General features: G+C 37.3%; 7 protein-coding genes across 16 annotated transcripts in view; 2 read left to right on the top strand and 5 right to left on the bottom strand.

Annotated features, from left to right (window-relative positions):
• The window catches only part of LOC139975983 (beta-1,4-glucuronyltransferase 1-like), a 10,303-nt gene extending 5,714 nt beyond the window's left edge, over window positions 1–4,589 (bottom strand). The window contains exons 1-2 of one of the 3 annotated variants that reach the window (XM_071984314.1): window positions 3,942–4,589; window positions 1,996–2,920 (exon numbers count right to left, since the gene is read on the bottom strand). In XM_071984314.1, the coding sequence (XP_071840415.1) occupies window positions 1,996–2,880 (885 nt within the window). In that variant the 5' untranslated portion in view covers window positions 2,881–2,920; window positions 3,942–4,589. Of the gene's footprint in view, window positions 1–207; window positions 859–1,995; window positions 2,921–3,941 lie in introns of those variants that run through there. The other 2 variants (XM_071984313.1, XR_011795969.1) reach the window with 2 other exon arrangements.
• Window positions 4,590–10,585: 5,996 nt separating this feature from the next.
• On the bottom strand, window positions 10,586–18,856 carry LOC139975985 (protein LZIC-like). The gene is made up of 7 exons (XM_071984317.1): window positions 18,698–18,856; window positions 17,981–18,094; window positions 17,054–17,189; window positions 16,300–16,398; window positions 14,806–14,901; window positions 13,719–13,800; window positions 10,586–13,095 (listed from the first exon to the last, which is right to left on the bottom strand). The coding sequence occupies exons 2-7, from the start codon at window positions 18,079–18,081 to the stop codon at window positions 13,043–13,045; spliced, it is 567 nt and encodes a 188-aa protein (XP_071840418.1). The 5' UTR covers window positions 18,082–18,094; window positions 18,698–18,856; the 3' UTR covers window positions 10,586–13,042.
• A 5,241-nt stretch (window positions 18,857–24,097) lies between these two features.
• On the top strand, window positions 24,098–52,618 carry LOC139975981 (alkaline phosphatase-like). The gene is made up of 9 exons (XM_071984310.1): window positions 24,098–24,249; window positions 30,567–30,802; window positions 41,986–42,163; window positions 42,694–42,869; window positions 45,300–45,501; window positions 48,969–49,109; window positions 49,450–49,641; window positions 50,592–50,729; window positions 51,617–52,618. The coding sequence occupies exons 1-9, from the start codon at window positions 24,198–24,200 to the stop codon at window positions 51,886–51,888; spliced, it is 1,587 nt and encodes a 528-aa protein (XP_071840411.1). The 5' UTR covers window positions 24,098–24,197; the 3' UTR covers window positions 51,889–52,618.
• A 34,280-nt stretch (window positions 52,619–86,898) lies between these two features.
• On the bottom strand, window positions 86,899–101,115 carry LOC139975978 (integrin-linked kinase-associated serine/threonine phosphatase 2C-like). 6 transcript variants are annotated; one of them, XM_071984304.1, is made up of 9 exons: window positions 101,042–101,115; window positions 99,372–99,421; window positions 98,616–98,729; window positions 97,611–97,734; window positions 96,381–96,581; window positions 94,914–95,001; window positions 91,958–92,079; window positions 90,168–90,369; window positions 86,899–89,253 (listed from the first exon to the last, which is right to left on the bottom strand). In XM_071984304.1, exons 1-9 carry the CDS (start codon window positions 101,098–101,100, stop codon window positions 89,131–89,133), a joined length of 1,083 nt encoding a protein of 360 aa, XP_071840405.1. In that variant the 5' UTR covers window positions 101,101–101,115; the 3' UTR covers window positions 86,899–89,130. The 6 variants fall into 6 exon arrangements, with proteins under 6 accessions (XP_071840405.1, XP_071840404.1, XP_071840406.1 ...); XM_071984303.1 differs by lacking the exon at window positions 101,042–101,115 and adding an exon at window positions 100,640–100,748; XM_071984305.1 differs by lacking the exon at window positions 101,042–101,115 and adding an exon at window positions 100,053–100,249.
• A 1,018-nt stretch (window positions 101,116–102,133) lies between these two features.
• Window positions 102,134–107,987, top strand: LOC139975977 (xyloside xylosyltransferase 1-like). The gene is made up of 2 exons (XM_071984301.1): window positions 102,134–102,968; window positions 103,322–107,987. The coding sequence occupies exons 1-2, from the start codon at window positions 102,246–102,248 to the stop codon at window positions 103,994–103,996; spliced, it is 1,398 nt and encodes a 465-aa protein (XP_071840402.1). The 5' UTR covers window positions 102,134–102,245; the 3' UTR covers window positions 103,997–107,987.
• LOC139975976 (phosphatidylinositol 4,5-bisphosphate 3-kinase catalytic subunit beta isoform-like) lies at window positions 106,790–146,478 on the bottom strand. Its single transcript, XM_071984300.1, has 19 exons — window positions 146,305–146,478; window positions 144,995–145,216; window positions 140,740–140,968; window positions 136,006–136,235; window positions 129,573–129,740; window positions 127,960–128,193; window positions 126,379–126,609; window positions 125,467–125,760; window positions 124,897–125,073; window positions 123,647–123,768; window positions 122,545–122,688; window positions 121,535–121,634; window positions 120,643–120,824; window positions 119,077–119,186; window positions 116,916–116,994; window positions 115,561–115,740; window positions 114,249–114,366; window positions 113,590–113,735; window positions 106,790–111,940 (listed from the first exon to the last, which is right to left on the bottom strand). The coding sequence occupies exons 2-19, from the start codon at window positions 145,136–145,138 to the stop codon at window positions 111,676–111,678; spliced, it is 3,153 nt and encodes a 1,050-aa protein (XP_071840401.1). The 5' UTR covers window positions 145,139–145,216; window positions 146,305–146,478; the 3' UTR covers window positions 106,790–111,675.
• A 7,550-nt stretch (window positions 146,479–154,028) lies between these two features.
• LOC139975866 (calmodulin-binding transcription activator 2-like) lies at window positions 154,029–263,158 on the bottom strand. Of its 3 annotated transcripts, XM_071984132.1 has the most exons (21): window positions 262,867–263,158; window positions 245,063–245,169; window positions 214,532–214,599; window positions 196,671–196,806; window positions 186,991–187,062; window positions 185,551–185,698; window positions 179,279–179,325; window positions 178,787–178,946; window positions 176,156–177,594; window positions 173,590–173,716; window positions 168,476–168,628; window positions 167,822–167,907; window positions 166,573–166,766; window positions 165,274–165,349; window positions 163,807–164,607; window positions 162,946–163,291; window positions 162,086–162,150; window positions 161,666–161,740; window positions 161,007–161,281; window positions 158,534–158,578; window positions 154,029–155,565 (listed from the first exon to the last, which is right to left on the bottom strand). In XM_071984132.1, exons 1-20 carry the CDS (start codon window positions 262,928–262,930, stop codon window positions 158,551–158,553), a joined length of 4,467 nt encoding a protein of 1,488 aa, XP_071840233.1. In that variant the 5' UTR covers window positions 262,931–263,158; the 3' UTR covers window positions 154,029–155,565; window positions 158,534–158,550. The 3 variants fall into 3 exon arrangements, with proteins under 3 accessions (XP_071840233.1, XP_071840234.1, XP_071840235.1); XM_071984133.1 differs by lacking the exon at window positions 158,534–158,578 and having other exon boundaries at window positions 262,867–263,157; XM_071984134.1 differs by lacking the exons at window positions 185,551–185,698; window positions 186,991–187,062; window positions 196,671–196,806; ... (1 more) ...; window positions 245,063–245,169; window positions 262,867–263,158 and adding an exon at window positions 183,418–183,459.
• Window positions 263,159–264,108: the final 950 nt, after the last annotated feature.

Genomic DNA, 264,108 nt, shown 5'->3' with positions numbered 1-264,108 from the left:
CACACGAACATCACCATGTTACACACGAACATCAACAGGTGTAAGATTAGGCCAAGGCTAGGCCTATGTCAAGTTAGGATAGTCAACCTGCAGTGCTACCAAGCGTACGAACAGCACCAGGTCTACCGAATTCGAGAATAGAATAATTTGCTCACTGTTTGAGGCACATTACTTGAATGCAAACTGAAGGCCGATCACACAACTCACCAATCGTAGTCACACGAACATCACCACGTTACACACGAACAGCACCAGGTGTAAACATTAGGCCAAGGCTATGCCAAGTTCGGATATACTATATAGCCTACCGTACCGTGCGTACATGAACAGCGCCAAGTGTAACAGTGTAACCTTTAAGCTAGGCTAAGGATAGTGTGTGTACGGTGACGTCCCGGTCACACCGAATCCGAGAATAACATAATTCGCTCACTGTTTGAGGCACATGTTCACTTGCAAATTGAAGGGCCGATCACACAACTCACCAATCACTTACTAATTGTCCCGCTAATGCCGTGGCGTGTAGGCCTACATCTGCCTTGGCGTGTAGGCCTACATCTACAAACTGTACAACTTCGTTTCATTTAAACAACTTTTATACCGCAGCGCTACGTCACGAAGGAGCACAAATATCACCTAAAACACAAAGCTCACGATACGAAAAACAATCTGTAATGGATATTTCAAGATGATTTATTCTTAAGTTACCAAAACGCGACTATTATACCAAAACTAAGCCCCCTTAGGACAATAAGAAAAACAAATTATGTCTTTTCCGAAAATTGTAGTCTAATCGAGCAGCAGACGACGGAGAAAAGTGATTTCAAACAATTATAAGCTTAGCCAAATTATAGTAAGGATTACCTAAGCAAAAGGGTCAATTTCCATTTTTTGTATAACTTTTTTATCCGCCTCAATTAATAACATAAATATCGGACAGACTAAACCCGAAAATTCTTGAGCATAAAGTTCCTTCAAGTTGCAAAATATAGCACCAGATTTCATCTTAGAACCCTTCATTAATAAAAAAAATGTCTCAAAGGGGAGGAGGTCAAGCACTCCCCATAGACCCCTCCCCCACGATGGCATTCACAAATAAACATTGTGCCCCCTAATTAATTGCTGTGCCCCCCCCCCCTGTGCCTCCCAAGATTGAAATGTCTGGTGAAGTCACTGCATGTCACTCATTCTCCTTTACACAATACTAGCAACATACGCACCGATACACCGAGCACACCAATAAACCATATTTCAAATACTGTACCGGTCTATAGCCAATATAAAAATTGTGTACAACTAGCACCATTGTGAACCAGCGGGAAGTTACTCGCACATAACGCACACTGCGATTAGGCCTATAGGGTACGCAGAACTGAGATACGGATTGGAATTTCGGACACCTGAGAACTTTGCGGTAATAGTGCCCAGATCCATATCCTGTTTATAGCTAAAGATGAGAATGCCACATTAAAGGAATGAATCTGTTGTCGCTGGTACAGAGGGCGACATTGCTTTTATTTTTAAATCGGGGAATACGTTGAGACCAGATTAGCTGAAAAATAACTTTAAATTAAGGATTTTCGGAAATAAAGTGTTATTCCGAATAGCTTAAGACTCAAGGAGAAACACTTAACCCTTCTTGCATTTCCTTTACCGTAACAAAAGATAAAAACATGATCATGGAAATTGAAACTATCCCCACCCCACCCCTACCCCACCCCAACCCCATAACGAAATACTTTATGGAAATGATCAATTTATGGGGAAACATGAATAGCTTTGCAAGTGAAAATATATTTTAATTAGAATGAGGGACATCAACCTAAGTGTGAATATGCATGGTTATAGAATAAAACAATCATACCATCAATTTAATCAACATAAAAAAATCAGCTTTTTATTCAGGAATTTATTGACCCCATAAGGAACATAACCTCCCCTTCCAAATCCCCTTCCCCCTCCCTCCTCTCCCCAATAAACATTGGATAAAATTAATACCTGAATTCGGAACCATCTGTTATAATCGATTGGTCCGTGGCAATGCGCACAGACTTCGATATAGCCTTGCCTAACAGATCCGTCTATCACCGCACTTCTCAATTCTTGTTTGGTTTTTGGGCTATCAGAGATGGATTCGTCCATTTCGAAGACAGGAATAACCAAGGCCATTTTCTTGAGTTTTTCTTGGACATCGCGGCTTTTTAGTAGTTCCGTTGTATGCTTAAAGAAATCTATATTGGTGAGCATGTCAATGTCAACAACCATTACAAAGTTTGTCTCTGCGCCCTGGCTGCCGAGATTGCGAAGGAAGTTGATTGGATAAGGTAGACCATCTAACGCGAAGTTGATTCCCGTAATGGACACCTTTAAATAGTTAATGAGTTGATCACATGGTACATTCATATCCCTGCTGAAGTGATATATAGCGGAGTCAAGGTCCACAAAGTTTTCGGTTTGAAGTGCAACGTGGAAGGTAGTGTATCTCCGGATGCTCTCGAAGCAACTCGCCATACTGTACATCGCGTCCAGCGTTATCTGCAAGTCTAACGGTGTTGTAATGACGGCTAGGGAAACAGGACCACCCCATGTCTGGGTGAAACGTGGTAGATAATGCAAATTATGGGCGCTACAGTGGCTGACCAATGTGACGGTATCGGGCAAGACATCTAAATCACGCCATTGATTGTAAGATACGTGATAAACACTGAACGCACTTTGCTTTTCAATTTGAATGGAGACATCATCTCTCGTTAAGTTTACAGGTAATTTTGACTTCATTCGTGACGCACGCTGGAAAAAAACAGCATGATACAACACTTGAATGAAGATCAATGACGTCACAGTGTAAAGAAATATGCGCAGGGTTGAACTGGTTAGTGTCATGTTCTTAGCCGTTTTCACTTTCCTCGAACAGATGAAACACCTTCAATGAACCGAAGATAAAGACTGAAATAGTTAGTACCATGCCGAAAATGACCGACACCTTGCTCCAAAGAATGTGCGTTCTCGTGCTCTAGTAGAAAGATAGCTAGATCTTGTCAGTGTATCTTTTACAGACAAACTGACAGAGTTAACGAATGACAGTAGAACAGACGAGTTTCATAAAACGACATCTGACATTGCTTCTGCAATATTCGTAATTGAGTCAATGCACGACTGTTTACTTTATTTATTTACCAAAAAACAATATTAGGCATCAGGTTTTTTCTTCTAACTAATTTGTTTCTCTTTCTCTCTACTTTAGTGCAAAGAATACGCTATGTAACCCATCACATGAATGCCTCCTTTGAGGTGAGTTATTCCTATAAAAATGTATCTTCTTTGTACCTTGGAATTTATCTGAATAAGTTCAAAGTTAAAACTTCCTACTTAATACTATAACTGAATCGATTACCTTTGATTTTTAAACACCCATGCAGTTGGGACAAGTTTTTTTCTATACTGTAGTGGCAAATCTGCTTCCAGAGCACTCGTATTCTTAGAGTTTGACCATTTTCGAGAGTTTTGATTCTTATTCCTTCAGTCAGTTGCAATTCTTATTTTTCTTAATAGTTTGACTTCTTATTATCCTATTAAATTAATATGTGCAATTCATAGTATGGTATCCTTTTAGTGTATTTTCATGTGTACTATTTGTATTATTCTTATTCCATCTTGTCAATGTATTGTCTTATTGCGAGCATTTAATTGCCCATTTTTGGTGCTTAATAAAGTTTATTATCAGTACGAGCAGTATGAATATCATGGTTCTATCAGATCAAGGTTAGGAACTCTTTGTACTAACAATACCAGTGCATTCATGACTATAGCCTATTGAGTATTTACACAAGTAGTTATGCTGTATGCAGGCCTAGTTTATTTAAATATCGACTATGTAATAAAGATAGGTTTACGGTGTGAAATAATTAGCAACATGCTTTTAGGATGGTAAAGTGCACACTTACAGATGATTTTCAAGTAGAAAGTCTTCACGTCTCTTGACACTGAACTTAGCCTTGGCCTCAAACGTTGTTAGTGGGCTGTACGTTCACCAACGCTTTGATACACCACAGTAACTTGCAAGCAAACGTTCAGAAAAAGAGCTCTTAGTCAAAACGAACAAATTTTCTTTTCATAAAATTCAGTGACACGTTAAAAGGATGGCTTGTTAGAATGTCACAGTGGCGGAGATTTTTTGTCAGAAGTGGGCCGGGGTTGCAGGCCATTGATGAAATAAAAAGTCATAACTGCTGGCTCATTATCTAAGTGGAGCGCCGCGAAGTGCACAATAATTTTTTGGCCGCAAATATTGCCTCCCAGATTGCAGTAAATGCCACTGCACTGCCCAGGCCCGGAAAAGCTGCATTTAACCATTTCATATTTTGACAATTGAAATCTCATGTTCTGTCACTGATGTGTTACTATAATGGAAAGCAAGATTTTCCGTTTTTTCATGTTGTATTCTCAACTTGTAAATAAACGGTCACCATGGATTATATAGCCTATTGGCCGTATCCAATCAACTTTTTCTGAATCGCATGCGCTCTACCAGTGCAACATATATAGGATACAGTAAAATGCATTTCAATGCAGTTTTCCCGCGTGGGTGCAAAATATTCTGGAGTACCGAATGTTGTTTTATTAGCTGTCCTTGATACTCTCAGTCAGTTACAGCATAATAGTTCTACACTAACCACAGTGGCCGGGCTAGGGGTATTGGTCAGGGGGGTCGAGAATAGTCTGTAGGGGCGCTTTCGACACTATCTATGCGGAGTGCCACCACATGTTGGCGCGTAGCGTACTGAATTGTTTTGAGTAAAGATACTCCCTAGATCGCCGGAAATGACCCTTTCCAGGCCTTGCTAATTTGCAGATAAACGAAAAATAAATAGGTGTCAACGCCAACAAAATGTGACAAATGTCAAGAGGTAGATGAGAGCGCAATAAAAATGTGAATAATCGAGAATAAGTAAAAAGTTGTAAAAAGCGGGAAGGGCGCCAGCAGTCCATTTGAGTCCGTCAGGAGGAGCATCCGTCCCCCCCCCCCCCCCGACTGTATGGACGCTCCGCCACTGTTTTCACATGATTCAAGTGAAGTTTCCAAACATATTCTTTCTTGTTTGCGACCTTCCTGCAAATTCCCGAGTTAGTTGAATAATGTCCACTGCATCCAGCTTTTTTTTGTGCACGTTCAAAACTTTAGGGAGAAAAGTGTTCAGAATCTTAACACAAGTGTTCAAAATTATTTGAACACCAGGTTACGTGTGCTACATTTTGGTGTCAAAAGACTGAATTCGCAGTGTACAGAACAGTGGCTTCACCAGACTTTTCAGTCTGGGGGGCACAGGGGGGGCACCAACATTTGATGGGGGGGAACTTAGGTGGATACGGATTGCCGTCCTGGGGGAGGGGTCTAAGGGGAGGGTTTTGCCCCTCCAGGTGCGTCGGAACGGGAAAATTATTGGGGGGGGGGCTTATGTGTAGAGACTATCTAAGCGGAGCGCCACCATCGGTTGGCGCGGAGCGTACAAGAAAATTTTGGGTTTTTCAAACCCCCAGATGGCCGGAAACGGCACTTCCCAAGTGTTTTATGCTGCGAATACCTAGCTCTAAAATATGGGTCTCAAGCCTGCAATTTCTCAGATTGCACGTAAAAGTCTGTAAAAACATTGTAATTTGTATATTCGATGGTGTTTTAAGAGAGTAGCTATTACTCGTAGTGTACTCGCAAAGACGTTTTTGAGTGTAGTAAGGGGATGTTGGAGAACTGGCTGAAATGAAGCAAGTCATTGGCCTAAGACGAAGTTGTGTTGCGCTTACCGGTACTCACACTCACTGCTTCCACTTTTCACGGGGCTTGAAGACGCGGTTGGGGTGACAATGTGGTCTATAGCCAGGGGACGGGCCGAGGGTCCCCCCAGCATTTACTAAAATTATTACACCTATATAGTATACGTGTGCATCGGACAGATCGACAAGTATGCATTGAAAAATGGGCAGATGCACGTTTCGGAGCCTTGGTAAATATTGGGGGGGGGGGCTTATCATGCATTTGCCCCCTCAACTTTTTCATTGGGGGCTGAGCCCCCCAAGCCCCCGGTTCCGCCGCCACTGCCCCCTCCCCTTTGGAAAATTTTCGCATACGGAGGGCTAGATGCAAAATGCTGCCACATTTGATGCTAAATTCGATCTGAAGATATCTCCAGAAATTGCTATTTTTGAGGTAATGATTTAACAAGGCGCAGAATTTGGCAGAGGATATGAACCACATGCTATCGATATTATGCCTAACCCTATATCAATAGAACCTACATTTGTTGAATTAATGTGTGCATGACCCCGACTCCTTTCTTGTCCTTCTCGTTTTCGCCCATTATCTAATATGTAACAGGTTCCAGCATCGTTATTGGCTCCTATCAGGGATCTCACCATGCAATCCAAAGTTTGATCACACATCGAGTATGGCTCAGTATGCAGGTGTGAACATTCGCCATTTGTTCCTACAAGCATCTGACCTCAAATGACCTCTGCACCCCCTACACAACAGGGTTAATATATGGGTCCACAAATATAGGCAAGTATGGTGCCTGCGGACCCTCACATTCTCACATTTCGTCAGCTCCTAACCTGTCAACCTCAGACCAAGGCAACATATTGCAGTACCCTCCCTTCTCACAGTCATGTAGCTCGCGAAGCGGACGTGTATATCCGCTGGTATGGCGTGAGCACTGACACATTCAATGTAAATATCGACACCTGCTGTGATGGCGCGGGTTACGACTTCGATACCCGACGTTCAAGGATAAACTTTTTCATTTTTTCGCAGCTCATTTGAAGAAAATACGAATTACTGTGCTTCTTTGTCCTTATGAAAAACCAACTCAGATGATGGGAGTTGAATATAACAAAATATATTTATATATTTTTTTACCAACCCAAATCTCAGATGGGGGGGCACTCGGGGGGGGCACTAGGTTTTCCAGGGGGGCACGTGCCCCCTGCCCCCCCCCCCCCCTTGGCGACGCCACTGGTACAGAAACCGTATGAGTCATTAATTTTCTACACTCTGCGTTTTTATAGAGTAGGCCTACCGAAGTGGGACGTCAGTTATGCGTGACTATCGTGCCGTGCGGTCTAAACGAACGAACAAATTAAACTTAAACCAATTTACAAACATAAACCGTAACGCTGTTTTTGAATCGATCATAGCCTAGCGACAGATTTCGACACTCATATTGCCTACGTACATGTACTTAAAAACACCTCGTTGAAGTTGGCAAGTGTGTACAGCTCCAAGCTATTCAACAGCAACAAAACGTTTTTTTTTTTTGTGTATGTCTGTTGTGGGGTGAAGTTAGCGCTATGAGCTATAGGAATGCGCAAGGTGGGGGAAAGGGGTTAGAAATAATGTGTGGGTCAATTCTAACTCGGTTTTCGGTCGTTAAGTGTTGATGTATCAGGTAAAAGGTTGAAATGACTTTAACAATTTCAAATTTATTAATTTGATTTATTATGCCATTTGGAGCACATAACATAGGCTATAACAGAACATTACTGGCAAAACTAGGGGGGGAGTTGATTGTGTGGGCCAACCCCCCTCTTCATAAAGTGGGGGGGGGTAAAAAACTCAACCCCCTGTTTCTCCGCCCCCAAAAAGCTGGATTATTAGTGCATTGTTAATTTGTATACGTTATGTTTATAACGTTGCTGTCTACATTGTATCAGTAGTTATTATTTAACAACGATAGAAAATCGTAACTATATGGCTTCTAATTAACGGTTTGGAAGGAGGGGGCGGGAATGGTAGAACGAGGGGTGTGAGGCAATGACGTAATCAGTCTTTTCTCAGGTGTGTATGTACGTGGGGGGGGGGGGGTTGGGGTGATGGACGAGTGGTAAGTATATTATACAAATCCCTATTACATGTCACGGTATTCCGTAACCCGTTGGTAGATCTGTGTCCACCACGGAATCACGGAGAGCTAGGGGTGGCTTTTGAGGGTGGGGGGGGGGCACCGTTTTTATATTGATATTATTAAAAGATACTCTTTTAAAATGAAAGTGACATTTTGCTTTTAAATAGAAGTGACATTTTGTTAATTGCAAAGGAATTAGTACGACATGCAGACAGAGTGGTGTGCACTGGATTTCAAAGGTGGTGGTGGTGGCGGGGGGGGGGGTAAGTTATAGGGCTGACCTTTTGTGGAAGGGCCAGAGGTTAATAGAGGATTTTTAAAAGGAGAGGGGCTACACTTGGGTCTTTGTAGTAGATCCCTATGTAAGGGTCACCCCACCCCCCCCCCCCACACCCAAGAATTAATCGTCAAATGGTGTATGTCTAGCTCAAAACGTAAGATAGTGCTAATAAATAATCACCGACTGTTTAGGCAGAGAGTTGTTATAACAACTCTCTGCTCCCTGGTTTAGGGTAGTAACCTGAATCGTTTTGGGAGGGGCAGATGTGAATAAGGATTTAATAATGGTGCCGTAAGGTCATTTAAACCAACTCCCAAGTCCCAACTTTTGTTGATTTTAGCGCTATATAAATGTCTTCTGATTGATTGATTGATTGATTGATTGATATGGGGGTGGCGGGGGGGGGGGGGCTTGAGGGTCATCCCCAGAACACAAAATAATTTAAAAGTCAAATGGTACAGTCCGAGGCATTTTTAGACTACAGTTTAGGTCTATATAAGTAGGCAAGCTATACAATTCCTCGGCCCATTAATTTGGAGAGCAAGTGGCGAATGAAGGAATTTATAATGGAGGGTGAGTTGCCCTGGGGTCATTGAATGTCTCCTTTGTAAGGGAATGGGGGGACCTCCTCGGAAAGAAAACACACGTCAAATGATGCTAACAGGCCTCGTAGCCAGGAATTTGCCAAGGGAGGGGCGAAACTGTAGATTCGGCATTGCAAACTATCTAAGCGTAGCGCCACCATGGTTGGCGCGAAGCGTACAAGAAAATTTTGGCTGAAAATGCCTCCCAGATCGCTGGAAATGGGACTTCCCAGGCCTTGTAAGTTGCATCTTAGCATTTTCTCTTTTGAAAATACTAGCGATATCATAAAAACATTAAACAATTTTTTAAAATATGCTCAAGGGGGGGGGTCGGCTGCTCCCTTCGCCCCCCCCCCTGGCTACGCGCCTGAATGCTAACTGGTCCTTTCAGGGGAATCAATCTCTCTTCCTCAACCAATACTCCCGGGGTTGTGAAACGCGTTTGAGCAGGCAAATTTATCTGTGACATGTTTCATCGAACTTATTAGCAAGTAAGGTTGTTACATATTTCACCAACCCACTTGTGGAAGGGGTAGGGAGTGGGGTAGTTGTGAGTTTGAAGTTTGTCTCCCTTTCCCGCCCACGTGCAGAAATGTATTTTTCTTCTCTACCGAATGGCACTCGTCAATTCCAAAATGGAAATGGATACTTTTTTATTATCAAACGGGAGAACCACCATAAGACCTGGTGTACTTTAATGGTTCTGTGATCCCCTTCTCCCCTTAGTAACTTTAAAGGGATATTTTGTTTACAGACTATGTAACACTTATATGGAGAAGAATATATTCTACATCGTTAGTTGAAACTCCCATCTCAATGCATTCTACCTAACTCAAGATGTGGTTGAATAAATGTGACCTTTATATTTCAATCTAAACCCTCCAATTATTCGTAAACGAACGGGGTGCTCTTCTCGGCAAGAGGGGACATCCCTCTCACCAGATTTGCAGCCCCATCCGCGGCGGGGAACAGTTTTGGTCGAAAACGAACGGGCGGGGGGGGGGGGTGGGGGGTAGCTCCTCTCTCCGAGAGAAGGGGACGACAGTAGGTGGTCTGTGATGTCATCATGTTAGATGTTTGGCCCCTTATAACTTGTATGGGGGATGATTTATGATTGTTCCGTTATTCAGTTTGAAAGTTTGTCGAAATAGAGTCATTCTCAAAGGTCTATTTGAGATTGGCCTACAGTGTTTTGCATGTCCTAATGCATACCTCTGACATGAATGTGAAAAATGTGTAGACAAATTAATTTAGTCAGTATGTTAATCACTTCCCATTGGCTCTTATAATCATAGGCGTAGTAGGCGGGGTGGGGAGGGGGCTGGGAGGCTGCAGCCCCCAACCAAATATTTTTGTGAAAATTTGGGCATTATGTTGAGAAATATTCGGGCACTTACTGATAGAAAAATAATTTGCAATATGTTTTTCAAATTTTGGTTATATTTTTCGGGCAAGTCTTTTCAGCCCCCCCCCCCCAATCAAATTGGGCTCCTCCGCCTATGCTTATAACAAGCTGAGCTTGGTGTTGTATGAGGGCGCACTACTCCCGGGCAGTACCGTTTTGTTGAAACCACCATTCTTAACTCACCCAATGTGATTCATTATATTTCTGTTTTGTTTAATTATGAGTTCTGAATTTTTCCTAATTGCCCAGCCATTGTCAGAGTTTCACTTCTGTTGTCATTCACAACGATACCCAAAGAAACCAAATCTTTTCAACCCACTCCGCCCCCTCCCCACCCATCCACCTACCCCAGAAACTACACTAGGGACTGACATACATATCACAATAAACTGGTTGGACAATATTAAAAATAACTCGCATCTAATTTAATTTCCCAAAGGCTCAACTTTATATTTTTTTTATTGTTGAGTTCATTTCAACAAGTCTTAACGACCTTATTAAATACATAAATAAAAACAGAGATAGAAGACAGAAAGCACATTGTTAATTTCAAAGTATATCAAATATTAATGCTAAGTCCTTCACTAATTCTCCCTCCCTCCTCCCCCCACCCACCACCAAAAAAAGCAAATAGAAGTTGCAAATGGCATTCAAAGTTATCACCATTTGTTCTCCCGACCCACAAAGCCCGTAATCTCCCAGTCCCAACTCATGAAAAGTTGTTTGTCAAAATATCCACCCGCCCTTTGTCCTTCTCTCCACCCTATCTAACCTCCTTTGTCCTTCTCTCCACCCTTACTAACCACTCATGATGATTTTCTAACCCCATCCCCTTAATCCCACTCTCCACCCTTACTAACTCCCTTTGTCCTTCTCTCCGCTCTTACTAACCCCATCCCGTTTGTCCCACTCTCCACCCTTACTAACCCCATCCCGTTGTCCCACTCTCCACCCTTACTAACCCCCTTTGTCCTCTCCGCTCTTACTAACCCCATCCCGTTTGTCCCACTCTCCACCCTTACGAACCCCCTTTGTCCTTCTCTCTCCGCTCTTACTAACCCCATCCCATTTGTCCCACTCTCCACCCTTACTAACCCCATCCCGTTGTCCCACTCTCCACCCTTACTAACCCCCTTTGTCCTTCTCTCCACCCTTACTAACCCCCTTTGTCCTTCTCTCCACCCTTACTAACCAACTCATGATGATTTTCTAACCCCATCCCCTTTGTCAAACTCGCATCCAAAGCTGTCTCCCTGTCTTCCAAGCACCTCCAAATACGGAACTATTCTTTACTGCACCTCTCCATATCTTGATTCCGATCTCTCCCCCTCCTCCCCCCCCCCCCCACCCATCCACATGCTCCATCTCACCTCCCTATCATCACCTCTATCCAATGTCAAACTCCCCTATGAATATTCATACATATGTTAAACACCATACAGCAGTAAATACAAACTCCACTGACCTGTTAGTAAGATACCTTATCATTAAATCATCAGCTTGACACTCAAAAACAACAATTTCACAAAAAAGAAAGAAACTGTCCAAAAATCAAATACATTCTTGAGTTTGGTCAGCAATTTCAAAACCAAACAAATTTTACTACATAGGTTGCAATGCAAATGAGCAAACTAAGACCACCTCCTAAAATGATTTTCCATCAAATAAGGTGTGGCCTAAAGAAAGCAATTGCTGATTTTTATTTTATTTTTTTCTCAATGCTTTGTCACACAGGCAGTTCCTTGTTTCCTTGTTTTGTCATATAAATCTTAATCATATATTAAAATGCAAGTGGAAAACTGCAAGCATTTTGGCTTCATTGCTTGAAATTAAAGTTGACCATTCACATATCCACACTGATAAGGGATTTCAGTCACAGAAATAGAAAAAAAGAATTAAGAATATATTAAATTCAACACAAAAAGCTCCATTGAAGGGTTCTTTATCAAGATTCTCTGATTTTGGTTTTTCTTCGTCGTTGCAATGACAAATTCAAACCAAAGCAATACTCTCCTCATAACCTTAATATTAAGTGGCAAGTACTTGTATTAGTAAAATGTTTCTGATATATTTAGTGGTGCGCCCCCCCCCCTTCTCTCTCTCTTTTTGTAAAAGTTTTAAATCCTTCCGGAGTATAAATATATGCGGCAACTAATTAAACAATCTTGGTATCTCTTGTTTGTTTATTTTTGCATCGCAAATTTATTTGTTTGTATCCCAAATCAACAGCAAGAGAAACAAACAAAGTCCACAGTTTGGTGAAAAGTATGAAAGCAATCAAAGCTTTGGTAAATATCGCAAAACAAATTAGAAGAGAAGGAACCGGACACAGAAATAAAGATGAACTTTAACACCCCAGAGACCAGCTAAATAGTTTAACAAATACACTATTAGAAAGTAAAAACCTTTTACAAGATTTCAAGCATAAAAAATGGCTTAAAGAATTTCACCAAACTATGTTCCTGGAAATCTTTGTCACCTTAACTTTATGTTCATTTCATTTATTCTTCAATTACATTAGAAAAGGTCAAAGAGTCATCGTCTTCAAAATTCTGTTCCTCACTCTACTTGTGCATTTTCACAGTTTGGCTGTTTAGTATCAGGTACTTTACAAAATAGCAACTGTAATACTGATACACACTGTATATTGCCACCAAACTCAAACTGGACCCAAAAAGGTTTATGAAATGACCCCGTACGAAAGAAACGGGGGTAAATCGATTGCGATATATTTAGATCATCAACGACCGTGAGGATACCAGCAGTTCTTCACTGCCTATCATCCTCACATCAGAAGCTTATTTCTGAGTTGCCATTGTCCAATTGCTTGTAGATCTGAGACATACTAGCCAATAGCTAATATGCTTGCCCTCATGAATATTCATTGAGCAGCCTCAACCTGTGACCCAGCGACCTTTAGTAATTTATCTCCTCCTGTGAAAAATGACCAAAAACGATGAAATCAAATATCAGTACCTTGTGAGGATACCCTGTTAACAATAATTGTGTGGATAGACCATGGTTGAAACACACTGTTAGAGTGTAACGGTGGATTGGTGGGGGGGGGGAGGGGGGTGAACAGATTAGAGGGGTGTCTTTGTGTGATAAAGGTTACATACAATTTTAAAGTCTTAATATTCATCTTCAAAAGTGTGAAAGCAGCTATTGGATTTGGGTCTGAGAAGGGGAGGCAGGGATTGGCATGGGAGTGGGGTAGATAGAGAGGGTCGGATATCATAATTTAGATCATATTTAAAGAGGAAACATACACATGATGAAGAAACTTACTTATCCAACAAGAAGACTTAAAATGGAAAACTTCTTCATAGGCAAAGCCTTAGTTGTAAAAGTTCTTTTTGATCTAATCCAAATGAAATAGACAGTTTTAGTGTTTTTTTAAATTTGCATGTTTCCAATGCCGATCCATCGGCAAAGAATAATTATATATCGTGAAACAATCTACTCAATAATTCAAAAACTTACATTCACCTCAAAGGGTAAACAAATGCAGAAAAATCAAACAAATTTGTACAGACTTCCTGCCAAAAATATCTTACCGATATCTGCAGATACTTTTTCAAACTCCGCAAGAGCTTGGTTGGAGTTGCTACTCAGGAATGCCTCCTCCGTGGAGATAAGCTAAGGAAAACAAAAACCAGAAACAGAAAATGGTCACCACTCATGATATGAAGGGTGTCACCAACTGCTCGAGGCATTTCTCTCGCACGTAAGAAAACGACAGGTTATAAAAACAAATGATTTGGAGGATACAAAGAGGATTTGTTTGATGAAAGATAATTATCCAGCCATCGAGTCAAGTTCTTGACTTATTTGGCAAATAAAATTGAAGGTGATGTTTAAAGTTCAGTTCAGTTTAGTTAATATATTTCGCATAGACATACAAAACAGTGCAGTAATGGTATATACAGGATACTAGAAAAAAACATAAAATGTTTATCAAAGCTAGTAACCCTAAAGAAAAAGAAAGAAAATAACAGAACAAAATAAGAAAGAAAAACAAAATGTAGAAAACAAACTTGACAATAATATCAATCACGGTACTTGGAAGTTAGATAACTCTTTAGTTTATACTTAAATGAAGCAAATGATTTCGAATGTCTAATACCAGTTAGGAAATTATTCCATACTTTATAACAGTAATTGTTTAGCAGAAACTTTCCATGTTTAGAGCAGTGTCTAGTGACAGAGAACTAAATGGAAACTGAACGTGAACAGTTCCTCATATGTACACATGATGTCACCTTATCTCATGTATTTCAACTTTGCCTAGCAGATTTTAGCAGAGTCCTTTAAAACTGTTACAATTTCATGACTTTTGCAGGCCTTTCAAACACCTTCTGTCAAGCCTGAGAATATTATGAAGGTTTCCTTCCCCTTGGAAGCCTGTTGGTATGTAAGTTTCCACTCCATCCCATCTGACCTTGCTTCAATATTTTTTATCTCAAGGGGTTAAAAACCCTCGAAGGCCCTCAAAACATATTTGAAATTGACCCTTGTTACTAACACAAAAACAGGTTTCCACTATGGGTTTCACACGTGTATCCAATACAAACGTATTCCCTAAATGCTAACAAGACATATTTACTTCTAGTCAGTGAGAGAATGTCTATTTTTTTCTCATACCTTGTCACCCAATTTCTTCAGAGCAGTCAGGATTTCCAGCTTCTGTTGCACAAACATATCCGAAGGCAATTTCCCTACTTTGTGATCTCGCTCCACCTGTACGGTAATCAGTAAAAAAAAAAAAAAATCTTTTTTACTTTCCAGTTTATTTTGGTAAACCGAAAAACTGGTATTCGTATTTTCTGCAACACGTAACTGTCGAGACTGAGAAGTTTGGAAGAATGTTTGTTAAATTTTTTATGAAAGATAAGCAATGTTCTTTGTCAAAGTTGCAGAAATTAACCTACTATATATTTTAAAGATAATGCCTTTAAATTTGATGATTAAACTTGGAACTCTTTTCATCTAAGAGATAATGTTTTATGACTACCTAATATTTAAGAGAATGTATATTCATCCAGTATATAGCAGCCAGTTGGGACAGTTTCCTAATGCTATTACCTCTCTAAACTGTCCTCCCATGTCATGCTTCAAAGCACTCGTTTTGACAGTATGTACAGTTCCTAACCTTTATCTGATAGGAACATGATATTCATACTGCTCGTACTGACAATATGAGTGCTTTGAAGCAAGACATGAATGTACAGTATTGAAAACAATGTCCCAACTGGGTGTAAATAGTTCGAGGGAGAATAAATATTCATCAATAGACCTGAGAAGAGAATCACAATACTAACGTTTCTTCCGCGAATTAAAGGTAAAGATCATAATACCACAAATAGTGATAGAAATCTTTTGAATCTTGACAAACCTGCATAACCTATTTTGCTTGAAAACAAATTGAAGTTTTTTTTTTTTTTTAAACAAAACATCCTCACAAAACAATGACTCATAGAACTTTTCTGTCATTTCAGAAAAGCATATTTTTAGTGGCATTCTAGCAGCATGGATATCAGACCTAGTTAGACAAACAAAGTAAACAATCCAAAAGCCGCAGCAAAAAGGAAACATGAGTTCACTGCCTTATTAAATTGAATGTATGAAAAGAAACTGACCAAGATAAAAAAAAGTCAAAAGAGATATACAGAACAAAATGAAGCTAAGGTGTGGGGAAAAAAAAAAAAAATATTCAGACTACTAACGAACATCCTCTACATTCCAAGCTCAACTCTCTGTGCAATAAAACAAATTATAATTTGAGAAATCCAAATATCATGCCATTTTTTAGAATTATACTCTTTAAGAACTCGTTTATTTACAGAGCAGCCCTTTTTGTACAAAACGGCTCCTTAGATCCTTTATTGTAGCTTTTTGATACTGTTTTAGAATTTTTACTCTTTAAGAACTCGTTTTATTTACAGAGCAGCCCCTTTTTGTAAACTGGTAAAGACAGCTTCTTAGATCCTTTGTTGTAGCTTCTTGATAATGGAAGTGACTTTACCAAAGAAAATATTTTTAGTAGATTTAAAAAATAATAAAAATATTAACTTCCTTACAATTTGATCTGTACTTTTTTTGTCATCAAATTATTTATTTCATTATCCTTTTCATTACCTCTGCAAGTCTCTGTCTTAGCTGACCAGGTTGTTTCTTTGCAAATAATCGAATAACTTCTGGAGTCTTAAAGGCCTGACTTATGGCAGCTTGTATAGCCTGCAAGGAGAAGGAGAGTAAATTGTAGAAATTTATAAACAGGAATCCCTCTCCAAGATAGACTGCATAAATTTAGATAAGCAGTTTCTTATGGCAGCTTGTATAGCCTGTAAGGAGAAGGAGAGAAATAGTAGAAATTTATATACAGGAATCCCTCTCAAAGATAGACTGAATAAGTAAGATAAACACTTTCCCCCTCCCTTTTTTCTCTCTCATTGAAAGTTAATCATTAACAAACATGCACCTTTTGGAATGAAAGATTATTGAAATACATTAATAGCCAAAAATAATAGCCAAAAAGTCATATTCAAAGCAGGAAAGAATTGACACACAAGGATAATAGTTAATATAGCCTGCAGACGATGATGGTACATGTCGGGCTACCTTTGAATTGCAAATGTTGAAGTAAATTAGCCAATCATGGTCTCCCTAAGTGTCTGGACTGATTCCTCCAAAGAGGTGATTTCTAAAGTAACATTTCCTTGATCACAGCAAATAGGTTAGGTTGGGACGATGATTGATAGTTCATTATTGCTTCCAAGGAAGCATCTATAAGTTTATGTTTTCAACAATAAACTTATACAAGTAGATGAAATGCTAGAGGCTAGTCTAATATTGTAGAGTGCTGTGATTATTTAATGGGCTCAACCCTTACCAATTGCATAGAATTAAGATCATCAACCAACGTCATATTTCCTTTAGCCATTTTGGCCAGGGACTCCTTGAAGTCGTTCAGTTGCTCCAACGTCTCCTGTTTTGTTTCTTCGTATTCATCATCATCCATATCTTCTCTGTAAAATATTTACAACAAAAATATGTAGTGTATAAGTTGGAGTAAATATGCAACATGTCCAGAAAGTTTTCTGTTCTTGTTCTGTTCTTTTTTTTAGGACTTAGATTACATTAAACACACTATCACTGAAGTTTACAAGAAGCCATGTCCCACAAGGATGATAGTACAAGACAAGAATCAATGGTGAACTCTTCACACTCTAAAAGCAGTAAAAAAAATGTACGCTATTTTTGTAATCCTGAAAATGTAAATTTATACATAGTTCTTACAAAGTTATATGCAATCACTAATTAACAGTAACATTTTAGTTTTTTATCTCTTCTGTGAAAGACAACTCCACCAGTATATACTGATCAAAACATAAATTTAATAGAATATCCTCAATCAAAATTTATGTTTTTCAATTCACTAGATGATGTTTCAAAATTTTTAACTCTTGAATCAAACATGGAATTATCTGTTGAAGTTTGAACAATGACTTTCTAGCATATTTCTAACCAACTTCTGGCAATGTCAATATCTTGTTAGAGAGAATATTTAATATTTTCAGCAAACTCGATCAGACAAACAGTGCTAGTTTTTCAACAACAACAAAAATTCAAATGGAAACAAATGATTTCATATCAGAGATGCTCATTTTTGCTGGTTTAGATTAGAAAAAGATGATATACATATTACAAAACCCTTTCTGTTCAATGTCTTTTGTGGAATGAATCAATACCACTAGAAACTGCTAAGGCATTATTCCAGAGTTTAGTCCAGGCCTGCATATTTATTTATTATACTCACCTCACTTCTTCAAGATCTGCCAGTTGAGCGACCAGTCTGTCCAATTGCTCTTCCAAATTCTGTTTTAGTTTGTCCGTCTCCGATTTTCCCCTGGAAGCCATTTTGATTGTGTTGCTACAGATAGAAGTGGAAAAAACCAATCTTTGCTGTGTAATAATAATAATATCCTTAATTTAATGTTAGAAAGGTGGTTTGCTTAAATTATTCTAACAGAATGCATAGCAGTGACTTTTTGATTAAATGACTGCTGTAACTTTTGAAAGTAGTATGATTCACTAGATTGTACAGGGGCATAAAGGTAAGGTGGAAGTACTTTACCTATCACAGTGTGTACTTTCATTGGTACTGCAACATTATAGGATTGATGCCTACATTTTAAAACAAAGTTTAGTCTAAGTTCATACTGTAGCACTATACCAATAGGATGCTCTTGACTTGGACATTTCATAATTTCACCATAGAGATGGGAAGTAGTATGTTTTACAAAAAAAGGATATCGATATCGATTATCTTAAAGGCCGAAGTTGTAACCTAGCCTTGGCCAAACGTTACTTGTTAATGTTATTGTAACTATGCCTAGCCTAGGCCTAGGTCAGTACAACTTTATTTGCTGCAGTCTTCGTGGAACTGCTACTGGCAAAACATCAGCGATGAAAGTCTCAAAAATGAATATAATCGAAAATGTTAATGAGTGACTGCTGGGTCAATTTAACTTACAAATGTCACTTGTATTAGCAGTTCTTGGTATCAGTGCCTAGAAAGGAAAACGATGGCATAGAATTGATCAATTCCTCAGCGGTGTAAGTCTTTAGCAGACTGACCGAAAATCAGCAACAATAATATGCCATAACATCGGCCAGGGTGCCACATAAATAAAAAAAGGTACTTTGACGTTCAACTACGTTCGTATGTAACGTCTGTACTCTTCTCATACATGTAATAGATCCCATCAGTGGCATGCACAGAGCAACAAGAGCAGCAACGCTACAGAAGCTCACCTAATCTTCTATTTGAGAAATTTGTTTCATTGACAATATTTCTGAGCAGTTTACCCATTAGGTTGTGCGAAAACTATAAGACATAGTCTAGGCGGGAAAACTCATTTCCCTTTGCTCCCATCTCCTTTTCCCTTGATTCCTATTCCTTTTTAGCAGACCGAGTTTGTTACAATGTTAGAAGCTTGTAAACATTTGTTCTGAAAAATAAAGGAATAAAGATAAATATATTATTTTGTTTTAATTGAAATGGACTATGATAAAGTTTGAAGTAAATTTTACCAGTCACATAAGGTTGTAATTACCGCTCTGTTGTGTTCTTGAATAAATAAAATGCAGAGCTGTACCTTAGTGAAATATTTAATCTAGAATGCAAACTATGTTGAGGTTTGATGGATGCTTTCACTCGTACCAGGATATGAGCCAATGTTATCCTTGTAAGATATCATGAATAAGTTTTGTGTATACTAGTTCTGGAGATACTGTTGATCGATCCTTTGATGAAATTTGAATTCAAAAAAATAAATACATTTATACAAGGTTTTCACTGTTTTGTTCTGTTCACTTCAGATGACTCTTGACCTCCAATAAAATCAATAAGTTCTTTTATTTATAGGAAACTAACATGCCAAGTAAAACGGTTGTCACTCGGATAAACGTTTAGAGCGCCCCTGTAACCGTAGGCCGCGGGAGCCGAGAAAGTATGGCTATATAAGCCAACATAATAGACAGTGGTATAATTATCAAAGCTCAAGTTGTCAATGGTGTTGTTCAAACAACAGTCCTATTTGTTCAAATATGGGATGTACATGATATCAAAATGCAGTCTGCACTGATTTTTCTTCAATATGACTCATTCTGTAAAATTCATGAAAGTATGAATTATGTAGTACTGTATATGCTGTGCAGGCTTGGAACCCTTATTTTGCTAAGGATAAGGAAGTACTTGAAAAGGTCCAGAGGAGGGCTACTAGGATGATTAGTTCCTTAAAGAGGGTTCCTTATTATAGGCGGTTACAACTGTTGAATCTCACCACACTGGAGCTTAGGAGGTTACGTGGGGACTTGATCCAGGTTTTCAAGATTGTGTATGGTTTCGACAATTTATCCTTTACCGACTTTTTCATGTTTGCAAACAGTAGTTGTACTAGAGGTCATTGTCTTAAACTTCAAAAGTCGCATAGTAGGATTAATATTCGGCATAACTTTTTTTCTAATAGGGTTGTGAATGAGTGGAATAGTTTGCCTGAGAAAGTTGTACTTGCAAGTAGTGTCAATGGGTTTAAGAATGCTTTGGACAAGCACTTTAAGCATTGTAATCGGGTCTGAGTGTTTGTGTCTTCAGTTTTTTTCCCTCTCTTTATAGGGTCCTTGATGGGGACTTAAGTGTCCCTCCTGATCCTTTTTTCTACTAAACTAAACTAAACTAAACTATATGGAACGTAATGTAGAAGAATTATTTGGCTTTCGTGCCTAGGCTCTGGTCTCTCATAATATGAGCGAGGTAAAATGATACATTACGAAGCTATTATAATAAAAACATATAGAGACCGGAAGACATAATATAAGCGAGGTGAAATGATGCATTACGAAGCTATTATAACATAACATATAGAGACCGGAAGACATAATATAAGCGAGGTGAAATGATACATTACGAAGCTACTATAATAACAACATAGAGACCGGAAGACATAATATAAGCGAGGTAAAATGATACATTACGAAGCTACTATAATAACAACATAGAGACCGGAAGACATAATATAAGCGAGGTGAAATGATACATTACGAAGCTACTATAATAACAACATAGAGACCGGGAAACATAATATAAGGGAAGAGAAATGATGCATTTCAAAGCTATTATAATATCAACATATAGAGACCGGAAGACATAATATAAGCGAGGTGAAATGATACATTACGAAGCTATTATAACAAAAACATAAAGACCGGAAGACATAATATGAGCGAGGTGAAATGAAACATTAGAGGACACAAACAAACACAACATCACTGAGCAAAAGTAAGCTCAAATCCTTTGAAAATCAAAACCATGTACCATGATGAAACCATTACATTAGGCCTACTATTAAAAATTAGCATATACATAAACTTACAAATCGTGGCTGGGTTGAAACTTGTCACGCACGCCAACGTTAGAACACTGGTTTTACTGCAGGTTGTCTGTCACAGGAAAATTCGAGGTAACACACAATAACAGGTAACACTTATATATTTAATACATCAAACTGTACCGAGCACACCGACTCAATCGAACTAAGTCGTAAACAGACCGTTATGAAAATAGGCAACATCCCCGACCCAAGAAGGAAGTACAAGAATTAGCATAAACTGGTCAAAATAGCCCAAATACCACCACCAATATAGTATACACTTAATGCAACTAAATATAGAAGTCAGCTTGCACGTAATTTTTATTATTTAACACAACTATAAATAATCCTTACATAAAAATAAGCGACAGGAGAAGACATGCGATTTCGGGATAACACCGCAGAAAAGCCGGGTCAGAAATGATTACATGAGCCCCCGGGATGAGGAATTTCGGGATAATTCATAATTACCAGATTAACTTACGGTGACGAAATAACGTATATGGTATCCAAGTCAGGTCGAACTAACTTTGACCTCGTAAAGACAACGATAAAATTCAGTTCTGTGAAAAACTGAATAATAGAAACGTCAATACGTGTGGTGCAGGAATTGTCTTGAGATAAAAAAAAAATATTTGTTACTCTCTTAAGCATTTGGCCTCAGTTCTCACGCTAGTTGTAAAAATTCCTACACATGACATTATGACGAGACATGCGCGGATGGTATGTACAATACTATTGCGATTAAAAGATTATTGTGTAAAAGCAAGTTGGCATGACGTTTCGATCCTAGCAGGATCTTCTTCAGAGGCTAAATGACAAGTAACAGTAACAGAAGGTACAAAAACACGCACAGAATACAGACAGGTTCATGAGCATGGTGAACACAAAGAGGTAGATGTAAGGGGATTAGTAGACAAGGGATGGAGAGGGGTGAAGATCCTGCTATAGGACGAAACGTCAGGCCAACTTACTTTTACACATTCTCTTACACAGGCTTTCTAGTGGATAAGCAGTTTGCTAATAGTTTTATTTTATTTTAAAGTATTATTGTGATAATTTGTACTCTGCTGGTTTCGTATCCCCCCGCCCCGGCCCTCCCACAAGTTCATCCCCTACCTTAATCAGTCGCCAGGAGGGTGGCCAATTTTGACTCTGACCAACACCTTTCAAATCCTGTGCACGCCACGGCTACCCATCCCCACCCTCTGTGTACGCCTATATATGTTTGCTACCATATTAATGTAAAAAAAAAAACTTCATAAGTTACATAAAGGCTTCACATATTTATTACTTGAAAATATATCATATATTTCGTTTTTTGATTTGCTATTCAGGAGGCCTGACCCAGGTAGCTTGACTCATGTTCCGAGCCATTAAGAAGATAGAGGTAAGCCACATTTTTCTCAAATAGGATTATTGTAAAGTTATATACGTTGTCTGACTTTACTCTGTTACCGGTGACTGAGTATCTATATGTTGTATATTTGTCAAGGTTACACGAAGCTCTGCGACTTATCGAGCATGAAAGTATCTTGGAGTATTCGGTTCAAGGATAAAGTCTGCTTAATTAGACCAGGGACGTATTGGCTATGCAACCTTCCAGTGAAGGCTAGGCCACTGATTCCCAGTGAAAGAAGCACACATATGCTTGGTAGGTTTCTCAGTTATTCGGATTTAAGTCATACTCCGCCTATACAGTATTATCGCATTTCCATACCACAAAGTAGGTCAATGATGAAGGATTTTCAGTCTTGGTCTTTTTATAATCGTCTTTAGTGAAAACCTGCTAACAAAAGGGCGCTATTTGTTTAAGTATACCTAATACCCAGGCTTCAAGAGTGCAAACCAATACCATTCTCTTGTACAGCAAGGGGTCTATAATCCGCCATAGACATATAGGCGCATCCCTTAATCCACATATTAAAGAAGCCTCAATTGAAATTCAGCTATAACGCGATCAAGCGGTGATCTCGAGAATGGATGTCAAGGTAATGATGTTCACACCGACTTTGATAAACTGCTCAATATTGATTCAACCATCGTATTTCAATGTACGTATAAATCAATGTAACAACTTAAAAATAAAGGTTTACCATGCACAATGATAGAATTGACTTATTCACACTAAACACGTCACTTTCCAAGGCCGCTTGAGCATAGGTAGAAGTTTTCAACTGACATGTCCTACCTACCATATGATAGCTGATGGCTTGGGATATCATCAAACATTCAATTTTTGCCACCATGTCCGTTTTAGATTTGATCTAGAAGAGCTCAAAGTTTAGCATATTGCCCCCAACCCATATGCCAGCTCTCGCTGTGGAATGTTCTTGTTTCACACAGAATTTCTACATTACCTTTAAGTCAACTTCAATCCTTCAGATGTTTAGACCGTACCATAAGTAGTTTATTTCATCCTAGAAAATAACAAATAATGCTCAGGACTCAGCAATACCCCCGTCCACACTACAAGAGATCACGTTATGAATTTTTTTCGACTATATGGGTAACCTTTCAGGCGGACGTGCACTACTCTCATTGTGGTACGGCACCTACTACATACTGCAACAGATGTGGTATTCAACTTCAAAGTTGAAGAATGATAAAAACTATATATATATATATATAAAAAATATCAAGGGCGTTGCGGGCGGAGTGGATACAAATTTAGGCACTTTTATCACAGCTGTCAGTCATATGATTCTTAACGATATATAGTAACAGTGAGGTAGAAATTTCAGTTATAGCACCAGTTTGCATCTAATCACCCCCCGGTTTTACCAAACTTTCTCTCAAAAGGAGGGGGTACCCCCCCCGCACTGAGAACCCCTCCCTGGAAAACCCGACATATTTGTACCCCCCCCTCCTCCCATTGTTGTGTTAGATTTAGATTTGCCAGTTTTATACAGAGTTAAAACTTTTAGTGATATCCTCTTTTGAATTTACTTTTTGTTTCAACTCTACGTAGATGGTCACTTTCGGCTTCCGTTGGTATAAAACTTTTATTAAATCCTTCAGGCCAGTTTCAAGCAGTCCTTGTTTGGTATTTGTGCCGCCGCCTTAGGGGTAATTGTTGACCAGCTGTGTTCTTGATTTGTTATGATGGGGATGCGTTGTATCATTTGGATAATTGTTGCTGTGATCGTTCAGAGTATGTATTTTCTTCATTTCATTTCATTTTGTTTTGTTTTTATTTATAATAAAAGTCTCAAGTTTCTTAGACATATTCTAACGCTAGTATAATCATGTTACCAACCGCAGCAGCAAGATGGGACGTTATCGGTAGATCATCATCGCCAACACCCGTATGTACCAGGTGCACAGGTACACACACACACATATATATATATATATACATACATACATACATATACATACATACCTTTACGTATAAACAACATACTTAGGTATCGTGGACATACCAATATACATCGACATGTAAACAAGTGATACGTGTAATATATAGAAAAGATTTGTTTACGCTGAAGGGGTCAATGGAAATGGCACAGTCATGAAATACAGAGGTCTCCATTGTTGTCCTGTAACGATATAACTAACATTCATTGCTTGTGGGTGTGTTTTATTTGTGTGCTCTTATACAGTTAAATCGTTATGAATGAAGTAAACCTTGGTTAAAAAATAGTTTTCAAAGGCATGGCGTATTCCGTGGCAGGCATGGCGTGTTACTATTGCAAAATGTGTTTTTCGTACACTTCCCTACAGGGACCAGGTGCAAGAAAGAGTTAAAATGCTTGCATAGATTACGCCATTCTCTCAACATGCATATGATATCCGACGAATCATTCTATTTCACAGGGAGTAGAGGTGGGTCATGGGTGGAGGGGAAAGAGGTGGGTGATGGTTGGAGTGGGTAGATGTGGGTGATGGGTGGAGGGACATTGGCGGGTGCAACTATAGGTGCCTCTGTTTATTCAACGTGTGGACGCATTCATAATTTATTTCGACAGTATAAACATGCCAATATGATCTACATGTGTAATTCCTACGTGTATACTTACATATACATATCACGTACGGATTATGTTGACTGCTATATCGCAATTGTAAGATGGCATCGTCATTCTGGGAGACACCACAATACTGTAACTGTATGCATGCATTGAACTCGTTATGTTCACAATACTTGTACGATCATTTATACTCAAACTTTCACAAATGTGTCACCATATCGTCACATTTGTGACTGTCTTATAATTTAATTATCAGTCCGCAATATCTGGGAGAAAGTTGGAAAGTCCGAACTTCTTGCAAAAGTGCGACTGCGATGAACAATTTGAGGGGCTGGGATATAATATGTAGCAATGTATACTTCAGTTTTGATTTGCCGTTCGTTTACTTAACTTCGTTTACTTAACTCAGTAAAGGCTTCTAGTATTGATTCTACCCAGCAATGTAAAGTTGTTGAGGACAAAACAGGTCATGTCTTCTTTCAGTATGTCCTTCAAGTCGTGTCGTTATTGACCGAAGTCGAATTAAAACCAAAATAAACTTTCATGGCGGTCGATTCATCACCACATTGAAAGTGTGTATGTTGACTAGACAGTCTGCATGCATGTTTAGACCAGTAATCCACCAATAGGATTTAGCATTTAGTGTTCAGTAGTGTGGGAGGGGTGACGAGGGATGGGGAGGGGTTGGGATTAGAGCTTCTGACCGCCATAGGTCTTCCAACATATTGGAAAGGGTTATACATATCACACTTGCATGTGTGGAACCTGAGCTCAGATGGGTTTCCATTATTAGACATATTTTGAAGCACATTTGAAGAGGCAACAATTACAGGTAAAAGGTCAGCCAATCATACTGATCTGCATATCACAGAGATTAATACATAGAAGCCATATCGCACCTGTTGTCGACAATACGCTTTGTACTATTTGAAGGTCGCTGGCGCCATCTTGATTCACCCAAAACATTGCCTCGCAAAGGATGTCTACATTATAGTAACGAGGTTTCGACGACATCCTGATCTTATTGTCAAAATATCTTTAATTTTCACACTTGATGCACCAGATTAGCTCGAAGTTTGTGGCGAAAGTATGCTTGTTAAAATGACCAACAGTTCACAGGTACTAAGCCGCTGCTTTCACGGTTGTTCTTACTTTTGAGAAAAAAAACCCTAGCATATTCGCAAATGTTGTACAATTTTACTTTAGGACCTTTACTAGATACATAGGGCACAACGCCCAGCCGTCTGTATCGTTTCAACATGCAAACTTTGATTAGACCAAAATGTTGAGGAGACGGCTTTAAAGAAATGTTTCAGGCCCGGGGAGCAGATACCACTTTTGAAGTGTTTTGTTCACATGATGGTACGTCAGATTAAGGGGGTGGGGTGCATGGGAGAACGCTAGCCTGAGAGTACGAGGGGGGTGTGCCCCTGAGTCAAGCCTGGCTACCGGACTGCTGGGGAGAGATTCATACTCAATTGTTGCCAATTGCGTAGTGAATGACAAACTGATGTACATTGCAAAGTCATGTTGAGGTAAAAGTACATTGTCAGTACTGCTGTGTATAAGTTGATGATGCAGGTGCTTGGAAGATAGGCCAAAACGCAAACCGACTTAATGGAACTCCCCAAATTTATTATCTCTGTACTTTCTGACTATTTTCAATGGACGTATCAGATTGTCCAAGTGGATATACCGGTATATTTAATACTTGCAAAAGAAAAGTTAAGATGGAAAAAAAAAGAATCTAAACTCCCCCCCCCCCCCAATAATTTTTTTTATAGTTCTTCTTTTTTAATATGTCGCTTAACAATGATGAATATGCTGTTTCTAATTTTTTACAATGTGAATGCCTTTATTTAAGAAAATTACAGTTACCAGGCACCATCGTAGATGTAGGCCTACAAAGTTTATTGCAGCATGTTTAGTAGTCTGCCGCAGTATATTGTTGTCTGATTTGAATTAGTCTCTTTCTTCTGTAATATTATGTTTCCATTTTGCAAATTGATCTCCAAGTTCTCTCAGGTGTCTTCGGATCATGATGTGTGGTGCCCACATGTGCATACTTTAAGTTGTCATGAATTACAGTTTATCACTTCATATAACCTCCAAAAGGATGCATACAACTTACCACTTGAAACACTTAATCTTCATCGTCAATTGCTTGGATTGGTATAAAGAGTATGTCGTGTTACACCTTAGGTTTCTTAATAAGCAATTTCAAATCAGGTAGGCCCAGTGTCATAACCTATGTGACTTTTAAGACTTTTATGAATATTCATGACCTAATTATAAATCCATGACTACATTCTAACCTGCTGATGAACTGCTCGGTGTATATGTAATAGTTGTACATGTGATTGAGGCAGCATTAATTAGACAGTGATTGCCTAGACACGTGTTCAGTCCATCTTCATTTATACTAAGGTTAGGCTGTTTGGCCTATAACGACCAGCCCCATACATAACACCCAGATAGGCCGACTGGACAAGCAAGAACAGGCGGTCTTGTTGTGTTTATTCTCAGCTGAATGTCAACATGAACACTAATATAAACCAATATTTAAAAGATTAACCGGACTCATATAATATCTGCAACTTTATTCTACTGGAGTAAATACCGAACTGGCGGACAAATGCAAAAACAATTACTACAAGGAGATACAGTAAGGTTACGGTGAGGTCATCTGGTAGACCAGTTGATCTAAAGTAGAACCCTGGGAAAATATCTATGAGTATTATACAACACCCCCTCCCTCTGTTAATACGGATGAGGTCCCATTTTGCGATACATTTTGCGATTCTGGGTCTTCTTGAACCGCTCTTACTTTATGTGCAGTGGGGTGAAGACCATCGGCATCAATACGATGACCTAAATACATGACTGAAGATGACAAAAATACACATTTCCCTTTCTTAAGGCATAACTTACTGCAGCCTCTAATGGAGATAAAACCAGTCTGAACGTTTCCTGGTGTACAACATCCAGGGGCGTATCCAGGATTTTCCAATAGGGGGGGCGCCAGGCATGAATGATCGCCGTCCTGGGGGATGGGTCTAAGGGGAGGGGTGTACAATTTTTGCTTTCAAAGAAGGGCTGAAATGCAAAATGGTGTCATATGCATGGGCGGGGATCCGTACTTCCGAGTGGGGGGGGGGGGGATATGACCTTGTTGACTATCTAAGCGTAGCGCCACCATAAGTTGGCGCGAAGCGTACAAGAAAATTTTGGGATTAACAAACCCTCTAGACGGCCGGAAACGGCACTTCCCGAGGTTTCCAAGCGGCATATACCCAACTTTAAAATAGGGATGTCATGTCCGAAATATCTCATAATCAGGATCCAAAATACTTTTTTTTTAAATTTCGGGTGTTATTGGCATGTCATTTAGTGTTTATAGTTATAATACAAACACAATTACCATCTATGTTTCTAAAACTATTATGCCGCCGAACTTCGCCAGGCAAACAAAAAATAAAGCATACGGGAGGGGGGGGGGGGGGTTGAGCGATCACCGACATCTCACATAAAGGTCGTCATCAATTTTTTTTTTTTTTTTTTTTTTGCTAAACTTTTTTTTTTTGGTATCGGCCAATAGGGGGGGGCGCGCGCCTGTTGCGCCCCCCCCCCTGGATACGCCCCTGAGTCATCTATTGCACCCGTTATCAATATGGACATCTAAATAAATATAGCCACTCTTGGAATTCCCTTCAATATATTTGCCATAATCGTTTGAAAAATATCAAGTGCCGAAGACACTTACCGAATGGCTATATGTTACACCATGACAAACCTGTGTGTGTATTAATAACAACATACTCCTTTGATTTGCCAGCCAACGACACTTGTTGGTATAGGCCTGACTAAGGTCAAGTTTGGTGAACTGCTTTCCACCAGCCAGGGACGAGAAAATATCTATCTTTGGCAACGGGATTGTATCTACTTCAGCCGCTCTGTGCACAGTCAGTAAACCTATGATAATCTCCGCTGCAGATTCGGATAGACCTATCAAGTTTCATTACAGTCATTATCAGGGGCGTCGGAAGCTATTTGGGATTGGTACGGCAGATCAGAGTGTGGCCATCTATCATAATTATCGGGGGGGGGGGAGGGGCGTTTGGTAGGTCAAACTACGCTACGCGCCACCATGGTTGGCGCGTAGCGTAATGGAGAAAAGTTTGCAAAAATGCCTCCCAGATTGCAGGAAATGGCACTTCCCGAGCTTGAAAACAAGACCTGCCAGAGTAGTCACATTTAGCCTACTGGCCGTCGTCATTATTGAAAATTATTGAAAAATATACCTCCCACATTATTTTTTGCCATTTTCTTTTCTTAGTCCTACTTTCTTTTCTTTTTTTGCGCCGTGGATATTGGTCCGGCGTACGGTACCGGCTCCGATGCCCCTGACTATATCGGTGCTGACTGGTCCGAGTACTGTACCGGTGCAATGATGCCTTCATCTTGTCACCTTTATAGCTCTTTCTCGACTATTTCACTCATCCCATAAGGAACGGTCCTATAGCTTTGTAGTCATCTGGGGGCTATAATTGTTTCATCAAACGTATAAGGTAGCCTTTGACCCTTTGAGCATTCCTAGACCCTCCTTGGAGACGTCGCTATGGCCGTGTACCTCTTCTACCTACCTAGGTTATCGAGGTGAATTTGCTCTGCCCCTTTCTTTTGTTTTACATTGGAGATGCTCTCCCAGTCCAGCGTCAATTCACTGAGACAGTTTCGACCAATTAAAGGGGAGCCCCTCGCCCTCGACAACATACAATGGTAGTTTTCCATGACAACTCCCTGGTTTGACAGCCTGTCCCATGTAAACAATATATCTGACATGAACCTTCCCGATATGTTCAGTTTCTCGTCAGTGTTAGTACGTAAATTATTATTCTGTCTTACTTAATGGAATATTCCGAAATGATTCAAACAGCTTCTGCGAAAACTCGACACTGATCCAACCTCGGACAACCAAAATACCTGGTACCGCCACATCTCTAATCCACCCATGCCAAAATATCTCCAACTTGTATATGCTACCCAAAACCCACAAAGCGAACATCCCGGGGCGACCAATTGCATTTGAGCGTATCCTAAAAGACTGTGTATTTCTATATGTCTTGATAGTGGTATTTTTGTTACCTAGTTGAAGGGTTTAAACCCGAAACGTTGTAATTGAAGAAACTGACTTTTGCATAGTATCAACCAAGTTTTGGACCTCCATGTATTTCTATCCTATTCTATTTGGTGAGAACCGTTAATTTGAGAACTTTCATATTCCAGCCAAAATGAGGAATGGATGCGGTGCTCAATGAAATTGATGTGGTTGCATAAATACCTTTTGGGTATGTTTAATCAAATTAAAATTGACAAAAAAATCATCGTGGCAGTATTTGTTGTTTACTTATACCTGCCTAACGAGGATAACGATATGACCGAAATCCCGCCTCTTTGACTATACTGCAGTTTAATTTCTCCTTTTCTCCCCATATAGTTGCTCTCTCACAGCGAGCACAACACTGGAACGATGAAGCAAAGATAGCACTGAATGAAGCTCTCCGCTTGGAGATGGACTGGGGAGTAGCCAAGAATGTTATTCTATTCTTGGGTGATGGCATGGACATAACCACTCAGACAGCGGCGAGGATCTTCAAAGGGCAACGTAAAGGAGAGACCGGAGAGGAAGGTTACCTTAGATGGCACAAATTCCCATACGTCGCCCTTTCAAAGGTTGGTTATCCCATTTAGAAGAGCTCTCTGCTATATGGCCTGGGTGTTCACAAAAAAAAGGAACGTAGTTGTAGGCGATCCTTGCACCCTGGAAGGTCAACATAGTGAAAGAAAAACGACAACAACAAATATGTAATTCCTCGTTCAAAATATTCACAGCTATTAAAAAACAAAAATCGGCAGAGGTCATGGAAAACGAGAGAGCAAGTTCGCATAAACATTCCGTGTAGGGATTAGCTGAACAGCAGGGTTTTGGATTCCTGCAGTCAGAAGCCAAAGGAATCTGTGCGATGACAATGGCGTGTGTGTATGTATGGGGTACTTGCTTGTAAACACGGTAACCCAAAAAGTTAATGGTGGATTAACTTCATACTTGGTATGTGGATCCATCCGTCTTATTGAGTACAAGAAGTTTATTGCTTTGCTTGAAGCTCAATGGTCACTTCGGAACACAATAACTCAAAAAGTACATCTTTGTCGAACTTCATACATGGTATGCAGATACAGTTTGTTGAGTACGAGAACCCTTTTGAAATTGGTGGAGGTCAAAGGTCGTTTAAGTTCAACATTTAAATGAAAGTCTGAAAATCTTACATGATAACTCCAAAATTAAAGCTACCATTAGTAATTTGTTATTTCTCCAATGCTATGATTTCCTCTTGGTGAAAATAGTTTGATCAAATTCAGTTCGGTTTAGTTATGTAAAGGGGCTCTATAGGTCTTCAACGAAACATAGCTGGCATCCAGGTAATGAAATCTACTTCAGAGTTCACACCCTTCTTTAAAACGTGCTGAGCTACCAGGGGTTAACAGGTTATCTCAAATGGTGGAAAACACAGTATATAAAAAATTTCGTGTGACCCTGTGACCCTGTGACCTATTTAACGGGATTTTCTACCTCAAATTTGGTACAATGTGTTTTTATTTATAGGAAGACTGTTCTTTCTGGATATTGGAACAGTTTGGTTTTAACTTCTATACTGTAAAATCCTTTATGAGTGAGGAAGATGGTTGATGCCTACAAGGGATTTCTACAAATCTTTTCTGGTTCTCACATGCATGATGCTTGGACAAATTAAACTCACTTGCTCTACAGAAGTCAGTTAGTAACACAATTTTGAAATCTGAGCAAATTGTATTGCAAGGAATCACAAAGTTAATTGACTGTCTGGTTATGTTGTTATCGCCCCATGTCCCAAACAGGTGCTATATAGATATGACAGACTCCTGTTGAGAAACTGAAAATAACTGACAATTTTCTTATAGCTATATATATATCTATATATAATATATTATACCTATGCAGTAAATTACAACATGCTGTTACTCGAGTTTCACGCCTGCAATGTGCGGTGATCGTCAGACAACTGGACGTAAACATTCATGTATGTTACCTTATTTATTCCAAGCACGGTCAGGCGGTTTAAGATTAGCTCTGTGTTTTCGTTTATTCTGTCCTTAGTACGTAAGGTTTGCCAGCTTTTCTTCTACGCAGAGGTTGCATTGAACAGATTCACGTTTCTGTGTGTTCGATTCGTTCACTATCTCCCAGCTTATATTGTGGCTAATTCCCCCTCATTTCAGGTTCCATACGTACTTTGACGGTCTCTGTTTCTGTTACCGTAGATACTTTTCGTTTCTGAGAGATTTTGCAGCAGGAAGTGAACATCTTAATCTTTGTCATATACATATATATATATATACGAAGCGCTTTACAGGAATTGAAACAAATAATATTACAGGAACATTTAAAATACAGGAAACAATCACAAGCAAAGAGTACAAAAATATCGCCTAAAAGGTATATACCATAAAACTTATAAAAGGATAGAAAAATACATTACAGCTATGGTGATACAAAAATACTTTACAGTTCAAACATCAAAGGCAATTCTAAAATAATATGTTTTCAGCGATGTTTTAAAACTGGCAAGGTTTGCGCAGGTACGCATTGAACTCGGCAAGGCATTCCACAGCTTGGGCGCACATACAGGAAACATTTAAAATACAGGAAACAATCAAAAGCAAATAGCCTAGTTAAAAAATATCGCCTTAAAGTTATATACACATAAAACTTATAAAAAGATAGAAAAATACATTAAAGCTATGGTGATACAAAAATACTGTACAGTTCAAAAGTCAAAGGCAATTCTAAAGTAATATGTTTTCAGCGATGTTTAAAAAACACATAGGCTATATATTATATGCATGTGTGCGGGCGTGCATGTATGTATGTAGATCGAACTTACTGTTTTCTATTTTGTTGGGTGAAACTGACTACTCCATCCCATCCATCCCATATACACTCAGTGGACCGGGCGGGGGAGGGGGGGGGTGGCGTGGTGGCTCTGTTGTAATCTGCTATTAGAGCACAACGTGCACGATTTACCCCCTCTTCTTCATACCATGCACATATCCTCTTTAAATGCTCGGTTGGCGCGGAATGGTTGAGTTAAACATGTTCTACATGGAGCTCCGACATCTACTCGCACTTGCGTTTGAGTAATTATTTTGAAAATTACACTTTGTTAAAGGGGGCAGGACACGGTTTTTAAAGGTTTATTCACACCTATAAATATTTCAACTATTCAGTCCTCGTAAAGAGGGTCAAAATGTGAGGAAATGTACCTCGTAATGATTGTGTGCTTATTTCCTACACGTTAGTACCGAAAACGTTGATTTGACACCGCTAGTTCCGTTGATTTAGACCGATAATACCGAAAAACTGATAATTAGACCTTTAGTACCGAAAACCGTGATTTTAAAACGTGAATATTTCGACCGTCGAGATTGGTTTCAGGTTTGGTCGTTTTAAGAATGGAACGCACAAGGAAAACAACGACTTCACACGTATATAGAGAACCTTTCTATATTGCTCTTGATTTGTAGTTGTACTTGGCACATTAAGCAAAAGGCTTGAAAAAAGGCTCGGAGGAATGTTGACAGCGGCGGTGACGTCTCAATAAATCGACATTTGGGAGCTATAAACAGGTAACATTTGAAGCGGAGTTCATACCCAGGTATAGTCCATGTATATGTATAGTTTTATCATATTCATCATACAGCTGATTCAGTACAAAGGAAATCATCAAATTTATTGTTTTAGTCGTAAACCTTTATCAAACAATGACATATTATCTAGGTATTATAACTGGTGAAACACCAAGTATCATGTTGCGGCTTTCATTATCCCAGTCAATCACCCTTGGTAACTCTCATTGTAAACCATAACCCATTCTTCTTTTTGTGTATCATAATCAGGCGCGGCGGAACGGGAAAATTATTGGGGGGGCTAATGTGTGGAGACTATCTAAGCGGAGCGCCACCATCGGTTGGCGCGGAGCGTAGAAGAAAATTTTCGGTTTTTTCAAACCCCCAGATGGCCGGAAACGGCACTTCCCGAGTGTTTTATGCTGCGAATACCTAGCCCTAAAATATGGGTCTCAAGCCTGCAATTTCTCAGATTGCACGTAAAAATCTGTAAAAACATTGTAATTTGTATATTCGATGGTGTTTTAAGAGAGTAGCTATTACTCGTGTAGTGTACTCGCAAAGACGTTTTTGACTGTAGTAAATTACTACTTGCAATTACATGCAATAATTAAATAAATGTGATAAGAAAAAACAGAAAGCATTTCAATAATGTCAACAAATGGGCAGCGACGTAGCCAGGAATTTGAAAGGGGGGGGGGAGCACTTTTTGCGATTGATATGGATTTTCAAAGTTGTAGGCACGACTATCTGAGCGGAGCGCCACCATCGGTTGGCGCGGAGCGTAAAAGAAAATTTTTGGTTTTACAAACCCCCCAGATGGCCGGAAACGGCCCTTCCCGAGTGTTCATTCTGGTTCCCTGGCCTCTTGCTAACTTGAGACACCTCATTCAATATCACTTTTAAACCCAAAAAACAAATGAGTTAAAATAGTACGTAATTCAATACTACATAATGTATTTAAAATTAGCAAGGTACATGTACAGAGTAGTCTTACGTTTCAACTTCTAATACTTATAGATACAAAGATAGGCCTGAAATGTCTTTGATACAACTATAGCCAGTAATTGTCTTTGATACAACTGTAGTTATTAAATGTCTAATTCAATACTACATAATGTATTTAAAATTAGCAAGGTACACGTACAGAGTAGTCTTACGTTTGAACTTCTGATACTTATAGATACAAAGATAGGTCTGAAATGTCTTTGATATAACTATAGCCAGTAATTGTCTTTGATATAACTGTAGCTATTAAATGTTTAAGTTAGCCTAATAAGTGAAGGCGAGAGGTATCCGACGATTGCAATCTGATGCAAATTTCTCAACTGTTTTCTCAACTGAAATATTATCTGCGTAAACGGGTTCTTAACTACATGTTAAAAAACTGACAAGATCGGATCCTAGTCTTTTTCGGCGGGTAGAGTGTTGAATGAAACGGCACGCGATAGAAATGACAGCCTAGATGACAGAAGAATAGGTCACCTAATTTAGCCATATTCTTGCTACGTTCATTTCAATAGTTTTTCCTGTCTATAGACTCTTAAACTCGTCCAGCAAGCTTATCGATTTGAATTATGGGTGTTTTTAAAAAAAAGATAACTTGGCCAAAAAAATGTAGGCCCGGGCCAACAGTGCTACATACTGGCTACGCCCCTGATCATATGATATCATAATCAGCAGATTTTGTTTCCTGTTTGAATTCTTTTACATATTCTTTTACATAATATATCAGAAAGACAAACATAGTGCTCTTTTACAATTTTCCCAGTAGGATGATTCTTGTTTATTGTCCAATGTCTGGACTTTAATACATTTGACGAACTTAACTGATGGACAATATAAACTTTCATATTTTGTAATATTGCCAGATATGCAGTGGCCTAAAAACAAATATCGTTATCGCAGTGTATTAGCAGTGTAATAATTATTACAGGAAGTGCGTATCACGTACGATTGCTAGCTTAGCTTCATAACATGCTGTTCGTGCAACACCTTAGGACGACTCATAGAACGAACGTTGTCGACGTTGTTGTGCATACAGTTCGTGACATTCCATAGAGTGCGGTAAGGTAGGCAATATGTATTTTATTACACAGTGGCCAACTGTAGGCTTGTAATTGGCAATAAGCTAAATTTAGCTAATTTAATTGCATCTGCCAAACTAAGTAAGTAGTTGAATCAGTAGGCGTGAATGTTACTACGATTTCAATCGAGTTAACGGAGCTGACGAGTATTCAAGATCAAAAGAGCACTGACAAAATACCATGCTAAAAACGGCAGTTTAAAAAAAAAATCGACACTGAAAGGGGGGGGGGAGCGGTCGCTCCCCCTGCTCCCCCGCTGGCTACGTCCCTGCAAATGGGTAATTCCGAAACCATGTGCAGTTGCCAACAAATTTCTATGAACCAAGCACTGTCACGAATGCATGTATATACAGTACAGGTGAAATGCTAATATTGTGTTTTTGTTCGTTTAATAATTGATTGCGTTTAAACATAGAGCCATGTTCCACGCCTTGCGTGTAATCGTAGTGTAAACGCAAATTTTGATGAGTGTAGCGTTTAGCTTATTACACTCTTATTTAAAACACTAATATTCGATGAGGCATGATACAGACAATCAATTATCAGCAGCCCCCCCCCCCCCAGCATTTACTAAAATTATTACACCTATATATAGTATACGTGTGCATCGGACAGATCGACAAGTATATATGCATTGAAAAATGGGCAGATGCACGTTTCGGAGCCTTGGTAAATATTGGGGGGGGGGGGCTTATCATGCATTTGCCCCCTCAACTTTTTCATTGGGGGGGCTGAGCCCACCCAAGCCCCCCCCCCGGTTCCGCCGCCACTGATCATAATAGCGATTGGATCTAATATTGTAATCCAATTTCTGTATTTATAACTTAGCTCAGAAAAGGCCGCCGCATCTTGCATTGTTATGTTGATACATTCTTAGAGTATACAATAAACACAATGACGTTATTATCATAATACAACAGGGAGTCTCTTTCCCGGCAAAGGCTCCTTCGCCCCGAGTTTATACTAAACACCCATACCCCTTCCTTTCTTCCATTATTCCTGAATTCTTTATTCTTTGTAATCGCATACAGTATCCCACGAAAATGTAAACCTTGTTGTGGAATTTTCTGCCTTCTCATCAGTAGTGTCACCACATCTCACTAGCCGTACACGCCATTTTTTAAGAAGAAGAATATAAAATATTGGGTAGAGTGCAGGGGCGTATCCAGGATTTTCCAATAGGGGGGGCGCCAGGCATGAATGATCGCCGTCCTGGGGGATGGGTCTAAGGGGAGGGGTGTACAATTTTTGCTTTCAAAGAAGGGCTGAAATGCAAAATGGTGTCATATGCATGGGCGGCGATCCGTACTTCCGAGTGGGGGGGGGGGGATATGACCTTGTTAACTATCTAAGCGTAGCGCCACCATGAGTTGGCGCGAAGCGTACAAGAAAATTTTGGGATTAACAAACCCTCTAGATGGCCGGAAACGGCACTTCCCGAGGTTTCCAAGCGGCATATATACCCAACTTTAAAATAGGGATGTCATGTCCGAAATAATCATCTCATAATCAGGATCCAAAATACTTTTTCTTTTAATTTCGGGTGTTATTTTGGGAAAATTGCCCCTGTCAATCTTGTTTCAGGCGCAACGTTAGAATGTTCGAGAGCTCTGTTATATTATTCGATGAAGAAAATGGCCTCATGCAGGCTATTATAGGCCTATACACATGCAATACACAATTACACATAGTTACATTCCTAGGTACCGATTGCTAGGGCATCCAGGTGAAACGTGTACTAAGCATTACCCTGGTTACATGAGATTTTCAGCTGTTCGAGGGAACATGTACGTGTGTAGGCCTACTATAGGGCCTATATGAATACTATGAGGGTGCATATATGTACTATATCAATACCGTGGGCGCAATAACACATTTTGTTGTTATAGGGCCAATGAAGCCTACAGTCAACTATTTTTGCTTTATAAAGACGCTTTATTTGAAAAGATCGCACTGCGTTTATGGTAGGCGAGAAATGAAGCTAAAAAAGAGCCGTACATTAACGAAGATGCATAAATGTAGGCATGAAAATATTCTTATCCCTGGCATTTGGTGGGGGGGGGGATATGGTGCATTACATCCCCTCCACCCATTTTCATGGGGGGGATATATCCCCCCCTCCACCCAGGATCGCCGCCCATGGCCATATGTGATCCATTTTTCGACCTTAATAATAAGCAACATTTCCAGTAAATATGGACACAAAATGCACAATTTAGTATGGCTGGCATGTCATTTAGTGTTTATAGTGATAATACAAACACAATTACCATCTATGTTTCTAGAACTATTATGCCGCCGAACTTCGCCAGAACCTTTTTTTGGCAAACAAAAAATAAAGCATACGGGAGGGGGGGGGGGGGGTTGAGCGATCACCGACATCTCACATAAAGGTCGTCATCAATTTTTTTTTTTTTTTTTTTTTTGCTAAACTTTTTTTTTTTGGTGACGGCCAATAGGGGGGGCGCGCGCCTGTTGCGCCCCCCCCTGGATACGCCCCTGGAGTGTAAACATTATGTCCAGCCTAACTGGCCCTATGCTGTAGATTGCTCGTACACCGTTCTGTAATACTCGCAATTCCATGCATCACTGACATGGTTTATACATAAGTTAATTAAATAAATTAATCAACGCATCAGCTAGACACCCACCTTCATCTATAATCAACACCTTGGCTATCAAATATATAAAACCAGAAATTTAATTATATTACTCCTCAACAGGCAATTTCTATGACCACTGCTCCTTTATGACCTCTATATTATTTAGGGTCTTAGGCTTGACTTAATTAAGAAGTTGGAGACAGTCTTATTTGATTAAAACGATCCCTACCATGGAATACAAGTATACCCCCCCCCCCCCCCACACACACACACACTTACACTCACATAATTCCCCTCTTGATCGGTTTTACATACAGCAAACTTGATTGTGTGCATTCAACGGTCGTGGTGTAATCTAAAATCCAACTCAGCCATTGACCAGTTATTTAGCGACCAACGACTAAGCCATAAGCTATTGGTGCCTCGATCCCCGGGGTTTCTAACCTCATTTACTCACAAAGCTCAGCTGCATGTTTTCAATAAGGTATTGCATAGGTTTGAGTGTGTTAATGCAATTCATCGCGAATGGCATCTCGCTCCAACCGACTCCACTGGGACAGTCAATATGATCAATCTTACAAGGTCGAATAAGTCATAATTTCATTTCCAACTGTTCTTTCACGGTCGTAGCTTGATTGACCCACGATGTTATTATTAATAATATAACTACCCACTGTTAACATATTGGCGATCTAACTACGAGAGATACTTCTTGTTCTACGGAAGCGGATACCGGACATAATCATAAGTATGTTTGTCAGTCTATTAAAAGTATCTCTTTCGAGATCCGGCTTTAGGAATCACAAATGATTTTTCGAGTTGGTTAGCATCATGTTTGATCTCTAGAGTAAGGCAAAATATGTCACCAAAGACAGAACTAGTATTGTTCGATACAGGTGACAGAGGCCTACAGTGTAATAACGACCTTCCTTACCGGTTTCGAACCTCTGGACATACAATCAGCGTCCATAGCCTTGTCGGTTAGGGCATCCGTGTACAGAGCGGGAGGCCCAGGTTCGAATCCTGGTGGAGGCTGGAAGTTTTTTCACTGTCGAGTCTTGATTTTTTCAACTCATTACGATTTTCATTTATGTATATATATATATATATATATATATATATATATATATATATATATATATATATATATTGCAAATTATGAAACAACGTTGAGGAATTTTCGACTTTTTAGGTTGAACCGCATGCATGTGCATATTATATATTTATGAACTGTACACTGTTATATTTTGGTTTCCATGATATTCGTAACCAATGCAGTCATGATAGCGTGTGTGTGCGGGTGCGTGTATGTGTGGGTGACGCCCAGCTTGTAAACACGATATCTCAAGGCAGGAAGCATTTTTACTTTGCATACCGGGCATGTGGATGCGTTATACTAAATAGAAAAACTCAGTTTTTTGGTGGAGGTCAAAGGTTATCTGAGTGGACAGCGGTCAAACTCTGAAAACCTAACCATGATATATCATGTTAGAAATCAGGACATTTATATTATAAGAGCTATATCTGGTGAACAAGCAGAAGTCTATTCTAACGAAGTCATCGAAACCTCATGCAATTTTGCATTCTGGCTTTTAAATATGTTGTATGTCAGTGGGGGTGTGGGGGACAGCCACCACCCACAGAAGGTTTACGTGTTTACGCCCGCTGTTTTTTGGATAATTGTTCTTTTGTCTTATAATGTTCACTGAATTTGCTTAAATTGTGAATATGAACGCCAGGCTAGGCTTATGGTACCTCCAACATCGAACATGAAAATTATGGCAATTGTCTATGAATGTTTGTTTTTAATAGTAACAGACTCATTCAAGACTTTGCACCGTCTATACTGTGTAACACTATATACTGTACTAGCCGGTGATATACCTTCTGGTCGTATGTATTTGACAGCGCTAAAATATACGCTGCAATTTAACAGTGTTACTGTGGCAACCGCCACTTTTCCCGCCCTCGTTTTAACCTACCCTCACTTTGAGAGGTTGGATGGGTTTGAGCATAGATTTTAGTCGCTATGATTCTTGCCTGCCCGTAAAAACCGGCTCAATTTTGTCGCCTGGAAAGATTTGAAGTTTCCAGTAGCTTACTTCAGGAATCGATAAAACAGATGTCGGAAATTGTTATTACAAAAGGTCACTTTTTTAAACGGGCGCAAGTAATTGAACACAACGTAGACGAAAAGAACAGTAGCTGAACGTGCAGATATCTGAAGTGTGAAATGTTGACCACTATATGACTCATAACAAAGCGATATTAATAATGTGTAAAAAGTAAGTTGGCCTGACGTTTCGATCCTAGCAGAATCTTCTTCAGAGGCTGAATGGCAATATTAATAATGCTTAGAATAACTTGGTTACAAATAAAACTCGTGATGTATAACAGTGCACTGTATACTAAAGAAGTCCCCCCCCCCCCCCTCCCCACCCTGGTCTACCTCGCGAGAGGTCCTACTGGGATAGTAGTTGTATTATGAAAGAATATACAACATTTTCTTCTCTGGAGAAACAGTTGTCTATATGTTGAGCCAGAGAATGGCTGTTAAGTGAAGCGTTGTTACAATGGCACTGTAAAGAAAGTCATGAATGAAACCGAAGGTCAGGAGACAAAGAGCCAGAAAAGAAAAGATTTCTAAAGCCTGCAATTAAATACTAAAGAATGTGAAGATAGAATGGTTCGATTATTTGGGAAGTGAGGGAAGGGTCTTACTGTGGTTTTATAGAAGCGGATTATAGTAATTGGAGGGAAGTGATATTTGTGTGAGAGAACCTAAAGGAATTTCAGGTGGGACCCATGGCAGTGCCCTTCAGTTCGTGTGTTGATGCAAGTAACCTTTGTATGTAGCTTGGCAGCGTCACTCGCGCGCGAAGATGGCGGAGGGAAGGGACGGGGCCACCCCTCCCCCATCACTTCATCGTCAGTCGGGGAAAAACGTTCAAAACTCAAAAGTATTTGGAAGAACAAACTTGTTATAGACCTAATGTTTAGTCTAAATATGCCCCAGAATAACCCCGTTTGATGTTGGCACTGAAATTTTCTTCCCTCCTACATCGGAGTCGCATTCAACCCGTTCCCAACTCGTTCCCAACGCGTTCCCGTCCCCAACGCATTCAACCCGTTCCCAACCCGTTCCCAACCCAACGCATTCAACCCGTACCCGTTCCCACAACCCCAAAATTCGTACACAGTTTGTGATCCGCTTACAGTATACGCATCTGGAGAATATTTAACACCCCCCCCCCCCACTGAGTGTGCTGTTTGAAACTGTTGTATTCATGAGAACAATAATGCCATGGTCCAATAACCATCACTGAAAATTGAATAAGATTTTTAATAATAACATCATATATAATATTGTATACTGTTTGCAAATTTCACATTTCACAGCATTCCAAATTCCACTGCAAATTTCACAAACAGTTTTCATTAATACTTCTTTGTTTTTGTTTGTTTGTATACTTTTTTTCACTTGCTTCATGTTTCTTTTTAGACATACAACACTGATAGACAAGTTCCCGATTCTGCAGGTACCGGCACCGCCTACCTTACCGGTGTCAAGACGAAATTCGGTACTATCGGCTTTGATGACGGTATTGTACGGTATGACTGTGCAACTGAACAAGTCGGTGTTCCACAAGAATCGATAGGTGTAAGGGCGGACAAAGAAGGTGAAAATGGGGTTTAAGAGATGGGTGATGGGGTCATATTAAGGATGGAGAGTGGAGTTAGGGGTGAGGGAAGTTTAGATTATGGGCATATGCGCAGGAGGCGGGTGGGCTGGGGCTGCAGCCTCCCCCCACAAAAATATTTTTGTGAAAATTCGGGCAATATGCTGAGAATTTTTCGGGCACCTACAGAAAGAAAAATAAATTGTAATGATGTAGCTAAAGGAAATCAATAGTTTAAAATATAAATTCCTTGGTAATTAAAATAAAGTTGTAAGCTTGCCCGACTAATTCGCCATTACTAATGTAAAAATATGAACATTAACATGTTGAATTTTGGTTATAATTTTCGGGCAAGTCGTTACAGCCCCACCCCCATCAAATTGGGCTCCCTACGCCTTTGGTCAATGGGTGACAGGGTAAGGGGTGGTGGCCCTTATTGCCCTCCTCAAACGAGTCTTGTACGACTGTTGCGGCTGGTAAATCATGCCGCTAACACTGGTATATTTCTATATCCTGCACCCTCATGACAGGTAAAGCGACCGGTTTCATAAGCACCACCAGAGTGACCCACGCATCTCCCGCTAATCTCTACGCGCACGTAGCCGATCGTAACTGGGAGAGTGATGACGACCTCACCGAGGAGGCAGTCAACCTCGGATGCACCGACATCGCTTCACAGTTCATCGAAAATGCTGGATTCTTTAAGGTATTGTAACGCGCCGTCCTCGGTGGTGAGCGCAAGGAAGAGTGGAAATGCGGGAACAAAGGAATGAGGCTGTCGACAGGAGATTTTAAAGTTTCCACGTTTATTTACGATCTATATACATGTCAAGATGGTGCACAGTGGTCGTGCATTACAGAGGCAATTATTAAATACGAAACCAAGTTTTAACACATGCTCAGAAGTCGATGAAGTTAAATACAACACAGTACATTACTAATGGTGGGTCTCGACAAGGAGGGCAGAACGATAGACTTCGGCGCTGAAGATTGGGCTATGGTGAACGGCGGCGCAGTTGGCGGATTGATGAACTGCGGCGCAGTTGGCGGAATGGTGAACAGCGGCGCAGTCGGCGGAATGGTGAACAGCGGCGCAGTTGGCGGATTGGTGATCAGCGGCGCAGTCGGCGGAATGGTGAACAGCGGCGCAGTCGGCGGAATGGTGAACTGCGGCGCAGTCGGCGGATTGGTGATCGGCGGCGCAGTCGGCGGATTGGTGAACTGCGGCGCAGTCGGCGGATTGGTGAACTGCGGCGCAGTCGGCGGAATGGTGAACTGCGGCGCAGTCGGCGGATTGGTGATCGGCGGCGCAGTCGGCGGATTGGTGAACTGCGGCGCAGTCGGCGGATTGGTGAACTGCGGCGCAGTCGGCGGAATGGTGAACTGCGGCGCAGTCGGCGGATTGGTGAACTGCGGCGCAGTCGGCGGATTGGTGAACTGCGGCGCAGTCGGCGGAATGGTGAACTGCGGCGCAGATGAACCGAAGGGTTGAACCTGGTCTTCTAGGTTATTTTACTCGTCGTCCGATCCGACTTCCTGGGCTGTTCCACCACTGTTTTGCCAATAGATGACTCGTTCGTCTCCTAACTCATGGTCAGAATCGTTCTACCCCTCCTATTCCGAGCCGGGAACCCACCCCTGGTCCGAGCATGGAATCCTCCTCACCAACCCCTGGTCCGAGCCCGCAGTTGCTTTTAAACAGAAACTACTTCCTATACCTATAACGTGTGAACCTACACTTAACCCTATTATAAACATAAACCACGCCCAGTCTACAACCATCAACCAATAAAACACGATTTAATACGACATGTGTGCTGGTTAAGATTTACCCAGACCTAATATTTTTGGCCCCTGGAACGTAACCTAGACGTCCTACTCAGTGACCTCCAAAATCGGTCAACAAGAGAGAGCTTCCCTGCAAGTGACACCCCCTATTAGATTTTATCCAACAAGCAATTCCCGTAAAGCGTCTAATAATGTAAAGAATCAACCCAAGTTAAAACATTTGATTGGGTAAAATACATGTTTACGCTAACGACAAACAAGGAGCTTTGACGTGTCGTTACATCATGTTAATGTTATTATGACGTACTGAGACTTTTCACAATGACGATGTCTGACGTAGACACCGTAGGCTACACTGTTATTAAACAATACATTCTTTTGCGTGGGTTTATATAGGCGTTATGTCATAGTGAATACATAATGTATACATGCATGAAATAAGCCAACTTATGCGACATTGTTTCTCCAGCATTTGCCCTCACATTCTGCACCCCTTCCCCCTCTCCTTCCCCTCCCCTTTCCCCACCCAATCCCACTCCTTCGCTTACACCTCCCATGGTTGCACTGTCTGCATTGTGTTGTCGTACTTAGCGACATTTACTGTAGACGCTTTGAAAGATGTCTACTATGTCTAAAGCGATCGTTCAATCGGTGCGATCTCTGATTTACGTTCGCTTCTCGCTTTTACCATTACCAATTAGGGGACGACGTTTGAGATAGTCATTACAAATGTCTTGACAAGTAACGTTACATTACCGTTACAGGGGAAGAGCGGGAAGGGGAGTGGCCGGGTAGAGGAAGGGGAGGGGAGGGGAGGGGAGAGAAGGGGGGGGGGAGAGAAAGGCAATGGAAGGGGAGTATGGGTGAGATTAGGTCAGTGAATAGGTCTGAGGCAGTCAAACCGCTTTCATTATATCTGAATTAGTGCACATCACTATTGGTTCTGGAAAATTTACAGAAAGTTGCATTTGATGAAATTCTAGGAAAGAAAAGAGGGATTAGCCAGTCAATATCGGTTGCTTTCTATCAACCATAACTTGAGTTAGGGACAAGGTATTGAAATGGTGTTCAGTAACAATGTGGCATATTTGTGTTTTCCATATGAGACTGTTACCGGAATATCTCTTAACACTATCACCGTTGACGCTTATCTATTCATAGCTGCAGTGCTGCAAACTTTGGAATAATTTTGTAGGTTTATCACTTACACTATAGCATAACTGCCTCAATTATAGCCTACACTATCATGGCATTTTACTACCGTAGTCTGCTTACATTTTCTTCACATTAAAGTGGCTTATCCTATACGCCACATGTGCTTATAAAAGTAATGTTGTCGTATGTATAGGTGGTATTAGCCGGAGGCAGACGAGAGATGACTCCAGTCGGACAAGCCGATCCGGAATATCCAGAAAAGGAAGGCCAACGTCTCGACAACCGTGACCTGATCCAGGAGTGGGTTGATAGTAAGGAGAACATGAATGCTCAGTACGTGTGGAACCTTGACGACTTCAACGGTGTTAATCCTGATGATACCGATTACCTGTTGGGTGAGTCGAGAGAGTAGATGGGCCTTAGACGGGCCTTTGATAGGATTAATGACTTGGAAAACAAAAGGACGTCCGATCAAAAGATTATAGAAAATTTTAGCTAGTTCTCTAAGGGGATAGATACGTCTGGTTATAAAATTGTCCCAGGTCCATTGTAATTCTTGATAATACCCAAAGTGGACATAACTGTTATAATATTAAGGGGATATATAAAATATTGGATATATCCGGTATAAATTTGCGGAATTATATTTAAAATAGGGGATACACCCGTAATGAAGTGTTAATTGCGTTGATGATAGGCTCCTCACAGGGGATATATCCCTAGTTTATATTGGTATGTACATGAAATAGGGGATACAGCTGCTATAAAATTGTCGTACGTCTATAGGGTAATTGTTGAAATAATATTGTTGAAATAGATGGGTGGGTGGGTATGGGTGTGGGTGCGTGTGTACTATAAGCTCGGTTCTAATTCAGTATCATTCTGGCAAAACTATGTAACGTCCACGCACATTTTGGATATTTTAATTGAGGCATGCAAAAGGTTAGAACAATTAACGATTCTGTTATTTATAGTTCTGTGTCCCAGAAATTCAATTTAACGCCTTTTTCGATTTTTGGTTCCTTGCTTTAGCAAAAGGAACCTATGCAGTCAGGTTGGCGTGTGTGTGTATGTATGTGTGTGTGTGTGTATGTGTGTGTGTGTGTCTGTGACACTTGCTTGGGTACGCTCTATCTCAATAAGGGAATGTTGGATTGAGGCCAAACTTGGACTATAGATCCGCCATATGGAGAAGGTGTGCCCTATTGTTTCTGGTGCCCACAAAGGTCACCAAAGGTCAGTTATGGTCCAAAAACCGAAAATATTAAAACTGCAATAACTCCCAGTGCCAATGTGCGACAAGATTGATATTTTGGGACAAGTTGTGAACTGGTTAGGGGAGCATTTTCAAACTTAACGGTCATATGATCCGAGGTCACCAAAGGTCAATTAATGATAAAAAACTAGTATTTTTGCGATAACTTGAGAACGAAATGTCCGTTAGGGTTGGGAGTTGCTTCAATGTTATCCAATTGTTGACCCGCATCTGGGTGACCCTTGACCTCAATTTGACCTCTGGTGACCTTTACGTGTTTTGGGGGATTTTTACAGTTTTGATGCTATTTTCAGATGTCAAAGGTACCTTCTGATCATAAATGTCAATGGGTTGACCCCGTGTGACCTTTATGTGCGAAGTTATATGGGGTCAAAGTTTTTCGGTCGGAGTTAGGATGGTTGTACAGACTTGTCGTTTTGTTTTTTGGAATCAGGAGATTAAACTACATCTGAAACCAAGGTCAAAAGGTCAAAGGTCACATTAGAAAAAATGTGCTTATTTTGGGAGGAAACGAGCAAAAAAGGAAATGTTTGGTTTTGATGCTAGATTTGGATATCAAAGGTACCTTCCGATCAAAAATGTCAATTGGTTGACACCCTTGTGACCTTCGTGTGTGAAGTTATACGAGGTCAAAGTTAATTTTCAGACATTTAATGCAACAACTCCCAGTTCCAAGGTGTGACATGGTTGATATTTTCGGACAAGTTGCAAATGGTATAGGGGAATATTTTCAAACTTAACGGTCATGTGATACGAGGTCACCAAAGGTCAATTAATGTTAAAAAACTAGTATTTTGGGGGCAGAAAATGGGCAAAGAAAAAATGTTTGAATTTGTATAGTTTGATGCTCTAATTTAGGTCTCATCAATCAAAAATGTCAATAAGTTGACCCAAGGTGACCTTTGTATGTTAAGTTATATGAGGTCAAAGTTAATTTTCAGACATTTAGTGTAATAACTCCCAGTGCCAAGGTGTTACACAGTTGATATTTTGAGAAAAGTTGCAAATGGTATAGGGGAATATTTTCAAACTTAAGGGTCATGTGATCCGAGGTCACCAAAGGTCAATTAATGATAAAAAACTAGTATTTTTGCGATGACTTGAGAACGAATTGTCCGTTAGGGTTGGGAGTTGCTTCAATGTAATCCAATTGTCGACCCGCATCTGGGTGACCCTTGACCTCAATTTGACCTCCGGGTGACCTTTTCGTGTTTTGTGGATTTTTACAGTTTTGATGCTATTTTCAGATGTCAAAGGTACCTTCTGATCATAAATGTCAATAGGTTGACCCCCGTGTGACCTTCGTGTGCGAAGTTATATGAGGTCAAAGTTAATTTTCAGACATTTAATGCAATAACTCCCAGTGCCAAGGTGTGACAAGGTTGATATTTTTGGAGTAGTTGCAAATGGTATAGGGGAATATTTTCAAACTTAACGGTCATGTGATACAAGGTCACCAAAGGTCAATTAATGATAAAAAACTAGTATTTTTGCGATAACTTGAGAACAAATTGTCCGTTAGGGTTGGGAGTTGCTTCAATGTAATCCAATTGTCGACCCGCAAATGGGCAAAGAAAAAATGTTTGAATTTTTACAGTCATGCTCTATTTAGGTCTCACCGATCAAAAATGTCAATTGGTTGACCTCCGGGTGACCTTTGTGTGTGAAGTTATGTATACAAGTTCAAAGTTAATTTTTTGCATTTAATGCAATTAAATCTCAATGCCAAGGTGTGACATGGTTGATATTTTGGGACAAGTTGTGAATGGGGTGGTGGAACATTTTGAAACTTAAAGGTCATGTCATCTGAGGTCACCAATGTTATCATATCTGTTGACACGCTTGTAGGTCTCTTATATTTCTTTCATTTTCGACGTCATATTTAGATCTCAAAAGTGCCTTTTGATAAAAAATCTGATCACATTTTGTGATCACAAAAGTGTTGGCTATAGTGTTGGTTACTTTATGGGAACATGTAGGACCACAATTACTTGGACTATTTGAGCCCAATCTTGCCTGATACTATTATGTGTATTGTCATATACCCCAAGCAAGGAACCACAGTGCCCTTGGGCTCTTGTTGCATAGTGCAAACCACTAGTGTTAAAAAAAGGTCAAATCTGGCGTCAACAAGTTCTGGTCAAGAGTCAACTTGCGGACTTGTGTCGCAAATCGTAAGGATATGAGAGTCGTATGCACACATCCTACGCTATGACCAAATGCACGAAATTAAAATTGGTTAGTTATGATCATTAAACACACGTGATATCAATCCATAGTAGGCTATTTTCAAAACTGATCGTAGTTCTTTTTCTGCAAGTTACCCTTTAGACATTGTAGTTAATGCATAATAAATCAAAACGACTGGACTACCTAGTTTAACACACAATCCATTAAATCAAAAACTCATCAGAGGCAATAATAACAACCAAGAACAAAACTAACTATATAGACGTTATGACATCATATAACACAGTATTGTTAAAACTGTAGCCTACACTTTTGGTTAACTCAGGATACTTGCTAGTGAAATGTCCTGCCGTGATTTATCTCATGGATGTTTTAAATCTTTTCCTTTAATTCTAGGCCTCTTCGAGCCTAGCCACATGAACTACGAACGCGACCGGGAACTAGACGCCGCTGGAGAGCCCAGCATCGCCGAGATGACGGAAAAGGCAATCCAAATTCTCTCCAAAGATGAAGATGGATATTTCCTCTTCGTTGAAGGTTAGGTTAACTTCGCTTCTCCATGGAACACTGCTGTGGGTAAACTGTAAAGTTGGCAACAGCAATAGTCTGGCCCTTTTGGCGTTCCAAACTTCTCTGGTACACTTCTGCATTACACAGTAAATCTTCGAAGTTTGTATCGCTTGTACGCCTGTATAAGGTTCCAAATCAAGCATTGGACAAAATCAACCTGTGCCCCTCTTCAACACGGCAAATTATTATTTCCTCTTTGCATTATTACTTATTAAAATGAAATGTCTCCCAGACATAATTTTCATTGCTTTTAGCCCTTACCGTTAATTCGAAACATAATTTCTTCAACTATATCTATGTTATGCAGGTGGGAGAATCGATCACGGACATCACGCTGGCGTGGCGTACAACGCCCTTCTAGACACCTTGGCTTTCGAAGAGGCCGTTGAGAAGGCTCTCGACATGGTGGACCTGAAAGAGACATTGGTGATTGTGACGGCTGACCACGGTCACGTGATGACCATGGCGGGATACCCATCCAGAGGCAACCCAATCCTCGGTAAGATCGAGAATCAAGTTTTGCATTGTTGTATTGTGTAGTAGGGTTTGTATGGTCGTATAATGTTTCTTATTGTTATTTGAGATGTTTTGTATTGTAGTCGTGTACTAGTGTTGTAATATTTTGTATTGTTAAAGTGTTGTGTATGGTTGCAGTGTTTTGTAGTTTGATATTGTTGTAATATATTGCATATTTATGTTTGTATAGTTGTATTGTTGTAGTGATTTGTAATATAGTGTTTTATATTGTTGCGTTTGTTTTGTATTGTGATATTGTTGTAGTGCTTTGCCCTGGTGTACTCGTTTGGTGTGTTCTATTATTTATAAATATAAATCACAATACAAAACAATGCAACAATATCATAAATACAAAACACTGCAATAATAGAACACACTACAGCAGTACACCAGGGCAAAGCACTACAACAATACCACAATACAAAACAATGCAACAATATCACAATACAAAACAATGCAACAATATCACAATACAAAACAATGCAACAATATCATAAATACAAAACACTGCAATAATAGAACACACTACAGCAGTACACCAGGGCAAAGCACTACAACAATACCACAATACAAAACAATGCAACAATATCACAATACAAAACAATGCAACAATATCACAATACAAAACAATGCAACAATATCACAATACAAAACATTGCAACAATATCACAATACAAAACAATGCAACAATATCACAATACAAAACAATGCAACAATATCAAGAAACCTAGCAATTGGTGAAAGTGGAAAAACGTTCAAGAATCTTTAATACGATAACATAATTGTAATATTTATTTTCCTTCTGCGCTCTGGTGCACGTAAAACAGAAAACGTAGATACGAAAAGTTATGTTTAGTTTGTAAAAGCTGTGTTAAAAATTGCATGAAATCACAGGACAAAACTGACTTTCTTTTCGGTTTGTCATTTCTTTAGGAAAGAATGACATTTATATGGGTGATGACGGACTGCCGTTCAGTACTCTGGCCTACATGAACGGTCCAGGGGCACCACAGGTTCACGAAGCCTTCAACAAGACTGGAAAACGTCCTGACCTCACTAATGTCGACACTGGTGAGTTATTGTACATTTGAGTCGTTATACTGCAGGGCTACGGCAGGCCTTTCCACACAAGTATCACTGTGTACAACGATATCCATCTTTACCACTGAAAAATGGAATCGATCATATCCCTTCCCACCCACCACACCCCACCCCGACCCCACTAGTAGTCTCGACCATACCCCCACCCCAGCTAATCTGTCTGTGATATACAGGACGATTTAATTGGAATCGTCCTTGGTTGTCAGTTGTCATAATATTTCAGAATATATTGAAGTCATTTATAGCGTTCATCCGAGTAATACTTACTATAGGCCTGGGTGGTGAATTATTTGTGACCTCATTAAACTGATAAAGAAACTGATATGCCGCGATCCATCTATGTGATTTTCTATACTACAAGGACATACTGGCTGGATTTTAGAAAAAGCAATTCCATTAGAATTATTTTAATATAAAATCAGCGCTTTAATTAGTTTGTGACTATACGTGGCTGTTACTTATAGGCACATGAAAGGCTCTGTAAAGTTCACGGAACATAAACTCGATGATATTCTGGTCTCGATGATTCTTGGAAATTTTTTTAAAACCAGTTGCTCAGGTTGAACGGAGTGAAATATTTATCGCAAGGAATCACGAAGTATCTGGGGCTTTAATGTTACATATAAACATCTCCTGTCATATTTCACATACGATAGCATTGTAATACATTGTAACGTAACATCGGTTCCGTTTATCACATGTGTAAAACGGCGATGGCTTTAGCAAGTTTAAAGCCCACCCCACAACACACATACATAAGATACGTAAGGACATATAGGGTGTGTCGGGCAGAGACACGTGTAACTTCAATGATATTTTCTACGTCCCGTTTCTTGTGGGTTTTTTTTTTTTTGCAGAGGACCCTCACTACTTACAGGATGCCTTGGTACCATTGGTGGAGCTAGAGGAGACCCATGGAGGACAGGACGTTGGTATCTTCGCCATCGGACCAATGGCACACCTTTTCCATGGAGTGCATGAACAGACCTATGTCAACCATGTCATGCGCTATGCCTCCTGTCTCGACTATAAAGAGCATTGCGAGAACCCTGTAGGTGGCGCTAGCTCTCTGGGTGCTGTACTGGTCACGCTACTGTCTAGTTTCCTAGCGGCGGTATTCTTACAGTAGTTGGTGCTGTTGCTCTATAGTAAATAGCACTATTGTTTTGCATGTTTGTTCTAGCGTGCTCTTTTTTGAAACGCAGTAAAGAAAATGGCACTAAATATATACCGTAGCTCATATTGAACTAAGCTTGCAGTTTTCTAACATGTTCAAAGCCAGAAACATATGCTTAAAGAACATGACATGAAGTTGCTTTAAGTTTTGATTTTGTTGGCATATTTATATTGAAACAGTAATCTGTTATTGCTTGTTTGTTTCGGTAGAAGTTATTAGATTGCTATGAAGCATCGAAGACAATGGAAAATACATTGGGAATGTATGTGTTAACATACTATATTTTCTTTGCTGAAATGTTATTAATAATCATTGCTAACGCATAAATGTATATAATCACACATATTGTGTGGGTGGGTGTGTGTGTGTGTTTATTATAACATAATATGTGTATAATATAAACAGTTATTATATGATAATTCACCGTGAGTTCTTGTGTTAAAGTAAAAATAATTACCTGGATACCGAACGGCGATCCTGCAAACAAGAAGAGGACCAATCTTTTTCAAGTTTTTACTCCCTTATTTGTTTAAAGGATCTCTGTTTCCTACGGTGGGAACATTTTTACCAAATTATATCGTGGGTTGTGTTTACGTTACTTAACGTTAACGTACTTAACGTTCTTTGGATTTCATATTTTGGTACGTGGTGACGAGTTTAATAAACAGTACATGACGTGTGATCTTTACTGTATTTTCAACTCTATTTGCTATAGTTTGTGTTCTTTTAGTCCTCAAAAGAATAGTTTTGATGTAAATATATGTTTTGACCTGTTGAAGGAATAATTCACCCAGATCTCAAATTACAAATGATATTTCAGTTTTTAACTTTCCTATAGGAGCGTTTGATTCATATTTTATGTTTGAAAGAGAGACATTAACTTTTAGCCGAATTGACATCAAATTTTGAACATCAAGTTACAGTAGATATTTGGTGAATAGCATTTCATTATTGAATTTCAAACATGCTTAGCATCTAAAATGATGTATACCCTTCTGGCTCAACCAGCTCAGGTATAACAAGGGAAAACGTAACGAAAATCTGCACTGGTATATTTCCAAGAGTATAAAAGCGTTCTAAATGTTAGAACCAGTCAATAACGTTTTCTTTCACACCTCTCCTCCCTTCCCCTTCTCCCACCCTCTTCCCCATCGGGACTCCAAATACCTCATCAAAATTTCCACTTATTAATTTAAATTGAACGAAATGAAACTAAATATCCGTTATCACAAATGAAGAGTTACTTTACATAATTAATCATATTGGTTTCATATTTCATGATTTTGATATTTCATTTTTCAGATGTAAAGTTGATTAATTATGCGCGAATTCTTTTTCCCCCGGCGTGAGAGTGCTTATAAAGAAAGGTCTATGTCATTTTGTTGTGGGGAGGGGGGGGGGGCGGGGACTGGTGGGCGGGCGGATGATGAGAGGGGAGGTTGGGAACTTAGTGACGGGACCGGTAACAAAAATGGAACCACGTCTCCGCCGTTCGGTAGGTCCCCGGGAACCCGTTCATTACGTATTCAACCTAAAACCCAACTCGGTCTATACTATAACATAGGTCTAATGTTACTACCTATGAAGGGTATGCGGGCCTTCAGTCACGTTATGGTAAGACCGTAAACAACTGTTCGTTTAAGTAAACTAACCTTATACGGCAATGTTGCATAGTCATAACAACTACTTATGTACTAAAATTCTTAAAATCAACACATGCGATATATTTCCCAAATCCTGGTTTTTAGCCATCTATGAAAAAGTTTCGTAACTCGCAACTCTACGCCTTACAAGCCTAATGGTGTAATGCCCCCATTGAACGAATAACTTGTGTAAATGTGGTTTTGGTAACAACGTTAACAGTGTAGTTTGCAATCAAACCTATTTTACAAGAAAGTAACGGCAACGCGATATCATAATCGCTCAAGCCCCATCCATCACTGCTCTTTCTTTGATCTGCACTATGGCTAGCGCGCCAGGAGGTCGCAGCTATAGAAACTCCGTAGAACTTGTAATATCAATCAACCCGTATTATTAAATGTTTTGGTACATTGTATAGTTACAGGCAATCAGATGTTGCTTGATTCTTTCAAGTATAAGAATATTCTGTTCATATTTTGCGGGACCGTTCCACTAAAAAAAAACGGGGGTTGTATGTTGGGGGGCAGGCGCGTAGCCAGGAATTTGCCAAGGGAGGGGCGAAACTGTAGATTCGGCATTGAAAACTATCTAAGCGTAGCGCCACCATGATTGGCGCGAAGCGTACAAGAAAATTTTGGCTTAGAATGCCTTCCAGATCGCTGGAAATGGCACTTCCCAGGCCTTGTAAGTTGCATCTTAGCATTTTCTCTTTTGAAAATACTAGCGATATCATAAAAACATTTAAAAAAAAAAAACATTATGCTCAAGGGGGGGGGCGGCTGCCCCTTCGCCCCCCCCCCCCCTTGGCTACGCGCCTGGTTAGAAGCAGGCGCGTAGCCAGGAATTTGCCAAGGGAGGGGCGAAACTGTAGTTTCGGCATTGCAAACTATCTAAGCGTAGCGCCACCATGATTGGCGCGAAGCGTACAAGAAAATTTTGGCTTAGAATGCCTCCCAGATCGCTGGAAATGGCACTTCCCAGGCCTTGTAAGTTGCATCTTAGCATTTTCCCTTTTGAAAATACTAGCGATATCATAAAATCATTTAAAAAAAAAAATTATGCTCAAGGGGGGGGGGCGGCTGCCCCCTTCGCCCCCCCCCCCTTGGCTACGCGCCTGTGAGGGGGGTAACTTATGAGCGCAAAAGTCCCGTTTACCCTAAACTGACCCCCAAAAGTACAAAAACTTACTAATGAATTACAAGGTATTAAGAAATTTGATGTGACTAAGAACAGTTTTGTTCAATCATTATTCTAGAACTATTTGTTTTAGTGCATATTAGCACAGTGAATGCTTCGGAAATTGACCCGTACTGCGTAACAGTTAATCATCCTTCGAACGAAACCGTAGGATCAAAAAATTAATTCAATGTCAAGTTAACTGCGTTGTAACCTGTTCAAGTGAGCGAATACGAGTCATTTCTGAGCGTGTGTTAATGTAATAGGAACATGTTACCCTACATTTAAATTCATATTGCCACATGAAAAATCTCCAATTCCTTCAATCGAAGCTGGTGGCTTGATAACGGCTTGAAATATCATCAATGGCGCAAACATTTTCTATTGGCGTTATTGACGAATATTTCCTTTTTCGCTTTCAATAGTTTTGTGCTGTTGCCATAGAAATTGATAAGGATTTTCTATGGCTGTTGCCTATTGGGTAGAGCGGGACTTTTATGTTAAGTTGGTACACCCTGTCTTCTGCACGACATGTGCGCGTGCATTAGTAAATCTAGTCTAAACGTATTGTACGTTCGCAATGATAGGCCTACTGGGTACTGTAGCCAGTCTTTATCTTCAAGAATGGGCCAGAGAAACGACGGGATGAACTTCACGACTGCTGTTTGGTCGTTTATATTACTTAAAATACATGCGTGAATGTTGTGACAAGGTAAGGCCTACTCTCAAAGTAATTTTGAATATAATCAAAGTCTAGCCTAAACACCCTAAGCTGCATTCAGTGGACCGAGTCGGGTATTACTTTCGAACCAGCCTAGGCTAGCTAACGTAAAACCAAATGTTAGGTTACGTAATAGGAAATATCAGTCTAGTAGTTGTAAGGTCTAGGGTGTTAGGCCTAGCAGTAGCATATGTTAAACAGTAACAATTAACATTGCATGGGATTCATGATGTTACGCAATTGTAGAGTTTGATATAGATGTTATGTAACTCTTATCATTCCTATGTATGCAATAATGATTAAGACATAACCTACTGAGCCTAATTAGGTAGGCCTAGGCCTATAGGCCTAACACAGAAACAAGTTACATGAAGAATTATAGATATAGCCTAAACTACACTTGGCTAGACGCGAAAAAGGCTAGGCCTATACCTACTATATAACTATAATGTATAAAGTATCATATTTGAACTTGGATAGGCCTTATGTTAACCTACACCGAAAACTAAACGTTATCAGGCCTAGGTTAATAAATTTGTCAATTTATCAATGATATATAGAACTTTAGGCCTATAGGGTACATTTAAGTGCCAGTGTAATTTCTCTTTCCTGCTGAGGGAGTGATCTACTTGATAAGCCCAAGCTTTCACTTCCTTTCACTTGCACACCTAGGCTAGGTCTACACTTCATGTTCCCAACCTACTTTTCTGCTAGATCTAACCTTGCTGGGGGTGTTTAAGGTAAAGCAATTTGAGTGAAGAGATAAGGTGTCTCTAATTTCAAATATTTTGAGAAAATATGTGCTTCTTCCCAGAAAAAACTCCCACATCAAAATTCCACTCCTGCATCATAGAAGTTCATAATAACCTACAACTCAAACCAGCTATTTTGTATCCTTTTTCAGCAGTATGTCTTCCAGCAAATTGTTTTTAGTGATTGCTTTCATTGGTGAAGAAGGTGTTGGGATTATCGACATGTACCCTTCAGAATGGCGTAAAGTGGATGCACTGTGCTTAAAGGCATTGAAGACTCGCCCAAAACCGCGTGCGGCCATCTGAAAAAGTTAACTTTCAGTTGCTTGCAAGTGACGTTTGTTAGTATCGCTACACAATGCAGACAGTTCAGTAATGAAACGTGATACCTTGTTATCTTTAGCTGGACCTGAGATGTCCATCACTATCGTTTATACACTGTGCTGTGGGTATTGACCGCAGCTGTATTTACTGATTGTATACTAGTGTTTAATTACCGACGGTAGCAAGCTGTGTGCGTATTTTCTGGGATAGATGGTGGTGTCTAACACTTCTGTTGCACCTCATTCGAAACTAGGTCAGATTACTGGCATTAGACGTTCCTGTTTGTGCGAGTCTTCACACCCTTTAATGACTTCATCCAAAGAAACTAAGCGGCGTAAAATGTAAGCTCATCAGCATCATCATCAGGTGTTAGCATCAATCCCACCGGAATAAATATTGGAAAAAACAAAATTTAATCATCAGTTCAAAACGAGCGTTTTTCATTAACTGGATGAAAAGAGTGAACATCCTACTTGAATACCTTCACCAGAGAGTATGTGTACTGTATACAGCTTACAGGTGGGGGAGGTAGGGGGCAAGGCTGTGCGTATTACTGATATGTTTGTTACAGCAACTAAACGAAGGATGTTGACACTTCTTGCAGAACTCAAAGCAGAACTGGAAGAGCTGAAGACAATCTCCACAGCTAACAGCACGACATTGGCAGAGCTGCTCCAAACTGGTGACCTTTGACCCAAACCAGCTACCAGATGACTTTGGCATTCCAACCGTGACCTGTGACCAGCTAAAGGAAATTGACAAGAGGTTTAAAGATGACTTAAACGCCGTCGAAAAGAAACTTGTAAGTTTATTTATAGTTACTTATTATATAATCAATTTTGCTATATAATTAATATAGGTTATATAATTGATTTGGTTGTATTCATGCATAAAATTTAAAGTTTAATTTTAATTTAAAATTAAAAGGATTGTGTTTGATTTAGGGTGGACAATTAATGGTGGCAGTTGGCATTTCTATTTTTTCTGTTTCTTTCTGGGAACTTGTAAGCCTGGTAGAACCCACCCACTCACCCTCCCCTCCTCTCCCCCCCCCCCATCTTCCAATTATATTAAATATCTTTCCACTATCATTTTAAGGTGTTAACACTAGCAGCAGTGGGTGGTGAAGGAGTTCCTGCAGCTGTGAAGCGCATGTTGTCTGAACTGATGACCAACCAGGTGATGTAATTGGTAAACTGGACAAGCCAGGGTGAAAAGGCGGCATTCAAAGATATGGCCCTCAAGAAAGTAGTAGAAAGTAAGTTATGAGTTCGATATTTACCTTATTTTGAACTTGTGTATGAGGTAACTAAATATGGTATTGGTGTCATTCAGCATTGATGATTGATGAAGGTTTGGTGTACTCTGGGTTCATCTTAATATGTGGGTACAGGAGTGGGGTGATTGTTAATAGCTTCTCTCTTGGGTCAACTTTATGTAGAGGCAGTCTAAATGGCAGTTGTTATCTGAAGGGGAATTATCCTTGATGATTTGTGTCCTCCCAAGCTGTGCCTGGAATGTGACCAAAACAAAATGAAAGTGAACTTTGTGTACAGACTTTTATCCATCTCTCCAAAAACCAGTCTGAACAAGTATTATGTTACCTATAGAACACCATGAATCTGTTGACTACTGAATAAATCAAATAAACTTAACTGATGTTGACACTTTAAAAGGAGAATAAAACCCTGGATTATAAGTAAGGGATCAAATATTGTTTAATGAAAAAGAAGCATAAGGTTTACATGTTTCCCAAAAATCATGTTTTCAAGATATCCTGATGTGAAACTCACACCAGGGGGCAGCCATTAATATAGCATTATGACGTCACAAGACCCCTCAAGGCATTGAAGACTTGCCCCAAACTGCGTGCCGCCCTCTGATGAATTAACTTTCCGTTGCTTGCAAGTGAAGTTGTTTTCTTGTTGCTGCAAAATGCAGACAGTAATGAAACGTGATACCTTGTTATCTTTTATCTGGCCCGTAGATCAGGGAGTTCCATAACAACTCCCTGCAGAGATGTCCATCGCTGATATGTGCACTGTGTGGTGGGTATTGACCGTAGCTGTATGTATTGACTGTACACTAGTGTCTAATTACCGACGGTAGCAAGCTGTGTGTGTATTTTCTTGGATCTATGGTGGTGTCTAATACTTCAACTCACTCAAAACTAGGTCAGATTACCAGCATCAGACGTTTCTTTGTGCGCGAGTTCTTCAATGCCTTTAAAAGAACAAATTCCTTTTATGTCTCTTTAAAATTTGTTCTTATATATTTCACAAATGGGATGAATAATTTTTTATCAGAATAACGTTTACAAATATTGATATGGTCTACAGAAGTATTTATATAAATGAAAGGTCAAAAATCACTGACACTTGCAGTCACGAGAACAATTGAACCTAAAAATAAAGAAATACCTTACAATTCCAGCTACTAGGGGTCATAGTTAAACTTACTTTAATCAGTTTTCATAAAAATATCAGGCAAATTGGACTTATTATCTCATAACTTGTACTTTACTTTTGCAATATTTGCTGAAAAACTGCTTTAGTGTTGTTTTTGATAAGTTAGGCTATTATTCAAAAGCAGTTTATGTGTAGTGCTAGTTTGTATAAGGTAATCACAACTTAGGTTTTGAGCGCGATTAATCAAACTTCCAAAGTGTAATCTCGACTACTGGCAGTTAATCGATTACGACTATCAGCACTAGTTTGCTGTATATAAGACTGCTAATTGTAAATTAATCTTTACCTTTTATGACCAAATTTTACTATTATTATTATTTTTTATAGAACAGTAACATTTAATATTTATATCAGTTCATTTACAGTTAACTATGTTTTTTCTTCTGTTTTTATTTTTGTCAGGAATCTTTGTAACGAGGTAGAATGTGATTATCACTTTGTGATTGATTCTAATGTCCGGCTCTACAATCCTGAAATTCTCAGACTCCTTATCGAACAAAACAAGTGAGTTTACGTTTCATTCAACTTCTGCAAGAATCGTGGTCCCATAAATATTTTCTGGCTATTGCATCTCTCAATGCTATGTGAAGTTTGTATTTGGTAAACGTAAGTCTAACCTAATAATATCTAAATAAAATAAAACTGTTAGCAAACTGCTCATCCACAAATAATATCTATAAATTTGTTTTGCAGCTTAAACTTTTCTAGAATACTTTTCACTGCAAAACTTCTTTCTCTGAGTCTCAGCATATATCACTGTTTAGAAAATTGTCAAACATGCATTCCCCTGGGGCTGGGAGAGACAGAATAGGGGATGGGAAAGGGTAGGTGGGAGGAAGTGGTAAACTAGAACAAGTCCTTGCAGTAAGCATTCCATGTTACTGCAATGCAATGGCCTATGGGTAATGGATGCCAGTGTTGGCCTATAGGTAAAGGATGCCAGTGTTAGCCTATAGGTAATGGATGACAGTGTTAGCCTAGGTAATGGATGCTAGTGTTAGCCTAGGTAATGGATGCTAGTATAGCCTAGATAATGGATGCCAGTGTTAGCCTAGATAATGGATGCCAGTGTTAGCCTAGGTAATGGATGCTAGTGTTAGCTTAGATAATGGATGCCAGTGTTAGCCTAGGTAATGGATGCCATTGTTAGCCTATAGGTGATGGATGCCAGTGTTAGCCTAGGTAATGGATGCCAGTGTTAGCCTAGATAATGGATGCCAGTGTTAGCCTAGATAATGGATGCCAGTGTTAGCCTAGATAAAGGATGCCAGTGTTAGCCTATAGGTAATGGATGCCAGTGAAAGCCTATAGGTAATGGATGCTAGTATTAGCCTAGAGGTAATTGATGCCAGTGTTAGCCTAGGTAATGGATGCCAGTGTAAGCCTATATAATGGATGCCAGTGTTAGCCTATGTAATGGATGCCAGTGTAAGCCTATGTAATGGATGTCAGTGTTAGCCTAGATAATGGATGTCAGTGTTAGCCTAGGTAATAGATGCCAGTGTAAGCCTAGGTAATGGATTCCAGTGTTAGCCTAGGTAATGGATGCCAGTGTAAGCCTAGGTAATGGATTCCAGTGTTAGCCTAGGTAATGGATGCCAGTGTTAGCCTAGGTAATGGATGCCAGTGTTAGCCTTGGTAATGGATGCCAGTGTTAGCCTAGATAATGGATGCTAGTATAAGCCTATAGGTAATGGATGCCAGTGTTAGCCTAGGTAATGGATGCCAGTGTTAGCCTAGGTAATGGATGCCAGTGTTAGCCTAGATAATGGATGCTAGTGTTAGCCTAGGTAATGGATGCCAGTGTAAGCCTATGTAATGGATGCCAGCGTTAGCCTAGGTAACGGATGCCAGTGTTAGCCTAGATAATGGATGCTAGTATATGCCTAGATAAAGGATGCCAGTGTTAGCCTAGGTAATGGATGCCAGTGTAAGCCTATAGGTAATGGATGCTAGTATTAGCCTAGAGGTAATTGATGCCAGTGTTAGCCTAGGTAATGGATGCCAGTGTAAGCCTATGTAATGGATGCCAGTGTTAGCCTATGTAATGGATGCCAGTGTAAGCCTATGTAATGGATGTCAGTGTTAGCCTAGATAATGGATGCCAGTGTAAGCCTAGGTAATGGATTCCAGTGTTAGTCTAGGTAATAGATGCCAGTGTAAGCCTATAGGTAATGGATGCCAGTGTTAGCCTAGGTAATGGATGCTAGTATTAGCCTAGGTAACGGATGACAGTCTTAGCCTAGGTTATAGATGCCAGTGTTAGCCTAGGTAATGGATGCCAGTGTTAGCCTAGGTAATGGATGCTAGTATTAGCCTAGGTAATGGATGCCAGTGTTAGCCTTTAGGTAATGGATGCCAGTGTTAGCCTTTAGGTAATGGATGCCAGTGTTAGCCTAGATAATGGATGCCAGTGTTAGCCTAGGTAATGGATGCTAGTATTAGCCTAGGTTATGGATGCCAGTGTTAGCCTTTAGGTAATGGATGCCAGTGTTAGCCTTTAGGTAATGGATGCCAGTGTTAGCCTAGATAATGGATGCCAGTGTTAGCCTAGGGAATGGATGCTAGTATTAGCCTAGGTAATGGATGCCAGCGTTAGCCTATAGGTAATGGATACCAGCTTTAGCCTGTAGGTAATGGATACCAGTGTTAGCCTAGGTAATGGATACCAGTGTTAGCCTAGGTAATGGATACCAGCGTTAGCCTATAGGTAATGGATGCCAGTGTAAGCCTAGGTAATGGATGTCAGTGTTAGCCTATGTAATGGATGCCAGTGTTAGCCTAGGTAATAGATGCCAGTGTAAGCCTAGGTAATGGATTCCAGTGTTAGCCTAGGTAATGGATGTCATATAAGCCTATAGGTAACGGATGCCAAAGTAAGCCTTGGTTATAGATGCCAGTGTTTCCCTATAGGTAATGGATGCTAGTATTAGCCTAGGTAATGGATGCCAGTGTTAGTATAGGTAATGGATTCCAGTGTATGTCTAGGTAATAGATGCCAGTGTAAGCCTATAGGTAATGGATGCCAGTGTTAGCCTAGGTACTGGATGCTAGTATTAGCCTAGGAAACGGATGACAGTCTTAGCCTAGGTTATAGATGCCAGTGTTAGCCTAGGTAATGGATGCCAGTGCTAGCCTTTAGGTAATGGATGCCAAAGTAAGCCTAGGTAATAGATGCCAGTGTTAGCCTTTAGGTAATGGATGCCAGTGTTAGCCTTTAGGTAATGGATGCCAGTGTTAGCCTAGATAATGGATGCCAGTGTTAGCCTAGGTAATGGATGCTAGTATTAGCCTAGGTAATGGATGCCAGTGTTAGCCTTTAGGTAATGGATGCCAGTGTTAGCCTTTAGGTAATGGATGCCAGTGTTAGCCTAGGTAATGGATGCTAGTATTAGCCTAGGTAATGGATGCCAGTGTTAGCCTTTAGGTAATGGATGCCAGTGTTAGCCTTTAGGTAATGGATGCCAGTGTTAGCCTAGATAATGGATGCCAGTGTTAGCCTAGGTAATGGATGCTAGTATTAGCCTAGGTTATGGATGCCAGTGTTAGCCTTTAGGTAATGGATGCCAGTGTTAGCCTTTAGGTAATGGATGCCAGTGTTAGCCTAGATAATGGATGCCAGTGTTAGCCTAGGGAATGGATGCTAGTATTAGCCTAGGTAATGGATGCCAGCGTTAGCCTATAGGTAATGGATACCAGCTTTAGCCTGTAGGTAATGGATACCAGTGTTAGCCTAGGTAATGGATACCAGTGTTAGCCTAGGTAATGGATACCAGCGTTAGCCTATAGGTAATGGATGCCAGTGTAAGCCTAGGTAATGGATGTCAGTGTTAGCCTATGTAATGGATGCCAGTGTTAGCCTAGGTAATAGATGCCAGTGTAAGCCTAGGTAATGGATTCCAGTGTTAGCCTAGGTAATGGATGTCATATAAGCCTATAGGTAACGGATGCCAAAGTAAGCCTTGGTTATAGATGCCAGTGTTTCCCTATAGGTAATGGATGCTAGTATTAGCCTAGGTAATGGATGCCAGTGTTAGTATAGGTAATGGATTCCAGTGTATGTCTAGGTAATAGATGCCAGTGTAAGCCTAGGTAACGGATGCCAGTGTTAGTCTAGGTAATAGATGCCAGTGTAAGCCTATAGGTAATGGATGCCAGTGTTAGCCTAGGTAATGGATGCTAGTATTAGCGTAGGGAACGGATGCCAGTGTTAGCCTAGGTTAGAGATGCCAGTGTTAGCCTAGGTAATGGATGCTAGTATTAGTCTAGTTAATGGTTGCCAGTGTTTGCCTAGGTTATAGATGCCAGTGTTAGCCTAGGTTATAGATGCCAGTGTTAGCCTATAGGTAATGGATGCCAGTGTTAGCCTAGGTTATAGATGCTAGTGTTAGCCTAGGTAACAGATGCCAGTGTTAGCCTAGGTAATGGATGCTAGTATTAGCCTAGGTAATGAATGCCAGTGTTTAGCCTTTAGGTAATGGATGCCAGTGTTAGCCTAGGTAACGGATGCCATTGTTAGTCTAGGTAATAGATGCCAGTGTAAGCCTATAGGTAATGGATGCCAGTGTTAGCCTAGGTAATGGATGCTAGTATTAGCGTAGGTAACGGATGCCAGTGTTAGCCTAGGTTAGAGATGCCAGCTTTAGCCTATAGGTAATGGATACCAGTGTTAGCCTAGGTAATGGATACCAGTGTTAGCCTAGGTAATGGATACCAGCGTTAGCCTATAGGTAATGGATGCCAGTGTTAGCCTAGGTAATGGATGCTATTATTAGCCTAGGTAATGGATGCTAGTATTAGGCTAGATAATGGATGCCTAGTGTTAGCCTATAGGTAATGGATGCCAGTGTTAGCCTAGGTAACGGATGCCAGTGTTAGTCTAGGTAATAGATGCCAGTGTAAGCCTATAGGTAATGGATGCCAGTGTTAGCCTAGGTAATGGATGCTAGTATTAGCGTAGGTAACGGATGCCAGTGTTAGCCTAGGTTAGAGATGCCAGTGTTAGCCTAGGTAATGGATGCTAGTATTAGTCTAGTTAATGGTTGCCAGTGTTTGCCTAGGTTATAGATGCCAGTGTTAGCCTAGGTTATAGATGCCAGTGTAAGCCTATAGGTAATGGATGCCAGTGTTAGCCTAGGTAATGGATGCTATTATTAGCTTAGGTAATGGATGCTAGTATTAGGCTAGGTAATGGATGCCTAGTGTTAGCCTATAGGTAATGGATGCCAGTGTTAGCCTAGGTAACGGATGCCAGTGTTAGCCTAGGTAATGGATGCTAGTATTAGCCTAGGTAATGGATGCCAGTGTTAGCCTAGGTTATAGATGCTAGTGTTAGCCTAGGTAACAGATGCCAGTGTTAGCCTAGGTAATGGATGCTAGTATTAGCCTAGGTAATGAATGCCAGTGTTTAGCCTTTAGGTAATGGATGCCAGTGTTAGCCTAGGTAACGGATGCCAGTGTTAGTCTAGGTAATAGATGCCAGTGTAAGCCTATAGGTAATGGATGCCAGTGTTAGCCTAGGTAATGGATGCTAGTATTAGCGTAGGTAACGGATGCCAGTGTTAGCCTAGGTTAGAGATGCCAGTGTTAGCCTAGGTAATGGATGCTAGTATTAGTCTAGGTAATGGATGCCAGTGTTAGCCTAGGTTATAGATGCCAGTGTTAGCCTAGGTTATAGATGCCAGTGTAAGCCTATAGGTAATGGATGCCAGTGTTAGCCTAGGTAATGGATGCTATTATTAGCCTAGGTAATGGATGCCAGTGTAAGCCTAGGTTATAGATGCCAGTGTTAGCCTAGGTTATAGATGCCAGTGTAAGCCTATAGGTAATGGATGCCAGTGTTAGCCTAGGTTATAGATGCTAGTGTTAGCCTAGGTAACAGATGCCAGTGTTAGCCTAGGTAATGGATGCTAGTATTAGCCTAGGTAATGAATGCCAGTGTTTAGCCTTTAGGTAATGGATGCCAGTGTTAGCCTAGGTAACGGATGCCAGTGTTAGTCTAGGTAATAGATGCCAGTGTAAGCCTATAGGTAATGGATGCCAGTGTTAGCCTAGGTAATGGATGCTAGTATTAGCGTAGGTAACGGATGCCAGTGTTAGCCTAGGTTAGAGATGCCAGCTTTAGCCTATAGGTAATGGATACCAGTGTTAGCCTAGGTAATGGATACCAGTGTTAGCCTAGGTAATGGATACCAGCGTTAGCCTATAGGTAATGGATGCCAGTGTTAGCCTAGGTTAGAGATGCCAGTGTTAGCCTAGGTAATGGATGCTAGTATTAGTCTAGGTAATGGATGCCAGTGTTAGCCTAGGTTATAGATGCCAGTGTTAGCCTAGGTTATAGATGCCAGTGTAAGCCTATAGGTAATGGATGCCAGTGTTAGCCTAGGTAATGGATGCTATTATTAGCCTAGGTAATGGATGCCAGTGTAAGCCTAGGTTATAGATGCCAGTGTTAGCCTAGGTTATAGATGCCAGTGTAAGCCTATAGGTAATGGATGCCAGTGTTAGCCTAGGTTATAGATGCTAGTGTTAGCCTAGGTAACAGATGCCAGTGTTAGCCTAGGTAATGGATGCTAGTATTAGCCTAGGTAATGAATGCCAGTGTTTAGCCTTTAGGTAATGGATGCCAGTGTTAGCCTAGGTAACGGATGCCAGTGTTAGTCTAGGTAATAGATGCCAGTGTAAGCCTATAGGTAATGGATGCCAGTGTTAGCCTAGGTAATGGATGCTAGTATTAGCGTAGGTAACGGATGCCAGTGTTAGCCTAGGTTAGAGATGCCAGCTTTAGCCTATAGGTAATGGATACCAGTGTTAGCCTAGGTAATGGATACCAGTGTTAGCCTAGGTAATGGATACCAGCGTTAGCCTATAGGTAATGGATGCCAGTGTTAGCCTAGGTAATGGATGCTATTATTAGCCTAGGTAATGGATGCTAGTATTAGGCTAGATAATGGATGCCTAGTGTTAGCCTATAGGTAATCGATGCCAGTGTTAGCCTAGGTAACGGATGCCAGTGTTAGCCTAGGTAATGGATGCTAGTATTAGCCTAGGTAATGGATGCCAGTGTTAGCCTTTAGGTAATGGATGCCAGTGTTAGCCTTTAGGTAATGGATGCCAGTGTTAGCCTAGGTAATGGATGCCAGTGTTAGCCTAGATAATGGATGCCAGTGTTAGCCTAGGTAATAGATGTCAGTGTTAGCCTAGGTTATATATGTCTGTGTTAGCCTAGGTAATGGATGCATAGTGTTAGGCTAGGTAATGGTCTATTTGCGTGAATTCTGACATATACTCCTTTGACACTCCCGAAGACTTTGTGGTTTACAATGTCAAAAGAATTAAGATACCAAATATAAGTTATTGTTTCTGTAGTTTGTCAGCTTTAATAGGAAAAATTGTGGACTTTTTATTTTCAGGTGCAGAGACTGTGGAGTTGAACTAAACAAATACAAAAGCTTTCATGTTTGGAAGAAGAGGACATTGATTCAAACCAGCTTATTTGAAGGTTTTCTAAGTTTCTAACTTATTACTTGTTTTTAATTATTTGCTGCTAATAAAATATATTACAAGTTGAAGACACTTTCTATGGCTTACAGTAATGGTGCCTGCAGACTGTTATGGAGTGATAATTGATCTATCTCTAGACTTAAGTACAGTTTCTGTGCCCATAGTGGTATATTACCATAATTGCTATGTTATATTACTATAATTGCTAGTTCTTGGCAAAGCAATAAAAACTCTTCATTCAGTATTATCCTGAATTGCTGCAGATATAGCATGCACGCACCTCCCCATAATACAAAGTTACACCTCGACCCCCAAAGTTCAACTTTTCTTGAAAGAAATCAACCATTCCTTCCATTCGGCTCTTATTGTGATTACACTTTGTATTACGGTGTTAAGTTTTTTCCGACAAACACTGCATTCTTTGTACCTGGTCTTTCCATTACAGGTCTAGTATGGTTCCTCTTTATGTGCATTGTGACAGATGGAATCCAACAAGCAACTATAACAATGATTCGCCCTCTGTGATTGTCACAACAATCTAGCATCTGGGATCTGGATCTGGAATCTAATATCTGGGAGGTCATGGGTTAGAACCCTGGCTGGCTTACAGTAAGGTGCGTTTTTTTTTTTCATCCAGGAGAAATCGCATGTTTCTACCATCTGAAAATAGTATAATGACCCAAATGTGCTAAAACTGAAAATTGAATGAATTTGTGAAATTTAAATTTATGAAAATGAATGGAAATGTCAGGTATGACTTGTCAGCCATTCAGCCTTCTGCCACATGATACATGTCATATCTAGTGTGTGTATGTATATGTGTGTATTTGGGGTACCTTATTTTGCATTTACTATAAGTGTTGTACCACATGAACATTGTTGTACAGTGCAGGACTAATAATTTCTTATTCATTCCATCAAATTACCTAGCAACTGTATCCATGGGCTTGACTTGTTCATATCTGGTAAAGTATAAGGAGGAAGTATGTAATTTGAAGTGTTCTTGAATATCCATGATGTGAGTGACGACTCACTCAAACTCAAGTGTTTATATACATACTGTATCTCTCAGAAATCATGACTCTCCAGAAATTCTTTATTAACTTTTGTCTCTTTTCACCGCAGAGATCGTACTTCATATCAACATTTTTTAAAGTCACTGGTTGCCCAAATAAACTTGAATGGTTTGCTTTTAAAAACTTGTATTAAATTCCTGTTTTATGTTTGATGTTTTGCTAAATGAAGAAACCTAAGGAGTATCAATAATGGAAAAAGGTTATGAGTAAAAGAAAATTTTGTTGCCAATAACATCATCTTGTTTTTTCATTATCATGATATAAGATCACATGTACAAGGCAAATCAGATATGTTGCAAAATTATTTTGTATAAAATTATTTTGTATAAAATTATTAAATATATAATAATTAATCACATGCCCAAAGAAAATCTGATAATTTGAAAATTGTTGCCCATTATTTGAATTTAAAACTTGATCAGTGAAGCTACATGTAAGAGAGTGGATGGTTGGTAGTTTGCAAACTGGTCAATAATTAGGATTCAAACTACAGACCTAATATATTTGCTGCTAATGAATACAATCTCATTGAGCTTTTAAAACTTCCATATTGCAGTGAACAATGATCTGTAGTGAGCTAAGTAACTTTTTTCGTTAAATTATTGTCAAACAATAAAAACCACCTAAGTTTAGCATGCTAACAGTTGCTCAAATGTCACAAAGGAAATGAGACCTAAATGATATGACCAGCCAAAAATATTCCCAGAAAATGAGCTGGGTAAAGTTACTAGGCATTTATGATAATCTCTGTATCAGTGGAAATGCTTTCAGCATACTACATAATGTAAGAGGCTTCTTGATGTTAAATTAACTTTCCATTTTAGGGTTACATCTGGAAAACCCACTATCTCTATTCAAGATTATGTCTATTTAATGGGCACCTAAAAAATTGTCTATTTAATTTTGTTGAACCAATCTGTTCATGTTGATACTTAACTTTTGTGATTAATTTCTTGTGAGATACTTTGGTTTCATTTAATTCTATGAATATTACTGTGAAACATTACCTGTGAAGAGAATCCCTTTGAAGCATGTTATCGTCAAGTTGTGACATAAATTCATCTTTTCTTTTCACCCTATCAGACCAGACCTGCAGGATTATTATGTGTTCACTCAAGACGACATTAGGAGAAGAGCTACGTCCCTGAATCCCAGAGATGTTAATACCAGACGAGGATGTGTGAAGATGTTTCAAGAAGGGCATGTATGTTAATACTGTGTTAAGGTTCATATGTATTACCCACCAAAGGTTTTAAAACTAAAAAGTTTCCACATTTGCACTTTGTGAAGTCTAACCATCCAGATTATATCTAGACATTGACAAGTTTGAAATCTGGGGCTCAAATGACGTAATTACGGGCAAAATCTGCTCTGAGGCAGAAGAATATTATATTTGTGAATTTAGAAGATCAGTTATGATCTTTTTGACATATTTCTGGGCATTACAGATAACTTTAAGTTATGTTGCTGCTCCTTTATCAACATGGACTATAAACTGACAGGCCTACCTATCTACAAAGGATTTCAAAACTTCAAGATGTTGTGTTTTGAAGAAAACTTACAAATCTCAAAAGTTCATAGCTATAGTTGTCAACAAATCTGAGCAGACAGTTGTATCGGGGTAATTTGTGAAATTTATCAAGCTTTGGGGGAAAAAATTAACTGAATTATATAAAGAAGCAAAGTTCTGGTACTTCCGAGTGACATTTATTGATGTGATTGTTAAAAAGACATAGAGGGGTTTCAAGATGTAACCCTAAAATGGAAAGCATTCCATTTCTACTGTATTTTGAATTACTTTAGGTCACTATGGTTTTTACCCTTTTTTGGGTAAATACCTAAGGGTAGGGAGGGGGGTCAAGTTCAACATTGGTCCAATTTTTGTCCTTGAAACAAAAGTATCTTGATTATGGAATTAATGGAAATTTCAAAACATGATGTTTTAGGGTATGCATGGTCTTCTTTTGTAGGTCAAATAAAACGACCATTTTTTTAAAGTATGAAAGATGTCTCTTTTAATGATTAAGATGCAGTTTCAGATCAGACTTTCACTACCTCAGCCACTTGCTAAAAAATGCCAGTGAATAAAAAAAATACACTGACTGAAATCAAATTACCAATTGCAGTTTTCTTGAATTAAAAACAATAGCAAAATAAATTTGCACTGGCAAAAAGATACCTGGTCTTTTGATCTACTGGCAAGTGACAAAATCCACTAGCACTAAGCCAGTAAATTACCTTAATTTCCATACCCGCAGTTTATATCTGTTCAACAAGGACGGCAAACATGTAGTCATAATAAACTTTTGAGGAGAGTGGGAGTTGCATTCAAATAAAAGGAGGTGTCAAATGTTTCTGCCAGAGTTTTGTTCAGCTGTACAGTCAATATGAGAGACACCATTTCTAGATGTGTTTATTATTTGAATGATGCTACATGTTGTGATGTCATTTTGGTGTTACTGGTGTATTCTGCTGTACAATCAAACACAAAGTTCATCTCATATGAGCTGTATTAATATCAACTCAAATGAGGATATCTACTTGAGAGAGAAAGGGGGAAAAAGGCCCCAAAATCTTAGGCTGATTAGTGGATTTCTGAGATATTTGCAATGATAAAAAATTGCTCAAAGGTCACAAAAGAATTGAGACCTAAATGATCTGACCATCAATTTACTCCGAGAAATTGAGCTTAGTAGAGTTACTCGACAGTAAAATGTCTCTGTATCAGTGGAAATGCTTTCAGCATACTACATAATGTAAGAGGCTTTTTGATGTTAAAACAACTTTCCATTTTAGGGTTACATCTGGAAAACCCACTATCTCTATTCAAGATTATGTATATTTAATGGGCACCTTAAAAAATTGTCTATTTAATAGAAAATTGAATGAAATTTTGTGAAACATGTGTGGAAATTTGTTGAACCAATCTGTTCATGTTGATACTTAACTTTTGTGATTAATTTCTTGTGAGATACTTTGGTTTCATTTAATTCTATGAATATTACTGTGAAACATTACCTGTGAAGAGAATCCCTTTGAAGCATGTTATCGTCAAGTTGTGACATAAATTCATCTTTTCTTTTCACCCTATCAGACCAGACCTGCAGGATTATTATGTGTTCACTCAAAACGACATTAGGAGAAGAGCTGCGTCCCTGAATCCCAGAGATGTTAATACCAGACGAGGATGTGTGAAGATGTTTCAAGAAGCAAATGTATGTTAATACTGTGTTATCTAAAATCATCAGTTTATTTCTACCCAACAAAGAGTTCAAAAAGTTAGTCATAACAATAACTAATCTAACTTTTCTGGAGAGGGGGAGATTCATTCAAATAAAATGAAATGTGAAAAGCTCATAGCTGGAGTTAGTAAACAAACTCTGAGCAGTCAGCAGTTGTGTCAGGGTAATTTGTTCAATTTTTGGTGAAATTTATCAAATTTTGGGGAACCAAATTAACTGCATTGTTTGAAAGAAGCAAAGTTTTGGTACTAACGAGTGACATTTATTGATGTGATTGTCGACTATGAGCAATGTCAGATGTCATTCACTGTTTTGTCCATGTTTATATTGGAACTGTAGACTTAGAAGAATAGCCATGGGTAATTTCTTTTTTTTTACTGGTAAAAGAGGAACACATTTTAAAGCATCCTGCTAAACACAGCATTCCATTTCTACTGTATGTTGAATAACTTTAGTTCACACTATGGTTTTTTACCCTCTTTTGGGTAAATTCCTAAGGGTGGGGAGAGGCATCGTGGAGGGTGCTGAAATACACCCTAATTTGAAAAAGAAAATTGGATATAATCATTAAATCAACTTGTTGATCATGTTGATCATGTTACACATGTTGATCTATGACATTACACCTGTTTGCCTCAAGTGTTCACATTGGTCCAATAATGAATCCTTCACACAAACATATTGTAAATAAAGAATTAATGGATGTTTTAAAATATTTTCTACTTTTGTAATCCAAAAAAAAAATCTTTTTGTCTAATAGGAATAATATCTTTCGTAATGATTAAGATGCAGTTTCATACCTAGAATTTCCCTCTTTATGCCACTTGCTAAAATATTCCAGTAAATAAAAAAACCTACTGACAAAATCAAATTACCACTTGCATTTTCCTTGAGCCAATGAAAGAGCAAAATTAGTTTGCACTGGCAGAAAAATGCCAGGCATTTTCTATATACTAGAAAACTGCAAAGTCCACTGGCATCCAGCCAATAAATAGCCTGAATTTTGATGTTTGCAGTTTATTTCTACCAACAAAGAGGGTAAAAATGTGGTCATCATAATTTTCAGAGGGCCAGTTGGCTTTGTGATTCCTTGCCATACAATTTGCTCAAAATTCAAAATAACTATCTGACTAATGTAACTAGACCAAGTGAGTTAAATTTGTCCAAGAATTAAGTGAGAACCAGAAAAGATCAGAGATTTTTAGCTCTTATTTTAGCACTCCTTTGCGTGCATCAAGCATTTCATTCACTGGTAAGGATTTTACATTATAGAATTTTGTTTCCAAAATTTGTCAAAATCCAGAAAGAACAATCTTCCTGTGTGAAATATAGACACATAGATGTTTGAAAGAAGGACATTATCTTTTCCCAATTTTGAGCTTTCCTTTTATAGTTGTTATTAATGAATGAGAGTAACATGACATTGTTTATTCAATGTAAAATATTTTTCAAACCTAGGGCCAAAGCAAAACTCATCTAGTATAAATTACAGAGAAACATTTGCAACATTTTGGTTAACCTTTTAGGGCCAATTTTTGCACCATTTTAGATAACCTGTTGACCCCTTGAAGCTCAGAGGGTGAAAGCTGGTTATAGGCCTTGTGAGTTTGTTGAATTAAAACTCAACTATTTGAAGCAGATATCACTTCCTGGATGACTATATTTTGTTAAAGATCAATAGAACCACTGAACAAAACTGAACTGAACTGAATTAGACCAAACTGTTTACCAGAAAATCATAGCATTGGAAAATCACAGATGAGTTGTAGCATTAGATTTAGGAGTTGTAATGTTTTACAAGGTTATCAGGTTTTTACTTAAATGTTAACCTTTACCAATATCAATAGGGTTCTTATACTCACCAAGCTGAATCTGCATACCAGGTATGAAGTTCAACAAAGATGTACGTTTTAGAGTCATCGTGTTTACAAAGTATTATTTGACCTGAATTTGTTTATTAATGTGATATTGTGATGTCATTTTGGTGTTACTGGTGTATTCTGCTGTACAATCAAAATCATAGTTCTTCTCATATGAGCTGTATTAATATCAACTCAAATAAAGAAGGAATAAGGAAAGGCGGTTAATTAGTTGTATTCTGCAATTAAATATGTTAAAAGTTGCTCAAAGGTCACAAAAGAATTGAGACCTAAATGATCTGACCACCAATTAATTCCCAGAAATTGAGCTGAGTAAAGTTACTAGACAATAAGATGTCTCTGTGTCAGTGGTAATGCTTTCAGCATACTACATAATGTAAGAGGCTTTTTGATGTTAAAACAACTTCTATTTTATGGTTACATCTTGAAACCCCCTTATGTCTATTTAAGATTATGTCTATTTAATGGACATCTAGTAAAATGTCATGTTATCACCAAGTTGTGACATAATTCTCTTTTTCTTTTCACCTTATCAGGCCAGACCTGTGTTCACTCAAGACATCAGTAGGAGAAGAGCTACTTCCCTGAATCTCAGAGATGTTAATACAAGACGAGGATGTGTGAAGATGTTTCAAGAAGCAAATGTTTGTTAATACTGTGTTAAGGTTCATCTGTATTGCCCATGATAAACTGGTCAACCACAAAGTTCTTAAATATAAAAGATTTCCACAATTGCACTTTGTGCAGTCTAACCATCCAGCTTAAATCTAGACATTGACAAGTTTGAAATCTGGTGATCAAATGACGTAATTACGGGCAAAATCTGCTCTGAGGCAGAAGAATATGATATCTTAGAAGATCTTAGAAGATCAGTTATGATCTGTTTGACATAATTGTGGGCATAACAGATAACTTTAAGTTATGTTTTATCCTCCTTTATCAACATGGACTATAAACTGACAGGCCTACCTATCTACAAAGGCTTTCAAAACTCGAATATGTTATGTTTTAAAGAACACTTTCAAATCTCAAAACCTCATAGCAATATTTTGTAACAAATTCTGAGCAGTCAGTTGTGTCAGAGTTATTTGTTCAACTTTTTGTGAAATTTATCAAATTTTTTGGGGAACAAAGTAACTGCATTGTTTGAAAGAAGCAAAGTTTTGGTACTAACAAGTTGCATTTATTGATATGATTGTCGGCTATGAGCAATGTCAGAGGTCAGTCACTGTTTTGTCCATGTTAATAATGGAACTGTAGACCTAGAAGAATAGCTCTGAGGTCATTTATTTTTTTACTGATAAAAGAGGAACACATTTTGAAGCATCCTGCTAAACACAGCATTCCATTTCTACTGTATTTTGAATAACTTAAGTTCACACTATGGATTTTACCCTCTTTGTGGTAAATACCTAAGGGTGGGGAGGGGGGTTCAAGTTCAACATTGGTCCAATTATTATCCTTCAAACAAAAATATCATGATTATGGAATGAATGGAAATTTTACAATGATGTTTTAGGGCATGGTCTTCTTTTGTAGGTAAATTCAAAAGATCATTTTTTTTAAAATAGGCAAGATATCCCTTTTAAGGATTAAGATGCAGTTTCAGACCTAACATTTTACTATTTAAGCCAATTGCTAAAAAAGGCCAGTGAATACAAAAATCCACTGGATGAAATCAAATTACCAATTGCAGTTTTCTTGAATTAAAACAAAAGCAAAATAATTTGCACTGGCCAAAAAACTACCTGGTCTTTTTATCTACTGGCAAGTGACAAAATCCACTAGCACTAAATTACCTTAATTTCAATACCTGCAGTTTATTTCTGCTCAACACGGAGGGCAAAAAGTTGGTCATAATAAACTTTTGAAGAGAGGGGGAGATGCATTCAAATAAAAGGAAGTGTCATATGTCTCTGCCAGGGTTTTGTACAGCTGTACAGTCAATATGAGTGACACCATTTCTAGAAGTGTTTATGATTTGAATGATGCTACATGTTGTGATGTCATCATGGTATTACTGGTGTATTCTGCTGTACAATCAAACACAAAGTTCTTCTCATATGCTGTATTAATATCAACTCAAATGAGGATATCTACTTGAGAGGGCAGTCTAACAATCCAGATTAAATCTAGACATTGACAAATTTGAAATCTGGCAATCAAATGACGTAATTACGGATAAAATCTGCTCTGAGGCAGAAGAATATGATATGTATGATCTTAGAAGATCAGTTATGATCTTTTTGACATATTTCTGGGCATTACAGATAACTTTAAATTATGTTGTATCCTCCTTTATCAACATGGACTATAAACTGACAGGCCTTCCTATCTACAAATGGTTTTCAAAACTTCAAGATGTCTTGTTTCGAAGAACACTTTCAAATCTCAAAAGCTCATAGCAATAGTTTGTAAACAAATTCTGAGCAGTCAGTTGTGTCAGGGTAATTTGCTAATTTTTTGGTGAAATTTGTCAATTTTTGGGGGAACAAATTAACTGCATTGTTTGAAAGAAGCAAATTTTGGTACTTACAAGTGTCATTTATTGATGTGATTATCGGCTATGAGCAATGTCAGAGGTCGGTCACTGTTTTGTCCATGTTTATAATGGAACTGTAGAACTAGAAGAATAGCTCTTAGGTAATTTTTTTTTTTACTAGTAAAAGAGGAACACATTTTGAAGCATCCTGCTAAACACAGCATTCCATTTCTACTGTATTTTGAATAACTTTAGTTCACACTATGGTTTTTACCCTCTTTTGGGTAAATACCTCGGGGTGGGGAGGTGGGTTCAAGTTCAACATTGGTCCAATTATTATCCTTCAAACAAAACTATCATGATTATGGAATGAATGGTAATTTCACAATGATGTTTTAGGGTATGGTCTTCTCTTGTAGGTAAAAAAAAATAATAAGATCTTTTTTTTTTAAAATAGGCAAGATGTCCCTTTTACTGATTAAGATGCAGTTTCAGACCTAGAATTGTACTATTTAAGCCACTTGCTAAAAAATGCCAGTGAATAAAAAAAATCCACTGGCTGAAATCAAATTACCAATTGCAGTTTTCTTGAATTAAAACAAAAGCAACATAAATTTGCACTGGCCAAAAAATACCTGGTCTTTTTATCTACTGGCAAGTGACAAAATCCACTAGCACTAAATTACCTTAATTTCAATACCTGCAGTATTTCTGCTCAACGAGAAGGGCAAAAAGTTGGTTATAAACTTATAATAAACTTTTGAGGAGACGAGGAAAAGTTGCTCAAAGGTCAGAAAAGTATGAATGCCTCAATGATCTGAAATATGAAAATTACTGTGAAACATAACATGTGAAGAGAATCCCTTTTAAGCATGTTATCATCAAATTGTGACATAAATTCATCTTTTCTTTTCACCTCATCAGACAAGACCTGCAGGATAATTATGTGTTCACTCAAGACATCAGTAGGAGAAGAGCTACTTCCATAAATCCCAGAGATGTTAATATCTGAAGAGGATGTTCCGAAGATGTTTCAAGAAGCATATGTTTGTTAATACTGTGTTAAGGTTCATCTGTATTGCCCATGATAAACTGGTCAACCACAAAGTTTTTAAATCTAAAAGGTTTCCAGAATTGCACTTTGTGCAGTCTAATCATCCAGATTATATCTAGACATTGACAAGTTTGATCTGGCGATCAAATGACGTAATTAAAGACAAAATCTGCTCTGAGGCAGAAGAATATGATATGTGATCTTAGTCTTAGAAGATCAGTTATGATCTTTTTGATATATTTGTGGGCATTACAGATAACTTTAAATTATTGTGCTTGCTCCTTTATCAACATGGACTATAAACTGACAGGCCTACCTATCTATAAAGGCTTTCAAAACTTCAAGATGTTGTATTTTGAAGAATACTCTCAAATCTCAAAAGCTCATAGCTATAGTTTGTAAACAAATTCTGAGCAGTCAGTTGTGTCAGGGTAATTTGCTCAATTTTTTGGTGAAATTTATCAAATTTTTGGGGAAACGAATTAACTGCATTGTTTGAAAGAAGCAAAGTTTTGATACTTCCGAGTGTCATTTATTGAAGTGATTGTCGGCTATGAGCAATGTCAGAGGTCAGTCACTGTTTTGTCCATGTTTATAATGGAACTGTAGGCTTAGGAGAATAGCTCTGAGGTCATTTATTATTTTTACTGGTAAAAGAGGAACACATTTTGAAGCATCCTGCTAAACACAGCATTCCATTTCTACTGTATGTTGAATTACTGTAGTTCACACTATGGTTTTTACTCTCGTTTGGGTAAATACCTGGGGCTTGGGAGGGGGTGCAGGGTGTCAAAGTATATCCTATAATGTAAATTGGATATTAGTCCTTTAAATGACAAAATGTTTTCTTTGCACATGGTGATCTATGACATTACACCTATTTGCTTCAAGTTCAACATTAGTCCAATAATTACCCTTAAAAAGAAAATTAATTGGAAAATTTCACAAGGATGTTTTAGATTATGTTCTTCTTTTGTATGTAAAAAAATGAAATTCCTCAAGACTATTTTTAATAGGAATGGTGTCTCTTTTAATGATTAAAATGCAGTTTCAGACCTACAAGTTTTACAATATTTAATCTACTCGCTAAAAAATACCAGTGAAGGAAAAATCCACTGGCTAAAATAAAATATTTTCCTTGAATCAAAGCAAGAGCAAAAATAATTTGCACTGGCCAAATAAATACCAGGCATTTTTTATCTATTGGCAAATGGCAAAGACCTCGGGCATTTAGCCAGTAAAAAGAAAAGTTGGTTATAATAATAAAAATCTAACTTTCTTGAAGAGGGGAGATTCATTCAAATAAAATGAAATGTTTGTGCCAGAGTTTTGTCCAGCTGTACAGTCAATATGAGAGACACCATTTCTAGAAGTGTTTATTATTTGAATGATGTTACATGTTGTGATGTCATTATGGTGTTACTGGTGTATTCTGCTGTACAATCAAAAACATAGTTCATCTCATATGAGCTGTATTAATATCAACTCAAATGAGGTTATCTACTTGAGAGGGAAAGGGGAAAAACAAACTTAGGCTTTTTAGTTGTATTCTGAAATTAAATATGCTAAAAGTTGTTCAAAGGTCACAAAAGAATTGAGACCTAAATGATCTGACTGACAAAAATTATTCCCAGACATTGAGCTGGGTAAAATTACTGGACAATAAGATGTCTCTGTATCAGTGGAAATGCTTTCAGCATACTACATAATGTAAGAGGCTTTTTGATGTTAAAACAACTTTCCATATGTTCATGACTAATAAATTCTATGAATATTACTGTGATAAATTACATGTGAAGACAATCCATTTAAAGAATGTTTCACCAACTTGTGACATAAGTTCATCTTTTCTTTTCACCCTATCCGACCAGACTTGTGTTCACTCAAGACATCAGTAGGAGAAGAGCTACTTCCCTGAATCACAGAGAATGTTAATACCAGAAGAGGATGTTCTGAAGATGTTTCAAGAAGCGAATGTTTGTTAATACTGTGTTAAGATTCATCTGTATTGCCCATGATAAACTGGTCAACAACAAAGTTCTTAATCTAAAAGGTTTCCAAAATTGCACTTTGTGCAGTCTAACAATCCAGATTAAATCTAGACATTGACAAGTTTGAAATCTGGCGATCAAATGACGTAATTACGAACAAAATCTGCTCTGAGGCAGAAGAATATGATATCTTAGAAGATCTTAGAAGATCAGTTATGATCTTTTTGACATATTTCTGGGCATTACAGATAACTTTAAGTTATGTTGTATCCTCCATTATCAACATGGACTATAAACTGACAGGCCTACCTATCTACAAAGGCTTTCAAACCTTCAAGATATTATGTTTTGAAGAATACTTACAAATCTCAAAAGCTCATAGCTATAGTTTGTAAACAAATTCTGAGCAGTCAGTTGTTTCAGAGTAATTTGTTCAATTTTTGACAAAATTTATCAAATTTTGGGGAAACGAAATAACTGCATTGTTTGAAAGAAGCAAAGTTTGGTACATTCGAGTGTCATTTATTGATATGATTGTCGGCTATGAGCAATGTCAGAGGTCTGTCACTGTTTTGTCCATGTTTATAATGGAACTGTAGGCTTAGAAGAATAGCTCTGAGGTAATTAATTTTTTTTACTGGTAAAAGAGGAACACATTTTGAAGCATCCTGCTAAACACAGCATTCCATTTCAACTGTATGTTGAATTACTTCACACTATGGTTTTACCCTCTTTTGGGTAAATACCTGGGGTGGGGAGGGGTGGAGGGTGCCAAAGTACACCCTATTATGTAAATTGGATATTAATCCTTTAAATGACAAAATGTTTCTTTTGCACATGTTGATCTGTGACATTACACCTATTTGCTTCAACTTCAAAATTAGTCCAATAATTACCCTCAGAATAAAAATATTGTGATTATGGAATTAATGGAAATTTCACAAGGATGTTTTAGATTATGTTCTTCTTTTGTAAGTAAAAAAATTAAATTTCTCAAGACTATATTTTTTTAATAGGAATGGTGTCTCTTTTAATGATTAAAATGCAGTTACAGACCTACAACTTCAATATTTTTAGCTACTCGCTAAAAAATACCAGTGAATGAAAAATCCACTGGCTAAAATAAAATATTTTCCTTAAATCAAAGCAAGAGCAAAAATTAATTTGCACTGGCAGAAAAATACCAGGCATTTACTATCTATTGGCAAATGGCAAAGACCATTGGCATTTAGCCAGAAACAAAAAAAGTTGGTCATAATAATAAAAATCTAACTTTCTTGAAGAGGGGAGATTCATTCAAATAAAAGGAGGTGTCGTATGTCTCTGCTAGAGTTTTGTTTAGCTGTACAGTCAATATGAGAGACACCACTTCTAGAAGTGTTTATTATTAGTATGATGTTACTTGTTGTGATGTCATTATGGTGTTAATGGTGTATTGTGCTGTACAATGAAAGTTCATCTCATATGCTGTATTCATATCAACTCAAATGAAGTTATCTACTTGAGAGGGAAAGGAGGAAAAAGGCCCCAAAGATCTTAGGCTGATTAGTTGATTTCTGAAATATCTGCAATGCTAAAAAGTTGCTCAAAGGTCAGAATAGTATGAAGACCTCAATGATCTGATCTATGAATATTACTGTGAAATATTACATGTGAAGAGAATCCCTTTTAAGCATGTTATCATCAAATTGTGACATAAATTCATCTTTTCTTTTCACCTAACAGACCAGACCTGCAGGATTATTATGTGTTCACTCAAGACATCAGTAGGAGAAGAGCTACTTCCCTGAATCACAGAGATGTTAATATCAGACGAGGATGTGTGAAGATGTTTCAAGAAGCAAATGTTTGTTAAAACTGTGTTAAGGTTCATCTGTATTGTCCATGATAAACTGGTCAACAACAAAGTTCTTAATCTAAAAGGTTTCCAAAATTGCACTTTGTGCAGTCTAACAATCCAGATTAAATCTAGACATTGACAAGTTTGAAATCTGGCGATCAAATGACGTAATTACGAACAAAATCTGCTCTGAGGCAGAAGAATATGATATCTTAGAAGATCTTAGAAGATCAGTTATGATCTTTTTGACATATTTGTGGGCATTACAGATAACTTTAAGTTATGTTGTATCCTCCATTATCAACATGGACTATAAACTGACAGGCCTACCTATCTACAAAGGCTTTCAAACCTTCAAGATATTATGTTTTGAAGAATACTTACAAATCTCAAAAGCTCATAGCTATAGTTTGTAAACAAATTCTGAGCAGTCAGTTGTTTCAGAGTAATTTGTTCAATTTTTGACAAAATTTATCAAATTTTGGGGAAACGAAATAACTGCATTGTTTGAAAGAAGCAAAGTTTGGTACATTCGAGTGTCATTTATTGATATGATTGTCGGCTATGAGCAATGTCAGAGGTCTGTCACTGTTTTGTCCATGTTTATAATGGAACTGTAGGCTTAGAAGAATAGCTCTGAGGTAATTAATTTTTTTTACTGGTAAAAGAGGAACACATTTTGAAGCATCCTGCTAAACACAGCATTCCATTTCAACTGTATGTTGAATTACTTCACACTATGGTTTTACCCTCTTTTGGGTAAATACCTGGGGTGGGGAGGGGTGGAGGGTGCCAAAGTACACCCTATTTTGTAAATTGGATATTAATCCTTTAAATGACAAAATGTTTCTTTTGCACATGTTGATCTGTGACATTACACCTATTTGCTTCAACTTCAAAATTAGTCCAATAATTACCCTCAGAATAAAAATATTGTGATTATGGAATTAATGGAAATTTCACAAGGATGTTTTAGATTATGTTCTTCTTTTGTAAGTAAAAAAATTAAATTTCTCAAGACTATATTTTTTTAATAGGAATGGTGTCTCTTTTAATGATTAAAATGCAGTTACAGACCTACAACTTCAATATTTTTAGCTACTCGCTAAAAAATACCAGTGAATGAAAAATCCACTGGCTAAAATAAAATATTTTCCTTAAATCAAAGCAAGAGCAAAAATTAATTTGCACTGGCAGAAAAATACCAGGCATTTACTATCTATTGGCAAATGGCAAAGACCATTGGCATTTAGCCAGAAACAAAAAAAGTTGGTCATAATAATAAAAATCTAACTTTCTTGAAGAGGGGAGATTCATTCAAATAAAAGGAGGTGTCGTATGTCTCTGCTAGAGTTTTGTTTAGCTGTACAGTCAATATGAGAGACACCACTTCTAGAAGTGTTTATTATTAGTATGATGTTACTTGTTGTGATGTCATTATGGTGTTAATGGTGTATTGTGCTGTACAATGAAAGTTCATCTCATATGCTGTATTCATATCAACTCAAATGAAGTTATCTACTTGAGAGGGAAAGGAGGAAAAAGGCCCCAAAGATCTTAGGCTGATTAGTTGATTTCTGAAATATCTGCAATGCTAAAAAGTTGCTCAAAGGTCAGAATAGTATGAAGACCTCAATGATCTGATCTATGAATATTACTGTGAAATATTACATGTGAAGAGAATCCCTTTTAAGCATGTTATCATCAAATTGTGACATAAATTCATCTTTTCTTTTCACCTAACAGACCAGACCTGCAGGATTATTATGTGTTCACTCAAGACATCAGTAGGAGAAGAGCTACTTCCCTGAATCACAGAGATGTTAATATCAGACGAGGATGTGTGAAGATGTTTCAAGAAGCAAATGTTTGTTAAAACTGTGTTAAGGTTCATCTGTATTGTCCATGATAAACTGGTCAACAACAAAGTTCTTAATCTAAAAGGTTTCCAAAATTGCACTTTGTGCAGTCTAACAATCCAGATTAAATCCAGACATTGACAAGTTTGAAATCTGGCGATCAAATGACGTAATTACGAACAAAATCTGCTCTGAGGCAGAAGAATATGATATCTTAGAAGGTCTTAGAAGATCAGTTATGATCTTTTTGACATATTTGTGGGCATTACAGATAACTTTAAGTTATGTTGTATCCTCCATTATCAACATGGACTATAAACTGACAGGCCTACCTATCTACAAAGGCTTTCAAACCTTCAAGATATTATGTTTTGAAGAATACTTACAAATCTCAAAAGCTCATAGCTATAGTTTGTAAACAAATTCTGAGCAGTCAGTTGTTTCAGAGTAATTTGTTCAATTTTTGACGAAATTTATCAAATTTTGGGGAAACGAATTAACTGCATTGTTTGAAAGAAGCAAAGTTTTGGTACATTCGAGTGTCATTTATTGATGTGATTGTCGGCTATGAGCAATGTCAGAGGTCAGTCACTGTTTTGTCCATGTTTATAATGGAACTGTAGACTTAGAAGAATAGCTCTGAGGTAATTAATTTTTTTATTGGTAAAAGAGGAACACATTTTGAAGCATTCTGCTAAACACAGCATTCCATTTCTACTGTATGTTGAAATACTTTAGTTCACTATGGTTTTTACCCTCTTTTGGGTAAATACCTGGGGTGGGGAGGGTGCCAAAGTATATCCTAGTTTGTAAAGTGGATATTAATCCTTGAGATGACAAACTGTTTCTTTTGCACATTGTGATCTATGACAATACACCTGTTTGCTTCAACTTCAACATTAGTCCAATAATTACCCTTAAATTAAAAAAATTGTGATTATGGAATTAATGGAAATTTCACAAGGATGTTTTAAAGTATGTTCCTTCTTTTGTAAGTAAAAAATGAAATTCCTCAAGACTATTTTTTTGTTAATAGGAATGGTGTCTCTTTTAATGATTAAAATGCAGTTACAGACCTACAACTTCTATATTTAAGCTACTCGCTAAAAAATACCAGTGACTGAAAAAGCTACTGGCTAAAATAAAATATTTTCCTTGATCAAAGCAAGAGCAAAAATAATTTGCACTGGCAGAAAAAATACCAGGCATTTTCTATCTATTGGCAAATGGCAAAGACCACTGGCATTTAGCCAGTAACCAAAAAATTGGTCATAATAATAAAAATCTAACTTCCCTGAAGAGGGGAGATTCATTCAAATAAAATGAAATGTTTGAGTTGAAGGCATTGAAGACTTGCACCAAAAATCTGAAAAAATTAACTTTCCGTTGCTTGCAAGTGACGTTTTGTTTGTGTCGCTACAAAATGCACACAGAAATGAAATGTGTGATACCTTGTTATCTTTAGCTGGACCTGAGATGGCCATCGCTGTATCGTTTATACACTGTGCTGTGGGTATTGACCGCAGCTGTATGTACTGACTGTACAATAGTTTCTAATTACCGATGGTAGCAAGCTGTGTGTGTATTTTCTTGGATCGATGTTGGTGTTTAACACCTCTGTTACACCTCATTTGAAACTAGGTCAGATTACTAGCATTAGACGTTTCTTTTTGCGTGAGTCTTCACACCCTTTAAACTGTACAGTCAATATGAGAGACACCATTTCTAGAAGTGTTTATTATTTGAATGATGCTACATGTTGTGATGTCATCCTGGTGTTACTGGTGTATTCTGCTGTACAATCAAAAACATAGTTCATCTCATATGAGCTGTATTAATATCAACATTTAGTTTTCTGCTTGAGAGGGAAAGGGGAAAAAAACCAAAACTTGGCTAATTAGTTGTTTTCTGAAATATTAGCCTTATACCAAAACAATTTGTAAATTATTGGGCACCTTAGTTTACAGACAGTCAGGTGTCAAGAAAACATTCTATTCAAAAGTTCAAATTTGCCATGAACTATGGTGAACTATTTTTTCACCTTGTCAAACTTATTATTTATGTGAGGTGACCCTCTTAGTGGTATCCAAGCCATATTATCTAAAACTGCCCCGATCTTCAAGTGAAACTATTGGTTACTGTTCTGTGAGCACAGAGTCAGTCTGACAGCATTGTACACCAGGGATAGCATGATAACATCTCAACTTAACTCCGAAAGACATGTTTTGTACACAAGTGTATGTAAATCATAATAGATCACATGGAAGTAGGTACATATATCAATATATGTATATGTTCAGATCCCAAACTGTTTGAATTTTAGAAATGCACATGTTTGGTTAGTACTAAAATTGCAATTTCAAGTTTAAAACCCCCTAAATTTACCAAATTTACCCCCTAAAAACACCTCACCATGTGATCTATTTGTTTTAAATGCACTCGTGTACAAAATTTGTTTTTTTGGCAAGGAGTTTTGTAGCAGTCTGTTGGGTTTCCTAAACCAAGCCCAGCAGAAGTAATTTCCAAGTTGAGCAAAAGGAGCATGATGTTATATACCAGCCAGTAGGTGTATTACTAAAATGCTCCTTTTGCCAACTTGGAAATCGCTTTGTGCTGGGCTTGAACCAGGGACCTTTGGATCCAAAAGCTAACAAATTGACCACTGAACCAAAAGAGGGGGCTACTGGAATTTTTTTTTGAAGAAATACTTAAAGATCCTATTCTTGTTTGACCTGTGATCAATAAAATATGATGCCCTCACATGCTGTCTCTCATGTTCCTTCTTCCTCCTCTCCCTCTCCACACCTCCTCCTCTGGTGCACCCCTCCTCCTCCGGTGCACCCCCACCTCCTCCGGTGCACCCCCACCTCCGGTGCACCCCCACCTCCAGACCACCACCGTCTGGACTCCCCTCCCTGGAAGTCCTGATGGACCTCTAACACTCCCACAGACACCGTGGGTCACTCCTGAGAAGCATCTTCAGTCCTGATTAAGGACCTCCAACACTCCCCAGAAGCTCTCCTTTTGCCTGGCTTCAGAGGGGTTTGAACCGATGAACCAGCGATCAGATCCCGGAAGATCATCCACTGCACCATTTCGGCTCCTAATTATTATGTTTTCGTTTTTCCCTTTATACTTCCTAACCCTTAATCGGCCTATAAGAACAGAAAATTAAAATAATACCCAACTTGCCTCTAATGAGACAACATTGCTTTTGCTGTCAAGACCAGGGATTGAACCCATGATTTTCAGATTCCCAGTCCAGAGCACTAACCACTGTGCCACAAGAACTGTTGAGATATACTCTTCGTTTCTAATATTTGAACCTCAGAATGCAAGGACTTTGAGAGTACAAGGGAAAAAAGGAAAATGATCAATCAGGAAGTGCTTTTACTGTGAAGACCAGGGATTGAACTCATGATTTTCAGATTCCCAGTCCAGAGCACTAACCATTGTGCCACAAGAACTGTTGAGATATACTCTTCATTTCTAATATTTGAACCTCAGAATGCAAGGACTTTGAAAGAACAAGGGAAAAAAGGAAAATGATCAATCAGGAATTGCTTTTACTGTCAAGACCAGGGATTGAACCCATGATTTTCAGATTCCCAGTCCAGAGCACTAACCACTGTGCCACAAGAACTGTTGAGATATAGTCTTTGTTTCTTATATATAAACCTCAGAATGCAGGACTTTGAAAGAATAAAAGGTAAATCATCTACTAGGAATTGAACTTGACAAAGATAGATTCCCAGTCCAGAGCACTAACCTATTACAATATCTATGATGTTAGATTCCCAGTCCAGCACATGAAGTACTGTGCCCAAGCAACTGTTGCAGAGTTCTATTTGAATCTATCTCTATTTGAGTGTACTAGAGATTGAGGGTGCCGAAGATAACAGTACTTAACAGACGATGTATTTTAGGGGTGTGTTTAGACAATAAGCTTCATTTTGTGTGTCATATTTCCAGAATTTTAAAGAGGGTTTATTATATGTTAATTTAATGGAAGTTTTTAATAGCTATATTTTACCTCGTATAACATCCGGTGTTCGTATACCTGGTACCATTTTTTACTTGTCAAATCAGAACAGAATTAGAGCCGCCTTGCATTACTTTGCCAAATTTTTAGCCTAGATGTTAACACCCTTAACCAAGTTATAACAATGCAGCCATGAGAGATTTTAGAAGGCTTTCTTATAAAATTCAGAGAGACGAGAAACACCCACTCCATAACAAGCTTAGGTCACTTCTTCAACAGACTAATTATAATTTGAGAAATAGGACAATTAAGCCAAAATTTCGAACTGTAACATATCAAAAATTCTTTCGATTATAGGGCTGCCATATCTATGCAAGGTGTTGTTCCACAAAACCTACTTTAATTCACTTATTAACTTTTTATTTATTATTTGTAGATATAGTACATGCTATTTCAAGCTTTTGAACTGTTGTTTTCATATCCTATTTATAAATATGTACTTTCATTTATTTATACTGGATTTTTAATAGACTTGAAACAATAATAAACTTGAATCTTAAGCTTAGACCAATACACCGATGATACTACCAGATTTGGTTATACTCACACTCATTTCAAGATGCAAATCATGAGTAACATAAATCATATTATAACACACATCATTAACATATGCATAGGGCAGTGCTTTCCCAACATCTTTATGAAAGTGTATTGAAAACTCATAATTCTATAATTCCTAAGGCTTATAAATAGGGATTAATCAAAGTGGTCCAATTACACACTGGTGTCATTTCTACTGCCAGTTCTGGTCTTTAATATTATCCTGGTTCCGGAAAGTAAAATTAAACTGTTTTATCCTCTATTTAAGAAACCTTCAAGCAGCATTTTCTAGTTCATTTGGATATAATATCGTGCAATGGGGATCGTTTTGGGGCATTAACACACAAAAACAGAGGAATGGAGGGCTCCAGTGGAGTTAGTAAGCCTGATAACTTACTTTCTGTTTATTGAAAAATCTTGTCTCATAAACTGTATGACTTACTGAATGAAAATGGATATAGAAATACTTAACACCTCTAAACCTTTATCTTGATGTGTCTCAGGGCAACTTTGAGATCATAAACACTTAATAAATTGACATGATTGGGTCATTGTTTAAGTGACTGACACATTGATGCTGACCTGTATAACCAACGTCAGAAATAGAAAGCAGATCATCTGAGCGTCTGCACCCTTTTGATTCATGAATTTTACGAAATTCTTGGTTAAAGTGGAAATATTGAAAGTTTTCAGTTGTCAGAAGAATGATTTATGATATGATTAAGCAGGTTATGAATATATCAAATTGTTAAATGAAGTAAAATGACCGTTCTTTGTATATTCAACTATACGGACATGGTTCTATCAAACAAACTCATAATAGATATGACGAATAGATAGCTGGACTAGATTAAATACTAGCGACTCGAGCAAATAGAATTTAGGGAAAACTATCAGATTTTCATATGACAATAAGCTAACCTTTTTTAAATGTTTTATTTTGCCAGAAATGTTACAGTGAAATGCATAGTTTTTGTAGGTAAATTTTTCATGGTTACATCTAGTTTAGTTTTCAAGACATTTTACATTTTATTCACCTGCAAATATGTTACCTAGACTGTTCTTCTAAAAATAAAATGGTTGGAGCTGTTAAAGATGGGGAAAAAAGCCTTTCACTTTTGCTAGAAATTTAGAAGCTGATTTGTTCATAAGCGAAATATTACAGAGGATTCTTTGATGGATTCAGTCCCTCTGTTCAGACCTTATTGTAAAAGTTATTGTTCAATAACTATTAAAATGAAGACCTTGTATTCAAAACAGGGCATCGAAGGGTCAAATTTTACAACTGACTATTTAAAATCATATTTTTCTTTTTTGTTGCTATTTGTACATGCATTTTATGATGTCTATTGTAAAGCTAGCAAGTCCAGCCACCATGCAAGTCCAGCCACCAACTTTCAACATTTAAAGGTTGATTTCTCAATGTCTACAGTGGTACTAGAAATAATCTTGCACACATCCAAAAATACAACACTGGCAAACTGCATACCCTTATTGGAACCACCAAATTTTGAACATTGAATAGCTTAATAAAATAACTTCAATAGCCTAGGTAGTAAGATATTTAATTGCTGAGAAATCAATCCTCAAAAATCAAGAAAATGACTTAGTTGCGACAAATTGCAGAATTTCAAAGTGTGATAAAATCGGCCAATTTTGAAGCAATGCAACTGAAATTTTCAGAATATGCTTATTGCATGGTTTTCTAAGCATACAATCAATTTGGTAGTTTTTAAAAGAGGTTGAACTACAACATACTCCAAAATATGGTGATTTAACAGGGAATGACCTATTTATATAAGTTAAAAATAGATAAAATATTTAGATACCAAACTTGATGTTGTCATTCACACCATATCTTAGACTGAGTGGGTTAAACTTCCCTCTTTCAATTATTCATGTCATTATTATTTAACACAGATAAAAATTGTTCCAACTCTGAGGGCCTATCTTCTCTCTGGTGGTATTATTTAAACAACCACCACAGTACAAACCTATACTGTTGTCTGTTCACTGTTACTTGTAGCTGATCTAGCAGAAGCAATCTCGTCAAACATATCAACACCAGCTGAACGGTGGACGTACACGACATGCTCATCGAAATTAATGTCACATACATCACTGTTATAGTAAGTCTGCCTACCATTCATACAGTCCATCTAACGATAGCTCACATACATGATGCTTTCACGGTCAATATATAAACTAAACCACTTTCTGAGAAGTAGTAACTAGGTACAGTGTAAGTACATTTCAAGATCTCATCTGTCACATTCTGTGACATCCTCAGCAGGATCAATTACATATCATGTTACATTTGTGATATCTCACAATAGAACTGTCACATCTTGACACCAGGATCACAGTCATGCTGTCACCATTGTGACATCTCACCAGTAGAACTGTCACCTTTGAAATATATTATCACCAGGATTAGTCACATCCCGTCACCTTGGTGAAATCCTCGCCACTTGCTGTCACATCCTGTCACCTATGCGATATCCTCACCAGTATGACTGTCACCTTTGAGATATATTTTCACCAGGATTAGTCACATCCCATCACCTTGGTGAAATCCTCGACGCTATTGCTGTCACATCCTGTCACCTTTGTGATATCCTCACCAGTATGACTGTCACATTATCTGAACTCCCCCTTCTGACCGCCTCTGACGCAAGTTTGTTGCAAGCTACCTCAAATTTTTCATCTGAGGGAGTCTCTCCGTCCTGTTTGGTAAAGAAGAGGAATAATCAAGAGGCAGTGACATCATCACAAGTGAAGGAAGAAGTGATTGAGATATCAAAGACTGTCCAGATATCTCATGATAATATGCTATAATCAAATATAAATATCTAAAACCACTTTTAGCTAACCTTGAAATCTAATCATCATACAATATATCACACAAGTATTAAATATGTTAGAATTGCTTTTTGCATTTTATGTACAGTAACTCAAACCTAAGGTTACAATTAACTATGACTCCCCTCCTAGTGTTTTAAGGGCAAAGTAAGGGCTGATGAACGAGTCATTTCCTATTACTTTATGCCAATGAAACTTGAGTAGCCGAACTATGAAACACTAAAATATGGATTCTTGTAAATTTACAAAAGCTGGACTCAAGAAATTGCTTTATTGCAGCTTTTTGGCAAATTTTTGACACTTGAGCATAATTAAAACAATCTCCATATGTAGCAATCTTGATCTTTATGCCAACCTGTCCATTTTGATTTCAAATAGTGAAGAAAGAAAAAGTAAAGTATGTTGAATATTTCTGACTTGTTCTTTGTCTGTGAATACTAATTGTCAAAAGTGGTTCAATTTAATAAGTCATAGGACCGTAATTTACCGGTATAGGACTACGTTACGCTGGAAATATGGACTTCTGACATGAGTATCTCATGTTAAAATATTCCTGGCAAAGGTCATTCCTGATTGTGACACTTGGCTTAATCCACCAGAAACTCCTTTTAAGACCACTCATCAAAATCCCCTTCAAGCCAATAATATATTTGCTCTTCTACGATTGTTTAATATAGTGTTCCACCTTTCTCTGCTGTTTATTTATTTATATATACAACATAGCATGGAGACTCTTTGAACTATAATGTCAAAAACAGCAGAGAGTAAGGCTACTCACATTAATTATCTTCTGGACAAACTCCAAGGCTGTAGAAGGCTCAAAGTTTGTCCATAATCCGTCGCAGGAGAGCAAAATATAACGGTCATGGTCGGTCAGCTGACACTTCTTGACGTCCGGCAGGCAGACGACACCACAATGTTTAAAGCGGCCGTCGCCTAGGGAACGAGACACTTCTAAGATACCCATCAGTCGTCCATCCCTGAACAAAAACAGGAAAAGAAATAACGGGAGAGCTCTACCAAAGCCTGTTTATCTGATTCATGAATTGGTTTGTATTGTTTTATCCCACTTTTTGATGAATATTAATCATATTTACCCTACGCTAGTAATCTGACACATATCCAATATTATGAATTGCTATATTCTGTCATCCTTAGCAACCAGATCGGCAGATCTCTAACAAGAATAAATGCTGCACCACCAATAAAATACATAATACCCTCAGAGAATGTAATTATGCCTCTACTAACTCCCTCTCCTTGCACCACTTCTACAGATCAAAAGCAAAAAAAAAAGAGCTTCCAGAAAGAAGAGCTGATTGTACTTGTGGTGATGTGACATAACCGCCCTCCACTCTTCCTCCATTCAAATAAAGAAACTCAATTCTGCTTCTGCTATATTCATAAAATGTCAGATTTCTCATGGATAGAGGACTCCTCCCCTTTCCCCAACCCCCACCCAATATAAACACTTCACTGTTATTAAAATGCTTCAACAATCGTGCCAGATTTTTCACCCGTTCCAACGTCTGGCTAACTCTGGTCACTAACTCCGGAGAAAACTTTGTTCCCCCCCCCCCCGGGATCTCCTCCATATTCCTCAGAGTGTACCATTCTGAACTCGTGTCGTACAATGGCAAGTCCTGTACATTGTTTTCCAGACCTTAGGGTGCCACTGATGCTATGCAATCTAGGGCGTCCCCCTCATCGTGAATGTCTGTGCGGGACAAATGTCCACACTGCAGGCCCTGTGGACATGCTGCCACTCTTTCATTTTCTGTCTCTTTTGCTCTATTTGTTTCTCTTCCCTTCTCTCTCTCCAGGTACTGTCTATAATAAACTTGTCTGCTGAACCTGCCAAACTGGCTCTTGTCTACATCTGGGGAGCGGTATAATCTCTTTGCCCTACAGTATTTATATGCCATCTGGGGGACCGGTATCTTCTCTTTGCCCTACAGTATTTATTTGCTATCTGGGGACCGGTATCTTCTCTACACCCTACGGTATCTATTTGCTATCTGGGGACCAGTATCTTCTCTGTGCCCTACACAGTATATATTTGCTACCTGGGGACCGGTATCTTCTCTTTGCCCTACAGTATTTATTTGCTATTTGGGGACCGGTATCTTCTCTACACACTACGGTATCTATTTGCTATCTGGGGACCGGTATCTTCTCTTTGCCCTACAGTATTTACTTGCTACCTGGGGACCGGTATCTTCTCTGTGCCCTTAGGTATCTATTTGCCATCTGGGGACGGTATCTTCTCTTCGCCCTAAGGTATATATTTGCTATCTGGGGACTGATATCTTCTCTGCACCCTACGGTATCTATTTGCTATCTGGGGAGCGGTATCTTCTCTGTGCCCTTAGGTATCTATTTGCCATCTGGGGACGGTATCTTCTCTTTGCCCCTATGGTTCCTATCTGACCTACTTCTACGGCCACTTGGGGACAGTGACCAGGACCTACTGTGGCTGTGACCATTCCTGTGTGGTTCTCCTTTCCCATTTCGGGTACCAGCCACAGTAGTTTCTATTGGAAAATAAATTAAATGAAATAAAAATACCTGACATATCCACCAGACTTCTGTATTCTCATTCTCTCTTCGTACTGGATAGGATTGTGCTCTTTGCTGAGTGGAATAAAATGATGCTTCTTCTCGTCCGGGTTGTATCGACATATCATCGCCTTGAGAGACAACAAAGATACAACAGAGAGAAGAAATAGCTACAACCAGTAACTAAAGTGCCCCTTAATGTTACCCTTTTGGGTGGCGTGACACTTTACACAGGCCCACCTTGTACCCCTTCCTGAGTTACTGGTATGTCATAGTCCTGTAGTGTTCTGGTCAGCAAACAAAGTCGCCATTAACAATTTCTGTCCAGTTCTTTGTGATATGCTACAACCATATATCTGTATCTCATAAGCAGAATAAATCATTAGTTGTACAGTTTCAGGTCAATTCCAACAAAGGTCAAGGCTATGCCTGGATCCATCAGAACTATTTACATGTTTCACATTTATTTGACAAATTTCTAGCAAGTTTGTCTTGGCAGAGAAATACTTCTCAAAAACAGTATTTTCAGATAATTCAGCTAAAGACGGGTTTTTATCTGAGCTATTTTCCTCATTAGCATATCTTAGCCAGTAATTATTGATAACCATTGTTATAAAAGTTTGATGCCCAAACATTTTAGTAGTAATCATATGCACAACGTAAGGCTGATACTTGAGATGGGTCCAAGATTTGGCTAGATAACAGATTTGATATCTGGTGCATCCCTACTACTTGGAAGAAAATTTGTCTAGTCAATCTAATAAAAATTGGAAATGGAGTATTTAGGACCAAATTTATCAATTTGACCAAATTGACAAAATGCTGCCTTAATGGATGAGGTCGCATGTCCTGAGTTGGGTATCCCAAAAGGGTGGAGGAATAACGCTTTTCCGAAAACTTTGTCACAAATTTGATTGGTATTTCACAACCCCTTATCCTACAGTGCTGGTTAATACCTCATTTTAAGCCTAATTTAATATGCTTTCAGTGTGGAGAAACATGAGATCATACAGTGCTTTGTAAAAAAATGGCATCAGTTTGAATGAAAACTGCCAGGGGTGGAGGTGCAGGCGGATGCGGTGCAGGCAGATGCGGGAGTGAGCAATATATGAAAAATCATGGGCATAAGTTCAAATAACTGGTTTCTTTTACCATGCTATTACAAATTTAGACAGGAAGGAATGTAAAAACAGTATTTAAGTTGATTTTTTCAACAATTGATACGCAATAAGTCGTGACTTTTGGTTAGAGTGCATATTTCTGTAATTTTGGCTAAAAGTCCATATGCAATGATGGAATGGGCAATCATTACCTTAATTACTGGTAATCCTATTAGTGAGCCAATTTGAATATTAAAAAAGTTATTTGTTAGTCTATTCTTTCATTTTTAAATTCATTTTCATTACTTCAAGTGGAGGAACCTACTATTTTGCTTTAACAAAATAAGTCATACATCTGGGTTAGGGGTGGAAAATTTTGGTAATTTCAGCCATTGGTATTGTACGCAACAAAGGAATGGACATTCAGTACTTAATTAATCCCATAAATGAGCCAATTTAAATATTAATTGAGTTATTTGTTTGTCTATTCTTTCATTTCATAACTTCAAGTATAGAAACCTCCTAATTTGTTTTAAAATACTGTAAGTCATGCATTTGGGTTGGAGTCAAAATTTTGTTACTTCAGCCGTTGTATTGTGCGCATCAATGGAATTGATTTTCGTTACCTTAATTAATCCTATTAATAAGCCAATTTGAATACTTTAATGAGTTATTTGTTCCATTTTTTCATTTTTTATTGACTGTAACATTAATTGCAGTACCTTAAGAACTTGCTTGTGTATATATTTCTCTTCTTGACTTTAATTTCCTTAATGATAGAATAAACTGTTCATTAATTACACATAAAAATGTCGTTGACCTTGCTGATGTAATTAGCATATGAACTTCTTAATGTAAAATATTTTGAATTATACCACGAAGTATTATCATGTTCAGAACAAATCCTCCAAATCTGGTAAATTTCTTGCATGAAATAAAAATTTGGTAGGACTTTTTGTGAAAAAGGTCCGATTTGAGAAAAACGTGTTTGAAAATTGAGATTTACATGGACAACTGTGTATTAATTAATTAGTAATTAAGGATTATCTCGAAAAATAAACATGTTTTATGGCTAAAAATGGTGTTAACTATTAGAGGCTATCAATATATACAAAATATCAAGAAATATGTTTTTTGCCATTTTTAACACCGTTATTGAAAAGGTGCCCACCTTACGACATGCGACCATGACTATAGGCACACAATTTATTTTGATCTTTTGTAGACCATTAAAACAGACACCGATGAGTCTAGGTTGCTATCAATGAGAACAAATCTTTGATAAATGACTCTTTCAATTAATAAGTGACTGGACTTTGTACTTTAGTACACATAACATTAGGTCAGCTCTCTCAAATGCAACACAAATCTAAAATGACATGTTTAATATTTACATTACAAATATGAGCCGAATCCAAGAAAATTCAGAAGAACATGTTTGGGTTGAGTTGTTAACATTTTTAAGGCAATGGATTAACATTACCCTTTAGTCCTGTACTGAGGAGCAGATGTCATCAACTCTTAAGCTTTAAAGGGGCATTCTAGAGGACCTATCAAATGTAACTACAGGCCAAAGACAGAAATTCCAGACAAACACATACCTCAGGTTATCAAACCCACATAAACAAAAGTCAAAGTAGTTTATGGTATCCCTCAGAATGCAACATTTCACTTGTAAACTTTTAACTGTCTCTCTGGGGGAGGACCCCCCCCCCCACTCAGTTCCTTACATTGAAGTTGGCTCAAATGACCCCCTTCCATTTTAAAGATCCACCCCTGTACCCCTCAAAGTTGTTACCCCTTTACCATCCACCTGTTCCCCTGTAGCACACTAATTGGTCGATTAATATTCGCTGGCTACTCACCCTGCTGTCTCCAACATTGGCAATATACAGCGTATCATTGACAGCCATTACACACACAGCTGTGGAACCATCCTTCCATGCTGGCTTCCTGGCGAAGAAAACATTTTCAAAGAAATATTCTGTAAGAACATGTATGTACGTAGGAAAGTAGAGAGAAACTGAAAATATCCCATACCCCTACAGAGGATGGTGAAGCATAATTTCCATTGTGTTTATGGCTGACATTCACCCTGGGTCATCCTCCACCCCCTCCACGCCCTCACTCCAGCCCAATCTATCCTTCACTTTCACAAGTATTTTTACCAGTTATTATGCACTTAAATTACTTCTAAACTAAAGGCTACAGCTTACAGTTCAGAACAGAAAAAGAACAGTCAGTTTCCCATGAGACCTACACGACTACACTGGCCTGGTACACCCATCCTTCACCCTCCCAAAAATATATTGTTTTGCTCAGTGGAACGGGAAATATCTATAACATGTTTACAAAAATGATTAAATACAAACAATAATGGTTAGAAGAAGAAAAGAAGATTACCTACAGTTGTAAAGATACAAAACAAAACTAGATGGTTACATTTCACATTTCATTCCATGTGGGAGATTTTACAGATTTAATGATTTAATTGGTTGATTCTGGGTTACCTGGTGTAGTTTCTATATATAAGAGTTTGTTAGGTTTCTGATTAAGGCAATTAGGGTGTTTGGTTTGGCTTTCTTAATGAACCTGGCCAAGGCTAGTGGGTCTTTGGGTAATGTCAGTCGGGATTCCAGAGACTGGTTTGGTTTAAGATGTTGGCTTGGGAGGGGAGTTTTCATAATCATAAGTCAAGAATTGTTTCCTAGTAACGTCAGCCATTTTCCTAGAGTAGCTCTGCCAAAGCAGGCTGAATAGAAAAAAAAATCTTAGCAGCTTCCATACTGAATATAATCCTGCCTTACTGTAATGAGAAAGAAGAGAAGAGAAAGAAGGCTATTCAAAAACAACAGGAATTGCATTTAAAAACACTTTTAAAAATACTTAAGGGGATTTTGTCCCCCTTTAAATGGCACCAGAGAAAGAGCACTGAAACAACACAGAATTGAATGGCATCCAATCCATAGAAGGATGCTGAATAAGGAAGTTGACACACACTATGATGTTAAAACATGTCCATCAACAATAACTATCACTTTAGTCAGTTAAAGTTAACGACAATATGCAAGCATGACAACCAGAGAAGCAAAAATGTGGATAATAAAATGACTGTCCACCTCTATAAAAACAAATAGGATTCTTCTACTTAAAATGAAACATCTAGATGTAAAGTATGAGTTGTCTGCAAGATCCCTATTGTGTTTATGATGAAATTTGACCTGAAACAACAATAGGCATCTCCTACCTTACATATGTGGCATAGCTATCCTAAGTATGAATAGCCAAATAAATAACCAAAATGGCTGAGATGCTATCAGAGGATTACTTACTGGGCACTAGCTGCTTTCAAGAAATCTTCATCAGTGGATTTAAAAGCCTCTATGAAACACCTTTTCACATCTTTCTCCCAGGTTTCTTTCTTGGTGCTGGGAAACATCTTCTTGATATTTTCATGGAGACATTTGGCGGCGTGTTTGGCAGCTCGAGCTCCGCTGTGACCGTCAAACACTGCATAGTAAGCTAACCGTTCACTATCAACAGATAAATCAATAAACAAATAAAATAAGAACAGTGCATAGTAAGCTAACCGTTCACTTTCAACAGATAAATCAACAAACAAATAAAACAAACAGTGCATAGCAAGCTAACCGTACACTGTTAACCAAACAAATACACAACACTGCATAGTAAGCTAACCGTTCACTGTCAACAGATAAATCAATAAACAAACAACATTGCATAGTAAGCTTACCGTTCACTCTCAACAGATAAATCAACAAACAAATAAAATAGCAACAGTGCATAGTAAGCTAACCGTACACTGTTAAACAAACAAATACACAACACTCCATAGTAAGCTAACCGTTCACTGTCAACAGATAAATCAATAAACAAGCAAATTGTATTTGAAAGACAAACAGATTAAACCTAAAATGTTACATATAAAGCATTCATGTTGCCGACACATTTGTTAAAGAACGTAATATAAAGAGATGTAGTTAGGGGTTGTAAAACTTTTCATTTGTTCAAATCAGTGGTTAATATCGTAAAATAAGGGACTAGTTTTCTTTTCTATAAGCTATTTTCATTGGTGGGGGAGGGGAGGGGAAATCCATTGATGGTACTCAGCTATGAATTCAAGCCTCCCAGTCTCAGCTGACATTTAACCGTAGAGAATGAAATTAATAAACATCATTAATAACATTATGAAACATAATTAATAGTTAGCTGGAAATTTGCTTTTCATATCTGGCAGCAATCCAATAGGCAGTTGTGACTTTTTTTATTGTACATTTACAATTTGAGAAACAATCCAAGAAGTAAATATAGATGCTTAACGAGAAATTCATGTAAGCACAGCACTGGTTATATAATGAATTTCTCCCGAAAATTAAATCCGGAATAGTTTACAGACTTGGAAGTGACAGAAACCCTATTTTTTGCCGAAAGTTTCTGATTAAATCAACCAATATTTCATTTTATTTTATTTTATATTTTAATGGACGAACAATACTTTAAATGTGATTTGAAAACAAAGATCAGATAAAAGAGTAACCTACACAAAGGATGGCCTGTTGATAAACAGCTCTGTCAAATCATTGATGATAACGTGGGCATCTTGCATCTCCTCGCGCTCTCCCTGCCTCTCAGCCAGGAAACCTTTCAAACATTTCCACTTGGATTCTACCGGGAAAACACAAACACTGCATGGCTCAAATAAAACAGACTTATCAGCAATGATACAAGGTAACAGTAGAACTACAACCGAAAGCCAGTGTAGGGAGAAGGGGGAGAGGGGGAGGGTGGAGTGTTCACAGTGATAGCATGAGAGAACAATCACTCGTTGAAGGGGGACTCATTCTATACCAGAATGTCCACTCTGCTATGACTTGTATTTCAGATTATATGGGCTTAAGACACACACACACAACACAAGAGATAAAATAACAGCAACTTTGACGATTGGCATTAATTGGCACTAACTGTGGCACTAACTCTCAATCAAATCGATTTTTTGCGTAGGTTTTGTGAACTAAGTATTTAAGCAGGAGGTCATGGATTAGGGGGTCAAGATGGAGGGTGTTTTTTAAAGATTTTTCATTTGAGATGATTAGTTGGTCAAAAAGTGGTAAAGAGTTTGCTGCTTCAAGGAGCTTAGTAGTGGTGACGTAGCTACGGATGTTAAGGCAGATTCTATGGGCTCTTTTATTAATAATGTTTAATTGGGAAATTTGAGATTTACTACAGCCATGTATGTCTGACTTGCACAGATCTTTAGACTTTGGATTCATCTACATATAACCTTTCTGTTTCTCTGTCCCCATTTCAGACAGCAATGTGATCAGGTATTAAACATTTAAGGTTAGCAACTAATTTCCACTTTCCATCTGATAATCACCTGATACCTTTCGATGAAGAAAATATTCTGCCTCTTTACTTCATAAAAGATGAATGGCAGTTATGTCCTTCAGCGATCAACATAAACAAAATTTGATACAAAACAGGCTAACAGAAATATATATAACATTGTACGTTTGAAAAAAAATGCCTGAAAATGTCCTTACTTTGTTCCTTAGCTTGTTTCTTTGATGGCGATTCCACTATTCCTTCGTCAGCTTTCCTTTTGTTATCAGTAACATTCTCCTGGTCGGCAGGTTTACCAGCATCAGATTCTTTGGCTGAGAAAGAAAAGGAAAGATCTCAATTCTAACACCTGTAAAAGTTCCCAAAGTAACCAACTAAGCCTTTCAAATACACAGAGCTTCAGCTTTGACAAACTGATGGAGCATTTTCTCAGAACAAACTTTAGTTTAGGCCATATAATTCTTAAGAAAAATTCACCCAAGATTGAGCTCGGGCATGAGAAACAACTTGAACCCCTAAGAACTCCAGTCCCCTACTGTAATACATCCAGATTGTAACCATATGATCATGAGAACGCAGCATGTCAATTGACTATCTCAAATCCCCTGGAAATGGAATGGATGCTGCCCATGATCAGGTTCAATGTTGGTTTAAGGGAAACATTTAGGCAGGTTGGATTGTTTTCATTACTTCTTAAAAGTATTTGAACAATACCTACTGTACATATTGATGGATGCTCCATAATTGAAACTGATAATGGTGACCATAATGTTTGGACAGATATATCTCAGGTGACCAAGAACTGTTTTGTTATAAGAAACAAACAAGGGCTGCTGTGCTATTTCTTTGCTACCATATCAAAGCTCTATTTGATGACAATTGACAAGGTATTGTGGATACGAAACCTGTTTCAAAGTTATCTCAACCATAAAACTTAATCATAATTTGATACTTACATGGAGCTGGCAAATCTGAGAACAAATCCATTTGTGGATGACAGACGGCTCTAGGATTTGTTAAAAACAAATAAATGATCAAAAAATATGTCAACCATAGAAAAGAATTATACTGTACAGCTTAGTTTAGGTGTACACCTATATGCAACATGTGTAGTCCAACAACATTATCAAGCAGAATATTAATTCCAGTCGGATCCTTCTCAAATCTGCCAGGAATTTTCTCAAATAAAGATTCTTACTTTATAAACTTTTTATACTTCTCCGTCTAGACTAAATCAAGTTCATCAACCAAATAGGATATTGTGATACTACTGATAGGCTAAGTATTAAAACAACTTGACGGCTACTGCCAAAAATATGAAGCTTTGTTGTGTGTACAAGAAAACTAGGATGAACGAACATAAATGTAGAGTGAAAATGACTTACACATCAAAAATAGACTACATATGGCTTATTAATAGTTCAAAAGTTCCCAATGCAACTTTTAAAACTACTGTTTCAACTGATGGCTTCCACTATATAGCAGTATCTAGTAGGCTAGTACTTGATATACAAGAGCAAAGTTAATAAACAACATAAGCAATCAATTAATATTGCCAGTCAAAATTCAAAGTGATTTGATGTATACATGCTGAAATGCAATATGATAAGTCAATACATTCTCACTAGGCTACACACCCGTCGCCTACAAACCCTGTTGAAAAACATGGCTGCCCCTGGTTGCTGAGCATGTATACAACAACAACTGTTACAAAGACGCAACACGTTACATATCCATTGCAGCAGTAACTGTAAGTACTGTATAAGCCTAGGTCCCATGTATTATAGCATTTGTATGTAATCTCAATGAAAGTAAATTTGCATAACAATCATGTAGACTAGGATTACGCCTAGGAGTGCAAGTGTAATTCAGAGATGGCATGGAAGATTTCTTGTTGAGTGCGGTGGATTGAAAAACAGATTACAAAGCCTGATAACTGCTGACTGAAAGTACTTAAACCGTCTTTAGGAGCTTTGTCAATCAACCAAACACAGTCGTTGGTGTATGAATTGATATAGGGCATTCGGGGTTGGGGCAACTAAATTCCTCGCAAAACTAAGCCACACTATATGTATGAGAAAGTAATGGTCTGCAACAGCTAAAGGCGTTCCTTTCCAGCGTTTGCTGTAAAAGAAGCTCATTTTTTTTCCAGTGAAAGACATAAATGTTGACACGACAAAGATACACATCAAGGACATAAATTTCAGAACAGCCTCTTACTTACAAGCAGCCTGTTTCCCGTCGGCTATATAGCTCAAAAAATAATTTCTGTGGATTAGTTAGCAGACGGTAGAATGTGCCTATGGGAACTACCATTACATTGACGCATGACACATGTTACACTGGTTTTCTGTGAGAACAAAACACGATACACACAAAACACGATATAGAAAGCCGGGAATCCAGCTTATTTAACATAACAGATATTAACCGGTTAATCTTTCTGAGGCATTGTACCCAATAAATAGGGTTACGACTTAGCATAAACTGCTCTGCCTTGCAATTAAGCAAACAAAATAGCTACTGTGCAAATGCAAATTGTACCCGGTTAATACTTTTCGTCATCATTTTCCTTTTCAATGCTAGGAACAGCTCAGTATTTTCTAAAAGTTTTTTTTATTGTCACGTCGTTGTTTTCCCTCTTCTTTCTTTCCTCTTCGATATATGTCGCCTATCGTATTTCATTATCTCAGGCTGACATTTATTTTTTTCGCAATATGATGTGCTTTCGTTTCTTCTGATTGCTGTTTAGCCTACCTTAATTTCCTTTCAGTACTTTTTGTGTCAATTAGTTCGCGTTCGACCAGGAAATGCCGGATTAATTGATGCAACATCTTCAGAGGCATTTGAATTAGAATCATGTGATATCAGCAAACTTGCCACTTGCGAGGCTTGAACTATAGGTTTGAGACTTTCAGATTATGAAATTATTGAGATAATTCGGACTGTGCCTATGCAGCTTGCTACAGAAAAACATTTACGAAGATCACATGCTACTAATTTCCATATGACAGGCATGGTGACCAGTGACACTGACGTACACATCGTCTGGAAGTTACCCGGTTATTTATACATTCAATCTCGACGGTCTAAATAATCTCATTTTGCAGTACTATTGTGAAGTAAAAGATCACACAATCATGTTGATGAACTTTTTTGCCAACAGTTTGGCATATTCGCAGAGATCGACCTAATGAAATCTTCACATCAAACGTACAAAAGTGTCCCGTTCTATGTTATTGTTGTGGTCGAGATGAAAACATTAATCCATCGCATGCTTTCATCTCAACCAAAACACTAACAACCGGGACACCTTTAATATGGTTTAAACTTTTCATTAGCTCCATCTCTGCGTATGGGCCAAAACATTTTGGAATTGGTAAATCGTTGAAATTGTGTGATCATGTACACAAGAGTACCAAAAACGACTGTCGAGAGAGGGGTCGGTTAGTTCGTGTTTCCAATGGTCTGTATAAAGTTGGGGGCAGTCTATGTAAGCCGACACTTGACACCCACTACACCCCGAATTCATATATATCTGAACATTTCACAATAGTTAACTACTTGCCAATAAACGTTGTGTTTTAAGTTGAAGATGAACTTAGTATGAAGAATGAAAATTCCTTGGGTTCATCTTTTATGCCAACCATCACATACGGTGGCGCATACTTCATGAAGACCAATATGCCTATATTATATGTAACATAATTCGCGTGCCATGTTCAGAATCTATTTCGTGCAAATGCTACTCTTGTTGACATTGTCCTAGGCTACCAAATTTCCCAAAACTTCATGAAAGTCGTATTTTTACCGGAATCAACGGTATTACCATGCATCAGCGACCATCAACTTCGAAATCTAAAGTTAATATTCAGTCTTCTGGAGTGAAAGCAAAACAAAAAGGTTTAGCAAACCCAACAAAAGGTAGAGGAAAGAAGAGTGACAATATGTCTTTTCGCAGTTCGAAGAGGAACTGCAATGTACTTTCATGGTTAGGCTCATTCACAAAGCTTCTGGTAGTGATTGGCTCTTTCGTCCTATGTGTGTATATCTATGACAAAAGAATTATTTATGGGTTTGCTGAAGAGGCGGGATGGATTGCACCAAAGAATGATCGTTTAAAAGATTTTTTCCAAGAAGATCAACTTAAAGAGCGCGTTCAGAGTAAGCAACCAAACAATATATATGGCCAGAAACTTAATGTTAGGCCTAGCAGTGTTAATGATGCAATAAAGCATGATACAGAAGTAGAAAATCATGTACAAAATACTGGAGCAAATCAAGAAGTTGATAATAACATTGAGAATGTAGCAAACTTACTTGCAGCTGGTCATAATGAGAAACCACCTCATTACCATGTCTTACAGGTTCTTACAAATACTCACCAAAAAACTCACTTGAAGACAAGATTTGTTGTCTGCATCAGGTCAATTCTCTCAAAGGCCTCGATTAATCTTCATTTCTTTTTTGTGGTGGACAAACCAAGCGAAGAATTCATAATAGAATGTTTGCAACAAATCACAGATGAAGGTATAGCCAGATCACACTTTCAGGTTTGTATTTTTGCTCTTATGATTATGTAACCAAATAAGCCTAGGCCTAACTGTATTTAACAAGGCTAAATCTGAAGGAATCTTAAAGTTGTTACAAATTTAAACAAATCAGTTTCTTATCATGCAGACTTGCAGAGCTGATATCAGAGGGAATTAACCCTTGCTTCATTTTCATTTGATTGTTATGTTTATTGTGACAGTTCAGTACTTCATGGTATACCCCTAATACCCACTCCCCCTCTGGATCTGTAGTGATTTAAAGTTTTTGAGTTAGGAAGAGACAGTTTTGCTTCACCATGTTGCTCTTTGAAAACTTTGATCTGATTTATCTTGTTTTCCCCATTTTCTTACAGTTTACAATTCTCCTTGTTGAAAACTTGGGCCGTCAACTTCTTCCACATGTTGGTGACTTGCAAGCTCAACTCCAAGGTAGTCATCCCTACTACCGCGATGCCATATTCTTTATGTCTCTGGGTATCCACCATGAAATTTTACCCGACGATGTTAAACGACTTATCATGATGGATACAGATCTTAAGTTCATGACTGACATTAAGCAACTGTTCGACTTATTTGAAGATTTTTCTGACGAAAATGTGTTGGGTATTGCCCACGAGCAACAACCAGTTTACCGTCATTTGTTTTCTCTGTTCCGTTCCCAAAATAAAGGCACAAAAGTAGGTGATCCACCACCGGACGGCTTGACAGGATTTAACAGCGGCGTGATGCTGCTGGACTTTGACAAAATGCGTGGTAGTGAGGCCTACCGTGAAATTCTCAGGGTTGATTTCATTCAGAAGTACTCCGAGAAGTATCATTTCAAGGGTCATCTCGGTGATCAGGACTTCTTTTCGTTAGCCAGTATGGAGAAGCCGGAATTATTCTATGTATTACCCTGCTCTTGGAATAAACAATTGTGCGTTTGGTGGAAAGATAAAGGATATAGTGACGTTTTTGATATGTATTTTAATTGTCCCCAGCCCATTCATGTGTATCATGGCAACTGTAACACACCCATTCCCCATTGATTGCTGAAGTGGGTAAACAAAATGGAGTCACCATTTTTCTTGAGAGTAGGCAAAGGTGGACTTTGTAAATTCACGTTTGTACCTTTTGGGTTTTGTCTTCTGCTAATTTCCAAGGGTTAGGTTATCACATATACTTTATGTGTTAAAAGCTACAAGGGCAACGGTGATATTATTTGCCACATTTCCTATGAGAAAATTTATGTGTCACTGTGTAGTGTTTTAGTATTCAAATTGTGTGGAACAGACTTGTACGCTCTGAAATGTCTGGTCTGGTATATAATACTTTGGTTCCAGCTGTTTTACAAAACTGTTACCTCTAATTTGGACTTGTATAGCAATATATTTTGAAAAGCATTTTGCGATGTGATACTTGGATAAATTGTTCCCTGCACTGAAGGACAAGATTTACATGTTTTAACCACTTTGAGTGATCAGTATTTGTTCATGCACTCATGTTGATCTAAACATCATGTGCAAGCAAGATTTACTTTTGGAGTAGTTTTATTCTTTTTGTAAGTACTGTACTTCAACTGCCGTAGAGACCAAACGACCTTTGGCCTCCACAGAAAATGATAAGAATTGTTTTGTACTCAATAAGATGTTAATATGAAATTATTTCATCGTGTATGTAAACGTTTTCAGTTGTTTTCATACCAAGAGTCGTCAAACAAACATGTACACATTCTGTTTGCCTTCGCATGGAACATAAGTTTACCTTTGGCAAGGCTTGACTATAAGAAATGCATATTAAATATGTTGTACGCTATTTAGCAGAATCTAATGATTCCGCACAAAGCTTAGATACGGCAGATAGCCGGTACATGTTTTGGTTTTATTGGAACGGGTTAGGGAGTTTTTTAAATTAATTTCTTTCTATGGGGTTGTACTGTGGGTAAATGCCTTTACTAAGCTCAAAGCTCTTTAGTGTTATGTATTGGTGATACTTGTCTATTGATTATTCTTATTGGGTGGCTTTATGTTTGCATAAGGCCAGTGTTTACCTGTGCTGTTGCCGATTGGATAGAGGCAATGGCATTTTAAGCAATGAGGCTTAGCAATTGGGATGTTTGCGGTTCGATCCCTGCCTGGGTTATAGTATGCTGAGTTTTCCCATCTGAAATTACTTTCTAAATTGAAAAGACTCCAAATTTGAGTTAAAATGTTGAATTGGATGCCACCCGATGTGAAAGTGGGAATCCTTAAGCCCTTGCGAGCTTCTCTCACATTCGTGGTCATAAGAATAACTGCCTGGTCATTATATTATTGATTATTACTATACATACAGACTCTTATAGTAAACCAGAACACATTCTAACCGTATCTCCTATCAGCAATTTATTTCTTCTTTTTGTTCATTTTAATTTATTGTTCAGTTTTCCTCATGGTGATGGAAGTTCAATATTTCACTAGTTAGTACTAGTACCAACACATTGGTTTGTAGTGCAGTTTCAACATCCTAACAATTGATTGTTCTTTCCAAAAATGTTTGATACTGACCATATTTGTAAACTACATCTTTCTAGTTGTAATCTGCTACACGTTTCTTGAAAATAAACTTAACCTGTTTTCATGCCAGCAGAAGAATGAAAATGGCCATGCAACTGTTTCGAGAAATTATCTGCAACTATTTTTGTAATGTTACGTTCTTTCATACAATTTCTTAACATAGTTTAAACTGGCAAAGCCAACTGAAATGTCTTTCATTATTTAATAGCATATTTTTGCATTTGCTATTTACATGCTATAAAGTACTCTCTCTGTTATGATGTTTGTATATATATGCATTTCTGTCTGTATGTACAGGACTTTGTACAAATAAAGGGTCATTTCTCACTGTATGTTCAGCACTCTGTACAAATAAAGGGTGACACAGAATCCTGGCTTATTGTACTGCCTCTCTTTGTGTATTACCAAGTTTTTATCATCTCTCCATGCATAACCAAATAGGTTACTATGGCAACAAGACATGAAAAGATTCAAAACACCCCTGTTGAGATAGCACGAGGTTGCCAATTTAAGCATAACGTTGCCAATTTATATAACCCCTCTTTACTACCCTCGTGTGCACCATCTATCCCTTGTCCAAGAATTGACTTCTTTACCACATGGTGGGACCCTGACACAAGTTTGAGATTAGTGGGCAAAGAAGTCAAACACAATATTGGTATAGGACATTGCTACTGGTGGATGCACCCTGCCCTAGTGACAATCACTGCTCTTGTTTCAAGTTATTGAAGGTGTGGCCCAAACTGTTGGTTATAGGGTTCCTTGTTAGGAACAGAAGTTAATTTTAACAAAATTTGTTTGTCAATCGTTAGCATGAATATTCTAAATGTGTTCATATCTAAACGATACAACAGAATCTGATGATTATGAGAAGCATTGAATATACACTTTGAACATTACTATGATGCAACAAAAGAAAGTAATTAACTAATCTTCCATGATCAGAGAACGAACAAAAATAAAATATTCTTCTTTCAAAATGCTGTCTTAGATGGTCTTCCGTTTATAATTATTACCTCAACATTTATGGCACAAAATAAACATTGACAGATGCTTTCAAGTTAACAAAGTAACGACTGCTCAAGTTTTGCATTCTTTCTCGTTTATTGCATTAGAAAACAGCTAAGCTGAGATCTTAAACACAAGCCAGTTCTGTGTCTTGGCCATCTTAAGTCTATTTAAGTTTAGATATTTATCAGAGATTGTGAGGGGTGAATTTGGCAAAAGAGTTGCTAAGCAACAGCTTTAATACACAACTACAATGTTAACTGAAACCAAACAAGTTAATGTGATAAATTCCTTCCATTTAATGAACTGTTGCTCTTGCATCTTACAGTACAGCTGTCATAATTCCATAAAATAAATCAAAGATCTGTATTGTTTTTCATTATGAAAAAAGAAGAAAAAAAACATAATTTTTGAGAATTAATAAGGCAAACACATCCACCTTAAACCCCTTGGATTCGATGAAAAACTAAGTTTTGTAAGTTGTGAAAAGAGGAATTGAATTTTAAAAGGAACTTAAACGGTCAACGTTTATCGGCCTTGCTACTTTTCCCAGAAAAATTAAGTTATTTTATAACTTGACAAAAGGCAAAATACACTTTTTTGTTACAATGCTGCCCTACTAACAACACTAGTGTAATATTGAACTGTATTATGCATAGATATTTGGCCTATGTGTTGTACAAGAACTCTCAGTTCCATAGTAACATCCTTATTATCTAAAACTTTATGTTTATTATTAAATCCAATCTTGATTTGTTTAGAATTTATAATCATTTGCAGAAAAAAATTGAAAAAAAAAAAATTACAGAGGCTTCTACCCAAAATTTGGAGTTTTGTTTCAATACTTTTACCTGCAAAACATGATTATCTATTGTCAAAGAGTTAATACACTTTACACCCTGTAAGTAATTTTGATTGCCAACAAAGAAACCTCGCAGTGGTGATCTTAGCTATCCGAGAAGATACATAGTCGTACCACATGACCTGATGAATCCTTCAAGAATAAACCTTGAAATCAAATAGCTCAGATATTAAGGAAGACCTTCAACGTGGAGTACAGTCTAAGACAAACGTTTGTTGTGTACTCTTTCCTTGAGAATCAGTTTTCTCTGAAAACGTATAAATAACAATAAGATAAGATATTACTGATAGTAATTTTTGGAGTTGGTCTGTAAACAGCTCTATGAGCCTTAGTAATCATAACCTGTAGGCTAAAAGAGTTATTATCTTGAAATCAGACAAAAGTATTACAGACATATTTGTTATCTGGTACCATCCTGCATAAGGCCTGAATAATCTGGTTTTCTCGATAATGACCAACTTTATAATTATGACTATAAAATCCTGTGTAGTATATTTAGCACATTTTACATTGTTTAGACAACTTAAATCTCAAAAACTTTCATCACACGGCTCAATTAATATTAACACCGAAAATATTTGTACAAAATGTTACAAAGAAAAGAAAATGGAGGGGGGAAATAGTAGTTCCCCCACCCCCCCAAAAAAAACGCAACAGTTACAGAAAGAAAATGTAAAGAGAATGACTGAATTAAGTCTATGCCAATTTTTTTAATGGTCATCAGTATTGCCCCTAAATATGCTAGAAAAAAGTGGTCAGATTTAGCTAGAATAAATCCACACCAAAAGATTCCACTGTTAGAACATCATTCATTTGAGAAACAATACATGCTGTGTGCTAACATAACTTCAGAACATTCTGGAATTTATTTTGAGCATATGAACGAAAAGTCTACCAGTTTTAAAGACCAAAAGCTAGCAACTTTAGCAAGCAATATTTGGGGAGAATACTGATGAATTTAAAGCGTAGGAAAGACGCATAATATATCGATAGAGACAATCTCTGAATTTTTACCAAAAGAAAAACACAAACCAACAGAAAACAGAGACATCATAACCTCAAATTGCACTTCATTAATACCAAAAATGAATAAAAAGGAAACCTTTGTTTTTTATTACATGTAAATTTTTAAAAAAGAAAAAAAAAAAATCGAATTATTTAGTATAAAAAAACTAATTTTATTAACTTAGAAAATCATTAAAGATGATCTTCATTATCAAATTTAATCACTTTTTAATAGCTGTTTTTACTAGTCCTTACCAGAACAGTATGTTGAAATATACACAAAAAAAATATGAAGAATTTTTTTTGCCTCGCTGTTTTCTTTTTACATAACAATTTTCATGTAACAATAGTTGCCGGAAGGTAAATAAAATTGATTTATATTTTTGCCAACAAAATGACTGGCTACAATGAAAGAAAGAATTATTTAAAGTAGTGATACTAAACAGGTAGTGAACTTGTTTATCTATGTTACATCATTCGGCCAACTACAAAGGCTACGCATATTTTACTACTCTCTATGTTGAATATTCAATAGTCTATGATTAATTTATAACTACACTTTTATTTTTTCAAGCTCTAAGTTGGACTCTTGCAAACTGCCAAAATATGATTAATCTTTGATTATAGCCAACCGGTTCTAAGTTAGATCGAATTGGCAAAACTATTTGATATTGCAATCAAGCTTACATGTTTTGTAATGGACGCGAAGAAAGTTTGTTAATGATGATATTTGATTAACCAGGTTTGTAATATATAAGTGAAAACTTTGATATGTTAATTATACCTTTTCTCATGACAAAATGTCAAACCAAGGTTGATATTTTACTAGGTTATATTTATATTACAGTGCTATGAGGATTGCATAATACATATATATATATAATACACACACCCATAATGCTAAGTTTTTATACTTTTCATTTTACTTCTGTTGTAATTCTTTATTAAAAGCCTACCAAGTGTGATATTAAATGATTGAAAAAAAGTACAATATCCACCCTCCCCACCCCCCTCTGGAGATAACACTGTGACTTAAGCATACAAGGAACTTGACTTTTGTCAAAGGCATGTGACTTGATTCAACTGTAAATGGGAGTGACTTGTTACAACTTCATATAGATACGAAGTACTCATTTAGATTTCTAACTCTACCCAGCGAAATGAAATATTTAATTATGAAAATTTTAGCGCCAATGTATGGAAGACAAAACTGACAGTTTAACATGACATTACTCCTCCTACGACGGCCAATGAAAGCCCTTCGTTTTATTAACGAGATATCAATGATTGCATATGCATAAATATAGCAAAGGCATAATGTGAACATAATAGCCACTCAAACAGCTAAACACACTACACAAGTACAATATAGCCTGCCACCAGGCCTTGTTTTAAGTGCATTATTATTAAAGGGCACTAAAACTGCCTTCAAAATTAAGAGACATTATTATGGTTTTATCATACAAAATTGAACTAAAGTATTCACACTTTTGCATGTATTCACTGAGAACTGAAGCAGTTAGTTACCATTAAGTATATAGTGCATTTTATGGACGATCTTAAAAAGTTATACAACTTGCATGTTTACTGTTTGCAGAAACACCTTTTGATATTAGGCGACCATCTCAATTGCTTCAAAACTGTTAAAGACTGTTTTCAAAAGTATCAAACAAAGAAAAAGTACTTGTTCTAAATGTTCTTCTTTACAACCATATTACTTTCAGAGATTTAATGGAAAGAAATATTTAACAGATGCATCCTTTCTGGTTTTAGAGATTGTACGATAAATCCTTCAAATTAACCATGAACAAAAATTTGAGCAAGAACCACAATAAAAAGTTTCGGAAGAAATATGTGTGCTTCAGAATGAAATAAAAACTGTTCTTAGATATGATAGGCACCAATACATTCAATATGTGCCAACAAAAGAAAAACAAAAAAGTAATTGAATCACAAAGTAAAAAGTAGAAACTGATCTTTTTTCTAGATGAATTACATGAGAGTACAACTGTAAGAAATGATCTCTTAGTAAGGAAATGAAGTCTTTCCAAATTGTGTGTAGTAGGATTCAAGATAAAAAAAATACAAACAAAACAATATATGTCTCTAAGAGGATAGCAAGAAAATAGTTTGAGATTTGAGGAAAGTTTGTGATTGCTAAGTTGTGGTAGAAAAACAGTATACAAGAAAGAAAATTTTATTTTTTATTTTTTTACATGATCAAGTCGTTAAATGTGAGTTACAAGTAACATGGAATAGTGTTCTAAGAGGAAACTTCAAATTCAACAGGAAGCAAGAGATTATTGTTAAGAAGATATGTTTAAATATTCATATATATATATATATATACTTCCATGGTTCAAGTGACCCTCTATATTTGCATTTGGTCAAAAGCTCGCTCCTATTGTTGAGTTTTCTTTCTGCGGGTGAGCGGTGATAATCGCAGGCTTTTCTCATTATCCTATTAAATTAATTTGTGCAATTCATAGTATGGTATCCTTTTTGTGTATTTTCATGTATACTATTTGTATTAATCTTATTCCATCTTATCATTGTATTGTCTTATTGCGAGCATTTAATTGCCCATTTTTGGTGCTTAATAAAGTTGATTTGAATTTGAATTTTTGAATTTCTTATAGGAGCAAGTTGCACTGTGCAGCAGTCTTTTTGTTGGTGCTGGCATGTTATCGAAAAATCTTGCTTGTTCTTTTTGAGGTCCCATACAAATTGAGATAATTCAGTTGCATTTTGTGTAGATTTTGTAGATCTAATGTGTAAGTATACATATATATATCATTAAAGTATCGTCCGAACTCCAAACCCCAGCTTTCTGCATCACTAATTTAGCCCCATCCAGACAACAGTTTTCACATCAATAATTTAGTGAACTCCGATCTCAGTTATTGCTCTCAACTAAGTTAACTACCTCCCCCCCGTTCTTGGGTGACAAATTTCATAAGTAACTACATGCCCATGTCTTGGGGTCATAACATTAGTTAACTACAGCGCCAGTTCTAAGACCAATAGTCTTAATATACTCTACTGAACCTGTACAGACTATATTTTTCATCACACGACAGTATGGTAACCCATACATATTTACAGTCCTATTTGTTTCCTAGCAACCATCACTCCATCTGTACAAAATTTGACTTGATGAGCACCTATTATTATCATAATTATTATAGTATTTTCGATTGTTTATGCTACAAAATAAAGATGTGAATGGAATGACCTAGTGAGTTGCTTCAGCAGTGATTTCATATATATATTACAGCTACTGCTTGTGCAGTCAATTTTAGTCTCCTTTATGAGCTATATGATGCATCATCCAATTGATACTGGTCTTCCAGCTGTTCTTCAAAGCATCGTTGAACTTCCCACGGAAATTCTCCAGGGCTTGATCTTCAGATACATCCAGGTTCAGGGTGGTTCTGAGGTAGGTGATGGTTTCGTCCGAGAGTTCAGGTATGCCCGCTGACAACATCATGGCAAACAGATTGATGAGTAGATTACCACGGCGACGAAGAATTGTGAAAGCTAATTCACAGCATTCTTTAAATCTGCAGAGAAAAAGAGAGGGGAAACAATCAAGTAAGTTTGGTAATGGCTGGTAACACAGGTTGAAGTTAGCAGTAAGAGCCAACAGAACTGAACTTTGTTGGTTAATATAATAATGGCTGGTAACACAGGTTGAAGTTAGCAGTAAGAGCCAAGGGAACTGAACTTTGTCGGTTTATATAATAATGGCTGGTAACACAGGTTGAAGTTAGCAGTAAGAGCCAACAGAACTGAACTTTGTCGGTTTATATAATAATGGCTGGTAACACAGGTTGAAGTTAGCAGTAAGAGCCAACAGAACTGAACTTTGTCGGTTTATCAAATAATGGCTGGTAACACAGGTTTAATTTAGCAGTAAGAGCCAACAGAACTGAACTTTGTCGGTTTATCAAATAATGGCTGGTAACGCAGGTTGAAGTTAGCAGTAAGAGCCAACAGAACTGAACTTTGTCGGTTTATCAAATAATGGCTGGTAACGCAGGTTGAAGTTAGCAGTAAGAGCCAACAGAACTGAACTTTGTCGGTTAATATAATAATGGCTGGTAACACAGGTTGAAGTTAGCAGTAAGAGCCAACAGAACTGAACTTTGTCGGTTTATAAAATAATGGCTGGTAACGCAGGTTGAAGTTAGCAGTAAGAGCCAACAGAACTGAACTTTGTCGGTTTATAAAATAATGGCTGGTAACGCAGGTTGAAGTTAGCAGTAAGAGCCAACAGAACTGAACTTTGTCGGTTTATCAAATAATGGCTGGTAACGCAGATTGAAGTTAGCAGTAAGAGCCAACAGAACTGAACTTTGTCGGTTTATCAAATAATGGCTGGTAACGCAGGTTGAAGTTAGCAGTAAGAGCCAACAGAACTGAACTTTGTCGGTTTATCAAATAATGGCTGGTAACGCAGGTTGAAGTTAGCAGTAAGAGCCAACAGAACTGAACTTTGTCGGTTTATCAAATAATGGCTGGTAACGCAGATTGAAGTTAGCAGTAAGAGCCAACAGAACTGAACTTTGTTGGTAGGCAAGATCCTGGCTATTAAGTTTTTCCACAACATCGACTGCGATTCAATCGCACCACATTTTTTGTGTAAAGTTTGAAATCTGAAAAATACTGATAATGCAGCATACAAATCATCATATACCATATTTCTTTGCAAGCAATGACCAAAGTACTTGGAAGTTATGCCAGACTTCCGCTGGTTCAAGGCACCATTCACAACTTGTGTCTACGAAACTGACAGACCAAATTTGGTACTCGAAAAAATAAACTGTTGCATTTAGCAGTTCCAAACGTTGCCCCAATTACCAACCAACTGGCAGATAAGTATCAGTTGGTCAATTTCTCAGATTTTTAAGCTTCCCTCAACCCCCTCCCCCCTCACCCTGGGAAAGGTGGAAGGAGAAGCTCTTACAGACATTTTCTATTATAAAATATTTGAGCTAAATATCACGTTTCCATCTTCGAGTGTTTGCAATTAAAGAAGTACTCCTTTCACTATGAGATTTATTATGTAACCCTGACATGGCGTGACTATTCTTACTTATTTCAACCCTGTCATTTCGTTGTTCACATTGGGTGAATTTTGTACATGTATGTCTTTCACAAAGGTGCCACAGCATGCCAAACAACACCACATTCTTCTCTTTCTCCTTACCGTTCAAATTCTATTGTCAGCTTCTGTTGTCCTCTGGTAATGACGTGAACAAAGTCATTGGTAAGAATGAATGGGACACGTTCCCTGTTCAGGCCAAACTTACGCTTGGTGTTACCAAGGAAATGACCAAAATCAATGTGGAATAGCTGGAAAAGAAGATGGAAGAAAACGGGGAAAAAACATGAAACTGCGATTGCAATTGGAGAAAGAATGCAAGTGACTTTAGTTAACAATCAGTGACGATTATCCCAGCTTACTTTTATTCAAAAGGTATCGGCTTGATTTGACCATAATCCTAACTAACAGCAAACAATAATTACATAATATGTATGTAGCAGCATAACATGTATGTAACTACATAACATATATGTAAAGTTCTACATAATATCGGTGTAACAACATAACATGTATGTAACTACATATGTATGTAGCTACATTATATGTACTTAGCAGCATGGTATGCAGATAGCTACATGGTATGCAAGTAGCTACATGCATACCACGTAGCTACATACTATGTATGTAGCTGCATAATATGTATGTATCTGCATATATGTATGTAGATGCATATATATGTATGTAGCTGCAAAATATGTACATAGCTGCATCATATGTATGTAGCTACATAATATGTATGAGATTGAGAGAGTATGACTCACCTGCCCAGACTTCTTCACCATTATGTTATCATTGTGCCTGTCACCGATGCCCAATATATATGTAGCTACGCAATAACCTGCACAGGATCGACGGAAGTCCTCAATGGCTCTGTCCATGCTGTAAGGCAAGAGTCAGATTAACATCAAGATATGAGCGATACAGTAAACTAATCACGATACAGCAAACTAATCACGATACAGCATACTACTCACGATACGGCATACTAATCACGATACGGCATACTAATCACGATACAGCATACTAATCACGATACAGCATACTACTCACGATACAGCATACTAATCACGATACAGCATACTACTCACGATACGGCATACTAATCACGATACAGCATACTAATCACTATACAGCATACTACTCACGATACAGCATACTACTCACGATACAGCATACTACTCATGATACAGTATACTAATCACACAAGATTATTCAACCAGAGCTTAACATAATCTAATTCTGTATCAGGCAATCCATTCCTGTTTTTTTTCCTTCTTCTTTTATGAAAACCATTTCTATTTTGTTTTAGAACCTAGACTGGATACAGAAGCAAAGAATTTTATTTCCTTGAAAAGGAGTTCCTGGTAATGTTCTTGTGTGACATCATGCATTACAACACTTGCTAATCTTCTGCTAATCTTCTGCTTAAATTCTATTCAAACAATCCAATGTACTGATATTACAAATCTGTCTAATCAATCCGTATGAGTTGATTCGTATGTCTTCATTTTCTTTTATATTCACCTACACTGGCTCTTTTTTAACAGCTTTCCTCTCTTTTTGACATCCAAATGTACCTGAACAAAGTTCAGTAAATTGTACTTCTGCAATTGTTAACATGCAGGTTGGACAAATCTGTGTCGTTTATCAGAACCTTGCTCTTGAACAAATATAAGTCTAGACTTAACAAACTATTACAGCTTTTTCAAAATGTATGCTACACCCTTTCATTCATTTTGGTGCGTCTGTGGGATGGGGGGTGGGGGGGGGTTGGAGGGCATATTCATATGACATGCTGTAGCTGCTAAATGTATTTCATAAACCTTGCCCATGTATTTCATTTTATTTACATAGAAATGTTCAAATGAGGATTTTCCTCTCTTTTCGGACTAAACTTTTATGTTCAAAGACTATCACGACCTAGAAAAGAGGATTTCCCATTTTCCTTCCCTTTCCCCGAGATTGCCCACTTCCCAGATTGCGTGGGAACCATGATTTTGGAATGGGAAGCAGTCTGATCCTTCAAACTTTCAAACCGACCCTAACAGTTTCACGATAGATGGGGAAACTTACTCCTCTTCCGTGTTGTTATTTTTCTTCAGCCAATCCAAGATGGCTTCTCTTTGAAATGCTGCTTTGAGTGTACTAGCCCCGCTATGCTCCTTTTGAATCTTGGCGATAGTTTCTGCTTCAGTGACCACCTCAATCAAACCGACCTTGTCACCCGTTGCTAGGGTACCGTATGGAATAACTCTGTAATGAAAATAACGACAGGTGATTGGTGCATGTCAGAACAATGAGCAGAACAGTCTCACATTATCACCTCCCTTCTCCAATACATAGCAACTGAAACATGGACAACACCAAGTAAAAGATGAAACTGTACGATGCCACCCATCTGTGTATAGAGCAATGTAGTCTACCTGATGATGGGACATTTCCACCATTCAGTGTAGGGTAAGTTCATGTCTGATGCAGATGAAATGCTGCTCACACTCACACTTACTGAACTATGTGCCCTAATTGACCCAAGGTCAACCGCCAAGATTTAATGGTGGGGTCGCAAGTTGGGGGTACCAGAAAACGAGAGAAATATCCGACGGTAAGTTTCTGATGGAATCGGACCGTAAACATCCTCCACGTCACATGGAAAACTTTTTACCAAGTTTCTATAAATGTGTGTGCTGTTGTTTACTATCTTTCAGTTGATGAGCAATCAACTTTAATCAAATCAGTCAATGTGCAATCAACTGCCACCAAATCAGTCAATGTGCAATCAACTGCCATCAAATCAGTCAATGTGCAATCAACTGCCATCAAATCAGTTGAATGTACAATCAACTGCGATCAACTCAGTCAATGTGCAATCAACTGCCATCAAATCAGTCAATGTGCAATCGACTGCCATCAACTCAGTCAATGTGCAATCAACTGCCATCAAATCGGTCAGTGCGCAATCAACTGCTATCAAATCGGTCAGTGTGCAATCAACTGCCATCATATCAGTCAGTGTGCAATCAACTGCCATCAACTCAGTCAATGTGCAATCAACTGCCATCAAATCAGTTGAATGTACAATCAACTGCCATCAAATCAGTAGAATGTGCAATTAAGCATTAGTCAAGAGAGATTATATATTGGATTATTCTAGGCCTATGGGAAATCACCAAATGGGTTGCCAAGGAAGACGTCTGGGAAGCAGGGCATAAATTATTTACTCATTGAGCCATGTGAAAACATGAATGCTCCTACAAAGGAGTTCAGAATATGTCACTGTTTAACACTGTCCACATTATGTATGACAATGATTTTGCAAGCTACTCATAGGAACCTTAAATTTCCACTTGATTGCTACTTCCTCAAGTCTAATCCTTTAATCTGATTTAAACTTACCTCAAGTCTAATCCTTTAATCTGATTTAAACTTACCTCAAGTCTAATCCTTCTTCTTGCCAGATGTTGTCCATTATTTGCATGACTTGTAAAGTTAACATGTCTTGTCGCAGATCTTAGAGAGAAAGAGAGTCAAGAGAAAACATTATTATTAATAGGCATCAAGTTTTTTAAATTATTCATAGCAAAATAACAATATATCATTGTCATTGAAAGTTTGGTTAATGATTTCACCCTAGGACACAAATGTTACTGTTTCAAAAAGATGCTGATATTTATTTCTTCAAATAACTCAGTCACGCAAACTTTGTCGCAAGTAAATTTGTTCTTTGTGCTGGCCAGATTACAATGCCACTATTTTTCCAAACCTGTGCATTCTAAATCTGTACTTAGTTGTTTTACTTCTGTATCACTTTCAGAGAAGATTTCATTTAATATTCTGCCCCGATTGTGGTCGAATAAACTGGGAATGGCTTTAGAAATATTACATTTTGATGTAAAAGGGAGAAGAAAAATGACTACAATGTTTCAAACACTTCAGTACATTTGTGATACGATTATTTGTTCATTCATTTATTCATCCATTCATTCTTTTGATCTCTGTTATCCCTAACTTATGGTAGACGTGTTTAGGAATAAGTAAAGTACTACAGTATAATTGTGATATGATGATTTTTTCATTAAATCCATCCATCCATCCATCCATCCATCCATCCATCCATCCATCCATCCATCCATCCATCCATCCATCCATCCATCCATCCATCCATCCATCCATCCATCCATCCATCCATCCATCCATCCATCCATCCATCCATCCATCCATCCATCCATCCATCCATCCATCCATCCATCCATCCATCCATCCATCCATCCATCCATCCATCCATCCATCCATCCATCCATCCATCCATCCATCCATCCATCCATCCATCCATCCATCCATCCATCCATCCATCCATCCATCCATCCATCCATCCATCCATCCATCCATCCATCCATCCATCCATCCATCCATCCATCCATCCATCCATCCATCCATCCATCCATCCATCCATCCATCCATCCATCCATCCATCCATCCATCCATCCATCCATCCATCCATCCATCCATCCATCCATCCATCCATCCATCCATCCATCCATCCATCCATCCATCCATCCATCCATCCATCCATCCATCCATCCATCCATCCATCCATCCATCCATCCATCCATCCATCCATCCATCCATCCATCCATCCATCCATCCATCCATCCATCCATCCATCCATCCATCCATCCATCCATCCATCCATCCATCCATCCATCCATCCATCCATCCATCCATCCATCCATCCATCCATCCATCCATCCATCCATCCATCCATCCATCCATTCTATTTATCTCTGTTATCCCTAACTTATGGTAGAGGTCTTTAGGAATAAGTATAGTTGGATACTACAGTAGTTTTGTGATATGATTATTTATTTATTCATTCATTCATTCATTCATTCATTCTATTTATCTCTGTTATCCCTAACTTATGGTAGAGGTCTTTAGGAATAAGTATAGTCGGATACTACAGTACTTTTGTGATATGATGACTTATTCATTCTTTCATCCATTCATTCATTCATTCTTATATCTGTAATCCTTAACTTAAGGTAGAGGTGTTTAGGAATATGTATAGTCGGATACTACAGTAGTTTTGTGATATGATTATTTATTCATTCATTCATTCATTCATTCTATTTATCTCTGTTATCCCTAACTTATGGTAGAGGTGTTTAGGAATAAGTATAGTTGGATACTACAGTAGTTTTGTGATATGATTATTTCATTCATTCATTCATTCATTCATTCATTCATTCATTCATTCATTCTATTTATCTCTGTTATCCCTAACTTATGGTAGAGGTGTTTAGGAATAAGTATAGTTGGATACTACAGTAGTTTTGTGATATGATTATTTATTCATTCATTCATTCATTCATTCATTCATTCATTCATTCATTCATTCTATTTATCTCGGTTATCCCTAACTTATGGTAGTGGTGTTTAGGAATATGTATAGTCGGATACTGCAGTAGTTTTGTGATATGATTATTTATTCATTCATTCATTCATTCATTCATTCATTCATTCATTCATTCATTCATATCTCAGTTCTCCCTTACGTATGGTAGAGATGTTTAGCAATACGTTTAGACCTACCATCACCATTCTTGAAGATGATAGAAATATCGTCCCCGTCGGGATCTTCGTTCTCGAACACTAACCATAACGGCCTCATCTTGGAGGTTATAAACTTGCACTTCTCTAATCTGTAGGAAAATGAGCAAAATTTGGTGGTTAAAGCAAGTTATTACACTTTGATCACTAGAAAGCAACTAAATGAGCATCTATTAAATTGGTGCTTGTGTTTTCTTAAAGAGGTTATCGTTGCCATGGATACACAAGCAGTTGCTTCAATTGAAATGATTAGTTTAAAGATATAAACAATGACGAAAATCAATTTCAAAGACACTTGTTGTAAACGAAGTGTTCTTCCATATCTGCATTATAATGACATCAGTGAAGTGGTTGGGGGATTGGGGAGGACGACTGGTTAAGGTAAGAGGCAAAGGCTTGTTGAAGTGGTTTAGTAGTTATGACCAGTATTGAAACCACTGGTAAGAGCGATTTATACCTCAAAATTGCTACCTCGAAATCTCATAGCATCTCTTCTTAAACAGTTAAAGTTACTACCCCTTTCATTCATCACTAACATTCCTGTTTTATTATTATGAGGAATGTAAAGTTGACACAGTTCACTGGAGAAAATTGAGCACAGAATAGGACACCATAAATGGCCACATCTTATTGTCCATCTGTCCACCCTAAAACCTCCCTCCCGCCTCCTCCTTTCCTCTCCAGAACTAAATGAATTGAAATAAAGCCTCCTCTTGAAGGAGTGTTTAAGGAGTGTTAGCTCAGTGGTTGACGCCAGTGACTTTCAATCATAAGGTCCCGAGTTTGTGTCACTCCAAGATTAATGTATGTCGTCTAGTTACAGAGTTGTTGACAATTAACAATTTTAATATAACCATGGACGTTAAATATGAATCTAAGAGACTGACTTCGGTCAGCTTGTGGCTTTGATAAGCCAATGAGGCTTCTTCGCGAGTTCCTGCTTGCAGGAGGATCTAAAATACATATATACAAACATACTGTTATACAAAATGGGCACACAATATAAGTAATTGTGCACACCATAAACTTGAAAACAATGACATTAGACTAAACACCAGACTTACGCTCGACTAACACCAGACTAAACACCAGACTAACACCTGACTAACAGTGGCCTTACACTTGACTAACAGTAGACTTAACCTCGACTAACACTAGACCTACACTTGACTAACAGTATACCTTACACTTGACTAACAGTAGACCTTACACTTGACTTAACAACAGTTTTGAATGCCAATGTAGTTTCGGTTTCCCTCATTGGCAAATTTAAACAATGAAACCTCAAGTTCACCCACTTATTGTCATGAAAGCGGCATGTATTGCATCACTACATCAGCAATTTGTTCAGTAGCGATCAAGGTTACCGTGATGATTGGATTTTGCTACTCATTACCAGTAAATAAGGTTAATCTCAAGAATGATGAAAAGATTACAAGTTGACCTGTAGTAGCAATGCCCTTCACTTCCAACCGGAACCATTGCAACTGTTTAACACCCCACAACATGAATGTCAATAGAATGCCATACCTACAAGAAGAACGTTACCTGAGGCATTTAAGTTTGAAAGACGGAGAGAGAGGTGATATGAAAGAGCTGAGAGCGTCTACATAGGATTCTTGCTGTAGGACCTTGTGCATCATGGCCAGAAGTTCTGATCTCTCCTTACTTCTGGCCTCGCTACTCTTGATCAGTTCATTCACGGTACGCATCTTGCTGAGGCTTTCAACCTGCAATGGGAATAGCAACAGTTATCTCGATATCAATTCCTTTTTATCCTCATTATATTGTGGGTCAGAGGGTCAGAGGGTCAAAGGTCAGTTTTGTTTTGGGGTAGGTGGGAGGGAAAAGGAACGCAGGGATGTAAGTTACAGGTACTTAATCTATATACAAATAAAGAACAAATAACATACAAATAACGTACAAATAAAGAAAAGAAAAAGTTCAAAATATGGTACAAAATGCTTAATATACCAAACATGTCTAAGACAATAATAACTAACATCAACATTTAGCCTAGCCTACAAATACTTCATGGGAAAAGTACCTAGGCTCATCTATAACATTAGACATTTAATGTACCTAGGCCTACCCTACAATACTTTACATCCAATTGACTTAAGCCTAGCCTACTACATTAAATGTACTTAGGCCTAATTTACTTTGCATATATCTTTATGGAACTTTGGGAGTTTTTATTATCATTCATCAATAGGTATGGATCAATGACTATCTGTTTTGACACTAGATTGGGCCATAGTGTTGCAACATTGATAAAAACATGGCCAAAATATGAAGCTTTTTACTATAATATCACTTAAGACAATACGCGTCTCCACTACTAAGGTAGTGTATTGACGGCCATCCTAAGTATTCTGTGTGAAGCTGTGCTATGAAAAGCTTCAATAATAATCTTAATTTTTGTTTTTCATTCTCCTACCTGTTTTGATAATGCTTTTATATGTGCTATGCTGCCTCTACAGTATGCTTCCAGCATGAGACCAAACCTAGTCGATGTAGCTGGTTGGTGCATTTCAGCTCTGAAAAATAGACCAAAAATAACCAAATATCAGATAAATGAACTCACTACTATAGCACTCGAAAAGAACACCTTTAAACAACTATGGTATTCCATAACCTGCATGTATTAAATAAGTACCTAATATATTTGTTGGCCTAGCCATATATTTCTGACACTTTCCTTCAATTACACAGCATTCAATTACAATGTATTCAAGTACAATGAATTCAATTACGATGCATGCAAGTATGTTACACTGCATTCAATTATGGTGCATTCAATTACACTGCATTCAAGTACACGGCATTCAAGTACACGGCATTCAATTACACTGCATTCAAGTACAATGCATTCAATTACAATGCATTCAATTATGATGCATTCAAGTACCTTACACTGCATTCAATTATTATGCATACAAGTACGTTACACTGCATTCAGTTACGGTGCATTCAATTACGGTGCATTCAATTACGGTGCATTCAATTACACAACTCATACACACAAACACACACAAGTATGTTTTACATTTCAGACTGACAACCCCATTGTTTTTTGCTTTCCATTGATCAAATCCATGTACCCTAAACTTAAGAATATCCCTTAACCATAGAATCTTTTGAGGACTTGGTGAATTCATTTTAAATGACGTCTGAGAACTTGGAATTCCTTTACTCAAGTCCTCAGTCAGAAATGCAAAGAAGTGAATGCACAGACACACACACACGCTTACCCAACACACATACAGAACATGACTCATCACAAAACGTACCCCCCATGGCTCATCAAATTTCATACCCCTACATGACCCAGCAACGATATACCCTACACACCTCATAAACAAACATACCCCACACGACACATCAAATCACATACCCCACATGACCTGCCAAGGCATACACCACCATACAACAAATCAATCTTTGTACCTGAGATGCCAGAACAAGAAATGACCGATCCTTTGGTTGGCTAGCGCCCTCCTTAACAGAAACAGACCGAGGTCGCAGTCCAGGTAACTTTCATACTTCAAAGCTTGAACCAGCTGAAGTAGGTATTGTGATAACAGGTCATCACTGTGAGAAGTAAAAAATACAAAAGATGATTGGGTTAATCATATAACAATAACAAATATTAAGACTATAAAGAAATTCTTCTTACTTTGTTTTCCATGACAGCTTTTATAATAGTTTATTATATTATTTACTCATTGTACTTTTTGTTTTCATGGCACCATTTATGATAGTTCTTATTTTTTTTCATCAAGATACTTTTTTTCATCCATGACAACTTTTATAACAGTTTATTTTTCTTTTCAAGGTACTTTTTTCCATGACAGCTCTTTTGATACATTTTTTCATGCCATGACAGCATTTATGATAGTTTAGTTTTTTTTCATGGACCTTTTGTTTTTCCATGATGATAAGCTCAGCTAACTCAAACCAGCTGTTTTGGGATGACTTTGTTCAACTTTCTGACTCTACTTAATACTAGAAATCTAGAAGTAGTGAAAAATGCAAGTAGAAAACTGTTGAAATTTTAAACTTGCCTGTTTACATGTGATTAGTAGTAAACATGTAAAAGTGTCCAAGTAACAAAATGGGAGGATTGAAAACAAATTCATTAATTGTTCTCTATTTTACATCTTTTTGGGGGGCAAGACGTGAGAAGGCATTTCACTTTGATCAATCGCATGTCTTAGTTTCAATGACATTAAATTGTCCTGGTAAAAATGATGACCAAAACTCAAAACAAGAAAATGCCACTTTCAAGAAGATAGCAATATGTAGCTGTCCATAAATCTATGAAATGGATGTAAATGTTCTTGTTCCTTTGGTTTGATATGTCTTACTTAGTTAATGAGAGGCTGGTGAGAGGAGAGGGCAGTGAGGAAGGGGTTGGATGGGCGGAGGAGGGAGGGGGGGAGTGACCATGGTGAGGAAGAAAAGGGACAGGAAAGAGAAGGAACAGGTGAATTCATACAAAGACATCTAAGGAAGGTTGTAAGTGAAGAGACTAGCAAACATTACTCACGTTAGTTCCTTGAGACAGTCTACTGCAAACTTCCTGACGGCCAGGTCTGGGTATTTGTAGTCCAGGAGTTCCATCGCTTCTTCCGGTGGGAGCTTCCGCCAGATTTGAAGCATTGCTTGCATCTGTCAGCCAAGAGACAAGATGACCAGACAAATAAAATCAAAGGAAAAATATGAAGAATAAAATATTTACCATTCATTCGTAGGACAACTTGGAAACCAAATTTTGTGTTTTCAAATTTTCACAATTTTTTTTTGTTTTTTTCACAGGTTCTTAATCTCACCCACACCATGGCTGAAATATCTGCTTTTAAATTTGGTTAAAGTTAGCTAGTATGAAGGCATGAACTCAATTTGTCACATAGCTGCACTAAAACTTCCATCGCAAAAAAATGCTTCAAGATAAATTCATGATGACGTTTTGCATAAAAGTCACAATCGACAGAATGGCAAGGAAGATGTCTCAATTGCACCGAAAGGGGAATGGGCAAACCTGTGTCGTTTGTGTGTGCAAGCAAAATGGATGGGTAAATAATTGAAGCGCTTTATTGACAAGTAAATGCTTATAACTCCCTCATAATATCTTAAATTATGACAAGACAAAGACAAATAATCTGTTATCAAACCATTACATCTACGGTAAGTAACCTGTGATACTAATATTACAACGACAGGTATAACTAATATTACAACTACCGGTACTACTACCAGTAATACAAATATTATAACTAGCTATGCTACTAACATTACAACTACCGATGCGACTAATATTACAACTACCAGTGCTACTAATATTAAAACTACCAGGTGCTACTAATATTAAAACTACCCGCACTACTTATATAACAATTACCAGAGCTACTTATATTACTACCAGTACTACTTATCACAACTAAGGTTGCTACTAATATTACAACTACCGGTACTATTAATATTACATCTACCAGTAATACAAATATTATAACTAGCTATACTACTAACATTACAACTACCGATGCGACTAATATTACAACTACCAGTGCTACTAATATTAAAACTACCGGTGCTACTAATATTAAAACTACCCGCACTACTTATATTACAATTACCAGAGCTACTAATATTACTACAAGTACTACTTATCACAACTAAGGTTGCTACTAATATTACAACTAAGGTTGCTACTAATATTACAACTAACAGTACCACTCATACTCTTATCACTTCTATTACAGGGGTGTCTTACAGACTCCAATTATAGGTAACAACTACCTGTGATACATCATCTCTTTTATGCCATCTGGTACATGTGAGAAGTCTTGGTAAGGAATGTGGGATTGACTGCAGGCAGTCCTGGCGGGCTCTCCAAAGGTCTTCCCGTTCTTGGTCGCTAAGGGTCTCCAGTGGATCTCTGTTCACGATATGTCTCAATTCATCTAGTCTTGCCTCCTATTGGAGGGAGATTAACAAAGTAACAGAGAAATAAATAAGACCATTTAGTTACTGCCGAGCTGTGCAGGTGTGGGGTGAAGGGGCAGAGGGGGGGGCAGAGGGGGGCAGAGGGTGGTTCCAACTTCACAAATTATTACGGTAATAACTTATTGTCATCAAGAGCACTCTTCAATAGGTTTCATCGACACTGTTTTATTATCAGTTGTAAAGATTTGTGACAAGAAACTTCCATATAATAATCAAAATTTCTGTTACATTTGTCCAGAGGATTACAGAAAACGTCAACAAGGTCACAAGATGTAATCAAATCAATTCATGTTATACCAGTCAACAATTTCAAAGTATTTGATAGAATCAATAAAACCCAAACATATCGTCCTATTCACTTACACTTATCTGTTCAAGGTTCACCATATTATCATTGCTCTCCCCTGCGACCTTCGCTGCTCGTTCAAGGACCAGATCGAAAGGCGGAAACGAGATGGTGCTCTTGTCGTTGGTCTGGTGGAGGATAATCTCTAGGAGGGTTGCATCTTCCAAGTTTGGATTAGATTCGACCGTTCCTAATGGATTGAGGTCCACGTCATTTGTGGCGGGCCACATTGCTAACTTCAATACTCCCGTCCGTAGTTGATGCTTGTAATCGAAGAATGACGTATTGACCCATGCGATCGGGACAAAATCCTGCCAGGGGAAGAAAGATAACATTGATAGCAGAAAATAAGAAAAAAAGCATATCAAGGAATTATGGAGCTACTCCCTTCCAAACAATGCTCGTCATTGGATAAGATAACGCACTGATCCCACACTGCTCTACCTGCCAACACCCTTTAAAGCAAGTCGGCAACCATCACCCTTTAAAGCGAGTCTGAAATCTACCTTTTAAATTGCTGACTTGTTCTTCATCGCCTCCTCTATCCCTTCCCATTGTCGTATATCACCAACCTCCCCTCCCCTTCCCCTTCTCTCCCCCACCCCAGACACTTAACAAATCCCAATAGGCAGCTTGTATGCCTTGTGAACAGTAAACAGTTTTCTTGACTGCCAAAACCCATAGTTCTCGTTTTTTCACAGTAAAAGCTCTGAAAAGGGAGAGCTAGCTATTACATTCCACATTCACCTCCTGCTAACATTCTACTCCCACCCCCTTCCATCTTGAGGTCCTCCTTCCCCCTCCCATAGTCATCCTTACCTCATCTTGTTCTACCACACAAGAGTAAAAGTGCCTGAAAGACTGAACCGATCTTCCAATAAAGACCAGACAAATGCAAAAACAAAGAGAAGGGTAATGAGGAAGCTTACTTTTGCTTTTTTCTTTTTATCGATATTGCTTGAGGAGTTTGACTTCGGCATCTTCCTCGCGTTCTGACAGTAGAGCGTAATACAGAGCTTAGCCATTCTGGGCAGGTCTTTGACCTTGAGGCCGATGGGGTACTGTTCGTTCCACTCGGCTACGGAGCCATCAACTTCCTTGGATTCTATCACATCGCAGAGCTCCTCACCTCCGTGGAATATGCCCAGTTTGACTCGAATCTGCCGTTCGAGAAGCAGAAAGAAAGAGGATAATTATATCGGAATGGAATTGAAAGCCGGGCTGGTGGCCGTGAGGGGACTCACGGTTACTTTGATGATGGATTCAACGGACTGTTTATTTTTCGCCCTTGACTCTGAGGTAAATAACGTAAGGGGCTCTACCACACATAACACACACATAACACACACATAACACATGGGAGCAGCTGTTTTCAGTGACTTTAGCACATCTTCCAAACTGTTCGATGCAAAATTCCCACAAAGGGCAGTTTGTAGGCTTGGCTAGTCAAGTTGCAGAAAAAAAAATCCAAAGTGGTGATTTATGTCCAATTTGCTTTTTGCATGTGATCAATGATAACTTAAAACACTAAGAAAAGGTCAATCACAAACAAAATTTCACAATTGAATAAATTTCATAAGAAAAAACTTGCTAATTAACGTCTATTTGATGACAGCATAGTTAGCCGGGTGTCTTAGTTTGATTATTCGCAACTTGAAACGGAAAGGTTTGGGTAAATGCAAGATGGATAATGATGGTTTAATAGTTACAGTGGTATTTACAGCAGTAGTTTGCTCCAATGTTCATCATTATTTTCAAGAGAAAATGGAGGAGAGGGTGAAGAAGGTTGTGTCATGTTGCAGAAGAAAGCCCATTAATTGTGATACATATATATTTAAGTTAACAACTGTATGATAGATGATGCAGTGTTGAGATTGCTGGCAGGTGTACTGTACACCCTCCAGTCACACATCTATATACAAACCACGGTTAGAAACAAACACTAAAGATACTTAAAGGAGCATTCACTAAGGAGTGGAGTGAGGGTGTGTGGGAAGGAGGAGACAAGAGATAAGGAAAAATATATAATACAGCCTCCAAATAATCCTACACCCCCCCACCACCTCCCTTCCCCCTCCCCATTTTTCCCTTCTCAATAACTCCCCTCTAAAAGTCAATTTATCCTTGGATTATCAAAAGCAAAAAAAAGAGTAAAAAGGCTATGACAAAAGCATATATGTTACAGGCTATGACAAAAGCATATGTTACAGGCTATGACAAATGGATATGTTACAGGTTATAACAAAAGCATATATTACAGGCTATGAAAAAGGCATGTTACAGGCTATGACAAATGCATATGTTACAGGCTATGACAAAAGCATATGTTACAGGCTATGACAAAAGCATATGTTACAGGCTATGACAAAAGCATATGTTACAGGCTATGACAGAAGCATATGTTACAGGCTATGACAAAAGCATATGTTAGAGGCTATGACAGAATAAAAAAACAGCCTTTTACCAAGGAAGCGTACTGTCATATCACAGTTTGTTCTATTTTGACTCACCGCAGTTCTATCCAATACGTTTACACTATGTGCTTTAAGGAGCGTCAGCTTAACTTCATCGTCGATTTCCCAGCTGATCTTCCTCCCTCGTTTTGACGGTAGTGGTGGCGCTGTGATTCCTTGCGTCAGGACGTTCACCATAGGGTCGATGAAACGCTCTTCTACTTTCACATCAACCTTCCGAATTAAATGGAGCTCCGGTTGCTTGAACTTGCAGACCGTCCTCCGAATGTACTGTGAAGAACGTTGAAGTGGACAGTAATACACACTATTTATTGAGAGTACAATAATACACGGTATTATATTGAGAGTACAATAATACACAGTATTATATTGAGAGGACAATAATACACGGTATTATATTGAGAGGACAATAATACACAGTATTATATTGAGAGGACAAATAATACACAGTATTATATTGAGAGGACAATAATACACAGTATTATATTGAGTGGACAATAATACACAGGTATTATATTGAGAGGACAATAATACACAGGTATTATATTGAGAGGACAATAATACACAGTATTATATTGAGTGGACAATAATACACAGGTATTATATTGAGAGGACAATAATACACAGTATTATATTGAGAGGACAATAATACACGGTATTATATTGAGTGGACAATAATACACAGGTATTATATTGAGAGGACAATAATACACAGTATTATATTGAGAGGACAATTATACACAGTATTATATTGAGAGGACAATAATACACAGTATTATATTGAGAGGACAATAATACACGGTATTATATTGCGAGGACAATAATACACGATATTATATTGCGAGGACAATAATACACAGGTATTATATTGAGAGGACAATAATACACAGTATTATATTGTGAGGACAATAATACACAGTATTATATTGTGAGGACAATAATACACAGTATTATATTGAGAGGACAATAATACACGGTATTATATTGAGAGGACAATAATACACAGTATTATATTGAGAGGACAATAATACACGGTATTTACAACAGTTTTAATATTAAAGAGAGCCACATGTTTCAGGATGTAAATTATGCTAAAAGTGTTCATCGTGGAACTTTCTTGAATGTTCTCTTAATCTGGATGCAATGTTAGTTTGTTATCAATATAAAGAAATGTTCTAGTGATCAAATTATGTCACTGTAATATTTCTAAAACTTATCTCTTGCTAGTTGAGGTGAAATTGTTTGTCAAGTTTATCTGATAGTTAATACTTTGAAACAGACTGACAGAAAATAAGCACAGCTCTTTGAATACACATATATATATATATATATATATATATATATATGTATTGCCTCAATACAAACAAAAATGGGCTCAACAAAGATCTCTCTTTTATGAGTATCCGTGCGAAGTAAAATCCAAATAAGGTCTAGTATCTTTCAGTTTTCATTTCATTCCTGCAACTGAAGAAGAGCTGTGATAACGCTCGAAATATTTTGCTACAGATTTAACGTTTTAAGCAATAAAGTTGGAAATGAAAGTATTTTTTTTTTTCCTTTTGGATTATATATCGTACTTTCCAACACACGCTAACAGACGTGTCTACATATATATATAGACCAAATACTTGGTGAAAAACAGGCTTTACCTTATATTGGCAGAGTGGATAATTCTTCAGTAAGTAATCTTCTTGACTTCTGACTTTCAGGACATATTCTTTGGCGGGAGGAGTCTGGCTCAGGGTCTTCTTCAGCGCTTGCGCAATCAGACAGTCTGGCGTGTCGTAGGCACCGACTTGAAGCACTGAATTCTTGGACTGAGGTGAGACAAGCAGACCATAGAGATTGGAAGGTATAGCTTAAAACCAGTCAAGAAGTGAAAGGCTGGTTTGACAGTATGAGGCTCAAATGTCCATCAGAGAGAACAGACCATCACATCACAAGATGGAACGGTCAAATGACCAAATAAGAAACTCAATGAATATCTAAACCTGTGTGTACAGTTTGAAAGATTTGTGGGAGAAGGGAGGAAGGGGTGAGACTAGTCATATTGGAAACCAAATTTTTTTGTATATTTTACAGAGAGTCTTCAAAAAAACAAATGATAGAAAGAAATAATGTTCACTTCATGGTTTTCCATTCAATTTACAAATGTGTGCTTTCATTAAGACGTATACGCTGAGAGCAATATACTGTATTTTTTTGACCTTGCGATTTGAATAAACATTCCTCACACAATTAAGAAGCGTACTGTACTTAGCGTCCTAATATCACTAAACCTGTTTACAGGTTTTATTTTAATCTACATGCCATCATCTATTTGTCACCATTTTGTGTGATCAAATTTGTATCTTAGAGACACAATGGAACCCACCTGTTTATGTAATTTGACATACATACTATATATTTATATAAACAAAGGCTCTAGGTTCACTTTCAAGTTTGCTGTCAAGATCAGTTTTGTATGCAACAAAACTGTTTGATAGGCACTCCCCATGACAACTCACAGTATCAAAGTGTCCACTTTGCTTCCTCTTTCACAATAACACATTCAAGATCAAGAAGGGAAAAAAAAAAAACCTTCGAGTTAGAACTAGCAGACTAAACAGATATCAACGAGGAAGAAGGACTAAGAACCAGGAACAAGACACTGTAGTGAAGGCCCACACAGTGACTGTAGCTATAACACACTGTATCTCTAACATTGCAATACACTTTGTCAAACCACAGCTTCCTTATACATGTTTATGTTTATCTGCAATTATATTCAGCTCTGAGATACAATAACGAACTTTGAATTAGTAACCAAAAATATATACTTCGTACAAAGTGGTATGTCTTGTTCCACTGTTGAGTTCGACTCACAGTTCTGCTATTTTTTTACTTTTATGACAAGATTGTGTGTGTTTTATCGGATTGGGTGACTAGGAATCTTGACTTCTGCTTGAGACTTGAGTAAGTGACTCTTGTTCACTTGGGTTCCCTACTCACGTACACACTGCAAGATCCACTATTACTTCAACCACCTTTTTACGTACATCTGTGCTTAGATCGAGTCCATTTTTTTCTTGGCACACCAAAAAGCAAACAGTCTAACAAAGCAAGTGTCACTCCTGAAAACCTGTGTGTCAAGTGTGAAACTGATGACTCAAAATTCACCAACAGTATCACCTTCGAAGGTGTTATTCAAAACTCCTCAAATTTGACACATTTTGCAAAAGTATAAACCAATGTCATGTAGTAAGTGCCCTTGAATGATCATTCTTGAAATGTTTGAACACATCTAGCGTCTTCCTCATTCGTCAATTTTTTTCCTCAATTTTACAAGATAGAATTACAATGTTACCACATTTAACTATGAACTCAGATTACAGAATTAACCACCTTGGCGGTTACATGTTGATTGAAAATATTTAGCCAATAATCTTGAAGTACAGAACAGCAGAAATTTTCCATGGTTTCTAAGGTTTAGAGGCTGTGAGAGTCTCCGAAATGCTGTATCTGAACATTCAAGTAGGTTTCAACACATGCTACAATCCCTCTTTAATCAAAATGAAAACAAAATGATTTGGAAGTTTCATAAACGCATATACTGCAATATGCAAGAAAATCAATGGTGTATTAACTATCACAGTGTGAGAACTGCCCATTTAAGTGTGGAAAGCAATATCCACTGACTTCCTTTAGTATTTACAGGGGCACTAACCGTTCGTGTAAAAACATTCTGATTTTGTTGTCGTCGTGTTGAATAACAAAGTAGTTGAAACTCTACGTAGAGTCCCCTCTCTACTAGGGCCAATGGTACTCTATTATTATTATATGTGAAGTGTTGTTCAAACCGTGTGACAATCTGATGAAATATTAAACATGAACTCTCCGATTATTCAGTTTGTTTCATTTCTCTTATTTTAATAACTTTTTATCTAATCACAAACTTTATCTGTGATACATTCAACTATCGAAAACCACTTACGGACTTTCTCTTTCTCTATTGAGCTGCTATTTCAATATAAACACTGTTAACACAACACAAATTAAAACTGGCTCCTGGCTCCGGTCCAAAATATTTCCATGTTAAGTCACATACGCCACGGATGTGCTTAACACTAATAACTTCATTTGGTCAATTCAGTTACGTCACACAATGTCCCCCAACACCATCCAGTCCACATACATAACATCTTTGTCTTAATAGGTTAGCCTACACAGGATGTTTACTATGTCATCTATTTTGAGGTTGGGAAACTTGGATAAATTGCTGACGTGATTTTTGTGATGTTAACCTTTATTGTGCAATCACAGTATTAAAGAAGAATGATTTTCAATTTAAAGAGCAACAGAGTCCTCATATCGTGGCATGGTGTAATTTTTGCTAATATTTAACTAGCCCACATATAAGTGATAACTTCCTGTAAACAAGAAGACTTCCGGCGTGTGTTATTTCATCGACCCACAGATTCTTTAGGTAACGTGTTTGTTTCTTCAAAGATATTTCATTCTTCGTGAATAAAGGGCAAAGATATCGAAGGGCGTCATACTGTAAGCACGGGCATAGTTGGGTATACGATGTTAGGCATGGCAAGGTATTGTGGAATAAACGTATAGTATAGATCAATTTTGTGGTTCAAAGAAATCTTTAATGAGAAATGGGATGAGCTCTTCCCAACTTCCTATCACACAAGAAATGGAGGAAGCTATTTGTAGTTTTCAAACTGTAAGTATAATTCCAATGAAATTTCAGTTGATGCCTGCCTTTTGCCAAACCTAAGAAAGTTCCCAACATTACAGAAAAAGGTGAAGAATAAATGCATTCCGACTGAAATTACATCGGAGGATACAGAGAACAAAGCAGTGTCAAAGGTTATAAGAAGTGGATTGTGGCGAAGAATGGAGAAAGGGAAATACTGGTGAAACGTAGGATGAAAGGGAAACAGGGCACTATAGGCATGTGGGATGTACATGTGTGATGTACATGTGGTATGTACATGTGTTATGTACATGTGGGATGTACATGTGGTGTGTTCATGTGGTGTGTTCATGTGGTATGTACATGTGGTATGTACATGTGTTATGTACATGTGTTATGTACATGTGGTATGTACATGTGGTATGTACATGTGGTATGTACATGTGGTATGTACATGTGGTATGTACATGTGGTATGTACATGTGGGATGTACATGTGTTATGTACATGTGGTATGTACATGTGGTATGTACATGTGGGATGTACATGTGTTATGTACATGTGGTATGTACATGTGGTATGTACATGTGGTATGTACATGTGGGATGTACATGTGTTATGTACATGTGGTATGTACATGTGGTATGTACATGTGGGATGTACATGTGGGATGTACATGTGTTATGTACATGTGGTATGTACATGTGGGATGTACATGTGGTATGTACATGTGGTATGTACATGTGGGATGTACATGTGGTATGTACATGTGGGATGTACATGTGGGATGTACATGTGTGATGTTCATGTGGTGTGTTCATGTGGTATGTACATGTGGGATGTACATGTGGGATGTACATGTGGTATGTACATGTGGGATGTACATGTGGTATGTACATGTGTGATGTTCATGTGGTATGTACATGTGGTATGTACATGTGGGATGTACATGTGGTATGTACATGTGGTACGCACATGTAGGATGTATATTGTGGTATGTACATGTGTGATGTTCATGTGGTATGTACATGTGGGATGTACATGTGGGATGTACATGTGGTATGTACATGTGGTATGTACATGTGTGATGTTCATGTGGTATGTACATGTGGGATGTACATGTGGTATGTACATGTGTGATGTACATGTGGTATGTACATGTGGGATGTACATGTGGTATGTACATGTGGTATGTACATGTGTGATGTTCATGTGGTATGTACATGTGGGATGTACATGTGGTATGTACATGTGGGATGTACATGTGGTATGTACATGTGTGATGTTCATGTGGTATGTACATGTGGGATGTACATGTGGGATGTACATGTGGTACGTACATGTGGTACGCACATGTAGGATGTATATTGTGGTATGTTCATGTGGGATGTTCATGTGGTATGTTCATATGGTATGTACTGAGGTTATGTACATGTGGTATGTACATGTGGTATGTACATGTGGGATGTACATGTGGGATGTACATGTGGTATGTACATGTGGTATGTACATGTGGGATGTACATGTGGGATGTACATATGGTATGTACATGTGGTACGCACATGTAGGATGCATATTGTGGTATGTTCATGTGGGAGGTTCATGTGGTATGTTCATATGGTATGTACTGAGGTTATGTACATGTGGTATGTACATGTGGGATGTACATGTGGGATGTACATGTGTTATGTACATGTGGTATGTACATGTGGTATGTACATGTGGTATGTACATGTGGGATGTACATGTGTTATGTACATGTGGTATGTACATGTGGTATGTACATGTGGGATGTACATGTGGGATGTACATGTGTTATGTACATGTGGTATGTACATGTGGGATGTACATGTGGTATGTACATGTGGTATGTACATGTGGGATGTACATGTGGTATGTACATGTGGGATGTACATGTGGGATGTACATGTGTGATGTTCATGTGGTGTGTTCATGTGGTATGTACATGTGGGATGTACATGTGGGATGTACATGTGGTATGTACATGTGGGATGTACATGTGGTATGTACATGTGTGATGTTCATGTGGTATGTACATGTGGTATGTACATGTGGGATGTACATGTGGTATGTACATGTGGTACGCACATGTAGGATGTATATTGTGGTATGTACATGTGTGATGTTCATGTGGTATGTACATGTGGGATGTACATGTGGGATGTACATGTGGTATGTACATGTGGTATGTACATGTGTGATGTTCATGTGGTATGTACATGTGGGATGTACATGTGGTATGTACATGTGTGATGTACATGTGGTATGTACATGTGGGATGTACATGTGGTATGTACATGTGGTATGTACATGTGTGATGTTCATGTGGTATGTACATGTGGGATGTACATGTGGTATGTACATGTGGGATGTACATGTGGTATGTACATGTGTGATGTTCATGTGGGATGTACATGTGGGATGTACATGTGGGATGTACATGTGGTACGTACATGTGGTACGCACATGTAGGATGTATATTGTGGTATGTTCATGTGGGATGTTCATGTGGTATGTTCATATGGTATGTACTGAGGTTATGTACATGTGGTATGTACATGTGGTATGTACATGTGGGATGTACATGTGGGATGTACATGTGGTATGTACATGTGGTATGTACATGTGGGATGTACATGTGGGATGTACATATGGTATGTACATGTGGTACGCACATGTAGGATGCATATTGTGGTATGTTCATGTGGGAGGTTCATGTGGTATGTTCATATGGTATGTACTGAGGTTATGTACATGTGGTATGTACATGTGGGATGTACATGTGGGATGTACATGTGGGATGTACATGTGGTATGTACATGTAGGATGTATATTGTGGTGTGTTCATGTGGGATGTTCATGTGGTATGTTCATATGGTATGTACTGAGGTTATGTACATGTGGTATGTACATGTGGTATGTTCATGTGGGATGTTCATGTGGTATGTTCATATGGTATGTACTGAGGTTATGTACATGTGGTATGTACATGTGGGATGTACATGTGGTGTGTTCATGTGGTATGTACATGTGGTATGTACATGTGGGATGTACATGTGGGATGTACATGTGGTATGTACATGTGGTACGCACATGTAGGATGTATATTGTGGTATGTTCATGTGGGATGTTCATGTGGTATGTTCATATGGTATGTACTGAGGTTATGTACATGTGGTATGTACATGTGGTATGTACATGTGGGAGGTTGGCAAGTATGGCAGTTTTACTGTTATTTACATTGTACTATCCTAGGTATGTCAAGACAAGAGATGAGTGACAATAAGGTCCTGTTGGAATCAAAACCTTTATGTTGTTGCCCACTGGAACAACAACAAAAATGAAAAAATTTTTAAACCATCTTTGTTTACTTACAGGTCCATCGCTGAAAACAACACTGACAAGAAATTTATCGTCTTTGAAAGCTTCTCGGACGTGATTGTGCATATCAGCGGAGGATTCCAGTTGTGGTGGAAACAGATAGACTGCTCGGTTCTCCCAATCCCACTTTAGTCTCTCCTTCTGGATAGTCATACAGATGTTTCGAGTCTTCTGTCTAAAATCCACAATCTCTTGGCTCTTCATGTTGTCAAACTCATGCAGACCTGTTGAGTTAAATAGACATCCTTCATTCACAACAAACAGTGTACAAGTTGATGTTAATATCAGTTATATAATAAGGAAGATATCTTGAAAACTGTGGGGAGAGGAGAGAATCCATAACTTTGCACATGTATGCAAAAATTTAACCAGAGGGGAAATCCCTCCCAGGGGTTACTTGCCTTTAAATACATTACATACAGTATAGAGCACAAGAGTAGTCTACAAGTTAGCCCTGGCTGAAGTTCATACTGCATGTACTTAAACTGACCTTTAACCTCCACCTAAAATAGCAAGGAGGCTCTACTATATATGGAGAAGTCAAATCAGCATGAGTTTCACTTCTCAGTGAGACCTGACCTATAGAAATTTGGTAGGGTTTGACTTCTGCAAACCTCAAATGAGCTTTCACCTATACCAACTTGTGAAGCAATTTTACCTATAATTTGGGTAATCTACCATGCATATGTATATTTAATCTCTTTTGCAAGTTAAGTTATCAAGATAAAGTACTTTTGATATTTTGAAATTTTGACCTCTGCTGACCCGAAATGATCTTTGACCTCCACCCAAATTAATAAGGTTCTTGTACTCACTATAAGAAAGACACATGTCAAAAGCGAGCTATGTGATGTAACCTTTTTTGGGATATCATGTTTAGAAGGTGTATAACTGTATATGTTTAATAAGGCTTACTGAGTGTGAGCTTTAATAACCCTAAGTGATCTTTGACCTCCAACAAAGACAATAAGGTTCTTGTACTCATTACAGGGAAGCCACATGCAAATATAAGCGCCAACAAAGTTTCCTATCTGGAGATACGTGTTCAAAAAGGATTTCAAGTTTTGACCCACTGGTGACCTTTACTGAACTCTGACCTACACCAAATTGTAAAAATACTTTACACTAACATGCATATATGAGCTCCTTTGATGTTCGGTTCTGGAGATACAGAATTTTTTAGATTTTCACATTTTGCCATCTGCTGACCCCAAATGACCTTTGACCTCTACCAAAAAAACATGGTTCTGGTAATAATTATGGTCAAGCCACATGCCAAGTATGAGAACTTTTCATTACTTGGTAAGGCCACTTTATACCTAGGTTGCTAAACCTACCAGAATTAACAGAGATAACAGTACTTGTTACCAACAGAGGGTTTAGTAATGCAGCATGCAAGTTTTAAAAATCCTTTAAAAATCCAGTATATTTTGTTCTTAAGTATGAAGAAAGCCCAATATTATGACAACACTCTGAAAACACCTACTGTATTGTCACAGTGCACACCTACTGTCACAGTACACACCTACTGTCACATTACACACCTACTGTCACAGTTCACACCTACTGTCACAGTGCACACCTACTGTTCATTAATGATTGCCATGTATAAAGGTTAAATATATTATGACAGCAAAAAGTAATTAAGCTTGCATTCATGATGGATGCCTTTCTACAGGGCTCTTCCTTCATCTTTGACTCTGCACCAATACTGATGTCAAAAGCACAGTTTGGGTTCAGCTTGAAAACTCATTAAAGTTTAATTTAGTACTGTATATTGCCTTAGACCTTCTTCGTAATATATATATATCATTCTTTGAGGCATTCAGTAGCCATGATTGAACACCCATCTATCCACACAAGACAGAGTCTCTGGAAACACGGATCATGCTAAACACAGCCTGAGTAAAATGTCGGATTTGTTTCAAACGATTTGGTACGAAATGTTCAAGCAATATTTATATCAGAGTACTAGGCATTTTGTGGTTGTTCTCCAATTATCTGGTTTGATTTTTCATCTAGGTTACATGCGCATACTGTATCTCAATGTTGCAACATTACAACTACATATATGCTCCTGTACACAGAGAAGTTTGGAGAAGTCATCTCAAAGGCTACGTACAGCGACTGTTGCTTACTAAGATTGTGTAGCTTTGAATTTAAAACTCATTTCTTGAAATTTCATCATTTTACCAAGTGGTAGTAGTAACAGCATTTAAAGTATCGAGCCTACGTGAAGTGCCATAGCCAGTCTCTGAACTTGTGTTTTTTTCCACAACAGTATAAATCATATGACAAAGCAAATTTGATGAGCTACAGGTCTGTCCAAATCATCACTGCTGTACCCAATAACCGTTTTTTTTTTTCGTGCTAGCTTATTTATGTCCACCCAACTGTTACTTGTTTACGTCCGATGCAAAGAATATTCCAAATTTTTCTTTCCCTAAACCGTACAGTATGTACAATAGGAACTCGTTTACTTTTCTTAGTATTGTGCTTGGTACATATGCATTAAACCAAAGAACAGAATTGGTGACTCATTGGGGTTTTCCAAGGGAATTGAACCGGATTCTTTCCACCCATATTTTTTTTAATAATAATTTTTTTTTATAGTAGACATAAAAAAGGCACCTGTAGTAAAGATGTACAGTACATAACTTCTAGGGAATTGCCAACTGTAGTTTCACCAAATTATGTCAAAATATATTAAAAATTGGCATGCTGTGTGTATGAAGCAGAGACAATTTATTCAAAATTAGTATTAATACAGTATTTGCCAGTTCAAATACTTCAGTGTGTCATAATTGAACCCACCAATGCTATAAACAGTTTTAATCATTGATATATATGCAATTTTGAACAACCTCAATATTGCCTTGAGCATTTGAGTAAATGTTCCTAAACAATGTTAGGGCAGACAGCGTAGTCATGAATCATGTTCAAACCAACGCATCATAAAACTGAAAACAATATGTCATTGTGGCAAGCTTTTGTCGTTGTAATAACTTATATATTTCCTTCCATACACTAATGTACTGAGTGAGTGAACATGGGCAAGTGGTATGTACTGTTAAGAATGAGTTTAATTTATATATGCTGGAAACATTAAAATTTAGCAAAACTCTACCCTAAAATGTATTCTATTTCAGATTTGACTTAACACCTAATCACACAATGTCTGCAACATGCTCTTCTCAGCAGATAGTCTTAATTAAAACTTTCCTCTTTCGGTAAAACAGGATAAATTAAGATCTTATATCAACATCCTACAACATGACAGGTATGCTCCAGATATAACAATAGGTTTCAATGAATCTGGACTTTGCTGGACACATCGATAAGGTTCCAGTTCATACACTAAAAAAAGGTAAACAAGTACAGTAGGCTAGGTTCCAAAGGTCCTAATGTTGAACAGACTGAATATAACACTAGGCTCTAGAGTCTCTACTACACTGAACAAAACCGGTACACTGGATATGACACTACTGTAGGTTCCAGTGATCCTATTACTTTTAAAAGGTGTATATTGGATAGAAAATGTGAGGTAAATTCACTGACTCAGATACAACAATGTTCAAAATTTATACATGGAAATCACATTTTCTGTTAGGAATTGCAATCTTTGTATCATTTTAATGTGAAAGAGATACATGCATCAATGTTACCTCTACAGAGAAATGATTTAAAGTGTGAACATCAACTCAGAGTGAGGTAATTTATTCGCAATGAAAGTAATTGAAGTTCCCCTCACCATTCTAATCTCAGTCATAAAACCAATTCCAAGTAATTTTCCGGTGTAAAATACCAGTTTGGAACATATTTTGCAACTTCACATTAAGTTCACAACTGCATTGTGCAGTGACTTCTTTTGGGAAGGTGTCTAGGGGTGCAACCACACATTATCCCCCCCCCCCCCACATCCCCAAACAAATCGGGTGGCCTCCGCCCACTGGCAAACAGAATATTTACTGTTCCCAGTGTCCAGTACAGTATATCACACACAAATATGTGCTAAAACAGAAACAGTCATTGTTTCAAAACGTTGTATGCACCCTCCAAATTTCCCAAAGAGTAGGGTCAAAAGGGATAGTCCGCAAATGCTGCTACAATACAGTGAATTAATACCATAGTTCTATAAATAAGGATCGAGGGCTACAAAACTCAATAATCTAATAAATTATCGTCACTTTATTTCAGGTCACTCCCGATAATTACATAATTATTTGAAAAATTTGAGAAATAATTTTGGTACAAAAACCACAGACCTTGACAACATTTTTCTATTAATTGGTCACCATATTCGTCTTGAACATTTGTGCGATTCAGAAGTAAATCGAGCACCTAAATTGAAGAGGGTTTACTGAATTAAAAATTGTAATTAATCTAAGAGACAACCGAACTGCTTAGATAATGACTGGTGGCATTATGAAGGTATTTCAGTGTTGATCACAAATTTAACAAAATTCAATACAAAAATCAAGTTTTCAAGTCACTGATCAATCACACAAGTCAATGATCAATATTAATCAAATGAGGAGAATTTAATCATTTTTCAGGCTTGAGTTCATACAATTTACAAACCACTGCATTTATAAATCAATGTTGGTTAATGATTTTTCATCTTTTTTTAAATAGGTGTACACGACAGACTTTTATATTGTTTTAATCTAATGAAACCTTGCCGAAAGATGAAAAACATAGTTATAAAAGAAGACAAGTTGTGCTTACTTTTTCCAATCAAGATACCGATTCTTGAGTTAAGAACCTTCTCTTCTGCATCTCCTGCCTTTCGTACAACGGTCAGGGTGTTGCAGAACGGTCTGATGTCCGAGATCCGTTTCCTCTCCTCCAAGAGTTCTTCACGTTCCCCGCCCTCTTGAACACATTGGAAATTGTAAAAATTTAAATCCAACAATTGGTTGTAGACTGGAAACCTCGATGCAACATCCCACAATTCCTGTAAGAAATATCACATATAAAGAAAGTAAATTAACTACATCTGTATGGTTTGTAGTCTGTGAAAAATTAATGGTATGGTTTTCATCACTGAATTTGCTCAAGTCATTGGACTTTAATTAAAACAAAAGAAAAAAAGACAGACAGACAGACATAGTATACAGAATTTATTTTATTGAAAGTGTGTAATGTCAATTACAGTATATATACTAACAAATTCTACATCTTAGGCACTTCTTCAGTCACCAAAATGATGGTTGCTAAGCAGGGATATGCTCACACTGGGCAACGGCGGACAGTTGCACCAGGCAGATCTGAATGCCGCCCAGCACAAACAGTATTTTTAACATTTATGCCGGCAATGTTTTTGATGATTACTTTAACAAATTTTACCGTTACCAAAATATGGGTGAATATTTGGCACAGACATTAGCTCCAAGAATAGGAAAAAGATTGGCAATAATTTGGTGGGGAGGACACCCCCACCCCTTAGACCCTGCCCAAGGACGTGGATCACACGACCGCACAAATCCAACCAGGCTCTCAAGTATTGCTGAGCACATCCTTGGATATGTACAGTAAATGTGATGTAAAATGAATAAAATATTTTATACGAGTAATTTTACAGTCGAGGGATCGTAGAGAAAGTAAGTTAAATGTTCAGTAAGTTTTGAATGCAGCCGGCTGAATCTCATAGATAATCCAACCAGAGGACACTCGCCTCATAGTGTTCTCCAAAAACTAACCAGTTTGAACTTCTCCTACTAAAATATGCAAATCAAGCTGATTAATTAGTAAACTATTATAGAGCCAATAACAACAACAGCTTAATTTCCATATATGGTAATAAGGCTACTCGTTGACAATAGGCCTAAAACAATACTTTGGAGGACAATACCTTATCTACCTGACACGATCTAGTCTCGATAAGACTCGTCCTAAGCACTTTTTGCATGAGACAAAGAGAGCGAGAGACCGAATTTGCAAATTGATGTGAACTTTTTTCAAAGGGCTCTTGAATTATTGACAGGAACTCCAGTAAATTCTAATATCTAGCACTTTTATGATGAAACGGAATGAAACCAATATATAATCTATTTGAAGAGGTTGATGGTTTCAAACACTTTGCAAACTGTTTGACCAGATATTGATGTAAGTGGTTAACAACCTTAGTATGATTCTGTGTTTGATATTAACGAAAGCAGAAAATACCCAATAACTGTCATGATACGATACTCACTTCATCATAACTGTAAAGAAAATTCACATTAAAAGAGATATTGTTTTTTATGTTTTGTGGGTAATGTTACAGTTTGATGCCCCCTCCTTTATTAAAATAAGAATATGAACATTTCTTGAATACATGCTGTATCTGTGTACAATATTGTAGAAAACAATGACAATGAACGATCCTTCAATGTAGAACCTACTGTACGCAACCAAACAAATTATATAACCCAATTTAACCAAAACAAGAAACCAAATTTTAAGCTACAATGTCTCTCTGGCCATTACAGAAAATCCATAGAGATTCACTAACCTAGACTGACACAAACTCCTTTAGATTTCTTAAAAATTGTAAAATCCATTTTATTAACTACATATCAACTTGTGTGAGAGGCACTGTACATGCTTGGTACTGCTGCTATATTATATTTTGCACATGTATGAACACATACAGTTACAAAAGTTCACACTAACCCCCAGAATTAAAAGTACAAGTAACAAAGCGGTCTCATCATTTTAACGATGGAAAAGACATCCATTATTTTGCTCTTTACTTCTGGAATTGACATGCTATCTCAATATGAACGCCAAATAACAACTTCCTCCCAAGACATGACAACAAGGATAGCATATTATACAAATAATAAATGGTTGTGAGTGCAATAGTGCAAATATTTCATGAGTTGAAAGATGGAATGTTCCATTCAACGAGGCGCAGCTGAGTTGAATGGAACAAATTACATCTTTCAACGAATGAAATATTTGCACTATTGCACGAATGGAAACCATTCATTATTTGTTTTATACAACACCTTCAAATTTGGATATAATTGGATGTAAAATGCACCCATGCAACAGATTGTTTTGAACAGACAGGTTTCTCTGCTCTCTTACCATTGAAAAAAGTGCTATCAAAAAAGTATAACACATGGTTCTATTTCATAGAGTGCAATAGAGCGGATTTTGCATGCAATCAACAAGCAATTGACCAATCAAATGGCCGGAATATAATTAGGTGTTGTATAAATCATAATAGCCCATTCTTGTGTTAATTGCCGAAATGTTTTCCTGAGAAGGCGATCTCGACTCCTAAAAATAAGGAATTTTGACTTAAAAGTACCAAAAAAAAAGGAAAACTTGTTTGCTCAGGAACTATGTTTAACGTACCATGTGGGATCAATTTATTTTTAAAATTAATTAATTCCCAAATGCAAAAGATTAATAAAAAAATTGTTCAGACAAAAGGCTGGTACTACTACAGGTATATACTTTCTTTATACATTTAGTGATTCGGGTTTCTCTGTTATTTATTAATGTAGGAAACCCTTTACAAACTGTGGTTTCATAAACACGGTTTTAGTTTATACGAGACTGGTTAATCGTAAAGCCTTAACTGCTACACAACACACATTAATTACCTGCAATTTGGAAATGAAGCCTAATTGTTAATATCTCATTGATACTAAGTTCTGGCAAATATTTTGAAAAAGATTTTGTTTTCATTTCCATAATTTTGTTTATAAAGGTGATCCTTGAAGGAAGACAAATTTGAAATGTTCACTTAGTAATCTATCAGAAAAACAGCACTTAAGATAAAAAATTTCTTCTTTTTTTCATTTCCACGTTTACTTTCCACACAAGATTAATATTATTTGCACAAGTGTCAGGGCAACAAATGTTGAGATAAAATGGAGGATGAAAAAAAACCATTAGCTCATTAAAACTCCTGAGAGGGGTGTCTAAGTTTGATTTAATTTGAATCAGTTTGAATGAAAGCATATTTTTAAGTCATTAGGTTTGGAAAGATTGATAACCAAATGCAGAAAGCTATTTCAGTCTTCAACAGTTCGGGTTGAATTGGGTTTAATAGTTTGTGATCTTATGCAATATAAATTCTTCATGCCAAAATGCACATTAAACATGATTAAGTTCTACTCGTCAAACTTCATTTCACAGAGTACCAAAACTTTCAGTTTACATCTAATTTTTAGAAGTGAAGAAAAAAATTGCACATGAATGTAAACTATAATCTTAGTCTATTGTATTTATGAAATTAACAGTTATTCCAAACTTATGCATACTCCAGTATCAAGAACATTAAGTCTGCATATTTTTAAAAGAATAAGCAAAAGGCTATTTTACTTAGATGTATTATCAAATATAGTTAAAAATTTGAATTTTAATATGCAGTAACGTGAAAACTTTGACACTCGTTGACTGTGCAGCAGAGTACTGCAGAAAACTGAAAGCATTTTCTAACAAGGTACATGTGATTAAACTGAAACTTGCATTTTGAACTATTCATAGCTTTGAAATATTCTTACCAGGACATATATAATACTAAATTATTATTGGATAACCACCAGTCTATGAGACCCTGCGTAGTTACAAGCGATTGGATGTCCAAATCAGTCTAATCAGAAAGCTATACTGCTTACTGGTTAATCCACAATGTACAGAATTAAGGTTGTGTCACACAACATTTGTGATTGTATTTATTCTCTTATTTCCATGAAAACTTTTGAAATTATTGTCAAATTTTCTCATTCCTTGTGCAACATTGGTGTACCATGGTGACCAATTGTCTATTAAATAATTGCCGACCCTTTAGCAGTGATGAATCAAAGGTTCCACCAGATCTACAGTATGTGGACAATACAACATGTTGCTTTAGGGAACATGAGAATGAGGAAATTATGTTTCAACCATTGACAATATTTTTTTACTAAATGTGCATATTTAACTTTCTGGCCAATTTCCTCAAATTCAAAATCTTGTTCAAAGTCTGACAAACACTCACCCTTTTAATTGCACTGAGAGTTGATTCCCTCTCACATCTCAAAGGTACAATGATTCCATTTGGTAGAAGACAGAGTAATTCCACAGTCTTCACCAGGCCCTGCTGGTGCCAGAAGTCATGATTTGTCCACGATGCAGGCGGCATCCTTTCCTTGTGCCGGAACTGGCTTGCCTGAATTTTGCCTTGTTTTGCGTTCACAAATGGGACCTCAAAAGAAAATTGCTGTAAAGAAATAGATAATGCAACCAGATTATTACCTAACCTTGAGAGTACCATTTCTAAATGAATTCACACTACCTGTAACCAGATTTCAAACTTCAAATCACCTTTACTACTGTACAATATTTTTATAGTTCAATGAAAAGTTTATGGGTTGAAAAACAATTCAATCTTGCAAAATAAACACCAACTTTCCAAGTAAATCATGGCTGTTCTTTCAAAGTCTACAATTCAAGAAACTTGCACAAACTGTGAATATTTCTAACTCCAAGCGATCACTTATTAGAAATTTTGGATTATCTACACAGTAAGTTCAATTGAAACAGCTAAACTTTCACAAGTTCAATAAAAAGTCATGCACTAACCAGGAGGTACTTAGTAAACTAGTTTTTACCATATCATGTGAAATATTTTTCACATTAATAACAATCTTAGTAGCAAAGTAACAAAGGATGGAAACTGTGGGTCTGACAAAAGCACCGTGCTTCCTCTGCCACTGTGTAATCATATGGACAACTGCCCATACACTTTGGAAGTTGGACAACTATGTCAAAATTGTTATAACAGTTATGTAAATGATAGAGGCACACTTCTTACAAAGAATGTATGACACAAAACTGAGTTACATAGTGGCCTTGGGCTTAACATTCATGTTTCGGGCTACTAAAAATCAAATCTACATATCTTTGACAGGACTATAGTCATGTTGAATAAGGTCCATTCTTACGATAGAACCCTCTAGAGGCCTTGGGCCTACCACTAAAGCCACTGTAGGGCTACCACTAAAGTCACTGTAGGCCTAGTTTGCTTATACTATCAGAAAATGGTAGGAACTCAGTAATATGTTCATAGCATTGTTATCAACAATTAAGATGGGTAGAGTTATGTAAATCTACCGAGTTAATAGGTCTAGACCTATTGCTTATCTACACTAGGTATCCTCAGCAGAAGATCCCTACACTAGTCTACACTACAGATTAACAGACTATTTGTAAACACCAATACCGTCATCCAATTTAAAATGACCGTCATGCACAAATTAAAACACCTTAGTCATACAACTGCAATAAATAAAATACTCCAGCTCATACTTTCCACAAATTCTCGTCAATTCTCTGCAAGGAAGGATTCACATTCTTCGCGGAAAGCTAAAACTGCCGACGAAAAGAGTTACAGCCTTGTAACTTTGCGAATTGCGGAGCGGTATAACAATTACAGAACTTCCGCCTTTACTTCCTTCTCAACATACACTACACGTTGTGTTCATGCAGAGACAACAAGGCCACAGCACTGACAAACACGGATGCTTAGGGTCAAAGGTCAACGTTGTTTTGATGAAAAAATATGGATACACGTGACCGTTATTCCGCATTCATTGGACGACATAGGGCTAGCTTGTCACGCTAAACCAATTTTCGGCTGATTCTGGTGTCGATGGTCCGTGTATATGTATGGGTGTGCAAGAGAGGTGGGGAAGGAAGTGGGGGGAGGGGAAGGAGCTATGGGTTGGGTTGGGTTGAGAGGGCTGAGGAGGAAAGATTCGCGGGGAAGAGGGGCTGGGGTGGGGAAGTGTTAAATTTGTGACTCTACATTGTCTTGCACAATAAATTTACTCAGCCTGCCGAAACTGCGGGCGTGATTTTTTGGCACAATGGCAGCAGTGATGATAAACGAAGTTTGTGGACGATGTATTTGTCAGACACTATATTTGATCTCAAAAGTTGATGACTGCTTTAATACGCCATCAATAACCGAGAACATACTTCTTGAAGGGTAAATATGTGGAAATGAGAGCTCCATATTACAAATGGGAAACAGGAGAAAGCAATGGATGGGGATGTGCACGGCTTCTAGAGCATACTTGGCGACCCTTCCTAATATTACGCTCTCTTGATATTATGGGCCAATATGCGACCGTCAAATAACTTATTTTCACGTTTTTTGTCCTAAATTTCGATCACAAATGGGCCGTGCGTATGTTTAATATCCACTTCATTTTGCGAGAAATAATTGTGTAATATATGCTTATAACAGTGTGTTGTAAATTAAGCGCTAACTTCAGTGCGACACTTTGAGCAAGCCTATAATGATCATTTAGGACGAAGTATAAAACCCCGTGTTTCGATGTTACTTTTGATATTGCAGTCTTGTTTTAGTAGAATTTTGTTAAGTCCTCCCTAATTTTTGACAGCGGGGCAAAGAACGGACACACTTCAATTCCTGTTAGGTTGTCATGGCGGTGTGAGAGAGGGGGTGGGGTGGGCTCTGTGATTATGGGATGGGGAAGGGGACATATGTATCCACTGAGGCATCTGGTAACACAACAACAGACACAATGAAAAACAACTTACCATAGACCAATGATGAAAATAAATGACAATTCAATAAGACCAAAATGTTAATCAGTTTGATTCTTTTTTTATTATCTGATTATACTTTGCACATTGAACAGTTTCATATTTACATAAATGAATTATTGTGCGATAAACTTCTTATTTATTATCAAGTACGAAAGACCTCTACAAAACTATACAATTAGACAATTCCGATAGAATATTTATACCCATGTAAATCAGAAATACAGTCATATTCTTTGTTGCTATGGTAATTGCAAAATGCCACCAAGGGACAAAGGGGATCGCCTAAAATTCACTTGCGGGAACTATTTATAAAAGAGGGTCATTTTGGCAATGAATTTAAGCAATTTAACCACATTTCACATCTGTAAAAAAAATTACTTGAAACTCTTAACTTAGTCATTTTTTGAGCAACTTTATACAGATATAGAATGTTCTTTTTCATCCTTCTCTTTCTCTTAGTAAAAATTGCATTTTGTAGGCTCCAAAGTTTGTGTAAAAGTTATGTAGGTTATATTAACGAATATACAAGCCGGTATCAAAATATGGAATCAGTTTAGACAGGAGATCATAGTAAATACATAATATAGGACTCTTCTGTAGTACTTACACTATAAAGAAAGTTTAGACCATTAGTGTTGTCCCTACAAATACTATGAAGTTTAACAATGGTTATGTATGTTCAAATAGTCAACAAACATGGCATAAGTAGTAGTCTTCATTTATTGCCAAAGGATTTATAACCACTGAGGCAATTTCTGATAATAATTCTGAGGCTCACAATCTCCAGAAAGTGTAGCCTCTACCTCCCTAAACTTGGCAGGCAATGCTGATGGCGATTGAAGGAACAATTTTAGTAGAATAGTCACATTTCTAGTGCATTTTTGATATGTCGCTATGCAACAAACTGAACAATTAAAAAGGGATTGGATAACAAGAGACTGATTGGAAATGTATAGGCAATGAGTATCGGCATCGCCCAAATATATACTACCAAATTCATAAGTCGTCGCATGTATAAATGTAAAAAAAAACACATCTTACAGCCCAGTATTGTCCCTCACCAAGGTATTTCCAGCACTCATGAAAGTCAGGGAACAATTTTGAAAGTTTTTATAATTTTTTGCAGCTTGTTGAAGTATGGACACAAAAAAGGTATCCAATCTTCTACACTTACGCATTACACGAGGAGAATAATGATAAAAATGACAAATATACCTGAAAGACCGGGTTTGGGCCAGTACTGCCTGTGAAATAGAGTGGCAGAGGGGGTGTGAGGGGGGGTGGGGTCATGGCAAGGAGATAAATGGGGGTAGCTGGGTACCTTCCGAAATGACACTTGCCATTGAGAAATAAAAGCTATGTGATGCTCCAATAGCTGTTAATTTACTGTCTTTTTACCCCTTCTTTTCTTCTTTCTGGTATTAGCCTCATACAAAACTTCCCAAATGGATGATAAAGAATTATATCAAAGCAAGCTAGAGATGGTATTAAGTTGAAGATTTAAGGGGTTAGTAGCAACACCAACTTGGCTGTGGTGATACGTAGAGGTATTGTAAGATGTCAGATACTTTGAATCCTTGCATTTACACTTAACCGCTGTGTCACATTGTTAATAACTTTCATACCAAACGGCTAATTCGAAATTTAGAAAACTTCTGATGAGAAATGGTATATATATATACTTGGCAGCCATTTGAATAGCCTACAGCAGGGGTGGGCCCGAAAATTTGATCTTGTGGGCCGCAGTTATATTTTGTAACCAATCCATTACTGTAGTGACATAAATAGAAAAATTACATCAATATGGGAAATAAACGATTGTATAGTTTTAGATGCACACCATGTTGTAAAAAACTAACATACTCATTGTATGTTGTTTTTAAACCTATTGTATTGTAACCTTAATGAGATGTATCATCTTTTCAGAACAGGCTCTGGGTTTCCACCGAGCTTTCCAACTGTGAAACAGACATCAATTACGACATCATCGAAACCATATAATCGAAAGAATTGGAAACGAGGACGAGATCATGGAAACTAAATTCATGCTGACACAAGTTTGATGAAGTAAGTGTTCTTCATGCGTGATAGTTTCGAAAGACTCTACTTGCAAAATCTGTTGATTTAATGAAGTCTAATATTTTGATAATATGTCAATCCAAAGAAGTAAATCCTCTTTTGCGATAACAAGTAAGTAACTATATATACCTTAGCTTAGTTTGATCGGTTGACTTGTTTTCATATGAGTAAATTTTTTCATCTTTTACAAAGTATTTTCTATGGTTTATCTCAGTTTCAAAAGTACTCATGAAGACATTAATTCAAATACAAAATAAAAGGTTTCAACATTGTACACACAAATATAACCCCCAAAAAAGGTGCAGTACCATACAATAGTATGCGCAAAATAAAACATGGATTTTATACACAAATATAACAAGGACCTATTGAAATTAATCTTTGGATAACAAAATGACGATAACCAATAAGCTGCCCGATATGTAAATAGTAGTTAAAATAGCTGTACATGAATAGTCACTGTCATACTCTGAAAAATATTAACAAATAATCCATGTTTATGATGGCTGAATGCAACAGGAAGGTAACTGAATTTTACCAAGATGCTCGTCAAGCTGTAATTGCACAAAACAATTCATGGCTACTAACTTTATTAAATAGCAAAGCTATCAAATTAATGATTATTCATAGTTTTATTCATAAATATTCACAGAATGTTTCATGAATATTTATTGTACCAATATCCAAATCAGTTAGAGCAGTATCACTATCATCTTATTTGACGAAACAATTTAAACTGAATTCCAACGTAAATCTGTATGAATATTCAGTTAAACGTTAAGATTATAAAGAACTTTGATTGGACAATAACTAGACACCGGACAGAACATGTGCATTTCAATTTGACGAAGGACACAACGAATTTGTTCACATCAAGTTTACTGTATGAATATCTGAAGCACTTCAAAGAGATATACTGAGAATTTTTTGATATATTCTAACTTATACAAATATTGACAATTTTATACATATTTACAAAAAGTAAGCATCCGACATCATTCCCAGGAAAGTTGCACCCCAAAGAAATCTCACACACATCATAAAAAAAAAAAGAAATTAAAAAAAGAAGAAATATCACTCTGATTCTGATATAAAATGAAAATTTTACAATATTTAGAAAAACAATACAAACAAAGGCAAATCTGTCAATAATCAAAGGCTTCTTGTTTAATTTTGATTGGTATGTATTCTATTCTTTTCGAGTCGACTATATCATTAAACTTCCGAAACCTCCTCGATACTGTTCAACAATGGAAAAGAAAAGACCAAGTCTTTGAAAATATCAATGGATACAATCAATTCCTGTATTGTTAGCAATCCATAAAATATCTCTGTAGCTGTCACCAATAACAAAAAATAATAAGAAGAAAAATAATCATTATAAAAATAACCAGATTATCTCAGTATTACAACCCATACCATTCCACTTCCTTCATATATATATATATATATCAGGTGCGTATCCAGGGGGGGGGCGTTGGGGGCGCGCGCCCCCCGGGTAAGGAAAAGAGGAGAGAAAAAAAGAGAAGAAAAAAGGGAAAAGGAGGGGGAAAAGGAAAAGGAGGAGAGAAAGGAAGGGAAAAGAAAAAGAAAAAAGAGAGAAAAAGGAGAAAAGGAGGGAGTAGAAGATAGCCAAGACCTCGGGAAGAGAAAGAGGAACAGTCATAGTTAAAGCGCTGATCCCAATTATATACACAGGGTAGCCAGTGACAGATCAAGGATTACGGAGGGGGTGTGCGCCTCACCCTACCCCTTACACCGACAACTCCATTTTTGACGTTTCCATTTTTCCTCTCTCACTAATGTATCTATATAAATACTATATATGGTCTATCATAACGCGTGTGTGTGTAGGGACGCCTTAACAATTGTACAATTGTGCTATATGGAACCAACTGTGGCTGGTCTTGAACTCGACCGAGTCGTCGGGGAACATGACGCATTTCGGGAAGGGGGCGACCGCCCCCCCCCCCCCCGAGCAAATTTTCTTTACGACATCGCTAGTAATTTCAAAATAGACAATGCTTAGATGCAACTTACAAGGCCTGGGAAGTGTAATTTCCAGCGATCTGGGGGGCATTTTCGGCCAAACTTTTTCTTGTACGCTTCGCGCCAACACATGGTGGCGCTTCGCTTAGATAGTTTGCCTACAGGCTTCGCCCCTCCCTTGGCAATTACTCGCTACACGCCTGTTCGAATTTGTAAAGCCAAGAGCAGATATAACATCATATCAGTGAGCATTGAAATGCATGTTCCACGATGAACAGCCTCAAAAACTGTCTATGTGTGTAGTCAAAGGCGTAGGAGCCAAATTGGATTTGGGGCTGTAACGACTTGCCCGAAAAAAAAGCCAAAATTTTTCGCGCGCTTCGCGCGCGTTCAACATATCGATGCCAATATAAGCAACCATCGGTCGTTACATTGCATGGCATGCAACATTATGGGTATGTTTTCAAGTGATTTTTATTCACGAGAAATGTGAATTTTCAAATTCTCAACAAATAATGGGCTTAAAACCTTCAAAAGTGTACATCTGGTTGGTCATTTTCAAGCCCGAGAAGTGCCATTTCCGGTCATCTGGGGGGTATCAAACCCAGAAATTTTCTTGTACGCTCCGCGCCAACCGATGGTGGCGCTCCGCTTAGATAGTAATTCGCGCCCCCCGGGCTAGAAAATCCTGGATACGCGCCTGTATATATAACTTTATCAGTAATAGAGAGTGTGGAGAAGGAGGAGCTTTAACACATATACCCATAATTTCAGCTAATACTGTTATGTACATTGGTATCAGGTCATATGAAAACTGAAAACACCCCCACGTCAAAATTATCTGTCGATCCTTCAAACTTTGATTGTTTCATGATACACTAATTGGTGTTAACCCATGACGCTGGTACATTTTATGAATAATTAACCTATATTTCCAGGGAGGGGATGATAGAATTCCATTTTTCAATCAATCGACAACAGGATCACATACAGGATCAAACAAATCCATGACAACCTCCACTGCTGATTTTGGTTGTCTGAACAGAAATTTGGTCGTCCGGGACGACCGGACTACCAATAAAAATGTGCCTTTACATGAATCCACTGTAGGATAACATGAATCCATGACAAGAATTCATGGCTCCACTATAGGATCAGATAATTTATTTCCATAATCGGATTACAAGAATCCATGAATGGTTCATACTAATCCATGATAGGATCAAAATAATCCATAGCCAGGATCTTCTGAATCCATGACGGATGAAGGGTTGATATGAATGCATTATTATATTTCATGTTGTAATATGGGATGGAGTAAATGCATGATAAGACATATTGAACACATGTTAGGATGGCATTAACTCATGGAGAGTGGCTCTACTTTCATGTTAGCAGTCTGCATAGATGTTACATGTAGGATTATATTACTCCCTACCAGCCTACATGCTAAGACATATTGAATGTATGTTAGGATGGCATTAACTCATGGAGAGTAGCTCTACTTTCATGTTAGCAGTCTGTATAGATGTTACATGTAGGATTATATTACTCCCTACCAGCCTACATGCTAAGACATATTGAATGTATGTTAGGATGGCATTAACTCATGGAGAGTAGCTCTACTTTCATGTTAGCAGTCTGTATAGATGTAACATGTAGGATTATATTACTCCCTCTAAGCCTACATGCTAAATCCTATATACATCCATGACAACAGCTACCTTCAGTTTTGGAAGATTTTGCATAAATTCAAGATGTCTCTAAAAGAAGCCCATGAATATTAATCCAATGCAGAATAATACCTTAAAAATCAATTGGTAGAATAATGTAACTACAGACTAGGGCTACATACATCCATGATGATCCTATCCACAAATCCCATGGCAACCACTATTCATGTTATGCTCGCATAATATATGAATAATTCATAACAATCCACCATATTTTGCATGACAGGATAACATAAAGCAATGAGGGGTTATATGAGTCCATGACAGGAGTTATATGAGTCCATGACAAGGGTTGTATTAATCCATGATAGGGTCATAAAAATCCATGACAATATGAATTCACAATAACTCCTGAGTTTGGCACTTTGATTTGATAGAAACTTACATTTTCCCCTCCAAGTTAATCATCCTTTTCATAAGTCAACACTTTTCACTGCATACATCTGTAATTGGAACTTTGTCTGTTTAATTTTTATTCATTTCTTGAAAATTCCTCAACAACACTTGCTCTTTTCCATTGTACAGCATCATGTTTGTATTTTGCTTCATATGCATGAAAAATGAAATATCAAAATAAAAACTGCAATTTAATCAAGTTTCCAAGACACCGAAAAGAAAGTGTTGCATCAATAAATAATGCATGTTTCATATGAGTTTCTCTTTGTTTCATAAAATATGCGCTTCTTGTTTGAAAACACTTGCATCAAAATCCTTCCTTCTTGTTATTGGAAAGAAAACTTAATATTGGACGAGACTAAAGCGACAAAGTTTCCTTCACTTTTTTTGTTCAATAATTGTATCCGAGTGACAAACATCAAATAATGATTCTGGCCAATCTTTTATCCCCTTTGAGGTAAAAGTTTTCTTTTATAACTGAACTTGTCATCAACAAATTCAATATGTTGAAGATATCAACATAGCATTCACAAGAAAACAGAAGTCACTGAAGCCAACAGATCTCTGATTCTGATTGGCTGTTTACCTAGTTCAGGCAATGTAACAGTCTCCTGATATATTTAGCAGAGTCCAATAGCAGACTTGTTTGTCTTTTAGTACTAATAACAAGATTTAGAAAAATAAAGGAGCCTGTCAGCCAACAGATCTCTGGTTCTGATTGGTTGTTAACCAAGTTCAGGCAAAGTAACAGTCTGCTGATATATTAAGATGAGCGCAATAGTAGACTTCTTTGTCTTTCAGTATTAAGAACAATGTTGTTTTTTCCCATTTTGGTTTCATGCTGTTTTGTCCAATACAACAGCCTCCTTTTAACTCACACAGCCTATTTGACACATAACAACCAAATTTTGTTCGTCTTCCTAAAAAATATTGATCATTTTTCATGAGATTTCATGTTTGATGAAATTGAACTACTTCCCGATTATGTTTAGATGTTCCCCACAGAGCAAGATTAAGTGAGTTTCCAAAACTGAAGAAAAGCCTCTGGCATGCATAAAATTCTGCAAGAAAAATAAATGTAAAAGATACAAAATAAGACCCAAAAGAATGCCAGGTAACATTGATAATTATTTGTGATGTTGACAGTCAACACATGTCTATATCATCCATATGTTAAGTAGATCCACAGATGAAAGAGCAAAGTTTTAACTTTGCATCCAAACTTTGACCGACAAATATGTAATATCTTCTATTTGATAAAATGCATTTCAGAGAATATTTAAAGGCAAGAAAGAGCTTTGGAGCTCTATTTTTTTCTACATATAACTTTTAATTTTCATAACTGACGAAAAAAAACTTTCTTGGAGTTTTGTCTCGTTTTACATCTTAAATGACTTATGCCGCATAAATCTCTTTCATACCACTTTGATGAACACTTCTGTCTGGAGAGAGAAACATTTCACCAGACATCAATGAATGAAAGTTTGGATCAACCAGCTAGTGTTTCAGTTTTTAACAACCCTCACTAATTCCACTTTGTGACAACAATAAAATGTAGTACAAACATCTATAACTTTCTTCAGTGCATTCATCACAGGAGTTAGAAGGGTTGGGTGGTTACTATGGAGACCAGATACTCAGTATTGCTGTGAATGATGACACAAGTTAGGGCTGGCTTCCTAACTACATTTTCGTCTTGAGCAGATAAAGTCACTGCGTGGAGTTCTTCATCTCTCTGCCTCAGTATTGCTCTCTTACAGTTCCTGGTGATTCTCCCCCTGGCTAGGACTTCAACCTGTGTGTAAATGGAACAAATAGTTAATAGTACCTTGAGGTCTCTGTTAATTACAGTTTTCATTGACGTTAGTACTAGTCAATGAAATGTTGTCATGAATGAAGACGATATATTGCCAAAGCACATGAATGTTCCTTACAGCAAAAAGAACAAATCCCATGACCAACAGGACATGTGGTGGCAGTATACAAAACAAAGCAACAACAGAGGAAGCAATAAAACTAAGTTAGTGTCTGCCGATCTTGATAAGACTCCTGTCTGTAGAACTGATTGGCTAGCCACTGTTCTAGTCAGACTTGCTGCCATTAATTAACTCATAGCAGGTAGACAATGTTAACCTGGTCTGCTACCATTCCAGGATATCAGGCTGCACAGACTCATTAAACTAGTCAATTCAGATCCCATTTTGTAAGGTTACAAAGATTTGCAGACCATTTGCAAATATCCCGCAATAAAACTCACTGAATAAAGTCCCTAGAATAAGCCTGTTGCAGACTGCCTCTTCACATGTTGTTGTTGTGTAAGACCACATTTATTGACTGCATGAGTCTGATGGAATGTATTGTGGTAAGGCAATAAGGACTCACTAAACAAGCCTGTCAGACAACAGACTGTTCAGATGAATTTGCTGGTATGGGTCTGTGTAAGACCACACATACTAATTACACTTGTCTACTGATATATATATATATCTTGGTTTCATAAACATATCTTGTGTCAGACCACACAGACTCAATTAACAAGTCAGGTGATAAGCTTGTGTAAGACCAGATGGAATGATAATTCCAAATTTTTTCCAAGTTTTGTAATGACCTTAGTCTATTATTGTTTGATATATGTTAATACATTCATCAAAGGAATGCTCTTGAGCCTATTGTGTTGTGTCAGTATTCATTCAGCTGTTCTGTACAAAAACAAGGTGAGGCGGACAGTATTTAGAATAGTGATTCATTACACAACAAACTATATTAGCTGATATAACAAAATATGGGTGAAACCCATTAATATGGGTAGATCCCACACAATGTGGGAAAACCACACAAAATGTGGGTGAATCACATTAATATGGGTAGATCCCACACAATTGTGGGAAAACCGCACAAAATGTGGGTGAAACCCATTAATATGGGTAGATCCCACACAATGTGGGAAAACCAAACAAAATGTGGGTGAATCACATTAATATGGGTAGATCCCACACAATTGTGGGAAAACCACACAAAATGTGGGTGAATCCCATAAATATGGGTAGATCCCACACATGAAAAGACCAACCATTGACATTACGGAGAGAATGACTGTAGGCCAGTACCAAACATATTCTCTGTGTGTTCTGTCATTAAAATGTAATATGCGCATACATCCTACCACAGTTTTTCTTTATCTTTTCCACTACTCGCACCCCATTGCAATTGAAACAACTTTTGCACCCACTTTACCAGCTGTGCTTGAGCACTTTGTAAATTAGGCATAAGGTGCAGGGGCTTACTCTTTCTGGAAATGTGTTGTTCATGAATATAGCTTTGTAACCTCTGGAGTCCTCCCCTGCAACCCCAGGTGAGGAAGGGGGAGGGGGGAGGAGGGGCGTGGATCCCAGGTTAAGAAACGCTGTCCTAACATATACCTCTGTACTGAGATCAATATCTTTAATGTTACTCCAGGAATTGTCCAATCAGGTAAAACTTTAGTGATATTCTCTGGGGTTATTCAAACTCAAACCAATCTCATAAATCATTCTAAAACAAGAGTAATGAAACATGAATATTCATGATGCAGGATGTAATGTTACTCCAGGAATTGTCCAATCAGGTAACAGTTTAGTGATATTCTCTGGGGTTATTCAAACTCAAACCAATCTCATAAATCATCCTAAAACAAGAGTAATGAAACATGAATATTCATGATGCAGGATGTAATGTTACTCCAGGAATTGTCCAATCAGGTAATAGTTTAGTGATATTCTCTGGGGTTATTCAAACTCAAACCAATCTCATAAATCATCATAAAACAAGAGTAATGAAACATGAATATTCATGATGGAGGATGTAATGTTACTCCAGGAATTGTCCAATCAGGTAATAGTTTAGTGATATTCTCTGGGGTTATTCAAACTCAAACCAATCTCATAAATCATCCTAAAACAAGAGTAATGAACTATGAATATTCATGATGCAGGATGTTATAATATAGTTAAAGCATGAAATGTTTATTATTGGCACAGCATGTTTCATTTCAAATACCGATACTTTTATCAATGAGTTGAAGTTAACATTACAACAAGTACTAATAACAAAACAAAACCGATATTCTAATAAACATATCAAAAAGTGTTCACAGAAACCGATTTTCTACTAAACATGAAAATAGTGTTCACAGAAGCGGAAACGATACAAATATTTAAAGACATCGAGAATAACTTCAAGTCACTGATACTTAACAACTATCTGAATGAGATGCTAGACACTCAATTCATTCTATGTCTACTAACTAACATACAGCACAAAAGTAACATGAAGACTAAAACCTGATTTAACTCGAAAGTTTGCTCCCATTTTTGCAAGCTTTCCCTCTGTTTCACTACATGCAAGCATCCCTCTTGTTTTTGAAGCAATTATTTTGTTCGAGGCATGCTGGTACCCTTCATTGTCAGAAGAACATTTAGGACCAACATTCAGACTTTTACAGAAACCCTCCTCCATTACATCTAACACCAACAAATGACATCAAGCAATTCAACAATTCTTTTTTTTTTGACTAAAATTTCCATTTTTTCAAGTATTCTTGAAGGACATCAAACACCAAAAATACACAGAGAAACAAAGAAACAGAAAAGTAAGCAGAAAAGACTAGACACTTCTACATATGAAACATTGGTCACAAGGCTACTACATGATATATACATTAAATATGACATAACTAGTTGGTTGCTAAGCGTTGCTAGCTGCAGTGGCGCAAACGATCAACTCACCCAGTCGAGAGAGCTAGTTAGTAATGAATAAAATCCCAGCAGGGTCTGTGAATATAGGGTAGTTTGGGTGACAATCGGTTAACACAGCGCCCATTCACATCTAACAATTTATCACTTGATTATTATTATTATTATTACATCTTCTCATCAATGTAAAAGATACTGGCAGGGTAGCCCACATATGTATGTTTTCATCATCTTCCACTGTTTTGCTCTTTTGTGAATTTGAACTGAAATATTTACTCCTATCAATGTGGTTGGTTAGACCAAAGATCAAGAGAGATCTACTCCACTATTAACAACCACGACTTTTCCGTTCGTTGGCTTCATCGGGCACAACAAGATAGAGGCAAGAGTGAGGAGTGGGGGAGAAGAGAAGGGGGTAGGGTGGGGGTGGGGTGGGGGTGTGGGGAGGGGTTGTCAGACCATCACCAATCATATGACAATTACAATTCAAGCTTTTCTCTGCTCATGCTTCAATGCAGTCACGTTCATTCGCCACATGTGAATCTGAAGCACAACATTTTCAAAGTGAGAATGATTTCGTGAAGACAGAACAAAATTCAAGAAAACAAAGGGGGGGGGGGGGGGAGAGAAGTATGGGGTAGGCATGTTTTGGAACTGATTTCAAGATGACTTTTAAAGCGGTGTAGCATTAATCATGAAGATGACAGCACACAGCCAGGTAAGCAACGCTCACTTAATGGTGTTGTTTATTGCATATTCCTTTAATTATTACATATCTCCAAACATTTAACAAAACTTTAGCAAAATTTGCAAAATATAGATTAATGTGAAAATACCCCACAAAGAGAGTTGATACCCTCAGGTATTGAAAGCAAAAATGAATTTCTGCATATTATTATACAAAAAGGAATTTCTGTATATTATTATTATTTCCCCCCCCCCCACCCCCCACCTTTTTTCACATTTCTGTGTATTACACTACAATAGAATCTAAACAATTGCAGTTTTTTTTATGTTTTCCCAAAACTAACCTGTTTACAGACCTAGTCAATCATGCTGGAGTTTGGTGGTGAGTGTATTCAACATTTGATATTTGTGTGTCTACATCACTAGGTGGTTAATACACATTTTGATAGCATTTCCTATCAGGGAGATGTTACTTTAAGTTTTATAGTTTTAAGTTTGGGGAAATTTTTGGTTGTACCTGGCAAACAGAGAGTGACAAAAAATATATCTTTGTTTTCCTTTATCAAATGCAAATTATCATTTATCCACAAAGGCAGAAAATATTCTTTCATATTGATGAAACCCTTGAATTCAGAGAGAAAATACAATCTTTTTGAAGAACATTTGTCAAGAAGCCATCATAAGATCATCACCCACATTGATTGACTCATATAGGTTTATAGAGGATTTAACTTGTTAGAACTGTTTACCTCCAAAATGTAAAGTTAGGAACATGATAGAGTGGTCAGTTTTCATCCACCATCAAAGAATAGTTTTATCTATCATATAAGTTCTATACCATCTGTCATTGGCTTATTCCTAGTACTGAGTCTAGCACAATCACTAACCAGATGTTAAATACATCACAGTTACTCAAGAAAATGACAATATTTTCTTCATATTTAATGAAAACAAATGGCTAATCAGTTATAATTAATATTAGTACATAGAAGACAGGATATGATTGAAATGTTGTCAACATATAGAACTGTAATTGTCAACAAAATTTTTCAGACTGCTTCGAGGAATTTTCAAAGTATTTCAAAAGCTATCTGTTCATCAAATATAAAAACAAATAACTGCCTTTAGGGGTATTTTGGGGGTAATCCCCCTTTACTGTTAATTAATATTTGATAACATGAGACAAATGCCTAGAAAGTATGCTTTTGCTTTGTTTTAATAACAAAAAATACCCCAAAATGGGGTATGTAGAATGTCGACTCAACAATATCATCTACCAAAATATTTGTGTGTATTTGATTGATCGGAGAATGACATTAATATGTCAAAAATTGTTAGTTCAGGGAATAAAAGTGAATGAGGTAATCCATCATCTGTGACAAACAGCCAGCCTTACATGAATATGTCTTCTAGACATTACAGTCTTACTCATCAATAAGTGTGTTAAGTCTAAGTGTAGCTTCTACTGACTAAAAGTTGATTAATTTCTGTTTAAGTTGATTGCAATTGCTATATTGGGGGGGGGACTTAAAATGGCAGTTAGGTTATGATATTATATTGAGGGATTTATAAAACGGAAAGAACATAACAACCAGTGGTGTCACTAAAGGGAACATCATCTGTCTAACTAGACTACCCCCACCCCCCCCCACTTGTTCCCCTCTCAACATCCCCATTGGAATTTAGCATTAAGATGTATATCGTTTCTCATGCTAATGATTGTATGCAAATCACTGTATCATTTGTACAGCAGGATCAGCATGTGGACCCCATCTGGACCTCTTTTGATGACATTAGGCTACTCATATTATTGACTGACCTGTTCTGGTAATGTCTGATGAACCTTTGTATCTTCCTAGCTGCATCTTGTTCTCTCTTCAGTCTAGCCATCCTCTTATCCCTGAACCTCTGCTGTATCAAGATGGCCGCGTTTCGGCTCTTCCTAAACTGTTTGTTCGCTCTGTAACTCCTGAATCGACTCTGTATGATGATGGCTGCCTTTCGGCTCTTCTGGAATTGACGGTAGTTCTTGTAGCTCCTGAACCTATTCTGAATCACCCTCGCAGCTTGGCTCATTTGAAGGTATCCTACGTACTAAGGGAAACAAGACCAGAAAGGCACTCTCAAATTTGCAGACTTGAGGAAAAATTTCACTTTTTAAGGCTTAATCCGTAATCATTTCATGAAGACTTATGTCTCTGAAATGGATAAGTACAGGAGGATGCAGTCCACCCCCCCTTCCACCCTAACCCCCTTCCCCATCACCCCTTCTCAACTCACTCCCTTCCCCCTCACCCCCTTCCCCTCACCCACTTCCATTTGCATACTTGTTGCTACTTATGTGTGCCTGTAATTTCTCATACTCTCTGCATTTGCAAACAGGTCAAATTGGAAAAAAAAGTCTTACTAAGATCTTTTAACCATACATATTCATTACCATTCATCAATATTCATTACTACTATTGCCTTATTCCTTACGTCTTTGTATCTCCTGTAGTAGGACTGGATAATAACAGCGGCCTCCAGCTCCTGCTGCTTCTGTTGTTGTCTTCCCTGTCAAATAAGGTTAAAATTACATCAGGGACTTGAAAAGTTAGAAGAATAATACATTACTTGAGGGTAGGTCTAATCAGTAATACTTACACATGACATGTACCGTAATTGACGTAAACCAGGGAAATGTTACTTCAGATAAGAATATACCTGTTTAACCTATTCTTTTCAATTACTAGTCATGTCGAACATTCCCTACGAAATTAAATTCACCTGCAGAAAGGAATAAAAACATATGCAAAACAATGCTATTCATAGACTAAACGTCCTACATAGTGTGAAAGAATAGTTCCAACATAATTACACTTATTTGAATTATGATCATAAGGTTGTCTGAAAACTCACTTTATACTGACGGAAAGCATTCTGGATCACTAACGCTGCCTTGTACAGTTGACGCTGTTCTTCATCTGAAAAATGGATGGCAATGTCAATAACGATACTCTACCTTAAAATTACAAGAATTGAATTAAATTCAGATATTTTTTACTTGTTATTCCGGTCCAAGAAACTTCATTCCCAAACCTGAGCATCCCTAAGTGTCAACTACTCAAAGGAATGCTGGGCTGCTCGATGTTAAATAATATAAACAGAGATTAATATGAACAAAATTAAGAAAGACCAATGAAATTATTAATGAGTCCCTCTTTCAATGTCTGTTGGCTGGGGAAACTCTGATCATAGGTTGATCGATGACAATCATAGGTCGAAGGTCAAACTATATATACATAATTGAAAATCGTAATGAATTGGAAAATCAAGAACAGTGAAAAACTTCCAGCCTCCACCGGGATTCGAACCCGGGCCTCCCGCTCTGTACGCGGACACCCTAACCACTAGGCTATTGACACTGATTGTATGTCCAGAGGTTCGAAACCGTTAAGGCAGGTCGTAATTCCACTGTAGGCGTTGTCACCTGTATCGAACAATGCTAGTTCTGTTTTGGTGATATATTTGCCTTACTCTAGGGATCAAACATGATGCTATTACCAACGTGAAATCATTTGGGATTCCTAAAGCCGGATCTCGATAGAGGTACTTTGAACATACTCTGTTAAATGAAATGGAAGTAAACAACAAAGGCAAATGAATATATATCTATAATTGAAATTACAAACACATATATGTATAGACATATCTCAACCTTTTGAATGAATTTCAAGAGACTGTATTTGTCTTTAAATAGAACAAAACAGTTGACTTACCTGATAAAGTGAGCAGGGAGAACCCACCCAGAGTGGTTCCATCGATCAGGCCACTAGGAAAGAAATCAAACCAGTTTGATAGTTGGCCATCCTCATCCAATATTAAGTTTGGTGGGCTGGGCATGCAGGATGAATCAGTCGTCGTGTACGTACTTGCTGGAGAGTCAATGTCCTCCGATCTGTAATCGTTCACCTCTTCGATGTCTTCGTCGATGTCCACCGACAGGGGCGCGAAGAACGGAGCAGGGCCAAAGTTGATGTCGTCCACATTCATGCTGGTCTCATCTTCCTTGATGCGGGCAGGGAGAGCATCGAGGATTTGTTCAGCTAAAGTCAAATACTGTTCCTAATAGCCAAGTAAAGAGGGGAAGAGAAAATTGTGAACGTAGGGGCTCTTCATGATTGGGGGTGTTGGTACTAAATTCATGAGAAGAGAGATGAAGCTATTTACCACTCACAACAATTTGAAAGGTTGGAGGGGGGGGGAGGAGGGGGTGTTGTCCTATCAATCCTGCTAAACTATCTGAAGTCACATCCTTAACGAGTTACAACCAAGGCAATAAATGCTCTACAGTTTTCATGACTTCAACACAGTTTATGAGCAAGGAATGCATGACATTGCCTTGACCCTGTTGTCAGTAATTCCATCTGAAGCTACAAACTAGAACACAGCCGTTTAAAGTCCCAAGATTAGAGAAAAATGAGCCAAGTATCGACAGGCACGAGTGTATTTGAACAAAGCCACAAGGTTTATTGCTATAATCTGCTTTCACAAGAAGTTTCCAGATATGTTTTCCAGAGCATAGAGAGGTGCTAGTTGAAGTAAGTTTTACATTAAAGGTAGGATCAAATTTGACTAACCTTACTAGCAGGTTTTTGAGCCTCTTCCATGATGTCATCTCCACTGTCCTGGGCAAACATTTTCTTTAATTTCTCTAAACTCAGAGCGATATTCTCAGCTCTTTTTCTGTCCAGCTCTTCCCAAGCAGACTCTCTGGCCCCCGAGAAGCCATCCGGTTTACCTTTCCTGCTCGTGGATGGTCGGTTGGTGTCAGCTGATCCAGACATTGATGAAGTGGATGGAGTCGGAGGAGGGGGTGGTACCTTAAACAGACCACTCCCACCAAACATTCCTCCCTGACCTGGGGGTAGATCCATCTCTCGGTCCATGTCCAGGAGAGCTTGCAGGTCATCGTACAAAGAGGTCGGAATCGACCCCTCCGAGGTGTCGCTGGTCCCCACGGGGGACATACGGGGGCTAGGATGTGACTGAGGGGAACTACCGCCCTGGGAGCGAGGACTCACTGACAGCTGTGACAAGACACCTGATGAGGGGGAAATGTTCTCGGTCCCAGCTGGCGAGAAGTCGATCCGGGAGGAGGAATCTGGTGTCTTGTTAGCCGGAGAGGATATCATGAACGATGGCAACTGACTTAAGCTGGTTGGGATCTCAATAGGCTGAGAAATTTGTGAATTCTGCGCTGATTGGTTGGAATTCTGATGATCCATTTTCTCAAGACAATCAGCGAGTGAGATGTGACCTCTGGCGCGTGACATACCGATGGGCAACCGATGTAACCTGTCACTCATCCGCAGACACTTTGGATTCCACTCGTAAAGACGAAGAGCTGCATCTTTATGGCCCAGAGCGCAGGCCCACATCTGGTGGAAGTGAAGGTATAAATCATGAGTTAACCTAAGTATTCATTTATGGCCCAGAGCGCAGGCCCACATCTGGTGGAAGTGAAGGTATAAATCATGAGTTAACCTAAGTATTCACCAATAAACATTCCAGAGCTCATAATAGGCAACATTTTATAGCTACTTAACACAAAACCTTTGTCTTAATTAAGAACCCTTTTCCTGAGTTATCAATGGCAACCCACTCTCTCATTCTATGTTACCCAGGACGCACCATTCCTTCCTTCTCCTAGTACCCAGAATACCCCAACACACTCTTTCATCCTATGTGACCCTTAATGTCATACTTTCTTCATCCAAGTACCCAGGACATCTACCTTCTGTAGATTATCAGGACTCACTCATTCAACTTGTAATTACCCAACACAAATAACTGTTTCTATTCCAAGGACCCAGCTCACCCCTCTCTCTCTTCCTATTTCATCCACGACACACAACTTCTTCTCCAGGACCCAGAACACCCCATGTTTTCATTCTACAAGTTCCTAGGACCACAAAATCTCTTATCCTGTATTACCCAAGATGCACCACCCATTCATCTTCCAAGCTCTAATGGGGGTACTTGATGAGATGTGTAAGTATTGCAATTGAAGAAGAGGCACAGTCTAGATATAAAATCTAACTCACAATTGGAGTACATGAATGGTCATCGATATTCAGTGGATTGATCTCCAGTTCCATGATGAGGCAACCCCTCAAGTCTCTGATCAAAATAAAATAAAAAATCACTAAATTTACACCTTGTTGTTGGAGAGAGAGACATAAATTATAGCTTTGTTTTACTTTCAGAGCACCCAGATGTGAGAATCTCCAAACAGAAGGCCGGTTGGCAGATAACTGCAATATTTTGAAGCGAGATGAAAAACTTCATGAACAGCATTCCTACCAGACACTGGATACAAGTAACTTGAGTGAATAATAAGTGGAGTTAAGGTTGTGTACATAACATTCACAGTGCAAAGCAACCAGTTATCTCCAAAGAAAACGTAAAATGTAAAACTCTCTCACTAACAAACTCCCCAAGTGATCTGATCATTAGATCTTTGATATAAGAAATAGCCTAGGCTATCACCCTAAATGTATGGAAGATGTGTAGGCCTAGTCTTTAGTCTCTTTGTAGTTATTGACTATTGAAACCCAACCATCTAATGTTAGGCCTAGCTTACACCATAGGCCTACAAAATAACCCTGTAACGAACTATGAGAAAAGAGTCCCTTAAATTTATCAACCATCTTTCATAGTAATGTTCAGCCTTCAGTCACCGATGAAAGTCAATGCGAACAACGTTACTAAAACGTAGTGGTCTTAAACTACCTTTAATCAATATTTTTTTAATGTGAATAATTTGACACATTTTCACTTTAAAAATTGTAACATCACTGAACTATTACTTCATTGTTACTACTTAATACTTGTTGTCTACACTGCACCTTTTGACCTTTGACAGTCACCGTCAGTACACGGTCAACATAGGGGCTCTTGTGTACATTATGTATTTAAGGATTAGTTATCACAAGACCAGAACAGACTGGATGTTAGATAAACTGTTAAGAATCTTGCTCTTTCATTGGTTGTCTAACAGCATGTTATTGCACTTTTACAGATGTTTTTTTTTGCATGTACACTCTTGCAAGCATTTTGCACAAAAAAAAAAAACAATCTTTGTTCCTTAATTTCGGGGTGTAGAATAGGAATAAATTGCTTTAGGCTGACTGTTATTGGTTAATAAACTGTTGGGGCCCCTAATTTCTGGGGAATGATAATTGTCTAAAATTTAGGATGGAGCCTTAAGCAATTTGTTCCTTAAATAACATGTAATAATAATGTCAGCTAATGTAAGGTGTAAGCTAGGAGCACTTTTGCTTCCTCAGTTGCCTCTCTACGGCTATTTAATACATCAAGGCCGAGAAAACTGACGGACTTACCGCCATTTTCTCAGTGTTTTGATGAGATTTGCATATCCAAGGGCAGCGGCATGATGCAGCAAGGTCATCCCCCGAGGAATTTGATCTCTGGTGAGTACCAGACCGTCAGGAGGTGTTATCTGCATCAGCTTCTCACAGATAATGACAACCCGCTCCTCGAATGAGAGATGAGAATTGCATAGTCCAGAGGTACCCTGTGAAATAGGCACGTATTATGGAGGGTCAGCGCATCGTACACATCTCAATTCACGATGACATTAAATTGGAAAGGTAAAAAACACATACATAATGTGAACCATAAAATGACTGGACATTCTGAACTGAAGGGAGGGCAGTAGACAGGAATTGTGCAATGTTGTAAGAGATATGATAGTATCTGAACGTTACCAAGTTTGATTTCTATAGTAAAGGGGAAATGTATGTACTGTCAAAGGTAAACTCAGGAATGCTTCAAAAATACTCGGCCATGTAGAATCCACAGTATTAATTAACTATGGTCGTAGACTGACATAGTTATAGTGAAATTTAGATGCATGGCAGAGATTCATAAAGTGACAGATTAAATGTCGAGATGAGACTCAGTAGAGATTCACAAACTACCAGACTCATGGTCAAAATGAGGCTTAAAAGCTGCTGAGAGTCACAGATTCACCGATTCCTAGTCATTATGAGAAATTTATGCTGAGATTTATAGACTGACGGACTAGTCAAAGTTAGAATCCCATAATTTGACTCAGAGTATAAATGAGACTTAAAACTTGAGACTCACTGAATCACAGACTACTAGTCAAAGTAAAACTCACAGCTGAGATTTAGATATTGACCGACTCATTTGTAGTCAAAGTTAGACTCACAGCAGTGTTACTACATGGACTAAATTTATCACATTTTCTGAATTAGTTCATTACAATCAATACATATGCTTTAATATCCTTGACTAAATAAAGTCAAGAAAACAATCCTCAGAACTGCTAAAAACAAGAAAAGCACAGAGAAGGGAAGTGATTTTCTTTGTTTAGTTTCCTAGAGATGCAATATGATACATTTGTGATACACACTTGCTCTTCTATTTAATACCTGACCTCACCCACAAGTTCTTGCACAAACAAGAAACAATCTAATATTATCAATTTTAATATCCTTCATTTCATCAACATATTAAAGGGAGTGGAATCCATCCTTGGGTGACCGAGAGGGGTTACTGTTGTACAGTAATCTGCATGTAGTGTCAGTGTGTTTTGTTACGTACCTGTTGCGTGACCTGGGGTGACCCATGACATAATCGCCGCTCAATCTGTTCCAGCGTTTCCAGCAGTGCCATTTGGAACTGTTTATCTGTAAATTCACGAGAGAAGAGAAAGTCATAGATTGCACACACGCAGCTGAGCTTTTCCTGATTTTTTTCAACGTGAAAAAAAAATATATATACACCAACACCCTGCATATAAAAAAAAAACAAGGTATGAATTAATATTTTGGACTAAAAGGCAGTTGTTTTACACCGGTGAGCAGCCACAGGTGCATGTGGGAGAAGCCAATGACCTTTTACTTCTACTCCATGTCAGATAGCTGTCCAACTTACCGTAGTAGAAGATTTACAATTTGTTAACAAAATCTTTAAGAAACATTATTGAGCAGGAAGGGACCCCAAACTATCCTAGAAAAAGGGGTTTATTGTCAACTTTTCTTCAAGATTCACATTTAACAGAGAACAAAATTTTTTCGTTCCCAACATCATGCAGACAGGGTGACAGGAAAGAAGGACAGTTTTCTGCATGGAATTGTTTTTTGCTTTATTGTTTTAAAATCTTGTAGAAAAATGTATTTAAAAGTTAACAGTTTTAGTTTTAGATTTTTAGTTTTCTTCACACTTTTTGGAAATTGAATGTGATGTTTTATTTACCATCTAATTCAATCCATTCCTGTTGTTGTTGTTGTTTGGTTGAGTCCTGCTGTGTTTTTGCAGCTCTTCTTGCTTTGTACTCGAAGAGCACAGACTTGGAGATCACAGAGCCATTGCAGGTAACGTGAAGAGGAACCAAACCCTTCTCATGAGCTGCAGTGGAGGAGAACAAAAAGGAGGATATGAATATGCAGCATATTCTAAGCAAGAAAAGACCTCTTCAGCTGCTACTAACACTGCCATTCTCTGTCACCACCTCTCCAAACCATACACACCATCATTCTCTTCGTCCCACTCCCCATCCACACACACCCAGGATCATCCTCTCCCCTCCCACTCCCTATCCACCATGATCCACACACACCCCAGGATTATCCTCTCCCCTCCCACGCCCTATCCACCCTGATCCACACACACCCCAGGATCAACCTCTCCCATCCCACTCCCTAACCACCCTGATCCACACACACCCCAGGATCATCCTCTCCCCTCCCACTTTGTATCCACCCTGATCCACATACACCCCATCATCCTCTCTCATTCCACACATCCCAGGATCATCCTCCCACCCCTACCCACCCTGATTCACACACACCATATTTTCTGATAAGTTTCCCAAACTCATTGCAGTTTATACCAACCACTATGTCCCATAACCCTGAACACTGTATGAAGCATATCCCCCGATTCCCTAGTAGCTCTGTTTGTATAAGGTTCAAATTCTGACAAAACTAGGAAACTGTACACCTTTAGGACAAAGTAACTTGTAACCCCTGACACAGGGCCTCTCACACAAATACTCAGACATTACTTTCACTAGCAATCAATCAGTGTTTACAGTTCCTGTACAAAGACAATATTTAATACATACATAAAACAATGGTTAAGATGTTTTTGTTTACTGAGTGTCTTCATTATGATTTCAGTTATCCTTAAACTGATTGATCCTTTTTTCATTGTCATTCCAACAAAAATAGCCACAACCCAAACCCATCAACCCCCTCCCCGATCCCTCCAGTTAGTTGACCATTGTCATCAACCACTACCTCAGCTATGACCATGCTGTCTCTCTGCATACACTAAGCACCAACAGAAACAAAAGCCATCCTCTTTATGCAATATTCCCTCAAGTAATTGTCAGTCTCTTGTTGAGTCAAACAGGAAAGTTGGTAAGTAGGGTACTACAAGGTGAAATTCTTTAAATTTCTACAGCATAACTCAGAGGACATCAGTCATTTAACCTCGCGCCCCCCCCCCCAATCCTCTCAGAGTAACGGGGACATCATCCATAAAACACGTATGGAAAATTAATTTAAAAGACAAGAACTGGGTCAAGATGATCATAAAAGTCATCAATCTTGAGGCGCTTGACAAAATTATGAAAAAAGTCGTAAATTGGGCCGAATGATAACCTGCAGCTTTACATTCGATAAAGATTACATAAAGCAATTTGACCCTTACATGGAAGTGGGTGGGGAAGGGGGTGGGGGAGGGGGAGGGGAGAGGCACAAGTATTATTCAAGCTCTGTCAAATTGACACAGACACATGTAAAGAAAATGAAAAATGATGTGATCATTGGAAAAACATGAAGGATGTTTCAGACAAATTTCCAAAAAGCAATCGATGCTTCAATGGCGTTATCAAGACTGGAACCAGTAACCTGATTATAACACATTCTAGGTTCTATCAAATTATACAGACCAATCTCTAAACACCATTAATCACTACTGGCTAATAAAAAGTTTGATCCTGTACTACTACAAACTACAGTATCTAATACAATATACATATATCTATTTATACATATATATATTATGTGAAGAAGTGAAAGTTTGGGATTATAATCTCATGAGTCTGTGGAAAATGACAAATATTTAGCATTGATACCCAATGACAAAGTCTTTCATCTTTTTGACATTCTATTCAATTTCTAATAGATATTGTTACTTCAGTACACCAACAAGGAAACATATCACTCTTTAAATGTATGACTTTTTATTGGAGGGTGGGGGGGGGGGAGTTACTCATATATGGTTTTGAAGTCAACTAAGGAGAATCAGTTAATTACTTGAACGTCTCCGCCAATTATAATTCTTTCAAGTAAAGTGTCTACTTACTTCTGCTTAATGCTATGTCTCTATGATTAGCCAAACATCCATCAAGTTGATCTTACTTAATCAGTTGCTGGAATTAGGTTATTAAACTTTCATGTATCCTTCCTGAAGATTTTATTGACAGATAAAAAAACTCCCCTTGAGAGAAAGAGAAGCCTCAGGGAGGAGAAAGCTTAGTATCTAGTTATACTGTTCCATCATTCAGGAGAGAGACAGAGAGAAATAGAGAAATAACAGAGGCAAGATGAAATGAAGATGGATAAACAACCAGTTTATGAATTGGAGAACAGCAATGTTTAAAGCTTGTAGAATCTAAACTTTCTTCTGCTTAACCGTCCAAAAAGAAAAAAGCAGAATGTTCCTTGATTCATAGGACTATGAGTCTATGCCATCTTTGCTATCAATTAAAGGGGTTGCAAAAAAACATGCATGAGGTCACAAAATGAGAGAATTTGAAAGGGGGACAGGTGGGGCGGGAGTGGTACGAGAGGAGGGCTTTGACTGGGAGATACAGGTAATACAGATGTCCTGCGTCACTGTGTGATGCAGTTGGATTTTTGTTCCAACTTTGGGTGAGCTTGGCAGAAACTAAGTAAAACTGAGTGACATTATTTACCCCTCCCACCCCCCGCCCCCACAATGGTCCAATATGTTACCCCTGCATTATCATCACTATATACATCATCCGATCTACTTAAAAAGTTCATCTGGGCAAAAAAAATGAGAATTGTTTACAGACCTATACACATAATAGTGAGAGGGTTGAGTGGTACAACACACATTTTAAAGCAAATAGAATTTGATTTGCTCTGAAATTAATTGGAGGAGTGATTATTTACTGCCACTCTACTTGATTAATTTCATGAATTTCTCGTCCTGGTTGTCATTAGCTGAAACTAGTGTTTAGTACTGTCACTTATAATTTTCTGCATGAAACCAACAGACACACACACAGTATCTCATTCCACAAAAGTTTGCAAAAGAATTTCCCACTTGTAATTAACAAATGGATTTTCGGTTAATACTAACACATATTGCTGCAAGCATAGTAGTTATACTTTGATCATGAGTTTAGTCTGTTTAGAATTTCCCTAAAATGAATTTTTTAAATAAATTTAGGGGATATCTAAAGGGAGGAACTTAAGGAACTGCTGAATCAGGAATTGCATAACTTTTGTAGCTGAAAGAGAATTATTAAGTCCAATGGTACTTTCCAGAACAAAACAAAACTGTTGGGAAGTTAGATCACCTATTAACACATCAATAGAATGGAGTAGTAACATTTTATTATTTAAAGATTTTTTATTTATTATTTTAAAATAACTTTTTTCTTCCTTCCTTTCTTTCTCCCCCCCCCCCCTTTTTTTTTTCTTTTTTCTTTCCTTTTATGATATATCAGTTTCATTGACTGCACAAAACTGTATTCAATTCATGCACAGGATGTGGAAATCACTAAACATATAGTGCTCTGTGCTTGCAGTCCTTTCAAAAGATGGTATTAAAAAAAACATATTCCTTTGGCCCTGGCACAAACAATCCATTATCTATTCAATTCAATTCATGAACAGGATGTGGAAATCACTAAATTTATAGTGCTGTGCTTGCAGTCCTTTCAAAAGAAGGTATTACAAAAAAATCTTCCTCTGGCCCTGGCACAAACAATCCATTATTTATTTATTATTATCATATTTTTTATGTTGAATTCATTGATATAAATCTATCCACATGAGGGTAGGTTTTTTTTCCCCGACTAAAATAGAAAAGCAAAACAAAAGTTGTTCCTGTAAACAAATCGAGATCAAATTTTGACTCAAAGTCAGGTAATTTTAGCTCTTCGGATAAACATGATAAAGTATATGCTGACCTAGATAATGAAATTATCCCTTGATGTAAATTTGTCAAGCCTTCATATGGGGATACTCTCAAAACGACCCAGAATGATACTAAAGCATAGTCTACTGCACATGTTATGTTAACAATGCATTATTTAGCCATCAAGGATGAAAAATTGGTTTCTTTACAAGACAAAATCTTTGATGAGCTTATAAATTAGGAACCTGTTGATATCCAAAAGGATCAGGTATGAGAAGAGCTAAAGGAAGGAGAGTTGGGGCAAATTTTAAAGGTTTTTTTTTGTGGTTGTCCCTAGGACTTCCAGGCCTGTTCCTTCTCCATATTAATATAATATTGTCTTTCTGCAGTTGACATCCACCATGCACCCTCAACCCCCACCCCCCTCCGCTCCATTTCAATTTCCCTCTGTATGCTTCATTCACAATCTGTTTGACTAGTATTTATGTGTGTGTTCTTACTTCTCAACTTTGTCATTAGACGATATAGTCAAACGGAGTCACATGCAGTGTCACATGGAGTCATACAGAGTCACATGGAGTCATAGTCACATGGAGTTATACAGAGTCACATGAAGTTATGTAGAGTCACATGGAGTTATGCAGAGTCACATGACTCATAGTGTCAGATGGAGTTATATAGTCAGATGGAGTTATATACAGTCACAGGGTCACAGGGAGTCATAGTCACATGGAGTCATACAGTCAGATGGAGTTATAAAGAGTCACATGGAGTTATACAGAGTCAGATAGAGTTATACAGAGTCAGATAGAGTTATACAGAGTCGGATAACTTATATAGAGTCACATGGAGTCATACTGAGTCAGATAGAGTTATACAGCGTCAGATAGAGTTATACAGTCAGATGGATAACTTATATAGTCACATGGAGTCATACAGAGTCAGATAGAGTTATACAGAGTCAGATGGATAACTTATAGAGTCACATGGAGTCATACAGAGTCAGATAGAGTTATACAGAGTCAGATGGATGACTTATATAGAGTCACATGGAGTCATACAGAGTCAGTTCCTTCACAGAGGGTCACAGACATGTAGTGTCATGGTCTAACAAACCATTTCTGCTACTTGTCTACTGTTGTAAATTGTGATGACCACAAAGTGGTGATATAACTCCTGTCATTTACCTGGACAGAAACACCTCAATAGTCCTGGTTGAATGAGAGAAGCAGGAACCGCAAAGCTATCGAACACGCAAGAGTATTCTGCCGAGGAGGTACTCCAGGGTCCGGCTACCAGTACCTTGATGCCTCCCTGAAAAAAGAGAGTTCAAAGGTTGTGTTATTAAATAAAACACGATACAGATGAACGAGATTATAGAAATTAATAAAGAGATCTAAAGATGAATCAAATACTTCTGGTCAACTTGTTTATTACAAGAAAACTACTGGCTTTAGAGATTTATGAGCACACATTAAAGCATCACTGGACATTAATATTACATTTCCTATACTATACTTTGTAATGTACCCATTCCATATATCTAATACTTTACTCACTCCATTTCATTTCTGCTACTGTAAGCATATCACCCCCTTCGATGTCTTCTAATCACTGCATCCCTTTTATGTGTAGTACTTGTGTAGTACTAAAAAGCATCGCGCCCCTTTTCCTGACTATGGTCTTAAAACATTGCACCCCTCGGACATCTAGTGCTATCACCCCTTTCACCCCTTATCACCCATTTCGTGTCTAATACTTTAATAACTGCACCCCTTTAATGTCTGTGCAGTCCAAACATGGAACCCCTTGACACCCTATTATACCAGAGTCACAACACACTCCTTTTTTTTCTACCACTTCTTAGAATTCAATCGATTCACTATGTCTGTTCTTGTTTAAGTAGACAGGAATTAAAGAGGCTGTGTCTTACATATAACACTCATCAGAGACATTACTCTAACTACATCATGCTGACAGCTCATCAAACCATCCATATATCATTCTGTGTGTCTGTCTTTTTTGTCAAACTTTCAGTTTCATATAAGAAACTGCATCCCAAACGTATCCCTGCTAGCTTCACTTAATTGTTACTTGATATATAAGGATCACAACGCACTTCTCAGTTTTCTCAAAACTAACTTTTTCACAAATGTCGAAGTAATCGATAAACTACGAGTGAACTAAGAGCGAGGAATCAATCAAGTCATCTCCTTTTTAATATCCTTCCCTTTTCTTCATCTCGGAGGCGGTAGCCTCTCAAAGGGCTCCTCAGATTTTTACTCCCACAATGAGCTTTTGTTGCTAATTACATCCATTATTAAGTACCAGCTATTGAGGCTTGAGAAATACTGCTAATAAAATGTCTCAATCTAACGTTCCACAAGGGGCAGAAAACAGAAAATAACAAGTTCACTGCTCGCCAGAAGAGCTTTCAGCTAAAATTTTACCAAACATTGATGAGATCTGTCCATCGATTTATTATTTCAGTAGAGTCCGATATCAAGTTTCGATAAATGTGAAAGTCAAGACAAAAACATTAGACGGCATCGACAATGACGTAGAGTGGTTTCTTCGGTTCCCGTCAACACCCTTCTAAGCATCTTATACAAGGTAATACGATATTACTAAAATACAATATTTTGCACTAAGTAATGACATCATAGAGGGACTATTTGATAAAATCACAAGTGTTTTTGAATTTATTATTTATTTTTCAGGGTGCAATTTTTCTTTTCTTTCTTGATGTGAAAAGAGGGAGAGAGATTCAATTTCATCTTTACATCAGCAATAGGGACAAGAATCATAGCTGTAAGAGATTATTTGAGACTAACACTGAGGAGCTAGACACTTACTAAAAAGCACTTTAGGCAGTTATTTCATGGCAATATGTCATAGCATTAATGTTCTCACATTCAAGGCAACTTGTTTTTCCCCTTCAACAGTTCATAACCAAAATTTTTCAATGTTGGGTCTTTTTCTTGTTTGAAGCATTGGTGTGAGTTGCAAAGAACCTTTGGCCAATCTCGTTCCCCTTCCAATGCTCTTCCTATAAACCCCCCTTCCCCTCCTCTACTACCCTTCATCACCCCACCTTTTTCCAACTCTGCAGTAGAGCTTACAATACCTTGCATGGGTAGATACTCACCTCTATGTCTGTTTCATTATCGTAATATTGGCCCTCTGTAACTAAAGTGCATTAATGTGTAGTAGTAGTACCACAAGAGTAGTTTAGGGGAGCTTAGGGTTCTAACCTGCTTCTAGTTATCATTTTCTTACTGAACAAACCAATATGAAGACCTGATGATCCTAGCGAGGGGAGTGCAAGGAGGGGAGTGGGAGTGGGGATCATAAAGGAAGAGGTTATGAGCCTGGCAGTGAACCATTTTCCCACTCCCTACTGAGGTCCTTATTTACTTCCAAATATGTTTAGCATCACAGGAAAAGCCCTTTGCATCACTGATCAGTAAAGTATAAAGGGTTTGTCATCAACCCCCCCCCCCCACTTGCTCAACAAATGGTGACAACAGTCATTAAAACTGTTGCAAACAGAACAAAACTAAAAAAAATTTATATTCAATGATCAATCCTGACAGAGCTATCATTTAACAAACATTATCAGCAACGAAACAAAGAGAAACTGATGAACAAGCATTAAGTGCCTTCCAGGGTTAAATGAAATCAATTATATACTTGTTCTCTTCTCCTTCAAGAAATAGGTGGAAAAGATAAATCTGAATGTGAGAACGTTACCTCCGGGTAAGACCACTCGGGAGAGAAATCGGCTATTTCGAGCAGCGAGGCGGAGGACGAACTTTCTCCTCTCGCATTCAGAGCTTCTTCACTAGAGTCCACGGAGCCGTGTCCTGAATCTTTACTCAGTCTACCGGGCAAGACCTGGTTACTATGGTTACCGCTGCTCTGTATATCCATCATCACCTCCGTTCCGTTGGTTTCCACGATGCCACTCCTTCTTAGCAGCTCTTGGTCAATTTCTGCCAAATTCAAGGTGTTTTTCAGAATATCAAACGGGTCAAAATCAATCCCCAGAGAACTAGGGAATGTGTCCATGTTTTCAGAGTCGCTGTGTTCTTTAGGGTTAGGTTGGTAGGAGGATTGCATGTGAGACGGCCCTCTGGTCCTCATGCCCTGCATCTGTGACATGGGGGGCATCGCAGGGGTATGAGAATGGCTAACGGCGGTAGCACTGGCAGTCTCCTTGGAGGACCCTGATGGGGTGGTGGTGGTGTCCAATGGCACCATGTTATTCATTCTCATTGACGAATGCATCTGGCTAATGGAAATCCGATTACTTTGGGACTGTAAGGATGTTGCCATGGTGATGATGGGAGAAGTGTCCATACTTGTCGACGGTAATGTAGCATTGCTCATGTGACAACCTGACAGACTCACCTCAGATGCAATTTGGGAGCCTTTGACTATGGCATGGCCAGTTTTAACAGTTGCATCCATTTGTTGATGACCAAGAGGCAGTGCGTTGTTAACAGGTATATTTTGAAACGGGGGCATAGTTTGCCCCGGTTGTAGTGCAGTTGTCATCTGATTGGGGGGCCCAGGGGGCCTGCCGTTCACTGCATTCAGCTGCAGGATGTCCATCACTTCCAAGGGTAACTGCACGCTGGTCTCGGGGGGCTTCTGATTTCTAAATCTATTCCTAGCAGTCCTTAAGTGGGGGTTTGCTTCCACTAATTTCACAAGTTCTTGGCTCTCCTCCGTAGTGACCCTGGGAGGGTTATAGGAGACCGAGTTGTACTGCGCTTCCCCCGAGGGGGTTGCAGCAGGTTGAAGTTGAGAGTTCAGCTGGGTAGATATGGCAGAGGTAGAACTGAACTGACCTGGGTGGCGGGCAGTAATAGAACTGGTCTGAAAAACTAAGGCATCTGAATGGGTCCTGTTTGGTAGTATGGTATGGGCGGGATGGGGTCCACCGGGGAGGGAGGAGGTAGGAACACTGCTGGTCAGGACCGTGTGGCACGCAGAGGGGGGTTGACTTGAGCTATGAACGGCTTGAGGTGAGGAATGTTCTGATTGTTCCAGACAGTTGATGAAGATGTTAGAGGGGACAACTTTGTTCTGCGACGGTGTAGGCCTTTGCGGTTCCAAGGTGAATGTAGGTTGGATTTCGGGGTCGTTTTGATGGGAAGAAGAAGATGCCTTGTGATTACTTTCTCCTAAAACAAAAGAATAAGAAAAAACAGACGGAAGGATCAGTAAACCAAAATGCTGAAAAAAACACTTCTAAACTATCTTGAATTGAAATTAAAAATCACCAATGTGCAACCAGATGCTGAATTCATTCAGTCTATTGTGACATGAAGACTAATTTCATTCAGTCTATTGTGACATGAAGACTCATTTCATTCAGTCTATTGTGACATGAAGACTCATTTCATTCAGTCTATTGTGACATGAAGACTTATTTCATTGAGTCTATTGTGACATGAAGACTAATTTCATTGAGTCTATTGTGATATGAAGACTAATTTCATTCAGTCTATTGTGACATGAAGACTCATTTCATTCAGTCTATTGTGACATGAAGACTCATTTCATTCAGTCTATTGTGACATGAAGACTAATTTCATTGAGTCTATTGTGACATGAAGACTAATTTCATTGAGTCTATTGTGACATGAAGACTAATTCCATTCAGTCTATTGTGACATGAAGACTCATTTCATTCAGTCTATCCTGACATGAAGACTTATTTCTTTACTTGTTCTTTTGATGGCGATTGACTTGTTTGGTTAAGTGCCTAGAGCAGCTACTTCTTGTTTTTGATTTGGCATTATATAAATCCACTGTATTAGTAGTATTATTATTATAAAGTGACTTTGGACAAATATGACCTACTTCAGCAGCCCACGTTGTTACTTTTCCCCTGAAGCTTTGTACCACTTGACCAGTTCCAATAGTATCATCAATATTTGATAAGCAGCCTCAACAAGGTTTAAGAGTGCTTAGGTCAATAACTGAGAGTAAATATGTGCTATTACAGTTTAAGCCAGCAGAAACATATAAATTTGGAAGGAACACAAACGATAAATTGATAAGTTCCACTGTAAATTTGTGCAGACAAATGAGCAGATTTGGTCTTAACTGAAATATTTTATAAAATAAACTAAAAAGAATTGCAAAATAGATTTATCACCAGTAGCTGTCAAATCATATTTGTGTTGGGACATGTATTTGGCTCTGTTTCTATAAGTCGGTACACCTGCTTCAAATATGCTGTTTATATGCAGAAAATTACAACAACAAATTTAGATAATATTTCTCTCCATAATATACCAGCATATGCCATCCGCTTGAGCCAAAAAACAAAAAAAAAACCTTTGGACAAATATTTCCTGGTCAACAAACCTTCATTTTTAGAAGTTGAATTTCTTCTTCTTCCTTTGCTCTTCTGACAGGAACATGTGCTGTTGCTACCAGATTCATTTGTCACATGATTAGTCAGGTGACCTGCTTTGGCTTGCTCAGCAAGCATATATTGCACTAATGCTTCAAGAGAAGCTGACCCCTGTGAAGATGAGAAGGAGGAAAACATTTATCTACAGTTTCTTGATATGATTTGCAGTGACTGTTGTTAGCAAAGGGAGAACAGCTCTACAAGTTAAACCCCCCACACCCCAAAGTTCCCCCTCCCAGTAACATGCCAATCTTGGATATATCATCACTGTACAAATGTTTCCTTTCATTGTAACACTGTGTGTTTATTATAAGCATCTCTGATTCCTATTGGTAGAGATGATAAAGTTGGGTTAGCTCTTAACGTTTCTGAATTCTCAATAAAACCAGATTAAATTTATCATAAAATAGAAAGAAACTGTGATGAATGCAAATTATACTTACTGTAATTGACTCTGTACTCCCATTCACTCTCAGCTTTAACCCAACGACTGCAAAATATGAAGAAAAAATACCATAAAAGTGTGAACAATGTAATGAAATCAATATTGAAACATGAGATACTGTATGTAAACAAAGTGTTCACAAGCAGGTTTTCTGGAATAGTCCTGGGATTTGCATTGTACAGTTTTCAAACAATATAAATTAATTCCAAAAAAAAAACATATTTCTTGTTGCATTCAAGCTGAATTCATAGATATATAACTTTATCTCACTTTTTTCATTTCTAATAGGCTAGAAGCTAAATTAATCTGGAAAATATATATAGAAACAATCAAAATTAAAAACACAAGTGTAGAAAAAAGAAGGGCTTTCTGCAACCACAAAGCCAGATGAGTGTGTACAATAAGAATCCATTTTCATTTCAACTCAACTCTACTTGTCTTACTCTTCTGAAAATACAGCAATCTTTGTAAGACAATGAAAGCATAGGTTTCAGGTAACGAGATATTGTGCCTTCAACCATTTACTAAGCAGTATCCTAATTAATTACATGCTAAGGCACTCTTTTGAGGTTCATGTTAATAAATTTATTTTGACCACACTCACTTATTAAAATTTAGCTTGACTAATCAAGTTTCATTTCTTCAAAAAATGAAGTACGCAAATTTGGAAAATTTTTGTTTGCTGTTTGCATGTAGTTATTAATATGAGTATGAAAACTGTCTGTATGACAAATTGTTTAGAACATTGAATCAAATATGTTAAATACCCTGTAAATCTTGATAAGGTGAGGAAACCTGAGAGGGGAGAGGTGGAGAGATGGAGAGGGGAAGAGTGGGAGTGGGGGAGATGGGGAGAGGGGGTCTTAGTTTGATAAATTGTAATTCTATTTTGTGTAAATCCCTTGGTAGGCTGATCTGGTATTAAACATTCTTAACCCAAATGAAATGTCATGTTGCTCTTCAACCAAACCAGCAACTAGTGTCTGAACTGCTAGGTTTCATTTCGGTGTCATTCTTTTCAGTTTTGGATACAAATATTGTGCGCACTCCACATGACCTTGCATAAATACAATGCTTGTATCATATTGCACCCTATACGGCTATACTCATGTGCAGTATTCATCACCACATCGGCCTACTGTGAAACGTGCGTCCTGTGAGGGATTTCATTCTGCTAATCAGTTATCTGTTACAGAGGCTTTTGTCTTATGCAACCCTCTTAACCCCTAAAATATGGAGCGAGCAAAAAACACAACCTTATAAGAATCTAACACATGGACAAGTTGTAAGTGTTACAGAGGCTCTTGTTGTTAGCATGGGCAAGTTGAAGTGATGTAATAAACCAATAAAACACTACGATTTCTGTCGACAACTACTTGTTTACGGATACAAGCTCAACTTGATATCTCGTTGTTGTTTTATACAGTATTTATGTCAAAAATCCAAGTGTGCGTTCACTTTTGACATTATGCACTACATTTTTCAAAAGTCATAAATATTAAAGAAGCCCAGAGAACCTTTTCTACATCAAAATCAGTCGCATGTAGCAATTTATGGCAAATTCTGTTTTATTCTGTTTCAGCTATTTCTTTCTGGATACGAGGAACAGTAAGCCTTCCAGGCATACTGCGAGTTCCCTGTTTTCCGTTGCAGACATTTACATACTAATCAGACATCATTCAGCATTAAACAACTCTATGAATATCCTGGGGTTTCTACAGTACTAGCATCTTGTAATTACATCATAACTTACGTAAAATATCCTTATTTTCCCTGAGGTACCCAACAACAACCAAAAAAACTGAAGGAAAGAGAACTTGTAAAATGACAAAACGTAATATATTAAAACCTTGGCCTAACGTTATCCACCCTGATAGGCAGCAAGGTTGATTCGTTCCGCCAGTCTGCCTCCATGCGCCAGACCAAAACAATCTATTTTGTAAATGAAGATATGTAATGAAAACCGAGAAATTTTCTCTCTCCCTCTCTCCTTATTGTTTTCTTTTGTCAGGTATTAATGCATTCTACTGGATTCTACAGAGAGCAACCTTGGGTTATGTCCTTACAAAACCCTTGATATTAATGAAAGTTCGTATGCCATCCTTTGAGCATGCTTGGGCAAAAACTTCAACAGTTGAAGTCAACGAAACAAAGCAGGTTTCCTCTTGACCTACGAACAGAGCCATTGCTTCAAAAGTAGCCTAAAAAATACAGAAATCTAAGGGAATTGGTCTGTTTGTATCGTGTCTTCTGACGATGACGATGAAATATGTGAACTACCACCCACTGTAATTCATGTTTGATTCGTTGACCAGGTTTGAGAAATAATAAAGATAAATGAATCACCTTTCAACTGACTACTGTACGTAGTAACACAAATAAAAACACAAACATAAAGAGTAAATAGTATGAGGCAATGTGGAGTTTATCTCGATATCGAAGAGTATTTAGTTCAACTAAAAGCATAATTTTATTAACTTTTTAATATTTAATTGTAACTTTTTTAACTAAAGCAACTTTCCAGATCCACACCGTTAAAGAGTATTTTACTAAGCTAGGCAGACTCTATAGATTCTAGTGGCTACAAAGGCAAATACATTCACAGCACACTGTTAGTTTGTAATTGCTTCCATATTCAGAGATACACACACATCGTCATGTGTGTGAGCATACACCCAGTATGCCTGCACTTTGAAAAATAGCATTCAGATTGAAAAAAGGGAAAGGAAAGTGAAGAAGAATTGTTCCCTCCTCGCATTCTGGAATTTAGGCTGGTGGGTTAAGACTGTGCTGGCACGATAAACAAATTTAACTTCAAGAAACATATTAATGTTGCTATTGGGCGAGCCCGGAGGCTTCTCAGTACCCTTAAGAGCTTAAGTAATAATTTATAATTGTCTTCCTCCCTGTAAACCTGATCCAAATTTACAACATCAAACTTACGATAGTTATTACTAACGGCAGCATTTGCGCCTTTTAAACTGTACAAAACACCAAATTTCTAAATTCAACATAATTTCATAGCACAGCCTTCAATATTTGTCTCAAACTCCCTAGGTAGGTAAAGTTTTACTCGGAAGATTCTCAAAACCAGCCAATACCGTCTCCCACTTATTGACTACTGAATTTTATTTCAGATACAAAAAAATGTAAAAAACATCCTTTTTCCTCTTATTAAGGACCTCCAACTGAGGTATCTGGTGATGAAAACCTACGCTAAAAATAATCTAAAATCCTCTCTTGATAAGCTAGGGATGCTTTGGCCATGGTAGATGGAGGTGGGCCTCTAGTTTAGGAACCCTAGTGGCTAGAGGGCTTTTGAGGAAAACTCCGAAAGTAAAGCTTACTTCTAGAGACTAGCCTGGGAGGGTTTATTTCAAGGATTTTAAGGAATCCAGTTAAGTCAGCTTTTGTATCCTCTGGCTGGTTCTTGTTTAGTTTATGTTTCCATTCTTGTCCACCCCTACTCTCCCACCTCCCCCCCCCCCCCCAACTTTGTTACTGGTTTAAATGCTTCTAAACTAAAAGGTTATAGTTGTGTGCACATTAAATTAGTGCATGAATGACAGATGGGCTAACAGTTTCCTCACAATGGTTTAATAAATATATGTTTATATGGTGTTGTTGTCATCACACTGGTTTAATAAATTTATATGTTCATAGCGTATTAGGTTGTATTCACACTGGTTTAATAAATATATGTTTATATGGTAAGGTTGTACTCACACTGGTTAAATGTATGCTATCGCTGGATGCACTCGGGCTCCGCTACGCTCCGCCCTCGTGCATCGCTTGCATTATCCCCCGATCGTGCATTAATCCTGTGAGTAACACACGCTAGACCGTTGATTAACCCTTTATTTATAGGGTGTAGTTGTATTCACACTGGTATATATGTTTATAGGGTGTTGTTTTCATAGTGGATATATGTCTATAGGATGTTGTTGTCATCACACTGGTTTAGTGAATATATGTTTATAGGGTGTTGTTGTCATCACACTGCTTTAATGTATATATTTTTGTAGGGTGTTGTTGTCATCACACTGGTTTTTAAGCTGTGCATGCCTATGATTTCATGTGTCATATTCTTATGAATGATACAATGTATATAGGCCTACATGTTTCTATGGTACTCACACATGGGTTGTATCTGGGCTAGGAGATCTTGTATATAAGCCTACACATACTTATGGTACTCACACATGGGTTGTATCTGGGCTAGGAGATCTTGTATATAAGCCTACACATACTTATGGTACTCACACATGGGTTGTTCTTGTATATAGGCCTACATGTTTCTATGGTACTCACACATGGGTTGTATCTGGGCTAGGAGTTCTTGTATATAAGCCTACACATACTTATGGTACTCACACATGGGTTGTTCTTGTATATAGGCCTACATGTTTCTATGGTACTCACACATGGGTTGTATCTGGGCTAGGAGTTCTTGTATATAGGCCTACATGTTTCTATGGTACTCACACATGGGTTGTATCTGGGCTAGGAGATCTTGTATATAAGCCTACACATACTTATGGTACTCACACATGGGTTGTATCTGGGCTAGGAGATCTTGTATATAAGCCTACACATACTTATGGTACTCACACATGGGTTGTTCTTGTATATAGGCCTACATGTTTCTATGGTACTCACACATGGGTTGTATCTGGGCTAGGAGTTCTTGTATATAAGCCTACACATACTTATGGTACTCACACATGGGTTGTTCTTGTATATAGGCCTACATGTTTCTATGGTACTCACACATGGGTTGTATCTGGGCTAAGAGTTCTTGTATATAGGCCTACATGTTTCTATGGTACTCACACATGGGTTGTTCTTGTATATAGGCCTACATGTTTCTATGGTACTCACACATGGGTTGTTCTTGTATATAGGCCTACATGTTTCTATGGTACTCACACATGGGTTGTATCTGGGCTAGGAGTTCTTATGTATAGGCCTACATGTTTCTATGGTACTCACACATGGGTTGTATCTGGGCTAGGAGTTCTTATGTATAGGCCTACATGTTTCTATGGTACTCACACATGGGTTGTATCTGGGCTAGGAGTTCTCATATATAGGCCTACATGTTTCTATGGTACTCACACATGGGTTGTATCCGGGCTAGTTCTTGTGTATAGGCCTACATGTTTCTATGGTACTCACACATGGGTTGTATCTGGGCTAGGAGTTCTCGTATATAGGCCTACATGTTTCTATGGTACTCACACATGGGTTGTATCTGGGCTAGGAGTTCTCGTATATAGGCCTACATGTTTCTATGGTACTCACACATGGGTTGTATCCGGGCTAGTTCTTGTGTATAGGCCTACATGTTTCTATGGTACTCACACATGGGTTGTTCTTGTATATAGGCCTACATGTTTCTATGGTACTCACACATGGGTTGTTCTTGTATATAGGCCTACATGTTTCTATGGTACTCACACATGGGTTGTTCTTGTATATAGGCCTACATGTTTCTATGGTACTCACACATGGGTTGTTCTTGTATATAGGCCTACATGTTTCTATGGTACTCACACATGGGTTGTATCTGGGCTAGGAGATCTTGTATATAGGCCTACATGTTTCTATGGTACTCACACATGGGTTGTATCTGGGCTAGGAGTTCTTATGTATAGGCCTACATGTTTCTATGGTACTCACACATGGGTTGTATCTGGGCTAGGAGTTCTTATGTATAGGCCTACATGTTTCTATGGTACTCACACATGGGTTGTTCTTGTATATAGGCCTACATGTTTCTATGGTACTCACACATGGGTTGTTCTTGTATATAGGCCTACATGTTTCTATGGTACTCACACATGGGTTGTATCTGGGCTAGGAGTTCTTGTATATAAGCCTACACATACTTATGGTACTCACACAAGGGTTGTTCTTGTATATAGGCCTACATGTTTCTATGGTACTCACACATGGGTTGTTCTTGTATATAGGCCTACATGTTTCTATGGTACTCACACATGGGTTGTTCTTGTATATAGGCCTACATGTTTCTATGGTACTCACACATGGGTTGTATCTGGGCTAGGAGTTCTTGTATATAAGCCTACACATACTTATGGTACTCACACATGGGTTGTTCTTGTATATAGGCCTACATGTTTCTATGGTACTCACACATGGGTTGTATCTGGGCTAGGAGTTCTTGTATATAAGCCTACACATACTTATGGTACTCACACATGGGTTGTTCTTGTATATAGGCCTACATGTTTCTATGGTACTCACACATGGGTTGTATCTGGGCTAGGAGATCTTCTGCTTTCCATTGTTTGCCATCGAGGGCCGGGTTGAACAACAGCGAGTCTTCTGAACCGCCCTTAGACTCATGAGGTTGCCAATCATTTAAATAATGAACTAAAACAATGTCTGGATTCTGAAAGCAAAACAATTCAATCATAAACATGATATTAATCATAATCATTAATTGGTAATATACACTCAAATGGGGATTCATTTTTTGAAGGTTTAGGATATGGAGAATTTTTGGCTTTTAGAGAAAAAAAAACTTTCCAAGAGCTAAAGTTTGCTAACTTAGGAGAGAAAACACTATGAGTTGTCTGGTTGGAAAAGTAATTCAACTGATTTCATGAGTTGATTATGTCATGTAGTAGGTGCTGACCAATTATCACACACTGCAAGTTAGAATTTACCGTCAAGTTAAATGTGAATGCAACTACAGTGACTTTACAGCTGCCTACATTGTATGTATTTATTTGTATGTATTTTAGGTCCTCCTGCACGCAAGAACTCGCGAACAGGCCATCACAGGCTTAAGTCAGTCTCTTAGATTCATATATTGTAATTTTTTAATTGTCAATTGTCAACAACTCTGTAACTGGACGACATACATTAATATTGGAGTGACTTGAACTCGGGACCTTATGATTGAAAGGCATCGGCGTTAACCACTGGGCTAACCATCCTCATAACTAATATGTTACACAATCACCCGTTAGCTTCGATGGATATGCTCTCTGAGAGTGTGAACTCATAAATATTCATAATCCACAGCTATGCAAATTAAACCCAAATTAGGTCGCTGTTGCATAAGACATGAACTGCTAGATGCTTGAAGTGAAAACTGTGACTAAGTGCAACTTTCAACATTTAATTACATTTTTCAAAAAGAGTGGAAATTTGGAATAGTATGACCTATGAAAGTTGGCCTATAGTTTAAAGTTCAGTGTGTGTATTAGCATCTTTACAGTGTTCGTGTATCACTGCCGTATCTTCTGGCAACTCTGCAGGTTATGATACACGTTCAGAGTTGAAACATAACTAGTGCAAGTAAATGTACTTTAGATTTTAAGTTTGTTAACAACAACATCCACTTAGTAAACAGTATCAGTAGTGCATAGGGGAATACCTAGGCTTCATAACAAACAACTTCACAGTAGCATTAATATATTTACTTAAGAAAGTATCCGCATGGGAAAGATCCATTATATGTTCCAGACATGCGGATACTGGATGCGGTAGTTCTTTCAAATTTGCCAGTTTGTTTACAATCTCGCTCACTGTGCTTGCTTAAAACATGGAAATGAATTCTGTAAGGGTCATTTGTACTATTTAAACAGAATAATCCTGGGTTAAGTTTTTGGATGGAGGGGGGTTTGGGATGGATCTGGGAGGGGTAAGTCACAATAAATGTTAACTATCTCTTACCTGAAGAAGCCAATAGCTTCTCCGATGGAATGTTGGCACAATTGCTGAGTGAACATAACCTCCATACAAACACTGCAAAATAAAAAACAAAAATAGTACCTTGAAATACATGAAAATGAAGCGAGCACAGACTGGAAGCTGGAGATATGGTTTCATATTTCCCAAGCAATATTGCTGTATGACGAACACAGGGCGTACAACAACTTAACAGGGTTTGAAGTAATTCTAAAGAGGGGCACAGTGTCTGCCCCGTTGGCAAGGGAGGGTGCACCAACATGTATAGCCAAGATGTTGCAGTGAGGGATCACACAAAGTCCTCAACTGACATATATGTTAAATTAAATTGACATATGTAAGTTTTCTTGCTCTGATCAATTGGAATGATTTCAGGACTTATGTTCTATTTATGAAAGATTAAATTCACACATATATGTTGTGTTACATGCAGAAAACAAAAAATTGAAAAGTGTAAAAATACTTAAATTTGCACAGTGACTGATGTGGGACTGTCATAACTCCCATTTCTTCCCGCAGTTATTTTCAACTTTCGTTACTTTACCAAACCCTACAATGTGTGAAGCAGCTATGGGCGTAGACTAATGTATACATTTTGCAAAGTAAAAGACCATATATTATATCGTTTGCTGTAGCACTCGTGAGAGAAACTAAACTAAGTTACTGAGTTATGATTGCATCGAGGAAGCCACAACACAGCCAGTTTGTTTTAGAAAATTGGAGAGTTTTGAAAGATTAATTTAATGACAGGAAAATTAGATGGTACCTTAAAAACAATGAAAACCAGCCCAACTACTACAAAAATAAAGGGAATACATAAACTAGATTGAACAGCTTAAAAATCTAGTCACGATGTGAGCCAGACACATATTAAACCATTCCTTACTTTGTCATTGTCCAAACAGCAAATTGGGTTGTCAACAAAAAATGAAGCAAATTATTCAACAAGGAACGACCAATGTGTATTATACTGTAGGAGAGATGTGTGTAACGTCCAGCCGTCCCTTCTATAACAAACTGTTTCTGGCATAGTACTGGGTACTGGCATTTACTGTAGTTTTAACTCACAGGACAGATAACCTAGAGTGAACTGATCATGCACTCCTTGAAGTTTCTCACTTCATGGCCACTTGTGACTTTTAAGCCTTTTAGCCATTTTGTTACTTTCTAGGCACCTTTTGGGAACTGTGACATTTAAATAATTGTGGGATTTGCTACCTTTAACCATTTTGGAGGGTTTGTGACTTGAAAGCATATTGAGGACTTGTTACCTTTAAAACATCTATGAGATTTTTTTCTTCCAAGAATCCGTTATAACTGTTTAAGCATCTTTGGAGACTGTGACTGTGTGTCCACTATCAGAGTACAATGTATTTAATACTCCTCACACGTCTCCGATGTAATTGGTGGTATGCACTACAAGATATCTGCCCGGAGGCTAACGATTTAATCACATGACCAACCATAAATCTCCATTAAGATCATCTATGGACCTGTCAACATGAACCTCTTAACAACACATTCTAACTTACTCCAGTTATATGACACACTGCCGGTGCTGCCTTCGTGCGTGCCTCTCAAAGGGTTTAAAGAAATGATAAAAGGATATTTAATTAAAACAACATCTTAAGTCATAAACAACCAGACCCAGAATGGGGTTTAATACGGGACTGATTAGACAGCCATATGTTACACACCGTGCGATACACCCACCCACACACACAGGATCCAAATACCAAACGCTGTAAGTTATCAGGTTACTCATTACGCTGAAGACACTGACAGTACACAGGGTGCCCTTCAACAGACGTGCTGTGAATCTTAATAGCTGGTGAACTAAGGGATACCAACACTGAAGAAATAATTCATCTAGAGGATGGTATCCAATCAAGAGCAGCTCCCTGACTGGAGCTTGAAAACTATAAGAGTACTAAAACACAAACTTATCCTTCCATAACCATTCAAGTTTTCAGTTATGTTTTCAGTTATCAACAAGAACATTGTTGCTAAATGAAGGCTTAAAATAGTCTGGAGGTAACCTGGCTGTGGAGCTGTCCAGCATTGAAGTCCATGGCCCTTACAACTGAATGTATAGTAGTTGCTCACGTTTCAAAGCCAAAGATAAATTTATACAGTTTTCATAAACAATAATTACACCTGAACTATAGTGGAACAAGAAACCAACATAGTAAACATCACCAATACTAAAAAAAAAAATTGATTAATAAGAATTTTATTACATTTTCTTCCCTAGAGCAACTGTTCATACAGCTTTATATAAACAAAAGCCTTGTCCATTATATAACTCCGATGTAAATATAATGTACCTAGATATTTAAAGATATGTATCAAATATTAACAAATTTGGACACTGTGGATGAAACAACCTTCAAGTAAAGTAACACTTTATAACTCCACAATGAACATAATACTGTTCAACATTCTTCAGATGATGTTTCATATCATCCTATCAAAATATGCTAAAACAATCAAGAATTCTTTTTCCTTCCCCTTCTCCTCCTTGTGTGGTTTATTGATTTATTTTCTTTTTTTCCTTGTTGTAAATGCTTCTTTCAAAATCTATGAATTTTTCATGGTTTCTATGACCAAACAAAACCTTTGGAGCTAACTGGAAGTAGTATTGATCTTCTTCATGTTACATTCATATATTTATATATCTGTAACTCTCCATTCATCTTGTTAGGATGAATTTCAAGAAACTTAAGATGTAGTGCGCACCAAGAGCAATATTTGGCAGCATTGATTTCTGGTTTGAGTGACAGAGAAAATGCCTGGATTTCTTTTCTTTTCTTGCTTGTTTTGAAGACATAAGTTTACAACACATGACTTTCAATAACAGTTTATACTATACAAGTGGAGGTAACGTCTGGCCTTCATTAAAATGAGATACTATGTCTCCATTTCTGACACATAGTGCAGCCGAGGAATATTTCAAACGGAGTACTTAAATTAGAGACTAAATACTTTTACATAAAAGAGTCGACCCTACGTAGCAATACCAAGAATTACAAAAAGATCTCACAAGTGTAACTTTGGATAGCCTAAATGGTAAAGGCAAATATCTCAAAAGTAGCTTTGGGTAGCTTCTACAGTAAGAGAGAAAAACTCACAAGTAGCTTTATGAAGCTTGTTCTATTTAAAGAAACTTGCAGGTGACCAGGGATAGCTGATTGGTGAAGGCAAATATCTTAAAAGCAGCTTAGTGTAGTTCATATAGTATAAAGTGAGCTAACAAATGCTTTTGGTAACTTGTACTATTTATGTATGTGAGCTGTTACAGTATTGTGGAGTGAACACATGTATGCAGGACAGAGTTGTATGTGAGCTGTTACAGTATTGTGGAGTGAACACATGTATGCAGGACAGAGCTGTATGTGAGCTGTTACAGTATTGTGGAGTGAACACATGTATGCAGGACAGAGTTGTATGTGAGCTGTTACAGTATTGTGGAGTGAACACATGTATGCAGGACAGAGTTGTATGTGAGCTGTTACAGTATTGTGGAGTGAACACATGTATGCAGGACAGAGTTGTATGTGAGCTGTTACAGTATTGTGGAGTGAACACATGTATGCAGGACAGAGTTGTATGTGAGCTGTTACAGTATTGTGGAGTGAACACATGTATGCAGGACAGAGCTGTATGTGAGCTGTTAGAGTACTGTGGAGTGAACACATGTATGCAGGACAGAGCTGTATGTGAGCTGTTACAGTATTGTGGAGTGAACACATGTATGCAGGACAGAGCTGTATGTGAGCTGTTACAGTATTGTGGAGTGAACACATGTATGCAGGACAGAGCTGTATGTGAGCTGTTACAGTATTGTGGAGTGAACACATGTATGCAGGACAGAGCTGTATGTGAGCTGTTACAGTACTACTGTATCTTATAAAATCCACATGACATTACAACATATGGGAGTCCACCACTGCATCAGTCTACCTAATGAAAGGGATATGTTTGCTTTCAATGTACCGTTTATGTACCGTTGATTTAACAGTTCACACTGTATATTCTCATTGTGCTAAATTATCTAAAAAGAAAAAAATATGAATTTCAGTCAGTAATCTCAAACAAATGCAATACTGCTTCCATTCATATCCTTCAGATACACACATCTTACACTGTGTTGTTGCCTAATGTACAAATGACTCTTCACCCTTATACATATATTTAATTTTTACAATCTTCTGAAAAGTTTTCCTATCAATTGGATGTTTAACCAAAGTAAATGTTACAATCTACTCAGATTTCATTAATATAAAGCGAGGTAAAAGACTGGTTCTGGCAGTACGTTTTAACACTTATATATTCTGTTCCATCGAAAGCTGTTGACAAAGTAGACAGATGTCAAATTGACAAATCTAAATTCAATATTTAACAGTCGACAGAGTTTCGACAACCAGCAAATAGACTTTGCCTCATTTTTCAATTAAACTTGCCGGTATTGTTATGACTTCAACAACCAACACGACTTTCATTACAACGGTTTCCTGTGTCATCAAAATTAACAAATTAGTGGCCACCAAGAGACAACAATTCCTGGTAGAAAGGTTGACTTAGCAAATTGGGATTCACTTGAGATAGCTCAAACCTTTTATTAAAATGCAACATGAAACATCAACAGAGTTGACAAACTCCTTGGTCAAATAGAACAGAGTTTGCGGATTAAACCTGGATCTGTTTGAAGAATGTTTAGTCTACTACTTAAGATCATTCTCAGAGCAAACAGGGTTCAGTTAATGATTAAGCTTCTCTTATTTTCTCCTCAATAATAGTGGTTCAAACTTTGGCACATCTCTTCATATAACCTGCAAAGTCATCCATACATGGCTAAGACTGCATTATCAGACTGCAGTTAATTGTGACAGATGTGAAAGTCCAGATAAACTAGTCTCTCTTACCGTAGTGTACTACGATTCCATTCCTACCTTTGCCTGGTGAGTCCCTAAAGGATGAAACCAGTCGTGAAGTGAAATCTTTCTGGCGTATTGCTCTTTATTAATTGAATATATATATCTGTCAAACCACTTGCTACATATTCATGTCTTGATTGTATGTTTGAACTATTACAATAGCATAAATGTCTGTCTGTCTGTCTATCTATCTATCTATCTGTCTATCTATCTATCTGTCTATCTATCTATCTGTCTGTCTGTCTATCTATCTATATATATATGCTATTGTAATAGATCAAACTTTGACACAATCTCTTCTTACATGTACGCAGTGTACTCATCCATCTAAAGTCAAATCTACATCATTAGAACAGAGGTTGTTCATATACTGAAGATATGTGAAAGTTCAAACAACCCAGTCTCATACACTATGTAGTAGTGTATTTTGTCACTATACTAGTGCAAACAGTACATAAACATTCTCATGAGATATACTGCATGAAAGTTTGTGGTTTTAACTGACTGTGTAATCTTATTGTTATAATTACTTACATTACAAAATGAACAGATGGATAGATATTTGATCTGTATATTCCAGATCTAGATAATGCAAGTCATTGGTACTATAAAGCCGTGTCACCACAACTACTTTTACTCTGACTAAGCGTTTGGTCATTATTGTTAAACTGTCAAGAGTCTGAAATAACTGACACTGGGATTAATCCAATTTGACCCTTTCAACATTCCCTTCAATGAATAAATAAATTAACTTCCTTTTACTACAGAAAAAAACAAAACGAGTAGAAATCAACATGAGTCAGGGTAATCCATCAGGACTAATCTGAATGTTGACTTATTCTGTGATTCAATACACAAAAGAACAAGAATGCAGTTGTTGTGAGGAGACAGAGAAGTGATGAGTGAAGTAAATTTAATATTTCCTATAACACGGCAATCAAAAATTGATATTTCCTGCAATTTTAGAGAGGGATATCAAAATCTGACGTAGCATCCCGATTTAATTTGACCATGCTTTCGTTACTACTGTTATTTCAAACCTTAAAATATCTTGAATAACCTGATGCAATGACCTTAGTGGTATCCTCATCAAGGTTTTGAGGATACACAGTAGAAAAGAAGATTATATTGTAAAGACGCAGAAGTATAAAGCTGCATACTATCCAAAATACCTGGAATTATTTCAAGCAATTGTGACCTATAGAGGGACTGAAGACCCCCATCACTCCAACATAAACTGCTGAAGACCCAATCACTCCAACACAAACCACTGAAGACCCCATCATTCCAACACAAACTGCTGAAGACCCAATCACTCCAACACAAACTAATGAAGACCCCATCACTCAAACACTAACTACTGAAGGCTCCATCACTCCAACACAAACTGCTGAAGACCCAATCACTCCAACACAAACTAATGAAGACCCCATCACTACATCCATCCCAAACCCAATACCCCTCAAGGCTCCATCACTATATCCATCTACCATCACAAACCCTATTGGCTCCATCACTACATCCACCCCCATCACAAACCCTGCAAGGCTCCATCCATATCAACCACAAACACACAAGGCTCCATCACTACATCCATCCCAACCACAAACCCTCAAGGCTCCATCACTACATCAATCCCAACCACAAACCCTCAAGGCTCCATCACTACATCCATCCCAACCACTAACATTCAAGGCTCCACTACATCCATCCCTACCACAAGCCTTTCAAGGCCCTGATATAACATTCATCCCCCATCACAAACCCTTGGAGGCCCTGCCATAAAATTCATCCCCCATCACAAACCCTTCATGGCCCTGCCATTACATTCATTCCCCATCACAAACCCTTCTCCCTGTTCTATTCACAGTTTCTTTACAATGATGGAGAAACTGTTTAACCGGTACTTGCTTCAATAAAACCAAGCCGCGTAAATGTCAAGACTTGGGGGAGTTTTACGGTAAAATAAGCTCAGGCTCAAACCCAAATCCTATTCCAATTATTTAAAGCAGCACATTTTCTTCTGATCGATTCTTTGCAGCAATTTTATCAAAAATGGAAATATACCTCATAATATGATTGCATTTCCTTGAGCAAAGATACCATCCTAGTTTTCTGGGTTTTCCTTTTATTATAGGCAGATTGCCAAATTGGTTATTAAATGTGATTCAAATCCAATACCCTCATCCACTTTAAGGTCATCAGTATTGTGTGCTAAACAATTAATCAAATAATTTGCAAATATACTTTGCGTGGAATTGTAGAACTTCCTAACTACTACTCATGCAATTCACATGATTAAATTACAAAATTAAATTTCTCATCAGATGGAATGTGATGATTGAGGAAGAAGAATGAAATAACTATTAAAGTTGCAACCTAAATGACCACTACTTGGTTCTGTAGCATAGTTTAGACAACACAGATCCTTCAATCCTTTTAAGCCAAGTGAATGCTAATTCAACTGATAATAACTGTAATTTTCCTCTTTTTTTTGGGGGGGGGGGTGGTTCCTTCTTTCAGGAAACTTGCACCGCTCGATAATGTGCATTTATAGTGTTCTGGGAATCTGATATAGCACAAATCTTCAAATTTGATACAAAATGCTACATTTCCCATACAAAATATTGACTCAAAAATTATGATAGAGATTGCTTAAAACTGTTTTTTTTTTTAAAGTGTTTTCTTTCTTCTGTGTCCATGGTGTCCAATGAGTGTCCATGGTGTCCAAAGAGTGTCCATGAGTGTCCAATATTTGACTGTCTAGTATATTTGTGAACAACACAGATATTACCTGAGCAGACTCCTGTTCATTTATGAGATCACACATCAACACACATCATTTACATTAAAATAACATTGCAGGTGTTCCTTATGTACGAGGAAAACACTTCCAAACAGCACCTGCATATTTGCAGTAGCTTTACTCAAATGAGTGCTGACAGTAAACCACTTAATGTGAGATGCTATACAAATTCAGGTCTAATGATCTTCACGGTATTAAACTCATTTCAAACTTTCATAACTATTGAGCTGACTGAAGTGTGAAGAAGCTCGTGAATCAAATCTAGACTGGGAAAAGGAAACCAGTAAAGCACTTTTAACTTTCCCATAATGTTTCATTGCTGCAAATAAGAATTTATACTCCTTTGTTTCGTACGCAAACAGCTAAAGAAAGGAGAAAGCTTTGTAAAAAATTTGAATAATTTTGGGAAACTAGTACTAATGATTATTCAAACATTTTTGTTTCTGTGGCATGATTATCATGCGGTCACCCATCGTGATCATGGCCTGAGATTTTCTCCTCCTCCTCCTCCTCTCCTCCGTCAGACATACAATCCTGCTGAATTTATCCATCTCAACATCACTGAGCTTTACCTCCCAAGACAACAACATCTCCTCCAGGAAACCATGACTGCTGTAGCCTTGGACACAGCAGGCCGTTCTAATTTCCACAAACTGCAGAAGTGTCTTATTATTAAAGTAGATTGACTTCTTCTCTCCTCTGTTCTACATACTGGCAGGCTCCCTCTCTCTCTCACTCCGTCCATCCCCGTTACACACCGAAACAAGGTTGCGGCGATAAAAAATATTTACTTTGAGAGGAAAACGGCTAGTCGAGCAGAAATGATGACATAAACCGACCAAATTCTTCACGCTTTAGAGAAATCCTCTATTGGATTGTCTAATGGAGCAGAGACAGTGTCAACCAGTGCATAAAGCTACAATTGGCGCGGCAGCAGTTTAAGTGACGACTTAACTCTTGGCATTTTATTCCTTTTGTGGCTGTCGGTTGGCATCTGATTTCTAGGTTGAAACAATACAGTTCTAGCTTCAAATCGGAATACGCAAAAACAATCTGTTTCGTTCGATGGCAGTGGCGATGCTTTCTCCGAGATATTTCTCCACAATGTTACTGTGTCGATGTCTTCCACACCGATGCTTTAATACCACAAGGTTCGGCATTGGAAGGAGAAGGCCCTGGAACAAACGTAATTGCCCTGATCTAGACTTTCCCAACTCGATACCTTTCAAAACTGATGTCTTCTTGTTGAACTACCAACTATAATTCATATTTAAATTTAATAGCACACATTAATTTTTATTATACTCCCACAAAATTAACAAGTCTGCAACTGAGATGGTTGCTTAAGAGGTTTAACTAGATCATTTTTTAGCTTTGTTTGATGGAGAGAGTGCTCCGGTTGTGAGGAGATAAGTGGATTAACAGAACTATGGTGATTATAAGATAATTATTATGATTTTTATCATCTTTTGCCTGTACTTGACACATCTAAAGCCAAGTTGCTAAGATTTCCAGATACCCCAAAACTTACTAGTTTGGGGAATATAAGAAACGATACTTACCACTCGCCATTTCCACATACACATTCAACTTACAACTATAATTCCAGGGCAATGTTTGCACTCCACTGGAATCTGCTCGGTTTTAACGATTTGATCAATTTCTGCTGGGCCTGTGTTCAGGTTTTTGGTTACAGTCATATTACATTATACAGGTACATATTTATTACTTTATTATCTTTGAGATGGTGGTACAGTCCTATATGATGTACCATTTGAAAATAAATGTTAATCTCGACTCAATGACTGAAAACATGTGGAGTCACACATACAACATCACACCTGCCACATTCTACAATGCAGACTAGGTCAGTGTCAGAGGTCAAACATTAAAACAACTAAAGTAGAGGGCGCTCTTCATACCTCTTCACCTTTGACCTTCAACTTCATGTGATCCTCCCTGGTACTGTTCCTCTCCTTCCTCTTCTTCCAAACGAAGCCGTCGTGTCGGAACTTCACCCTCTTCCGATTGTAGAGGAAGATGGAACCTGTCTGGGGTCTGAAGACACAAAAAGAGAAAAACAGAGACATGACTGATAAATAAAGCAAAAACATCTCAGAAAAACAGTTGGTTATTAAAATTCAGACCGCTGGCCTGACTTGAGTTTTCTTTAAACTCCCTGACAGCTTTTAATTAATTCATTCTATAGGATGCCCTCCGGGAAGAAGAGGCTCCTTTTACAACTTTGGGCATCGCAGGAAATTATGAACGTTCTCAACCAATATTCAAGAAATATTGTCCACAAGAAACCAAAAGAAAAGAATAAAAAGAAGATTACTTAATACAGCTTCAAAGCTTCCCCAAATACGAGAGAGAAATGTTATTATTAAAGCCAAATTCAATATTAAATTTGGACAGAGTAACCTTTCTGTAAAGTGATACCATATATGATACTTTTACAATATCAGCAACTTTTTGTCAGCTCAGTATTTATGTGCAATAGATTCAAATTAACATTTTGCCAGTAAAAAATGGAGTTACATTCTGAACTGGTTGCCCTTACTCAACAAATTGTTTTATTCAATTTTTTTTTCTTTCAGATTTAATTGAAGTTTTTTTTATTGATAACAGCAGCATACATGATGTACCTTTCTTACTGTTCTTACATTCAAAACACATGTAAATTTACGAAACTGTTTAATGAAAATATTTCAATGAAATCAAGTAAGTTTAGTATTGGGTAAGTTAAGCTCATAAGTACAGGAACTTTATATGCAAATTAGCCACGACCGCATACTGTGTTTACAAAATAAATCAAGGAAAGTGGCCAAAACTGTTATATTGGTGTGGGTTTATGGAAAAGTGTGGCAACTGCTTTTACCCCCCAGCCCCCACTTCCCACAGGTTCCCCTGACCCCTTTCTTTTTAAACACACTTTCTCATCTGAATTGGTCAATTGGTACCTTTTGATGTTTAACTCCCTTTGATCTTTTTCCATTTGCCTTCCAGTATGTTGACCTTCATACCTTTGACCTCTGACCTGATAACTTTCTCCCTTTGACCTTCCATGTCACAGTTTAACTAACTACTTTCTGCCTGACATTGATAGCAATGGCTTGAGTGGGTGGTGGGTGTGAGAATTTAACAATCTATCACCTTTTCTCAATCCCTCTATCTCCCTGGTCCAATCATTGTTACTTGCTCTGGATGTAAAGTTCACACAGTGGCCCAGCAGAGCTATACAAGGAGGATCAAGGCTGAGAAACTTAGCAAAATGTTTTACTTTTAATGTCATCAACCAGAAAAAAAAGCACAAAGGCAGAGTGATCCATTGCCAACATATAAAGGCTTCTGGCAGAGAAAATATTAAAACAAAGTAATAAACAATGAAAGTATTCACGAAGCATTAATTTCAATCTTATAGGTTTGCTTGAAGCAGAATCAGCTCCTTTAATTATAACTATGTATGTAGACCTACAAGGAGGTTCTTGAGATGTGAGCCAGAGTAAAAAAAACATCTCCATAAAATAAAAGAAAATGGAAATCATTAGACATTCTAAATCCTCCCCAGATGGCTTTGAAGAGGTTCGCTGGCTGCGATTACTAAATATCTTATGTAGACAAGAACTACCAATGCAGACAGACTGGGTGTTTAACAGCCCCCCCCCCTTTCCTCCAATCCCCCAAGTAAAAAGAACCAAAACAAGAAATAAGCAAATAGAAAAATAATATCCCAGTTGGTAAAACATAAAGATCTAAACTTTTCATCGCTTCAAAAGACTGTATTACTAACTCCATTGGATCATTTTTTCCTTTCACGCTGTGACTCATATTAATACTTGTTTTAAAGGAATAATCGTTGATCCTGTGATTGCATGATTTGCCAAAAAGTGTAGTGAACAGATGTATACTATTATAGTAATGCATGCCTACAGACTATATACATAGGCAGCAGTATAGATGTGGACTTGATAGTACACATTATAACACTTGTTTCACATATACCAACACTGCAGACTCATTGTGTCATTAATGCTGGCTACCTCAGCTGTCCATAATATACACTCCTATGCTCTGTGTGATGTGCTATGGTTTATGTATGAAGCCTACTGCAGATTTCAGGCATGGTTACTCTTTTATCTATTTTGATTACATCTCTATGACAAACCAAACCCCAGGATAAATGCCTGGACTGGATTATCAAGGAGCTACAAACTTTATACTCTACCTGCATTTGATAACGGCATACATGCAATCAGTTACCACTACAATATAACTGGTAACTTTTTAGCACTCTACAGTATGTACTGCAAAGCCATTGAAGTGTATAATTTACCTAAGTACAGTTTTAAATTTGGAAGAGCAATGACCTACTTATGTATGTATGCAATTAACGAGGTTAGTTCACATGGATAATCCCAACTGCCTTGGTGATCCCGAAGACATTTTACAACCGGTAACGAGCAACACACTTCTCATCTGACCCCATAACGCTGTCGAACTCATTTACTTCCATAACACTCTAGGGCTCCCTGTATGAATGAACTACGACCCATTTCAGCTCCTTTCTCTGTTTCCATTAGAGGCAGACGTAGCGAACAGCTGAAATCTTACCACTCATTTCAAAGATAAAGCTATTGCCTAACCCCGGCAGACACGCAGTAAGTCACTTTTCCTTAAAACTTGAATACCAAAGAAGTAAATTTGGAAGAAACAAAAACTGTCATATTCTATATTTTGGTGGTAAAATAATACATAATTTTCTCTTGCTCATGACTAAAAAAAATTCTGACTACAGCTGGGTTTGCAGAGCTGTCCTTATTTCAAGCCATAAATGACTACTTTTACAGCCAGATATAAACATTAAACATACAAATTATACAACATGACAACTGATACCCCCAATTTTTCCCCCCAATTTTAACACATTAACAATTTAAGGAGCCATTAACAGACAGGACTTGAGTGTCACATTTTCAAGAGAACATTAAACCCAAGAAATGACACATACGTCATGCCCATATATCTGATAATCTGTCTCGAAACTCACATGTGCATAACAACGATGGCAAATGTTTGTTCATAAAAAGAAATGTGACAAGAAAGAAACATGGAACAGATCTGATCTTCTTTACGAATCCTCCACTTTATATTCCTTGGCAACTATTAAAGACATATCACACTACAGGAACCTTTTGTTTTATTTTTTTCTCTTCATGTTACTTTGAAATCCATTTCACGTTTAATTAAGTATACTGCTTCTTAAACGTGAAATGAAAGGTGGAGATAATGTTACGATGCTCCATCAATAAACTGTCTCTATAAAATTCTGTTACAAACGGATTGTTCAACAGGAGGAGAGATTACTGTAGGTGACACACAGAGTAGCAGATAAAATCCCTGATCGTAATAGGATCTGATTAGAAACTCAAACATTCTTAATACAGACCTGTCAAATTCAACTCAGATGGACTGCCTGTGTAAGACAGACTGTCAAACAGTCTACTAACACATTATATCAGGAACTGTATTATTAGACGGTATATAATATCATTTCCTTTAATAATTCTGCAACAAGCTATCAAAATTATCTTGGCATCAAACATGGTTGTCATTTGGAGGTGATAAGAAGTATTACTGCTCCAGATGTCAAAAGTATCAGATGCCTGGTTCAATGATAATGTGACATTCTTAGGCCCTAAGTACCAACAGTTTTCCACCCCCTCTCTTTCCTCCCACCCCCAACCCCTCTCTCCCCTTCCCCTATCAAATAGACAAAAGCAAAAATAGACTTAACCACAGCTTTGTAAATTTAAAGTTTTAGAATAAGGAGAAGAGTAATATCCTTTGCCTCTCTATCACGTTCATCCTTTTTGGTCATAGGTCAATAATTTATGCCAGAACGGACTTCAAGTTTCCCATAGACAGATTAAGTTGTAATATGGGAGTTGCATTGCCTTTTGTCAAGAAGTTTGTTCTTTCAGTGGTCAAATGAAACAATGGTGTCCATTTCCAACAGATGAATGACTTGTTTTGGACTAATTAACTACTGCAGAGCATTTTATTGATTAATTTGTTTATCTTTGTGCCTAATCATACAATCAACTGGTAATTAGCCAAAATAAAGTAACAATTAATAATTAGACCTATTGCCCAGAATTTTATATGCAAATGATAGGTATGGCCAGCTAGAACATTTCTGTTATGACACTCTTTGAGCCAATTAACACTGATATGACGAGAAGTATTGAGCTAACTTAACATCAGAGCTGTTTGTGAGACTAATGCATAATGTATAACAAATAATGGTGTAGAGACCTAGACACATTGCAAATATAGTTCATGTAGGAGATCTGTGCATTTAATGAATTACAAGTATGCTTACAAGTGCCAATTTTACCAAATGTACCAATCATTGACCAAAATATGATAGCAATTTATCAAACTAAGCCACTTGTAGCTTTTACCCTCAAAGATATTTACAAATTCCACTTAGTTCCAACAAATCTCTCTCTCTCTCTCTCTCTAGGAGGCAATTTTGTTACTTTGGCATTATGCAAGCTAAAAACTGATTTAAATGCAGATAAAGTCTTGTGTAACTTGAAAATCAACTTAAAATACAGCTTAGCCAACTGAACTATATATTTCAATGCGGTTATAGCTGTTGTGGTTATATCTTCAGATGTACGTCACAAAATTATACATTACAATACAGAGCTCTGTAAAGAACCTGGTTGAAGGAAATGACTAAACACATATTGTTATATTGATGATTGTACACAGAATTTGTACAAAAGGGCTTTGGAAGTAACTGTAACATCAATCATGTGAGGTCACATTTGAATAGGACAATCAGTAATAATACATATATAGCAAATTTAGTTTGTATAATCATAGGTCTTGTTCACATTGGAGAACGCAAAGATAATCTCACCCCGGAAACGGGAAATCAAGATCGTGGTGTTTTGATAAAACGTGTCATCAGGATCGTCTTTTGGGGGGGGGGGGGTTGGAGGGAGGAGGAATAAATGTAATGATATCAATATTTCCTCATATGTAAAGCAAATTATGAAATTGGCAGGTGGACCAACTGGTTCAGTGTCACATTTACTGTAGTAGATATCTGTTGATACATTATACAACTGATCCACATTAATGTGTAGCTATAAAGTATAGTAACCATGCATCATCCGTTTCTAACTTCCATGAGAGATATCAAGCTAATATGCTAAGAAATTGTTCAGATTGTCTTGCGAATGTCAACTGCAGTTTCAAGGATTGAAATTGCATATGATTTGGAAGCAAAAGATAATACCTAAAGGTAGTGGGTGTTGGAGGGGGGGGGGGGGGAGGTGCAGGTGACCAGCCCTCTTGCACTGAAAATAAGGACTACACAAAAACACATCAATAACACAACTGTGTTTACATTTAAAATGTGTTGTTTTGGTAGAAGTCCGACTAAAATTGGCAAAAAGTACCCGAATCCATTTCAGGATAGTTTCAATTTCATCATTTTAATGAATTACTCAATTTTGCTAATCATGTATCTACAGCTTATAGCTATGGACTGAAGGAAGAAGAGGGGTGGGAGGTGGGAGGATCTGAAAAAAACTTAAATGATATCTTTAAATTATGCCTGATAAATACAGTAGCAACTCACTCAGTAAGAACATGGATGATATATATTATACCTTACAAACATTCTTTCAGCCGGGACCTTAGGGTCTGTCATGAATTATCCTGCAAACATTAAAACTGTTGCAAAATACATACATTAATAACTATATCTGCTGGTTCTTGACCTGATAGCAAAGTTGGTCTTGTGGCAAGATAAAGCCAACAATGTACTGCAGGTATAAAGCGCCTTTCAACATCTATACCGGAAGTTAATTAATTAAGTTGAAAACCACAAGACAGGCTTTATCAACTTGCCAACTTAGAAACATTACTTCTGGGGATGACAGTCCTTGCTTTCTGGGTCAAAACTCCTTTACACACTCACTCCCTGCAGTATTGCTTCTTTCTTTATCAAACATCCGCTAGATAAGAGGTAATTGCAATGGCATACATGAGCAATGACACTTCTTGGTAAATATGATATTCACTCTGAAAAGATGAATTGGTTCTTTAGTTTTAACCCAATCTCCCAATAGCTGTTTGTCAGCTGCTGGCAAAGACAGAAATTTAATAAACTCATCTTAAACTTGCACAGTATCAAGCAGGTTTCTCAGCTTTGACCACATATCTGAAAGAATGTGTCATTTAGGAACTCTCTCAAGTTATATAACAAACACAGATAATTACTTCCACACATTCTTACGCAAGCATTTGTCCAAATCGTTTAAAGGATGTGTTTGTACATTTTGCAGACTGTAAGAGCGTTAATGCTGGTGTATCAGCTGGTAGAAAATGCTTCTGTCCAATATTTTGTCCTATAGAACAGGGGTACTTGCCAGATCCGAGGTTGTAATGGTACATCGATATTTTTTCATTCTGTGGTTTAACTCTCATTATAGATATCCAATAATGTTACTCTTAATGAAAACTCCATGCAACTGTAACATGTTCACGAATACGTATTACATGACCAAAAGTCTCATTGGGACATTAAGTATCCTTCCATGTTTCTTTCTACAAGCCATATATATCACCATCACAAATATTGATACTTTCGTGAAGCTTGCCAACATTTGCTGCACCGTGCTGGCAGCTGGGTGTAAGATGTGCAGGCAAACAAAATAGCTGCCAGGCAGTATAAGATTTACCATGTATATTAAACCGTTCTTCTACTGCATGAAGTTTCCACCAACTAATATATAGAGTTAGATTTAATTGGGTTTTTTGTAAGGGTTTAAACTAATATTTATTATGTTAATATACTTCTATTTTGACAATAATAACTTAAGTACCGTATCGTTTGGTAAAACTGCCCCAAGGAGATTTTAAGTATATTTTGTGAAGAAAACCCTGCCGAGCTTATAAAAGTTGGCCACTGAACCACTGATAAGCATCATTAACCTGTTTAATGTCGCATATTACGGATGTCATGCACGCTTCACAAGTCTTCCCAGGTTGGCACACGTTCATGCATGGGCAACGGTGAATATAGAAGTTAGGTACTTTCAAGGCTGCTCATACACAACTACAAGATCGGACAGCCATGTAATTACAAACATTTATCGCTTGAGTATCTTAAATTTGCTCTATCTTGGTTTGGATATTTAGTCTCTTTGTTTTTAACGTTTGAGTTCTTAATTGCTAGTACCTGAGAGTATATAAACATGCACTTGGACATACTGTACATATGTATTCCACACAGATCAGAAATATCTTAGAAGATAATCATTACATAATGCAGCATTTGCATGTCTGTGTACTGCCCTCTATCCCTGCTGACCTTCTGTTACTCTCCTATTCTCACCCATGTGCATGTTTGTGTACTTCCCTATATCCCTGTTGACCTTATAAATGCCTCTCTCCTATTATCACTCATTTGCATGTCTGTGTACTGCCCTCTATCCCTGCTGACCTTCTGTTACTCTCCTATTCTCACCCATGTGCATGTCTGTGTACTTCCCTATATCCCTGTTGACCTTATAAATGCCTCTCTCCTATTATCACTCATTTGCATGTCTGTGTACTGCCATGTATCCCCATTGACCTACTGCTTCTCTCCTATTCTCACCCATGTGCATGTTTGTGAACTGCCCTCTATCCATGTTGACCTTATAAATGCTTCTCTCCTATTCTCACTCATTTGCATGTTTGTGTACTTCCCTATATCCCTGTTGACCTTATAAATGCTTCTCTCCTATTCTCACTCATTTGCATGTCTGTGTACTGCCCTCTATCCCTGTTGACCTGCTTCTCTCCTATTCTCACCCATCCTCCAACACCTCCTTCAGAAGCCCATGAAGCTTCAGCAAGGTCAGCTCTCAGAAAAAAAAATTGATGGTGATCTTGCCACACCTGCTCCCCTTGCCCCCTTCCCCCTTCCCCCTCCCCTTGCCCCTTTCCCCCACCCCCTCCCCAAACATCCGCCTATGCACTTCTTCATATCAATACAGATGCAGCCACATCTACCTGGTTTAGCTGATCATAAATCAAATGTTATAATGAACATTTTCCATTGTTGTATTTTAAAAGCAATGAAAGTAGGGCTTCTTGTTCATCCATTTGTCATTCAGATGATATATCTAGCAACATTCATGCACCATTAACATTTAGCAATCTTTTACCTAGCTTTGTCCTCAGGTCTCATTCACTAAACATTCTCCAATGAAACAGCTATCATAAACAGTCATAACACCCCTTCCCCCCCCCCAGCTACATCCATTACATTCATGTTTCTGCCCAACAAAACCTTTAATCAGGCAAAATTGATATTAATGTCGAATTCATGTAACTCATATTTCACAGATGATTTTGAGCAGACAGTGAATCCACAGGGAAGGAAAATGAAAGATATTGTCTAGAATTTCCGCTCAGATATTGATTTCCTGTTTTGGTTCAACTTTTTCAATTTGAGATATTTTGATCCCAACGGTTGGAGAATAATTGATGTTACAAACAATTGTGTTATATACTTCCTTCCTAAAGCAGAGGAATCTAGCAGATTGCATAATGGTACCTTGCACTAACTTCCTTTACACAGAATCTCATATTAAACAGTTTTCTGCATAACTGACTTGCTTTGTACTGGACTGTACAATGTTAGTTTATATTGCATTGACTTTATACTGGATTACATAATGTTACCTTGCACTAACTTGCTTTGCATAGAATTTCAAGGCATCAGATGATTTGTATTGCATAATTGACTTGCTTTGTACTAGAATGTATCACATTAGTTTGTACAGTATTGCATCAGCTCTATACTGAATTGAATAATACAGGCTAGTGCAGGTACAAATGTCTGGGCAAACTGTAGACTATTGAAAAGATACAAACTATCACAACTTTGTTGTGCCTGCTTTCATACAAACTAAATTGTAGTGCATCAACTCTGTACTGGATTGCACAATGCAGGCTTGTGCAGGTACAAATGTCTGGGCAAACTGTAGACTATTGAAAAATTACATAATATCTCAACTTTGTTATGCCTGCTTACATACAAACTAATGTGTATTGCATCGACTCTGTACTGGATGACATAACGCAGGCTAGTGCAGGTACAAATGTCTGGGCAAACTGTAGACTATTGAAAAGATACAAACTATCTAACTTTGTTGTGCCTGCTTTCATACAAACTAAATTGTATTGCATCAACTCTGTACTGGATTGCATAATGCAGGCTAGTGCAGGTACAAATGTCTGGGCAAACTGTAGACTATTGAAAAATTACAAAATATCTCAACTTTGTTATGCCTGTTTTCATTCAAACTAATGTGTATTGCATCGACTCTGTACTGGATTGCATAATGCAGGCTAGTGCAGGTACAAATGTCTGGGCAAACTGTAGAATATATTGAAAGATACAAACTATCTCAACTTTGTTGCACCTGTTTGTGACAACATCAGATCCAAAGTATGTTCCTGACAGAAAGGATTCACCAAAACACAAACTGTGGCAAAGAACCACACAAACCACTAAACACTTCCACACTCAACAGTCAGCCCACTAAGACACTCAACAGTCAGCCCACTAGGACACTCAACAGTCAGCCCACTAGGACACTCAACAGTCAGCCCACTAGGATACTCAACAGTCAGCCCACTAAGACACTCAACAGTCAGCCTACTGGGATACTCAACAGTCAGCCCACTACGACACTCAACAGTCAGCCCACTAGGATACTCAACAGTCAGCCCACTAAGACACTCAACAGTCAGCCCACTAAGACACTCAACAGTCAGCCCACTAGGATACTCAACAGTCAGCCCACTACGACACTCAACAGTCAGCCCACTAGGATACTCAACAGTCAGCCCACTAGGACACTCAACAGTCAGCCCACTGGGATACTCAACAGTCAGCCCACTAAGACACTCAACAGTCAGCCCACTGGGATACTCAACAGTCAGCCCACTGGGACACTCAACAGTCAGCCCACTAAGACACTCAACAGTCAGCCCACTACGACACTCAACAGTCAGCCCACTAAGACACTCAACAGTCAGCCCACAGCAACCAAATATTCTTTCCTCTTTTTCTCTCTTTTTTCTTTTTACTTTTGAGCCAATTGACTGGTACTTGGATCATTATTCCCTTTCTCCTCAATATATTCCCAAAGCTGAATCCTTCACAGTTTTATAATATTATCCAATATCTGCTTCATTAATCATAAACTTTTTCCACAAACTAACCAGCTCAAAGCATCCTCAGGTGAGTGTAGACAAAAAACTGAACTTTTCTTGTACTTTGGGTTAAAACGTACTTTTTGATTCCATTAAACAGATAACAAATCCGATAGACGATATGCATCTTCTATTGATTAATTGATCCTCCCGAACCGAGATGTCAGCAAATTTCTCCAAGTGTAGCACTGTATTTCTCATCCATGAAGACAAGAGGATGGAGAGAATGGAGAGGATGGTTACTTATCAAAGCAGACGAGACAGATGAAAGAGATGACTCTCTCATAAGGGACCTTAGAGAGATATTCCAGTGGCAATGAATGTCACACACTTGTATGGAAAAAAATGAAAAATATTCTACATTGCTAGTTGAAATCCCCCATCTCAATATCTTGTCCCTAACTCAAGATATGGTTGCTTGAATGTATTAAACCTAGTTTGACTGCTTAATCACTCGATCCTGAAATTTTTGGAGAAATGTTATCATCCTCTTTGAATATGTGAAATATTATTCAGGGAAACAAAAATGAAACCATTTTCCGCTGAATTAGAGTGATGACATCATTCATTCCGTTTTTATGAGACACATTCACGAAATATACCACCAACTTGGACAAATTCATATCTACCCCATACAAAATGCCATAAGGATGCCGGTTTGAACTAAAGATGCAGAAATTTTGCACCATCTTTATTGAGCAACCAACACTCAACCAATGGACTAACCCTTTAAACGATTTCACTTCCTGAGTTACTTACTTGTGTCTGTACCCTAGATTACAAGTTCATTTAACTCAATATCTAATCACTGTGGTTTAATAGTTGTGTACGATACAGAGAGTAAACAAATTAGATTATAAGCTGGCAGCAGGATAAGAAAACTATGTGAACCATCCATCTTAACGTCACTTCCACATCTGTGGTCCGTATGAGACATCAAAATCAGCTTACCGTGTACTTGAGCTACACACAACACAGTCCCATCAAAACAATTTACACACTTGATCTAATAATAATAATCATAACTGTTTTTTGTATAGCGCAGGTATCCAGAGCACAAGGCAATGTTCAAATGCGCTCCCATAAAAAGGGTCTAACTGTGATATTTCTTAAAAAGGATAGTTTTTAACTGTTTTTTGAGATCCGTCTTACTGGATGGAGAAATAGGTGCCTCTTGTTTGGCTATGAGATTGTTCCACAGTCATGGGGCCATCACGGAGAAAGCTCTACACACAACACAGTCCCATTAAAACAATTTACACACTGAATAAACCAAAATCCCATTGTGGCATGTTTTGTGGGATATTTGCCTATCAAAGCATTCAAGACATTCTGCAAAATACATTAATGTTAATACATTTGTAATCCAAGTACTAGCTATTTTGTTTTTTTCTAGCAGCCTACAACAAATGCAACATCCAATATTAAAGTTCTATGGGTCCATGTACTGTGTATACATTTTTGTTGATTTGAAGAATGTGAGATTTCAGATTTTTACCAATTATACAAGATCTGTCTGTTAGATCTACAATCTTCTAAGACCTCATTTTGGCACAAATATACCAAACTATGCTTTTCTTGAATTTTACCTAAAAACAGATTTCACCAAGCTGCCATGATCTGGACCTAGATCTTTGGCCAAATAAGGAAAGCTTTTCTTTCTAACTTCTATATATATTATGTGGCCTACATTTAATACAAAGCCTTCTCACTGTTTTATCATACTAAATATTTACAATATTTACTGTATATGTTAACTACAAAGTTTATCTTTTTCTCCTTCCTCACCTTATTAAAGTGCATTTTATAAGTTATTCATGAGACTTAATTGGAAGACATCGCAAAATTCTACACATCATAATTTATGCTATTAAAGTCATCAATTAAACAACTGGGGAAGGATATCTGTCAATACGACAAAACAATTAGTGTCGTTTCGTCGTTAGCAAAACGTAAAGTACTCATCCAAGGTGGATAAAGTGATGTTGCTGTCTTCCTGTGATAAACTCTAATGCTTCCATCCCAGCCATTATCCAGAAGGACTTACGATGGTTAAAGCTGCAATCAGGGCTTATTAATTCCAAACAACCAGTCTCAATATCCATTACTAAATGAGAGTCAATCAGTCAAGATAGAAACCCTTAACTGTGATTTATTAAATCTTTAACGTCTCACTTTAATATGTAAATAGGAAGCAAAGAAATCCATTACTTGTTCCTTAATTGCTCTCAATGTATTATACTGTATAACTGTGAGGAAATGTAACCCCTCGCCTGAACTATCTAATGTGAGGGATTTCTCTCCATGGAATATGTAAAGTACTTCCGGTTTCATAGAAGTATATGTTGATTATTGTGGAAAATTGAAGCTAAAACGAAACGACTTCACCTTTAAAAGGAGATGTCCTATGACAAAAAATAATTGACCTTTCCATGAAAGATAAAATCTGTACGTCCTCCTACTGTACACAACCAGTTAAAGCACTCATTCAATTGTTTTTATATATCGTAAGAATACATCTTAGCACTAGAATGTGCATGACCCCTGACCTCCTCTAGCAGCAAATGTGGTAGGTGGTCCCTGCCATCAATGGTGGAGCTAGGCGTGAATTTATCAGACTAAGTAGGAATATTCAAAGAGAAGAAAATCACCCGCTTCATGCAGAACTGAAATCACTGTGTCGACACACTAGCTATAATCTCAGGAATCGTGCATTGACACCAAAATATAGAGTGCAAGTTTTCAGAAACTCGTTTGTATACAGAGCATCTATTTTTATTCAATATGACACTTTAAATGACTTGATTTGATGTAATTTGTATAGTTTCCACAAATTTTATTCCCTAATTGGGTTACTGGTTCCTAACTTTTATACATTTTATGAATGCACATAACATTTTATTTATTATACTCACCATTTTCCTACTTATGAATTGTATTTTATGCAATTTATACTGGAATTAACGAAACGAATAAAACGAAATGTGTATCTTAATTAATAATTCCCAACATAAATAATGCTCATATTGTGATACTAACCGCTATTAGACTATTCTTTAGCTATCCAATTACAAAACATTTCACTTGCGCCATCAGACAACCCCTTTAATAAGTGCCGGCCACATGCACTTGAAATCTTGTACAGCCATGCATCCACACCGTTCCTGTAGGAGGAACCGAGGAGGGTTTCCTTTCATTTAAATTTCTAATTTCTCAATGGGGAATATCTCCATACAAGACTGAGCCTCATGTGGTTATACTATATACAAGATTGAGTAGTGAACGCTCACGCCTTAATGCCCATTAACTGTTATTAAACCTCAATCCTTATACGGCATCAAGACAACCTATCGAAATAGTGTACTTTCAACTCTGTGAATTTTTCAAAAGTTGTCGTCATGGTAAATTAGAATTTTTCAAAGTTGTTGTCATGGTAAATTAGACCCTACATCTACCATCATAAGCTTTATAATAACCAATCTATATATTTCTAAAACAGAGCAATTTTGACCAGAAACGATACTTTAATTCATATCATGAAAATGTGATTCATGTAACCATATATCAAGATTATGTACGATATTTCCCAGGAACTTTGGGGCAACATCTAACTAATGATTCAAAAAAGATCTAATTCTTGAAAGTTTAATTGCAAGATACATTAAAAGTATTTTTGAATGACTTTGTTACTTTCTTTTCCCTCTTGTGTTTTTGTTAACATTCTTTCTGTTCATCACCACCGTTATAAAAGTCATAGAAATGTTGGTAATTTTTGTTAATTTCTGTGGAAAACATTCAAGTTAGTCTTACTTTATTGTCATTCAACTCAAAGTTTATCCTCCCACAAAGTGTGTAAATAAATAAAAAATGTTGACCAGCCGTTTTTTTATTATTTTTTAATACCAAACGTAGTTGTAACACATGTCCGCAACTACAGATGCTTCAGAGCATTGTTAACGGTTGAAGGTACTGTTCAACTTTATGTTAGGTGTGAAAAAAATGCTTGATAAGGAGAGGGGATGGAGGTGGGAGGGGGTTGAAAAGACCAAGAACTGTCAATCAACTGATTGAATCGTCCAAAGGGATTAATGAGTTTTAAGGATCTATTGAAGGGATTTTAGAGGTGTAAAATACCGTTGTATATCCATCAAAATAGCGCATCCCTGACATAATAAAGCTATCATGAAGATGCAAGTATACACATGAATCATCTGCAGAAATTGATTTCTCAAATAATGACTTTAGACCTCGACTAAAGAACACCATTGCAGCAAAAACAAAAGGTCAAAAGTTTTCAATATACCAACGACACAATCACTGTTGGCTTAACAAATATCACATGTACACACACTTTTAAACACACCCACGCAGAGAACAGCCACAAATGCTGAAGGAAGCGTTCGACAGATCAAGACGAACCACTTTAAAATCGGTTGAATAATCAGCAACCAATTTGCATTCCAACAAATGCTCTCAATCTTCTGGAGATGGATTTCCTGATCCTTGTTATCTAAAGTTTATTTTAATTGGTCAGTGCTGACCCCTATTAATTTTAACTTAAGCTTGTCCAGCAGGAAAGGTTGGAATCTTTTCTACCGATGTCTCTCTGCATAATGCTCTTTGTTAGTGTCAACAAGAATGCAATTTGATATGTATACATCAATCATGCATGGGCCATTCCATATCAGCACAAAGTTTTATTCATAACTGTTAAATGATATATGAAAATGCATTTATAGTAAAGTGGACATCTAATTACAATTGGGCATAGACACTTAGACTGTACTGACATTTAATTGTGAAACGCAAAGCAAACTTCTTTTAAGAAATTATAGTTTATTATTGCAATTTAAGAGAATTTCTTGCTGCAGGGAGGAATACTTATATTAATATTTATCATACAAATATGGACCAAACAAAGGAAAGAGACATCAAAATGTCGACTGAATTCTGAATCTATGTATGATATATATGTATGATATATATATGATATATATATATATATATCTCACCACTATAAAATAACAGCCAGAGTGAATGCCCTCATCCCAGTGGTTATTTCATTGTCATTGGCAAAATCTCAACCAACATTGAATTGAGTTTATGGATATTTCTGTGGCCAACTGTATTATAGTTAATACGTTAAAGAAGCTTACATATTCCAATCTGTATTAAAGTGAAAATCGTATCTCAATATCTTTTCCCATATGGTAAAGTAACCTAGATTTAGACTGGCTAATCCTTTCCTTATTCCAAGAACTGGATTAGCGTTGATGGTATGTGATGTCATCATGACACATGTTCTTTTTGAAACCTTTACTTTTCTAATATTATAATCTTCTTTTTGATTTGTCATATAAATGTTATAATTTGGAGTGTTTGCTATTTGTCAAAGTTTCTCCATATTTTAGCAAGCCATCAAACTGCAGCTTATTTCTAGAAATGATTTAGATATTATCAAAAAACAAATATAATATCATAATAATTTCAGCTCATATGCTATCACATGACATCATTCAATCTACTGTTGCCAGATGCATAAACAAAAATTTCACACAATTAGGAAACAATTCATATATTTGCCATGATTTGCTATCATGTCATGGTTTAATCCTACACAGAAAGAAAATTACCAGCAATGTTTATAAGCAATCAACTTCATTAACAGGGAATATCCCTTTTAATTAGACATACAACTAATGAGAACTGTTTTAACACTCTGCCTATACCAGAAAAAGTTATATGACAAATAAATTTGACAACTTTTAGTCATGGAACGTTATGATCCCTCCTTCCACTTCATATGGCCAAACTTCTTCCTTTTTTATATAACTTGAGCTCAATTGTATTATTGAGTATTCCATTCCTTTCCTCAGTTTTTATCAAAATCTACATTTTCAGTTTCGTAGTCCACTTATCAACTTAATTTTACTGTTCTTTTCTCTCCCAGTTGATGAATTTGGTGAATATGATCAAAGCCTCTTTAACAAAATGGTTCCATCATAGATGAGCATAACACTGAGTGTGTTTGCATTCATGTGCAAGGCAGACATTGCAGTATGTTTGCTTTTTTGCGATGTGAAATGTTTTGCAGACACCTCCAGTCCTCCACAAGCGATATTAAAAACATTAGAACTTAGCAAACACTTGTTCGCATATCTTGATCTCAATTTTCTAAGAGCTCTTCATGATTATGTCTGCAGACAATTGCCCATGAATCTACAATCTAATGCTTCTGGCAATGAGTACCTCAATATTTGACTACTTATATTAAAGTCAGTGAATGTTTCCACAGTTGGTTCTTGAAATCTTGTTGGTATCTCAACCAAGCTAGATTTACACTTCCAGATTCGAGCAAGTTTTAACTTAAGGACTATAAGCAAGATCATCTCGTCTGTTGAGGAACCATCACAACCCATTAAAGACAATTAGAACAAATTAAGCGATTCAAAGACCATACCTGAATAAAATATATATTTTCCTTTCTGAAATGTCACCTCCTATATATGAAATAGAACCAAAACAACATCTCAACTTTGTACTGACAGAAATGCACAAAACTGCAGATTTACAAAAGACCAGATTAACTATAATGACAAGCCTTGGGATCTATACTGTGGAATCTGAGGTCATAGGTCATACAGGTTAATACTAGGGGGTTGGTGAAAGGGGAATTAAAATAATCATGTACACTTTTGGTGATAAAACGAGAAGGATGGTAGCTAAACTTACAGGGAGTTAACGGCCACAGAGGTCATACAGTGTCAAGAAGGTAATCAGTTCACTCTAAACATGTTAGAACCAGAGGACTGAGTTTGTGGGGAGACAGGTAAGCAAATAAATTAAATTAAAATTTAAAAAAGAAAATTTACATCTCATCTATCAATGTAGGACGTATCCACTCTTGGACTATATCTAGACCTCAGACTGCCATCAAATTCTATTATATCAGCAAACCTAACAAAATTCATCGTCATCGTGAACCTCATCATCATTATTATCATTATCTTACTATTATTATCATTATTATTATAGCTTCACTTCATTGAAGCTTAACTTCAACAGAGATATTTAGCTGTCTATAACAAATCTACTGAGAGAAATTGGGTAACTTAAGAATGCATACTACTTCACGTATTCGATCCACTCTTAAATTGGCTCATTTCTCTTTTATATGGCAATTCCTTACACATCAAACCTACTCAGTAACTTCCAGAGACAAGAAAATTGACACTCTATAATCAACACATTTGGCAAGCTGATTTTAACGGTCATTTGACACATGACTCAATCTGTTCTATAGATAGCACAACATTTAACATGAAAGTGATTCCAGAAGCCAAATTTATCTATATAACTTTCACGGTAACATTTATTGACACTGCTTTTCCATTCTCATCCTCTGACAGATCTCCTTCAGAAAGTTACAAAGACGAGGCAAAATGAGAATCAACCAGTTCTGATTGGTTCTTTGGGGATAACCAACCTGATTTTCAGTGTCGTTGACAACCATTCCTCGTGCTTGTTGAAGGAGGTTAGCCAAGATGCAATTTCCTGTGAAACAGAAACGGAAAAGAAAAATTTGAAGAAAGGACGAAAAACACACAAAATTGGAGAGAAAATGATCTTGAAGGTAATAAGTCAAAGCGAGGAGACGGAAAAGAAAGCTGCAGAAAAAAGACATCATTCTTCATTTCCAGCATCCAAGACAAAATAAATACAAGAGAAAACTTGGAAAGTAGAGGATGTCTCTTTTCTCATAGTCATTTTCCAGGCCAACTTGAGGGATGAGGACGGTTAGAAGGGAAAGTAAAATTGGCCAGGAAAAATCATCAATTTCACCGTGCACCTGTATATTAATAATTGCATTTAGTACATCAAAACTAATGAATAAATCCATCATTGGTAGAATTCTGCATGACCCCCCACATTGACCGCACAAATGTATTTACAGTGTTACCCTGTTTGATGAGTTATTATATTGTAAGAAAACAATTTATATTATGGACAAATGATAAGCAAAACAAGCCAGTTTTCAATTCAGGTGCACTTTAGGCAGGTTAGAATTTTGTTTGAATTTTGCTTATTTCTTTTCCACTTGTGGGTTGTTTTTTTTTGTGAGAGGGAGAGAGATTGGAAGCTTTTCCAGAATATTAAATATTATGTCTAGTTGCTCTTATTTTCCCCTACAGAGGGAATTCATTCAAGGGCTGTAACATGGCAACGATCTGACTCAGCTTGTATTGTGTAACATTAACATCTTAATGGATATACCTACTGTAGAACTAGCTAAGAGATCTACAGTATGTGTTAAAAATAATTCATTGCTCCTAATTCTAGTTAACTTTTTAACCAATTAGCTGAAACTTTTAATATTGGTCCACTTAATCTTTCAAGTTTCTAATTCTACTAATTTAATTTCTACACATCGACAATAAGACTGAACACTACAGATACGTTAACACTGCATCACCACATGGAGATAAATATATCATCATATTAATACAAACTTTTCACATTTCTAATATTCAATATATCTACTTCATATTTTTATGACAGAAGGCAGCAGATTTTATGATTAATATTTAATTTCACTAATTTTTAGTTTATGATCACCGATAAGGTAAAAAACAAAGATTCTCAAAAACTTCCAGAGAGACCATTACTGGTTATGTTATGTTTCTTTTGTACACATTCCAAATATCATTTTGTATTTAATATTGGTTGACATTTCAAAACAATTAGTTGGGATAAACTTGGTTTCACCTTTTTGATCTGTACTCCATAATCCTATAGGCAATATATCACATTTCCAGTTATTTTTGGTAACATTAAGACTGCTTCCGCCTACACACATATGCTAATGTATACTTTACACAAACCTTTATATAACTTCACGCCACAACTTTGCGTCATTCTACCCAAGGCAAAGAGTTCGTTTGAACACTACTCTGTTGGTATCATTTGACAAAACTGAAGTCTAACTCAATCCTTACGTGGTTCTATCTCCCTCGGGGAAGCATTGTAAACAAGTTTGATCCTCATTTGTTATGCAAATGTATTGGTTTAATATTCATAATATGTAAGGAGACTTTCCTTGACACCAGTTAAGTTCTTCAACTGTTAGTAATTTTATGACACTTCTGGGTAATATTTTTGCCACCAAATCCTTACTGCGAGGCCAAACAACCCCTCGTGTGCCAGAAACCTGAATTATCATAACACCTTTTAAGTTTAACTGATTCCTGTCTGCTTGTTGCCCTTCGGGATCGCACTAAGACTGACAAGGAACGGAACTTGCTGAAATAGCAGAATATTGAATAGCTGCACAAGATGAAGCCTTGTCCATGACAGGGCAAATGACAGACAGCGAGTGTTTCAAGTCTGATGACAACCTATATCATTGAAATATGCTACATCATTGAAATATATGCATTTAAAATAAAGTCACTTTGAGGGATCTACTAATCTACCTGTATTATTAATGTTACTGATAAATAAAACAAATGTTTCATAAACATGCAATCATTCACCTCATCAAAGCCATACTGACAACATTCAATGTTCACTTAAATGTATTGTATCTTAATGGACGCTCAAAATATCGCAGCAACATGCACTTACTGTGTGCAGCTATACTGTACATATGTACACACATACTGTACTATTTATAAGTAACATTGACATTATATGAATATTAATGTGTAATCATACTGTCATGTGCACGAGTGAATTGTACATGATTTAAAGTAAAGATGATGCAGTAGCTCATTCATTTCCGATAATTATATCCAAAACCAAAAATATTACTCAAATTTTACATTCGTTGAATTGATATCCAATTAACATTAATGAATGCAAACACATAGGTAATTAGTTTATTGGATTCTAAAACAATTCACCACCAACACCAAGGACACTTTGTCATACAGTAGTAGTGTTAATCACATGCAAAGCAGCATATTGCAAATATTATACATAAAACTGTGGACTGATTGTTGTACTAATGCCTTAAACTTAAACCAATCAAGCTATTGACCTGCATTTGTTATATCATCTTTTACATCATTTTTATGGGGAAAAGAAAAAAGAATAAATTTATACAAAATCACCGCAAATAGCAACTATAATACAGAATTTATTTTTAGTAACTGCAATGTAACTTAATGAGTTGAAAGCTAGGTTAACAATGTGTATTTGAAAAACCTTGAAAATACCATCCCCATGGTTACAGATAGCACAACATTGTTCATGATCTCTTTGTATAAAGAGAAAGGAAGAATAGAGAAGAGAAAAATCTATGAAAATATAAATATTAAGCTTTTGATAATGTCTTTTGTAGGGCTCTCAGGAAGTAGCCTTTATACATACGCCTTTTCTCCTCGATGCAAACAAGGTGTTTTATTATGTATTACATGACAGTGAAATTTTCCGTGACCAAATAAATATGCTGGTTAAGACTGGTTTTTCCAAGAAGGATTCAATAATCAACAAAGCACGAGGCCAAGTTCTAGTTTTTACATACAGTATATCTACATCAAACTATAACGACAATATTGCTGATTATGAGTAGATAGTAGACATAGGAGTCAATTAACAAGAAAATTCTTTTCATGTTTTAGTTGATTTATATTGATATTTTGTTCAGATACAATTGTCGGTGCAGTACATAAATAATAATAATAATGGTGATTTATAAGACGTGCATATCCACCCTGAAGGGTGGTGCTCTTGTGTGCGGGAGAGAAAGAGAAAAAAAAAGCAATAAAAAAAAACAACTAATAACTAGCTCATAGATTGGGCTACATTACAGCGATTTTATAAAATCTTTGCAGATCTGTAAACAGTTAGATCAATTGTGTTAGGACCCAGTGCCGTATCTACCGTTCTGTTAGGACGCATACTACAGCGCCCCTGTAAAAACCGTTACCGTTCTGTTAGGACGCATACTACAGCGCCCCTGTAAAAACCGTTACCGTTCTGTTAGGACGCATACTACAGCGCCCCTGTAAAAACCGTTACCGTTCTGTTAGGACCCATACTACAGCGCCCTTATAAAAACCGTTTAGATTCCGATTGGTTTACTCAATGACATGCAGTTGGAAACTCACACAACATACAGGGAGTTATGATTCCCCTTCTCTTTAATCCCTATGCCCTATACTGACACTAATTTAGTATTCTTGATGTAAACAAACCTCAAACTAACCAAAGATTTCACGACTCATTCCCTGTCACACTGAACTGGTGTTGCTTACTTACTATACCGTGACTTCAAACAATCCACCCGGCTAAAACGTTTTACCAGTCTTTACCATTTTGTCTGAATTCGTTAATTTCTTTGCATTTGTAAGTTGCATTTGTAAAAAGTTGATGAGAATAACTTACACCAAATCAATTTTTTTTTTTTTTTATTTATATATAACATAATTTTATCAAAAATAGAGGATATATTTTAAAAATTAGATTACAATTCATTAAACTCATTCAAGCTTCTAATTTTTTTTTTTTTTTTTCGGAAATGAAATGAAGGTCAGTTAGTGATTCCCCTTCTCTTTAATCCCTATGCCCTATACTGACACTAATTTAGTATTCTTGATGTAAACAAACCTCAAGCTAACCAAAGATTTCACGACTCATTCCCTGTCACACTGAACTGGTGTTGCTTACTTACTATACCGTGACTTCAAACAATCCACCCGGCTAAAACGTTTTACCAGTCTTTACCATTTTGTCTGAATTCGTTAATTTCTTTGCATTTGTAAGTTGCTTGTAAAAAGTTGATGAGAATAACTTACACCAAATCAATTTTTTTTTTTTTTATTTATATATAACATAATTTTATCAAAAATAGAGGATATATTTTAAAATTAGATTACAATTCATTAAACTCATTCAAGCTTCTAATTTTTTTTTTTTTTTTCGGAAATGAAATGAAGGTCAGTTAGTGAATATTAGTAAAAATTTCAACATTTAGTTCAGTCTTCCATTAAATCAAATATTAATCAAATAAAAATTGATAAGGAACTTCATTATTTTACATTAAACTTAACAAGTCATACAACTGACCTACACTGGTAATTCCAGATGAACAGTACTTGTATTATCATCCTCACAGCAATTACCTCAATTTGAAATTTTCAGCCAGATATATATATTCCTTTTATGAAATTAACCTTGTGAGGAATCTTTCCATTAAATCCTCCTATATTTTTAATACCTTTATCCCACTATCTTAATTTTCTCTAAATAACCTTGCTGGTCAACCTTCCAAGGTTTTAATTCAATTTAATCCTTTGTAATCAGCTATCTATCTCTTTAATTCCAAACTGACTTCTGGTTTGTGATAACATTTATCATGTTTCTAAATAATGAATAAATTTGTCTTATTCAGCTCCATATTTATACCTAAATATGTTGAAAAGACAAAATCATCCCTTTTTTTTTTGGGTTAATAAATATTTTCAACCATTATGTCACTTCTTTGAATTCCTACTTTCCTTAAAATGGGGGAAAACTGCTGAAGACCAAATTCTTTCAACACTTTCTATAGTTAACACAAAAATTGATTTATGTTGTTTGCGTTACCATAGGAACCATAATTAAGTATTGGACTGGAGTCATTCAGGAGGGAAATTTTCAGCACCTCTGGCGATGTATATATGATACCCCGAGACTAGATTCCCAGCAGTGAGAGGGAATCCTCCACCAAGACATGCTCAAACCTGAAGCCAGTCAGTCTATTAATTCAATTTCCTCAATGTGAGAAGTTATGACCGCAATTTGGAATAATCGTGCAGGTCTCTGATGAATGCATATTAAATTATTTATACAATTGAACTACCATTAGAGAACCATAGATACAAAATTGGTAACCTGCATTGGTAGCTGTATCATTACATACAGATATACATGATACAGTAGTAACTTCAAGTAACCTCCAATAAATAAAAGCCACATCCTGAAATAACAATATGAACACAAGACAACCTGGTAGCGATATATACTAAAATAACATATTTCGCTTGGTAGATATATCCTAGTTTAACAGTCATGTCTGAGAGCTGCCTTTTTGTAAATCTGTGATGTCATAGTGTTCTTCTGGTGTGTTGATCTTTATATTTAAAGATATAGGTAAGTAGTTGAGCATATTAACAACTTGATCATGAAAAGTGAGGAATAATATCAAAATAGTTTAAATAAATTTAGACAAATGTTACTTAGAGCAATTTATGCACTTTATACATAACCTACATACAGATCTTTAGAAAGTGTATTCATCATTTTGATGTTCAAGGGTTGTCTGTAACATTTCTATGGAGTTCAGTGAACTGTCTTCTTCCAGCTCTAAGCTGAGATAAGTACGTGAGAAAGCTTTTCACACCCTTACAGCAATTCTCCGTCACAATTTAATTCAGTCTGTCAACAGATACCACTTCTGCTACCTCTTAACGGCAAAATGATTCCGGAAAGTGTAAAATGCAATTTTAGTTGCTGTCAGATTATATCACACATCTGATAACTTTTCTGAGATGAAGAATCAGACACCAAGATCACCTGATATCTCTTCATCCTGCTGAATGTTTCACATAATGTGAATAACTCAGGAGAGCAAATTTAAAGGGAAAAAACATTCAAGCATAAACTGGTATCAAGTTGGTAGACTTTGATAACATGCAGGGAAATAAGCCAACGTGTTCCATTACGTTGATATTCTACACATTGGTTTACTTCTGAACGGTATTTTCGAAAGGAGCAAAAAGCGAGCTAGTACTGAGGACCTTTAAATAATATTAAACCATATGACTGAAGCAGCAATTTGTAGTTTACAGGCTGGTTTGATACAGAATACCATATTACAAATAAATGTTTTCCATACACCATGTTCAAGTCATATCCAAGGACCGTAAGAGCATGGCAACTTAATATGTCAACGACATATCAGTCGGCCAATGACACTGGAGGTCATGAATAATAACTTATTTGTTATTAACAAAGTTACCATCTATAAAGTTGTTCTTTGGCAGATTTAACACCGTGCACCCTCCTCCTTTAATCTGATGTGACTCAAATTGTACGATTCACCTCATGTAATTAATTCATCAGATTTGGTGACACAATGTAAATAGGAGCTTCCCTCTGCCGGCCGCCACGGCAGCCACACGGCAAGCATGCAAAGAATCCAAACAGCTTGTGGCATTTCATCCCTCTGCCTGGTGGAAGCATAACAGAGGATACAATCTCGCACTTCACTGATGAAATCCACGTCAAGAACTCCATCATGGCAGAATCAACTTACAGTGTAAAGCTGTCACGACTTCATTGGCTCTTTCGAGTAACTAGAAAATATTGCAAACAGACCATTATAATGTCCTCCAGGAACTACTTGAGGGATTTTGAGTGTTTTCATGTGTCAATACTTGGGTTATTAAGCTTGGATTCTATCAACAACATGCATTATCGAACACTAAGGCATTATCCAACACTAAGGCATTAAACACTAAGGCATTAACGAACACTAAGGCATAATCAGACACTAAGGCATTGACCAACACTAAGGCATTAATGAACATTAAGGCATTATCCAACTCTAAGGCATTACAGAACTCTAAAGCATTAACGAACACTAAGGCATTAAAGAACTCTAAGGCACAGTAGGGCATTATCAAACATTCAGGCATTAAAGAACTCTAAGGCATTATCTAACACTAAGGCATTATCCAACACTATGGCACTATCGCACACTAAGGCCAATCAAATACTAAGGCATTAAAGAACTCTCAGGCACACTAAGGCATTATCAAATATTCAGGCATTAAAGAACTCTAAGGCATTATCTAACACTAAGGCATTATCCAACACTATGGCACTATCGAACACTAACGCCAATCGAATACTAAGGCATTAAAGAACTCTAAGGCACACTAAGGCATTATCGAACACTGAGGCATTGGATGTTCTTTCTTACCGGTAGAAATGTTCACTTTTAAATGCTAGTCCTACGGCTAATGTCTAAGATTATTTGTCCATGCAACACTGCCTACGTTACAAGTTTGTCTACAGTCAAACATAATTCTTCTAGCAATTCAATGCTTCAATAGGAGTAAAACTTCTTTACCAATTTTTAAAATCCTGATGTTGCGTTGTGAGATTGAGCCGTAGTATTAACGCCTGCAGTAGTTAGTTATAGTACTCTCAAATCTGAACAACTTTAAGGTTACAGTGTTAAACATACTTCTATTCAGAATCTAACCTTGAACTTTTCACTTCTCCCATCACAAATTACAACGTTCTTTATGAAGGATAGCAATAAGATCAGCTACTGTTAGTAAAGCCTCTTGACTTTTAAGAGCATAACACTTAGAAATCTCACGTCCACTCTAACTTCAAAAATCAAAATTAGTGAATTGCCACACGAAGTTAATTAAGATTGCAAGGTTTTGTAAGTTCTGGTTTGCCGCCTAATCTCAACGCACAGAGTCAAACTATAGGCTCAATTACTAACAACAAACACAACTAGAATGTGTACTACTCCAATGTCCAACTCTTTGAGTTACACTGCAGCTTGAAGCAGCTTTTTCTATTTCATAACATAGTTACTACATAGTTGAAATATAATTGCTTCATTGCAATGGAAGGACATGACAAAATTTCGCAAGCTACGTCATTACGACCGAGAGAAAGATACCATTCAAGAGAAGGGACCTAAAACAGGTTAGCCACGATAAAGTGAACGTAGCCCTTGTAGGCCTAACGTTCGTAAACAATACAGAGAGATTTGATTGACGCATGACCTGTTGGGCGGGGCTTGCAAATTTTGATTGAAGTTTGTAGAATCTACGGACTCTGGCAAATTTTATTCTGCTCAAAATCTTGAACGACAGATAACTCTATAAAAAGAATGAATATTGATATGAAAATTGCATAGAACGGTGTCATTTTCACTGAGCTTTTAGTGCAGTAAGCTGGAAAGGTCGAAGTTTAAATTTGGCAACAAGCAAGTCTGAGACTTTATCATGTTAGTTCAAAAAACCCTATAAGTGTCCCATTTATGTTATACATTTGATACTGGTCTTTTATTTGTCCTCCTTTTTTAGGGGGGGGGGGATATTTCATTTTCTAAATAAACATAATGTCAAATCTTATGCATCCCTGTCAATACTTTGAGAGGTTCACACATTAAACAGCGTTACATGCACATAATTCCTAACGGTAAAGACCTAGATCGTCCTCTAAGCCCGAGATATAGAGTAAGAATTCCCAGGTCAATACTTGGAAGACATCTTTCATGTCTCATCTAAAGAGTTATACGACAAAATTTGTTGAGCTCGTAAATGATCTGGTAGACATAATGTGAAAGCTAGTATATGCAAAATTGATGACAGAGCCACAGACAGAGAAGTGGTTTATCTTACTGCGGGAGAGCCGAGATGAAAATTAAGAAACTCTCATAGCTCCCTCTCTCTCTCTCTCTCCCTGACAAATCATCTCCACCTTCTTGATTGGTTCCTCTGATTCAAAAAGTTTGCAGGGGAATTTTGGAATATCAGCCACAGAAAGATATAAGTAAGTTTTATACTCCCCCAGAAAAATACAAGAGCAACAGCTATATAGTGTTTAAATACCTTCTTGTATCTTTGTTGTTGTTTTGTTTTGTTTTTTATATCTTTTGCATAACTTGTAAACATCACGGTCAACATACCCTAAGGACTCCTCAAACACTTACTGGTCTGTGTATTAACCAGCGATGACACATACCTGCCTGCAATATTAAACAAGCACTTTTCCCATCTAAATTATTACAGCTAGGGAGCTGGTAGCATTTTAGTACTGTGTCACATATACCCCACGTTTGGAACATCGCCCACTTACATCGCCCACTTACTTCTAAATCTGCCAGTTAGAAATACAACTATGTGTGTTTCAACATACTTTGACATCCGAGGCTATCCACTTGGTTCATTGCTTTGATTTTCTTTTGGACTAGTGATATTCACCATTTTATGTGTAAAAGTAAGTTGGCTTATTTTGATTCACCATTTTATACAACTTTCTTCACCAATTATGAAGACCAATAACTGGTCATACCAGATGTACCAACACGTGTTGGGATAATTTGTCAATGACGTTATGATACCACGCTATACTGTCCTGTCATACTGTACTTCTAAGTAGTCATACTAACAGTATGAACAGTTCCTAATATATATGATTAGACTAAGGCCAATACCACGCTATACTGTCCTGTCATATCATGCTTCAATGCACTCATTCTAACAGTATGAACAGTTCCTAATAAATATATGATTAGACTAAGGCCAATACCACGCTATACTGTCCTGTCATATCATACTGTACTTCTAACATATGAACAGTATGAACAGTTCCTAACCTTTATACTAGTCATACTGCTCATACTGACAATACAGTTTATTAAAATTAAAAGACTGTCTCAACTGGGTGGCCACGAATCTGGCCTAATTTAAATAATAAAGAATCTGGGCTAAACAATAACATTAGAAAAAGCCAACTAGTAGTAAGCCATCAGATTTTAGCTTGATTATGAGGAAATGCATGTGTGAATATGGCATGGAAACTGGTTAAAACTCTCAAAACAATGTTCAGATTTCAGTCTACACAGGTATTCATTAAACCTTCAATTTTGGGCAATAATACCTACTCTAGAAAACCAACATCTTTGCAGTCAACACAAGGACAAGGAAATGTTTTTGATAGTAACAAGGTCCAACCCTGAGTAATATCCATGCAGACTTACTAGCAGCCATCTACATAAGATTAAGGCTCTTAAATATTTCTTCATTCTTGGTGATAGCTGGTTTCAAAAAGAACTGACAGATGAGAACTGAGTATAAAGTAATATCGGGAAAATATTGTAAAAATCTCTTTCTACCCGGATAACAGTCTTGTAAAATCACCACCTTTTCATTAAATATCGACCCTATCTTCTATAGACACCTTCACTAATAAAATGGAAGCAAAATTGACCAGATTTGAGAAGAGAGATGAAAGAATACTTTGGTGAAACCAATTTCTTGCTAACATCAAGGACATTCTAATATATTGCATATATATGAAATATATTCATATATATATCCAATAACAGCCCATATCAATCACGCACCGAAACCATTTCTAAAGGTTCTTAATTAACTTCTCGTAGAGATGCTGTTTTGTTTTTTTTGTACAAAAGATCAGTTTTGAAAGGCTTGAAAACTAGTACAAACAGAAGTGATCTTTGCCAGTAATCAGACTTGAAAAATGACTTAGAATCGAAGGCTTGACAGTTTCCCTTTACTTAACAGAAACTAAAACTCACTTATCAAAAGATTTCAGATTTTATCTATCACTAGTTCTATATTATAATCAATAATGCTGACTGTTACTGTTTGGTGTAGGGGGGGGGGGGGGGAGCGAATGTGGAATTTTCCATAAGATGCATTTTACATTAGGTTTTAGTGATGCATCATTCTGACTGAAATATGTAATATTTATATTTAAATTGGATACTGGAAGCTAGTAAGGGGAGCTAGGTATGCCGTTTGTACAAATTTGGGTCACCGCTACCCCTCAAGTTACGAACCGTTTATTAAAGTAACTACAGAAATACATTTTGTTCTACATATGTAATGTTATTAAATGTAACTTCATCTTTTGTATATCAAGTATTTCAACTAAATCTTTCACTGGTCATGCACAGTGGTAACATGTTATGCTAATGTATAACACTGATGAACTCCAATACAAGTTAACATGTCATGTTTTCACTTCCAAGTACAAAATCTTTCCTTTAACAGACGATAATAATAGCAATGCTATACTGTGACAAGTTCAAAGAAGAATCCAGCTTTAGACGTTCCCTGGAAGATCAAAGATGGTCCTCATGCAACAAGACAAATCTACCACGGAAGATATATTATTGAATAATTGCATTGAACAAATTGCTTGTGTTTGTGCTTATCAAAGAGAACAGTTCTATCATAGCAGATTATCAAGGGAATAAGGGATGAACATACGTAGGATTTAATGAATGGTATGGCATGCAAAGACATATCATATGTCATATATAATGAGAATGATAATATTTAACAGGTATAAATTATACTAAGTATTACAGTATATAATTCAGCATGTCAGTCCAGCCATGCGGTCAGACCTCCATTGGTTGGGAGATTTTCTGAAGATAACCCTAATATTAGTATTAGAGGACCAACAGTGGGTTGTGTCCTGTTTTGGTCAGTAGAATGGATAAATACATGCAAGAATGTGAACCTGATAGATTAAGACCAGCTTTGTGTACAGCACTACCATATAAAAATACCAAAAGCATCAAGTTAAAACGGTCTTTAAAATGTGAATACATCCAAATTAACGCATCTAATCATCCCCAAAAGGACAGTAAAATAAGTCGCTGATTTTTTATCTTATCCTTCTGTTCCATAGGTGAGACAAACGGACCTGCACAATTCCTTTAACACACATAACCAATACTTCTGAGACGGTAGGCCGATACCATCCAATGCTTGACATTTATCAAGACTTTGGAACTTCTGTCAGGTGGACTCCAGATGGACACTTTTTTTAAATGAGCAATCGCTCTTAGGGAAAGAAAACTCTTAAGCTTACAGACATTGTGTGTGGTACGAGAATGATGAAAGATATGTAGGCAGATGCTGGTTGGTCAGTGGCATTGGGAGATATCTGTCCTTAAGGTCAAAGGTTACTTAAGTTACAAATAGGCTATAAAAAAAAGTGCTATATATTTTGTGTGTAGTCATGTAGCATAGTGAGTATAGCCAAATATATACTAACTTTGAGGGCTCCTCTGGAAAGCAGTGCTTCTACACTGAGCAGAACTACCCTATTAGGGATGACAAATAATATTTAAAAAATTAAAACTTCAGATTTAGAGCTCCAGTTTTTATTCTTAAAGTGAGGCCACTTTATTTTCTTTTTTTTTTCAAATTTAATTTAAGTATAATAGAAACAATAGAAACTGTTCACTTCAACTTTCATGAGAAAATTTATAAGATGATAGTGGTGAAAATAACAGGTGCAGGTTTAACCTCTTCTCGTGATGGGGATATTTATTAATACTTCCCCCCCCCCCCACCCCTACCAAACTCAAAACTATCCCCCTCCTGGAAGATTATTGACAAAAGAAAATGTAAGTAAATTAGGCCATTCACAATTAAGAGCCTCATACAGAGATGGATACTGTTACCATTGTTCAGACATAAGAAATACCAAGAATGACAGAATTAGACTTCACGTATAGAAGTTAATTAACTAAGGATTTCATAGTCATTAATAATATATGATTGAAATATTAACTACAGATGAGTACAGAGAATGCAGGCCATGTTTCTACGGTTTAATATGACAAGAAATATGAAAGTTGATGGCTTCACAGATGACAGACTTGTCATACCATGATAGTCAACGAACGGCCATAAAATATAATTTGGCTTTCCGATGGCACAGTTTTTTCTTGCTCTGAGTAAAAAGTACAGGCAGCCTCAGACTGATTGGAACTTTGATAGGTATATAATCTGTGGTTGGATATTTGTACTTTACGTATATTATATATTGTAAACGTTACATTTTATATTTACTATCCTTGTAAGAGTTAAGGGTACACTGTCTGGTTTACAACAAAGTGAAAACAAAGAATGCACATCTACCATTAATTATTGTATGTTTTTATAGCTACTGTACGCATTTAGTTACAAGTGTATATTCTGCAATAAATGCTTTCACTGACTGGATTTGCAACATCTACATTTTTGTGAAAAGTTCTAAAAGTTACTGGTTTGGATATTTACGGGTGACGACCTTACCTGTCGCCCCACAACAGAACTCTCATTCTACTGTGCCTAAATTGAACTGGTAACCTTTAATGTCTCAATACGTGTTTGCTGATGAATTTCGGAAAAACAAACTTCCGAAGCAGATTCAATGTTTCTCATTCTAAATGCACTCTGAGCAGATGGGTTTAATGGAGAAAAGCCGTCGCAATTGAGAAAAAGAAGAAATTTATTTTCTGTTGCCCTTATGGTGCGAACGATTTACCGTAAAATCACTGCAACCGCCCATACCAGAATGTTCATTACACAAATGTAACCTACATATAATGTACTTGTATCGTCCACTCGTAAGTTCTATGCCTAACGGTCGTAAACAAAACAAAGAGATTTGATTGGCCCATGATCTATTGGGCGGGCCTTGCAAATTTAAAAAATCTGGCAAATATTATTTACCTCCAATGTTTAATGACAGATAACTGAATAAAAATATTGATTATTAATATGAAAATTGCATAGAACAGTGTAATTTTCCCTGAGCTTTTAGGGCAGTAAGCTGGAAAGTTTGAAGTTAAAATTTGGCAAACACACATTGAGACTTTAACACAGTGCGCCCTCTAAGACCAACCCCTCCGGTCAATGCCCTTCCTTCTCATTCTGGTCACCCAAAGTGCCTACATTGTTCATTCTTTTTGTGGATTCTTATTCAACTTTAGTTACCATAATTTACTGACTGGATTTTCGAGGTCTTCATCAGTGCAAACTAATGATGCTGATCACAAACCTTTGTTGTTCTCTGTTAAAATTAATATCATTTTTTTTCTCAGGTTTGTGTGCTTAATTTTCCTAAATTCAGAATATTTGTATCAAATAAATACTGGAAACCAAAAAAATAAAACATACTGTTTACAAACAGTGACAATCCTTACTCCCAATTAGAGGTATTAAAACATTCAGTGTTAAGCCGATCATCTTTCATTATAATTAAAATGGATTTGAAGAGCTAAGACTGCTAGCCTACTTTGCATTTTAAATATGTAGATGTCTTACAGCATTATATCATAATTAGCATATAGTACCTGTTAGTGTTAGGAGAGAGAGAGACTGGAACATTCATGCAGACCTTTGTATTAATTTTAAGACTGAATCTGACAGAAATTTGTGGGATATGATTATTTAAGTCCCTGGTGTTCAGAATGGATGTCCAGACACTTGTTTTTACGGTCGGCAAAACATTTCGGAGGGTCGGCCAAAATTTTGGAAGCAAGCAGAAATTGTTGGTGTTTGTAGAAAAAGATCTAAGACAATATTTAAATAACTTCAAAAGTTGTAAAATATAGCACCTTCAATCATAAATAAAAAGAATTCTCAAAAGGGGAGGGGATATCTCCTCCCTAACAGATCCCTTCACCAAACTGCAACATACACCCATGGAGGTTTGCCAAGATGATGAGTGTCAAAATTAGGGTCACTAAGTGTTAACATTTGAACACCAGTGATATATAGTGATATACAGCAACTAGCAATGCTTGCATTCAGATCCTATGCAGAAACATAATTTCACAACTTGAACGTGACGAATTGTGCGATGAACAGATCTATACATCAGAGTTCAGAGAACAGCTCTTTTGCTTGAATTGTTCAACTGATTAATAATTCATTTCATAATCAGACAATTTCTTCAGGAAAAGTTCAATTTTGGGCATGCGCATAAATGGCTTGGAACTTAAATATTAACAGTGGCACTTGAACTCTATACTGGTGACTCATTGCCTGAATCAGACGAAAATGATTCATTATTTTATTTTAATTTTTTTGCTTATTAATGATAGGTTTTTATTCCTACAATGTCACATTTACTCTATAACTGGAAACACAGTCCATCCATTATTCTATGTGGTGGTCACTATTAACTCATATTGCACCTTTGTTCATCTTCATGCCAATTTCATGATGCCTTTGCTATTGCAAACATACACGTTCGATGCTTCTTCACAATCTGTTACATTAATAACATATCCTTACTTTCCTATTATATAGAGAAACTGATACTTTCCAGACTCATGCAGCTGGGTTTAAATACTCCTTTAATCTATGAAGGCGGCAAGATCCACAAAACATTTATTTGCTTCTTTTTTTTGAGATCCCAAGGTTTGTTTGTTTATTCATAGCGCACAGGTATGATGAGAGTAGCTAGGTCATTGTTATTTTCATGAGCCGTGTACAGTTTGGTTTTACCTCATTAATATGAATTCCCATTTCGGGAGAAGAATGTGATAATACGGTTTTCACGTTGGCATGGTGACCCACGACAATTAGAATGGAATAGATGAAATTGGTCATTATGGAGGATATTTCAGAATATTTTTCCTTCTTTGACGAAGAGATAATTAATTCCTCAAAGGCCTTGAGCAGTTTATGAGGGGGGGGGGAGATAAACATCAACAATGAAGAAAATACAAAAGGCCGTAAGTCTTTATCTTGGACTAAATTTACATTTAATGAAAGGATGCTGGGCCAATGATAGGGTGGTTTGCCAATTTACAGTAAAATTTCTTAAATACAAACGAGTGAAACTCAAATAAAGGACCGCTTAGCCTTTAGCAATATGGATCTCTTATATTATGAAAGCCAACATTATGATAGGGGGGACAAGTGTGTTTTGTTATTTCTTATTTTTACTTTGATAGTATAATATTGACCAGACAGGGGAAAACAAAACTATCTCTGTTTCCTTCATATACTTGAGGACAATCCACTGAATACATTAGTATAGTAAATGAAATCCAGTTATGATACGGTAATGAGATGATAATGAGATGTAAATGAGGCAGTAATAATACATAACATGATTAAATATCAGCAATTGTATTTGCAAGGTACAAGTTCAGAAAAGAAGGAGAAAAGTAATAAATTGTTTCAAAATAGTAGTATTTCCTTCCACTGGAACTAATGTGGGACTGTGGTGGGGGAGGGGGTGGAGGGAGGGAGGGGGTGGAGGGAGGGAGATGCAATGCTCCAATACTACCAACTGTCGGCTAGGCAGAGTAGACAGAAAAGAGCACTATTTAAGTAGAAACAAGCGAGTAGTAAAGTTCTCTTTAATAATCTGCCACAAAAAATATCCAGCCTAGTAAACAGCAAGACCACGAAAAGTAAACTCATGTCAGAGCTGAATTTGTTCAGCTGGTTGTTAAACAAACTCAAATCTATCACTTGAACTTTAGGAAGGGACAAATCTGACATATTTGTTTGATTCTGGATATAAATGGTTATGTATAAGACAAGAAAGAACTACTCAAGATGAAGCGAACAAAGATGAAAAGGGCGAGAAGCAAGAGCTCCTAGGGAATCATGCTAAGAGTAAGCAAGATGCCTAGGGAATCATGCTAGGAGCAAGAGCGCCTAGGGAATCATGCTAGGGGCAAGAGCGCCTAGGGAATCATGCTAGGAGCAAGAGCACCTAGGGAATCATGGTAAGAGTAAGCAAGAGCGCCAAGGGAATCATGCTAAGAGTAAGCAAGGGTGCCTAGGGAATCATGCTAAGAGTAAGCAAGGGTGCCTAGGGAATCATGCTAAGAGTAAGCAAGAGCTTCTAGGGAATCATGCTAAGAGTAAGCAAGAGCGCCAAGGGAATCATGCTAAGAGTAAGCAAGAGCCCCTAGGGAATCATGCTAAGAGTAAGCAAGGGCGCCTAGGGAATCATGCTAAGAGTAAGCAAGAGCGCCTAGGGCCTCATGCTAGGAGCAAGAGCGCCTAGGGACTCATGCTAGGAGCTAGACAAATTTTAACGGTGGTCAGGTGGTCCCATCGTCCGAGACAACCAAAGGAGGCAGATCAGTATTTTATAATAAGTTGACAACATTATATTCACAGTGACTGGTAAATATTGTATGACTGTGGTTTCAACATCACCGTCGTTAAACTGTATCTACTCGAGATGAAAACTTCAAAGACGGACCAAACTGCAATGAATGAAGCTAGTGTGCAGTTATTGTGAGGAGACATGTTGGTGAGAAATGAAGTAAGTATTACAAACTTTACTTGTGAAATAAATGATCTGAAATGATCAGTTGAAAAAAGGTTTGAACTACTAACCATAGCAAATTGAGGTCATAAGTATGCTCTATCCATTGAGTTTAGGTGGGAGTACCCAACTCTGACAAATCCCCAGCAAATCAATGGTATCAAATTGTATCCTGTTATCAATTCATCCCCATTGCTACTGTACAGTATTAACTAAAAAGCAAGCGATAAAGATCCACTTAATCTCACTTTAGGAGTCACATACAGTACATACAGTACTTTTACTCTATGAAACCCACCTACTTGATCTCCACAATATAAAGTAGATGGTGACCAAAACAGATAGAGAAAACAAGGACATCAGAAATTTTATCTACAATTTTTTTGGTGCGTGTCGCAGAAAATCTATTGGGATACTTTTGCACATCAAGTCAATAGTCAAAGCTTAAGATTTCATGCATTTTGAGCATCAGTTCTGAGGGATTGAGGGATCGGATAGGTCTTTCCAATCCCTCATGGAAGATTCTGGGTCATGGGCCTAAAAGTTTGTTGCAGTATATGATTCTCATCACCTATCTTCATGCAGTTTAAAGAACAAGGGCACCCCCTAAAGCAACGCTACACATTTTGGGACCAATTTAGCACTTTTTTGTCCTTACAAAACATAATAATAATGCAAAACACAATCATAGGATAAACAATGCAAAACACCACCATAGGATAAACAATGCAAAACACCATATAGGATAAACAACACCATAATAGGATAACTATGTCCCAGGCTATAAACAGATACAACTGAACAATCTGTAGTAGTTTAGTGTTGCATACTACAAATTAACATAGCATGAATGAACATAGTAATGTATTATTACTCAAAGCTCTGTGAGATTCACCCAGGAAGGAATTTCAAATCAAGCTGCTACTGTATGCAAAGCCACAGATGAAGAGTGCATGCATAGGGATATATTAGCCCTGCAGATATTGCTATGGGAATGTCCAGTGCAGTAAAAACTCAAATAAGGACTCCAATAGCCAATTAAATACTTTAATATCCCTGTCAGGATAAAGGGAATGCTTTTATACTTTAGAACAATATCAGTTTATATTAATATATTTTTTAAACTACACTGTATGTGGACACACACACTGACACAGAACACAATATAGAAAGTGCCTGAATGAACCAAAATAAAATATAAAACTAAATTAAAGTTTATTACTTCAGTTAAATACTACAAACAAGCAAATAATAACATAGGCAATGATTTAATCACCCAGATGGCTTGTAAACAACCCAGAGAATAATTACAAAATAACATTCCAGTATCTCTTACAGTACTACCATAACTTCCTTAATTAGTACATGAAGCATAGCACTACACCATACAGTATTGCAAGGACAAAACGGCATTTGCCACACTAAGTAATGATACACCATACAGCTTCTTACAGCAGTAATAAGTTCTTGCGTTTGGTTTTATTACTTTCCTTTTCTACTTTACTTGTCTTTTTTGTATATATACAGAACAGCATTTTCTGGAAATGTACCTGGCCACCTCACATTCTCTTTCCTGCAAGCAATGAAATGCTTTGCTTGAAACCAAGATTAAACTAAATTGATTTTGAGGTTGAATTTCAATTCTACCTGTTTTTTCGTAATTGTTGGAGAGGTTTGAGTTTATTTAAGAAGATTTCCAATACTCACTGAATCTCCAAACACTTGGGTTATTGATGGTATAACAAAAATACATAGTGATCCACACAATGCCATCCAGCAAATGGGGTAGATTTGTCCAAGAAATATATTTTAAAAAAAAAACACATTTAGTTCCTTTATTATTAATTTAGGCCCTTGCAGGTTGGGATCCACCAATCAGGATACTGTAGGTGTTAAAGCAACCACAAATATTTAAAGTGACAAAACTCTTCAAGTTGATCGATTTCTCCTTATCTGAAGAACGGCGGGGATAACTGAAATGGAAGTTAACTTTCATCGGGTGTCACAAATCCTTTAGTGAAGATAACTGTTCAGAGAGATGTTTGCACCCTGTATATCACAATATATTCCATATACAGAACATGTCACATAACAGTTACATGCAGAAGCAAAATTGAAGAAAGATGGAACTAACGTACATAGGTAACTGACAGTACTTGTCATACTTCACCAATAGATAAACAGATCACCATCAATCTACCACAATCTCCCTCTTCCCTAAAACTTCATCTCTTTTTTTTAATCAAAATTGATGAAGCGAGTTCCAAATTTTGTTGAAAGTAATGCAAATATCTTGAAGAATCCTTCAGAAACATCGGGAAGAATATACCGCAACATTATAAAGAATATGTCAATTAGGTCAATTATCCTGCACACCAAAACAGTATGTTACATAGTTGGCCTGTTTTTCATTCATGTCACCTACCTTTCACCCTCCTTCCCACCCTTCCCCTCACTCTTCCCCACCCCTTCCCCCACCCCTTCCCCACCCCTTCCCCCACCCCTTCCCCACCCCTCCCCCACCCCTCCCCCACCTTTACATGCATTCAGTCTGAGTTTTATTCTCATTTATAAACACACAAACACCACCTGATACTTTTAAAGAAGGAATTTTGAGGCGACTAACTCTTACTTTAAAAGCTGCGCTTATCAAGACTGATGTTGTTAGGTGAGAGGAGGGCCTTAAAGCTGTCAGAAGACACCTCCATGTTGCTCATAGAAAACCTGCACTTACTCATAACGATAACAGGCAAGTGACCTCAGCTGACAAACATCATGAGTAGTAATGGAAAATCTATCAGAGTAAATTAGCCAGCGGATCTGTTATTCAGTCTTCAGCGGCTGGATGAAGCGTTGTTTCATCGCAAAGTTGTAAAAACCAGGCGAATACTACTTTATAGGCCTTAAGTGCTACAAACATAGTGCAGTACAGTGCAACGAACAGGAAACAATTAAACTTCAAGACAACCCAGTAATATTTATAGTAGAGAAATGTAATTCTACACTACCCGTTTGGAATGGTTGACTCTAGATAAAGGATGTGTTTGAATGTAATCTGATTTGACCATATACTCCTATAACTTACTGATGTGGGCATTTATAAATGAAGATAGATTCAGATGGACGAGGTTGATGACCTTAGAGAGGGGGTCGCTGAGGGTGCAGTACATCACTGGGAACACTTTGTAGCCATAGTAGATCAAAGTGTGTGTATATATATAGGAGACAGGTAAGAGATGAGAGAAGTATTTAAATAAACCCTTCCTTGATCCAGGAGGTTGATTAAATGATTTGTACATTATAAACATAAATACTGTACGCAGTTTCTAGTTCAACTGCCACGATGACATCTCGGCTGATACTCGGCTGATACTCGAAAGCATTCTGTATATAACTACACCAAAGTCTAAATATCTGTATCTCTACAAATCCAAATACCATAAATAGGATGTAACTTTGACCAAACGATGCAGATAACTTCCGTCAGGTTTGGTGAAAAATTATATTTGGAATTAATCTGTTTAAAATCCTATTTTACTTTACAATTAACCATTATAATCATGACCATCTCACCAGTTCTGCATGGATTCTAATGCCATGACTTATCTCTCTTCAAGGATGTAGTAAATATCTCTCTTTGCCCCAAAACTTGCAATCAGTTCATAATTAGACCAAGGGCTTGATGACAATAACATCCTCTGTCCAGAATCTTATATGCAAATTGGGTTATGCATATATGCATAGTATATCTGGTAGGAAAGTTTCGTATGATGAGGCACAGCGTATTATTCGCATTGTTCCAAACAGTCACATATCTGTTTCTATATTCTTGAAGTATTACAGGATGGGTTAGGGTTACACAGGTAATACAGGATGTGTCAGAATATTAATTAAACCACCCTTCTGTTAATTGGTTAATTCAATTTAGTGGAAATTGAAGCTGATATGAAAGTAAGTAAAACTTTATTTCTCCAAAAATGAGAAAAGTATGCGACAAATATGAAAACCAACTTCAGAGAAAGACCAAAATATCAACATAACAATGAATGTTGTATTCAAGTGAGTTTGGAAGGCAGCATCATGATGTAGCTAGTCCAAATTTGCTTTGATAATGCTTTGGCCGTTATTGAACAGCACATGAGATGAATTATCCCCGCCTCTTCTCTTACTGTATCTGTGGATGAAGATTTAGGTCTCATCAAGTCAGCAGACATATGTCTTTCATTGATGTGATTAATATAACAGGAAAACGCAAAACTTACTTGTGTGCAACGTTTACCAACGGCAATATTTTAACTTGTGTCCAAGCACCAATATGCCACTTAATGCACCCTAACCTAGACCCATGTTGGTAACTGGTATTGCGACCCCCACTGACCCACTCCAGGATCAATCCCCACAGTCTCTTCCTTCCAAATCCACCATTATGAAGACATAAACCTGAAGAAAATACCACATAATCAAAGAAGGAAGTGAATCCTAACATGGTGTTAAGTGTACATATATTATATGTTTCTCCAGACATCTACATTAAGGTAAATTACACAGAAATTAAGGTACCGAAAGGAGTATTAATTGAAAGTAATTAACAAAAAAGAAACAACTAAAAAACAGTTTGCTTAAAATAGACTCTTTAGATACGCCTTCTGCATCTGTGAACACAGTTTCGTGTTGGTAATGTACAATCCTTCCTGAAGTTGGAAAATGATTCCCCCAAACGAAAATGAAAGAAAATTTATAACTTTTCTTCCTAGGTCTGCTAGATTCGTCGAGGATCTAACAGTCGACTTGACAGAGTTACAGTATGAAAAATAAATTGAAGAATGAATTGATTGCTTTGAGGCAATATGGCTGTCACCTCTACGGTACTGTATCAGAATATTTTATCCAATAAATCAACCATCTAAAATTCAAGAAGTTTGATGTGCTTTCTCAAATTTCAGCCTGTTTCCTTTTCTTTCTTTTTCTTTTTTCCTTCATCTTTATTTTTATTCATACGTGTGTGTTTGTGGGTTTTTACTTATTAAGTATTCTGAAATGATATTAAACCACTCCACACAAACAGTAATTCACAGCCTTATATCCCTACAGACATCTCTGATAGTGATATCTAACAGAGTGAGATTAAGAGCTGGTCATTCACACCTCAAATTACATATTACTAACAGTGTGCAATGGTTCCCTGCAGTAACAGTACTAAGCTGTTCATCCAAGTATCTCCTCCACGCTTCCAGTTAAATCTCACCGAGAGACACGCAAGACCGAGATCATGGTGACAACATATCATATCATGTCTTTATCTTCCATAATAAGCATCTATCAATTGGTTTGTCAATAGAGTTGGAGTTTTCTTTGTGTGAGAAATGTTTCAACATTATTAAGCAGTTCTTGTGATATAAATATAACAATGAAATGGAATTATTTTAAAATGGCTACCAATAAGTAAGGACTGCAATAATAGCTATTTAGACCTATATTCTCAACAGGAAACTTCAGCGAAAGGGACGGACTGAGTTTTTTACAACTACATATAATATTCAATATTAAAAAGAGATAAATAAGGAATGAATTTTAAGGATTCCATGGGGCAAAAGAGCTGTTAAAATCTGTTTAAATTTATGGCAATTGACTTGTTTAGATAAGTGCATATAAACGTTAAAAGGCCTGATGTCTGGATAAGATCTACAGAGGGAAATGGACACACAAAAACAACTAGATAAATTGAACGGACTGATTAATAGAAGGACTTGTAACAGTTGGTTTCAAGATGAACATAGTGCATCATGTTATATCCCCTTTATCCTAGATATCCCACATGTTCCACCATTGCTAGGAAGTTACTGTGCTCCCAACATGCCCTTTCATATTATATCAACTTGAATTTACCATAAATTATGCCCGCATGATGTAAAGCCACTCACTTTCATACACTTTTCTAATTTACTACTATTGTGCATGTTCCCTTAGAACAGGGATTCCAACAAGCTAAAGAACACGTCAATATCTTCTACTTGATCTTTCTGGAAAAAAAAGTTCTATACACATTTTCAAAGAAAAGAGTTAAGGGAATCAATTTTTTCTTGAACGGCACTCTGGATCAATACCGACCATTGAATCCCTGGATGACACCCCAGTGCTACTCGCCTCACACCTTTTTTCACGCTGTCGATAATGAGATAGCTACAATAGGGCTTGCCAGTGGGATTCTATCATCAAACAAGAGCACGTCCAGATTTGTGAGAAGCAACTTGGCAAAGAATGGATTTACTCTGCCATTTCAAGGGTCCTTGAGGAGGGTACTCGTCTTGGCAGGGTCATTGACAATTTCATCCGGGTTTGAACCTCTTCCATGTTGTATGACCATCTGTATGTTTCATCTGTCCTCTAAATGACACAAATACATATCATGTGTATGAGGAATGTTACCTCTAGTCAGCATCATTTCCAAGAAACTTTCTCCTTTGTAGACCATTGAACTAATGTGAGCAGACAATGTTACTTTAACTGACTAATTATATCTTAAATTGCCAACAGGCCTGTAGTACCAGATCCAATGGTGTATGTGATATCTCTTGCATTCAATCTTAATAAGACTTGCCCCAGTTTTGACATCATGGCTGGCACAATGACAGACAGACTATTGTAACATACATTGTACAAAGTTGAAAGTAGTGTGTCTTCTTATTTCATCACAGTGTGGAGCCAACAATAATGATCTTTTTTTCAGTTTAATATTACTTATTTCTTTACGATTTGGTGAACCAATTTAGATGCGACCACACTTTCAGAATTTTTGTTGGTCAAACAAACTAATAAACTAGCGCTGCTACTGTAAGTGATGTATGGTAACGTCTAACCTGAACTGACCTGGTATTCATACATTACAATTTTCTCAAATTTGTACTAATTTTGCATGAATTTTCTTTAATTCATAATAATATCTTAGCTTAATATTTTCATTGAAATACAGATGTATGTTCTTGGTTGATACTGGCCACCATCATTAAACCTTCTTTGCAAGATTCTGCAAGCCGAATCAAGCTTTAGATTTCTGCTTTAACCTTTCCCTAATTAATGTGTAATTGAATATACTTCAGTGTAATGTACATTAAATACTATTTTTAGCTTCAAGTACTCCGTACTAACTTCACTGCTTTCTCCTACCTGTAACTTCAGTAAAAATATATAAAAAACTAAACTATCCTCCAGAGAATTGCTATAAAAAAGGATCAAAAGTAGCAAAGTCAAAGAAAATACTCTTATTGGCAGAAAAAAATATTGACCTGATATTGATTTTCTTTTTTTTTCTTATTTTCTCTTTTTCTTGTTCCCTTTCAGACTTTATAGGAAAAGAGCACAAGTCACTTCTGACCAAACTGATTTGCTTGGCCACAGACTGTTAATTGCAGGCTGACTTCATAATATATCACAAAAGTATCATAAATTGTTCGATTCATTTCACACCTAGGATGTTATCAATCTTTCTCTGCTTCCTGCTTTATGACATCACAGCACATCATAAATGAAGTCATTATCCAGAACTCATTATTTTCTTTTCACAATTGACATTCTGGGATGATATTTCTTGGCTAGTATTTCGCTATCTCTGTGAGAGAGGCTTCCTTAATACGACATTATATCTTTTATGACGCCCTATAGAGGAGGAAGTCAAGTGCATGTATCACACACAAACATAGAACATTAATTGGTGAACTCTTAACAAAAACACACAGTGATCTATTATGAGGTATCATTATTTAACACACAACAATATTATATATATGTAGAACTGTGGCCAATCTTTCCAATATCACTAAATTGTTTGTAAAATTATTTGCCATATATATACATCCATCTATTGAGAAGGGGGCTGCATTGAGGGTCATAGGTAAAACGATATGGTGAGCAGGGAGTATCCGGGGGTAAAATGGTTTAATAACCAATGAGGTCACCCGTAAATTCATTTTAATATAAACAGATCTGTAAAGGAGTGAATGAACGTGTAACATCAAATTGCAATGAAGCATAACGGTAACATTTCGTTAAAACTACATAAAACGGCTCTAAAGTCTTCTTGTTTCTCTTCATTTTATTTTTCATATTCCTTTTTAATTCTGCAAAATCCTTCATCTTTTGGAGGAGAGAAAGTCCAAATATCAATGCCTGTTCTGGCCTGACTTTATGATATTTCACAATGTAGCTGCTGCTGTCAAGTGGGTTTTCCAAGCGTTGTGTGTGGTGATAGTTATTATGCTGTGGGGATTCCAGGGCAACAGCAAAACATTTTATATCATCCAATAAAGATAACCTGTAGAGCTGAGTCAAGCAATAGATCTCTACATGGCCGAAAGCAAATCTCACAAAGAAGTATGAAAGGACTAACAATCTCGTCTCTGAAAGGGAAAATAATCCACAGAAAATATCAGGAGGTGAAAAAGAGGGACTTGTCTCCATGGGAGCAAGATTATAGGGAAGGAGAATTCAACTTTTGACTTGAAATGAGATAAACAGATTGCAAAACTGTAGTTCAGAATGTCCCAGTCTGTTTGTAATGAATGACTTGATTAAACTAATGGCAGAGTAATTAGATCAGAGGTTGTTTCCTGGGATGAACATACTGTACAGGCAAGTACAATATCAAATATCAAACATGTCAACCTATGAAATCTGAATTGGACAGGTCTGTGGGCCTCAAAAATCTGGCAATTTACTTAATACTGCCTAAATGCCATTGCATAAATAAATACTGGCTGCCAGTAGGTAAAAAAGGCACCCACAATTTTAACATTTTAAACATTAACAACAGAAACAAATGATTTCTTTCTGTGTTAACAATCGTTCGTCAAAGAATCGGCATCATGTCAGTACCTAACAAATTACTGCTCTTAATCACTGCTATTAAAATTGGCTATATATCTCTCAATTTAAGCCTGTATGGTTAATGGGGTATGTTTTGTAATTAAGTAATATGCCAGTGAGAACTGTATTATAGCCAGTAGAATTTCTTTTTTTTTCTGGCATATTTTGGTTGAATTAACTCTGTTTACTGAATCCCTGTCTCCTCACAATACCTGCACTTTTATCATGAATACTAAGTCTAGAGTAAACTGGTAACATGTTTAGCATTTAACTGCTACTGAAAACTGGTCACATCCTTCATCTGCCTTTCCAACTTTCCAATGAGAGTGCTTCACACAGTGCTGTGGTCAAGTAGAGCAATGCTATTCACACAAGACATTTCACTTATTATGTCTTTCTTATGACTCAATGCAAATTCACAACTTGACTTTATTTTCAAGTCTTCCTCCTCATGCCTTCAACAAATCCTTCCACTTTAATATTTCATATTTAATACTTCCTAGCATTCACACCAAAGACAATCTTGTTCAGTGACTTTATTTTACCTGCAATCCGCCAGTTACACAACTCACAGGTTTTTTAAAGTAATCCTTTATTGTGTATATTCGTGTCTATTCACACCTGTACCACTAAGTCAAGTATTTGATCATCACGACACCTAAAATCAATAGCCGCTAAATCTCTCTCATGCCTAATCTCCGTCATATTGTTCTCTGGAAGCTAGGGCACCATCGCCATCGTTGTCGCTTTCTTTGCCTCAATAATTCAGGGAGCATAACCAAATCATCTTTTTCAATCACACTGATAATCAACCAACAAACTGCCTCTGCATCAAGGAGTCTTCATCATCCTTGTGTTTTTTCCTTAAATTTAAAAGCTTTTTCCATCCACCATATTGATGTTTGTTCCCTGATACTACGGTTGCCATGGTGATGGCCTCTTCAGCCGTTACTGACAAGCTGTGACCATCACTCTAAGGGGATTGTTTGGGCAAAAACTCTGGTCTAACTTGTTTCATCACAAAAACAAGTCCTTTACTGAGTTTCTTTTTGAAAAAGGCACAGATGAAAGTGCTCACCATTTTCTCACAGATTTATGAAAAAATGGGAGTTAATTAGTTGGTAGAAATATTTGAATAAACTCTTGGTACATAAACAATTCTGCAGAGTCAGGGACCTGAAGAAACTACCGATAACACAAAGCATTGAGTTGGTATATCTGTGTGCTATGAAGAAATCTTGTAAGCAATTAATCATTTGACAAACATCACTTTTTCAGAAATAATTGCTAAGCACCCCAGGATCTGAAACTTAACTTTGATAACAACTGAAAACAAACAAATGGTGTTTTATTCTGCAGGATGAGATGTGAAGACAAGTGACTGCTACTGTACGGTAGTTGATTGCATGTGAACAGAAGTGAAGTCAAATTGTTTGACTTGCTTACAGAAGATATGCAGTCATTATTGATTGTTACTTGAATTGATGTGGAGGCAATAAAATACTACTTGATTCAATGTAAAGACAGGTGAATGCTTTTGATTCGACGTGAAGACAAGTGACTGCTACTGGATTTGAAGCGAAGTCAAGTGAATGCTACTTGATTCAGCATGAAGACTGCTACTGGCTTTTTCATGAAGACAAGTGACTGCTAGTTGCTTTGATGTGATAACAAGTGACTGCTACTTGATAAGACGTGAAGACAAGTGACTGCTAGTTGATTTATGTGAAGACAATTGAATGCTACTTGATTTGAAGCTAAGACAAGTGAATGCTACTTGATTCAGCGTGAAGACAAGTGCCTGCTACTTGCTTTTTCATGAAGACAAGTGACTGCTAGTTGCTTTGATGTGAAGAAAAGTGAATGTTACTTGATTTGATGTGAATAGAAGTGAATGCTTACATAGTATTTGATATGATGTGCGAACAAGTAGAAGACAGATCTGTTTTGATCACCTTTTTAATATTAGTTATAAAAGTTTGTGGATGTTACGTGGGCTGACCCATATTTTGACAGGTCTGTTCTTAACCTAAAACCCCAAAATGTGTAAGCTAGGTTGATTTGAGTGCATATATAGAATGGAGACAGGTAAGAGGGATGTGAAGTCAAATCAAACTCTGCAATAAAGGTTTTACTTTTAAACCTTGTTTATACTACAATCAATATTTACACAAGGATATGTTTATGATTTTTAATTCTCAAACACTGAAGTCTTTCATTCTGTAACAGGCATTCATAAAAGATCTTCAAGATAGGTGTATTATTTAATATTCAAGGGCATTTCAAATTACTCCAGCAGCAGTCACCATACATGTGTTAAATGTCTGTGTGTCACATCCACCTAATCCCATTTGTTGTGTCGGTGTTTCACGTCCACGTAATCCCGTTTGTTGTGTCTGTGTGTTATAATACCCACTACAGCAAGCATGATCCACTTTCATTTAAACAAATTGTCCTTCAACACTGTTATGAATTCATCCGCTAAAACTGCTATTTTGACAATTTTTGTTATCACGATAAAAGTTGCATAAATTCATATATTTATGTTTAGCTAAACTGTGCACTAATTTTTATTTCTAGGATAAACCAAACAATTGGTTGGCATGTTAGGAGTTCTCGTTCTGAATTTGCGTGATTTTGTATTTGACTAAAGGATGAATCAAAGGAATTCCAGAGACAAACTTGTCAGAATGACGAGGTTCATTAAAGTCTATTTAGCAAAAATATCTTGGATGGATCAGTTGCATTTCACATCTATACTTTGGTATGTTTGGTAAAACTAATGCATCAAAAAGCAAAATGTTTCTCCCAAACACTACCTCCAACAAGCAAGGAGTCAATTATATAAGTGACATTGCAAACTGCTGCACACTGTTTCTGAATTACAGAAGATAGCAAAGTCATGGGCACAGCGTAATGCCACTCCAGAAATTGATTTTATTATGCTGGGAAACAATTACAGAGGTGCGAGTTATGGCTGCAACACCTGCGCGGTAAAGATTTTCAAAACTGTGTCACGGAAAGCACAGCAGCTTCAGAAACGGTAAATCTGGATTTGCCGGGTGACATCGAGGACTTGGTACGTAGAGAACTACGCCAAAAGTTTGATACTTTATCTATGTGATAAAACACGACAGATACCGCATTTAAACAAATATTTAAAAATATGAAAATATGCATTTTTGTAACACAGAACCCTTCGAACTGAAACATTTACTTTTTTATGATATAATAAAGAAAACTCACAAATTTCACAAAAAGTCACTTTTTATTTCACCACCGATGCAAATCAAGGCAACTGAATTGTACCCAGAAGAAGCTGCATAGGGCATACTACCACTCTTTTCAATACATTCACAAAATTGAAAGCAGTTCTCTTTAAGTACAAATATACCACCTATGAAGCAATTTTTGGACAGTTTTACAAATTTTATGTCTACACAATGTTCTTTGTGAGGATTTTGTGCTTCTGGAATTGTCTGAGCGGGGCAATAACAATGTATGTAGAAAAAATAGTCTCAAACTTTGAATTTTGAAACTATTAAGCAAAGCTTGATTTTACTTCTTCAGTTTGCATTCTCCTGATCATGTTAACTTTTAATTTTTGACATATATCAATTTGTGATAATCTTTGACAGATAAAAGTTTTACATTTCTGAAAACCTTACTTTAGGCCAAATTCAAATTGGAATGATCTCAAGGAGAAGTCATAACTTCAATATTAACTGCAGTGCTCATAGTTTATTTGTCAAGAGTGCTCAAATGTTAAAAAATCAATCATTTACCACAAATTATGCAACCCCTTTCCTTGATCATTCATTAGCTGACATCAAAATGGGTTAAACATTAATCTAAGAAGCCATAGGGTAGTAGCTGAATAAATGTCAAAAGTAATTTACGACGTGTTACCTGACACAGAAAAACATACTCAGTGAGGGTAGTCAAATGTACGCAGGAACAGAAGATCTCGGGGGTAAATCTTCAATCTACCAAGGTTTCTTATCTCGTCAGGATTTCAGCCAGAAAGATTCGGCTGCAGAATGGTTGAAGCATGGCTGCGTACGATGTCATCTTTTCGGCTCTACAGTTTCAGCTCTACAGTTTCACCCAATAAACACAGCTGGTCTGCAGTGTTAATCTGTATTGTTTGATATGGATTCAGCCTTCCTGTGGGGGGATTGTGCAGCTGCTGCAACCTTTTGACAGGGAGTACAATCCATGACCTGGACCCTAGGGACCTTTCCCCTCCCCCACCCCCTCCCTCCCCTCTTTGGTAAACTTTTCTGTCTCTCCAGGTAACAATGCTTACCTCATTAATATTCCATCGGTGTCGGACCTTTGGTAATTTGCTTGACTTGGGAATCGACTTCAGAATCTCCGGAAGGGCAACATTGTTTGGGCACTGGTTAACATGATCTAAAACAAACAACAAGAGGAACATGAAGATGATAAGATTCATATTTAGAACTTGATGTGCATCAAGGGTTATTGCTCAAGGGGGGGGGGGAAACAAAGCATCATTTAACCCCTGCACCCCCCATCCCACTCCCTGCAACCCCTTCTGGAATTATCAAGCAACTGTCACAAAATGTATCGTCACAGATAAATACTGTATGTCTTCCCTGGATCCCAAAGCAGAAAGTCTTCACAGACTACACTTAGCAACTTCTCATTTATGTACAGTATTCTTACTAAGTGATAATGTAAGTTATCAGCTCACCCAGCTCATATATAGGGAGGGCCACCACCAACCCCTCCCCCCCGCCCTTCCAACCCGCCCCCACCCCCTGCCACTGTATCTCTACACGCTTTTATTTTCGGGTAACACTACAGTCAAACTACTTACTGAATCCCTACCAGTAATTGATGTACTCCCCTGTAGTCAAAAACCAAGTCTCTTCACCGTCTCTTTAAAAAACATATTTGCATAAATTTCTTCAGCAAAACTTAAACCATGTTATGATCAACTTTGTATAAGCCATGGTGTGTTTCGTCTCTTTATGTTTTAGTAATTATTTGCCCTCTTTTTTTGTGTGTGTACATTTTAATCCTTGTTTTATATACCATTCAAGGCTTTCCGGGCCATCATCATTTCTCGTACTGTATCCAAATTATCTCAGAAGTGAAGCCATCATTGGTTTGCCTCAGCGAGCAATTTAACAAGCAATGACCTAATTGAAGTATTTAACGATCTCCATTGCCATATATCCCGTGGGAGATTAGCATTTTATACAGACTGGAGCAGTCAGGCAAGTGATTACAGACTATACGCATCAGTCTTCTTACTGTGGCAGAGAAACATGGCATACGGCCCCCTTATCAAACCAGCTAGCCAAGAAATACCAGATAGACAATTTGTTCATCGGTGGTGTATTACATGGCCAGACAGTTCAATGTGGAAGATGCTTAAATGATGCTCCACCAGTCTGTAAACTGATCTCTCTTGCTACCAACTTAAAGCAGTGTACTGAATATATATAAAAATACCCAATGACTGTTCTAATTGAAGTGGTCTTCATGCTACTGTATACAGTACGAATTAAAAAAAAAAATTAAATTTTTCTTTGTAGCCAACCAAAGATATGTTAATTACATTGATTAGCAAGTAGTCACTAGATTATCCCTCACTAATTATTCACAGGGACTTTTGTCGGTAATATTAACTAGCAGATTCCAACCTAAAAAAAACAAAAAGCTGAGTCTTTCAAATGTTACATATTTTGCAAGATACTATAATTAATGACTTAAAATCAGGGTCTAACCGGATGAGTTTTAGGGCATGGCTTAAATTTGACGACTAAAGTGGAGGAAAATAATCAAATCTCAAGTGTTTGTTTTAGTTATATATTTGTTTTGAGTAATTTTCAAGTTTTCTGAATGCACATTTACTGTTAATAATTACAGATTTTAATAATATTTCACGCAGATGTTAGACAAGAATATCTAAGCTGCAAACAGACAAGCAGAAAACAAAACTCACGAAAATAAAATTTAGAAAAAAATTACTAGAATTAATTATTGTTCAGTCGTTATTCATTCTGTTCATTTGTTGTCTTAAGTTTTATTCTGCATATTTTTGTTTCTTGCTACAAACTTGCTCTGGAATAAGTCAAAAGCTGTCACAATATGATGGAAAAAATTGCCATGAGATGATTAATCAACCTGCTATCATCCTAAGATTTACAGGCTTATTGCTAAAATATTGATATTTATATGTACTCATACCTAGTTAATATAAACTTTCAACTGCCAAGATTTATGGACAAAACCTACTATAAGCAAGACACAGTATTAATATCAACTGGCATAGTACAAACATTGTAAACTTTGAATGTAATAGTTACTACACTGTACCTGTAGGTGGTGTACAGACTTAACTGTTAAATATATTATCAACATGTGTAATACTTCTGCTGCACACCAATATAACAGCAGTAGTTTTGCAGCATAGTGAAACGGGTAAAGGCTGCCGCTATACACTGCCAGCATAGTGAAAGGGTAAAGGCTGCCGCCATACACTGCCAGCATAGTGAAAGGGTAAAGGCTGCCGCTATACACTGCCAGCATAGTGAAAGGGTAAAGGCTGCCGCTATACACTGCCAGCATAGTGAAAGGGTCAAGGCTGCCGCTATACACTGCCAGCATAGTGAAAGGGTCAAGGCTGCCGCTATACACTGCCATCATAGTGAAAGGGTCAAGGCTGCCGCTATACACTGCCATCATAGTGAAAGGGTCAAGGCTGCCGCTATACACTGCCAGCATAGTGAAAGGGTCAAGGCTGCCGCTATACACTGCCAGCATAGTGAAAGGGTCAAGGCTGCCGCTATACACTGCCATCATAGTGAAAGGGTCAAGGCTGCCGCTATACACTGCCATCATAGTGAAAGGGTCAAGGCTGCCGCTATACACTGCCATCATAGTGAAAGGGTCAAGGCTGCCGCTATACACTGCCATCATAGTGAAAGGGTCAAGGCTGCCGCTATACACTGCCATCATAGTGAAAGGGTAAAGGCTGCCTCTATACACTGCCATTATAGTGAGAGGGTCAAGGCTGCCGCTATACACTGCCAGCATAGTGAAAGGGTAAAGGCTGCCGCTATACACTGCCAGCATAGTGAAAGGATAAAGGCTGCCGCTATACACTGCCATCATAGTGAAAGGGTAAAGGCTGCCTCTATACACTGCCATTATAGTGAGAGGGTAAAGGCTGCCGCTATACACTGCCACATAGTGAAAGGGTAAGGCTGCCGCCATACACTTCCAGCATAGTGAAAGGATAAAGGCTGCTGCTATACACTGCCAGCATAGTGAAAGGGTAAAGGCTGCCGCTATAAACTGCCAGCATAGTGAAAGGGTAAAGGCTGCCGCCATATACTGCCAGCATAGTGAAAGGATAAAGGCTGCTGCTATACACTGCCAGCATAGTGAGAGGGTAAAGGCTGCAGCTATACACTGCCACATAGTGAAAGGGTAAAGGCTGCCGCCATACACTTCCAGCATAGTGAAAGGATAAAGGCTGCTGCTATACACTGCCAGCATAGTGAAAGGGTAAAGGCTGCCGCTATAAACTGCCAGCATAGTGAAAGGGTAAAGGCTGCCGCTATACACTGCCATCATAGTGAAAGGGTAAAGGCTGCTGCTAATCACTGCCACCATAGTTAATGGGTATAGGCTGCCGCTATACACTGCCAGCATAGTGAAAGGGTAAAGGCTGCCGCTATACACTGCCATTCATAGTGAAAGGGTAAAAGCTGCTGCTAATCACTGCCTGACGCTGGAGTTGAGTCCGGTCGTGATGAGTCCAGCAGTATGCTGAGGGCTTACCTCACACATCGACAACAAATAAACAATATTTTCAAATCTATATGACAAAATATTTTTGTTTATGAACTTCCTCCTTTGTTATAATCCACAATATTGACTCTTTTTATGTTTGTCCTTAATTGTAAAGACAGCAGGGTCAGATCTGTGCTGGAGCGAAGATTTCATACCAAACGTTCTTGGTTCTTCGATATAAAAAAAATAATACCTCCAATTGCTCAAGTTGATTTTAAATTTGACTTGATCCATTTCCATTGACATCATCCTACATATGACTCTGTACGTCAATTGGTTTAAAAGCCAAAAACAATTCCTGATCAATATTTACTTTGTGTTTAATAATTTAATGCAAGCTATATTTCAAACCAAGCCGAGCACCGGACAATAGATCAATCTACCAACATTTTCTTTTAAATATCTGACCGAGCAGTCTCGAAAAGGAAACCAACGCCACTCTCCTAAATGTCAAAGTTGGAAAAATTATTTACTGGAAGAGAGACTTTGAACTTTGCTAAGATCTTTCAAATGGCTGACGTTACTTAGTCATAAAATCCAAATTGGGATATTAGTTACCGCAGTTAACTCCAAGCCGCATTAAAAGTTCCACTTGACTTTATAAACAGAGCATGGTGTTTTGTTTGTTCTGGATAATTCATGAGGGCATGGATGATACATGTTATGAATGGACTTAACACTAAACCTTTAAGATTGAAGAGGTAAAGAATATGGATGATACATGTTATGATTGGAGTTAACACTAAACCTCAAAGATTGAAGCGATAAATAATAATGATGATACACGTTATGAATGGACTTAACACTAAACCTCAAAGATTGAAGAGGTAAAAAATATGGATGATACATGTTATGATTGGAGTTAACACTAAACCTCAAAGATTGAAGAGGTATTAAAAAGAACACTCAAGGATATCAACATCATCTTGCTGCCAATTCAAACTTTAATCAGAGATTAATAACAACAGGGTGCACCAAGACTATATCAGGTATCTACAGGCATTGGTAACATAAGGGATGCCATAGCTCCAGACTCAGACATGTGTGTAGGTGTGTTCTGAGTATATGATAACTATCCCTGCTTCAAAACCAAACCAATAGTTCATAGGTTTTGACAAGAATCAAATTTTTCTCATATAACAGAAGTTTAAAGGAAAAACACCTAGAAGGACACTATAAACTTAGGGACAGGGGGAGGGAGGGGTGGCATCCATAAAGAAGTACATCAGCTTGAATACCCTTGGGAGAATAACCTTGGGAGAACCAATTTTTTCAAAAACTTTACAGTGGTGAAATATGTTTAAGTAAACAAACAATGAAAGGAGAGACACACTACAAAGACTACTATGGGAGTAATAAGGGAGTAGAGTTGCAAAGACTACCAGATCTGAAATTTAAAAAAAAAAGAATAAAAAAGGCACACATCAGTGAGTTTCTATAAATAAATCATTCAAATTTGTATATATACTGGTGGGAAAGTTTTATAACCCAAGCTTCACTGATCACATTTAGAAGAAAGAAGCAGGAATTTTTTTTTTTGACCAGAGCCTAGATCCAAAACCACTGAGACAATTTCATATATAAATGTTAAAGTTCATAATAACAGCAGGAGATTTCAACTTATGAGTCATCTAAATGTCTTATTATGAAAGACACAATAGGAAGGTGGCTAAACTAACATTGACAGTTTCCATCCTGGTTGCAATTGAAGCTGAACTTACAAGTTACAAGACACACCTTTTCAACACTGGTACAGTACAAAACTAATTTGTGATGCTCTTTGTGGGGTGAGGGGGCGGGAATTGGAATGCATTTGTGAACCTAGCAAAGTTCATGTACTTTTAACAGCCAGATATGATTGTAAGGTTTCTGAATTCTCTCATGACCTGGTGAAGCTATATACAGTATCTATGTTCTTTAGAAAGAAGATATTAGAAAGGTGCATTGACTAGGGGTCTGGTAAAGCAATTTATAGGTTACACAGCAAATATTCCTTACAAGTAAATTCAAAAGAGATGTTCTGTAGGCCACTTTTGATTTTTGATGTTGTTATTAGAATGATGACGGAAGGATACCGTATGTACAGCAGACCAGACGTGAGCATTTCGATACAGCTACAGTAATGTCATCTTTATATTAATACAAGCAACGTCACTCCACCACCTCCTAACAACACAAAATACATAGGTGCTTTGGCTAATTTATATGCAACCTTATTTACCATTGTCTAGCAATTGTATACTGCAAAGAGAGTGTGTAGCCTAAGGGTAGCAATTGGGATTCTAATAAATATCAAGCCATTGTACAGGTGCTTATGTAGCAGGAATTTGTGTAGCAGAACTCTGTACAATATGTTGTGTATGACTTCATGTGTGTATTGTAGAAAGATAACTTCCTTAGAAATATTTACAATACTTTAATACCTTAGTTCACTAGTTGTAATGGCATCAGGAATTTAATGAAATTACCACAACAATATTTAAAGTTTGTAAAGTTCAATACATTAATGTTGAGCCAACATATGACTGAGCGCTGCTTTTCGTGTATTTCTATTTTAATTTTAATTATCGAGATTTAATCGCCATGAAGAGTAGTGATTACAACTTGCTAATTAGGAGTTCTAGCCAAATGATTGAAGTTGCAGACACATACACGTCACGGTTAATTTGAGGAGTATTCAGTAAATATATAAATATATAATTGTTCAGAAGGATGCAATGTTCCTCACTTCCTACATTACACAAAACACACAAAAAAACACTTCAAAGTGACTGACAACCTGGCAATTTCATGCACTGAAGCATGGCCATATTACAGATACTGTTAACATCTTCTATCAATATTCATGACGTCCCGGCTGACCGTTAACCGAAGCCAAACCGCTTCATGTCTTTCTGTATAGTTAATTCCTGTCTGTGAGACTGAGAGTAATTCCATGATTTAAGTCTCCTTGATACCTGTTAATGGACACTGTGAATGTAAATTTAGTAAACTCACCATTTTACACAAGTTCCTACGTAGATCATTGCAGCAACTTTTTTTGGGCAGGTTTTCTTGAGGCGGCTGGGGGTTTTGGAAGAGGGCCGTTTACAGTTATTCGTGTAAGTTTACAAGAAACTGGAAACTGAACACTAACAAACACAGAAAAATTTTTAAAAAAATTTAAAAAATAGAGGAAAACTAAGCAAGGACCTGATCACCTATCATTACAACTTTCGAAGTTAATGGTTATGGATCTGAATGGCTTCTCATGGTTATGTACGGAATTCTTAGTGTACTCTGGCTAAGATGGCAGTTGATTTCACATAAAGTGAATAGCAAACTTGCTAGTTGCTACTAGTCTCAGTCAGAACACTGATCAACTCATCTTAACGAGTGGTTAAATCCAGGTACCACCAATATACTTACACTCTCTGCTATTCGTATTAACAAGACTGAAACTTCATCAAACTACAGTAAGACAGCATACTTAGATATTCAAAACTTTAATCAAAACCATCCGAGCTCTACTGTAGGAACACTTTTACAGGGTTACTTGATTCTACTAAAGTTTAAAAGTCATCCAGACAGTTTTATATAATCTACAAACACCAAACAAAAAGCAAGTTGGAAGATATTATCAGAAGATGATCAATTGAAAAATTGCTCCCATTATTTGATCTAACACTAAAACTGAAACTGAATTGACTGTGTAATTTATATTGCTATAAAGTAGGCAAAGTAAACAAACAACATTTCATAGCATGTTTACACAAAGGTTGCAAGTTCACATGTATACATACATACACACAGATATATACATTTAGATAAGCATGGATGGTTAGATGCCTTAGCACCAAATTTATTTTATCACATATTAAGTTTGTCAAGAAACGTCTTGTAATAGATCAAACAGCTTGTTATAAAACATTTGAGTCTTCCTCCAAGTTACTGTATTAAACACTGAATTTATTCAGTCCATAGCCTGCGGTAGGCTACAGTAAAATCTCTAAATTTAGAAACAAGTGTTTATACACAACCTTTATCTCAAAATCGTAAATCCGGAGTTTGCCTTTAACTGATCTGGAATAGATTTCAACATTTTGTAAACAAACTTTGATTATACAAATCAATTCGTTTCATAGTGGATGTATATACATGTATACATTAAACTGCGTGAACAGGGACGGGATGACTAGGAAATAAAATGCAAATTAGAGACGTTGTTTACGAAGACAGACCGTGTATCTCTACACTGCCTGTATAAATTTATCTCGATTTAACTTGATATTCTCACTTTCTTGTTAGAGCTCATGTTGTTTAACTTTAGCCTGAGAGCAGGCGCGTAGCCAAGGGGGGGCAAAGGGGGCAGCCACCCCCCCCTTGAGCATATTTTTTACAAAAATTTTAAAGGTTTTTATGATATCGCTAGTATTTTCAAAAGAGAAAATGCTAAGATGCAACTTACAAGGCATGGGAAGTGCCATTTCCGGCAATCTGGGAGGCATTTACAGCCAAAATTTTCTTGTACGCTTCGCGCCAACACATGGTGGCGCTACGCTTAGATAGTTTGCAATGTCGAATCTACAGTTTCGCCCCTCCCTTGGCAAATTCCTGGCTACGCGCCTGCCTGAGAGTATATTGATCTCTGGTCTGTATTGAAATAATGGCATCATTTAAACATGGCAACAGGTTAAAGCTACATTTTATTACTGTTGGTTTTTTTCACTTTTGGATACATAAATTCTATCAAGAGTTACCAAACCGCAAATATAGCCACACATCGAATACATTTTCGTTTTCGTTTACTCAAATTTATTCAAAACGTTTTCGTTTTAATATTCAAAATGTCCTAAATTATATTGTCCCACAAATTTAATGTAATGTTTTTATCTTCTTTTTTTTCAGTTGTAATCCTAAGTTGCACCTTCATGCTTGATTTCATTCTTCCTGGTGCAATGTTGATGGAAAAGAGCACAAACTTGTGTTTGGTCATTGGAGTATGATATAATATTATGGGTAAAATCAATGTTTAATATATTGATAAAAGAAACTGTGTTGTATAGGTATGAATATATCCATCGTTCACACATAGACATGAGCAGAAATACACAGATAGCTTCAGCTGCAAAAAGTGCCACAACACACATAATAACACATACCTATATACATTTAAAAGCACAAGCAAACCCTACCATAATCTGATATGAAATGTACATCGATATTACTTGGCCACCAGAAACTCATAAGTTCCCGATGTATATATGCTCCATTTTCTACTTTTATAATTATATTTTCAATTATAGCATCATGTAACTGCCAAGGTGGGTTTAAGCTTCTGTTACACATGCTGACAACGGTTGTGAAATAGTACTCGTTTCTTAACACAGAAAACCAAAGAAAATGACCTACATTGCTTATGGGGTTTTAGTATTTCTAAAGCAATCTCAACATTTTCACCAAAACCTAATCCAAAAGGCAGCTTTAAAGGCAGTTATTTTGTCAGGACTGGGTTTTTTCTATATGGTTGTCCCCAGTCAACCTCCAAAAAAAGAACAAACTTTCTCATCCACAGTCAGATTATTCTTGGGTCGGCTGAGGGCCATACAATTCATATAGAAAGTACTGAACCAACCCTTTTACATATATACACAAATCTTTCTGGACAACCAGTTTTACCATTGATACAATCTGTTGCCAAAATGGTCATCTTTAGTAGACAAACAATCAGTAAGCTGCATTCCTTTGAAATCAGCCCCAGGTAAAAAACTTTATAACTAAACCGAGAAAACAATTTCACTTAAATTTATCATGGAATCGCGTGAGCTCAGAATTCACATTTATCATTAGAATCTCTATCGAACAGCTAACTTAAAGATTAAAATTCCCAGTTTTCTTTTTCAAAAACTGAAATAAAGTTATCCCTACTGCATGATACCCGGTAATAATTTGCCTTCTGTATCACTAAGGCTGGTCAACCAATGATGATGGCGACTCAACAGACCTACAGTATAGCATTATCACCCAAGAGGGCATTCTAGCTAACCAATATGTTTATTCATGAGTGACATCAGCTGACAAGCTGGTCAACCAATGACGATATACGACTCAACAGACCTACAGTTTAGCATTATCACCCAGGAGGGCATTCTAGCTAGCCAATATGTTAATTCATGACATCAGCTGACAAGCTGGTCAACCATTGAAGATGGCAACTCAACAGACAAACAGTATAGCATTATCACCCAGGAGGGCATTCTAGCTAACCAATATGTTTATTCATGACATCAGCTGACAAGCTGGTCAACCAATGACGATGGCATCTCAACAGACCTACAGTATAGCATTATCACCCAGGAGGGCATTCTAGCTGGCCAATATGTTTATTCATGACATCAGCTGACAAGCAAAGAAGAGACAAGACTGCAACCCAATCCAACACACTACCTTTCTAACAGAGGCTAGCATTACATTGTACTACTAACCTGGTCATCAAAACACTGCTTCCATGTGGTATATTAACTGCCGCTGGAGCGATTCGAAATTCTGGCAACCAGCTAAGCTAGCCGGAGGGATATCAGATAGGATATTAATGAAACTGGAATGCATACTGTAGTATTGACAAGAAGAAAGGAGCAAGCTCATCAAGAATTTTATGCTCAATGAAAATAATAATACCACGCAGTGAACAATATGTAATTATATAATACACTGTGAACAATATGTCAGACTGTATGTACAGCATGATATGCATTGTGTGATACCAGACAACACAATAATATATAATACTATGATAATAGTAGATATATGCTATACTGTTGTATGAGGCCAAACAGGGAATAATAAGTAATACTATTAAAATACACAGTGAACAATATATGTTATACTGTTGTATGACTTGAGGCCACACAGGATATGAGGCCACACTGGATAGCATACTACAATGCTACAGATGTAAAGTGCTTCACAAACTTATATACAGTATATAGGTCTAGACACTCAATGTAAATGTACATGACAAATATATATGATGTGCAATTATTATGTCTATTTTATACTTCGATGTAAATTACTATATTACAGCTTTGCACGTGTTAAAATGCATTAGGTACCAGAAAAATAAAACATATTTCTATGCTTTATTTAATTACTTGTAAATCCAATTAACATTCAATGTAGCATAGTAGGGCTGACCTATCATTCTATCATCAAATGTTAAAATTCTATCATTTCTTTTGCTTATGTTTTATTTCTTCTATATAATATATTAAATTATCTTAGTTCTTATTTTTCTGGTAAATATCTAGTTTTTATAAAAACAAAAATTATAAATATAACATGATTTTTCATATAAATTAATTAATTAATTAATTTAAATAAATAAATAAAATAAATAAATATATATATATAAATAAATAACATTCATTGCTTCTAAAGTATGAAATATTAATAACTCACTAACTTAAGCTATCATTACGTTTTGCTTCAGCTATGCTGTAACCTCTAGAAAGTCTCTCTTTATTTCAAGAGCAGAGGTACATCCGCAGTCTTGTGTAAAATTTACTGGAAATAAACCCTTTATTTTTACATTTCTGAATCTGACATACGGTTGCTAACCGTGCTGCAGTCTTCCCTAAGATATTCATTGACACATGCTCTAACAGATGAGGGGTACACACTTAAGAAGCTTTCAACATATTCTTCTTCTTTTGTTGAGAGGTAATAAATATTAGCAACTTCAAAAGATATTTTCTTACATGTCTCCTCTTATGTTTGCCTGCAGGAATGAAGGGGGGGGGGGGGGGAGAAACAGGGTTTAAGGGGGAGGAGAAAAACTAAGAAACAGACAGGCTCAATTTTTCTCGATAGGTACGTTTATATCTTACACTGTCTATTAACTGTGTTTACCATATGTAAATGATTACTTCCAACAGACCAGCTTCAATCTTTCTAATTATGTCATCATCTCTGAATATTTAATGCCCTAGCACCAACCACCCCACCACCACCACCCATTACAATAGTAAGGTACATAGGATGTAAGGTTAGCAGATTGTGATCTTTGGTAATTAGAACTGCACAATTTGAGTGGAGACAGCTAAGTGAACAGTGTAGTGAAATGTAACAAACAGAAAATCCAGAATGAGCCGTGACAAGGAGGAACATTACTTAATGTTACACTTATTGTACTGTTCATGGACCTCCAAAACTACATTATGCAATGTGCTTTACACCAGAATCCTTCGGTATCATATATAGTTCATGGCCTAAAGACACATAGCTATCATTCTGGTCCCCAAATTGGCATCAAGACATGAACTTTTGAAGTTTGCATCAACAAAAATCCATTGCAGTTTGTGAAAGACAAATATTCTGTACAAAATTAAACCAAATGTTAGTATAACTTTCTCTTGCACTGTGACACTCTTTTCGTTAGATTACATAGTCTCCGATCACATGTGATAACATTACGTAGCTTGTTGAGAATGTACTACATTGTAGCAAACTGACCTCATCATAATACCACAACATGAGTATGAAAGTGATTAATATGGTCATGAGCCTGGGCACGGTTAAAATGTGATTTAAATCATTACAGAAGACATACAACATAAACATGTACAGGACTGACAGATGCAACCAGGACATGGTTTCAGATATCTACCAATGGCTTCAATGGAGAGGTCTATGGTTTCATATTATATAGTCAAGGCTAACATAAGAAAGTTGGCATCATAACAGGTGAAGTCTATATTCCAATAGTGAGATACATTCAATACATGTATATCTCTACAGTACCAGGAAGTCTAAATTTGATTGTATACATAAAATTCATTATATTCTCTGTACATAGTATTTCAAGGTCAGTTATTGCAGAGCATACCTGTAAAAAAATTACACTGTTCATAATACAATCACAAGAAGTGCTTCTTGTTTCTTTGCTTTTCTTTATCTTCTTTTGTCATATGAGCTCAGAGAACCATTTCCTGCATGCCACAATATGTACATAGTGTATCATCAAAATGACCACACTGAGTAAATGTTTGATTTGGTTGAATGTCTATCTTGTGGTTAAGGGTGGTTGTTTAACATCATGAGGGTGGTATTGGGAATAACTCAGTTACTTTCCAGTTTTAATGATTTGCCAGTAAATTGACTTTTTGGTGAACACAACGTTCAGAAAAGTTGGTTAATCTTCAATGATAGGCAGCCTTCTTGCTGCATAAATTTATAGCTGGCATTGCATGTGTTTGGGACTTAAAATAATATTAGCTACAATGATTTGTGTATAATTTGCATAATTAATTAAAGGAGCGTGACATATGGACATTCAAATCTTGATGTGATAGCTAGTCCCATTCAATTATTATCAAAAGAAATTCATTTGGAAATTAATTAACCAATCCTTTGCAAACTTTTGACAATTGCTTGAAGTTTGTTAATTAATTTAATTTATGCTAATTAGATCATTTCCAACACTGAATGTCCCCATACGTCACATTTGTTTTAGTAGAGTAGGTGTTTATAAGTATTGATATATTATTGGACGTAGTTGATATATTTCAAAGATATTTGTAAAGTTCTAATTTACATTTAAGGCTATCAAAACAAGTACAATTTGTTTTGAAATTATGATTCATACTAATTACATATTTTACTTCATACATGTGATTTATGGGACACATCGTGATGTATGGAACATTTATGCAGTGCTGAGCCATCAAGTTTTTCTCAATGGCCATAAAGTTAAAAGTGCACCAGGATACTACCATGCCTCACAACCATCAGTCCATAATATAAGCTTGAAAACCATTCAAAAGATGGTTCATTCTTCCAATCAAAACCACCCAGATAGCCAAATAGAAGTTTTACTGTGTCGATATCACATGAAAATGAAACCAATGATAAATAAATGATGTTACCTGTAGGGAATTGGCATGCTGTATATATTTTGACATTTTCAGCACTGGTAGTCTGGTACTATATGTTGGATGCTGTAGCTAATAAATTGAATGACAGTGTTACCAAGAAACAGCTCAAAATGATTCAACAATTTGTGGATGGAAAGAATATTTTCCACAGCACCAAAGTCTAACATTCAGACAATCACATCATCAACTGTTTCCTACAAATTACATGAGACAACTTTGCCAATCACAGCATCAATAATCTCAAAATTTTCAGATAATCTTTCATTTATGGGGCCTCAATCTTTCTTCAAGCAGGAAATATTTCTTATAGACTACTTTGTACCTGTCTAAACTATTTATCCTCTTTACATCTGATGATCTCAATGTTAATAATTTTTCCTCTCAATATTTCTGCTTTATGTGCAAATGCTATAATGGATAACTTGTTTTATACTGGAATGAACAAAATGAAAATGAATTTGGCAAATTGCAAATCCATTAGATTTAAAAGTTTAATTCAACAGTACATTTACTGTTAATTAAGACTTTTATTTTAATTTTCCCCTGACTCTTTTCTAAAGTAAATTACTTCATCATGTTATTACTTTCCTTCAACAAATTGCAAACGTTGATTCATAAAGACAGGTATTAGCATTCTCCCTCGCCTCCCCTCCCCAGCCCATGCCACCCCCACCTCTTTCCCAAATCGTTTTTGCAGTGTTGTTTAAGCTAGAAATATGTGTTTTGACAAATTTGTTCTTGAATAATGAAATACAGTATTTTGTTTGTGAAGAGATACCGTATATACAATGTTACAGACAAACACATTTTTTTTCCCATGTTGCACAAGTTTATAACATACAAACCATTAACATTAAAGTTCCATTTAAGTGCTCAAGTTGTGTTGGTATATTTATTTGCACCAAACATTCGTATCTGACACAAAAATTTAAGACTAAAACATTACTTTTCAAGGAAACCTTTTCATAAAAAAGAAATGTCCCATACATCACATGTCCCATAGAATGATACATTAAGCCTTATTTTCATAAATCATGTTATTACATAATGAACTAAATGATATTTTTTGTTGATATCTTGCCAGAATTTAGCAGGGTGTTGTTTTAGCTATACGTACTGTATGTGATTGGTTGATTAATTTGTTCTTGAATGATGACCTACAGCATTTTGTTTTTGAAGAGATATATATGACGGACAAAATATTAATTTTTCCAGTTTTGCACTAAAAAACATACAAACCATTAATCTCATATTATCCATTCCAGTACTAAAATTGTGTTAGTGTGGTTCTTTGCCAAAACATTCTTATTCGACACAAAATTTAGACAAAAACATTACTTTATAAGGCAAATATCCAATACGTTCACATGTTCCATACGTCACACTTGTTTTTAATACATGTTATTACCAAAAAACAATAACATTTCGTTATTCATGCTTAAAACTTTGACTTCTTCCCTTCTTCTTTTTTTTGGAATGTTTCAAATTGCAGAAATAAATAAATTAAACTAAACTTTTGAACCCTGATAATTTCAATTTATCCTCAAATATTGATAGCCAGGGTAGAATTGATGGAATACATACATCCCAACAAATACTCCAATATGGTATTGTAAAATTAAAAATTTCAAGAAACAATTTGTGAAAACATTCAACTCTTTACATGACAATCATGAGAAAGCTACTGTTTTGATAAAATAAAGTGTAATGGTAATTCTTTTAATATCACAAATTTATAGGTTTTCATAACATCTCGATAACAACTGTATTTGACAACATGAATCATTGGGGGAGGGGGTGGGCACAGTGGTGGGGCGGGGTGCATACGTATAGGAGACAGGTAAAAGACGAATGATGTAAATCACTAAGTATGAAAATCCATAGAATTTCTGATTACTACTTTTCTTTTCTTGTCTTTTTTGATGGGGAAAAAAAGAGAACACACATTTCTTTACTGTACAATTATATATGTGCAAAACACTGATGACCAATTACAACTTTTGTCACCAACCTTCTCCTTGCCTATTGTTGACACTTTGTTTTTACATGAATTAAAAATCTTTTGTGGTAAAACTTAAATTGTAAGGATTGGAAGTTGGTCCACACAATAATGTACATGGGTCTGTTTCTATCTCTCTGCACTTAATAGCCTTCTGCATCCCAAACCCTATCAATGTTGTATTTATATTTTATTTTGGGAGTAGCTGCCAAAGTTCTAGACCTTTTAGATGGGATGTAAGGAGAGTGCTAAGTGAAGATAAACAAGAACTCAGACTTGTATATAACACATTTGCAAACTTTATTACAACCATTTGGACTATGAATTTAACTGATCATCGATAGGTACTAAATATTGCACACACAAAAAACAATCTCTTACAACATTAGGAGCAAATATAGTGCACTCATTCAAGAATTACAAACCATTTTGGCCAATAGTCAAAGTTACGGAAATACTTTATTAATTTACTCGCACAACTTTGCAGATCTATAGCAGGTCTAAATTCATAAGTTTTTGGCGAGATAATCAATTTAGTGGACTAATAGGCTGATTGTTTGCCAGTTAATGTATGTTCCCCTAAAAGATGAAATATAGTACTGGTCACACATTAATTTAATGTGCTTGAAAACAGGAGTTTGACAAGAATCAACCCTGAAACACACAGGAAGACACTTCCTTGTAACTTTATAAAACACCAGGTATTAGGAGATCTAAAGGTAGGACCTATTACAAAAAACACTTTCTGCAGTTTATGTACTGTAAGCTGTACATTTGAATATTGGTATAAATGGGGACAAACTAAAACGAATGACAGCGAATGGCCGAATGAAAATTGACTTGGTACAGGGTTAATTATCATTCGCGAATGACAGCGAAAGACAACGAATGACAACGAAGGACAGTGGTGAGAAGAGATAGAATGATTAACGGAATGGAGTAAATGCGGTTATTGGTTTTCTGCGCAAATATGATTTGAGAAAAATCGCATGTTACGTGGTTGCGGGGTTTTGGTGTAATTTAGGGATAGGAGCCACAGGGAAAGTTTTGTGTGAGAATGTGCTCAAGTGCGCGCTGTGCTTTTGACATTTACCTCTGTAGATTTATATAGAAAGATAACTGAAGCCGTTTCAAGATCATTGTATTGTTAGTTTCTAACAATTAATATCGGAAAAATGACGTTAAATTTACTTTTTAAAATCAGACTTACAATTTCGCTTACTATAAGGTACGTTTGTATCTTGTCCGTACTTTACTAGATCTGTAAGCCACGCACTTCGCGTCCACTCGGTTTGCGTGGCTTTAATATACCCACGAAGTCTGAACTGTGAAATCCGGTTGAAGCAAATGTCTGTGCTGTCATTACTGTCATTCGTTTTAGTCAACGCAATTTTTTAGTGTGTACAACATATTGTCATTCTTATGTGTAACGCAATTGTCATTCGTTTTAGTAACACCCGTATAAATGTAACATTCCAGGTATCACTGAATTACTCAAAACTCAAATAGTACTAGCCTAGACCTAGCCTATAATGGGAAAATCACTAACTGAATGTCCTATGGTGAACAGAAAAGTTGAATGTTATGCCTTAACATTTCAAGGATAAATATGATAATGACCTTAGTCCTGGCCAAACTAATGATCATGGTGTTCCTTGAGGAAAATAAGAAGGCTAAAGCTGCCAAGTCCAAAGAGCATGTAAGGAAAGCATGCTCTGATTGTTTGTATCGTTACATAGGCTAGCAACTACAGTGTCTATTCTATAAAAACAATCTTATTACCCCCCTTAGGACCTCTTGCGAGGTCGACCAGGGGTTAACTCCTTTGTTTTGATTTTGTACGTAAACTTGCAACATACACACATGCCAAAGGGCCTACGTAGCAAGAAAATGGTAGAGTCTTCATTCATACGGAAAGGTGTATTTCTTCCCCAATCACAGGAGCAATGACTTCAGCAACCAATCAATATTGTTCATCTAGTTTAGTTTAGAGACCCAAGGATCAGGAAGCCTTACAGTAGCTGATTTGATACCCTTTCCGTGTTAGATAGGCTATATGGACATCACTACACTACATGCTACAGCCAAATTACAGGATTAACTAATTTAGAGCCTATAGGCCTAGTCATGTCTAGCCCAATTTCAGCCTAGGCCCCTAAAAATGAATATGCACAGCCAAAATCAACTGAATAAATGTAGGCGCAACCTTGCCGTGGTGACTGATGTTCAGGTCGATGTACATGCAGCTCCTAAACCTTATTCTTAAGTTAGCCTAATCCTATGTAATGTTATGTCAATGTAACTTTGGCCTGGCCTACACAACGTTATCTAGTAACAGTTAGGCCTAACTTAGCCTAAGTTACTCACCAATACTCAAATTCCAATTTTCGTGTTTATCCATAGAAGTCACTTCTGTTGAACGACTATTCATTGTAACTGTTCATAACCCATGCTAACTAGGTTATCCGCAACATTTTCAAGATATTTTTGTATCTTGCTTCAAACGGTTTGATCATTCAATGTATTATCAGCACAACAGGACCATATGAAGTGTTTATAAACAACACTATTCACGACGCCTAAGTTACCCCGTGAAAGCCAGAAAGGTTATACACATACTGCTTGGAGGACTAACTTTACTGTGCTATTGTGCAATACTAATTCACACTGTCGATGATATAGGAACCTACATTTTGATTCTCGTACTCAGCCAGAATCTTGAAAGAACGGCGCTCTACAACATTAGGTTTTGAACTCATTTCACGGTTACGCAGTCCAAGCAGCAACTCAATTTTATCTACCATGAACTTTTTTCGTTTCAAGTATCAGAAGTCCTGTGTTTTGAGTTCTGCATCCTTCATGAAGTATCTGCTCGTGTGATTGGTAATAACAGAGCGGAAATGAACAGTTGAAAAAGATGCATTGTGGCAATTTGGGTACGATCGAGGGAAGTTAATTTAGCTTTAACAAACTTTATAAAAGCAGAATAGACCGACAGTTTTGAGGGGTTTGTTATCGTAAATAACCATGACAATACAAAACTCGAAACATATCCTTATCCGGTTTTGAAGTTTGAGAGTAAATGACCTTTGAGAATTACCCAATTACAATTTTTATTCATATAATTTCATATAATGATAATAATATCTAACATTTACTCGTGGTAGTATACGATACTTGCAATACATAAAACTCACTTCCATTTCCTCCTCTTCCTCCTTGACAAAATCGGTCCACAAATTACCACATCAGATGAATCAAGTGTCAAGTGAGCGAATCTAATATTATAACCACGCATCGGTATCTAACGCTTAACGACATATTCAGTGATAATAATAGTGTGTAGAACAAGACTATATAAATAACTGTTGAAATACCTGTTGGGTATTTCGATGTTCTTTGTACAGTATGTTGTATAGCCTGTTTAGGTCCTAGTATAGTCGAGTCGAGTCAATTCTAGTCCAGTCCAGTCTATCCTTAGCTTAGGTTAGTTTAGTTAGTAATGACAAAAGCATTAGGTGGACAAAAAGTAGCAATCGAGGACCCTGTAAGAGAAAATTAGAGGAAAACAGTAATATCAAATCCTGTTGCAATTCTTAAAATAACCTC

The sequence above is a fragment of the Apostichopus japonicus genome, chromosome 11, assembly GCF_037975245.1.
Source record: "Apostichopus japonicus isolate 1M-3 chromosome 11, ASM3797524v1, whole genome shotgun sequence".
Taxonomy (NCBI): domain Eukaryota; kingdom Metazoa; phylum Echinodermata; class Holothuroidea; order Aspidochirotida; family Stichopodidae; genus Apostichopus; species Apostichopus japonicus.
The sequence above is the reverse complement of the archived record's forward strand: the minus strand, read 5'-3'. Positions and strand labels throughout refer to the sequence as shown.

Bases quoted from the DNA above. Each gene is read 5' to 3' on its own strand.
- LOC139975985 (XM_071984317.1), bottom strand. From the start codon at position 18,081: ATGGCTTCCAGGGGAAAATCGGAGACGGACAAACTAAAACAGAATTTG. The intron at 16,399-17,053 runs GTAAGGGTTGAG...TTCTCCTTGCAG, and splicing joins ATCTTAATTCTATGCAATTG to GCTATACAAGCTGCCATAAG. The intron at 13,801-14,805 runs GTATGAGAAAAA...TGTTTTCCTTAG, and splicing joins TGAAGAAATTGGGTGACAAG to CTTATCTCCACGGAGGAGGC.
- LOC139975981 (XM_071984310.1), top strand. From the start codon at position 24,198: ATGATGGGGATGCGTTGTATCATTTGGATAATTGTTGCTGTGATCGTT. The intron at 49,642-50,591 runs GTAAGATCGAGA...TCATTTCTTTAG, and splicing joins CAGAGGCAACCCAATCCTCG to GAAAGAATGACATTTATATG. The intron at 50,730-51,616 runs GTGAGTTATTGT...TTTTTTTTGCAG, and splicing joins CCTCACTAATGTCGACACTG to AGGACCCTCACTACTTACAG.
- LOC139975978 (XM_071984303.1), bottom strand. From the start codon at position 100,731: ATGGTAGTTCCCATAGGCACATTCTACCGTCTGCTAACTAATCCACAG. The intron at 99,422-100,639 runs GTAAGTAAGAGG...AACAAATCCTAG, and splicing joins CGACGGGAAACAGGCTGCTT to AGCCGTCTGTCATCCACAAA. The intron at 95,002-96,380 runs GTAAGTAATCCT...TTTCTTCGCCAG, and splicing joins TTGAAAGCAGCTAGTGCCCA to GAAGCCAGCATGGAAGGATG.
- LOC139975977 (XM_071984301.1), top strand. From the start codon at position 102,246: ATGCATCAGCGACCATCAACTTCGAAATCTAAAGTTAATATTCAGTCT. The intron at 102,969-103,321 runs GTTTGTATTTTT...ATTTTCTTACAG, and splicing joins TAGCCAGATCACACTTTCAG to TTTACAATTCTCCTTGTTGA.
- LOC139975976 (XM_071984300.1), bottom strand. From the start codon at position 145,138: ATGCCGCCTGCATCGTGGACAAATCATGACTTCTGGCACCAGCAGGGC. The intron at 128,194-129,572 runs GTAAAGCCTGTT...CGTTCTTCACAG, and splicing joins ATCCACTCTGCCAATATAAG to TACATTCGGAGGACGGTCTG. The intron at 120,825-121,534 runs GTAGGAGAATGA...TTCCCATTGCAG, and splicing joins TAAAAGCATTATCAAAACAG to GTTGAAAGCCTCAGCAAGAT.
- LOC139975866 (XM_071984132.1), bottom strand. From the start codon at position 262,930: ATGAATAGTCGTTCAACAGAAGTGACTTCTATGGATAAACACGAAAAT. The intron at 173,717-176,155 runs GTAACGTTCTCA...CTCTTTTTTCAG, and splicing joins CCGAGTGGTCTTACCCGGAG to GGAGGCATCAAGGTACTGGT. The intron at 161,741-162,085 runs GTGAGTTTTCAG...CTTATTTGACAG, and splicing joins ATGCTTTCCGTCAGTATAAA to GGAAGACAACAACAGAAGCA.